Source organism: Rana temporaria, chromosome 6 (genome assembly GCF_905171775.1).
Source record: "Rana temporaria chromosome 6, aRanTem1.1, whole genome shotgun sequence".
Lineage (NCBI taxonomy): Eukaryota > Metazoa > Chordata > Amphibia > Anura > Ranidae > Rana > Rana temporaria.
This window is the reverse complement of record NC_053494.1, coordinates 178,514,261-178,802,618: the sequence shown is the minus strand read 5'-3', so window position 1 is coordinate 178,802,618 and position 288,358 is coordinate 178,514,261. Positions and strand designations below refer to the sequence as shown.

Below are 288,358 nucleotides of genomic sequence, written 5' to 3'. Positions count from 1 at the left end.
TATTTCTGTATTATTATCACTTTTGCACATTTTATATTGGGAGTGTGTCATTTTCTGCCCGCTCTAGATAGTTTATCAATTCATAGTTGCTCGCAAGATTTTTATTTGATCAAAACAAGGTACATGGGCTTCTTTATTGTGGTTTGAAAAAAAGCCATGAACAATGAGAAAATTACAGTTCAAAAATATGAAACCAAAGAAACGCCCATCATCTAAGAGTTTAAACATAATAAAACAAAAGCTGCGAAAAGGAAATCAGCTTGGCAAAACAGGTTTCTGAAGACAGTAAGACAAACGCCAAATACGTTTTGAACCATTGATAATAGTAAAAAAGACAGATTCTCTAACAAAAAATGACTGAGTAGGTCACTGGAGACGTAGAGAAAGTAAACTGATTGACTAGTGTCTTTAGTGCTACAAAAAAAAGGGAAATTGCTGGTGCTGATGTACAATCTAAGTATTTAACACAACACACCGTCCCTTAACCACTTCATCCTCGGACCATATTGCTGGTCAAAGACCAGGCCACTTTTTGCGATTCGGTACTGCGTCGCTTTAACTGACAATTGCGTGGTCTTGCGACGTGGCTCCCAAACAAAATTGGCGTATTTTTTCCCACAAATAGAGCTTTATTTTAGTGGTATTTGATCACCTCTGCGTTTTTTTAGTTTTTGCGCTATAAACAAAAAATAGAGAGACAATTTTGAAAAAAAATTAATATTTTTTATTTTTTGCTGTAATATCCCCCCCAAAAAAAGAATATATATATATATATATATATATATATATATATATATATATATATATATATATATATATATATATATATATTTCCTCAGTTTAGGCCGATACGTATTCTTCATATTTTTTGTTAAAAAAAAACATCGAAATAAGCATTTATTGATTGGTTTGCGCAAAAGTTATAGCGTTTACAAAATAGGGGATAGTTTTATGGCATTTATATTAATATATTTTTTTTACTAGTAATGGCGGCGATCAGCGATTTTTATCGGTACTGTGACCTTATGGCGGACACATTTTTGGGACCATTGGCATTTTTATAGCGATCAGTGCTATAAAAATGCATTGATTACTATAAAAATGCCACTGGCAGGGGTTAACACTAGGGGGCGAGGAAGGGGTTAATTATGTTCCCTGTGTGTGTTCTAACTGAAGGGGGAGGGTGGACTGACTAGGGGAAATGACTGATCGCTGTTCATACATTGTATGAACAGACGGTCAGGCATTTCTCCCCCTGACAGGACCTCTGTAACGAGCGATCGCGGGTGCCCAGCGGTGAAAAATTAGTACTCCCCAGCCGTAGGTTCCCCAGACAACAAACTTTGCACACTTGTAGAGGAAGAATGGGGCTACATGTGGGGTCCAGGGGACCTACGATCGGCCGTTACCGGGTCCCCAAATTTCGGGAGATCAGGCGAAAAAAGGTGACTCGAGTATAAGCCGAGGGGGGCATTTTCAGCACAAAAAAATGTGCTGAAAAACTCGGCTTATACTCGAGTATATATGGTAAATGTTTTTTTATTGGGATTTTATGTGATAGACCAACACAAAGTGGTACATACTTGTGAAGTGGAAGGAAAATGATAAATGGTTTTCAACATTTTTTACAAATAATTATCTGAAAAGTGTGGGGATGTCTCTACCAGCTTTGCACATCTAGAGAGTGACATGTTTGCCCATTCATCTTTGCAAAATATCTCAAGCTCTGTCAGATTGGATGGAGAGCGTTTGTGAACAGCAATTTTAAAGTGGCCCCAACGAATCCCAGAGCACTGCTCAGGACTAAGGATGAGCTTGGGCGTATTATTTGGATATACCGCCATATAACACGCACGGCCTTACCATTGCCATGAATGCAGCCTCACCACTGCAAACAATGCAGCCTTACATGTGCCATGAATGCAGCCTTACATGTGCCATGAATGCAGCCTTACATGTGCCATGAATGCAGCCTTACATGTGCCATGAATGCAGCCTTACATGTGCCATGAATGCAGCCTTACATGTGCCATGAATGCAGCCTTACATGTGCCATGAATGCAGCCTTGCCATTGCCATGAATGCAGCCTTACATATGCCATAAACGCAGCCTCACATGTGCTATAAACGCAGCCTCACATGTGCCTTACCATTGCCATCAGTGCAGCCTGATCGATGCCCATCTGCAGCCTCGGAGGGCAGAGGGAGGGGGGCGGGACGAGTGCCGACAGATTACAAACAGGAAAATCTCCTGTTTACTCTGTGGCCTCTTTAATACAAAGTCCAGCCTCTTATAATAGACAGAACAATCGTCCAATGGCATCCCAGGAGACGGGACTGTCAATACAGACGCTGCTGAGTAAACAGGAGATTTTCTTCATGTAATCTGACGGCGCTCGTCAGATTACATGATTATTATTAAATCAACGGGGGGGGGGGGCGCATTTGGCCCGCGGGCCAGACTTTTGACATGACTGATCTAAACCATTCCATTGTAGCTCTGGCTGTATGTTTATGGTCGTTGTCCTGCTGGAAGGTGAACCTCCGCCCCAGTCCCAAGTCTTTTGCAGACTAAAAAAATGTCTTCTAAGATTGCCCTGTATTTGGCTCCATCCATCTTCCCATCAACTCTGACCAGTTTCCCTGCTGAAGAAAAGCATCCCCACAACATACATTGTACATTGATGTCATGTGTTGGTCCTTTATTCCTTCTTTTTTTTTTCTGCATACATCATTGAGATTTATAGATAAAATCTCTTTTATGAAATGTATAAAATATGTGGATGTAACAATAGTAAATGTATTATAAACCTTGAATATTCTGACAGGAGCAGCTTGGCATAGAGAATCTCCGGTTTTTGGAAATGGAAGGTGAACGGGACAAGCTATTATCTGCCCTTTCCAGTAAAAATGAAGAAGTTCAGCATTTAAAAACCCTTTTGAAAGAAGCCAATGAGAGGCGAGAAAAGCAAGATTCTAAAAGCGTCCATGGACATGAAATGGAGGTAAGGAAGCACCTGTGAAGGTGCCAAATGAAACTCTTCAGTAACAGTATTCATTTAGAGAGGGTAATATTACAAAAATGTATCGTAATTCAATAACCAGAATTCAATACCTCACTTGTGCGGTTTGAACACCGTTTTCATATGCGGTCGCTACTCACATATGCGTTCGCTTCTGTGTGCGAGCTCATCGGGACGGGGCGCTTTAAAAAATACGTTTTTGTTTTCTTATTTATTTTAATTAATTTATTTTATAAATTTTTACACTGTTTTAAAAAATAAATAAAAAAATGCGTGGACTCCGCCTGCTCCCGCCAACTCAGCGGGAGATCAGTCCGTAGATCTCCGCTGAGCTGGCGGATGACAAGCTCCTGTCTGCTCACTGAGCAGGGAGGGGCTTGTGCAGCGCCGCTGATTCCTATGGAGCGATCTGATGAAAACGGACAGAATTTTTTTTATTAAAGGGCTCAGAGGGCCCCATGTGGCAACCCCCCTTTTTTTTATTTTATTTTTTATAAATGTTTATTTTTTTATTTTTGTTTATTTAGTTTTATTAAAAGGCCCAGAGTCCCGGATGGCAACCCCCCTTTTTTTTTAATGTATTTTTTATAAATGTTTTTATATGTTATTTTTATTAAAGGGCCCAGAGGTCCCTAGGGCCCCGGATGGCTACCCCCCTTTTTTTATAATTGATTTTATATATATATTTTTCTCTATTTCTTCTTTTTTTTTGTAAAGCCCCCCCCCCACTTCTCAATATGCGGCAGCCCCCGCTCCTCAATTTCAGGCAGCAGCCCCCCCCCCTGCTCCAGGAGGCCCATGCCTGAAGCTGTGTAAGGGGCCCCAAAATTCCTGATGGCGGCCCTGGATTGGTGTAATAAGTTCCAGGGGATGGGAGAGGCTCTGAAGTCCTTGAGACGAGCATTGGAGGAAGAGACAAGGGAGCTAGAGAGCAGAAGGTCATGGGAGGAGCAGAGAGGAGAAGGAACTTGATGGAGTCCGGACCTCAACTTTATAGAAACTTTTTGGGATGAATTAGAGCGGAGACTGTGATCCAGGCCTTCCTAACAATCACATTTTATATACTTGCAATGTTTAATTAAATCTGATCCCAGTATGATACTCCAGTTGTCTAGATACTCAAGGGTTTTAGATTTACGAAAAATCATACCATCCATCTGCATTTTTCAGTCTCCATTAGAGCGAATTCACACCATATGCAATAGGCTGCCTTGGGCAGGCTTACCTAATGCATAGACACAGCAATTTATCACGACTCACTACACCTCATCATAACACGCTGGAGTTCATAAAGATAAACAAAATTGTCATATTGAAAGATTTTAAATTAAGAAACGGTAAACAGCGTGTTGTATCATTACACTGCATTGGCACTGCTCCTATCACAACACAGTATAATACTGCCACTGGTGTGAACAGGCCCTCAATCAATTTGGTAAAGGTGGAAAAGGATGAACCCAGATGGGATGGAATGGGATGATCTGGATACAGGTGTGTGTGATATAATCAAATCGTTCTATACCGATCTCCTATTCATGATGCTATCATTTTTGAACACTACAGGTTCTCTTTATATAAGCTCACAGGCCTGTAAGTTACTGGCATTATTTTTTATTTTATTCTTTTGCATGCTTATCACATCCAGTAGGGTACTACCTCCCATTTTGCAATTTTTAAATGTGATCTGATTGTTTGAGACATCGGCTGCTCTAATAATCTTCAATAGAGGAGGTGAGAACCAATTCTAATCTTTCTCATTACAACCAGCCAGCCTCCAGCTATCCGTCTATCCAGTTAAAACCTCCATCATCCATTTGTGAACTATACATTGGTTGGCCACTAGGAGGCGGTATAACACTGCAATAGATTTTCTGGTGTTGCTTTGCATCGTCTATTTCCATCTCTTTGTTATTGTCAGATCATATCCATCCATTTATTCCTGTCTGACGGAGACTATACTTCATAATTATCAATGTTCTTAAACCAGCATATTCTATAGATGGTTTTCGGCACCTCCCGTCAATCTTGGATGAACCTGAAATAGACACACAAAACTGAATGAACTGAAATGCTTTGTTATTCCTGCTTGTTAAGGTGTACTTTTTGTTTTTATTTTTTTTCTGAGATGAGAAGTAAAAACTTGAATCCAGACCTTCCTGCTGCTTCTGCCTTCAGTGAAAATGAAAGGTAAAGTAAAACGAACGTTGTTGACTTTGATGGTTGTTCTTTCCAGACATGCAATGTAAATAGACACAGAAAGTGAGGGAAAGAGTTTAAAGCCCAATTCCTGGTTGGATTTAACAAAAAAAGTCATCTAGCCTTTGTTTAAAAAAACAAAACAAATGATGATAATAATCGCTCAGGCTGCCATACCTATTTAAAATCCAGAGCTGTCCTCAGAGTAACAACCCCCCCCCGCCCCCCCCACACACACACACACAAAATTTGCCTTAGTCTTCTGGATTGAATGACATCCAGCATCACCATCCTCAGCAGACTGAGGAATCTTCTGTGAACACAGAACATCATAGGACCCCTTTCACAACAGCGCCAGTGGCGGCTGGTGCTCCAAAAAATGATTTTCTTTGGGTGGGGGGAGCAAACAAACTGAACACAAAAACCATCAATTGCAGCCACTGTGCTCATCAATTGCAGCCACTGTGCTCATCAATTGCAGCCACTGTGCCCATCACTTGTAGCCACTGTGCCCATCAATTGCCACTACTGTAACCATCAATTGCTGCCAGTGTGCCACCTAAAAGCTAGGTTCATTTAGCGCTTGAGCATTATTTTGTTTTAGTGGCCAGAATAAATTATTTTGGTAATTTAAATGAATTATCGCCTAAGTGTTTGAAGCGCCGAAACGCATTACACGAGTTTGCAGTCGTCAAGCTTTCTTTCTGCCAAAACACTGCTGCTAGGAGGAAAGATGTCTAGGAGAGTTGGTGAAAAATCCAGTGCGCAATCGGTTTATGATATGCACTATATTACCAAAAGTATTGGGGCCCCTGCCTTTACACGCACGTGAACTTTAATGGCACCCCAGTCTTGGTCTGTAGGGTTCAATGTTTAGTTGGCCCACCCTTTGAACCTATAACGGCTTCAACTCTTCAACTCTTATCTGGTTGAGATAGAACACCTTTGGGATGAATTAGAGCGGAGCCAGGCCTTCTCTTCTAACATCAGTGCCTGCCCTCAAAAATGTGCTTCTGAAAGAATAGTCAAGCATTCCCATAGACCAGGGGTAGGCAACCTCGGCATTCCAGCTGTGATGAAACTACAAATCCCATCATGCCTCTGTCTCTAGGAGTCATGCCTGTGATTGTCAAGGTCTTGCAATGTCTCATGGGACTTGTAGTTTCACCACAGCTGAGGTTGCCTGCCATTCACATAGACACACTCCTAAACCTTGTGGACAGCCTTCCCAGAAGAGTTGAAGCTGTTATAGCTGCAAAGGGTGGGCCAACATAATATTGAACCCTGCGGACTAAGACTGGGATGCCATTAAAGTTCATGTGCGTGTAAAGGCAAACGTCCCAATACTTTTGACAATCTTATGTCCATCTCTCACAGGTTTTACTGCTTTTTATTTGTCCCGGTGACAATTATCACAGGGTAGAAGGTTTTTATCCTCACAGAAAAAAGGGGATATCTTCCATGTGAGCATTTTTTCCAGTGAAATCGAAGAAGGGTTTCCCCTCACTGTAGATATTTCTTCTAAATTCCCGTTGCATCTACTGGGAAGAAAATTAAGGCAAATCACGCCACTGGGTCACATATTAAAAAATAATAGTAATTTCCTATATCTCAAAGACTGCATTTGGCTTTTAGATGTACTTTTAACATTTAGCATTAGCTCAGAGTGCAATGGAATGACCAATAAATATAGTGGAATTTTCTGTAAAAAAATACTAGAAAATGATATCAAACATAGTTATCAAATACAAACTACAGGTGAAACTCGAAAAATTAGAATATTGTGCATGTGAACGTTCATTTATTTCACTGATGCAACTTAAAAGATGAAACTAATATATGAGAGAGACTCATTACATGCAAAGCAAGATAGTTCAAGCCGTGATTTGTCATAATTGTGATGATTGTGGCTTACAGCTCATGAAAACCCCAAATCCACAATCTCAGAAAATTAGAATATTACATGCAATCAATAAAACAAGGATTGTACGTAGAACAATATCGGATCTCTGAAAAGTATAAGCATGCATATGTACTCAGTACTTGGTTTGGGCCCCTTTTGCAGCAATTACTGCCTCAATGCGGCGTGGCATGGAAGCGATCAGCCTGTGGCACTGCTGAGGTGTTATGGAAGACCAGGATGCTTCAATAGCGGCCTTCAGCTCTTCTGCATTGTTCGGTTGCATATCTCTCATCTTTTTCTTGGCAATGCCCCATAGATTCTCTATGGGGTTTAGGTCAGGCGAGTTTGCTGGCCAATCAAGCACAGTAATCCCACGGTCATTGAACCAGGTTTTGGTGCTTTTGGCAGTGTGGGCAGGTGCCAAGCCCTGCTGGAAAATAAAGTCACCATCCCCATAGAGCTCATCTGCGGAAGGAAGCATGAAGTGCTCCAAAATCTCCTAGTAGACGGCTGCAATGACCCCAGACTTAATGAAGCACAGTAGACCAACACCAGCAGATGACACGGCTCCCCAAATCAACACAGACTGTGGAAACTTCACACTGGACTTCAAGCATCTTGCAGTGTGTGCCTCTCCATTCTTCCTCCATACTCCGGCTCCTTGGTTTCCAAATGAGATGCAAAATTTGCTCCTATCAGAAAAGAGGACTTTGGACCACTGAGCAACAGACCAGGTCTGTTTTTCTTTAGCCCAGGTAAGTCGCTTCTGATATTGTTCGTTGTACAGGAGTGGCTTGACAAGAGGAATATGACATTTAAAGCCCATGTCCAGGATCCATCTGTGTGGGGGCTCTTGATGCACTGACTCCAGCCTCAGTCCACTTCTTGTGAAAGTCCCCAACACTTTTGAATGACCTTTTCCTGACCATTTTCTCCAGGCTGCGGTCATCCCTGCCGCTTGTGCACCTTTTTCTACCACACTTTTCCCTTCCACATAACTTTCTATTAATGTGCTTTGATACAGCACTTTGGGAACATCCAACTTATTTTGCAATTACCTTTTGTGGCTTTCTCTCCTTATGGAGGGTGTCAATGATGGTTTTCTGCACAACTGTCAGGTCAGCAGTCTTTCCCATGATTGTGATTCCTACTGTACCAGACTGAGAGGAACCCTTTGCAGGTGTTATGGCTTGATTAGAGTGGGACACTTTGGGGCAGATCCACAAAGATCTGCCCCGGCGCAGCGTATCAGAGATACGCTACGCCGCTGTAACTTGTGTTCTGTTTGAATCCTTAAAGATTTTGAGCCGTAAGTTACGGCGGCGTAGTCTATCTCTGGCGGCGGAATTCAAATCGGCGATTAGGGGGTGTGTTTCATTTAAATGAAGCACGTCCCCGCGCCGAATGAACTGCGCATGCGCCGTCCCTAAATTTCCCGCCGTGCATTGCGCTAAATGACGTCGCTAGGACATCATTTTTTTTAACATAGACGTGAATTACGTCCATCCCGTTTCACGGACGACTTACGCCAAAAAAAAAATTCTAATTAAATGCGGGAACGACGGCTATACTTAACATGGCAAGTCTAACTATACGCCGCAAAACACCAGCTTTAACTATACGCTGGAAAAAGCCGACTAGAGACGACGTAAAAGAATGCGACGGCCGCGCGTACGTTCGTGGATCGTCGGAAATAGCTAATTTGCATACCCGATGCAGAAAACTACTCAAACTCCACCCAGCGGACACCGAAGTATTGCATCTAAGATCCGAAGGCGTACGCCTGTCGGATTTAACCCAGATGCCGTCGTATCTTGGTTTGAGGATTCAAACTAAAGATACGACGCGGGAAATTTAAAAGTACGCCGGCGTATCATCAGATACGCCGGCGTACTCTCTCTGTGGATCTGCCCCTTTGAGTCTAAAATATTGCACCTTTTCACAATATTCTAATTTTCTGAGATTGTGGATTTTGGGTTTTCATGAGCTGTAAGTCATAATCATCAAAATGATAACAAATCACGACTTGAACTATCTTGCTTTGCATGTAATGAGTCTCTCTCATATATTAGTTTCATCTTTTAAGTTGCATCAGTGAAATAAATGAACGTTTGCACGATATTCTAATTTTTGGAGTTTCACCTGTATAAAAGTTCACCATTTAGGTAGTATTTGTAACATTTACATTTGTAAAAAATACTTTGTGTTTATAGCTCAATTCGTATACTTAAACACCAATAAATATACATTTAAAACCAAAACAATTTGCTAATTAGCACAAATTTGCATCAGAAGTTACCACAGAGTCTGAAACAGAGGATTTACATTGCTCATCTTGCTGTCTTATATCCTGCATTGCTTCTGGGGTTTTCTTTTTTTTTTCATTTAGGTTTGGAGTGGGGAGCATTTACATCTTCTGAATATTTACACAGGGCAGTTTTAACAGCTGTTCTAAAATCTGTCAGTTTGCTTTAAATGATGATATGTTGCCTGTCATTCCAACTTCATATTATGTTTGCTGTAAGCCCCAAAACATCTTCAGATTTAAAGTGTCTCTGTACTATTCTTACTGTGTAAACAGGCATCCAAATGTGTTGCAAGCATGCAGTGGTACAGACTTATCCTTGGTTATATTTAGGATCGCCCCTTTGTGATCTAGGGAAAAATTGAACAGGGGTGATGCTGTGTGCTTAGTATGTGGGCAAGGTTCGATTTGTGTGGTTTAATTATAGTGCATGCATGCTCTAATTTTTTTATTTATATTCTTTTTTTAATTTATAACAGGTTAATAATGTGACAACAAAAAAAAACACGAACAAACCATAAAAATGTTTATATATGAATGGCAAAAAAATACAGATTAGCAAAAAGTAAAAAAAAGTGCAGTAGTACATAAGGGGGCAGATCCACAAAGAAAGTACGCCGGCGTATCTACTGATACGCCGGTGTACTTTTTAAATTTCCCGCGTCGTAACTTTGTTTTGAATCCTCGAAACAAGATACGACTGCATCTGGGTTAGATCCGACAGGCGTACGTCTTTGTACGCCTTCGGATCTTAGATGCAATTCTTCGGCGTCTGCTGGGTGGCGTTCCCGTCGTATTCCGCGTCGAGTATGCAAATTGGCTATTTCTGACAATCCACGAACGTACGAGCGGCCGTCGCATTCTTTTACGCCATTTCCATTCGGATTTTTTCGGCGTATAGTTAAAGCTGCTGTTTGGTGGCGTATGCAATGTTAAGTATGGCCGTCGTTCTCGCGTCGAATTTGAAAATATTTTATTTTGTTTGCGTAAGTCGTCCGTGAATGGGGCTGGACGTAATTTACGTCCACGTCAAAACAATGACGTCCTTGCGACGTTATTTAGCGCAATGCACGGCAGGAAATTTAGGGACGGCGCAGTTCGTTCGGCGCGGGGACGCGCTTCATTTAAATGAAACACGCCCCCTACTCGCCGATTTGAATTAGGCGCCGTTACGCCGCGAGAGATACACTACGCCGCCGTAACTTACGGCGCGAATTCTTTCTGGATTCAAATCTTTAAAAGGTAAGTTACAGCGGCGTAGCGTATCTCACATACGCTACGCCCATGCAATTGTACGAGGATCTGCCCCATAAAGTTTTACTAAACCCAGGATTCACTATATCTGGTCTCCCACAGTACACAGAACGTGCAAATGCAATTATTTTAGTAAATATAAACTGATAAATACCTTTTCTCATCAGCAGTATATAGCAGTCTTGTGACCTTTATCAGTGTCTGGCCAAGCACTGGTTAAAGCTTGTAGGGGGAGTTTTTGTTCTACTCTGACCGTCCTATGAGGCTGCAGGACCTCTGGCTCTCTGTCTGGACATTTCTGATTGGCCCTATACTGATCACATGCACCCTCCCAAGGAAAAAAATAACTCCCTAGCAATACACACAAAACTGAGCATGTACAGAGTGACTCCAAAGGCTCTGCCTTATCGGGAGATGGATTGGTGATGGTAAAAGAATGGGAGGATCAGAGAAGACAGAATCGCACAGCCTTTTTACACAATGCAGAGGATTGACCCCTTTGGAAGTTCTGCTTTAAGGGCTTGTTCCCCACTCCTCTTGAACAATTAAGTACCCGATCATGACAGGTACCCCTCTCCCACTCCGCTTAGGCGATCAAAGCAGATGTTCTTTTCCCTGCTACTGACTTTTATTTATTCCACAGGAGACTTCAACTCTGCTTTAAGACAGGCAAGTTATCGAAGGGTGAATAAAGGGGTTAAATATAATTATTTATTTTAACACTTGTAAGTTTTTGTGTAACAGGCATTATGGGTAGATCAAAGGGTAGGTATCTAATCTGCATACAAACCCTAAACATAAAATATAACAATATTTTTTTTTTCCTATGAGTAAAGACTACTGTCTGCAGACTTCATTCACACAAGAGCTGCTCTTGGTGTGGTTGAGGAGGGGTGGGATCTGGTTTACTCTGCAGAGTGTTCACACCAGACACACTATATAAAAACTACAAAATTAGAAGTTTTAAAAAAATAGACTGACCATTCATTTTTTTGAGAAGATACTGCTATACTTCACACTTGCAAAGAGTTACGCATTTAGGACAGAGTCCTTTTTTCTGGTAAATATTTTATCAAATGGGAAGATAACATTTTAGCCACCCACCATTGTTCTCTACTGTTGCTGCAGCATGCGCCAGAACTGTGGTTTAAAACACTCCGTCAACCTTTAGTAAGGCTCCCATGTAGTCCACCCTTTTGTGATCAGGATGTCGCAATACTAAAAAGTGCCGACCACCCTGTCCCATCAGGGAATTTGTGGCTCTCACATAACCATATGTACTATGGAAAAATGGCACCCAAGTGAAGAGCTGGTGGTACGGGACACGCTAAAGCCCTGTACACACAGTCGGTTTGTCTGATTAAATTGACCGTTTTCATCGGACAAACCGATCGTGTGTGGGCCCCATCGGTTTGTTTTCCATCGGCGAAAAAAAATAGAACATGTTTTAAAGTTTTCCTATGGATAAAAAACTGATAGAGTAAAACGATCGTCTGTGTGGAACTTCATCGGAAAAAAACATGCATGGTCAGAATCAAGTCGACGCATGCTCGGAAGCATTGAACTTCATTTTTCTCAGCACGTCGTAGTGTTTTAGGTCACCGCATTGGACACGGTCAGATTTTTGACTGATGGTGTGTATGCAAGACTGATGAAAGTCAGCTTCATTGGATATTAAACGAAAAAATCCATCTGATATCCGATCGTGTGTACAGGGCATAATCCTTCTTCTGTTTAAGGGAAGTAACTTAGTAAGTAACTGAGTCAGAGCTATGTATAGCTGACTGCAGTAAACCTTTCAGTTGGATAGAGAGAGCCTGAAAGCAAGCATCTTCTGCTGTTTCCCCTTTTTTAGAAAACCCAGCCCAACTAACAGACTTCTGAAAGTCTCAGATTAAGATCACACGCTCTTCCTCTCTCCTAGCATGGATGAAACTTTTTGGTTTAGTCAGTTACACAGAGGTTATCCTTATTAAAAAAAACACCACAACAACTTTTCAAACAGTAGAAATAAACTGTGTATTGTATGTATAACGGATATAAAAAAAAAAAATCTGGGTATAAACTTGTACATTTCAAAAAATGAAAGCCAACCTCTGGGAAAAAATAATAATCCTGCCCCCCCTCCCCACTACCACCTGCACCTATCTAATATGTCTTTAAAAAAAAAAAAGACCCCCCCCCCCCCCCCCTACATTTTAAATAAAAAGGAAGACTGAAAAGAGCTGTCAGTTTTTGTCAAATATTGATGTTTTTATTTAAAAAAAAAAGTTGTGATTAGCGAAGGATGAATAGTGTGGGAAAGGAAGGACTTTTTTTTTTAAAACCCAGGGATGAGTTTTAGAATACAATCGGCCAAAAACCATTCGACTTTCCCATTTAATTATCCACCATCCCGAGAATTCTGAATCATTAACATGCAGACTTTCTCCTTAGCAATCCCGTTCTTTGTTGATAAAACTGCACATGTTAACACACATCAGCGTTGGCTGTCCCTCCTTTCTTAGTATAGCTTATTTCCATATTCTATAATTAGCCTTCCTGGGTAATATGTGTTTGGCACTAACCAGCCACCAGTAACACTAATTAGCCCACAGTGTTCTTTCTTATGGCCGTTATTACTTAAAAAAAATGTTTCTTATTAGTTTTCATTACCATTCACTAGTATTAGTTAAGTGTAATTCTTTGCTTTTGTAAGCATTTATTAGCACGTTACTCTATTTTTCTAACAGTTCACAGCATATGCTGGTTGTATTTACAAGCATTTATTAGCAATCATGTCATCTGTAATTAGTACCCACTAACACAGGGCCTATCTTCCTATATTCATTGTTATTCACATGAAATCAATATCATTAGCACAATTTTTTACCATTTATAACATTAATATTAAGTATTTTTATCTGCTATTGCTCACTCTGCTTCCAATATTCGCTCATAATTATTAATCTACTCGCATCCCTGTACATTCTTATGCAGGTGTGTGTATATCGGTAATAAGCAATCTGTATTCCTACAGCTGTTGAGGAAGTATAATTTACAACATGAAGTGCCAGGCTCTGTTAATGAGAACCAGTATTGTAGAATCTGTGCATCTGTGTGAATTTGGACATCTTAGTAGAGGAAAGACTTTTCTTCCTTATGTCAAAGCTGGTTTCCCGATGGCTTGTGGAGGACAATATTTAAGAAGCATCAGAAGATAGCACAGATCCACACGAGGAATGAAGCAGGGAGCTTAATTTATCCTGGGTCTATAAGTGCAGACACGGAAGTGACTTGCTTCCCCAAAAAGTAGTTAATTAAAATTTATAATGGTTTTTAATCAATTATATATTTTGTGTGTGTGTGTATAATATTTAAAACGTGTGTGTATTTTGAACATTTAAACATAGCAAAGGATTCCCACAGCACCATGGGTTCTCTAAAGAGGCAGTACAGCAGATTTTACGTGCTTTGCAGCTCTCTTTGATTGAAACCCCAGACTAAGCCTTGGCATATAGGAGTAACTGCTAATTCCCTTTCACTTGTATCTTTAGAGCATGTACACACATTTTTATTTTGCTGTAGACAAATCTACAGGTGTAAAAACCAGCAGGGAGGCAGTAATTACATTTTTTTTTTAGAAAACCTTTTTTATTCAGTAAATTTTTGTATTGAAGGTTAAAGAGCAAATAAAGCAAAAGAAAATGCATAGAGTTTTGCAAAGTTTTGATTACATTTTGTTTGCTTGCGCAAGTAATAATTCACACATAGACTATGTTTAGCAAAACGGACAACACATTTTTTTGGGAAGATTAGAACATCCAGTATATAACACAGAAATATCAGTTGAATCCTTAGAAGTTCTGCATATTGTCCACAAATCAATATGAAACAAAAAGAGTAAACAGTCAGAAGAAGAGGCAGAGTGGTATTGGGCAGGAGAAGGGGAGGTAGAGTCAGCTGGGGGTGGCAACAATGCGCTCCGATCTGAGTACACAAAAGTGGTGGTTGCTTTAGATACAAAAGTCGGCAATGGAATTTTCATGGAAAGTAGTTGGTATTCCATGGTTCCCAGACTCGCAAAAACATAAACATACTGCCCTGAAGCCTAGCTGTCAACTTCTCATTAAGTCCAAAGAACCTCAGACACAGATGTGTTTTGAGAGCTAGGCATTCGCTATTTTTCGTTTCTTAGCTGTAAGGATGTGGGTCAAGAGAGTAAATTGGGATTGGGTTTCCGATTGAGAAGTGCTTCAAGAAGCTCATTGGCAATTCTCTGCAAAAAAGGGTATGTAACGTGCCATATACTTGTTGCCAGAGCCGCTGTACCACCAGGCAAGTCCACCACGTGTAAAAAAAAGAGCTGGCCTCTGAACAGCCACATAAGCAATGCAAAGATCCATTAGGGTTAATATGTGATAGTCTAGTAGGGACCAATGAAGCAGTACTTTTGTAGTTGGGTTCACCTGCAGTTGCATTATGAGTACGAATGCAAGATTTTTGTGGTAGCTTTGGTCCCAGGGCTTATGGTCAATAGACAACTGTAAACCTCATTCCCACTTACTGACATAGTTTACTTGTGTTTGTTTAGAGGTTAAAGGGGTTGTAAAGGTTTGTTTTTTATTTTCTAAATAGGTGACTTTAAGCTAGTGCATTGTTGGTTCACTTACCTTTTCCTTCAATTTCCTTTCTAAATATTTTTTTCTTTGTTTTCTTTGTCTGAATTTCTCAATTCCTGTTCCTTCTCAGTAAGCTGTTCTAAATGACTTTCCACTGCTCGGATGATGGTGGAAAGCTTACTGAGGAGAAACCGGAAGTGAGAAATTCAAACAAAGAAAAAAAAAACATTTAGAAGGGAAATCGAATGAAAAAGGTAAGTGAACCAACAATGCACTAGCTTAAAGGAACTAATTTAGAAAATAAAAGACAATCCTTTACAACCCCTTTAATGTGTCATAAAGTAGAGTGACTAGCCCCTCAGTGTGGGGGCTATTTTTACATTTAAATTCAAAAGCTGTGAGGGTTAGAAAATCTCCCTTAAGGCGCACGGTTGATGTGCACAACTCTGTTTAACCTGTAGATGGCAACATAGTTATGAAAAGAGCAAGCAATGTTTTTTTTGGAGGTCAGCAAAGGGTTTAAATCCTCTAAGGGGTCAATAAAGAGTGAAAAATGTTTGAAGACCCCAGGGGATTCAAAGGCAGGAAGGAGGGTTTTGTGAATAATAGACAATAGTGGCATTTGGGGGTAGAGCACCCTTCTTGAATACTTGACTGTCCCAGTGCTGTAATGAATGCTGTGTGATCGAGTTCAGAAGAGTTTTCCGGTCCCGAGGGTGGAGCCACAACAGGTTATGAATAGACAGGAGAGCGCAACCAGCAACTTCCTGCTGAACCCCAAACAGTGTTTAAGAGCTGGTATAATATTCAGTTTAGAAATTTGTGCAGCTTGGTAATATCTCAAGAAGTTTGAGATGCCCAGCCCCCTATTTGGTCTGGTTTGAAACATGTTTAGATGTTTACAGCCCCTCCACATGAAACGCATTACCTGACCTTGGATGGAGCTCATGCAACATTTAGAAATTTGTAATTGTAAGACCCTAAATTGCAACAATAAAAATTAAGTACCTACCTAATTTATTATACCTATATGCCCAAACCAGCACAGGTTGTGGATAGCCCAATTCTGCAGGTGAGATTTGGGTTTCCTGACTAATGGGAGGATACCTGGCTTCAAGAAGAGTAGAATAATTACTCATCAAATAAACGCCCAAAAACTGTAGTATGTGGTGTTCCCATTATTATTCACAGATTTGTTGAAGATTGTGGAGCTGAGGGGGGGCATATTTAGAGCATTTGATTTTGTGGAATTAACCTGCAAGCCAAACCGCATTAGCATCTTATGTAAATTGGGCTGGGAGATTAGGGTGTTGGCTATTGTCAGGGTGACATCATCCACAAAGTGGCTCAACTTGTAGTGGTGGGCAGCTATTGACAGACTGGATTATGTCTGGGGAGTCCCATATCAATTGGGCCAAAGGCTCAATATCCAGAGCAAACATGAGTAGAGATAGGGGGCAACCCTGGCTGGTTCCCTGCTTGATAGAGATATAAGGGGATTTAAAGCCTGCATACTTCACATATGCCATGGGGGAGTAAAAAGGTTCTAGATTAACAGGCAGATCTTGGGGAAACAGTCTCACTTCTATAATATGTAAAAAAGGCAAGGCCAGGACATAGTGTTGAAGGCCTTTTGTATATCAAGTGAAAAGAGCATAAGTGGTTTCTTCTCATAGAGACCTCAACCAGGAGAGCGTTTTATGTATATTGTCACTAACCTATCAAATGGCAATAAATGTGACTTAATCTTGGTGGATACGGCCTCCTTTGCCTTGGTTTATCCTGATGACCAGAATTTTGTAGTGGAGTTTAATATTGACACTTATTAGGGATATTAATCAGAAGTTATACCAATTGGTGTCATTGGAGTTGGGTTTAGGAATCATAGAGATGTTGGCTAGTAGGGATTTTGGTTGAAAAGAATGTTGGTCATGGAGATCGGTAAAAGCCTAGCGCAAATAAGGTGCTATATTATCTGTGGAGCATTTATGAGAGATTGAGAAGCCATCTGGTCCCAGTCTTTTGCGTGTTTTATTAGGCAACACAACCTCTTCATCTCAAATTGGAGAGTTTAGCACCTGGCGAAAGGCCACAGACATGCTGCTGTTGTAGAATAAGTGTTGGCGGAGCTATAGAGGTCAGTTGTCGGTAAAAAAAGGAACAATTTGGGGGGGCTGCTCATATGCATGTGCTTCCTAGTATGGTGGTGATGGAGCTTTTGGAACATCTCCACACTAGCTGGGAATCTGACTCATTGGCCTTGAGATAAAACGTACTTCATATGTCAAAATAGCTTTTTTTTGTCGGTCTACTAGAGCTTCTCTTCTGCTCTTGCAATGTACCCCACATAATGCAGTACACACAGTAGAGCTGCACAATTAATCGTTACAAAATCATGATCTCGATTCAACTCCCCTGATGATCTCCAATGCAGTTTGCCGATTCTTTCATACAAGTGGGGAGACTTTAATTGCTCACTCAGCTGTCATAGGAAAATATCCGGGCAGTCTGCCAAGTTTTTAAAATCATGAAACATTGTAACCGACTTCCTTCTTAGATTTTTTTTCTGATACTTGTTTCTTAAGTTTAGGTCAATATTTTTTTGCAAGAAAATTACTTGGAACCCCCAAACATTATATATATTTTAGCAGAGACCCTAGGGAATAAAATGGCAATTGCTTCAATATTTTATGTCGCACTGTATTTGCCCAGTGGTCTTTCAAATACATGTTTTTGTAAAAAATACATTTCAATGAAAAAAAAAACGAAACGGTAAAGTTGGCCACATTTTTTTTGTTTTAATGTGAAAGATGTTACGCCGCGAGAATTGCGAGAGAATCGTGATCTATCTTCTAAGCAAAAAAATCGTGATTCTCATTTTAGCCACAATCGTGCAGCTCTAACACACAGGTGTGGTAACGTAATGCTGTGTTAAAAATTAAGCAGCATGTCGCTGTTATGTGGCATTACTGCTTGTCAGCTGCCTCCAATAATTTTGATGGAAGTGCGACGTAACTTCCCTTAAGTATTTCCTGTACCCCAGAATGCACTGGGAAATGGAGAATTAGGACAGAGCAGCCCCAGCACATTTGGTAAAGTAACACAATTGGCTTCTGTGTGGCAAAAGCATCAGCCAGCAATACTGACGGTGCCAAGCAGAAGCAGAGGCATTGAGCATTATTGCCAGTGGCAAAGCTTTTTGTGTCCCCAAAATGTTGGTGCCAGCAAGAGTCGGTACCTTTGACTGACAGTCTTTCCATGATTCTTTTGTGCTGGACCAAGCCAAGTGTGAAAGATATCAAAAGTATATGAATCTGTCTTGCAAATAATTAACAAAAAGGCCTGCTATTGCACCACAGCCTAATCGCCCCTTAAAGCAGATAATTTCCTCTCCATCACTTCCCCTACTTCCCTCTGAAAATACAACATTTTCATGGGCATTTAAAACAAGCATTCTTGATGCTTTTTATATGCTTCAAAACCATGTCATAAGTGTTATAGCTATAACACTGAGAATTGCTTCATTCTTCATAATCACGCGTGAACAAGGCCTTAGAGAGCTGGGGGGTGGAGACTGTTCGGGGGGGGGGGGAGGGCGTCGGCACAACACTGGCCATTGAAGTACAAGAAGACTGTGCACCCAGCATAGCTAGAAAATTCACCATGCTGGGATGAATGTGCTACCAAATCTAGTGTGGTCAGTTTGAAGTAAGGAAGCTGGGGAACTGGCAGGATCACCAAGTATTTCACACAAAGGAAAACATTCAAAGATAACCAGATACTTTTTCATACATTTGTGGCTGCACTTTCTGCCTACATTTCTCTGTACCTAGTAAAAGATCTATAGTATGTATTTAAAAAATAATAATTGAAGATTGGTGGAAGAGAAGCCATCAAAGAAGGTTGTGAAAACGGATACATTGATTACTCTGTTCTGTTGGGGATATCTTCACTTCCTGTCTAGAAGACACAATAGTAAATAACTGTTAATATCTAAAATTTTAAGGGAAATTCCCTCTTTTGCAGTTGTCACCGGAACAGGTGTCCGGTTTGAATGATTTTCCTCTACCTCTGGTTCTGGTGAAAACTCTGAAAATCCATCATTTTTTGTTTAGATAACATTGGACACCAGGGCACCTAGAGAGAGTGAATCTCCCTACTGGTAACACAGGCCGCAATTCAATTCTGATATAAGATGTACGCTGAACACGCCTTCCTTCTTTCCTTCCTTCCTTTTTTTTTTTTTTTTTATAAATAAAATCAAGACAGAAATGGAAAAAGTGAAAAAATTACTCTAATTGTAACTGGGTGAACCAACTAAATGCTTTGGCAGGGTTGGGTGTATACTGTTTCGGTAAAAGATGCCCAGGGTTAATATGAAAACCTTCATATAGCTGATCATCAAAACTGCATGTAAATTTATTCTTTGCGAATGGGGCAAAATCATTTTTCTATGCGGTTCAAAAATGTGTGAATTGGGGAAAATACCACAATATGGCCACTAGATGGTGATATTATAGGAAAGTATGCTCATCGGCCCCATCTAGTGGTCATAATGTGGTATTATCCACATTCAAACGGCAGATAATAAAGCTTGAGAATATTTGATTTTGCACATTTCGAAAAAAGCTATGCAGATTTTATAAAAAAATTTATAAAAAAAAAAAAAAAAAAAAAAAAAAGCAGTTCTAGAAACAATAGGAGGTGAATTATATATATATATATATATATATATATATATATATATATATATATATATATATATATATATATATATATATATATAATTCACCTCCTATTGTTTCTAGAACTGCTTTTTTTTTTTTTTTTTTTTTTTAGAATCAAGATTTTATAACCAACTTTTTTTATATAGAATTATTTCAGTGACATACTCTCAGTATTTAAGATACAAGTGCTCATTGGTTGTGTTCTGCCTTTAAAAGACATTAGCATGCCCTAGATGTGTTTTATTTCCTTGTCTGCTAATGAATGTTTAAACCAAAATGTTTTACACACAGGCAAAGCTTCGTGCAGGTTTTCTCGGATCTAAAGGAACAATTTAGCCGGATTTCCAAGTTATCTAGAAGACAAAGCCACCTCCTAAAGTTAGAAATCGCATCTAGTAATGGTATGATGTTCTTTCGATTTCACATTGAATGAAATGGATGCTTCCATATCTCCTGATCTAACTGTAACTGCTTCATACCTATAAAAAGGGCTAGATTAAACACAGCAAGCATGGTTTTTACATGAATGTGAACCTGTGAGGGCAGGGATTCGGAACTTACCATAGCTGACTTCTATTGCTTTGCGGTTTTTTTTTTTTTTTTAGCGTTTGTTTTTTTTTGTTTTTTCAAACCTGCAAGGCAAAGTTATAATGTGCTAGTAATGCATCGCATACTCGCACATTATGTAATACTTACCTTAAAATGAAGCCCTCCAGCAGCGCACTTTTACTGCAGGGCTTCCATCTTCACCCAGTCTTAGTTCCGGGTTGGCAGGCTTTGGACCTTTGAGTCGACGAGCCGAGGTCTCTGCTGCGCATGCACACAGGAGCCACTGTTCATGGCACAGGGCTCTGTAGGAACAGCACGGTATGCCGTCCGTTCAAAGTGCATGCGCTGGTGATGTCACAAGTAAATATCTCCTACATGGTTCATGTTTTGGTTCATGTTTAGGAGATACTTACTTTACCTATAGGTAAAAAACGTGCATGGGAGTTTACTTTGCAGCAAAAGCAAGGAAGCATAAAAAAACATATTCATTTGCTTTACTAAACACAAATTCTGTGCTCGTAGAAAAAACAATTCAAAATGTACAAAGCATCATAAAATAGGCATACAATATACACATGCACAAACTATCTATACTTCTTAGCAAATTAGTATGTATAATGTATGCAAGAGGGATACACTATAAAAGCTAAGTTGGGTTGTAGATTTAGGGTCATTCCCAGGTAACTTTCCTATTTTTAAGTCTTTCTTTATGAGGGAGTCCTCACCCAGGATCTTCCAGGCTGCTTCTTGCTTATTGAAGTTTTGCAAAAGCTTCTCCCAGTTCCTTTGTGTCCTCAGCACATGGCTTGTTCAAGGCCTTTGTTCCCTCCCCCTACTTCCTGTAGCACACTTCTTGAACTTCTCGTTCTGGGCTCATGAACCAGTCCAGCAAGTTCATTAGCATATGAATAGGGGAAGCCTAGCTTCTAAAAGCAATACATAGTCTTAAAAATGTCATTCCATATTTATGCTATAAAAATCACTAAAGTAGCCATAGCAACACAATTTTAAAGATGCGTGGCATTGGCGAATAATTTTCAGCGCCAAAATTGCAGGACTGCTGGTTTTTTAAACAAACACTGGGTGGTTTTTGCACCAATCCCAAAGCAGGATGGCTTCTGATAAGAAAAAGGTAAGGATGGATTTGTAGATCATTGTGTTGGTGATTTAGGATTCAGGGATAAACTGAGTTTCAGAAAAACTGCTCAACATACAGTTAGAATATTGTATATGGGAATTGTATTCTGCCACATGATTTGTAATTCTGTCCTGAGATTCTGGTATCACTGCCAGACTGCACAACCAGGGTGACATGACTTATTTTCTGTGCTGCAATACCTTTTATTTTGGACCCAATAATTTCACCAGTGGGTTTCTGTGCTTCTATATGCAATGCAGACAGCTTTTGGCTGTACATAGTTTCTTGAAAACCTCACAGCACTTGATACTTGCCCCTGTACTCCTGTGACCCAGGGAAAATTCAGACCAAAGCAGGATAGAGATTTATACTGCTCAACGTTTAGTGGATAAGGCATGGCAGATATGCAATTTCAAGAAAGTTTAAATGTGCCATTTCCTTTCTTGTGTTTATAGAGGCTCCTGCATGTTCCTCTAAAAAATATACTCTGATTGACATTGTGTAACTGTATTTTCTTCAGTCTTTAACCACTTGCCTACTGTGCACATACACCCCCTTCCCGCCCAGACGAGACTTTAGCTTCCGGCACTGCGTCGCTTTAACGTTGTAGTTTTTCACGTCATAAAAAACGGTCGTATGTAGGCTTTAATGACGTGAAAAAAACGTGCATGCTCAGAAGCAAGTTATAAAACGGTAGCGCTCGTTCTGGTAAAACTAGCGTTCGTAATAGAGAGACTGAAAAGCACGAAGACTGAAAAGCCCGAATCGTCTCTCACTAAACTTTTAATAACACGAAATCGGCAAAAGCAGCCCAAAGGGTGGCGCAATGGAACTTCCCCTTTATAGTGCCGTCGTACGTGTTGTACATCACCGCGCTTTGCTAGAGCATTTTCTCTTGCGTTCATGGACGGACACAGCCTTAATTTTGACTTAGTGGGTATTAGCCTTCCTTTAGGAGTTGACTAGGCAGAAACTTATATAAAAGGTTAACTTATCATACACACCCTATAGCCCCGCCCAGGGGGCGGGCACTCTGGGTATAACCCCTCTCTCTGCATCTCGCAGATCAGTTTTTTTTCTGCTTAGTTTTTAGGAGAAGACATTGCTCCCTTCAGGCCCATAGCTTGAATGCTGTTAGTTCAAGATTCTGGATTTTTATTTTTTATTTTTTTCCTGTGATCTTCGATCAACTGCCGACTGGGCGACAGGCTGGATCCTAGATCCTTGTATTCTTCCCAGTTTCGGCCATCCAGCATGTGCCGACTGTAGCTGCGCGCTGGATCGTCCACGACATGCCCGTCGCTCTACGGGTGGACGGTGAGCTATGCACTCCAGGGCTTGCATAAAGACCGGTCTACAGGGCCGAGTCGCAGTAGCCTGGCCGACAGTCATCTCCGTTACCATGCGGAAGATGCACTGTCCAGGATGCTCCAGCATAAAAACACAGGAGAGTTGTCAGGACCATTAAGGTAAGTACTCACCGAGGCCGAGATGCTGAGGGCGGCTCACCTTTGCGACCCTGTGCAGACCGCTCCCTGGAGTTAGAACAGAGAAGGGACGGCACAAGGAGGCACCGGTGCCGGGAACTGGTAGGCAGACTTGGTGCAGCTGACGAAAACAGGGCAGGTGCAGAGGACTGGAGACAGTCGTTGATCAGGCAGGAACAGGCAGGTAAGTCCAGAAGGGACCAACAGGAAACAAGGCAAATCCGGGTCACCGGCCGTGGGTCAGGAGTTGGAGAGATCAGAGGAAGTCCGTGAGAGCAAGCCAAGGTCAAGGGGCAGGAGACAACAGCAAATCCGATAAGCAGGCAGGGGTCAAGTGTAGGAGACGGCAGAGAATAGTCAAGGTCCAATCCGGGTCAAACAGGTCAGGGTATTCAGGTTTCAAGGTTCTCTCACAGGGTAAAGCTGACAACGAACCAGCAATTAGCAAGGAGGAAGGGGGCTGGCTTAAATAGGTCGCTCAGGCCACTGATTGGTCCAAAGTAACATAGGTTCAGCACCAGGCTCCAACGGACAGCAAGCAAAGTAACACTTGAGCAGTGGCTCAGAGGCAAAGAGCTGGACTTGTAATGGATAGGTCCTAGGTTCAAATCCACCCAGAGCCAACTGGGGAATGTGACCGTAAAGGGCAGTGCCCTGACAGTGCCCCCCCCCCCCCTAGGGGCGGACTCCGGACGCCCAAACTGTCCACTAGTTCTGGATGCTCCTGATGGATCAAACGGGGAGCATGTAGATCTTTACTTTTTCTTTTTGGACTTTTTTGATCCTGAAGTTCTGGTAGGGGGCGCCCTCCTTGCTTGTAAGGCCTGTTCAAAAGTCGCCAGATCCTGTTTACAGACCATAGTACCATTTGAGGCATATGTACAGTCTGGAGGGAGAACTTCACTTGGGGGAATATGATCTGGAACTTCAACTGGGGACACAGGAACTGAAGACACAGGAACTGGAACTGGGAAACAGAAACTGGAAACATAAGAACTGGAACTGGGGACACTGGAACTGAAGACACTGGAACTGGGGACACTGGAACTGGGGACACTGGAACTGGGGACACTGGAACTGGGGACACTGGAACTGGGGACACTGGAACTGGGGACAGTGGAACTGGGGACACTGGAACTGCAGACACTGGAACTGCAGACACTGGAACTGCAGACACTGGAACTGCAGACACTGGAGCCGGAACTGGGGACACTGGAGAGGTAGGTACATATTCTGAGGCATAGAAAAAACTCCCAATAGTACCCAGCTGAAGAAGCTTTGGCCGAGGTGGGCGAGTTGGGCAGAGCGATATAAGGTGCCCGCTAGCACCACAATAAAAGCAAAGTCCATAGCCTCTCCTCCGCTCTCTTGCTACCTCAGATAGGCTGGACCGGATGGCCCCGATCTGCATGGGTTCTTCCTCCTCCAAGGTAGGCGTGTGTGCATCCACAGAAATGTCAAGACCTTGTGATGGGGAAACTTCCAGGCTGGGCACATACGGAGTCTCATAATTTGGCACACACTGGGCTGGCTGGAGGTCATAACCGTACTGGGGCTTCCTATCCTTGGGTACCCGTAGGCCCCGTGAACTAAGAGCAGACCTGGGAGTGCTGGTCCTCTTGGAAGCAGGGATATATGAGTCCAGAGCAGACATGAACGTCTCCCAGCTGTCCAAGACTGGACTTTTTTCCTGCAGCAGCAGGTGAGCCCACGATTTGACCTGCCCTGTTAGCAAGTTGACGGAGGCTCTAACCTTAATATAGTCCGTGGCATAGGTCCTAGGTTTAAGGGTAAACAATAGCTCACAGTCGGTTTTAAAGCACAAGAAGGATGCACGGCTACCATCAAATTTTTCTGGCATGACAACAAAAGGTTCATAACATGCTGGTTCCGGGGCTGGACGTGTTGTCCCTTTAAATTTTTGGACTTCTTGTTGTAGTTCCTGAATAGTATGGTTCAGGCTGGAGACTTGCAGAGCCAGGGAGGTGAGCATCTTGTACAAGTCTGCGGACTCCATATTATTAGTTAGTCCATTATGTAAGGGTTTACCTTCTTGCAATTTTTGAACGGCAACCGTCAAAACAGACACCTGTTGACACAGGTTTTCAAGGGGTGAGCATGCCCTGTCGGCCTCAGACATAATGGCTGGTTCGTACTGTCAGGACCATTAAGGTAAGTACTCACCGAGGCCGAGATGCTGAGGGCGGCTCACCTTTGCGACCCTGTGCAGACCGCTCCCTGGAGTTAGAACAGAGGAGGGACGGCACAAGGAGGCACCGGTGCCGGGAACTGGTAGGCAGACTTGGTGCAGCTGACGAAAACAGGGCAGGTGCAGAGGACTGGAGACAGTCGTTGATCAGGCAGGAACAGGCAAGTAAGTCCAGAAGGGACCAACAGGAAACAAGGCAAATCCGGGTCACCGGCCGTGGGTCAGGAGTTGGAGAGATCAGAGGAAGTCCGTGAGAGCAAGCCAAGGTCAAGGGGCAGGAGACAACAGCAAATCCGATAAGCAGGCAGGGGTCAAGTGTAGGAGACGGCAGAGAATAGTCAAGGTCCAATCCGGGTCAAACAGGTCAGGGTATTCAGGTTTCAAGGTTCTCTCACAGGGTAAAGCTGACAACGAACCAGCAATTAGCAAGGAGGAAGGGGCTGGCTTAAATAGGTCGCTCAGGCCACTGATTGGTCCAAAGTAACATAGGTTCAGCACCAGGCTCCAACGGACAGCAAGCAAAGTAACACTAGAGCAGTGGCTCAGAGGCAAAGAGCTGGACTTGTAATGGATAGGTCCTAGGTTCAAATCCACCCAGAGCCAACTGGGGAATGTGACCGTAAAGGGCAGTGCCCTGACAAGAGTAAGTACTACTACGAGCTTGGCGGCCATACTTCTGGGGTCTATATGCATTTTCTTGTAGCCGCCCAGCTCTGGAGGTGTTGCTCACACGGCGCCCAAGGGGGGGCTGTACAGCGTCTCCCGGCCGCTCAGTGGCCTGCGCGGTGCGCCCCAAGAAGGGCGCTTAGAACGGCTATGCTCCAGCAGCATTTCTTCATGAAACTGGGGCCTCTAGCGTCCCGCTCGGCGGCCATTTTTTTGTAGCCCATGCAAGTATTACAGCACTGGCGGCCATGCTTTTGGGGCCTCAGTATGCTTGACCTCTAACGCCTGATCGGCGGCCATCTTATAAATCAGCAGCCAAACAGACACACACTGCTGACTAGCAAAGCTGATAAGGATGGCAGCCTTGTAGATAACAGCCATTCAGCAGACTGACAGTTATATTCAGCGGACAAGAAGCAGCTCAGCTAGACAGCACTGCACTGCTGGTTCCAGGGTGGTGAGTCCTCTGGGGGGGTACCCCCTCATCTCTGCTACAGTTATGAGGGTGGGTTGTCCACCTTGCTTGGAATGCCTGTGTCAAGCGTGTGGGCAGCATGGCGTCAAAAACGGAAGTTTTTTTTCCCTGAAACACCTGAGCTGGCAATTGATGCCCCTGCACCCAATGTATCGGTGGACGATATGTCGGCAATCCTAGATGCCTTCATTGCCAAGATGGAATCCGCGCATGGAAGAACGGGGGCTAGAAAGCGCCCCCTCCCCCTGCCATCTTCTGGGGACAACTTGGATACGGAGCCAGGTCTAGCTACCACTCAGGACCCTAACTCTGAGGTATCTGACGGTGCAGACCTAGAGCGGCCAGACGGTGAGGATGACTCTGGACCCAGGTCAGCTCGTGTGAAGGCTCTGGTGAGTGACCTTATCACGCAGTGCGAAATACCCTAAAAATAGAGGGGTCTGTAGAAGCAACAGAAGCACCGGTCCCCTTTGGGTTCCGTAAAGGCTACCCGCACTGCTAAGGTGTTCCCTTGTGTGTCTTATTTAGACAAACTTTTATACAAGGAATGGGACAGACCACAAAAAAACTTTTTTGTACCTAAAAACCAAGCGCTACGTTACCCACTGGAGGAGAGTTTCTTAAAGAAATGGACCTCGTCCCCCATAGTGGACCCTCCTGTGTCCAGACTAAACAAGCTTACCACCCTTCCGGTGGAGGGGGCTCCTGCCTTCAAGGACCTGGCGGACAAGAAGGCAGAATCGATATCCCATAACCTATACACTGTAGTAGGTTCAGCGGTACGCCCAACCATAGTTGGGGCGCTGGTGTCCCAGACACTCACGGAGTGGGTAAAGTTACTGCTCAATGGGTTACAAACACATCACGCTTCCACCCACGAGGTAGCCCTAGCGGAAAAACTGGTACAGGGCCTAAAATTCATGTGTGAATCAGCCTTGGACACTATTCCTCTGCTGGACAGAGCCTCTGCTCAGGCTGTGTTGTTACGCCGTCTACTTTGGTTGAAGAATTGGTCGGCGGACCAAGCTTCCAAGAAGGCCCTAATGGACCTGCCCTTTAAAGGCGACAGACTCTTTGGAGCTTGCCTGGATGACATTATTAAGGATGCCACAGGAGGTAAGAGCACCTTGCTCCCTCAGACCTATAAGGGGAAGGAGCCACGTTGGTGACAGGGGCCCTTCTTTACCACACCTAAGCGTTTTTTTCGCCCGCCCATCGCTGCGGGAAGAAAACCACAGGCCAATAAAGAGCCTGCTCAGGGACAGAGACGTCCCTGGTTTCGCAAACCCAACAAACCCGTTACAAGAACGTCCGCATGAAGGTGCGCCCCCACCCATCCCTCGGGTGGGAGGACGTCTTCGCGAATTTGTGACCCGGTGGACAACTCGGGTCCCCGACCGGTGGGTTCGTGAGGTAGTCTCATCAGGGTACAAGATAGAGCTCCTCTCTTGCCCACCAAACAGATTTTTTCCCTCCAACCTCCAGCTACTACCGGCTCGTCGGACCTGCTGAAATGCGGGGTGCTTATCCCTGTCCTAGTACAGGATCGGTTTTAGGGGTTTTACTCCAATCTGTTCACTGTACCAAAGAAGGAGGGCGTTCTTCCTATCCTGGACCTCAGGGCCCTCAATTGCTTTGTGAAGGTACAAGGGTTCCGGATGGCATCAATCCGCTCTGTCGTTACTACCCTCCAGCCGGGGGACTTTCTGGCATCCTTGGACATCAGGGATGCCTATCTACATGTCCCCATATGCACAAAGCATCAAACTTCTGCGCTTTGCGGTCGGGGAAGACCACTATTAATTTGTGGTTCTCCCCTTTGGCCTGGCATCGGCACCAAGGGTGTTCACCAAGGTGATTGCCCCAATTCTCGCCCTACTAAGACAACGTGGCATCGCTGTAGTGGGCTACTTGGACGACCTGCTTCTGAGGGCCGCTTCAGCCTCAGAATTAGATGTGAGCGTGTCTAGAACATCACACCCTCAGACACTTGGGTGGCTACTGAACATTCAAAAGTCAGTAATGGTAACGACTCAATGCCTAGTATATCTGGGATTGATTCTAGACTCCTCAGAGGCAAAGGTTTGCTTTCCTGTGGAAAAGTTGCAGACCCTTTGTCACTCCGCTTTGCATGTGAGTCCTGGGCCTCATGGTGGCCTCCTTCGGGGTGGTACCATAGGCGCAATCTCACACGCGAGTGCTACAGAAGGAAAATTCTGTCCAGATGGGACAAGTGCCCATCATCCCTGGATTATCTGATCTGGGTGAGCCAGGTCTCCCTGGTGTGGTGGGTGACCTCACCGGCACTTCTGTCCGGGAAGTCGTTCCTTCCTTATCACTGGAAAGTCATCACGACGGACGCCAGCCTTACCGGTGGGGGAGTCTGGTGGGTTCAGTGGACCCAGGGTCGCTGGTCTCCAGATGATTCCCATTTGCCGAACATGGTCCTGGAACTTCGGGCGATCAGGCTGTGCCTCTCCACATGGTCTCAGAGGCTACGAGGGCATTCAGTCAGGATCCAGTCGGACAACGCCACGGCGGTGGCATATGTCAACCATCAAGGAGGAACAAGTAGCTCGGCTGCAGCGTCAGAAGTCGCTCATATCCTAAGGTGGGCAGAAAGGAGCATACCGGCACTGTCGGCCATATACATTCTGGCTGTAGAAAACTGGCAGGCGGACTACCTGTGTTGCCAGATGCTGGACCAAGGAGATTGATCTCTGCACCCGGGGGTGTTTCAGCTCCTTTGCCCAAGATGGGGCACGCCAGACGTAGATCTCCTGGCATCTCGACTCAATCGAAAGGTATTGAGGTTTGTGGCCAGGTCAGGAGACCCATGGCCGGACACGACAGATGCGTTAGTGGCGCCGTGGAGTCAGTACCGGCTAATCTATGCCTTCCCTCCTCTAAAGCAGAGTGGAGGCAGATGGGATTCCTATGATCCTAATTGCTCCGGATTGGCCTCGGTGTCCTTGGTACGCCGATCTAGTGCGGCTAGTAGCAGATGTCCCTTGGCGTCTACCACTGAGAGAGGACATGCTGTCACAAGGTCCCATACTGCATTCTGCTTTACAGTCGCTGGCTAACAGCATGGCTATTGAAAGCCAGGTACTAAGAGACCAGGACCTGTCGGCTTCTGTGATTCCTACCATAAGGAAGGCTAGGAAGTTATCCTCTAGGAGGATTTATTATCGCACTTGGAGAGCTTACTAAGCCCTTTGTGAGGAAATGAAGTGGAATCCACTTATTTGGTTAAGGGACAGATATCTGCCCTGGCTGTTTTTTCTTTCAGCAACCCCTGGCGACTCACTCTCTAGTGAGAACATTTCTACAGGGGGTTTGGCAGGTGGCCCCTTTGGTCCGTCCTCCACTAGCTCCATGGGGATTTGAATAGCAGACGCACCTTGACGTCTACCGCTACGAGAGGTCGCAAGGTCCCATAGGTCATCCTGCTTTACAGTCAATGGCTTAACGCCATGACCTCTAGGTGCCTCAGAACCACTGTTGAGAACATTAGAGAAGTTCCCTTGTTGACACTTCTCAGAAAGTGGTCCTTTTAGTGGCTGTAATGTCAGCTAAGACGGGTTCTGAGCTGGCAGCCTTGTCATGAAAGGCTCCCTATCTGATCGTCCACAAGGATAAGATGGTGCTGCGTTCGCAGCCTTAGATTCTTCCTAAGGTCATTTCGACTTTCCATCTCAAGGAAGACATTTCGGTGGCTGGTCCCAAGAAGGGCCCAGCGGTCTCATCCGCCACCATTTCGAGGTGGACCCGACAGATCCTGATCAGGCTTACGCCATAAAGGGTCGGGCGCCTCCCTATCACGATGCATTTGACCAGGGCAATGGTGCCTCTTGGGGTTTCTGACATCAGGTGTCTGTTTCCCAGCTGTGTAAGGCGGCGACCTGGTCGCCCTGTCACACTTTCACTAAACTTTACAAGTTGATGTGAGTGCATCTTCGGATGCTTCTTCGGCCGCAAAGTTTTGCAGGCGGCTGTTTAGAGTTACAACTCCTCAATTGAGGAGCTCTGTTTTGGGGTGAAGTTTCGTTTTTTTGCTGTTCCCACCCCTTATTTTGACACTGCTTTGGGACGTCCCACTAAGTCAAGATTAAGGCTGTGTCCGTCCATGAACAAAAGAAAAAATAGGATTTTATGCTCACTGTAAAATCTCTTTCTCTGAGTTCATGGACGGACACGGCACCCTCCCCTCCTTTTTATGTTTGTACTACTTTTTGATGAACTGATCTGCAAGATGCAGAGAGGGGTTATACCCAGAGGGCCTGCCCCCTGGGCGGGGCTATAGGGTGTGTATGATAAGTTAACCTTTTATGTAAGTTTCTGCCTAGTCAACTCCTAAAGGAAGGCTAATACCCACTAAGTCAAGATTAAGGCTGTGTCCGTCCATGAACTCAGAGAAAGAGATTTTACGGTGAGCATAAATTCCTATTTTTTTTTTTTCACAATCGTGTGTAGGCAAGGCAGGCTTGACAAGAATCGGGTTGAAAAAAACTTTGTTTTTATTCTAGCCCATTTAAAAATGGTCGTGTGTACGTGGCATTACATCTACTGAAAGTCTAGATTACTCTGAATGTATCTCAGAACAGTATAGCAATCTTCACAATCTACGAATTGCTGTATGTTTCCTCACTGCTTACATGGTTTATCAGATTTTATTATGTAGCAGTATAAGTCATCAGCTACAAAATACTGCAGTTGCTGACTTTTAAAATATGGACACTAACCTGTCCAGGGCACCCACAATGTCGGCACCCAAAGCCGATCTGTCCCTAGGTTCTCGGGTGCTGCCACCGCCATCTTCTGTAAGGGAATCAGGAAGTGAAGCCTGATTGCATTCATGAATAAAGTATCTATCAACTATCAAGTGCTGCTGATTGATGCAGAACGATCAACAATTTTCTGCCTTGGCTGATTTACTCAGTTTGATCGAATCCAAACTAAATCGATCAGAAGGGAACTATGCCTGTGTTTTTTTTTTTTATAAATCTCTTATGCCTGTTTAGTTGCTTGCAAATGTGAACTTTTTGGTTAAATCTCGCATTAATTGGATAATAAAACTAAAACACAAGCAGCCACCATTAGATGGTTGTCACTGGAACGGTATCCTAGTGAGAGATTTTTCACATTAAGTTTATAACTGTAACTCTCAGCAAATAGAGGAAGTAAATCTCCTCGTAGGGAGACAGCTACAGATACAGTGCTCATAAGTTTACATACCCTGGCAGAATTTATGATTTCTTGGCCATTTTTCAGAGAATATGAATGATAACACAAAAACATTTTTCACTCATGGTTGGTGTTTAACTGAAGCCATTTATTATAAATCAACTGTGTTTACTCTTTTTAAATCATAATGGCAACAGTAATTACCCAAATGACCCTGATCAAAAGTTTACATACCCTGGTGATTTTGACCTGATAACACAAGTTGACACAAAAGGGGTTTGAGTGGCTAAAGATAACCATCCTCACCTGTGATTTGTTTGCTTGTAATTAGTATGTGTGTGTGCATAAAAGGTCAATGAGTTTCTAGACTCCTGACAGAACCTTGCATCTTTCATCCAGTGCTGCACTGATGTTTCTGGATTCTGAGTCATGGAGAAAGCAAAAGAATTGTTAAAGGATCTGCGGGAAAAGGTAGTTGAACTGTTTTAAACAGGAAAGGGATATAAAAAGATATCCAAGGAATTGAGAATGCCAGTTAGCAGTGTTCAAACTCTAATCAAGTAGTGGAAAATGAAGGGTTCTGTTGAAACCAAACCACGGTCAAGTAGACCAATTAAAATTTCAGCCAGAATAATTGTTAAGGATGCAAAGAAAGACCCACAAATAACTTCAGGTGAAATGCAGGACTTTCTGAAAACGTGGTGTGGTTGTTTCAAGAAGCACAATAGGGAGGCACTTGAAGAAATATGGGCTGCATGGTCGAGTCGCCAGAAGAAAGCCACTACTATGCAAATTCCACAAAGTATCCCGCTTACAATACGCCAAACAGCACAGAGACAACCCTTAAACCTTCTGGCACAAAGTAATTTGGAGTGATGAGATCAAAATTTAGCTTTTTGGCCAAAACCATAAACACTACATTTGCAGAGGAGTCAAAAAGGCCTATGATGAAAGGTACACCATTCCTACTGTGAAACACGGAGGTGGATCGCTGATGTTTTGGGGATGTGTAAGCAACGAAGGCACAGGAAATGTGTTCAAAATTGATGGCAAGATGAATGCAGTATGTTATCAAAAAATACTGGAGGAACATTTGCATTTATCGGCCAGGAAGCTGTGCATTGGACGTATTTGGACATTCCAACATTACAATGATCCAAAACACAAGGCAAAGGGTATCTGTTATTGGCTACAGCAGAATAAAGTGAAGGTTCTGGAGTGGCCATCTCAGTCTCCTGACCTCAATACCATTGAGCCACTCTGGGGAGATCTCAAAAGACTTCAAGCTGTCATTGAAGGGGGCAATACACGATATTAAGAAATGGGGTATGTAAACTTTTGATCAGGGTCATTTGGGTAATTTCTGTTGCCATTATGATTTTTAAAAGAGGAAACACAGTTGATTGATAATAAATGGCTTCAGCCAAACACTAACCATGAGTGAAAGAAATGTTTTTGTGTTATTCATAGTCTCTGAAAAATTACCAAGAAATCAAATGCTGCCAGGGTATCTAACACAACTGTATATACATCTGTCAGGGATTTTAACCTTTTCCACTTTCCACGTCTAAAAAAAAATGTTGGTGTTTGAGCTTTAGTTCCTAAAGAGAGGCTCCAAAAATTGGAGTTCCGGCTTGCACCAGGGTTCCTCAAAGTTCGTTGTAGAAACCCAACTGTTTGACTCCCATGTTAAACGGTAATTTCTCCAGTAACTTTGGGGACACGGTACCGGCCGGCCGTAGGTCCCCTGGACCCGAAACTTGGCACACATGTATACACCCAACTGTTTAAAACTCTAACCCTTACCGTATATACCCGAGTATTAGCCAAGTTTTTCAGCACATTTTTTTGTGCTGAAAATGCCCCCCTCGGCTCATATTTGAGTCATCTTTTAGTGCCTGATCTCTCGGACTTTGGGCACACATATAGCCTGTGACGAGACCCTTTGCTCACCCGGTTCTGCTCTCCCGACACTCCTCTGCTACTAGTGAGTCAGCTTGCAGATTGCAACGTCTGATGGTCCAGTCATCCAAGGCTCCGGGATTCGAACTACAGCTATGTGCCGTTCAGACCCATTAAGAACAAACACCAGGCAGGCTGTATGTAAGTTCAAACAGGACTCTCTTTAATGGCCGCATTCTGCTGGCTATATACAGTTTACAAGCTTATCATCAATCAAAGAACAATGAAATCTCCACCCCCTTTTCACACACTGGGGCTTCCATACAGATTATAGGTAGACACTCTGGTGCCGACCCTGACAAGACACATTTCTTTAGATAATGACATTAGTGAAGTTAATTACTAATTGTAACAGAATACAGAATAACAACGAAGAAATCAGAATAATTAACCTGAGCCAATTATCTAATCATTTAGCCTGACGAGGTGAATAGGCGTCTCGTCTGCAATTCCCCACGATACAATACACATCTCTTAAGGTCTTCTTCACACACACAATAGATCAATTAACCTTTAGAATAGAGAGCTGGCTGGTGGTGGGACATTAGCATTTCAACAGTCTGTTATGCAGAGGAATGAGTCACTCTGGCCCACATGAAATCACCTGTAATATGTCCCATCTCATGTAATACATGAATTATGATTTATTAGCAACCCTCTCCTGTGTAACAGATGTCAAGTAGAAACACTTTAGCATCCCAAGGTCCATGACATAGCCCTACTCTTCCTCTACAAGTGTGCAAAGTTTGCTGTCTGGGGGACCTACGGCCAGGGAGCACCGATTTTTCAAAGCCAGGCACACCTTCTATATACATGTTAAACGTAAGTCTAGTCATGGGCACAGTAAGGCATAGGCACAGTGAGGTATGGACACTCCAGGCTTATCCTCGAGTTAATACATTTTCCCAGTTTTTTTGTGGTAAAATTGGGTGCCTCGGCTTATATTCAAGTCGGCTTATATATTTAAGTATATACGGTACATTTCAGAGACTATAACCACTTGCTAACTTTTAGTTTGAGAGTTAGAGCTGTTCATCTTGGATTTAAGAAAATGGAACTTATGCAGTAATATAAAATAATTTTATTCCATATTTTGCTTACATGCAGATCCCCAGCTACCATTTTCTATGCCTATCCAATGCACAGATGAAGACTGCCAGGAAGTCCAGATACCACAGAAGCCAATTATAGGAATGGGCCCATCACACTTTACACCCATCACACCACGAGGGTTGTCTTCAGATGAAGACCTGACCGTTTCTGTAGAGTCACTCTCAAACTTGAGTGTTAAGTTCCCACCAAGCACTGACAATTCAGAATTTTTACAGAGTTCTGTGGAAAAGCTGCAAGTTCTTCCTCTTGTACTGGAACAAAATACAAATTCTGGCAAAGCCCAGGTGGAAACGCCCCTCAAGCTTAGGAAGTTCAGCACAACAGTGAGCAGCCCACCATATTCACCTCGTTCACCGAGAACTGTGTGCCACATGGACAATGTCAAGGTTGATGAACTAGGACCTAACTACAAGGACACCTTTGCCGCGGGAGCTCACGATAGCAGTCTATTCCTTGCAGCCCACAGTCCATCTGGGAAATGTACGAATACCTTCCGTATGCCAGATATTGCAAATATGGATGAATCCATAGATGTCGCAGAGAGGAGAATCCGTGGACCTCAACAGGTAATCAGTCATTTGTAACCCAAGGTCAATGTATCCTGTTTTGGGTTAACACGTATGGTTTGGAGTAATTTTATTTTATCTATTGCTATTCATTTCAAAATCTTTGGTTTTCAAATAAGTGTCTCTTAGTGGGCACTTTGATTTCTTCACCAACCTTACTGGGTGGTACTGGGAGGTGGGTAATGGGTGGAACCAAGGAACAGTGCTCGGGGACGACTCGAAAAGGAACAGTTCCTGCACTTACTCTCTGAGAAAAAAAGCCCTGTATGTATTATATATACATACTGTATATACACACACACGCCCCATATAGTAAAAATTACACACCATCAGTCAGGGGTTGGTATCAAATACTTTTCTATTTTCAAGCAGCCTGTAAAAGAGGAGACTGCATACTTTAATCTCCTGGAAATATAGAGTCAAACCTTCATTTTCTTTAAGACTCCTTTAACACTGGGGTGGTTTTCAGGTGCTTTAGCGCTAGAAATAGCCTCTGCTAAGTGCCTGAAAACCGCTTCTCATTCATTCCAGTGTGCCTATTCACACTGGGGGGGGGGTTCGCTTGCGGGACGGGAAAAAAAGTCCTGCAAGCAGCTTCTTTGGGGTGGGTTGGGGGGGGGTTGTATACAGCGCTCAAGAAACGTCCCTGTCCATTGGAATGAATGTGCAGCGTTTTCAAAGCGCCTTAAAAGTGCTTTGAAGGCGCCGCAAAACGTGAGTTTTTAACCCCTTTGTTGGGGTTAACAGTGCCCCGATAGCGGCTGAAAAGCAAAGTTTAAACAGCGGTAAAGTGCTGCTTTTTTCTTTATTTATATATTTTTCCACAAAGATATTCAAAAATACAACTTTTCAGGTGCAATATCTTATTTAACAAATCTACGTAATTAACTCTTAAACATTTTTATTTTACCTTTACCTTAAGAGCCGGTTCACACAGGGGCGACCTGGGATCCGACTTGAAGTTGCCCCAAGTCGTCCCAAGTCTTGTGGTTGAGAAAATCGATGGAAGTGAATGGAGCCGTCTTAATACACACTACTGAAGTCGCTCCGACTTCAGAAAAGGTTCCTGTACTACTTCAATCCGACTTGTAGGCAACTTGTACCCATTGATTTGAATAGAAGTTGCCTCAGAAGTCTGATCGCTGTCTTAACTGAAGCAACAATACAGGAAGATAACATACATTTCTCAGGCAAAGAACTTCCTCCCCCTCCCTCCCACAGAGCTGATTGTTGTTTGATTGGACATTGGAAAGCCTCCTGTCCTGGAGGCGACTTGAAGTTGCCTTGTACTGTCCTGGAGGCAACTTGAAGTTGCCTGATGATTCATACTCAAGTCGTGTCCAAGTTGCCTCCCAAAGTCATGCTGGAAGTCGTGTTGCCCCAGTGTGAACCGGCTCTTATTGCGTTTTACCAAAACAAAACCAGATTCTCCTAACCCATATTGCTCCTTTATCACATTTAAGCTGTATCCTGTTTTGGACTATTCTTATCCTTGTCGCATTACTATCCTACAGCCCACCCTGGTTACCCCTATCCCCAAGATATAAAACAAAACCTGGCTATACCAGTTTAATCTTAGAACAGTAGAAAAATAGGAAAAGCAAGAGAGAAAAAAAAAAAATATATATATATATATATATATATATATATATATATATATATATATATATATATATATATATATATATATATATATATATATATATATAATAGTATTCATTTCCCCTACCCCCCTCGCTCCCTAAACGCAACAAAGGGAGCCCAGATCTGACGGTATTTGTCCTCCTGCTCCTTCATACTCATAGTGAGATTTTCCATTTGTTGGACTTCTGTTAATCTCGTCATCCACTGCGCTCTAGTTGGAGAAATATTGGATTTCCATAAAGCTGGAATGCATAATTTTGCTGTTGAAAGCAAATGTCTCAATAGTGAATCTTTGTACTTTTCTATCGAAATGGGGATATCCAGCAACAGAAAGGCCGCAGGATTATCTCCAAGGGACACATTTATTACTTCTTCCACTGTTTCTGAGACCATTTTCCAGAAATACTTTATTCCCGGGCAATCCCAGAAAATGTGTGTCATAGTACCAACAGTGCCTTGACCTCTCCAACAAAGATTGGACACCTGTGGGTATATCCAGTGTAATACTTCTGGAGTTCTATACCACCTACTCAATATCTTATAGCTACCTTCTTGATATCTGGTTGCTATTGATGCCTTATGGGTAAACCTGAATATCTTATTTTTTTGTACTTCGGAGAGAGTGATCCCCCAACTCCCTCTCCCATGCTTGTATAAAGCCCAAGTTCTGCAGAGCTTTCAATTCTGTCACCATGGTGTATAGCATTGATATTGCATGTCTCTCTGGCTCTCCCTTTAGACATAGCTCTTCAAATTTAACCACTTGCTTACTGGGCACATATACCCCCCTCCTGCCCAGGTGAAATTTCAGCTTTCGGCACTGCGTCGCTTTAACTAACAATTGCGCGGTTGTGCGACGTGGCTCCCAAACAAAATTGACGTCCTTTTTTCCCCCACAAGTAGAGCTTTCTTTTGGTGGGATTTGATCGCCTGTGCGGTTTTTATTTTTTGCGCTATAAACAAAAAAGTGCGACAATTTGGAAAAAAATACAATATTTTTTACTTCTTGCTATAATAAATATCCCAATTAAATAAAAAAAAAATCATTTTTTTCTCAGTTTAGGCCGATACGTATTCTTCTACATATTTTTGGTAAAAAAAAAAAAAAAATCGCAATAAGCGACTGGTTTGCGCAAAAGTTATAGCGCTTACAAAATAGGGGACAGAATTATTATTTATTTTTTTTACTATAAATGGCGGCGATCTGCAATTTTTATTGGGACTGCGACGTTATGGTGGACACATCGGACACATTTTTGGCGCCATTCACATTTATACTGCGATCAGTGCTATAAATATGCACTAATTACAGTATAAATGTGACTGGCATTGAAGGGGTGAGGAAGGGGTTAAATATGTTTCCTATAAAGTGTTCTAACTGTAGGTGGAAGGGGGGTGACTGGGGGGGTGACCGATCTGTGTCTCTATGTACAAGAGACACAGATCGGTCTCCTCTCCAGAGACAGCACCGCTGTCTCTGTGTGAGCCGGCAATGACAGATGATCTCATATGTTTACATATGAGATCATCTCTCATTGGCCGCACAGATCGCATCGCAAACGGCCACTCTGATTGGCCGTTCGCGGCGATCTGTAATTGGCTGTGTCCAAGGGACACGGCCAACACAGATTTTCCCCGCTGCGCGCGCGGGGACCGCCCAAAGGGGCGGACGTCAATTGACGTCCTGTTGGCTTTTGGGATCCACGCTGTAGCCGTCAATTGACGGCAGGCGGATCCCAAGTGGTTAAAGGGTATAGCAACTTCTCTCGTTTGCTTAGAGAGTGATCTAAGAAATGCCTTTAGCTGCCTTCTCCTAAATGGGTCCAGAATTTCACAAAACTCACGACCAATCTCCTCACCAGACATTACCTGATTGTCTACTGTAAAATGTATGGGTCTACTTTTACCCTGTTGTTTTAAATTACTAAAACTTCTGTCTTTTAAACCGGGTTAAAACATTGGGTTACGGGGCGTGGTCTAGCCGTGATCAGGAATGGCTGCTTAACTGGAAAGCTCCCGCTGCTGCAGGCTGCAATTCTCGGCTAACGGAATCGGTAAGGGGTCCCACCGACTGGAATACGACTAATCTGATACCCGTTGTCACGGTGATCATCCCCATACTGTTTTCCATTCTACCCGAAGAATTTTCACCAATTTACGATCTTTTGGAAATTCCTGTCAGATCTTATGATGGCCGAATTCCCGGGAGGCCAGTCAGATACATTGGCCACTTCTCAAGGGAACTTTGACACAAACCCCCTTACCGACAACCGGAATCCCCACCTCGCTACGGACGCTCGACAGAGCCCTAGCCTAAATGATCTACACTCCGTGGCAGCTGATATTAAAGAGACGCTATCAGCTGCCATTGCGGATCTGAAATTGGACATACGCGCAGTTTCAGCGCGCGTCAGTGATGTGGAAAAAACTACTGCGCAACAGACAGCAGCTCTGCGCCATATTAACCACAAAACCAACGTACACATTATGCTTCTGAGAGACTTATACCGCCAAACAGAAGACCTCGAGAACAGAAGCAGGAGACATAATTTGAGGGTACGGGGACTGCCCGAGTCGATTGATTTTGATCGACTCTCCCCCGCAATTTTAACAATTTTTAACGATTTGCTGGGTCGCCCACCCTTAACCAACATTAAAATGGAACGCCTGCACAGGGCCCTGCGACCCAAGGGCAGACCCTCTGATCCTCCTAGAGATGTCATATGCCATATAGATGACTTCTTACTGAAAGAGGATATCCTGAGGCAGGCAAGACTGCGCTCTTCTCTGAAATTTGAGGGCTCTACATTATCTATATTTCAAGATCTGTCGAAAATCACGCTCCAAAATAGACGTGATCTGAAACCTTTATTGGATGCACTGAGAAATAAAAGCATCATCTACAAATGGAAGTTTCCATTTGGCCTGCAAGCGACCAATCAGGGTCATACTGCCCTGCTGAGGGTACCCGAAGATCTACATGCCTTTTGCAAATCCATGAACATTCCATATATGGAACTACCAAATTGGTATGCAGACTTTCGTTTTAAAGACAACTCCAGAGACTGCAGGAAGGATGACACTGTCGCTATGGAAACGGCCCCTTACAGAGCCAGGAGACGACGATCCCAATCACCTAGTCACCTAGATTCTCCAGGCATTCCAGATCCTGATCTTCAATCAACAAACGTGCCACATTCCAGGAAACCCAGAAGGGATAAATGAGTGTATTCTGTTATTTACACTTTTTTCCAAAATTGTCTAAAACACATATATTTTATTGATGTTTATTGATGTTTATTGATGTTTCTTCTATCTTACTCCTGATATATATAACCCTTGTGGTTTGACCTGAAACTATTTGTTTTGGTGATTTCAAGACACATACGAAATTGCTACCCTTCATGCTGCAACTTTTGTGGCATTCAATGTATTTTTTTTTTTTCTTTTTCTTTGGATTTATTTATGAAGGGTGGAGACAATGTTTCTTTCTACTATTATCAACACTATCATTTAACTATGCATTGATACTACTGTTTTCAGGTCTACCCACACGGGCAAGGGATCTGCAATTGTCTCTTTCTTACATTTTGTTACTGCAGTTCTCTTCCTATGATAATATTACTGATGGTTGTGACCTGTACCTAAGACCCGGACAGCGCTCCTGACACACTGACATGCTGTCCGGATGCTGAGCAGTTTTACTACTTTCAATTGTTTATATCTTATATATTTGGAATGTTATCAGATTCCGGTCTCTCATTACCCTTTATAATGGGAATTCCGTTAGCCTCATCATTTCTACTATAGCATATTGCTTTCTATCTTTAATAGTCTGTAGGCGGCGGGCAACCAGTCGTTCCGATTTATTGTTCTCTGACTCGGTTCACTCCAACCCCCACGGAGTAGCTCTTGTTAGATCTCTTTATTTTTTCTAATAAGATACTACTTCACCTTGTACCGCATATTTTTCCCTGCGGGGAAATTTTACTCCTGTTAAATTTTATTTTTATTTTTGTGATAGTCACCGGTACTATCTGTTTTGAGTATTTAATACTCAACACCTAAACCTTCCCTTAAACCCCTTCACCCTCGTTTTTCCTATTTTCTCAACTTGAGGATCCCCTCCTACTTTTGACTAATATGACTACCCCCAATAATCCTACAACAGACCCTCAAAAGACAATCAAACTTTACTCTCTTAATGTAAAGGGCCTCAATATCCCAGAGAAACGGTCAAAGCTTTTACTATTGTTGAAGAAATCAAAAGCAGACATAATATTCCTACAGGAGACCCACTTTAAGTCCAACAATTGCCCAACCTTTACGGATAAGAGATTTCCTCTGATACTCCACACTACAAATCCGAACTCCAAATCGAAGGGAGTTTCAATACTAATTTCTAAGTATTGCCCCTTTCAAATTTTGGACACTGAAACTGATAATGAAGGCAGGTACCTGTTTGTTAAAGGGTCCTTGTATAATAAACCTGTGACTTTGGCCAACATATATGCCCCTAACAGGCTCCACGTTCAATTCTTTAAAGACACTATTGTAGTCCTTAAGTCATTCTCCGTCGGCTCATTGATACTCGGTGGAGACTTCAACATAGCCCTGAATCCCCTTCTAGACACCTCCACTGGCTCCTCTACAATATCATATAAAACACTGAGTAGTATTAAATCTTTGCTAAAAGACCTTTCCATTCACGACACCTGGCGAATACTAAATCCCTCTTCAAAAGACTTTACTTTTTACTCTCTCCCACATGACTCCTATTCTAGAATAGACTATTTTTTCGTGTCCCACCACGATCTAAACACTATTGAAAGCGCTACAGTAGAACCCATGCTCATATCGGACCACAACCCAATCACTCTGCATTTGACCTTCAAAAATAAACCAATCCTTCCTAGATATTGGAGACTAGATGATTCTCTCCTCACATATGCTGACAACATGCAAAAATTGGACGTTCAGATCTCCGAATTTTTCATACATAACAACACTGGCGATGTACATCCTATAAATGTTTGGCTCGCGCACAAGTGTGTCATTAGAGGCAGTTTGATCTCGCTCGGTGCGAGAAGGAAGAAACTACATCAGGCTCATATAAACGATTTAACTAATAAAATCAATAGCCTGGAACTTATACATAAACATTCTTTGGCACTACAAACGCTTGAGGAGCTTTCGAGACTCAGGCTAGAACTGTCTGAAGTCCTAGACAAAAGGGTCAAACGCAGTTTTGATATGTCTCGAAAAATTTTCTATGAGCATGGAAATAAGACGGGGAAATTACTAGCTAACACCTTGCACTCCAAATCTAAAAAATTTGAGAACATATTTGCCATTACTGACCCTAAAGGTAAAACATATTCCTCTTCTGAAGATATCGCTGACCAATTCCGAATCTTCTACTCCAAACTCTATAACTTGACTCCTGAATTTGGCCCTAAAAATACGCCTTCAAGAAAAGATCTAATTTCTGAGTTCTTGAAAAATTACTGCCCTAATACCTTATCCTCGGACACAGCGAAAAGTATAGATAAGCCTCTGGAAGCAGGTGAAGCTTTAACTGCACTCGGTCAATTAAAGACTGGAAAAAGTCCTGGCCCAGACGGTTTTTCGGTTAATTACTACAGATCTTTCAAAGATGTCTTGATCCCACAATTTCTTAACGCGTTTAATTCTAGCCCTTTCCCGTCCCCACTTCCTAATGATCTCTTAGAAGCCCACATTGTCATGATTCCTAAACCTAACAAGGATAAAACCCTTGTTTCCAATTACAGACCCATTTCCCTCTTAAATAACGACATCAAATTATATGCTAAAATCATAGCTAATCGCTTACTTCCCTTATTACCTCGAATAATATCCCTCGACCAAACGGGCTTTACGCCGGGAAGAGAGGCTAAGGACAACACCATAAAGGCTATACATGTTCAACACTGGCTCATCAAATCAAAAGCTCTGGGTTTTTTCTTATCCCTCGATGCGGAGAAGGCCTTCGACAGGATAGCCTGGGACTATATGTTAGATGCCCTTAAATCCCTGGGCATACAAGATCGAATGTTGGGATTCATTAACCTCTTATATTCATACCCTACGGCTAGAATCAAGGTTAATGGTGTCCTGTCGGAGGCCTTCTCCCTGTCGAATGGCACTCGTCAGGGTTGCCCTCTATCACCCATAATTTTTATACTTATCCTGGAGCCTTTCTTATGTAGACTACGAGAGAATGTGGATATTAGTGGAGTTAAGATTAATAACACAACTTATAAATTAGCGGCTTTCGCAGACGACATTCTACTATTTCTTACCAACCCAATAATTACAATTCCGAACCTACTTAAAGATTTCTCCATGTTTAGAACCATCTCAAATTTCAAAATAAACTTCTCCAAATCTAAGGCCTTGAATATTTCCCTTTCCACTGACACGGTAAACCAATGCAAACTTAATTTTCCATTTACCTGGGAGAATGAATCTATACCTTATTTGGGAATCCACTTACCGTCCAACATGGATAATCTGTACACTATCAACTTTGTTCCCCTGCTGAATACCATAAAAAAAGATTTGCTTGAATGGAACAAAGGCATTTTCTCGTGGTTTGGGAGGGCTAACGTCATAAAAATGTGTATCTTGCCCAAAGTCTTGTATCTCTTCCAGACCATTCCTATTACGATCCCTGCCACATTCTTCAAATCTCTAAAACGTGTCTGCTTGAAATTTATCTGGAATGATAGGCAACCCCGTATCAAATGGGACAAGCTTACTATCCCGAAATCTTTGGGTGGAATTGGTCTACCAGATTTTAAAAATTATTATTGGGCCTGTCATATGTCCAGAATTATTAATTGGCACCTACACAGTGGCTCCAAGGACTGGATCCAACTGGAGGAATCTTTAATCTCTCCACCAATCCCTCTGAAAAACCTTCCATGGATTGATCCTAGGAAGGTTCCACACCTTGCAAACACACATCCCATTACGGGAACTTCATTGAAAATTTTCAGATCTCTTTGTAAAAAATTAAAAATCTCTTCAATATATGGACCTATTACCCCAATATCCTTTAACCCTGAAATATCCCGGAAACACCATATCATTACCTCCCCCGACTTGGATTCAGACACGACTTGCAGGGCTGAAGCCTTCTTTGAAAAAGGGAATCTCATTTCTCTGGTTCATTTCTCCGCTAAATTCCCGAATCTTACTGTCTCTCCTCATAACTTTGATCTAATCACTCTTTTTTTGAAAAAATTTGGTTTCACTAACATTTGGCACAGGCCTAAGACAACCTTTGAATCCGTCTGCATAGGAAAGGCTCCCCAAGGCCATTTAATTTCCCTCATGTATTGTGTATTGAACTCAACATCAGACCCACAATCGGACAACACCAACAAGAAATGGGAAAGGGATCTACGTATAACAATCTCTAATGACCAGTGGACTTCGGTCTTCCATCGCCTACACAAGGGTTCACTAAACGTCCTGATACAGGAAAACAGTTACAAAATATACTCAAGGTGGTATAAAACCCCTTACATTATTAATAAATTTAGCCCAAACATCTCTCCCTTGTGCTGGCGATGCGGACTAGAGGCTGGCACTCTCCTCCATATATGGTGGGAATGTTCAGCTATCACGACTTTTTGGAAATCAGTCCATGATCTCATTGTGTCCATTACCACCTACACCCCGGACTTTACAGCTGGACAGTACCTATTACACCTCTCCTCTCTACCCAATTCAGTCTACAAGAAATCTATTATTGTGTTTCTTATCAACGCGGCTAAGCTGTGTATTCCGGTTAAATGGTCGCAAGCAACCCCTCCAAAAATTTCAGAGTGGATACGCAAAGTGGATCACATTGCATATATGGAGGAATTGATATCCCATTCTAGAGATTCTTCTAGGAATTTCCGAGATAAATGGGCATGCTGGCACCACTTTGCGGATTCTTCTGAATACCGTACTTTGTTGGAGTCCTGATGAGTCCCGGAATCTGATTAATCTCCTCTGTTGTTCCTATTTTCAATAACTTTGTCAATTTGAATCACACCGCTTATAATAGGATGGTTTCCTCAACCCTCCCTCTACCTTGCCTTCCCCTACCCCTTCCTTTCCCCCCTAAATACTCGAATTTTATCTTGAATGCTTTGTTGTGACTATGATGGATCACTAACTTTAAATATTGATCCTTGTTTTATGTTCTTGAATGTAATGTCACTTATTCGACTTATTGCATACATTGTAACAAGATCGCTTTGTATACTCTTACATGTTTTAAAAACCCAATAAACATATTTGAAAAAAAAAAAAAAACATTGGGTTACCCACAATTGGAGCCATCGGGCTCAGGAGGGTCGACATTTTAACTTTTTTAAATGTCTTTTTAACGGATTTAAATGTCGCACCCACCGTTGGATGTTTCTTCACTGCCTGCGGTATGGCCATGTTAGTTAGCCAGATTAACCCCTCCAAAGGTAACTCTGATATTGCTTGTTCCATGTGTACCCATGGTTTGTCTTTTTGAGATGTACATCAATCCAACACCCTTGTTAAATGTATTGTTTCATAGTAGCCCTCCGGGTCTGGGACTCCCACTCCTCTTTTTTTTCTTTTGGTAAATCCAAGATATCTCTACGTATTCTGGCAGATTTTCCCGCCCATATAAACTTCGCAAATCTTGCTCTCAGATCTCTCAAATATGCCAAGGGGATTTTAATAGGCAGAGTCTGCAATAAATGTAGCAATCTCGGCATTACATTCATTTTTATGATGTTAATTCTGCCAAACCATGTGAACACTTCCTTGTCCCACTTCTGTAGATCTAGTTTAATCTGTCGTGCCAAGGGGATAAAATTAAGTTCAAGTATTCTATTTAGTTTTCTTGGTATTTTTGTGCCCAGATATCCTATGTGGGAGTCTGTCCATCTGAACGCAAAAAAGGTAGATAACTGCTGTTGCAAAGCTGTGTTCATCTCCACACCCATTTCTTCTGATTTATTGTAATTCACTTTAAAGTTAGACAGTCTCCCATACTTGCCTTTCTTAGATAGTAATGGCGGGAGGGATAGTGCAGGGAGGGTTACAAAAAACATAAGGTCATCCACAAATGCAGCTAGTTTATGCTCCTCCTTTCTGTTTAACTTAATACCCTTAATATCTGGGTTAGCCCTTATAGTCCTTAAGAATGGTTCCAGTGTCAGGATAAAGATCATAGGTGATAATGGACATCCCTGTCGTATTCCATTACAGATAGAGAAGGGCTCTGATAATACCTTGTTTATCCTGACATGCTGCATTTTTTAACGTTGTTTTAAAAAATGTCGTTTTTCGGGATGTAAAAAATGATCGTGTGTAGGCTAAAACAACGTTTTAAACCCGAACATGCTCAGAAGGAAGTTATGAGACGGGAGCGCTCGTTCAGGTAAAACTACCGTTCATAATGGAGTAAGCACATTCATCACGCTGTAACAGACAGAAAAGCGCAAATCGTCTTTTACTAACACGGAATCAGCTAAAGCAGCCCAAAGGCGAATAGAACTTCCCCTTTAGAGTGCCGTTGTTTGTGTTGTACGTCACTGCGCTTTTTTCAACATTTGCCTGGGATTTAATTCTTCCCCAGTTCCATATACAACTTGCTGCGTTTTTCCGGTGTATTTAGGCCCCTCACATTATAAGATGTCAAAGTTATTTTAGTCATCCTGCCTCAAAAGTTACCCCTTCTTCAAGAAGAGAAAAAAAAAATTATTCTAAATATCAGAGGAGCCTATCCCCTACAACCTGCCTGTGTAAAAAAAAAAAAATTACGTCTATCCAACCATTTATACAGATCTACTCCAGAGCGAGAAGGGGGGGAGGAGTGGAGGGCGGCGTCTGTGACTGTAGTAGCGGTACAATGTTGGCAGTGGCTAGCGGCGCGTATGGTTATGCTAGCGGCGCTCCCTGAGTTGGCGGCGGCGACAGCTAGATCAGCGGCTAAATTAACAGCGTTCACTGTCGGAGCTGTCCGTTATCTCCGACGGGCTCCTGACGGGTGCATGTATTGCCGCTAAGCCCTCAGCTGGAGCCTGCTCACTCCATCGCGCTATGACCACTCCCCCCGAGAGACGGAAGTCCCAGAAGGCAACGGGGGGGACAGACAGGGCAGCGGTGGTAGCTGTGCCTCCTGAATTAGCAGCAGTGCTAGCAGCATCTAGCGGCGACTATGGCTGTATTAGCAGCACTCCCTGTGTTGACGGGGGCGGCGGCAGATGCTAGATTAGCAGCATTCACGGTGGGTAATTTTCAGGGGCTAACAGCTATTTCCGACAAGCTCCTGGCGGGTACATATGTTGCCGCTACACCCTCAGCTGGAGCCTGCTCACTCCATCACGCTATGGCCACTCCCCCCCAAGAAACGGAAGTCCAGTCCTCTTCCATATATTTGACAATGTTGTTGTATTTTGTGGTTTCCTGTCTCTTGAAATAAATAAGATTTGAAAAAAATCGTGCAAAACAACAAATGGTCCAAATAAAGTCCAGAATATACTGGACTGGACTATTTTTGTGATAATATTCTCACTCCAAATCCGTGCCACACATCGATATACAAGTGTGTAATTCAGAAGACTACCACCACCACCTCTGGATACAATGCCTGCTCACCTCAGCTATAGACCCCATGGGGTCAAATCACGCCTTGAATTTACAGATTTTGGATAATCCTCAATGGAAAAAACATCCATGTCCTGGATCCTCTATGTTTCTCTTTGTACACCCTGGGAACCGCTCATTTAGCATATCTTGTAAAATTGCTTTTGTAACATTAAAACCTTTGGGGAGCTTGCCCCCTCGCCGTGATTTCTGCACGAGCCACCGGAAGTGATGTCACCGGCTCCTCCCCTGACGCGTTGTGTCATTGGTCCCTTGACTTTCTCAAGGGAATATATTCTGGACTTTATTTGGACTATTTGTTTTTTTTTGCACAATTTGTTTGCAAAACTATGTTTATAATATTATGCATAGGAATTAGTCGTTTCTTTTTACGCACTAACATTTGTAGGTGGATTACATACTTGGTTCTTTTGGATATTTATTTATTTATGCATTATTAGTGTGAAATCACTGTTAAATAGTTGCAGCTGTTCCTCTTTTTTAGACACATATCACTTTACATAGCAGCGCTTGGGTAATTCCTTTCCTACCCGGAAGTGCCGGATCACAGCAGAGCCGTTCTCCGTACTCCTACATAAGGCGGTCGGCAAGCAGATAAATAGAGAGCAAACGGGTTTGCGGTACTAAGAATAGTACAAATTATTTGGATTTTTATGTGCAAATGTAAGATTTTTTTCTTCTTCTTTAATGCTTGCATTACAAAGGTAGCTAATGATAAGGGGCCAAGCAGATGAACCTCAGCTTCCAATCCAACAGCAGGTCCTAGCTACTATATATGGTGTGAGGTGTGAGCTCAGTGGGAAGGACTCTGAGATATGAGATATGCCCTTCATTCTCAAATGGATTATACTGAAAGCAGAACTCCAGGGAAAAGAGGATATCAGCTGTTGTCCTAGGTATATACATTATATCCTACCTTAGTCTTATAGCTGTCCACACCCCCTGTGTATACAGCTCGTTGCCCTCCCCTTCCTGAAATCATACTCGCCTATGTCATGGGTGACTATAGCAGGAAGTGGTTGCTGATGCTTTCCTTTTTTTTGTCATCGGCCTTTCTGTCGTCTGTGATTGGATGATGAACAAGCAGCAGTAGATTGATGAGATCAACTCAGGCTTTTTTTTTTCCTGCTGTAACACTATATATTCCAAACAAGCACTGTGCAATGCAGTATAATCCTGCCCCCCCCCCCCCCCTCTAGTCTGAGCGTTTTCTGTAGAATAACTTCAGTTTTACTGGTTTCCCCAGAATTCAAGAGGAAAAGAAACCAATCAGAGTGGCATGACAGTGATCACATGCAGGCTGGGGATTCATATACAAAGAAAATGAGGCCTTCAGCCTTTGGGTGGCCGTTTGCTTCTTTTTAATACTTTAATCAGTTTTTAATCGGTTTTATAGATGGGGGGGAACCTTTAAATTTAATAAACAACGCTCCAAGAAATAACTTCGCTTTAGAAGCCTTCCGATCACATCAGAACCCTTTAAATTTTACATTGGCAGTCCTCCGGAAAAAAAACGCTCCCCCACGTCCAGCGCTGGACTTTTCCTGACGTTTTCACGCCCAGAGTCGGTCTATGGGCGTAATGATGTCTGGAACAGTCCACTATACAAGACCTGTGGACTGGGCGACGGGCGAAGCCGAAGGGGACCCGTCTTGTGCTGGGCGGATCAGAGGATTAGGTGAGTATATTTTGGCTCTCCAAACCCCTAGACCAGGGGTCTCAAACTGGCGTTCCTCCAGCTGTTGCGAAACTACAAGTCCCATCATGCCTCTGTCAGCCTTGCAATGCCTCAAGGGACTTGCAGTTTCGCAACAGCTGAAGGACCGCCAGTATGAGACCCCTGCCCTAGGCCTAGACAAAAGCAAGCAGTTTACCCATGCTGTGTGGGCAGGGCTGGGACAAGGGGTAAGCAGAAGGAGCGGCTTCCCTGGGCACTGTGGTTTCATGTTGGGGGGGGGGGGGGGCACCGGGAGGGTGTTGGTGTTGGGAGGAAGGATTTGGGGGGGCAGCAGGGGGTAAGAATTGCCCTGGAGGGGAGATTTGGGTGTGTGTGCTAGGAGTGGTGATTCAGGGGGATTCTTGTTGGGAGGGGGGTGGGAGATGAAGATTTGGGCTAGAAGGGTCGATTTGGGGGACTTGTGCTAGAAGAGGAGAGGAGATATAATGTAGGGGAGGTTTGTGCTACTGGAGATGATTGGGGGGTGTTTGTATTAAAAGGGGGGGTATTTGTGCTAGGAGGGGGGTGGATTTGGTGCTGATGCATCTTGGGGGGGGGGGGCAGTTTGGCAAGTTTGCCCTGGGCTCTAGGTGACCTTGGCCCGGCACTGAGTGCGTACACTGCTCCACTGCATGGGAAAATGTAAAATTTGCCTGGAGTTCAGCTTTTAAATATAAAAATATTTAGGTAGGCAAATTTGTGAAAGCATTGTACAAACAGGTTAAAGGGGTGCTGATATGAAGACAGATTGACATACGAGTAAATTGCGAATTAACAGTATTAACTTTTAATTTTATTTTTAGCCTAAAGCCCTGCTTTATTTCCATGCCTGTTATATATTTTTTGTCCACTAGGTGTCAGGCTGCATTGTGTATTTTCTTTCCATACCAGAACACAAGAAACAGCTGGTATGTTGATTGCAAGTTGATAGAAAAGTAGGCAGCTAGAGAAAATAAAAATAAAAAATGCAAGTGAATTGGTGCTGAGCTGTCAAAAGGCAAAGGGCAGAAGGTTAGATAATTGGCTTTCTCACTAGGATAAAGTGGGGGAAGGAGCCTTGAGATGACTTTGCTTTGTGAGTTTAACAATCAATTTTTTTTAGTTCTACATTTTATTTTCTTGAACTCTGTTTTTTTGCGTAATGATATTTTCCACTTAAAAAAAAAAACACAGCACAGCATCAGTGTTATATATATTTTGATATAAAATGTTCTTTTTACAAATTAACCTTTTTTTTTTATTTTAATTTTATATGATTTTTTTAAGAGCACTTTAGTTGAGCCTTCTTTTTTTTTTTTTTTCATTTATGAAAAAATATATATTTTCAAGTACTTTTATAATGAATACTTTGTAGCTTTATACATGTTTATGTGGTTGCTGTGTTGTATTTGAATGATCTTGTTCATACTCTGCAGATTTGCATTGTGTTTAGTGACCTTTAGTTTCCTAAGACACTGCGGATCACAAATAGAACGTGATGTTTTCATTTTGTTATTCATCTCGGTGTTGCTGTTCTCATCCAGCCTATTTGTGGCCATTTTGTATCCAACAGCGGCTGCACGTAACGGTTGTGGCCTGGCTTTATGATGAGCCGAATATACCAGTGCAATGACTTAAGGACTTTTTGAGGCGCATTTGAAAGGGTTGACAACCCATTATAGCAGTTTGTCACCCCCATAACAGGGAGTGGCTGAGCAGGAGATTTCATGGCAGAATTACAAGGTATTCTAATAGAAATGTAGCTTCCAAAAGCTTAAAGGGGTTGTAAAGGTTCATGCTTTATCACCTTGAAGCGGGGGGTTCACCCAAAAAAATATTTTTAACATTACATTCAGGCGAGTTGTTAGAATCACAATCGGGTGGGTTTTTTTTAAAATCGTTGCCGTACATACCATTTTATAGATATATGTTCACCGCGGCTTCCGGGTATAATCTGCGAAACTGGGCGTTCCTAAATGATTGACATGCTTCCGACCGTCGCATACAGCGCGTCACGCGTTGCCGAAAGAAGCCGGACTGCGAGTCGGCTCTATAAGGCGCCTGCGCACCGACGTTCGGCTTCTTTTGGCAACTTGTGACGCGCTGTATGCGACGGTCGGAAGCATGTCAATCAATTAGGAACGCCCAGTCCTGCAGATTATACCCGGAAGCCGCACAGCCCCGCCCACACTCCCTTATCACTGGCTGTGATTGACGGCATCTGGAGCCAATGGCTCTCTCTGCTGTATCTGAGCCAATGAGGAGTGAGAGAGTCTTGGCTCTCGTGCACATCTATTAATAGAGATCGGGCTCGGGTATGTATTTAAGAGCGGAGGCTGCAGTACAGGGAAATAACCTTCTGCTTTTACAATTACTTTAACCACTTCCATACTGGGCATTTCCACCCCCTTCCTGCCCAGGCCAACTTTCAGCTTTCAGCGCTGTCACACTTTGAATGAGAATTGTGCGGTCGTGCGACGTTGTACCCAAATAAATTTTGATAATTTTTTTTCCCCCCACAAATAGAGCTTTCTTTTGGTGGTATTTAATCACCTCTGCGGTTTTTATTTTTTGCGCTATAAACAAAAAAAGAGCGACAATTTAAAAAAAACACCATAGTTATTACTTTTTGCTATAATAAATATCCCAATTTTTTTAAAAAAAAAGTATTTTTCCTCAGTTTAGGCCGATATGTATTCTGCTACATTATTTTTGGTTAAAAAAAATCACAATAAGCGTATATTGATTGGATTGCGCAAAAGTTATAGTGTCCTACAAAATAGGGGATAGAATTATGGCATTTTTTTTTTTTTTATTATTATTTTTTTTTTTTACTCGTAATGGTGGTGATCTGCGATTTTTGTCAGAACTGCGATATTGCGGCGGACAGATCGGACACTTTTAACACTATTTTGGGACCATTCACATTTATACAGCGAATAGTGCTATAAATATGCACTGATTACTGTAGAAATGTGACTGGCAGGAAAGAGGTTAACACTAGGGGCAAAAAGGGGGTTAAATGTGTTCCCTAGGGAGTTATTCTAACTGTGGGGGAGGAGACTGACTGGGGGAGGGACCGATCAGTGTTCCTATGTACAAGGCACACTCCGTCGGTCTCCTTCCTGACAGGATGTGGATCTCTGTGTTTAGACACAGAGATCATGTCCCTGCTCTGTGGCGAGCAGTCGCGGGTGCCCGGCGGACACTGCGGCCACCGGGCACGCGCTTCGGTTCCCCCGGTGATGCAGCGAGTGCGCGCACGCTCGCCACACTGGGAATCCCAGAATATGACAGCCGCCCGGAGGGATGAAAGGTTCCTGCGGCCAGTCATTTGACAATGAGCCGGGCAGGAAGTGGTTAATAGCTCATTTTGTTGAGCAGAGAGAGAAAACTGTTTTACTTACCTGATCCTCTGCTCCCCGGTACTCTGGCAATAGACTGTCCCTTGACATCCTCATGTCCAGTGCAGGGCTATAGACCCTTCTTTGGTCTTGATGATGTCAGGACCCTAGACCGCTGGAACTTTGAGGGAGAAGAAGCTGCAGGTAGAAGCAGGCAAGTATCATATATTTTTTTTTTTGGTTCAACTTTAATTTATTCAAATTTTACATCAAGAGTAACAAGTAAGTATTATTATTATTATTATTATTATTATTATTCCTACTGCAAAAGAAACATTTGTAGTTGGGCTTTAAACATGACTTTTGAAATTACATAATTTTTTCAAGATTGAAGTAGATGTCACTAAAAGATCATATAATCTTAAACATTAAATAATGGGACTTAAAAAATGTTATATATATATATATATATATATATATATATATATATATATATATATATATATATATATATATATATATATATTTTATTTTTTTTACATCTGCAGCTTCTGTTAAAATAATACCTGATGATCCCATTATGAAAGGCACTTCCTGTTAGAGTGGCAACGATCTGTCCCGATCTCCCAGCTGCTGCCACCCTTTCACACTGGCTTTAGATAGAGACTTCAAGTGTTTTTTTTTTTTAAAACTCAGGTCTCCTTCCAGAGAGAGCTGTGCTATGCTAAAAAAAAGTGGTGCGATTTTTTTCCTGTGTTTTTTTTACAGATCATGTGACTCAAAAACCACATAAAAAATGTAACATGGGTGCGTTATTGATGCGTTCTTGCCACATTTTCAATACATTTCAATGGGGAGAGGCCTTTTTGGTGCGTTTGTTTTTTTGTTTTGTTTTTTACTGACCAAAAATTCAGAAAGCCTGATTTTTAACACCACAACAGAAGCGCAGCGGACCAGTGTGAAGACATATAGAATTTAAAGGGATGCTATTTTGTTGAGCTAAAAGTGCCCATAATGGCCGACAATAAATTCATATTAATTTAAATTATAATACAAAAAAATATAATACAATTATATGAAAAAAAAGTGTGTGTGTGTGTGTGTATATATGTGTGTATATAATCTCTATCGCTATATCGTTTTTTTTATTATTATTTTTGGTTTCACCCAAGTGCATCCTCAATTTTCATTTTCAATGTTTCTGTATTTTTCTGCACCGCACATTACACCAGTGCTATTGTTGCATAGTTGGTAAGGTTGAATAAAGACACCAGTCCACCCTGTTCAACCTGTGGTGTGTGTGTGTGTGTGATGTTAATGAGGCTCATAGAAAACAATTATTTCTATGTGTTCTTTGCAATGACTGATGTTGATCAGGTGCAGAATAACACCAATCACGACACATAGTGTGAACGGTTCTTTCATTTTAGTCAACAGTACCAATCAACTCAGGAATTTTTGGGCTGATTGTGTAGCACTTCATCCTGATTTTTTTTATTTCAACTTTTGCCCTTTAAATCAGAGCCGTGTTCCTGAACTCTATATCGGCAGAGCAGCAGGCGTGATGGGAAAGGAACACTTTTTGGTGGAGACAGAAGGTCAGCTAAAACATAGAAGTTTGTTGACAACTGAAAACACAATTGGGAGCGACACACATTGTCGTCCTTCAGGCAAATAATTGAGGTCTATGGAATGTTTCGACACATAAGTCATCACATTCACGTACTGCCAAGTAATTCCCTTCTCCAATCTCAATATGCTTTAATCCTTCTGTACGAACATCCAATGCAGACGGCTCTACGCAACTTTCATCTACTCTGGAGGTTGACATACTTGCATGGACATCTCAAGTATGCTCTAGAGATCCCATATGGTCCATATGGCTGGCCCCTACTCATCGAAGAAGCGAGGGCTGTTACCAAACACAGTTGTTTATAGAAGTAGGCAGCAGCTTATGTGGTTGTAAGCGATTGCTGGAATAGATTGCAACTCTGGTGAGCTGTGATACTTAGTTTAGCGGTGGTGGAAATGATCATCAACTGTTACATGATTAAAGGTACCTTTTGGGAAAAAGCTTCTAATTACTTTTAATATTTACTTTTTTTTTATTTCATCTTAAACTTAAGTAGGTTTAAAGAACTGTCATCAAAGGGAGACTATCTGGTACACACAGGGGTGCCTCTACATACCTGCAAACAGCTTTCATTGTCGCCTGTATGCCCAAATGCCAGTCCATTCTGGAAGGGCAAATCTTTGATAATGACAGAGCCCTCAGCCTCCTACCTCCCACACAGTCCTATTGGCCAGTGAGGTAGCCAGTCATGGAGATTATCCATTGGGAAAGTGTGAAGAAGTGAAAGGATGGGTAAGCTAAATAATTACCTGGAAGTGTCGGAGCGTTGCCTGGACAGAACATTTCCAACAGTGCATGTATAGGGGGCAGTAATGGCCGAAGTTGGAACCCAAAACCACCAGGAGATTATTTATCGTTTTTTAAAGTGGGATTTTTTTTAACCACCTCCCGCCCGCCGTATAGGTAAATGACGGTGGCACAGCTGATCACATGTAAATAAGGAAATGTCAGTTATTGTCTTTCCTCGCCTCACACTGACAGTGTGGGAGAAGATGAGAACCAATCAGCGACCTTTCCTGACAGGGGAGATCTGTACAGATCATCAGGGTACTGGTCATCAATTCAGCCCCAACATTGCCCAGCAGTGTAAATGATTGTGAAAGCTCCTGCGCTGTGTAGGATAAGGGGAAAGGGAAGTGAGAGAAAAGAGGGGGAGGAGGAGGGAGGTGGGCTAAGGGATGAGTGCAATATGGTAAACACTGCAGCAAACAAATGGGGAGTCTGTCCTTTATAGACAAAAAGGTGTATGTAACAAGTGGTGATTGTCTGCGCTGTGGTATGGCTTGGCCGGATGAGTGAAATGAGGGAATGGTGAGTGAACGGGCTAATAGGGCCTGGGGAGTGACAGGTAATGCAGACACAAATTAACCTTAACGGTTTTAAATAGGTACAGTCCTAACTGGACTGTAAAATGGTACAGTGGAGTCTTGAAAAGAAAGGTGTATGTGAAAATCAAAGCAAAAACTTAAAACGTGAACATAAAGTCTTAGGTGAGTGCAAACCAAAAGAAAAGGACCGCAGTTCAACACTGGGACTGGTGCAGCAGTGAGGAAATGGTTAAAATGGAAAAGGTTCCAAATTCTACAAGGGGTATTCAGTCCAGACAAATCCAAACAAACGCATGCAGCCCACACCTTGGTGACTAGTGCAGCTTACCTTCCAGCTGACATAAAAGGGTCAAACACATAGGATCAAAACGTTACCAGTTTTCTATTGGGTGGATATCTTGCTGCCAGTTCTCAATAGTTGGTCACACATAAAGAAACAAGAATAATAAAAAAAGGTTGTAGCCTTGTCCTCCTAACACTCATAAGCTGTAGGGAAAGGGATGTGATTAGCAGGGTGGCAGATTAAGTGTCCACTTACACAGTGTGTAGGGAAAAAATGCACATCTCCACGAGTGCCGAACTCGTCTCCTACTACTTCTCACTGTCAACAACTTTTGGCTCTTTAGCTGGTATGAGGCCGTCCGCTCGTGTCAGGATGAAGAAGGCAGGGGACGGAGGGAGGAGAAAATGCACATAGCATAAAACTGTACAGCAATTTTAATAACTAAAAACCATAAATAAAACTCACATGGAGCAGTGAGGTGGCGGTCATGTATCCACGAGCACCGCGCTCGTCTGCCGTCCGTTCGGTGCTGCTCCCGGTTAATGCTCTGAGTCCCGACGCGTGTTCGTCACACCACGTGACTTCATCAGGGGATCCTGCTTTTGACACTATAGAGCACGGACAACTACTGGCTAGGCTAGCTGACGTAGCAGGAGTCGCTGAAGGTGTTTTACCCTGGTTCTCCTCCTTCTTGGAAAACCGATCACAAACAGTTAAACTGGGGTCTTTCACTTTTGAAAAACGTACGATATCATGCGGAGTCCCTCAGGGATCTCCCTTGTCGCCCGTATTGTTTAATATCTATCTTCGCTCTCTCTTTAAAATCATCAGTGACCAGAAGTTACTTTACCACTCCTATGCAGACGACACAACTGTATTTCCGCATCTGCAACAAAAAGGATCATTCTCTTGAACTAGAGAAATCCCTCTCTCTAATAGATAACTGTATGACATCCAGTTATCTTAAACTCAACGGTTCCAAAACAGAACTTCTCCTGTTTCACTCTAACCGAAAAAGTCACCCCGCGTCAACATGGATTCCCCCGCCCATTCTGGGCAAAGCCATCTCCCCTAGCACCAAAGTCAAAAGTCTCGGAGTCACCTTCGACACCTACATGATAATGGATGCACAAATAGGGTCAGTAGTCAGCGGATCCCACCATCTGCTGCGCCTACTACGCAGACTCACCCCCTTTATCCCGAAAGGACATTGCAGTCGTGGTGGGAACAATCATCAATTCCAGACTTGACTACGCAAATGCCCTCTATCTAGGACTCCCCAAATACCAAATCACTTGTCTACAAGTCATTCAAAATACGGCCGCTCGACTAGTGACTGGTAAAAAACCATGGGAATCGATCTCACCTTCACTGAGATCCCTTCATTGGTTGCCAGTAAAAGACAGAATCACTTTCAAGGCACTCTGCCTAATACATAAGTGTATTCAAGGCAGCGCCCCCCCAATATCTATGTGAAAAAATAAAAGCCCATAACCCCAATCGCATTCTGCGATCCACCAATCAAAACCTACTCCAGATACCCAAAGCCAGATACAAGTCCACAGGAGATCGAAGATTTGCAGTCCAGGGACCTCGGCTGTGGAATGCACTACCGACCACCATCCGACTGGAGTCGGACCCCTTGGCCTTCAGGCGAAAGATTAAGACCCATCTCTTCTGAGGTCAAGGGGTTCCTTACCCATGAAATGGATACAGCGCCCAGAGGCGATTCAGTTCGCATGTGTTGCGCTTTACAAGTTTCTCACTCACTCACTCAAAAAAAAAGTTAACCAATTACCGTAATTAAAATATCTCAAGTGCTTTTTTAACTTGATTTGTCAACTTAGACAAAGGATAAATCAATGGTAAATAATTTTGCTAAATTTTCCTTCTAAGGCTACTGATACTTAATCTTGTAATAACTAACTTAATTTTGTGATCTATTTGCCATTTAATTAATTAGCTGAAAATGTAACAATATAATAGAGATTAACTGTGTACAAATGAATAAAAAATGCTTAATTAAAGGACAACTTGTTCTTGGGTCATGTTTATCAGAGATCAACACTTGCTAAAGAAAAAGTAAATTGAATAAAATTTCACAGGGGAAAAAATAGAACATAAAAAAAAATCATAAAAAATGATGGGTCGTTCTATCATCTGGCTTCTTTCTAAAATATCCTTAATCTTGGTGTACACAACTGCAGTGACTTTGTATTGATCCATATATGTTATTTGTGTCTGAATTTTTAAACTATTTTAAAACTAGAGCATATCCTAAAGCTGAACTCTATTTGGATATAAAAAATACATTTATTCAGCTCTGTGTTTATTAATACATAATTAAATATATTAAATGCAAGCCGTGTAAGAACCTGAATTGGTATCGGCGTCTTGCAATCCACACTACAGCAGAACTACTTCAACCTATGCAGATATTCCTGGACTGTCTGATTTCGGATTGTCCAGAGTGCCGTTTGCCAGATATTTGCTATTGTCATGACCCCTCCACTTCCCTACCACCATCAGTAGACCTACACATGCACTATCATGTAGTAGTTAGATCTTTTGACCACCATCTTTTATATCAGGGTACCTTTTAGACCCAGTAAGGAGCATAACTTCATTTGGAATTTTAAGCTGCTAGAGGCGAAACATAACCACAAGCTAGTAGTCGATGTCAAAAGTTGTATGAAGCAGTCTTTATTTTATTGTAAAAGCAGATAACAATGCTATAGCAACACGTATAAAGTGAGCCTTGCAAAGCCATAAATAAATTAGTTTTTTTTCTTTTGTAGCCTGTTTGGAAGCCATCGTCACATCAAGATGAAGACCCATCCATAGCAGTTGGTGAGAAGTGGGATCGGGATAGTTCGGACGTATGCGAATTCTGCCAAGCTGTTTTCCCTCCATCTACAAGAGCTGAGGCTGAATTTCTTAGGCATCTAAATTCACACTTTAAAAATTTAATTTAAAGACACTTTCACTTTGTTGTCCAAAAATGTTTTATATTTAGTACAAATTCAGATTGGAAAAATTGTGTGTAAATGGAACGGAATATGAAAATTATATATATATATATATATATATATATATATATATATATATATATATATATATATATATATATATATATATATATTTCTGTTAAAATGTACATTTTCTAAATATTACCTTTTTTTTCTTTTTTTTTTTTTTCTTTTTTTTACCCTGCTTAATATGTTATATACTTTTTTATAATATTTTATTATTATTCATTTACATTGTCGGTTATAATACAGAAGCCAAAAACTGTATTTACATTATTGAATTGTCTAGTAATAATGACGTCTGTTATGAAGGTATAATGCTGTGTTCTTTTTCCTTTTTATTTTTTCACCTGTGGTATTCGGTTAATAGACTATACTGTATATGTGATAATTTATATTATTTTCCCTTAAGCAAAACCATGTTGTTCTCTGCAAATATAAAATGCCCTATTTATCAAAGAAAGAAAAAGTGGCAATCCCCCAAAGCAACAAGCTAACAGCATTCTTATTTTTTAGCACCATAACCTGCTTTATGGTCTGAGCCTAACTGCTTCTAGATATATTTCTTTATTATGGATATGTGGTAAGAAATGAATAAAATGTGTTAATTAGGCGCTGATGAAATGGGGGGGGGGGGGGGAAGAATACTGAAATGTGGCATTTAAGAACAGTTTATTTTTTGTTGGTGGGGAGGGGGGGGGGGCTGATAACACATTTAAAATATATTTAAATTCCATTGTATTATATTTCAGATTGTATAAACTGTATGTTTTACTTTTTTTTTTTTTTTTCTCTCTACAATACACCTCAAAAGTAAAAATATTTTATATTTATATTTCTGATAACTATTTTACAAAAAAATAAAGCATTAAAGGGGATTTTTGGCGCAAATATATACCGGTTATTCAGTGATTTCTTTATTCTTATGCAAAAGGGACATCTATTATAGCAAAGTCTTATGCCACGTACACACGATCGGAATTTAGAACTAGAACATGTTTTATTTTTTCCGATGGAAAAAAACGATAGGAAATTCCTATGTCTGTGTGCAACTCCGACGGAGAAAAAACCCACGCATGCTCAGAATCAAGTCGACGCATGCTCGGAAGCATTGAACTTAATTTTTCTCGGCTCGTCGTTGTGTTTTACGTCATCCCGTTGTGGACGGTCGAAATTTGGTCTGACAGTGTGTATGCAAGACAGCTTGAACGGAATTCCGACAAAAAATTCCATCGGATTTTAGGCCATCAGAAATTCCGATCGTGGGTACGGGGCATTATGTGTATTTTTTTCCTGTTTGATTTTTGCTATATTAATCTTGGTTATTATATTCCAGAATCACAGCGTAATAAGGGGGGTCATGAAATGTAATCTGCATCGGGTTACAATTTATATAGTAGATATCCAATGAATAAACTATTACAGATTAAGGGATTCACTTAATCTATAATTCATATCCTGAACCCGATAACTTCAAACATAAAGCAGGCCATACACGGTTGAATTTCGAACTAATTTTCTTTTAAAAATCAGAAAGTTGGTTTTTTTTGTGATCCGATGATGCCACCATTGATTTTTGAAATTCGGCCGACAAAATATTCATGTTGCCGGGAAAGTTTGTTTCTCTCCGGGAATATTCGTTTATCTCCGGGAATATTCTTTTCTCTCCGGGAATATTCTTTTCTTGCACATGCGCGTTTTTTTTTTCTATTACATTCCTTGCACGATTCTCCCATCATTGATCAGAAAATCGTTAGTTTTTCAAAAAATTTCCAACATGTCGGATTTCTCAAATTTGCTTGCCGCACGAAAATCGTCTGTTGCTGCAGCCCACTAACGGTGCGAAATACAAACGAAAATTCTTTCATACGATTTTCGAAAGAAAATTCTTTCGAAATTCGAACCGTGTATGGGCCGCCTTTAGTCGGTTTAAGGACAAGTGATCTCATGTTTATAGGTCAAAATAAATAAAAATAAAACAAATTATGAAATAACCCAATTTTGTTTTTATTTTATTTTTTTAATTACATAAACTTTGTTAAAAAAAATTGATAAAGACAAAATAGTGGCAGTATCCATTTTTGTCTATTTTGTAAAATGTGGTTATTGGAAAATCTTAGGCTGTCAGAAAACGCTTTTGAAGACTAGTAGAAAAGATGTGATTGAGATTAAACTGTAGCGATCCACCAGAGATTATCACAATCAAGATTCTAGTTAAAAAGCTGCTTTGCCGCTCGGTGGGCAAAGGCCGAAGCGCTTGGTCTGTTGTGGAGATCCCTATAGTAGCAGTTCCCCGGGGATGTTACACTTCTCCCTAACAACCCTGAGCAGCAAAGCAAGCCCACATTATTACTCAGAGAGCAGCAGCTTGTATATCTTCCTTATACCTAGAGACTTTGTTTATTGTGAGATATTCTAGTGAGAACTGTGATACTTCCCAGCGCACCTTTCACTGCCCCTGCTTAAAAGCAAACCTACTAATTATACCACATGTGTAACACGGAGCCCTCTACAATCACAATTAAACAAAACTGGTCTTGTTGCAGGAAATGCATATTCTTTGAATGCATTCGCAGTTATCAATTGTTCCAAGTTTACAAAACGGGTTTTCTGGATATTTTTGCTCCCTTGAGAATTTTTTTTTTTTTTTTTTTTAATTCCAACCAGATGTACAATAAAGTTTTTTGTTTTGCACTGTAGAAACTTTATTAATTTTGATCATTGTATTAGTTATTAGCCAGCAGCATGTAAATAAAAAAAGTGGGTATAAAGTATTCTATGGTCCTCAGACAGTATATACAAGTGCATCTAAAAAAAAAAATTGAATATAAAAAATTTAGATTATTTCAGTAATTCAATGCTTAAAATGAAACTCCTATATTGTATAGATCCATCACACATAGAATGAGATACCCCAAGAATTTTTTTTTTATATTATGGCTTACAGCTAGTGAAAACCCAATTTTTTTAATCTCAGAAAATTTGAATATTACATAAAACCAATAAAAAAAAGATTTTTAATACAGAAATGTTGGCTTACTGAAAAGTATGTAAAGTATAGTATGCACTCAATACTTGGTCGGGGCTCATTGTATATGAATTACTGCATCAATGTTGCGTGGCATGGAGGCAATCAGCCTGTGGTACTGCTGAGGTGTTCTGAAAGCCCAGGTTGCTTTGATATCGGCCTTCAGCTCATCTGCATTTTGGGTCTGGTGTCTCTCATCTTCCTTTTGACAATACTCCACAGATTCTCTATGGGGTTTAGGACAGGCAAGTTTGCTGGGCAATTAAACACAGTGATACCATGATTATTAAACCAGGTATTGGTACTTTTGGTCAGCAGAGGTAAGCATGACGTGTTCTAGAATTTCCTCGTAGATGGTTGCACTGACTTTGGACTTGATAAAACACAGTGGACCAACACCGGCAGATGACATGTCTCCCCAAATCATCACTGACTATGGAAACTTTACACGGGACCTCATAAAAACTTGGATTCTGTGTCTCTCCACTCTTCTTCCAGGCTCTGGGACCTTTATTTCCAAATAAAATGTAAAATGTACTTTCATCTGAAAAGAGAACTTGCTGAAAGTCAAGTCCTTTTTCTCAGCCCAGGTAAGGCGCTCCTGAAATTGTCTATGGTTCAGTAGTTGCTTTACACAAGGAATGCGACAGTTGTAGCCAATTTTCTGGATATGTCTGTGTGTGGTGGCTCTTGAAGCACTGACACCAGCCGTAGTCCACTCTTTGCTTCACAATCCTCTTAAGCCTGCGGTTATCCCTGTTGCTTGTGCACCTTTTTCTACCACACTTTCTCCATCCACTCAACTTTCCATTAATATGCTTGGATACAGCACTCTGCGAACAGCCAGCTTCTTTAGCAATGACCTTTTGTGACTTGCCCTCCTTGTGGAGGGTGTCATGACTGTCTTCTGTACAACTGTCAAATCGGTTGTCTTCCCCATGATATAACTTACTGAACCAGACCGATCACTTAGCCCCCATTCACACCTAGGCGTTTTGTCGCCTGTAGTGTGACGCCGCTGCCGCCAGAGGGATGAAAACACATTGCCCTCTATGGAGATGGTTCACATCTCCACGCCTGCCGCCTGAAAAAAGGTCCCGGACCTTTTTTTCAGGCAGCTTTCGGCGTTCGGGAACCATCTCCATAGAGGGGCACATCTAGGCGGACAATCGCGGCGTTTTGTCGCCACAAATCGCGGTACAAAACGCTGCTATTTCTTGCCGCAATTCGCGGGACAAAACGCCGCGATTTCGTCCGCCTAGATGTGAATGGAGCCTTAAGGCTCAGGAAACCTTTAACAGGTGTTTTGAGTTAATTAGCTGATTAGAGTGTTACATCATGAGTCTACAATATTGAACTTTTTCACAATATTCACATTTTGTGAGATATTGAATTTGGGGTTTTCACTATCTATAAGCCATAATCATCAAAATTAAAAAAGAAATGCTTGAAATATTTCACTCTGTGTGTATATAATATAGGCGTTTCTCTTTTTGAATTCAATTACTGAAATGATATTCAAATTTTTGCAGCAAATTTAAAGCCCAGTTGAACCTTCTTTTTTTATTACTGCAATGTAATAGTCAGGTTGTATACAAAGTTATAAATGTGCAGCTATTGTACTTTAACTCTTGTGGCAAGGGTTAAAATATCCTTTAGACCCCTTTCACACTGGGACGGGAAGCGGCATCGGCGGTAGAGCGCCGCTATTTCTAGTGGCGCTTTACCGTTGTTTTTGCAGAGGTATCCAGCTGCTATCGGGGCGCTTTTAACCCCTGCTAGCGGCTGAAAAAAGAGTTAAAACCGCACGCAAAGCGCCGCTGCTGCGACAGCCGGCGGTTCAGCCACACTGCCCATTCATTTCAATGGGCAGGAGCGGTGTACACACCGCTCCAAAGATGCTGCTTGCAGTCTTGCCAGCGCATCGTCTCAGTGTGAAAGCCCTCAGTGTGAATCACCCTTAAATGTTAAAATAAAAAACCCAGTGGTGATTAAATACCAACAAAAGAAAGCTCTATTTGTGTGAAGAAAATGATAAAAATGTCATATGGGTACAGGGTTGCATGACCACGCAATTGTCATTCAAAGTGTGATGGCGCTGAAAATTGGCCTGGTAAGCAAGTGGTTAAAAGAGCAAAAATATATAATGTATGTACACTGTACTTGGCTTTTTGGATGATGTGAGCACCATTTTGTGTAGGAGTTGCAGGCTGTGTGATGACACCACTCCGGGGGGCAGATCTATGTCAGTCTGGACTCCCTGGAAGCAGACTGAATGATGCTGGCCTTCATTTAACCTGCGACACTGGGGACAACTAGTGTCATAAAGGAATGGAAATTGGGACACACTGAAGGTGAGTATTGCAGCAAAGTCGTCATCTTCCTTTTTTTTTTTTTTGCTTTTTTTGTTTGGGCAGCTACTCATTTTTATTCTTAGCTGGAGTTGTGCATTAAATGAGCGATAAGCCATCCCAATAACTCTTCGTTTTGGCAAAATGTTTTGTTTCTAATGCTTTGCTGGAAATTCTAGTCAACAAACTGGTTGAAGGCTTGGGCCATTACTCACACTGGTGCGATGTGGGAACACTGCGAATACACTGCGGGTTCCCACATTGCACCCGATACGCACGACAGTTCATGCCATATGCGAACTGCTGGGGAGTGTCATTGTATGTTAACAACACCCCCATTTCAGCTCGCATATTGCACTGCGAACAGACAGTTCGGACATAAATCGGATAGCATATTTGTGAACATCCATGCGATCTGATTTTGGCCCGAACAGAAAAAGAGGTCCTGTGCGCGTTTGGCCCGAATCCGGTGCAATATCAGCCATACTATCTGTATAGCTGATATTACATCGCATGTAATGTGAACAGCAGTGCGCTGCAAATTACATGCAATGTCTGACGAGCGTGAATCCCAAACCCGTATTTTTGTAGCTTTTGATAGTGTGAAAGGCTAGAACCTTAAACTTTCAAAGCCGATGTCCCGTTTGGGTGATTTGTCTTCGCTTTCTGGGATAAGAATTATAAAAATAGTTAAGAAGAAATTACCCCAAGATGGCCAAAAATAATGTATTACATTTTTAGGGTAAGGGATGTTTAGAACCCAGGTTAGGTTGCCACCTGTATAGCTTTAATAGACCCAGACCTCTGTAAAAACATGAGAGTTCGTAAACTTTCCATGTTCTGCACAAAACTAAAGATAGAAAAAGGTTTGACTGGGCTTTTCCTGCAGGTTTTTCATTATGAAGCAGAAGGAGGTCAATACATTTCAACAGAACACTTTAATAAATGTTGGGTCAGTGTACCTGCTGTGAATTTGTTATGTAGACTTCCATCTCAGGCCTGGACTTGCAAACAACAACTCTGTATGGCTGGTGTATCCAAATGTCTTGTTCGTTTATTGTTAACCTCAGCAGAGCTCAAACGGTTTGCATTGAGGTTCCATAATGGTAATGAGATGGTAGTGGCCCCAGTCTATTAATAGTTTCTCCCCATCAGATTTGCCATGGCACGGGGAAGATTTACTGAAAACTGCAGAATTTAGTGCAGCTCTGCATATAAACCAATCAGCTTCCAGGTTTTATTGTGAAAGCTTAATTGAACAAGCTGAATTAAAAGCTGATTGGCTACCATGCACAGCTGCACCAGATTCTGAGTGCTCCAGTTTTAGTAAAGCTCCCCCAATGTGTTTACACACACAATCATGGTGGAGGGTATTTAAGGGCTGACTTTTCTCCCAATGTGGCCCTGCATCACTACTTAGTACTAGCAACATTAACTTTTTATTTATTTTTTATTTATTTATTTGCAAAAATTTTTATTGTAACTTTTATTTTAACCACTTGGGATCCGCCTGCCGTCAATTGACGGCTACAGCGCGGATCCCAAAAGCCAACAGGACGTTGGAAAATCTGTGTTGGCCATGTCCCATGGACACAGCCAATTACAGATCGCCGCGAACGGCCAATCAGAGTGGCCGTTTGCGATGCGATCTGTGCGGCCAATGAGAGATGATATCATATGTAAACATATGAGATCATCTGTCATTGCCGGCTCACACAGAGACAGCGGTGCTGTCTCTGGAGAGGAGACCGATCTGTGTCTCTTGTACATAGAGACACAGATCGGTTACCCCCCCCTCCACCTACAGTTAGAACACTTTATAGGAAACATATTTAACCCCTTCCTCACCCCCTAGTGTTAACCCCTTCAATGCCAGTCACATTTATACTGTAATTAGTGCATATTTATAGCACTGATCGCAGTATAAATGTGAATGGCGCCAAAAATGTGTCCGATGTGTCCACCATAACGTCGCAGTCCCAATAAAAATCGCAGATCGCCGCCATTTCTAGTAAAAAAAAAAAATAATAATAATAATTCTGTCCCCTATTTTGTAAGCGCTATAACTTTTGCGCAAACCAGTCGCTTATTGCGATTTTTTTTTTTTACCAAAAATATGTAGAAGAATACGTATCGGCCTAAACTGAGAAAAATTTATTTATTTTTTTTTTTTTTTTTTTAATTGGGATATTTATTATAGCAAGAAGTAAAAAATATTGTATTTTTTTCAAAATTGTCGCACTTTTTTGTTTATAGCGCAAAAAATAAAAACCGCACAGGCGATCAAATACCACCAAAAGAAAGCTCTACTTGTGGGGAAAAAAGGACGTCAATTTTGTTTGGGAGCCACGTCGCACGACCGCGCAATTGTTAGTTAAAGCGACGCAGTGCCGAAAGCTGAAATTTCACCTGGGCAGGAGGGGGGTATATGTGCCCAGTAAGCAAGTGGTTAATATCGTCTTTTTGTAAAAGGCAAAAAATACAAAAATGGTCTAAATCATGATATTTTTGTAATGTTCTCCTCTTAAACATTGCTACCACTGTAAGGATCTCACGGACTAGTAAGAGTCAATAAGACTGAATTACAATATTTCCAAAAAACAATAAAGGGTTACAGGGCTCTATGTACATGTTTTAGTCAATGATCTGAACTGAAAATTCTGAGTTGTGGATTTTATTCCTTTGTCATATAAAAAAATAATAATTTTATTTCTACAAACCCAGGTGACACTGCTTCTGTCTCCACTAATGATTGGGAACCAATCTGTGTGGTTTCCAATCACAGTATGACTGTGTCAGCTACAACACAGTGATCAGGTAAAATATAAGGCTTTGTTGAGAAATGAAAACATATATATTCAACAAATAGAGGCCACTACAGCCTGTAGATGTAATTGTCTAATAAAAGAAAGAAAGAAAAAAAAAACTTAAAATGTATACATTTTGGCTACTTTTATTCACTTTACTGTTCATTTAAATCATTCTAAAGGAAAGATTTTTATTTCTACATACCTGCTCTGTGCAATGGTTTTGCACAGAGCAAGCCCTGCCCTTTTTTTGTATAATCAGTATTTATTTTTAGATAACAAATGATCAGACAGACCCAACCGATTATAAGGCCATCGACCACGCAGGATCGTAAAGTGACTATTGTATAGTAATCACGTTGAGCAAAGACACACATAAAAAGAAACAGTACCAAAAAACAAATGAAGAAAAGGGATAACAAGAGCAATGTCAACAATAGCTCAGTCGCAAAAATTACAGCATTCCTGGGTATGGTGAAACACATGAGCCCAAATGGGGGGGGGTAAAAGTACAATGTTGAAAAGGTTATAGAGGTAAGTGGGGTGGGTATAAAAAGCGGATCGTCCAATCCAGGAGCAACCCCAGCCCCAAAAATAGGTCGGAGGTGGGCTACCCCCAAAAAAATGTGTAGGGGGTATGGTCCGCAACGGGGGTAGGGGGGGCCAACGGTCTCCATCTAGCCGCCCCTCACCCCTCCGCACACCAGGGTTACCAAAGCGCAGTGACATGTACCCGGACGGGACTACCAGCACACCCTGGAAATTTGGGGTCTGTCCCGTGGGTCCTAGTGCTATGTGGGTTAACAGCCCTCAACAGGCCGGCAGGAGTTTCTCAATTACCAACCATATATGAAAAAAAAAAGGGGGGGGGGAGACATTCAACTCATAGAGAAGACCGGGAAAGTAGGGAAGAAGGGAAAGTAGAGCGGGGGGGGAGAAAGATAGAGGGGAAAGGGGTACAAGCGCCAGGTTACCTGAAAATTGGGAAAGAGCACCGTCCAGGTCTGCACCGGGCAAGCCAAGACTTCAGCACCCGTATATAGAATCCAATCTCTACAGTCTACCAGCAGATTGTGTTGTCGCCCCCCAGGCTCCAGCCAACCTGAGAACCTTAAGTGTGGGATCCACGAGTTCTAGACTAGAGGGCACATGGGCAGGGTCTGAAACATATTCAGACCAGGGCGCCCAGATTTCGGTCCCCAGATTCCTTACAGGTCCACCCAGTCCTCGGCCTCCCAAACCATGCTCACTCCTTTGATCCACTCCTCCCGAGTGGGAATCCTGGATGTCTTGCAAAAAATTGGAATCAAGCGCCTTGCTACATTCAACAAATGGTGTAGCACGCTTTTTTTATATTGACTGAGCAGGATCGGGGGGACATGGAGGAGAAAGTGTTTTTCGGGGAGAAAGGGACTTCTATCTCCGTCACTATTTTTATTTGGTCCCATAAGACTTCCCAGAAGGGTCTGATCAGGGGACATTTCCACCAGATGTGATCTAACGTACCCCAGTGTCCCCTGCCCTTTTTGTGTTGGGTCCTCCGCCGGTGATCCTGGCCCCTCCCCCGTGCTGATTGCCCCCTAATAGCAAGCCTCTTACTAATTGGGCACTCGAGCTGTTGCTTTGTGTATCTATTGACACACACACAGAGCATGGCTCTGCCCAGCCCCTCACTCTCCTCATTGATTTACTGATAATGATTGACAGCAGCAAGCACCAATGGTTTGTGTGAACCAATGAGGAGGCAGAGACCCGGGTGAGCTCCTGCTCTCATGCACATTGCTTGATCAAGATGGGGCTCAGGATTGCATTAAGGTAAAAAAACCTGCAGCCTTTAGAACCTCTTTAAAAGAGAAGTATGTTTGTTTGTTTGTTTTTCCTGATTTATACTTACCTAGGTGGATGCAGCATCTGTCCCCCGGCGCCTCTGCACTGAGAACCAAGCGATCAAACCCCACTGATCGCTCGGTTCTGACAGCTCCCCGAGCATAGAGTTGCTAAATGTCAGTCAGCAGGTCTCTGCTCTGCCTCCTCTGCTTACTGGAGCGCTGAGCTATGGAGGGGCGGGGAGATGTCGGTCTCAGGCTCTCATCGGCTCGCTGAGAGGCTGGGCGGGGTGTCAGTCCAGGCACCTGGCGGATCCCAACTTCCATTGTTATGATGAAGCGGAGCCTGGACTGATATCAGTGACTTCAGCAGAAGCCCCTTCTCTGATGAAAATGGGTCACAGGAGTGCAAAACAACTTGCACGCCTGTGATCAATAGGAGAAGTCCAGCCAAACGACCTTTGGATGGACTTCTCCAGAGGAGCTCCAGTCGGGAAAGAAAAAAATAAAAGTCAACAGCTACAAATATTGTAGCTGCTGACTTTTAATGTAAGGTCACTTACCTGTCCATGAGATCCCTTCTGGGTGTAGCTCCGCTTTAAGTTAAAGAACTGCTAAACTTAAAATGGCAATGTTGCATGCAATGCCAAATTTGTAATAACTTTCACAACTATGTGCATAAAAGTTGTACCACCTGTACAGAAAGTGGTTAACTAACATTCTAGAAATGTTATTGTGTAGCTCACAGGCATGCGCACAGGGTGTGCCGGGTATGCCTAAGCACACCCCAATCACGTGCAGCACAGATTCCCCCTATTGTCCTGTCCGCTCCCCCATTTTCCCCACAGCACTGCCAGCTTTCCTCCTCTCCTCTCCCACTGGCTGCTGTGGGTACACACAGGGGTATGGTTTAGAGGATGGGCCATCTCCACGGTTTGGACTGTAGAGTCCACCCCATCACTTGTTAGTGCACATTGTATTGGCTTTTAGCCATTATACATATTTACTTCACCTTACTTTAGCGCTTATCATTTTTCATCTTTTACTTATCAGCGGTTTTGTGCACCTATAGATATAGCAGCTTTAGTACTAATATATATAATTTTGTATGTATTAATTTACACTGGGTTCACATTTTATTACTCGCAGTAGCGCAATAGATTTTCTACCTTGGTTTAGGGGATGGTTTGGGATGAGGGGGGAAAGGGGCTGGTAAATATCTAATTTACCATCCCCTTCTTATTCTAAATAAACACAGTGCGTGATCAGTAGCCTGTGTTTGAGCTTTGGGGTGCACCTCCTAATGCAATAGGCTGCACACACCTATGGTGTAGCTCATGCCTTATGTAAGTGACCATATTAAAAACAACAGCTTTGACCTTCATGGCCTATTCACACTGTTTTGATGCAGTATTTTTCTGCATGAAAATACAAGTCAAGTATAAATCCCATTCTTTCTTATGTAACTGGTTCACATCTATGCTCTGCGGTTTAGTGTGAAAGACAAAGGAAAACGCTATGAGCCCATTCACACCTATGCGTGTGCATTACCATACACGCCGCATGCATGGATGTAAATCCTGCCTTACTGGACAGAACATCGTTTGCATGCTGAGAAATATCACACGCACACCTTTCATTTTAGATAGATTTTAAATAATTTCTGTTTCTGATCATTTCCTGAATATGTATTTTCTTGTAGTTAATAAAAATGATGATGTAATACATGTTTGCGGTCTGCTTAATGATGGAAGTTTTGCATATAACTGAGGCCAGTAACATTCCTGCTGTACCCTCTTCCCTCCCGCTTTGCATCTTGAAAGTGGAATGCAGCATCTAAAATGCTGAAAGTGACAGCAATCCCACACCTTGAGCTGCTTATTATTTTGTCAGTGTCTAGTTGGAATGCCACGCACAGCCTGTGGCACCCCCATTCTCTCTCTGGAATCACAGACAGCTGCTTGTAGATAATTATACTGTCACTGCTTGTTATATTAGAGAGGAAAACAGCACTCTGACAGATTCCAAGACTCTCCATTTTGTCAGGGATTTTTAGGTTATTATTCATTAATTATTACTACTACTATATTGGGTACTTTAAGCATGTGATTCATATAATTTTATTTTTATATACGATTTTATATAGATATATCTATATATACAGTATCTCACAAAAGTGAGTACACCCCTCCTATTTTTGTAAATATTTTATTATATCTTTTCATGTCACAACACTGAAGAAATGACACTTTGCTACAATGTAACCTAGAGAGTGTACAGCTTGTATAACAGTGTAAATTTGCTGTCCCCTCAAAATAACTCAACACACAGCTATTAATGTCTAAACCGCTGGCAACAAAAGTGAGTGAAAAGTGAAAATGTCAAAATTGGCACCAGAGTGTCAATATTTTGTGAGGCCACCATTATTTCCAGCACTGCCTTAACCCTCTTGGGCATGGAGTTCACCAGAGCTTCACAGGTTGCCACTGGAGTCCTCTTCCACTCCTCCATGATGACATCACAGTGCAGGTGGATGTTAGAGACCTTGCGCTCCTCCACCTTCCATTTAAGTGAAAATTTCCAAATTGGTCCCAATTAGCCATTTCCCCCCCGGTGTCATGTGACTTGTTAGTGTTACAAGGTCTCAGGTGTGAATGGGGAGCAGGTGTGTTAAATTTGGTGTTATCGCTCTCACTGTCTCCTACTGGTCACTTGAAGTTCAACATGGCACCTCATTTCAAAGAATTCTCTGAGGATCTGAAAAAAAAGAATTGTTGCTCTACATAAAGATGGCCTAGGCTATTAGAAGATTGCAGAGACCCTGAAACTGAGCTGCAGAACAGTGGCCAAGTCCACGGTTTAACAGGACAGGTTCCACTCAGAACAGGCCTCGCCATGGTCGACCAAAGAAGTTGAGTGCACGTATCCAGAGGTTGTCTTTGGGAAATAGACGTATGAGGCCCCGTACACACGTCGGAGGAACTCGACGTGCCAAACACATCGAGTTCCTCGTTGAGTTCTGTGTTGAAGCCGCCGAGGATCTCGGCGAGCCAACTTTCCTCATTGAACAACGAGGAAATAGAGAACATGTTCTCTATTTGGCCCGACGAGTTCCTCGTCGGCTTCCTCGGTGAAAAATGTACACATGACCGAGTTTCTCGGCAGAATACAGCTCTGATCGAGTTTCTGGCTGAATTCTGCCGAGAAACTCGGTCGTGTGTACGGGGCCTGAGTGATGCCAGCATTCCTGCAGAAGTTGAAGGGGTGGGGGGGTCAGCCTATCAGTGCTCATACCATACGTCGCACACAGCATCAAATTGGTCTGCATGGCCAGTAAGTAGCCTCTTCTAAAGATGATGCACAAGAAAGCCTGCAAACAGTTTGCTGAAGACAAGCAGACTAAAGACATGGATTACTGGAACCATGTCCTGTGGTCTGATGAGACCAAGATAAACTTATTTGGTTCAGATGGTGTCAAGCGTGTGTGGCCGAAACCAGGTGAGGAGTACAAAGACAAGTGTGTCTTCCCTACAGTCAAGCATGCTGTTGGGAGAGTCATGGTCTGGGGCTGCATGAGTGCTACCGGCACTGGGATGCTACAGTTCATTGAGGGAACCATGAATGCCAACATGTACTGTGATATACTAAAGCAGAGCATGATCCCCTCTCTTCAGAGACTGGGCCGCAGGGCAGTATTCCAACATGATAACGACCCCAAACACACCTACAAGATGACCACTGCCTTGTTAAAGAAACTGAGGGTAAAGGTGATGGACTGGCCAAGCATGTCTCGAGACCTAAACCCTATTGAGCATCTGTGGGGCATCCTCAAAACGGAAGGTGGAGGAGTGCAAGGTCTCTAACATCCACCAGCTCTGGGATGTCGTCATGAAGGAGTGGAAGAGGACTCCAGTGGCAACATGTGAAGCTCTGGTGAACTCCCTAGCAAAGAAGGTTAAGGCAGTGCTGGAAAATAATGGTGACCACACAAAATATTGACACTTTGAGTCCAATTTGATTATTTTCACTTAGTGGTGTACTCCATTTTGTTGCCAGTGGTTTAGACATTAATGGCTGTGTGTTGAGTTATTTTGAGGGGGCAGCAAATTTACACTGTTATACAAGCTGTACACTCATTACTTTACATTGTAGCAAAGTGTCATTTCTTCAGTGTTGTCACAAAAGATAAAATATTTTCAAAAATGTGAGGGGGTGTACTCACTTTTGTGGGATACCGTATGTGTGTGTGTATATATATATATATATATATATATATATATATTGAACATTAAACTATAAGAGAAATCACAATCTAAGTGAAACAACATATTGTTCAAATTAAAGCGGAGGTTCACCCTAAAAACAATTTTCTAACATTACATTGTGCTCACTCTCGACATTGACAGTACGCTGATGTTTTTTTTTTTGCCGTACATACCGTTGTATCGCTATTTTCCCCGCCAGCTTCCGGGTAGTGGCTCCCTCGGGAGTGGGATTGACGTGATGATAAAAGCTTCCCCCCGGCACATAAGGCGCGTTACGAGTTGCCGAAAGAAGTCGAACGTCGGTGCGCAGGCGCCGTATAGCGTCGACTCGCAGTTCGGCTTCTTTCGGCAACTCGTGACGTGCCTTATGCGCCGAGGGAGCCACTACCCAGAAGCCAGCGGGGAAAATAGCGATACAACGGTATGTACGGCAAAAAAAAAAAAAAAAACATCAGCGTACTGTCAATGTCGAGAGTGAGCACAATGTAATGTTAGAAAATTGTTTTTAGGGTGAACCTCCGCTTTAAGATTTCCTTACAAAGAAATAAAGTACTTTTTACTTTGCTTTAAAGTCTAGAGTCTTTGGTGTTTTGGGTGGTCCTAAACTGATTTTTCATTCCCTCTTAAAACAGTTGGGCACTGAGACCTTAAGTGAATGCGATGGATGCCTGCATGTGTCAAAAATAGCAACACACAGGATTGTGGGTACTGTATGTTTCTCATCATCTGAAGGTGTTACCCGACTCCAAGACCACCAGACATCACAACAGCCAGGGTGAAGAACATTAAAAGAAGTATAGGGTATTAAAAAAAAAAAAAAAAAAAAAAACTATACTCACCAAGGTGTATGCAGCATCGAGCCAATGCTGCATCTGTCCCCCACCACCTCTGCACTGGGAACTGAGCTATCAAACACTACTGATGGCTCAGTTCTCCCCTCCGATGTGAGCAGAGAGTGTGACTGTCAGTCACGGCTCTTTGCTCTGCCCCCAGCGCTCACTGGGGTGCTGGGCTGAGGAGAGAGCTGCTGGTTCAGTCTCCCAGCGGCGCAGTGGATAGTAACATTGCCTTTGCCTTGTATTACTAAGGTTTCTAGATTATACTTTCTCTAGACTTTATGTGCATGGTGTTTGTCCTTTTTGTGGTTAAACAAGTTTCGTCCTAGTAATCAAGGATTAGCTGGTAATTTAAATCTGGATCCCCCACCCCCATTGCACCTTGAAAAAAAAAAAAGGACAATGTACATAACTTATTTTTAGCTGCCTTTGGACTAACCATATAGCAGGTCCTCTTTACCCTCTTTTTTTTCCAGCCTGGGGTAGGTGGATCCTAAATTGAGCATTGAGTAGCACAACTGAGCACCACTCTCTGCAGCATTCTCCCATGTATCTACGACAGGGTGTGGATGATGAAGACTTGAGACCCTGAGAATGATGCGCAGTATAAAGGATCAGTGAATGGGTGAGTCTATGGGATAAAATGCTGGTGACAGGGTGAGTGTGGGCCTTGGTCAAAGAGCTCTGGACTTGTGACAATGGCATAATTTTGAGGCCAATCTAAGATCTTTCAGAATTCATTAGCAGGTACATTTGACCTGCAATTAACTTCCATATGTTCTGCATTGGAGCTGCTTCAAGTGGGTTTGCATTCCTATTGGAATGCAAAACTAGGCTGACATGAGCATAAGCCCATTGGCACAGGTTCTATAGCAGCATGAGCTGCTTTTTTTTTTTTTCAAGACTCGTCTCTGTCTCTCATGGATATAGTGCACTATGGTCTGACTTTCCCTGATTTCATGGTTAAAGAGGTTGTAAAGGTTCATTTTTTTTTCAAACAAACGTGTCATACTTACCTCCACTGTGCAGTTCGTTTTGCACAGAGTGGTCCCAATCCTCCTGTTCAGGGGTCCCACGGCGGGTCTCTTGGCTCCTCCCCGCAATAGATTACCCCGTCTGGGAAGCTCTCTCTCGAGGGGGTTACCTTGCGGGCGTGCTCCTGTCTTATACACTCTGTGTCCATAGACACAGAGTGTATGTCTCGGTCCCGCCCCATGGCGGCCGCGTCATTGGATTTAATTGACAGCAGCGGGAGCCAATCTCTGCGCTGCTATCAATCTATCCAATCCACGCCGAGAAGCAGTGGAGAAGGGGATGCCAGGGATGAGCCGAGCAGGTGAACAGGCTCAGGTAAGTAAAACTGGGGGGGGGGGGGGGCTGGGGGCCCTTCATTGGCAGGTGTTTTTTCACCTTAATGCATAGGATACATTATGGTGAAAAAACACGAACCTATACAACTACTTTAAGGCCCTGACAGCTTTCATCTGCTTTTCACTGCCTATATTGGACAATGGACCGGCAGTTAGTAGGGCTTATCCCATTGGATAATAGAGCGACAGTTGGTAGGGCTTATCTCATTGGACAATGGACCGACAGTCCATTCACCTCAAAATTGAATGTTGAAAACAAACAAAATTGTGAAGTCGGTTTGAAGTAGAAAATCTACAAGTGTTTGGCCAGCTCAAGTCATAAGGCAGATGCGTAGTTGAGGATACAAAGCAGTTTGGGATTTCTGGCAGACAAGCATAGTCAGAAGGCATGAATAAAGTCAGTTGACAACTAGGAGATCAGACACCAGAGTAGCAGGAACAAGGGCAAGGGTAAAAGACGCAGGGCATCAGGCACAGCAGAAACGGGAACCAGGCATAGGACAAAGAATTAACACCAGGGCTCAGGGACATCAGGAACCTGATTTTGTTTAAGAATTCGGCAAATACTCTGTACTTATTTACTGTATACTATATGCCATTTATGTTAACTGCCCAAGCAGGTTTATAGTAATAGTTAAAACCACAAAATTGTGTGGGTGCTTGTCTACAGAACACTTGAGTCCAGAAGCTGTCAGCTTGAGCTCTCCCAATTAACAGGAGGTGTAAGCTTTGCTGATTGGAGAGCTCTATCTCTGACAGTGGCGTTGTTGGACCATTGCAGTAGTCTGTATTTTAATGTTGTAGGCATCATCATTGTGTGTACAATGAATTCTGATTTTACAACAGGTTATTATATAAGATAAATTGGTATACATCATTAAGGGCTCATTCAAATGTATGTTGCATGCATGTTTAGATGTGACACAACAAGTTGTGAATTGGCCCTAAAATATTTTTTGCAAATACTGTTGACGTGTGTAAAGGGATAGAGACTAATACGTTTTGGCACAAACCAAAGTTTATCAGATAGGAAAAATAGATGCAACCCACAAGCACAAAAAATAAAGGTTGAACGTGAGAAGACTAGTATAGAAGATGGGTGGAATAAGCAGATGAGCTGTTCTTGTTCACAGATATTTTATGTGATTATACTGTACATTCTATCAAATAACATCTGTTTTTTTTTCTACTAAAAGTTTACAACTCGTGGTTGGAGTTTTGTGCTTGTTCTAAGCAACATTTTTACAACTATAACTTTTTACAAAATGCTAGGACAATGCCACTGTTTGCTGCCATTGAGAAAGTATTTTCAAGAATGTGGGTGTATTTTTTCCAGTCTGCATCAATACCCATAGATAACAAGTTTTGTCTATGATAAGTTGCCTTGGACTCCTACAACCTGTGTAAGAGCACTTCACCTCCATATGCATGTACACAAGCACATATGAATACGTTTGTCATGAACCAGGCAGAGACAGAAAATGCAGTTAAAAACACACCTTTAATGTAACAGTAAAAATAATACAGATCAAGAATGTAGTCAAAAACAGAAGCCAGGGTTACAAAACGGGTAATCAGACGAGCCGGAATCAGGAAGCCAGGAGTTAGCATTGTCAGAGGCCAAAGAACAGGATCAAGAACCATAAGAAACATCAGCCAGGCAAAGTAATAATAGGAACACAGAAAAGACACGCTGGAGATGTTGACCAGGCGAAGGCACGGAGGGAATGAGCAAGGCAGTTCAAATAACAAAAAGGGGCTTGCTGTAGGCTGGACTAATGAGGCAGGTAATGGTAACATAGTGAGTCACTGTGGAAACAATGAGTGGCTGGTAATTAGCTGACAGTTGAGCAGCCTTGAGCAATGAGAAGAGAGCTGTTAGAAGCTCAGCCCTGACAGTACCCCCCCTCAATGACCCTTCTCCCTCGAAGGGGAACCAGGCTTAAGGGGAAAACGTCTATGGCACAGAGGAGAGCAGGAGCATGTATGTTCAAGGATGAGACCCAAGAGCATTCCTCTGGACTGTAACCCCTCCAGTGAACTAGTGTATGCGCACAAAAAACCTATGGGAGTCAATGATAGATTGTATCTCATACACCTCATGGTTGTCAATCTGAACCGAGCCCCATTGAACTGGGTGATATGCTGAGGAGAAGGAAAGCTGAATTCTCAACTGTGCACAAAAGGTTTACCAAAACCTGGACAAAAACCTGCTACCCCTGTCCGAGATGATAAACTAAGGTAGCCCATGTAACTGAAAGACCTCCCGAGTGAAAATGTATGCCAGTTTTTTTGACGTAGGCAACTTTAGCGGAAAACAATGGGACATTTTTGAAAAACTGGTCAACCACCATAAGAATAACTGTGTTGGGTAAATCCACAATAAAATCAATAAACAAGTGGGTCCAAGGCCTTCCTGGGCATGGGTTGTAGGAGGCCCACTGGAAGGTGTTGTGGTGTTTTATTCTGAGCACACACAGGAAAAGCAGCTACAAAGGCAGTTACATCAGCAGCGAGACTAGGCCACCAGAATTGTTGAGACAGAGACCATATTGTATCAGTTGATTCTTCCCTGGGTGCTCAGGTGCCTTAGGAGAATGGTAGGTCTGGAATAAAGCAGTGTGGAGATTCTCGGGGACAAAGCAGCAGTCATGAGGCTTTTCAAGAGGAGAATGGATCTGAGAGGCCACCCAAAGGTAAAGTGAGTCTAATGCAAATACTTTAGTGGCTAAAATGCAGTGCGAAGGTATCAGAGAAAAATGAACAGACCCAATCTTGGAAGAGTAGGAAAACTGCTGTGACAATGCATCAGCCCTTATATTCTTCATACCAGGTAAGAATGAGACTATGTAATTGAAGCTTCACAGAAAAAGGGCCCATCGTGCCCTTCTGGGAGATAAGCGTTTTGCCTCAGACAAAAATGTGAGATTCTTATGGTTAGTCAAAATGAGGACCGACACAGTAGTACCCTCTAGGTGATGCCTCCATTCTTTAAGAGCTAAAAGGATGGCTAACAATTCTCAATCCTCAATTTCATAATTGCATTCAGCAGGAGACAATTTCTTAGAAAAATAGCCACAGGGATGCATAGAGCTCTAAAAGGGAGTACGTTAAGATAGGAGGCCTTCTACTCCAGTCTCAGATACATCAACCTCAAGAATGAAGTGTAACGTAAGATCAGGATGTGCCAGCACAGGAGCTGTAGCAAAAGCGGCTTTGAGGGACTCAAAGGCTTTAATGAAATCCGGGGACCAATTCGGTGGGTTGCCCTCCTTCCTGGTCATATCAGTTGGGTTTGACCAGAGAAGAGAAATTACGAAAACATTTCCAATAATAATTGGCAAAGTAAAAATAAAATGGTAGAGGACGTAGACCTACAGGTCAAGGCCACTATAAGACTGCAGATAGTTTCTCTGGGCCCATCAAAAATCCGGCAGTAGAAATGTCATCATAATCCAAAAATGTAACCTGTTCATGATGGAACTCATACTTTTCCAACTTGCAATACAGGTTATTTTCTCTCAACCTCTGTTACACACAGGAGACATGGTGGTTCTCTAGGGATTTGGAAATATTTGAGAATATCATCAAGGTAAACCACCACACATTGCTGTAGCATATCTTGGAGGACATTGGTAATTAATTTCATTGAAAACTGCAGGAGCGTTGCAGAGACCACCACCTTGTGCATCTAGTCATGTAACAAGAATGCAGGTCCATGCAAATTGAGCATGCTAAAACATGTTACAGCATTACATCACTGTTAGGCTCTGTTTAGACATGAGGGCAGGGGGTGTTTAGACAGGTGGTTAAGGTGTGGTTTTATTGCCCTTGACTTCCCATCCGCATGCTAACACAGGCAGCAGCAATGTTAGTACACACTGCCGTGATCGTGGTGTAGGTGGTGTGTCTGTTATAGCAGTGGATGTCTGTACATCCCTATACTCATGTAAACATTGATGCAATGAAGCATTGAAGTATAGGGACAAACAGCCATTTGTTTCTTTGACAGACTGTGCACTCTGTAGTTCAGAAAGTCCTGGGCTACTGCAGCATTGTTTGACTATATACAGGCTCCCATAAATGCTTCCCATTGCCAATTTTTCAATGTACGCTATTTAGATATTTAATGTTTGACTTCTCATTTTGTTTCTTTTTTTTGGGTTGGGGGGTTCTCCTTTTTTCTTTTTGTTTCATTTCCTTTTTCTTTTCTTGTTATCTTTTGTATCATCATTTTATAGGGCATATACCAGCTTCTTCTCACCTGACACCTCACCTCACCTTTGATTGTCGGAATCTTTTTTCCCTGTGTGGCCATTTCGGTCCTCTAATTTTGGGAACAACCTACATGTAATGCACATTTTAATAGCAAGTAACCCATATCTATTCAGTGCATCCGGAAAGGATTTATAGTGCTTTACTTTTTCCACATTTTGTTATGTTACAGCCTTATTCCAAAAAGGATTCAATAAATTCATTATTTTCCTCAAAATTCTACAAACAATACCCCATAATGGCAATGGGGGTTATTTACTAAAGGAAAATCCACTTTGCACTACAAGTGCACTGCAAGTGCACTTGGAAGTGCAGTCGCTGTAGATCTAAGGGAGACATGCAAGGAAAATAAAAAACAGCATTTTAGCTTGTACATGATTGGATGATAAAATAAAGCAGAGCTTCCCCTCATTTCAGATCTTCCCCTCAGATTTACAGCGACTGCACTTCCAAGTGCACTTGCAGTGCAAAGTGGATTTGCCTTTAGTAAATGTGAAAGACATTTGTTTAAAATCTTTGCAAGTTTACTAAAAATGAAAAAAATCCCATGTAAATAACATATATTACAGCCTTTGCTCAATACTTTGTTGAAGCACCTTTGGCACCAATTACAGCCTCAAGTCTTTTTGAGTATGATTCTACAACCTTGGCAGTGGCGGAACTACCGCCATAGCGACCCACGCGGGCGCTATGGGGCCCGCAGCTGAGTGAGGATCAGGGGGGCCCGGTGAGGATAAGAGCAGGGTCAGAGCTAGGCATAGGCAAGTCAGGCGGCTACCTAGAGCGCCAGTATAGGGGGAGCGGCAAAATCCGGATCCCCAGCCACTCGCTGGGGTTCCGGATCATTAAAATACCTCCTGGACCTTCATTTTTAAAAATCATGCCTTATGGCACCAGCCGCCAGGCTAGGGGGGGTTGCGCCTGTGGAGACATCCCCCTCACTATCACTATGCTATTCCCAGCCTGCAGTGCCGCCCCTAGCAGCGACAATGAGATGAGGGGAGAGAGCCGGGACAGCAGCTGGCCGGAAGTGCTGGTGGTCGCACGGGTCGGTGGAAGTTGAAGCGGCCAGTGCAGGAGGTGAGATAGTGACTGAAGCCCTGCATGCAAGTCCGGGCTTGCCGCGATGACCGATCCCCCCCCCCTTCTCCTGGTCGCTCGAGTTGGGGATCTGTAGTGAGAAGAGGAGACAGACGGGCAGCAATGCCGCTGTGGCTCAGGTACATTAGTGGAAGCACAGGCAGGACGCTCAGTGCTGCAGCCTGCACCCACTCACAAGAAACTTAAAAAATGTACAGAGGGGAAACTGGTTTGTGTGTGTGTGGGGGGGGAGCAGATATATGTGTGTGGAGGGGGCAGATGTGTGTGGGGGGCAGAGTGGGAACTGGTGGGGGGGCAGAGATGTGCAGGGGGTACAGTGGGAACTGGCGTGTGGGGGGGGACAGATGTGTGTGTGTGGGGGGGGGGTACAGAATGGTAACTGGTGTGGGGGGGGCAGATGTGCAGGGGGTACAGAGTGGGAGCTGGTGTGGGGGGAGACAGGTGTGTGTGTGTGGGGGGGGAGACAGGTGTGTGGGGGGGTACAGAGTAGGGGGGAGACAGGTGTGTGTGTGGGGGGGGGGGTACAGAGTGGAAACTGGTGTGTGTGTGGGGGGGACAGATGTGTGTGTGGGGGGGTACAGAGTGGGAACTGGGGGGGGCAGAGTGGAAACTGGTGTGGGGGGCAGATGTGCAGGGGGGTACAGAGTGGGAACTGGTGTGGGGGGAGACAGATGTGTGGGGGAAACATATGTGCAGGGAGGTACAGAGTGGGAACTGGTGTGTATGTGGGGGGGCAGATGTGCAGGGGGGTACGGACGGGGAGCGAATGGCGTGCGCGCACGGGGGGGGGAGTCAAAATGAGGCTTCGCCTAGGGTGTCAAAAATCCTTGCAACAGCCCTGGATAAGAGCATCGCCGGCATGGTCTCCCAGCCAGGGGAAGAGAGAGGAGAGGAAGAGGCGAGCTGTCCGTATCAGCAGAGAGCGGAATTGCCCACTGTAATAGCTTTCATTAGAACTTCCAGTGTTCACGGGGCTCATGTCACATAGCTCCACCTCTTGGTCCGGCACCTTTGATCGACAGAACGCCGGTCCAGTGTCGGACATGTGACGTCATCAAAGGCGTTGGGCTAAGAGGTGGGACTATGTGACGATGACCCCCGGGAAGACGGGAAATTCAAATGAAAGTTATTACAGCGGGCAATCCCGCTCTCTGCTGATCCGGCCGGCTTGCCTCTTCCTCTGCACAGGTGAGGCTGTATTGGGCACAGGCAGGCCAGGCTGTATTGGGCACAGGCAATGCTGTATTGGGCACAGGTCACGCTGTATGGGGCACAGGCAGTTCAGACTGTATTGGGCACAGGCAGGCCAGGCTGTATTGGGCACAGGCAACGCTGTATTGGGCACAGGTCATGCCGCATTGGGCACAGGTCACGCTGTATGGGGCACAGGCAGGCCAGGCTGTATTGGGCACAGGCAGGCCAGGCTGTATGGGGCACAGGTCACCCTGTATAGGGCACAGGTCACGCTGTATGGGGCACAGGTCACCCTGTATAGGGCACAGGTCACGCTGTATGGGGCACAGATGACGCTGGGTAGGGAGACCGCCGTTCCAGGTGAGCACAGGCAGGTAATCAATGTCCACTCAGGAATCACACGGGTGCTGGCAATGCATAGAATTAAGCAGGTGGGAGAATGGATGGACAGCCGCACTCCAAAAAGTCTTGTTGAAAAAAGACGTGCTCTTTATTGTAAAAAGGAAAAAATGCACAGTACACAACAGCATACAGTGGGATAGACAGCTGACGCGTTTCGCATTAACAACTAATGCTTAGTCATAACACCAGCTATGACTAAGCATTAGTTGTTAATGCATTCTCCCACCTGCACAGATCACGCTGCATTGACACTAGGGCAGCTCTGGGGGGCCCCATACAACATTTTGCTATGGGGCCCTGTGATTTTTAGTTACGCCCCTGAACCTTGGCACACCTATTTTTGGGCATTTTTTCCCATTCTTTGCAGGACCATTCAAGCCCCATCAGGTTGGATGGGGAGCGTCAGTGCGCAGCCACTTTCAGATCTCTCCAGAGATGTTCAAGTCTGGGCTCCGGCTGGGCCACTCAAGGACATTTACAGAGTTGTCCCATAGCCTCTCCTTTGTTATCTTGGCTGTGTGCTTAGAGTCATTGTCCTGTTGGAAGAGGAACCTTTGCCCTAGTCTGTGTTTCAGAAGGCTCTGGAGCAGGTTTTCATCAAGGATGTCTCTGTACATTGCTGCATTCATCTTTCCCCTCCATTCTGACTATTCTCCCAATTCCTGCTGCTGAAAAACATCCCCACAGCATGATGCTGCCATCGAAATGCTTCACAGTGCCTAAATACACAAACATGGTAATAGGATATGAAAAAACATTTTACAATTATATGTATATAACAACACCAGGCACTCTGCCAAAAAGTTTTTTTGAGTAAAGAGTAAGGAGTCACAGTATTGCAATCCATCTGGGAAAAAAAACGAATTTGTGATGGTCTGACCCTAGATCTTACAAGGGGCCAGGATGGATGGTCACAAGGAGGTCGGGCGGACCGATGCCCCCCCAGTACGAACTTTTATAAAAATTCACAAATCTTTTTTTCGGCTACAAAACAGTCCCATGGGAGATGCACTTTTGTTGTGTTCTTTACAAAGCGAAGCTTCACCACATTCACTAAGCTCTAGTGAAAATGAGTGCAACCGCACTTGCAAAGTTCACAGTCTATTTGCCTTTAATAAATCCACCCCTTAGTCTCTGAATATTCCACCTGTGTCCCCTAATGAACTCCAGGGAAAGGATTTATGGTAAGTCAAAAATCCTGTCATGTACGGTATACAAAGTGTGAATTATGTTTTTTAATGTAAGTGGGGACTCAATTCCTGACATTTATTTGAACGACAACACCAAAACAGTAAGGCAAAATTCATTATGAGCCAACTACAGAATCTGCTACTGCAAGCTGCAGTATATGTACTAACATCTACTGTAAATGCCTTGGCAGAGTAGGACAGAAAAGCGCTTCTGTAAAGCTAGATCTTATTAGCCTGTACACTAAGGGCCCAAAAAAACTTGCTGTTGAGGGGGACTGAGCTATAAAAACATGCAGTTGAGCTCCACTGCTGCCAAACATGACCCATTTAGGCAAGTGAAACATTCCTTACAGCCATATTAATTGCAATGCACGTGGGTGTGGTGTGATGGTACTGCATTTATGAGGTTAAAACAGGCCATGAGAAAACTTCATATCGCCGCCTCAACCCCTTTCAAACACCTCTGAAAAGTGATGGGAACATGGATTGATTTTCAAAGGTGCGGCAGTATAGCCGCATATCTAAACTTGGCCGAAGTCCCTTTTACACAAGTACCTCCATTCTATCTTAGGGATTCATAAACATATCCTCTGCTGTGTTGGATCAGAATCAGGGCTCAAGTCCTGCGGGAACGCGTGGGAACGGAGTCCCTGCAGTTTTTTCACAGCAGGAACGCAGTTCCCTTTGCAGGACTAGAGCTGCCGAGCCGCCCGAGCCAATCCTTCACTAAGCGGCGATGCCCAGCTCGAGTCACTGTCAGGGGCAAGCGAACCTTAGTAATCCTTTATGTTACTGGCCGCTTCCTGTATATGGATTCATCGGGTAGTGTGCGGTTATTCCGTCACTTCCTCGATGCCGCAATGTCTCCTGGGAGCTTTTGTCATTGTTCCCAGGAGACATTGTGGAGGTCTGCCGCAAGTTATCGTGGGATTTAGAAAGAATTTGCTTAAAGGAAGTGACGGAATACCCGCACACTCCCAGATGAATCCATATACAGGAAGCGGCCAGTAACATAAAGGATTACTAAGGTACAGTGAATCGAAAAAAAAAAAAAACATGCGGTTTAGTAATTAGGCATATCATTTTTTTTTTTTTGGTGGGGGAGTGGATCTTGGGTGGGAGTTCCCACACTTTTTTCCCCAGGACTTGACCCATGATCAGAATAATATGTGACATCTGTGTTCGTTCCAATTCTGTATTGTTTTTTAATTCACCTTGTGATGGAGGAAAGGTATAAGACCCGTCACTCAAGTAATCCCTATGGGTGGGCAGATGTAAAAAGATCTGGATGCAAACTCATTGCAGTTGCTCCGATGAACCTGAATAGACTGGGATGTAAACAGATGCACATTGGCTTACACACAGCCGCCTATAGATATACATTGCAGTCCTTATTTGATCCATGTCATCATGGGGTTGATTTACTAAAACCTGGAGAGTGCAAAATCTGTTGCAGCTGTGCATGGTAACCAATCAGCTAAACCTTCAGGCTCGGTTCACATGTGAGCCACATGCGGCTCACAGCAGGGATCTGGTGAGTGCTGGTTTACATTTGAATTCGGACCTGAAATTTACAAAAAGACGCTCAGCGTTTTTGTGCAAAAGGCACCGGACCCGCTGCGGAGATATGTCTCCATAGAGAGTCGGTCAAAATCTCCTGCTATTGTGAATTGGATGCGGGCACTTGGAAAATGGGATACCCCTGCAACATCACTGGATCTAGATGGACCTCAGGTAAGTATTAGGAGGGTTAAAGGGGGCTGCTGCACACAGAAGGCTTTTTATCTTAATGCATAGAATGTATTAAGATAAAAAAATACTTCTGCCTTTACTAGGGTGATCAGACATCTCCAGTTTCAGGGGACAGTCCCCTGATTGAGGACACTGTCCCCGGACCAAGTCTGTCCCTGGTTTTGCCCCCCAGATTGGATTTAATAGGGGGCAGGGGCAATTTCAAAGACAATCGGTGCAGAATTAAAAAAAAAAAAAAATAGAATTACACACCCCCGCTCCTCCGTGCCTACTAGCACAGGGGGTGTATTTTTCCCATTATCTGTGCCCCTTTCTGATGATCATGTGCTGGTCGGAGCGGAGGGAATATTTCTTCAGTTTCGGGTGCATGCCCATTTAGCTTCGCTCGCATGTTCTCCTGCCTTGGCTCAAATCATGACCAGCCACCTGCCTATCTCCTTGCCTTCCCTGGCGGAGTGATCTTCCTCCGCTCCCCATCCAGTAGTAGCCGGGGCCCGAAGAGTAAGACTTGAGAGGCTGTGAGGCGGGCGGCGACGGGCAGAGAGTCGCTGATTGTTGCCATTACTGGTAAAGAAAAAATATGTCCCCGGATTTCATTTTAAAAATCTGGTCACCTTAGCCTTTACAACCACTTTACAGCTGATTGGTTTCTATGCAGAGCTGCACCAGATTTTGCATTCTTTACTTTTAGTAAATTAACCCCAATGGTTCAAAAATGGACAGACAGAACACCCATGTGATCGGGGCCTATATCAACTCCTTTTTTACAACACTCAAATCAAACTTGAACTCTTGTCTTGATGTATTTCATTTAGGTTACATCTTTTCTTTGTACCAACATACGACAACTCTATCGACAAAAGCTTTTCCCCGGCAAGATGTTCATCTGTGAACTTGAACTGGGAGGTTAAGTATTCCTGTATTCTCCGCTCTAGTTAACGAGTATATAGCAAAGCCATAGGTGCCATTCCCTGAAAACAAAGACGGTGAACATAAGGCGGGATGGAGCGATACATAATGTAAGTTTTATAAGTGGCTCTAAGAAATAATGGATCATTTCCATATTGAAATAGATTTACCGCCTGGAAAGAAAAGATAAAAAATGACTTATAGGAAACAAAATAGGAACAGGGTTGAGAAGAAAAAAAAAAAAACCAGAGAGAAACAGGGAAAGAAAGGGAAAAGCAGCAGGCTGATTATGAGGTGTCAAAACTGCCAGGAGCAAGGAGGTGATAGCAATCAGGGGTGAGAAGAGTTCGGCATCCGTACGGGGCAGCTAATTATCCGTCTCATTTGAGGAGCAGCGTCTGAGGCGCAGCGTCCTCTGGCTGAGCTGTGACAGATTGGAGCAGTGAGAAGGAGGTACACACCGTGCACTGAGCTGCATGCTAATCAGAGCGTCCGCTGCCCAACTCACCCAGCCACCAATGTAGCCAGGTGCCTGGGAGCAGCCCAAGAGCTCAGCCGCTGCTTCTGTCTGTGCCACTGATGCTGTATCATCTCTCATCGCTAGAGATTGTAAGCTCTCAAGGACACTCTTCTGCTGGTCATACTTATTTATTACAGGTATTTATATAGCACTGACAATGTGCATTCACATCTATCCCTGCTCTCAAGAAGTGGACAATCCAAGGTCCCTACCGCATATTCATACATACATACTCGGACTAATTTAGACAGGAGCCAATTAACTTGCCAGCATGTGTCTGCAATGTGGGAGGAAACCACAGAACCCGAAGAAAACCCACAAAAGCACAGGGGGAACATGCAAACTTCATGCAGGTAGTATCGTAGTTAGGACTCAAAACGATGACCCTAGTGCTGCAAGGCAGAAGTGCTAACCGCTATGCTGTGTTGCAAACCTCTGGCTACTTTAACCATCTTCTGAATGGATCAAGGCAACCTACCTCACAGGTTCTAAAAACACCATTAAATGAGAACTTAAAGTGGAGGTCCAGCGGAATGTTTTTTTATTAAAAGCCAGCAGCTACAAATACTGCAGCTGCTGACTTTTAATAATTGAACACTTGTCCAGCACAATCACTCGTCTCTCTGCTGCCCCCACCGCCATCCTCGGTGAGGGAATCACGAAGCAAAGTATTGCGGCTTCACTGCCCGGTTCCCTACTGCGCATGCGCGAGTGGCGCAGCGATTTCCCAGTGGTCCCTGCTGTCTCCTGGCACCAGTGTGTTTCCCAGAAGGCAACAGGAGGGGGGGAGTGGAGTGACTCCCACGGGACTCCCCCCCCCGGAAGTGGGTGCAAATACCTGTATTATACAGGTATTTGCACCCCCCCTGAAAGGTGCCAAATGTGACACCGGAGGGTGGGAGGGTTCCGAAAAGCTGAAGTTCCATTTTTAGGTGGAACTCCGCTTTAACTGTATCTGAGCATCACAAACTGAAAATGCTACTCAATACATGTTTAAAGGGGTTGTATAAGTTCATTTAAAAAATAAAAATAAAATAACAAACAAAATGTCATACTTACCTCCACTGTGCAGTTTTGTTTTGCACAGAGTGGCCCCGATTCTGCTGTTCAGGGGTCCCGCGGCAGCTCTGGCGGCTCCTCCCCGCAATAGCTAACTCCTTCGAGGAAGCTCTCTCCCGATGGGGTTACCTTGTGGACGCACTCGCTGTCATACACTCTGCATCCATAGACACAGAGTGTATGACCCGGTCCCGCCCCCACATCATTGGATTTGATTGACAGCAGCTGGAGCCAATGGCTGCACTGCTATCAATCTATCCAATCAACGCCGAGACTCTGTGGAGAAGAGGACGCTGTGGACACGCAGAGCAGGTGAACGGGCTCAGGTAAGTAAAACGGGGGGGCTGGGGGGCCCGTGACAACCAGGTGTTTTTCACCTTAATGCATAGGATGCATTAAAGTGAAAAAACATGACCCTTTACAATCCCTTTAAGATTCAAAGCAAATTCACCCATCCATCCATGTTTCTATGCTCTATTTTGTTGAGAAGTCACAAAACAGCCTCCTACCCCTCTTTGAATAAGGGCAGATGAATCATGTAGCATTTGTTTCCTGGCATCCATCTGCCCTAGGGTTGCCACTTTTTCTTCAAGCCAAACCCAAACAAATCTGATTGTAACAGACCTGGGACACCTTTGGGCACTCCTAAGAGAATGGTAATATGGTGCACATAGTGCCCCCTCACCTTCCTGTCAAGCCCTGCTCCGAGTCACATTCCTGTCTGAAAATTGTTTCTGGGTTTCAGGTGGACTGAAACCCAGACACATGATTCAAAACCAGTACTTAATCCTGGACCTGGGAGAATCCCAGATATGTGGCAACCCTAATCTGCCCATAGCTCAGGTATGCAGGCAGGAGACTGCACTTAGCTGAGAAAGTCCCTTCTCACTTCCCCAAGATGAACAAAAAAAATGCCCATGAAGACTTCATTTAGGTATTGCCCTCATTCCCAAGCTGAGCCTGTTCTATCAGTCTGATAGTGTGTGTTGTAGTTAAATGGTGCACTAAAACAGATTTCATATAGCTGCCAGAGTTTCAAAATGTTTCACCTTATAGGTACTAAAGCCAGAAACGTGGCTTAAAATTTGAAATGGCCAGCAAGCAGGGCTCAAGTCCTGCAGGAACGCGAGGGAACGGAGTTCCTGCACTTTTTTCACAGCAGGAACTCAGTTCCCTTTGCAGGACTAGAGCAACCGAGCCGCCCAAGCCAATCCTTCACTAAGCGGCGATGCCCAGCTCGAGTCACTGTCAGGGGCAGGCGAACCTTAGTAATCCTTTATGTTACTGGCCGCTTCCTGTATACCAGGGATATGCAATTAGCGGACCTCCAGCTGTTGCAGAACTACAATTCCCATGAGGCATAGCAAGACTCTGACAGCCACAAGCATGAACCCAGAGGCAGAGGCATGATGGGACTTGTAGTTTTGCAACAGCTGGAGGTCCGCTAATTGCTTATCCCTGCTGTATACGGATTCATCAGGTAGTGTGCGGGTATTCCGTCACTTCCTCGATGCCGCAATGTCTCCTGGGAGCTTTTGTCATTGTTCCCAGGAGACATTGCAGAGGTCTGCCGCGAGTTATCGCGGGATTTAGAAAGAACTTGCGGTTTAGTAATTATGCATATGAGTATAATTTTTTTTTTGGTGGGGGAGTGGATCTTGGGTGGGAGTTCCCACACTTTTTTCCCAAGGACTTGACCCCTGCCAGCAAGTATTACTTATGGACAACTGAAAAATCAGTTCTGACTCTTTTTAGCCTGTTAAAGCGGAACTAAACTGTATCTGAGTACCACAAACTGAAAACACTATTTCATTCATTTTTAATAATAATGGCTAACTCACCCATCTATTGTTTTATTTTGTTAAGAATGCACTTTGAGCTACCCCCCCCCCCCATTTATTTTCAAGCTGCGTCCATCTTGAGTAAGGGCAGATGATTCATTTAGCATTTACTTCCTGGAATCTCTTTATCCTTAACTCAGGTATGTAGGCAGGAGGGTGCACTTAGCTGAGAAATCCCCTGCTCCTTCAAATGAAAGAAAGAAATGTCCATGATGACTCCTGGGATGTATGACACTAATTTGGACTAGGCCAGAAAGCAACTGAAGAAATAAAAAAAAAAGTTTAAAATAAGTATATACTGTATATACCTTCCTATCTATTTACTAATGCTAGCAGCATAAGGATTACAATTAGCTAATGTTGATTGTAGTTAAATTTTTGCTTTGAACAATCAAAGCTGGTAAAGAGGAACTTCACCCCATGTTCCTAAAATTAGGGTTGTCCAGATACCGATACTAGTATCGGTATCGGGACCGATACCGAGTATTTGCGGGAGTACTCGTACTCGCGCAAATGCTCCCGATACCTAAATAGAATACTTTTTTTGTATTTATCAACATGTTCTATGAAAATTCTTTGAGTTTTTTACTACTGCGTGACAAGCAAATAAAACATTTTTATTCATTTTTACTCATTTTTATTCTTTTATAATGTCTTGAGTTAGAGTTCTTCATAATTCTAAAGAAAATATCCTTAGTCTGTATTGTGGTTTGGAAACTGTCACATGACATTTAAAAAAAGTATCGGTATTCGGTATCGGCGACTACATGAAAAAAAGTATCGGTACTTGTACTCGGTCCTAAAAAAGTGGTATCGGGACAACCCTACCTAAAATCATAGCTCCCAACTGTCCCTGATTTCGAGGGACTGTCCCTGATTTGGAGCAATGTCCATCTGTCCCTCTTTCCTCCTCATCTGTCCCTCATTTTGGTCTGATCTATATAGTTGTATATAAAATGCACTTTTTATCTTTCAAAAAGTGTTTCACAGTGCTAAACCTTTCATCCAATTTCTAAATTGCTGCATTTGTCAATTTTAAAAGCCAATATAAAAGGAATAGTAGTGGTAAATAAAAAGCCCTTTTGGATTTAATTAACCTTTTTTGGTTAATTCTCCTTTGGTAGGGGGTGTGGCAGGGGGAGTGTCCTATGCCTACATACATTTACTAGTGGGTGTTTGGGCTACTTTTGAGGTTTTAATTAGGGTTGTCCCGATACCACTTTTTTAGGACCGAGTACAAGTACCGATACTTTTTTTCATGTAGTCGCCGATACCGAATACCGATACTTTTTTTAAATGTCATGTGACAGTTTCCAAACCACAATACAGACTAAGGATATTTTCTTTAGAATTATGAAGAACTCTAACTCAAGACATTATAAAAGAATAAAAATGAGTAAAAATGAATAAAAATGTTTTATTTGCTTGTCACGCAGTAGTAAAAAACTCAAAGAATTTTCATAGAACATGTTGATAAATACAAAAAAAGTATTCTATTTAGGTATCGGGAGCATTTGCGCGAGTACGAGTACTCCCGCAAATACTCGGTATCGGTCCCGATACCGATACTAGTATCGGTATCTGGACAACCCTAGTTTTAATCCTTTCCTTTACTTTCTACCCTTGTTTTTTTGTGAGTCCTTCTAGGTCCGGTGACAATACACAGCATGAGATGATAAAGACCTCATTAGGTCAAAACATCAACATTCTTCTTCCAGATTTAGTCATCATTGGTCACCATCAAGGTCCAGCCTTTCCTAGCAGAAGCTTTGAATCCTCCTTTAGATGGGCTAGATTCCCCAGATGAGGACTCGCTATGTGGCTGGACTTTGTAGGGTGAGGTGTGGGGCCCTCCGTGGCTGTTGTTGTGCTCCGTGGTCTTGTCCCTCTGGTCATTGTGCTCGGGCACTGCTGCAATTGAGTCATTGTGTTGTAGGAAAGGAAAGGGTTAAACACACCCACTCAGACATTCTACACAAGGGCTGGCTACAAGGTGGGGGCAGTGATACATCTGTAGTGTTGACCTGCACAGACAGCCAACCTGCACAGGTGATAGTAGGATCACACAGGCAGCACACAAGGGCGTTAATGTAGAGTCTATACCTGTGATGCTTGCACACAACATTTAGGGAAACTGCTGCAAGCTGCCCACAGAGAAATCCCAATATCAACAGTACTGACCACTGATTGAATTTCTCTACTGTAATGACGCCACCGCCACCCACAGTAAGCATGTGTTGAGTCCCTGGACAGGAGTAACCCAGGGAAGCCAGGTGGGAAGAGAGAGCGGCGGCTTGGAATGCAAATGCACTCCAGCCGCCATAGACTGGAAGATACTAGAGCCAGGGAAGAAAAACAGACAAACACACAAAACTGCTGCAATGGGATATGTAATATAAAAGTAGACCTCGCTGCACACTGCATCCCCCAAGACCATGCTGGGATACAGAAGACGCTGCTGCAAAGGCCCAGGGCACTGATTGCCTCCCGCTAATAGCTGGAATGTTTGGTCGCTTTGCCTGCCAATGGCCAGGCTTAAGCTTCTCCACCCCGCTAATAGCTGGAGATTGCTGGAGACTCCACATGGCACCGCATCCATCGCCCTTCTACACCCCGCTAATAGCTGGGGACTGCTGGAGACTCCACGTCTTCCATGGCACAGCTTGCCGAACAACCAAGCCTTGATCGTGGACACCTTATCCAAGGTAAGACTTCAACCATTCTGGTCCTTAGGAGGAGGACAAAAGAGAAACGTGGCCTCTGGCTCAGAGCAAAGATTTATGGGAGTGGGGTCCTAAAGGGGAGGAGTGGAGGCGGGGTTAACTCATACATATGCTACCATGGAGTCTGTCAGGAAACCTAATTTTTATTGGCAGCTTAATGGACCTGAATTTCAAAAAATCACTTGCACCTTTTTTGGTGGGTTAGGCATCCTAGAGGTATCTTCAGCGGATAGTGAGCCGATATACACTCAGATGCAGAGTGCTGGAGCAACTGGTGGATGGTGCCAAAGCAATTATGTTGCCCGCAAACCTTAAAGGAGTATTATAGTCACATTCATTACACAAAGTATTACTAAAGAGCAATAATCACTAACTCAAAGTGTTGTAATAATATTTTTTCATATAAGTATTTTTTATTACTTTGAAAATGTGTACAGTACATATCCTCAGTCCGTCCCTGTAGCTATTTTGTTTAGTACTGTATTTCAGGCCCTTCATAACAACCAGGACAGAGGGGGTAATGCAGTTGCTAACTACATAAGTGAAAGAGCACATCCCCGGGCACCCAGGAGCTGTACATGTCATAAGGAGATAGCTGGCTTGTGGCTACTGGATGATGTTGATTTTAACTATAAAGTCTGCCCACCACTTGCTTGATTGCAATCAAACTGACCTGCTCCTGGACCAGTAATCAAACATCTGACTAGCACAACACAGCTAAATTCTGCACCATCCAGTGATCAGCGGGAGGGATATGCTCATCTCAAGGGTTGCTTGGGATGTGTTCTATCACTTGGGCCCATCCCTTGTCATTCTTAAGACCTCTTGCACAGTGAGCATTTAGCCCCGGTGCATGAGGCTCTGGTGTTTAGGTGAGGGTGGAAGGTATCCAGCCCCACTGCCGGCTGCCTGTCAAACCCTATGTGAGACTGACAGGTACTGCAGCTGGACAGTGCACTGAGCAGGCATAAAAGAAATGAATGCAGATGGGGATTTATGGAACAATTCTAAGGTATTAATGGGGACTAAATGTACACATAATTTTAAAGAAACAGGATGAAACAAATGATAACTTAAACTTGAAGCATACAGTATATGTCTTTTCGTGTTTTTTTTTACGCTTTAATCTTGTGTACTAGGAACTCTTTTTACTGGCATTCGTTCAGTAAACGTCAGTAAAGGTAGCTCTTATTGCAGAAGATTAAAATGCGCTGCAACACATGTCCATTGGCAAGGTGTGTTGGAGTGTCACTAACATGCATTCTTACATGTTGCGGTAAAGCATGCATTACCGCATTGCAAGAGTGTAAATCCAGCCTTGAAGCTGCCAACACCTACATAGTGCAAATGAATCATAAAACATCTTGACACACTTTGCTACTATAACTTTACCACAATAGACATATGAGTAATAAGCTGAACCAATATTGTGTGAATAACATTTTTATTCTTGCAATATTTTTAATCTTGTTTTTTTTTCTGTTGTTGTTTTTGTATTTCCTTCCGATCATTTATCCTGCATGAAACAGCTCCTGCACTTTGCCTTGTGCAGGAGTTCCCTATAATAAAGACCAGTCTCCTGGTGTCTCCTCTCCTTGTGCAGGGTGATGGTTCTTGAATCTATCCCCTCTATTACTTTCTGCAGGCAAACAGCACTAGGTTAACCTGCTGGATCGCTCCCATGCCTGTACTCTCGGAACAGGCTATGTACAGCGGTGATGATTGTGAGTATTACACAATCAAGTGATGTATTACTCAGCTTCAGCCTGAACATAGATTTTCCAGCTCTGGGACAATAATCTAAGCACCAGTAGACAGACTGGTTATCACTGGGGCAGGTTAACTAACCCTTTACACACAAATGGTAGCTACCAAGTGTTTAAATGGAAAGACGCACTGTTCACAGCATCTGCTGTTGCAATTCTGACCTTTAAAATAAATGTCTGTATCACTTTCCATGCCCAGACAGGAATATAACAGAGTTTACAATACAGTATTTACAATACAGTAGCTGCTTCAAAGAGGCAAAAGGTCTTACATTTCTACTTAGCACTTTCAACGTTTCAGCTTATGGATTTTTAAACATTGTTTAAATAAAAAAATAAAAAAAGTTGCAACAAAATATTTACTGAAATTAGTTTACAATGCAGATATAAGCACAGTAAAATAACCAAGATTAATTAATGGTTTCATGCAGAGTCCAATCTGATATATGAATGCATCACTGACCCTTTTAATATGACTCCTAGTAATTGTGTTGATTTTAATGTGAAACAAGACCCCCAAGCTGCAATGCATCCATTTTTTATGGCCTTTAAGGAGGTGTCACATAACAAAATTCCCTCAATCAAGGGGTTCCAAGAGTTGGCTATTGGGGTATTGTATTATGCTAAACAGACACACCTTCTTAAAGTCAACATCTTACAATCTAACAACCAACATGTTATTTAACAGAAGCAAAATATGGATTGTTAGAGAACAAATATGAGAAGATGTTATGCATATTTTGCTTAGGAGATCAAATGTGTTTTATTAGCCATCAAGACATTAAATATAGGCATATTTTTTGTCTAACTGCATTTCCATAGGACTTATGGAATATGAGCCAGATTTGAGAGCTTGATATGTATAAAAATGTATTTAGGGCACACAAAGTACTTGTATATTTGTGTGGCTATTAAGTGTAGCACCTACTTGTGTGCCGTGTAGTGAGGTAAATGTATGCTGACTCATAGTATCTTATGTGAGTCAGGTAATTTGCTGTGGGTTCAGTTTAAGGCCAGGCTGAAAGGTTCTGCAGACCAGTCCTCTATCACCTCTCCCTGGTTCTGGAGGTCCATGGAACCTTGAAGCTAGTGGATGGAGGTGGGTGGAGGTTTTGACAAATCCACAAGCAGGAGGCCTAGTAGGGTGGCAAGACTGGCCCATAAATATTGAAGAGACTGGCCAGTTGATGTTGTTATCATGGTGGAAGATGGAGCGCTGAGCCTGTGTTGTAAGGGCCTGAGAGGGGACACTGGGGCTGGGGCTGCCTCAAGGAAAGACCTGGACAAAATATTGAGAGAGACTTCTTGGAAAAATCTTGATATTTTATCATTTTTAAAGTGCTCAGTAACCCAGCACCAAAATTGAGTTTGATACAGCAGTCCAAATGTAAAAGAGTCAGGTACATGTGCAAGTTTTCTGAGCTCTCTTCCTGCCCCAATCAAGACAATGAGGGGTTTGGTCACACGTTGCACATGAAGCTGGAGAGTGCTGAGGAGGCTGTCAGAGGTCCTTGACACTAGCCCCCTAGTCTGGGAGTGGTGGGGGGGGGGTGACCTCAGGCCTGGGGCTCAGTTGCAGGAGGGATTCTCTCACAACACACATAGGAGTCCTGTCCAGTGGCATGGGAGAAGGTGTGAGGACAGCAGGAGCCAGCAAGCAAGTCTGGGAGATCTCCATGGAGAAGACAGCCAGGTGGCTGGTGGGTGGGACAGTCAGTGAAGACTGAGAGGCAGCCTGAGAGGACTAAGAAGTGGCAGTCTGGGATGGTTGTAGAGTTGGTCTAGGAGGACTATTGAAGATTAGCCGAGAGGGCTAGTGAAAAGGGGCAACTGCAGCCAGGTGGGCTGGCAGTGCCTGAACAGTTGATGTCGGGATCAGTAGCCACAGAAAGATAGCTGGACACTGGGACTTTTCTACACACCAAAGGTGCCCGCGGTCCCCTCTGCCAGCTTCTACTGGATCTGGCTGAGAGCCTTATCAGATCCCACCTAAATAGTGTTCCAGCTAAGCCTGAGTGTTTCTGCAAGCAAGTGATGTGCTGGAGGAAGAGAAGTGTATACAGAGAGTGCACATAGTTGGATATCCCTGAAAAGACATTTGTTTCAGTCAAGTGGGCATCCCATAATTTCCATATTCCCTATCCAAGTTTTATCTACACAATAAAAAAACAAAAAAAACAATGCTGCATTGACTGGTTCCTGACTCAGCCTGTGGAAAATTATGTGTGCCTGACTGTGGAGGGGGGCATCTATTCACCAGTGGCTCCTATAGGGGCAGCGCTACACCAAGAGGGTCACCTCCACACAGAGACAAAGTGCAAAACAAGGCATGGTAAGTAAGTATTCGAAAAAAAGATCAGCTGCAGGAACCCATGGGCAATAATGACAAGTAGTCCTTGCCTGTCTTTTTGGGACACATCTTCCACAGCTGAAGTCCTCTTTAAAGTCATTATAAGTGCTCTTTTTTTAAAATAACAAACAAGTGTATATTTACCTGCTCTGTGCAGTGGAATTGCAGAGTGGCCCCGAACCTCCTCTTCTCAGGCCCCCAGCCGGTGCTCTTGGCTCCTTTCTACACAGAGTGCCACCATAGAAAGACACTTTCTATAGGGGCATTCCTGCAGGCTCGCTCCTATTAACACAGACAGAGTGAACTGGCCTCGCCCCCCTGCTCCCTCGGCTTTGATTGACTGCAGCAGGAGCCATTGGCCTTAGAAAAGCCTAAGAAACCAGAAAGCAGGGGGAAAGATGAGCCGAAGAAAGACACCATGCGGGATCAAATGAGGGCTCGGGTAAGTAAAAATGTGTGCGTTTGGGCTGAGGGGGACACAGAGGCCTAAACATTTTTTTTACATTAATACATGGAATGCATTAAGGTAGAAAATGTTTAGGCTTACTAACCACTTTAAGGATAGGCCTAGTGCCAATATGGTATGAACTAGTTTAAAAAAAAAAAGTGAAAAAGTTGAGCCCTGTGATGAAATGGGAGTTTCCTCGACTCCATTGTATGTCATATGCACTGTACTCATTATATAGTAGACTTTTACAGATACAAAATTCAAACATTGCACTTGCATCGCCAAGAAAGGGATAAAAGTTATAATTGGTTGTATTTAGCATTTTCAAGAACGCCGCGTTGCTAAAAATTATTCATTTTTTTCTTTTTCCTGTAGACCGGAGGTCTTCTTTAATTTTCATCTTTCTCCAGAGAAAAAGAACAAAACAATTCTATGCGCTAAGAAAACTCTAATACTTTTGGTAATTAAAACCGTAGGTGTGATTTTCAGACAGCCCTTGCAAGCTCTGTTATGTGAATGAACACGATGAAGGAGAATCATGCAAGGAATTTGATGTCTAAAGTGCCCTATTGTAATAAGCCATCTGTTATAATTACAGCCTGTCAAAGCACATAATGATAATCAGGGAAAATATCCCCATTGTATCATGGATCACACAATAAATGTATCATATGGACAAGCCTAAAGGATTACTGAGTATGTGGGTGTGCCAACTGCATTTTATAACAATTTGAATAATACCAGTAAGGTGCCGGGCTGGAGCGCAGCATTTGTTTACAGCGCATAATGAACAAATCACAATACATACTTTTATAATATTAATAGGGGAGTAAGGGGCTCTCATTTGCAACCTAATAGGAGAGAGATTGCTGAGATATTAGTGGTTGGAAGAGTAACGCTTTCCATAGACATAAGACAGCTGTCGGCCATTAAAGTAAATGTAAACCTTAATCTGTTAGTTAAAATAATGAGCACTGTATATCATAAACAATTACCATGTTCTTATTTTCAGAAAATACAATTTTTTATTTTAAGGGCCCTTTAACATCTTTGTGTTGGGATAATGCATGTGTTACAGGTACATGTGATGCTGCTTTGTGTTGCAATGCCATTTGAATGGCACCCTAAAACACCTGCATTGCAATGCGCCACAACGCCCAGCAATGCACATTAGTGCATTGTAATGCATTGTGTTATAAAATGCACGTTATATTGTGCTATTACTCACTGCAAAAAAGAAAGTGGGTAATTAAAGCGGAGTTCCGGACACAATTTCACTTTTTAAATATAAATACCCCTGTAATACACAAGCTTAATGTATTCTAGTAAAGTTAGTCTGTAAACTAAGGTCCGTTTTGTTAGGTTGTTACAGCATTTAGACACTTTATAAAATAGAAATTGACTGGGGCCATCTTAAGTGTGGGCATCATGAAGCCAGACTGTATGACTTCCTGGATTTCAGCATTGCAGATCTCGCACATGCTCAGTGCTGCAGAAGCAGTGTCAGATCAGGTTTCAGCATCTGTGCTGTCCAAGTCACATGATTCTTTGAGACTGGGGAGTGCACAGACTCCTGGAAAGTTACACACACTACATTCCCAGAAGTCTGTGCGGTGTAGGTTAGGAAGCATTAAGCACCTAGGTGCAGGAAGTGGGAAGATTAACTATTCTGCCTAGCAACAACACTTTGAAGGCATCTAAAAAAAAATAAAAATAAATTCGTAAAGGACTAATGACATTTTTTTTAAAACTACTGATGTAATGTTATATTTATGGGTGGAACTCCACTTTAATCTGCATCCCAGTGCTGCTGATCCCCTCTTTCAACCACTTCCTACTGGCCTACTGTTGGTGACAACAGTAGACCATGCCTACGCAATCTATGTGGCATGGCTGCTTGTAGCCTTTACCAGGGATGCATATAATAGAGTGACAATGCAGGAACACAATTTGGAGACAGGTGTGTTACCCTGCAACAGGAAGTGGTTGAACAAGGAACCTTCATGGCACGATCATCAGACATTAACATGTTAGGCCCCGTACACACGACCGGATCTATCCGCTGGGATTGATCCGCGGATCATTTCCAGCAGATAGATCCGGTCGTGTGTACGTCCGAGCGGACATTTCCCAGCGTATAAAAATCCAGCCGACGGATTCCCAGCGGATAAAAATTTCTTAGCATGCTAAGAAATCTATGCGCTGGAATCCAGTCCGCCGGACTTATCCGGTCGTCTGTACAGACTCACCGGATAAGTCCGTCCGATCCCATCCCTCGCATGCGTCGGATTGATTCGACGCATGTGTGTAAGTATTTACCTTCCAGGGTCGCTGACGCCGCCGCGTCATCGGCGCGGCCACGTCACCGCGGATGTATTCCGCGGGGATTTTGATCTGATGGTGTGTACAGCCATCAGATCAAAATCCGCCAGAGGATTTATCCGCTGGAAACGGTCCGTCGGACCGTTTCCAGCGGATATCCTCTCGTCTGTACGAGGCCTTAAGCTTTGTGTTAGATTTTACTTTGCATTAAACTTTTCATATGATAAATATGTGGGCTGATATTTTGAACCTTATTCTGGCCTGTCTGTTATACTGATCCTCTAGTTTCAATGCTTTCTGAGTCACTGGCCTGGAATAGCCAGAAATCTTCATGATTTTGGTGTGTAATTAAAGCGGACCTTCACTCAACAGTGAAAGTACCACTCATCCTCCTTCCCACTAAACAACACATTTAATATTTTTTTTCTGTATTGGAAGAAGCAGGTAGTTTTTTGACAGGAAACCACTTTCTCATTTCTCACCTGCAGTATGAAGTCACTTGTCCCACCCCTTTCCTAGCCACAGTCTCCTGGGACATGGCGCATACCCCAGGAGGCTGCTGGACCAGTCTCATTCACTTGCTCCCAAATCCAAGATGGTGGACACAGTGGTGAAAAGAATTGGCTGCAGTATCCCAGCACTGAACTCTATAGACTAATAAGCACCTGAATTTTAAAAGTCGGCAGCTACAGTATTTGAAAACAAGGGTGAAGTTCCTTTATAACTCAAAGTATTGAAACCAGAGGATCAGTACAACAGACTACTAGGATTTTCAGAATGTGAGGAGCATTCGGAGATTTGGTGCAAGCCTTCATGTTTCCGCTACAATACGCTAATGCCGCGTACACCCGATCGGAACTTCCGACAACAAATGTTTGATGTGAGCTTTTGGTCTGATAGTCCGACCGTGTGTAGGCTCCATCAGACATTTGCTGTCGGAATTTCCGACAACAAATGTTTGAGACCTGGTTTTCAATTTTTCCGATGAAAAAAGTGCTTGTCGGAAATTCCGATCGTCTGTATGCAATTCCGACGCACAAAAATCCTACGCATGCTCGGAATCATTGAACTTAATTTTTCTTGGCTCGTTGTAGTGTTGTACGTCACCGCGTTCTTGACGTTCGTAATTCAGACAACATTTATGTGACCGTGTGTATGCAACACAAGTTTGAGCCAACATCTCATCGGAAAAAAAAAACAACGGTTTTGTTGTCGGAAATTTCGATTGTGTGTACGGCGCATTAGAGTGGGTTGGTGCTTGGTGTAAAGACCTGTCTCCCCTACTTGCTTCCCATACCTCCCAACAACTGGTCACTCATTGTCTAGCTGACTCCATTAGCAAGATTCAGCTGCACTGGGTTGTTTCTCTTCCCAGCCATGCAAAGTCAGTATGTAATCCAACTTTCCAACAAACACATAAAAAAAGAGTATATGTTAAAAATGGATACGTTACAATTTAAAAAATAACAAAGTCAGGTTATGAAAGTCAGGTATAATGACTGGGATCTAGAATGACATTGAAGACTGGCACATTTAATTTTCCTCCTCGCGCCTTAAGTTTCTAGGATTGCTATGGTAACGTAGTAAGAAAACAGCCTGAAGGTACAGAGGGCCAGAGTAGGCCTTAAAGTCATTTTCATTGAAAAGAGTTAAGCTTAATGTAACAAATCTAGTAAATGTTTGTTCATGTTTTAAAAGCTTTGGGGTAGATTCACAGAGAAGATACGACGGCGTATCTCCAGATACGCCGTCGTATCTCTGAGTGTGCGGGGTCGTATCTATGCGCCTGATTCATAGAATCAGTTACGCATAGATTTCCCTAAGATCCGACCGGCGTAAGTGTCTTACACCGTCGTATCTTAGGCTGCATATTTACGCTGGCCGCTAGGTGGCGCTTCCGTATATTTACGCTAGGAATATGCAAATGAGCTAGATACGCCGATTCAGAAACGTACGTCTGGCCGGCGAATTTTTTTCCGTTGTTTACGTTAGACTTTTTTCGGCGTATAGTTACCCCTGCTATATGAGGCGTATACTATGTTAAGTATGGCCGTCGTTCCCGCGTCGAGTTTTGAAAATTTTACGTCGTTTGGGAATAGGGCTGGACGTAATTTACGCTCACGTCGAAAGCAATGACGATTTGCGGCGGAATTTTCGAGCATGCGCACTGGGATTTTTTCACGAACGGCGCATGCGCCGTTCCTAAAAAACGTCAAATACGCGGGGACACAGTTAATATACATAAAACACGCCCACATCATCCACATTTGAATTAGGCGGGCTTACGCCGACACAGATACGTTATGCCGCGGTAACTAAGGGCGCAAGTTGTTTCTGAATACAGAACTTGCACCCAAAATTACGGCGGCGTAACGTATCTGAGATACGTTACACCGGGCGGATAGATACACCATTGTATCTGAATCCAGCCCCTTGTTTCTATGTATAGTTTGTAATGATGTAAGTACAAGAAGTAGCAGAGATGTTAGTTCAGGCTGAACTTTAATCGGCTAATAATGTAGTGACACCAATAGTGCTGTGTCTGGTTGGTGGTGACAGTGGAATGAACAATGACCCCCTTTTTGGTGTCTGAGGGATGAGAAGTGCCCCGCTCATTGATGGAAGTCAGACGAAGAATGCTCCACCCTGTTAGTGTTCGAAGGATGATCGATTCCCGACTTTTTGGTGTTAGTGCATGAGAAGTAGCCCCCTTGTTGGTGTTAGTGGGATTAACAGTGTACTTTCGGGAATTTCAGAAGGATGAAGTGTGCCCCCTTATTGGTGGCAGTGGGAGAAAGAGCACCTCCTCATTAGTGGAAGTGGGATGAAGAATGTCCTTTTGATGTTTTCTTTTTAAATAAAGAGTGCCCTCCTTGTTGGGAGCAGTGGCATACACTACCATAGAGGTGCAGAAGGCTCTGACAAGTTTAACCCGTCTTAATCTTCCTAGAATTTGGAGTTATTTTTGTCTAGTTCCCCCATTGCAGAGATTTTCCCTCATATCTTGTTCTGAAAGAAAGTGTAGCCTTCTTTTGGGGGAGTTATGAGAAATGGCCCTCCCCAAACCTGTAGTCAAATAAGAAAATCAGTACCTTCACTTAGTGGAAGAGTGGGTTTGATATTAAAGTTGGTAGTGCCTTAACCCAGGGCAGGGTCTCTGTGAACAGAGGGGATTCCTTTCCTGGGAAATTAATCAGTAATTTAAATAAAGTAATTGGACACAGAAGAACTACTGCAACCAGCATTTAAAATTAACCATAAGTAAATAGATGCACACCAGTATAGAAATAATACAAGCTTTATATAAGAAAAGATTAAAGTGATTGTAAAGGCAGAAAGTTTCTTTATCTTAATGCATTATATGCATTAAAGAGGTTGTAAAGGTTAATTTTTTATTTTCTAAATAGTTTCCTTTAAGCTAGTGCATTGTTGGTTCACTTACCTTTTCCTTCAATTTCTCTTCTCAATGGTTTTTTTTCTTTGTTTTCTTTGTCTGAATTTCTCACTTCCTGTTCCTCCTCAGTAAGGTGTTCAATAAGCTGTTCTAAATAACTTTCCACCGCTCGGATGATGGTGGAAAGCTTACTGAGGAGAAACAGGAAGTGAGAAATTCAAACAAAGAAAAAAAACATTTAGATGGCTTTCTTTTTAAGGGAAAGTTGTCTGAAGCCTCGTACATACGAATACTGCCAGGAGAGCTTTTGGCCGGGAATCCCGGCCGTTTGTATTCTCCCTAGCAGTTTTTCCGACAGGAAAACTTCCCGGGAAAAATAGAGAACCTGCTCTCTATTTTCCCGTCGGGATTCCCGGCAGAGTGTTTCCTGCTGTGAAAACCGGTCGTCTGTATGCTTACCTCCAGGGCAGAAAAACCGTGCATGCTCCATAACACTTCGATGCATGTGTGGTAGCATACCACGTTAGTGTGGGGTGTAGCAAGATGGCGGTGACGTAATCGAATGTGACGAGACACCGGCTCGTCGTAGTCGATGACGTCACCGCGTTCTTGCCATTCAAAAGAATGGCGGGTTTTTGTGTGGCCGTGTGTATACACGGCTTTTCAAGTCAAGCCTGCCAGGAATCCTGTCGGGAAAACCAACTATTTTTTTTTTCCGACTGGGTTCCCGGCCGTGTGTACAGGGCTTCAGTTCTATCATCTTGCCTTCTCTATATGTTCCAGCTGCTGTAAGAATACATCTGAAAATAGAAGTACATCATTGTTGACTTTCTATTGTAATAACGTGTTCCATTGAGGAAAACATGCTCAAGGAGTAGCTAGAAATGGAAGAAATAATGGTGGTTTGAATATAGGTTGCATGTCATCCATGTTACTAGGGAAACGTGATTTAGGTATGAGTTCATTTGAGGTTTCTTCAGAGGTGGTTCCATTGACACTTGTAGCGGGGTCATCCTGTCAGAGCCTCACGACAGGTTGTCTCCACTGGACTTACATTCACATTTGTAAATATGTTAGACATTGTTGTGAAAGTTATGCATTGTGGGACTACAAGTAGCAGGAGATATTGACTCCATTGATTCTTAGGAGAAACAGACTACACTTCTCACAATGCCCTGTGTTATTGGAACATGTGACAACTCTGCTCAGCCAGTCAGAACGGACGTGGGAAGTTATTTAAGGAAAGGGAGGGGCCGATCTCCTCCTCTTGGTCTCTGCCACTTCTCCTGGGCAGAGCTGCTGACAGCACAGTTGTGCTGCTAGGCCAGAAGCATGGGCCTAAATTCACTGAGAGACCAGCCATTCGGAAGGAAGCAAGACTCCAGCATCCAGCCTGTGTTCCCAGAGATCGGAGAGGCAAGCCAGCTGACATCTGAAATAGTGGAGAACCCTCATCCAGGATCTTTGTGCTGTGGAGCAGTGATTTATCAACACACCTTCTGAGAAGAACTCAGGCGGATCGGCCTGTCCAGTAAGAGAGCACATGCTCAGCTTCTTGCTCTCTGTTTACTACAAACACCTAGTGCCATCTCACAGGCCAGAGACATGTGCTCGGCCTCTAGCCGTAACTTAGAGGCCTAGTTAACTGTTTCGGTGTTTACAGAAGTGACTGACGCTGATGAGCAGTCAGTTCACCAACGTTTGCTGTTCCCAGACATTTCGTTGCATAGTCTCCTTCATGGTTACCTGTGGATTACAATTTTAACGTGCACCGCCCGGCCGCAACATGAATATTGACTAATCATTGCCCGCTAGGGGCGCTCGCGAGCATAGGCTGACTGTTAGCTTAGACGAATGGTACCATTCTTAGGTTCAGAGTACCTTATTAATTCACATTGATTGTTGATTCTCGCAAGGGCATTACTTGCCAGTTGTGTTTATGTCTCAAATCTACATCTGTTCTTCCTTAAGTTTCTATACAGTAAACTTACCCCTTTATATTTGAATATATTCATTGTGTGGAGTGTATTTTCTTGTCTGGAGGGACCGTCCATAACAACAGGTAATTCCTTGTTATATTATCACTGCATATTGTATGCCTGCTATTGTGACCCCAGTCCAGCAGGGGTCACAATATCCCACTACCAGACTTCCGATTTGTCAAGGGAGGGTTCGAGCTAGTTAAACAGGGGTGAGCTGAGCCAAAAGAGAGTAGATCCCAAATCAACCAGCGGCTCCTTCAGGGGTAGCGCTACACACTTAATGCCTTTCAGTAAGAATACCATTTCTCAGTCTACTTCCATACAGACTGCTGCAATATAGCAGATGGGGGCATAGCATAATCTATGACTTCTAGGTAAAACATATTAAAATATAGTAATAAATATTACATTGATGTTGTTCTGCATCATTTCAGGAAACTCTACTTTGTGAACACAAGTTCTTAAGACACCAATAAATTAGGGTTGATATACTAAAGGAGTACATTTTCACTTAGCTCAATTAAACTGTATTCACTTTTGTCCCAATAAAAAAAAAAATCCTATATATTAAAACCCAACTTCAGGTGAAGAAGCCCCACTCTTCTGGCGTATGTAACCCAAACCTCCACCCAGCTCCCCTCATTCCCATTATACACATCTTTTTTCCTGGTGTCTTCTGGCCGATCACATGACATCCCAGGATCTTCTTTTTCCCCCTTTGGTGGCTGAGGGCAGCCGGCTACACTGAAGAAGCAGTGAGTATGCAGGGGACAGCACCAGGGAGAAGGTGTGTATTGCAATTTAAACTATTTTCTTTTTCTTTTAATATCTTTTATTCTGCTTTATAATTTGTTGACCATGGAAATTTCTATTTTGTATGGATTAGGGATTTACAGTGGTTACTATGACTGTTTTTGGGTGGGGAGGTGGGGTTAACACACTTATCCTAAAAATAAAATCTAGTTTGATTGAACATTAATGCTAGTGTCTTATTCCAACACTTTTTTATTGAGTAAAGGTGACCTGAAGTTTGAATGAACAAGCAATGCTCCTTATTTCAAGAATAATTTATTAGGTTATTTCTAAACTCCTAGGGGGCAGTGATGAGACTGTCCAGTCCTTCCGACTACCTCCCAAGTACACAAATCAATCAGAATTTGTTTTGCACTGATTTGACTTTGGCAGAGTGAATTTGGATTGGGTGCTGTGGGTTAGTGCACATACATACAGTAGCAGCACTCTTTATTAAGTAATGTTATATTTGTAAAGTTCAGTGTCTGTACCAAATAGAATGTATCTTGTACTGGAATGACCTCAGCAAGCTGAATCTGACTAGCTGCCATTGTGTATAGAGCACTTTGCTGCTTCTACTTTTTATTAAATAATAAAGTTGTATCTCAATCAGAGGGTTCTCTTGACACCAACCTATTTAAAAAACATAAAAGAAAAAAATGTAAGTTACCATTGCTGACCATTCCTTCCAACCTTTAGTACTTTCTGATTTGATTTGCAAAGACCATGTAGCAATTAAAGTCAAAACCTCAGATCTGCATAGCTGTATCAGATAAACAATTTATATGCTGAAGCCACTGGATCAGAATGATAGCCAGAATATAATTTTCAGGAGAAAATTCCATCAATTATAGCCTTTACCATTGCATAGGTTTTCTTTATAGCAGAATTGTGGCCAGATTAGGGACATTCAAAAATGTATATATTCTTAACAATCAGTAAAATAAGCTTTAAATCCTCACTGGCCTCTGTAGCTATAGGTACTGTGAAACAATCCATTTTTTGGTAATAGAGACATTTATATTTCCCCTATTCCCGTGCCCTGCTCTGTAATTAAAATAAAGTGATATTAAAGGCTAATTTATATATATTTTTTAATAAAATAAAAATATGTTATATTTACCTACTCTGTCCCTTACCCAAAAGTCACTCCTGTTACACCTCCTTTCCTGGAAGTCCTCTGTCAGTGCTGTCCACTTCCCGCAGTTGAGGGTGCTCCTTCAGCAAGCGTAGTGCTAAGGTGGCACCCTAGTGGCCACACTCCCGAGCCGGGCTGTGTGAATCCATAGACACACACAGCACCGGTACGCCATGCCCCCACTCGCTCCTTACGGAGAGAGAGAGAGAAGCTGTGCTGCAGCTTAGGATCGGTGAGAGGAGTCAAGTAAGTGTTTAGGGATGAGGAAGTGGAGAACAGTTAGAGGGACATTTTTACCTTAATGCAGGAAATGCATAAGGTAGAAAAAAATTATTTTAGACCCACTTTAACCACTTCAATACCGGGCACTTTCACCCCATTCCTGCCCAGGCCAATTTTCAGCTTTCAGTGCTGTCACACTTTAAAGGACAATTTCGTAGTCATACAATGCTGTATAAATGAATTTTTTTACCATTTCTTTTAGACAGAAGGAGATTTCTTTTGATGGTATTTAATCACCACTGAGTTTTTTTTTTTCTGCTAAACTAATGATAAAAGATCGAAAATTTGGAGAAAAATAATGTTTTCTTTAGTTTCTGTCAAAATTTAGTAAATAATATTTTTTCTCCTTCGTAATGAGGCTGCACTGACAGGCACTGATAGGCTACACTTATATGCAGCACTGATGGGCACTGATAGCTGGCACTGATTGGCACTGATAAGGAGGCAATAATATGCAGCACTGATTGGCACTGATATGCAACACTGATGGGAATTGATGAGCAGCCATCGTGGGCATTGATTGGCACCACGGGTGGCCACTGATTGGCATCACTGGTGGGCACAGGTGGGCATCACTGGTGGACACAGGTGGGCATCACTGGTGGGCACAGGTAGGCATCACTGTGGGGCACTGGCAGACATCAGTAATGGAGCTGCACTGATAATCAATGCACTGATTATCAGTGCAGATCTCCCCTGTGAGAAGAGCCGTTATATCGGCTTTCCTCTACTCACACCCTGGCAACGCGAGTAGAGGAATGCTGATAATGGCACTTCATATTTACACTGTGATCAGCTGTATTTGGAAACAGCTTTCATGTGGTAACGAGCTTACGTCATAGGCTCTTTACCATAATCGGAGATGCAGTGTGCCCGGGCGACACACCGCACCATCAATCACCCGCTGCACGCTCCTGAGGACACGCACAGCAGCTTGTTCTGGAGGACGTCATATGACGTCCAGTCAGAACATTGGAACCCCAGCCTGGCCATCATTTTGCTATAGGCCGGGTGGGAAGATGTTAAAGAAGACTGTCAGGCTACTAAGTCTCTGATGGGAGGAGGGAATAAACTGTCACTGAAAATAAAAGTAAAAGTGTTTTTGCTGTAAATTTTGAGGATGAATTACTCTGCAATATTTACAGCTACAGGGGTAAGTGAGGGTTTGTCCTAAAGCTCATGTTGCTTCTTAAATCTTTTACAAATAATTATTTGAAAGCCAGTTCTACTTTAAGAGCAATGCATAGATACTTAGCCTTATCAGCATGCCATCATCATAGCAGTAGTGGCAGGTACAGACACATCAATGATCCTAAAGCTGGGCAAGCACAGACACATTATCCTGGGGGTCTGGTTTAGGCAAACCACAAATCTGCAAATGAACAGCCTTTCCAGCTTCAAAAACTTATAGTGAGAGGTCCATACACCTCGACCATTAGAAACTAGAGATATGTATTTATTTTGTGACTCCTCACTCATCAGTTCATTCTATATTTTCCTGCTGCTGCAGAATGGCAGTTGGTACAGGGGGTTATACATTGATAACTGAAGACGTGTAGTGTTACTGCAGAAGTTCATTTCATTCTGTGAAACGCATCTAAAAGCTGCAATATGAAGCCAGTGTGCCTTTCTCTTTCTTCCCTATTTAAATATTGTTTGTGACAAAATAAATTGCGTCTCGGTGACTCGGATTCCGGGCTCTTGCAGAGATCTTTCAATCTATTTCACATTATCACACATTATTACTTTGCGCCTATTGCCTTTACATTTTTGCTCACTATGAGATTGCCATGGTTTTCCTTGAATGTGATTTGCCTTTGTTGCTGCTGGAATTAACTCAACCCTTCATCCCTTTCCCTATCATTCCATCTTCATTTTTTTTTTTTTAATCCTCTCACTCCTTGAATAGCTCAGGTGCTAACAAGTGTGAGCAAGTGTACAGAGGCATGTGGTCAGAAGTAATTGTAACTGTCACAAATGAGAGACATTATATGGGACAGTATTATGCAGCTGACATATTGTATTGCTGCTTGGCATTTCTCCCCATAGAGGAAAAAGTCCAACCAACTCGTGAACAGTCTTGTGACAGATGGGCATAAGTTTAGGTAGCCAAGAGAACGTGTATGCGTTACTGTGGTAGCTGGGGGGCTGAATTCACAGCTTGCTTCATCAGAATGGCTGCCTGTCCTGACAGTATACATGTTTATAATTAAGGAGATGTGCCATCTTAAAAACCTCCATAATAAACATTGCCTGGTAACTGGAGATTGAATTTCCTTTTTTAAAGCATGTATGGTGTTTTGTATATTTTCTTTCTGCATTTACCTTATTTAATACAAAATAAAGAATTAAAACACAATATAATTCTAGTTTAGTAAATATGTAAAATATGATATAAATATGTAACATCTACAATTTTCAGCCAGCAGATGGAGCTCTACACTCATTTTCTCATGTTTTGGATAATCTTAAAGCAGAACTAAACTCTCTCAAACAAGAATAACTAATTTAAAAGTATAACTAAAGGCAAAGGGGCAGATCCACGTAGCGCGGCGCATTCCTCCGTCCGTTTTGTATCCTGAAAGAATTTCCGCCGTAAGGGCGCGTAAGGGCGTGCAATTCAAATGGATTTAATGGGGGCGTGTTTTATGTAAATACGTCTTGAACCAACGTAAATGATGTTTTTTTTCAACTGCGCATGCGCCATTCGTGGGGGTATCCCAGTGCGCATGCTCGAAATTAAACCGGAACAAGCCAATGCTTACGACGGTGAAGCCCTATTCGCTAACGACTTACGCAAACAACGTAACATTTTCAAAATTCGACGCGGGAACGATGGCCATACTTAACATAGGATACGCCTCATATAGCAGGGGTAACTATACGCCGAAAAAAGCCTTACGGAAACGACATAAAAAAATGCGCCGGCCGGACGTACGTTCGTGGATCGCCGTATCTAGCTAATTTGCATACTAGACGCGGAATTCGACGGAAACGCCACCTAGCGGCCAGCGTAAATATGCACCTACGATCCGACGGCGTACTAAGACGTACGCCTGTCAGATCAAGCCCAGATTCATTTGTATCTTGTTTTGTGGATACAAAACACAGATACGACGGGGCATTTTAAAAATTACGCGGCGTATCCATAGATACACCGGCATAATTCGTTTGTGGATCTGGCCCAACATTTTTTTTTTCAGTTTTGGATAGAGTGGATTAGGATTGGAACGCTTTTCAGTTTTTATTGCTGCCCGTGCCGCCATTAAAAGGGTTGTAAAGGTTCAGGGTTTTTCAGGGTTTTTCTTTAAACAAACATGTCCTACTTACCACCGCTGTGCAGTTGATTTTGCACAGAGTGGCCCCGATCCTCCTCTTCTGGGGGCCGCATGGGGGGCCCCTGCACTTTCCCCAAAGCAGCTGGTCCTTGAGCCCATGCTGCCCCAAAATTGGGGGCCCCATGGTGGCACTGAGAGTGATAATGCAAAGGGGAGACAGTCTACCTCCTACCTACTTGATGTCTGTTTATCTGCACTGTCATCATTGTAGGGGCCCCAGAGCATTTCTTTGCCCAGGGGCCCATGATGCTATTAAGACGGCCCTGCTAATAGGGTGCTTTTTCGGTGAGGGATAGTTGTGCTAGCAGGGAACATTTGGGAAGAGAGAGGATTTGAGCTTAGAGAGAGGATGGGGGGGGGGGTGGGTTACAGCAGGGAGAAATTTGTACTTGGAGGAGGGGGAATTTTTGTTTGGCAAGGCTTGCAAAGGGAATTTATACTTAGGGCTAAGCGTGTTAAATTTTTATTTTATTTTTTTTGGGGGGGGGGGGTTTGCTAAAGCATGATGCTCAAACATCTTGGGGGGAGCGGCACAGTTTGGCGTCTTCGCCCTGGGCGCTAGATGACATTGTCCCTGCACTGGCAGGCGAGGCATCCCAATACTTTTGGCAATATAGTGTGTGTGTGTGTGTGTGTGTGTGTGTATCTATATATATATATATATATATATATATATATATATCTCAATGTGAGATTTCATTTTTCCAATGAACAACCACAGCACAGCAATGAGCATGTTCAGTTCTGCCCTAGAAACCTACCTTTGCTTTACAGTGTTCGCGGGAGAGAAATTGGCCTTGATACACTGCAAACAACTTGCCTATCTTGCTATCTACTCTTGTTAAAAAAAATCATCCACAGCCATTAATATCTGTGTCAGGCTAGGAGTATCAGTCATGTAGAGTTTTTAGTAGTGTCATATTTCGGGGGATAAGAGTAATGAATTTGATCTTCCAGTCTGTTGCCTTTGATGTAATGTGCAGTTTATTTATTTTCAACATTTTTACATTTTAGATGAATCAATTGTTATCGTGAAAATAGAGTTCAACTGGAGATGTGATCTTTGCCTTGAGTACCGTGCTAGAAATGCTTAATTTCATGCATTGAAGACATTCTGTGATGTTATTCTTATATTTTGGATACTTAAAGCCAAAGTCCAGGCATGGTTTTAATGAAGAGGTGTTAGATGTTATGCTGACCTATTTAACCCGTGTCTGCTGCTGTCCATTCAAAAAACTATTCAAATGATGGCCCACAGTAGCCTGTCAATCAAGCTCTGGTTAGCTGCAGCTGAACAAAAAGCCATTGTTACACCCCATTTGTACGTCTATGTTGTAGTGTTGCCATGTCATAGGTGACTTTTTTACGGCAAATTACGAAGTAATGTGAAGAGGAGGAGAGTCACACCCAGTAAATACCCTCATGGTTGATTAAGAGCATACGTTTTGACAATACCACGCAATCTCAAGCCCTGGCCTCACCATGTTGTACACCCTTATCAGCATCCTTCCTATTTACGGGTCTGTATGAACTGAATTTTGTTTGCATCAGAAGGGTTTTGCACTCTCATGCAAGGTCAACTGCAGGTTGAATGCACCTCTCTTCGAACTTTGAATGATCTCCAGAACATCTCAAGTCAATGGTAACAACATAAGCCCAAAGCCTAAAGCCTGGTACACACCACAGTTATTTTTGTGCAAACTGACAGCTCCAGTTGGGAGCCGCTGTACTAACCCTGCAAGGTTAGTCCAGCTTCTCCCTCACTGAGATGTTGTGTTCTGATAAGGGGGACGCCTCCCCCCACCAGAACACTCGGATCAGCGCTCTCTGCCATTGACTGAGAACACTGATCAGGAGTCGATTGGCTGCTGTTTTCCAGCATGCACGTCCGACAGAAGCTGGCCGAAGAGTTCTGTCGGACAGACCGGCATACACATGGGCAGAATGGTGGCCGTATGTACCTGGCTTAAGGCTTCATGTACACTTCAACTTCTAAACTTAAGTTTAGAAGCTTTTGCTAAAGCTCCTATACTCAACTCCATAAAGGCCTTTGTGTCAATATACACATAGGCTTTTACCAGAGTTTAGGAGCTGCTGTTGTCAGGGCCGCAAAATGCAGTAAAGTCACAGTAAAATCCTGAAGCGCTTTTGCAGCGTTTTGAATTTTGCTGCAGCCGGCGGTCAAAGTAGGCGTACATGAAGCCTAAGAAACCTTCTCATGTTAACAAAGGTAGTACAGGAGGGAACACTTATATTACCAAATGACCAGTTAAATTGCCCAAAGCCCTATGGTTTAGTAAAGAAATAGGCAAAGTATATTTACCAAGAAAAAAATCTTCTCCAGCTACTAAGGTTTTTTTCTGTGTACACTGCTAAGCACATGTGTAGTGTAGAGTCCTGACTCATTCCCAACAACTTTAAGATGCCAAGCATGGAGCTACAATATACACCTGTGCTATGCTATGCTTATATGCTCCAGAAACAGAGTGGCTGAGGAGGGGTGACACAGGACCCATAAAAAGTGTTGGCAAACTCTGCCCTCCAGCTGTTTTGAAACTACAAGTCCCATGAGACATTGCAAGACCCTGACAATCACAGGCATGACTCCTAGAGGCAGAGGCATGATGGGATTTGCAGTTTCACCACAGCTGGATGGCCGTGATTGCCCACCCCTGAGCTAGAGCCTGGACCTGGTATGACCTGGGTGTCAAAATCAGGGCTGGTGCAAGGATTTTTGACACCCTAAGTGAAACCTCATTTTGCTGCTGTCTAGTTTGCCTAGTAGTAGCGCCGGCCCAGGTCATAATAAGCAAGCATGAACAGCATATTTTATATCACATTATAGCATGAGCCCACCTTCACTCAGCAGATTTTGGTTCTGAATTCATTTTCGTATGCCTGTTGTTTATAAATTTGTAGTGATATTAATATATATAAATGAGTAAACCCCTTTACAGAAAAAATATTTATAATTAATGTAGCACTACCCCCGAAGGAGCTGCTGGTTTAGATTTGGGCCTGCCGTTACCTTACTGTTCCATATGCTCGTTTCATGGGTTCTCCTTGAAGAGTTGTCCACAAAAATGTCTGTACCAAGTCTCTTTCAAGGTTTTTATTGAACAAAGTTCTCCAACAGAGTGGTAGAGGGATGGAGAGACTCAGGTACCTTTGCTTTGCGGATCACGGGTACAACTTAGATCCAGAGGATTAATTCAGTTCCACACTGGATTTTAGCAACCACCAGATGGGCCTACTCTCACTGACCTAGCAGCTGGTGCAAAGCTCGTCAAAGTCTCTGCCACAGACTTGATAAGTGTTGTCAGGCCGTCCCACAATCTTCTGCCACAAGATCATGTAACGACTCGCATAATTTGTATAGTTCCAATAAAGTACACAACTCACGGTGCCAAGAATGTTTCAGCCAGGCCGGCAGCACAGTGAGGTAAATTTGCCAGGATACGTCCTTCAAATGAATCCCACTGGTTCAGTTTCCTCCCGTAGGTAAGATAGTGAAGGATCATACTGGATTAGTAGGCCCCCGGATCTCCTGGGCCTACTCTCAGTTGTGAGGCCTTGGACCAGCCGGCCCCGAGGCTACGAAACAGCTTACACATCCCTGAGGCCAGGAGGGCCATCAGGTCAGGATCGGAAGACCCCGCCCCAGAATGCACAGCGGGTTGACCACGCCCCCTGAGCTGCTTCTGGGAAAGAGATACACAATGCATCCAGCCTGCTGTCTTTCCAACTATGACCTGTGGTAACAGCGACACCCACCGTCAAGGGGAAACTTGTGCAACCCTGCTGAACTGAAACAGAACCAACAATTTAGCATAATCCTTCTGAGCTAAACTACAGCTCAGACAACTAAAATTTAACACATAGCCCCTACTCAATGGGAGCATGGCGCTACATTAATGTTTAATGTTTTGTATATATTTGATGTTCAGATTGAAACATTACATTAAAAAAATATAAATACTATGCTTTAAAAACAGGCAAATTATTATTATTATTAATATTATTATTATTATTGTTTATTTATTTTGCTTATTTAACAGAATATATATTTTCACGCCAAATACATTATTTCAGCTGGGATAATGTGATTCACACAAATACATTAAATGCAGCAAAAAGCAAGCAGACTTTTACAACAACTATCCATTCATCAAACTCTTTTGTAGGTAAGAGTAGGGATGAGCTTCTTGTTCGAGTCGAACTCATGTTCAACTCGAACATCGTATATTCGATCGTTCATCGAAATACAAACAAAACGGGTCGTTCGCGCCAAATTCGAGTTACGTTTCACAGACCATAATTCACTGCGGCATCGCTGGCTGATGATTGGCCAAGCATGCACTATGACCCGCATGCTTGGCCAATCACAGCTTGCAAAAAACGGAGAGCCATAATTGGCCAAAGCCAGGGTGGCTTTGGCCAATAATGGCTCAGGGGGTTTAGTACACGCCCGACACCATAAAAGGCCGCCTGCAGGTTGGCCTTGTGTAGTGTGTTGCGGTGGTTATAAGAGAGGAGAGAGAGAGTGTAATTTTTTGCAGGTAGATAGAGCAGGCAGGCTAGTCAGTTAATGTTACAGTGTGTAGAGGATATATATACACACCAGGTGTTGTACATATATTTATACACTATATAGTTTAGCTAGATCAGTTCTTCCTAATTTACTGGCAGGCAGGTGATTGTGCTAGGTGCAGTATACTTACGTGGTTTATTGCCTGTGTCCTCTGTAGTTTGCACCTAAAGCTACTTGGTGTGTACTGGCCGTGTGCTCTGTAGTTTGCACCTAAAGCTACATGGTGTGTACTGGCCGTGTGCTCTGTAGTTTGCACCTAAAGCTACTTGGTGTGTACTGGCCGTGTGCTCTGTAGTTTGCACCTAAAGATTCAGGAGCAATGATTTTAATGATGCTTAAATAAAAAAAAAAAAAAATGAAAAATTCCTTTAATTATTGTACCTGCTGGGTGTCTATAGTATGCCTGTGAAAACGTCTTTGAGAACCCGGGTCTTGTCCGGGGGAACATGTATCAATGGAAAAAAAGTTGTAAAAACTGTCGTTTTCAGGAGTCCTGAAAAAACGACCGTTTTAAAGCTTTTTTTCCATTGATACATGTTCCCTGGGGCAAGACCCGGGTTCTCAAAGACGTTTTACAACAATAACTTGCATATTAGGCTTTAAAATGAGCACTTTTGAATTTGAACGTTCAAAGTCCCATAGATGTCAATGGGGTTCTAAATGTTTGCGCGAACGTTCGGTCCGTTCGAAGGTTCTGGTGTGAACCGAACGGGGGGGGGGGGGTGTTCGGCTCATCCCTAGGTAAGAGGCACCCTGTGCTCACACATAATGTATCTCTTGCTCATAAACTATCTTTGGCATTGCAGGACGGCCAATGATTTTCCAAAGATGTCATGACAATTGTTTCAAACGCCAAACAGAACTGTGGCATTTACCAAACTTTAGAAACATAATAAAAAATATTTTTTAATTCATTCTTTAGTATGTCAAATATGAAATATTGCATATACAGTAAATGTTTCATATTTGCCATTTTCAGGCAGATGGTGGTAAGCAATAAGTGTTTTTTACATTTATGCTACTTTATTATACTACTATTCTGTGAATAAATTCCCACCTGCCGTTCATCTCTAGAGCACAGCTCCTTTACTGGCTTTAGCTCATAACGCCCCATATAGTCTCTCACCTAGAAAGCCAAGCATAGACTGCAAACAAATAGTAATGTCATCACTCTGTAGGTAATGTTACGTGCAAAATAAGGACTATACATGTAATTCAGCAATGATAGAAAACATCAGCTTACAAATTTGTAAATATTTTTTAAAGGCCAGTTTTGTTTCCCTAACCAGTTGAAGACCAGGCATTTCCTGCCACCTTTTACGTACATGTGAAAATCTGTATTTATTTTTTTTGCTAGAAAAATAGTTAGAACCCCAAACATTATGGCCCAGATTCACAAAGGGCTTACGACGGCGCAACGCCATGTACGCCGTCGTAAGTCCTGATCTGGGCCGTCGTATCTATGCGACTGATTCTTAGAATCAGTTACGCATAGATATCCATTAGATCCGACAGGCGTAAGGCTCTAGGTGTCGCCGCTAGGTGTCGCCTCCGTCGTTTTCCCCATCGAGTATGCAAATTAGCTAGATACGCAAATTCACGAACGTACGCGCGGTCGACGCAGTGAAGTTACGACGTTTATGTAAGGTTTGCGCGGCGTAAGGTTGCCCCTGCTATATGAGGGGCAACCAATGTTAAGTATGGCCGTCGTTCCCACGTCGAAATTTAAACATTTACGTTGTTTGCGTAAGTCGTCCGTGAATGGAGCTGGACGCCATTTACGTTCACGCCGAAACCAATGACGTCCTTGCGACGTCATTTAGCGCAATGCACCCTGGGATATTCTTTGGACGGCGCATACGCATTAGGTTCGGCGCAGGAACGCGCCTAATTTAAATGCTATACGCCCCCTACCCGCCTACTTTGAATTAGGCGGGCTTGCGCCGGGGGATTTACGCTACGCCGCCGCAACTTTTCAGGTAAGTTCTTTGTGAATCAAGCACTTGCCTGTAAAACTTGCGGCGGTGTAACGTAAATGACATATGTTACGACGCCGCAGAGATGCGCCGATCTCTGTGAATCTGCCCCTATATGTTTTTTTAAAGCCGAGGCATAAGAGAATAAATTGGTGGGTTTTGCAATTTTTTATTCCACACTGTATTTGCGTAACGTTTTTCAAACGCAGTTTTTTGGGAAAAGTGTAAAAAAAAAATACAAGCAGTGCCCATCAGTACTGCTAATCAGTGCCCACCAGTGCCACCTAGCAATGCCCATCAGGGCTGCCAATCAGTGCCCATCAGTGCTTCATCATCAGTGCTGCCTATCAGTGTCACCTACCAGTGCCTATCAGTGCCCACCAGTGCCACCTATCAGTGCCGCTTATCAGTGCCACCTCTCAGTGCTGTCTATCAGTACCTTTTAGAGCTGCCTATCAGTGCCCATCAATGCCACCTATTAGTGCAGCCTCATCAGTGCCCACCAGTGCCGCCTTATTAGTGCCACCTATCATTGCCTATCAGTGCCACCTATCAGTGCCCATTAGTGCTGCCTTATCAGTGGCCATCAGTGCAGCCTATCAGTGCCCATCAGTGCAGCCTCATCAGCACACATCAATGAAGGAGAAAAATTACCCGTTTGCTAAATTTTATAACAAAGTATGAATACTGTTTTTTCTAAAATGTTGTTTAGCAAAAAACAGGGGGGTGGATTCAAGAAGCAATTGCGCCTGTGTAACCATAGGTTACACAGCGCAATTGCTTACTTTCCCCGGCGTAACGAGTGCTCCTGATTCAGGAACCTCGTTACGCCGACTGCAGCCTAAGATCTGCGCGGCATAAGGCTCTTATGCCCGCAGATCTTAGGCTGCATTCTTGCGATGGCCGCTAGGTGGTGTTCCCGTTGTGCTCAGCGTATAGTATGCAAATTGCATACTAACACCGATTCACAACGTTGCGCGAACCCTGCGGACGCAATTTACGTTGTTTCCGTACGGCGGTTTTTGCGTAAGGCTGCCCCTGCTATTAGCAGGGGCAGCCAATGTTATGTATACCCGTCGTTCCCGCGTCGCAAAATTAGAATTTTACGTAGTTTGCGTAAGTGATTCGTGAATGGCGCTGGACACCATTCACGTTCACTTTGAAGCAAATGACGTCCTTGCAACGTCATTTGCCGCAATGCGACGTCATTTGCCGCAATGCACGTCGGGAACGCGCCTAATTTAAATGATTCCCGCCCCCTACGGGATCATTTAAATTGCGCCCGCTTGCGCCGGGCATTTTGCCGGCGCGCCAGCGCAATTTACGGAGCTTCTGCTCCGTGAATCAAGGGCAGCGGAGCAAATTTGCGGGGGCGCAGGGCAAAATCGTTGCCCTGCGCCTCCGTAAATAATGCGCAATTCTACCTGAATCCGGGCCAGGGGGTATATGTGCCCAATAAGCAAGTGGTAAAACACACTGCAGTTACAACCTGCAGCGGGTGTCATTGTTAACTTAACAACACCCTAAATGCAGGTTGCAAATGCAGTGTGCTTGCCTGCACTGCACCCTATGGTACAGAAGTACCAGGCCATCTGGTTGCAGTAATTTTCCAAAAATACTTTTGGTGCTGTGCTGTGTGATTTGAGGCCATTTAAAATGAATAGGCTCAAATCGCACCACACTGAACCTCATGTGAATAGAACAGGAACACACCGCGTGTTCCTTGTGCAATTTCTAGTGTGAAACGGCCCCAAAGCTGAGCTACCACCACCACTAGTCCAACAGCATTCAGTACAGTAGTATGCATCGCAGGGAGCTTGGGCCAGAAATAATCCATTGTTATCTTTCTAAAGGATTTTCCATAGAAATACCTAGAGAACTTATTTAGCCTAGGGAGAAAGTCCCTTGCCCAAAAAGGAAAGCTCAGCCTATCACAACTAATGCGAAGGGCTGGTGATCTCCTTGTTGGTGTCCTAGACAGAAGATTTCCTTGATCTCTCTCCCCTATTGTGGGTTGCATCGTCTTCTTGGATGTCTTCCCATTGTTTAAAATGTAATATGATGAAATTTGTTGTGATTTTACACCAGCTAACTCCACTAAAAATTTACTAAACTATCTGACTTATTAAATTCTCTTGCTAATGCTGTGATAGTCTGATTTCTCAAGTTCGCTGAGAATCTGTAACTTGCAGTATTGCTATTGTTACAGTTATTGTAACATTGTTACACTGTCCAGTATTTACTGTTTTTTGCACGGCAACATGCAAAATCAAACTAATATTGTAATAGTATTTAAAGTAGAACTAAACTCTCTCGATCATCATTATTTTTATTTTTTTTATCCTTATGCTGCTAGCTTTAATAAATAGTTAGGAAGGTATGTTATATATACTTGTTTTAAACTTTTTTACATTTCTTCAGGCCAAAATGATGTCATACATCCCAGGATCGTTTATGGACGTGTATTTCTTTCATCTGGAGAAGGGGAGAAGGGTATTTCTTAGCTAAGCACACCCTCCTGTCTGCATACCTGAGCTAAGGGTAGATGGATTCCAGTAAGTAAATGCTACATGAACCATCTGTCCCTATTCAAGATGGCTGCTGCAACAAATGCTAGTTGGGCTGTTTTTCAAAAACAGATTTTTCAACAAGTTGAGTTTGCTTTCAGTTTGTGGTGCTCAGCTACAGTTTAGTTCTGCTTTAAAAGGCTAAGAAGAGTCAGAACTGATATTTCAGATCACAATAATTAATGCTTGCTGGCCATTTGATAAAATTGTAAGCCTAGCTTCTGGCTTTAGTAGCTAAGAAATTAAAAATATGCAAGCTCTGGAAACTATGGGGAAGATTTACTAAAACTAGAGAGTGCAAAATCTGGTGTAGCTGTGCATGATAGCCAATCCACTTCTAACTTCTCTAACTTCAGTTTGTTTAATTAAAGGTGTTGTAAAGGTTCGTGTTTTTTCACCTTAATGCATCCGATGCATTAAGGTGAAAAAACACCTGGCAATCACCGCCCCCTCGAGCCCCCGTTTTACTAACCTGATCCCGTTCATCTGCTCGGCGCATCCCCGGTGTCCTCCTCTCCACAGAGTCCCGGCTTTGATTGGATAGATTGACAGCAGCACAGCCATTGGCTCCTGCTTCTGTCAATCAAATCCAATGATGCAAGCACCGGGGGGGCGGGGCCGAGTCATACACTCGGTGTCTATGGACGCCGAGTGTATGACTCAGGATCGTGCCCGCAAGATAACCCCCTCGAGAGAGCTCTTCACGACTGGAGTGGAGTGGAGTGGAGGTAAGTATGATATTTTTGTTAATAAAAAAAAAAATTATGCTCTAGTGTCACGTTAAGCTTTCACAAAAAACCCTGGAAGCTGATTGGTTTCTATGCCGAGCTGGACCAAGTTTTGCACCACCCAGTTTTAGTAAATAACCCCCTATATGACATCTGTTTTAGTGCACCATTTAACTACAATGCACACCATTGGACTGATAATATGTGTAGAAATAATACAGCAGTCTCAGCCTGGAAATTAAGGTAATCGTGGATTCTTTGTTTTTGGCAGCAGTACTATTAGTATAGGATATATCATTTTTTTCTTAATTTTTTTTTTTAGTGGTTGCAGAATAAAATATACTGGTGTTTCTTCATTTAAAGTAGAGAAAAGAAGAAAAGCACCAAAGACATTGGCCATGAAATTATTGTTTCATAAAATGAAAAGTGAAAATGTATTGGTTGCTTGCGGCAAAACTTCAAATTGTTTTCACTTCTTTAAAATAATTACTCAACCATTGCATGTAATTAACTATATTAATTTTTTTTTTTTATGTATGTATTAGGTGAGAAAATAACTATATTTGTAAATAAAATGTAAAAAAATCAATTGTTTATTACTGTAAATTTAGAACATCAGGCAGATTAAACAGCTATCTCACCTTTAAAATGATAATAATGAAGAAAATTCTAATCAATTCTAATACCAGATGTTTTGGTCTTCTTTTGTTAACACCTTTGGAGCACCAATTTGAGACGCATTTGGACATCTTGAGTGAACAATGTGGAAAAATGAGACAATGGCTTAAAATGTTATAGTTATTTTTAAAGGAGGTGTCCTCAAAGTCTTTTTTTATATACAACTATTTTTTTTCAATTTTTATTATTATTATTAAAGTATAAGGCATTGGTTTATTTTCCAATAATTGATGAAAGGAGATGCTGGGATAATTTACAACACATCACTAAGCCTTGAAGTCTTAACCTTCCATCATTACCTTGTTAAAGCATGATTATTTTTCTCAATATCTTGTTCTGTTCCTCAGATCCCCTGGGATCCAATAAAGCAGTGAGGATTTTCTTCTACCAAATGCAGCACTGCAGGGGGTCATTCACTGGCTAGTCCATGCTTATCATGTAGGAGGTAGCACATCTAATAAACAAGGCAACTGCAGTGAAAGTGGGAAAAAGGAAATCTATTCCCCATACCTTAATTTAGGTCAGTGTTAGATATTAAATGTATGTTGTTTAAAGAATAGAAGCAATTATTTTATCCTCTTAAACAGCACACTGCTTTTGTTCTATTTTTTTTTCTTATTTTTAATATGTTTCAATCAATAAATAGCTTATCAGAGCACAGCAACATTAGAAATGTCCACAAAATAAAATTAAACATATTTATCCATAATTATTGCATTTGCTGGTGTTGAATAAGATGTGTGCAATTATAATAACAATAGAGATAATAGTTGACATACAAGCACTTATGTTAATGCATTAATTAGTTTTGGGATGAGATTAATTAGAACTATATAAACCCTAATGTTACAGAATAATGTAATTTAAAATGAACTGTAACAACAACAAGAAATAGCAGTAATAAAAATATATAACATAATTTCACACATTTCGTCTTTGAAGATGATCACATTGCCTCCAAAAGTCACAATGTACATATGAGAGCATATGACAGTATATAAAAAAATAAAAAATAAAAAATAATAAAAGACTACAAGCTCTATTGTTTAGGGCAACTTGTCTTCTGGTCCTGTTGGACCTTTAATATACACTGCAGAGAAAGAAAAAAATCTATAGAAATATAGACTGTAATATTTATAAATAGAATAAATACATAAAGGAAAATAAACAATAGGGTAATATAACCCAAAAGATAGGCCACTTCTCCCATTAACTATCCTCAGAAACAATAGAAGGAATACATAAAAACTAGAGGCATATTTTGATTAATTAATTTGCTTCTAATATATTAATTTTTAAAGAATGATTTTTATTTTTTATATATAAATTGAAATTAGTATAACTGGAAAAGTAAGCACAAAAAAATATTGTTTCCATTTATACAATGTGACTATGAAAGTTGTCAGAGCTGTTTGTGGATCAGTGTGTGTGTGTCAAGGTGTGAAATCTTATCAACATTTTGTCTATTTATACATTTTTCTAATTTTTCATATGTGGATAATGCATAAAAAGATTTAGAGTTTACAGTGTCTTAAATTTATTTAACTAATACCTATAAAATACCAAATTGTTTAAAATATTTGATTAATGTATTGTATTTTTTTGATATAGGATATATCTATATAGGATATATAGGATATATATATAAGGATAATAAATAATTTTTAGATAAATAAAAAACTCAGTTACATATGTATTTATTTGTATGTATATGCTTTCATGTGTGTACACAAAGACACCGCATACATACAAATAAAACAATGATGCTTATGGCTTGTGGTACAAGTATTACCCATTTTTGTGCCTGTCAGTCTGAGTATGCTTTGATAACGATGTCATTCTCCATCCTATTTGTATTATTTGGCTAATGAGTGTTTGTACAGCAGGCAGTTCCAGCCTTCCTCGGAACCAATATGTTTGAATTTTATTATTGTAAACACGAATACAGAACATAACTTAATGCCAGTCATAAGAATTTTCCTTTTTTTTTTTTTGCTGTCTCATGCACAGAATATAGGTTGCATTTACAATTTTTGATTACTAATTAAAAAAGGAAACCCTGTGACTCTTTTTATGAAAACTGAAAATACTCACAAATTATTTAATAAGTGAGGTGTCTGACAACTTTAACACTTCCATCTCTTCTTGTTATTAAATTTAATTTGAGGTAGATTTAAAAAGAATTTTTTTTTAGAAAAAAAAATCAAACCAGAGATTTTCATTACGCAGAATTCTGATCTCTAGATGCCTATGGACATTATAGAATTAGGTGTTAAATAGACAAAAGTGAATCAACCTGCCTTTAAAAGCACAGCATGACCATGTAATTCTTTTTCCAGTTTGTGGTAAGAGATGATGAAACTTCTTTCCAAGTAGCTATCACCCAGATTTAGTGTGAAAAGTAGTGTAATTGTAATTCACGCCATCAGGGTTTATCAGCTGTTCTGTAGTTAGGGAAGGCTTGCTTTTCAAATAGGAAAGCTGCCAAGTGCTCTGTTATACCTCCAGCGAGCTTATCGGATTCAGATAGGAGCCAAAACAGCAGCTGCACACATATGCAAATTGGCAATTAATAGTATAACATTCTGCAAAAAAAATAAAAAATCCAAACTGAAAAATTTATTGTAACTACCTGAGCTCTACCCTAAGTTTTGAATGGGTTGCTTTGCTTTTGTCCACTGTCCAGAGATTAATTACACTCTGGGGGAATTTGCTGTGTCTAACCCTTCAACATTAAAAATAACTTACTACTATGTGGCTTTGTTCCCAGTTTTCGATATGTATATGTTGCTAAATATATGAGCTATACGGGTGCATTCATGACAGTGACGAGACAGAAATATGGCAATGCTGATGTGTTGTGATGCCTAAATTTGCCAATACAAAATGGCAACATTTTGCAGGAGGGCAAGATACACAAATTACCAAAAGGGGGAGAAGTTAAGAGGAGACCCTTTGATGCTTATGCTGTTCTAAGCTTGGCAATGTGAATTAAAAAAGGCAATTATTGCATAGATTTCAAATAGAATTTCAGCCTAAAACGAACTAATTTTAAAAATGAGCCCTCCCCCTCCTGCTACTTATGGTTTCTAACTTGTGTAAAATATATATTTAAAAAAAAAATCCATTGAGCATACACCAAGGTATCGTTGTCCCCGATTAAGTGTTATTGACAAATCAACATAATCAAGACATTTTCCAAAGGTATCAATCCAATTAGTTAAAGGAGAAGTACAGCCAAAGCGTACAGATCATTCTGTGACCCACCTGTGACCACAGAGCCGGTCCAGGCTCATGAAAGATCGTGGCCATATAGTCGGGAACCACCCACATGCCTGGACTAGAACCTGGTTTAGCCTCCCAGCGGGCTGCTTCTGCCCTCTCCACAGCCCAACACTCCAGTGAGCGCTGGCGGCCAGACCTGAGAGCCGCTGACTGACAGTCATGGCTCTCTGCTCAGGGAGCACTGAGAACCGAACGATCAGTGGTGTTTGATTGCTCGGTTCTCAGCTTTAGAGCCGGCAGGGGGACAGATGCAGCATCAGACGGATGATGCATCCACCTAGGAGGGTATGATTAAAAAAAAAATCCCATACTTCTCTTTTCAAATCCATACAGTTTTATTAGATACATATAGCCGGATTCAGAAAGACTTACGCCGACATATCTACAGATACGCCGTGTAAGTGTAAATATGCGCCGTCGTATCTATGCACCGTACCCACAGTACTAGATACGCCTGAAAATAGGCTTCTTCCGACCAACGTAACTTTCCTACGCCGGCGTATCGTGGGCGCATATTTACGCTGGACGCATCTGGCGCTCCCATTGTTTTGCTATTCAAATATGCAAATGAGAGAGATACGGCGATTCACGAATGTACGTGTGCCCGACGCAGGCTACGCACGGTGCGCATAAGTTGTACGTCCGACCTAAAGTTAGTCCATCACAAAGCAGGTTTATCTCAGCAAAAGACGTGCACACGTCAGCTGAAGAGCAGCTGCAGCAGCACCGTTACGGACGAGCTGAGCAACCCCACTTGCAGGACAACACATCTGTATGCCAACATGCCAGGGGCAGCCATGGTCTTTGCACTACTACTGTGTCCACAGGCACGTAGGAGGGCACGGGAGAGGATATACCGAACGCCCATGAACGTCTTTGGCATGGGTGATTCGGAGGTGTATCGCATCTTCAGATTCAGCCCTGCTGCCATCCTGGAATTAGCCACAGCCCTGCATGATGACATCACCAGCAAGACACAACGCTCACATGCAGTGCAGCCGCTGGTCAAGGTACTGGCAACACTGCATTTCCTTGCAAATGGATCTTTTCAGCGTACAAGTGGAGTCGTGGCTGGAATGTCACAATCCACCATGAGCAGATGCGTGCACCAGGTTATCCCCGCAATCCTCACACTCATGTCCCACCACATCATCAAACCCACCCATGAGCATCTGCCGCAGAAGGTAATGCAGGATTTCTACAGGATTGCTGGATTCCCACGCACAGTGGGGGCCATTGATTGCACACATGTGGCACTACGGCCCCCCCGTGCCACAGAGCACATATACCGCAATCGTAAGCAGTGGCATTCCATCAACGTACAGGTGATAGCCGATGCCCAATGCCTCATATGGCACGTCTGTGCCAAGCCCCCCCGGGCCAGCCACGACAGCTACATATACCGTCAAAGCAACATCCCAACAGAATTCGAACAGAACGTGTACAGGGACAGCTGGCTGGTTGGTGAGTGACATGGGTGTCAGGCATGACTGTCCGACCCCATGATGCAGACATCACGAGGGGCACATGCACGACTAACATCCTCCTGTCTTTTCCCTTCCAGGTGACTCTGCATATGCACTTGGGCCCAATCTCATGACTCCATTCCGGAATCCCCAAACCAGAGGAGAGAGAAAATACAATGCTGCACACATACAGTGAGGAAAATAAGTATTTGAACACCCTGCTATTTTGCAAGTTCTCCCACTTGGAAATCATGGAGGGGTCTGAAATTGTTATCGTAGGTGCATGTCCACTGTGAGAGACATAATCAAAAAAAAAAATCCAGAAATCACAATGTATGATTTTTTTAACTATTTATTTGTATGATACAGCTGCAAATAAGTATTTGAACACCTGAGAAAATCAATGTTAATATTTGGTACAGTAGCCTTTGTTTGCAATTACAGAGGTCAAACGTTTCTTGTAGTTTTTCACCAGGTTTGCACACACTGGAGGAGGGATTTTGGCCCACTCCTCCACACAGATCTTCTCTAGATCAGTCAAGTTTCTGGGCTGTCGCTGAGAAACACGGAGTTTGAGCTCCCTCCAAAGATTCTCTATTGGGTTTAGGTCTGGAGACTGGCTAGGCCACGCCAGAACCTTGATATGCTTCTTACAGAGCCACTCCTTGGTTATCCTGGCTGTGTGCTTCGGGTCATTGTCATGTTGGAAGACCCAGCCTCGACCCATCTTCAAAGCTCTAACTGAGGGAAGGAGGTTGTTGCCCAAAATCTTGCAATACATGGCCCCGGTCATCCTCTCCTTAATACAGTGCAGTCTCCCTGTCCCATGTGCAGAAAAACACCCCCAAAGCATGATGCTACCACCCCCATGCTTCACAGTAGGGATGGTGTTCTTGGGATGGTACTCATCATTCTTCTTCCTCCAAACACGGTTAGTGGAATTATGACCAAAAAGTTCTATTTTGGTCTCATCTGACCACATGACTTTCTCCCATGACTCCTCTGGATCATCCAAATGGTCATTGGCAAACTTAAGACGGGCCTTGACATGTGCTGGTTTAAGCAGGGGAACCTTCCGTGCCATGCATGATTTCAAACCATGACGTCTAATGCCGCGTACACACCATCGTTTTCTGCGATGGAAAAAAACGTCATTTTCAAAAACGTCAATTTAATTGACCGTGTGTGGGCAAAAACGTCGTTTTATGTCTTCTAAAAAACGACAGAAAAAAATTGAAGCATGCTTCAATTTTATGTGTCGTTTTTGGCCGACGTCGTTTTCTGTGTTCTAAACATTGACCGTGTGTACGTAAAAACGTCGATTTAAGCCCGCGCATGCTCAGAAGCAAGTTAGGAGACGGCAGCGCTCATTCATGTAAAACGACTGTTCAGAATGGAATCAGCACATTCGTTAAGGTGTTTTTCAGCTTATAGACAAGAAAACGAAATTTAAAGCACAGTCACTGAAAATCACGAATCGTATCTCACCAAACTTTTACTAACACGCAGCAACACGATATCAGCAAAAGAGGCCGTCTTATGCATGGAAACGACCCTTTATAGTGACGTCGTGCGTGATTGACGGAACTGCGCTGTGCTAGAGCGTTGTGAAAAAGCGATGGTGTGTATGCTACGTCGTTGTTCAAATTGAAGTTTGAAAAATGACGTTTTTTTAAAGCACATAAAGCGTCGCATTTTTCCATCGCAGAAAACGATGGTGTGTACGCGGCATTAGTGTATTACCAACAGTAACCTTGGAAACGGTGGTCCCAGCTCTTTTCAGGTCATTGACCAGCTCCTCCCGTGTAGTCCTGGGCTGATTTCTCACCTTTCTTAGGATCATTGAGACCCCACGAGGTGAGATTTTGCATGGAGCCCCAGTCCGAGGGAGATTGACAGTCATGTTTAGCTTCTTCCATTTTCTAATTGTCATGAATATGCATCAAGTCTGTCCGCTTACCTGATCTCCATGTGTTGTTTAGAGGCAGATCCTGTTCTGGTTTCCCTTTTTATCACTTCCTCTTCCTGTATGGCTCCACCCTAGTCCATCCCAGGAAGCCTATATTAACCTTTGCTCTACAGGTCTGCAGTGCTGTTCAACAGTGTTCCTATGCTTAGTTCCTGTCTGCAGTGTAATCGCTAGTTCCTGTTTGCAGAGTGCTACGATCATCTTCCGTGTACCGTTTTGGCTTGTCCCCGACTTCCTTGTCTGCCTGTGCCCCTGACTATTTGCATGTTCCACGGTTATCCTTGTCTGCCTGTTGCCCTGACCTCGGCCTGTCCATCACCACTGTTTGTCCTGCTGACTGCTTCCCCCTTCTCCCTGCGGAGTGTGACTTGAGGAATCTCGGGGATGCGACCTGGACCCAGTTGCGGCCAAGACCATCCCTACCATCAAGGGCCCTGGTGAATACAAAACTGGGTCTTAGACTCCGCGCCCTGGGTGATCTTAGGTTCACGCTTCGTCTCTGCTAGCAGCAGTCGGCCATAGGATTCACCACCCTGTGGTGCATCCCTGACCCCTACGGGGTGCACTTGTCACCTGGCCACAGGTGACCTGACACTAATGATTGCTCCAACAGTGGACCTTTTTTCACCAAACTGCTTGGCAATTTCCCCGTAGCCCTTTCCAGCCTTGTGGAGGTGTACAATTTTGTCTCTAGTGTCTTTGGACAGCTCTTTGGTCTTGGCCATGTTAGTAGTTGGATTCTTACTGATTGTATGGGGTGGACAGGTGTCTTTTTGCAGCTAATGACCTCAAACAGGTGCATCTAATTTAGGATAATAAATGGAGTGGAGGTGGACATTTTAAAGGCAGACTAACAGGTCTTTGAGGGTCAGAATTCTAGCTGATAGACAGGTGTTCAAATACCTATTTGCAGCTGTATCATACAAATAAATAGTTAAAAAATCATAAATTGTGATTTCTGGATTTTTTTTTTTGATTATGTCTCTCACAGTGGACATGCACCTACGATGACAATTTCAGACCCCTCCATGATTTCCAAGTGGGAGAACTTGCAAAATAGCAGGGTGTTCAAATACTTATTTTCCTCACTGTACGTACCCGTGCAGTGGTGGAACGCACATTTGGCCTCCTGAAGTCCCGTTTCCGATGCCTGGATAAGTCCGGGGAGACACTGTTGTATTCCCCAAACTTTGTGTGCCAGATCATCGGTGCATGTTGCATGCTGCACAACTACACCATGAGAAAGGGCCTGGAGATTGACATATGTGATGACCTCCTGACCCCCGAACCAGACAGTCCCCCCCTAACCGAGGCTTCCCGGTCTGCTGAGAGAAGAGCAGTCAGGAGATGCCTCGTGGTAGGCATCTTTGCACGTTAAACACACACATTCATCATGGCACACGGACAATGCACGCATGCACACCACTGTGGTCCCTAGCTCACACACACCACATCCACCTCACATTGGATTAGCCCAAGTTCACCATGCAGGACTTGGGAGCAGCAACGCCGCGCCAAGGCCCCAATGGTGTCACTGTCTATTCATACCACATTCACACGGTCGTGGGGATAACTTCTCCCCGACGACCCAGGGTGACACACCTTGCTGGCAGGTACTGTATGTCACCCCCACATTCACACACCAGTCACACTGTAGCCTGCACTACTGACCGTGTGCATACACTACAAAATAAATAAGCTCACGACCTAAGCACATAAAGAAAAACAAAAAACTCATGACCTGAGCACATAAAAAAAACTCATGACCTGAGCACATAAAAACATAAAGAAGCTCATACTGCGCCTCGTGCCACGGCTCTGGCTCCTCAGCTGTCTGGGGGGAGCCTCGGGTGGGGGGGTGGGGCATCTGGAGGTGGATCATCCCCAGGTCTGCCACTCCTGGCAGGTGAAGGCTGCCTGCCCTCCAATGCCACGGCAATGCGGCTGAGGAACAGATTGGTCTGTGCCTGCATTCTCAGCTGGCGGGTGATGTTGTGCCGCTGGTTGCGCTGCCTCTGCCTCCCCTCCGCCTCGATGGCAGCTGTGTTGGCCTGTACCACCACAGTCAGGGTCTTAACCTCTGCCACAAGGTTTGCTGTGGTGGCCTGCAGCTCCCCAAGGCAGGTGACCACTGCAGCGCAATTGCCACTGACATCCTGCAGGCCATCTGAAATCTGTGCCAAGGAGGCCAGGCTGTCTGCCACCCGGTGCAGGTCCCCGGCTATTTCCCCCATATGGCGGGTCTGGTGGGCCTGGTCCCTAGCAAGATGTTCCTGCAGGAATTCAAGAACACCCCTGGTCTTCCGCGTCGCCTTCCTGGGGGCAGAAGAGGCTTGGGACCGTGTGTATGGGGAGGCCCTTGAGGGGCTTCCCCTGCTGGGGGCTGACCCTGAGGGGCTTCCTCTGATGGGGGGAGGTCTGAGAGGGCCCGGCCAAAGCAGAAGAGTCCTCAAAATACAGGCAAACCTGTTCAAGGTTGACCGTCGACTCCTCAACCACCTCGAGAGGAGAGGTGTGGGCACTCCCCTCCACCGCTGGATCTTGGCTTCCCAGGGGGTCAGGCTGAGCCAGATGTTCCGGGGATGATGGCGTGGGATGGCCACCGGCAGCAGATGGCCCCGCTCCCTCCAGCACATCTGTGGATGACACAAAGCATTCACATGTTGGTGGACCCACACACTTGTCACATGTTCCCTTCCACCCCCTCACATGCTCCACACCAGATTGGGGATAAAAAACACTTACATGTCCTCAAGGCCTGATCAAGGGAGTCAAAGCCCTCCAGGCCCTCTAACTACTCCCTCTCCAGACACCTGGCGATCACCTTCTCCTCTGGGGTCAACTGCACATCAGGTGGTGGTCCACCCCCCGTGCCCCTCTGGTGCTTCCTGATGGCGGCCACTTTATCCCGAACTTGGCGCCTTAAATCATTTATTTTTTTATTAATGTCCTTGTAGGTCCGGGACTCATTGCCAAGGGCATTAACATCACTGGCGATCGTCTCCAGGATGACTTGTTTCCTGGCCCGGCTGGTATGGCGACTCTGGGCACCATGGAGGAAGACGTCATACCTCTCTATGGCAGAGATGAGGACAGCCTTCTCCTCTGGAGAGAAATTCTTCTTGCTCCTGTCCTTCTCTGAATCCACAGCAGCCATCGCACAGCAAATGTACCTTGCTTTAGGGAGGGAAAAAGCAGGATGTACTTTTGCGCCGGACGGGCACATGTCTGGGCGTATTTATGCGCTCGGCGTAAGCCGGTGGCCCGGCGTATCCCAGGAAGTTGCGCCGGCATTGTTGTGAGCATGCGCACAGGGGAGCGATCATACGTCCACGTCACTGCGCATGCTCCGTTGATGATACGCCGGGCGTAAGCCACTGCTCCACGCTCAGACCATCATTAGCATAAGGTCACACCCACTTACACTTACGCCGGCTTACGCCTTCAAATTTGCATTACGCCAGCGCAATGTTGGGAGCAAGTGCTTTGTGAATACTTTGCTTGCCTCTCTGTTTTACGTCGGCGTAGCGCATTTGAGCTGCGCTACGCCGGCATAAATATGCGCCGTGAATCTGGGCCTTAATATCTAATTATAGTGCTAAAAGTAAAGTAGACAATACAGGTACTCCTATTTTATCATAATTAGCGCTGAAAAGCATCTCCGACATGTTTCAGCTATCGTGACTTTTTCAGGGAGGACAGTTGATTACCAGGAGCATACACACATATTTAGCCAGATTCAGGTAGATAGGCGCATCTTTGTGCCGGCGTAGCACAGCTCATATGTGCTACGCCGACGTAACATAGAGAGGCAAGTACAGTATTCACAAAGCCCTTGCTTCCAACGTTGCGCCAACGTAACGACGTAACGTAAATTTGAAGGCGTAAGCGTAAGTGGGTGTGACCTTATGCTAATGATGGCCTGAGTGTGGAGCAGTGGCTTACGCCCGGTGTATCATCAACGGAGTATGCGCAGTGACGTGGACGTATGATCGCTCCCCTGTGCGTATGCTCACAACTACGCCGGCGCAACTTCCTGGGATACGCCGGCCCACCGGCTTACACCGATTAATGACCTGAGGTGCCATGTTCGGGAGAAGGTGGCCGCCATCAGGAAGCACCAGAGGGGCATGGGGGGTGGACCACCATGTGATGTGAGCTTGACCCCAGAGGAGGAGGTGATTGCCTGGTGTCTGGAGAGGGAGCAGCTGGAGGTCCTGGAGGGCTTTGATTCCCTTGATCAGGCCTCGAGGACAGGTAAGTGCTTTTTATCCCCCATTCGGTGTGTAGCATGTGAGGGGTGTGGAAGGGAATATGTGACAAGTGTGTGGGTCCACCAACATGTGAATGCTTTGTGTCATCCACAGATGTGCTGGAGGGAGCGGGGCCATCTGCTGCCGGTGGCCATCCCACGCCATCATCCCCGGAACATCCTCAGCCTGACCCCCTGGGAAGTCAAGATCCAGCGGTGGAGGGGAGTGGCCACACCTCTCCTCTCGAGGTGGTTGAGGAGGAGACGGTGAACCTTGCTCAGGTTTGTCTCTATTTAGAGGAGTCCGCTGTTTTGCCTGGGCCCTCTCAGACCCCCCCCCCCATCAGGGCAAGCCCCTCAAGCCCAGCCCCCAGCAGGCTCAGCCCCTCAAGGGCCTCCCCATACTCACGGTCTCAAGCATCTTCTGCCCCCAGGAAGGCGACGTGGAAGACCAGGGGTGTTCCGGATTCCCTGCAGGACCAAATTGCAAGGGACCAGGCCCGGCAGACCCGCCATATGGGGGAAATAGCCGGGAACCTGCACCGGGTGGCAGACAGCCTGGCCTCCTCGGCACAGATTACAGATGGGCTGCAGGATGTCAGTGGCAATTGCGCTGCAGTGGTCACCTGCAGTGCTGTTCAGACAGGAGTGGTAGCATTGTGCTGTGTTTAAAAATTGAGCAGCATATCACTTTCATGAGGCATCGACCGTTCCAGCCGCCTCTATTAATTTCAAAGGTAAGGCACCATATCTGCACCTACAGCATTTATGGCTTATTAGTGAAGTATTTATAAAGTGTTAGCTGGGTGTTAAGGGGCAGGTAGGGGAGGTTCCTTTATCCCAAAATGCACTGGGAAATAATAGAGAACTAGGATACAGCCACTTCCTGTTTGTACAGAGCAGCAGTGTGGTAACACCATTTGTTTCTGTGTGCGGGCAATAGCATCAAGCAAGCCAGCAATTCTGATAGGCCAGGAAGGAGCAGAGGCATTGAGCATTATTGGCAATGGCAAAGATTTTGTTTCAACAAAGTTGAGCTGGATCAAGCCAAGTATCAAAGAGTATATGTCATGGTCTTACCTCTCTCCTGTCTCCTTCGTTTGACATGTGCTGGCGGCCATCTTGGTTTCTAGGTCTCTTGTAGCCTCCCACCCTGCGGCTCCTCCTTCCCCCTGGGAGGAGCTGGATACCTGGCTCACATATATAGGAGGTCTGTGACTTCAGTTCCTTGCTTGGTCCTCCTGTGTGCGCATGCTTCTAAGACTGCTGCTGCTTCTGATCCTGGCTTCGTCTGACTTCTCTGCTGGTTCCTGATCCTGGCCTCGTCTGACTTCCCTGTTGGTTCCTGATCCTGGCTTTGTCTGACTTCCCTGCTGGTTCCTGATCCTGGCTTCGTCTGACTACCCTTCTGGTTCCTGACCTCTGGTTTCACCATCCGTTGGACTTTTGCTTTACAGCTTGATTTTCAATAAAGCCTTCTTATTTTCACTTATCTCTTGTTGTACGTCTGGTTCATGGTTCCGTAACATTAGGACCAAGCCATGAATTTTGACGGTACAGAGCCATCCTCGCTACCCACGCTGGTTGCCAGACTTGTTCAGCTGGAGTCCCTGATGAGTCAGTTCGCCGTGGCGTTGCAGACCCTGCTTGAACGCACGGCTCATTTCGCTCCCGTTGCCGATGGGTCGGTCGTCGCTCCTGGGCCCGCTCCTACGGCCGATCCGACTGTTGCGCCAGAGTCTACCTCGACACCTGTTGTTGCGCCTGCGGTGTTTCGGGGTATGTCCGGTTCTGCCCCCCTTCCACAGCGATTTGGGGGAGAGCCAACTCAGTGCCGAGGTTTCCTTAACCAAGTGGGCATTTATTTCGAGTTGCTGCCACATGCCTTTCCCACTGAGAGATCAAAGGTGGGGTTCTTGATCTCGCTGCTCTCGGACAAGGCCTTGGCCTGGGCCAGTCCTTTATGGGAGAACAACAATCCGGTGGTTGCCGAGTTTTCCGGTTTTGTTGCTTCTCTTCGGAAGGTATTCGATGTGCCGGCTCGCGCCGCCTCTGCTGCGAAGCTCCTTATGTCCGTCAGACAGGGTTCACGATCCGTAGCCGAATACGCCATTGAGTTTCGTACCCTGGCAGCAGAGGTAGGTTGGAATAATGAGGCCCTGGTCGCTGCTTTCTCTCATGGTCTCTCGGATGCCTTGAAGGATGAGGTTGCAGCTAAGGATCTACCAGTGGAGCTCGAGGCTCTTATTTCTTTCCTGATTTTGATTGACACCAGACTCAGGGAGAGACCTTCCTTTAAGGTGAGCCTGCGGAGGCCTCCTAACAGTTTGGCGCCTACGTTTGCTGTCCCACCCGTGCCTCCCTCTCCTCCCACGCCTCCTGGTGTTGACTTGTCTGGGGGTGAACCCTCGCAGCTGGGGTTTGCTCGCTTGTCCGAGGGGGAGAGGGTACTCCGGAGACGCGAGGGCCGATGCATGTACTGTGGTCTCGATGGGCATTTTCGGTTGGCATGTCCGAACCGTCCGGGAAACGCTCGCACCTGAGATCCTGTCGGGGGCAGATCTTGGGTGGAGTCTCCTCGTCCCCGGTTTCCCGTGTTGATAAACCACTGATCACTGTTGTCCTCTCCTGGGTCGGGGGCTCGGTGACGACCCAGGCGTTGGTGGACTCTGGTGCTGGTGGTTTTTTCATTGATAGTGAGTTCGCTGCCGCCAATTCCATTCCTCTACAGGCTCGAGGTTCCCCGCTGGCTCTAGAGGCGATAGACGGCAGACCCCTCCAACCGTCACACGTGACTCATGAAACCCTTCCAGTGGGGGTAGCCATTGGTGCCGCTCACAGAGAGTCGGTCTGCTTCCAAGTTATTTCGTCTCCACACTACTCGGTGGTCTTGGGGTACCCCTGGCTCCAGAAGCATAATCCGACTTTTGACTGGAGATCGGCCGAGATCCTCTCATGGTCACCACAGTGTGGGGCTAAGTGCATTCATGGGTCTGTCAAGTTGCTGTGTACTTCCTCGGACTCTCTGTTGCCTCCTGAATACGAGGAGTACCGGGATGTATTCGATAAGGTACGCGCAGTTGCCCTACCTCCGCACCGCCCATATGATTGTGCCATTGAGTTACAACCTGGTGCCGTTCCTCCTCGCGGCAAGGTCTATCCACTGTCGGTTGCGGAGAATGAGGCCATGGAGGAGTACGTGATGGAGGCGCTGTCCCGTGGTCACATTCGCAAATCCTCGTCCCCGGCAGGGGCTGGATTTTTCTTTGTGAAAAAGAAGGGCGGTGAGTTGAGGCCTTGTATCGATTACAGGGGTCTCAATCGCATCACGATCAAGAACGCTTACCCGATACCCTTGATTTCCGAGCTGTTCGATCGCCTTAAAGGGGCCACGGTCTTTACCAAACTCGACCTGAGGGCGGCATATAACCTGGTAAGGATCAAGGCGGGCGATGAGTGGAAGACCGCCTTTAACACCAGGACCGGTCATTATGAATCCTTGGTTATGCCCTTTGGGTTGTGCAATGCGCCCGCAGTCTTTCAGGAATTCATCAACGATGTTTTCCGTGACCTGTTGCAGCAGTGTGTGGTGGTCTATTTGGATGACATCTTGGTATATTCTGAATCCAGGGAGGCCCACATTCTGGATGTCAAACGAGTGTTGCAACGGTTACGAGAGAACAAGCTGTTCGGTAAGCTTGAGAAATGCGAATTTCACCGATCCCAGGTAACCTTCCTAGGTTACATCATTTCCGCTGAGGGGTTCTCCATGGATCCTGAGAAGGTTTCGGCTGTCTTACAGTGGCCTCAGCCCAGTGGTCTTCGTTCCTTGCAGCGTTTTTTGGGCTTCGCCAATTATTATCGGAAGTTCATCAGGGACTTCTCCATGCTGGCCAAGCCTCTCACGGATCTGACCAGGAAGGGCAGTAATTCCCAGGTCTGGCCGCTCGAGGCCATCCGGGCTTTTGAGGCCCTAAAATCCGCCTTTGTGTCGGCTCCGATTCTGTCTCATCCCAACCCTGGGTTGCCCTTTGTCCTCGAGGTGGACGCGTCCGAGACGGGAGTAGGCGCCCTTCTGTCTCAGCGTAGGACACCAGAGGGTCCGCTGCTTCCTTGTGGGTTTTACTCCCGGAAACTGTCACCCGCGGAGTGCAACTATCAGATTGGTGACAGGGAGTTATTGGCCATAGTGCAGGCTCTCAAAGAGTGGAGGCACTTGCTCGAGGGCTCGGTGGTTCCGGTTCTCATCCTGACGGACCACAAGAATCTGACCTACCTTTCTGAGGCCAAGAGATTGACACCACGTCAGGCCAGATGGGCTCTGTTCTTGTCACGTTTTAATTACGTGGTCTCCTACCTACCTGGTTCCAAGAACATCAGGGCGGATGCCTTATCACGGCAGTACTCCGAGCTGTCCAGGGAGGAATCTATACCGACTTCGGTCATACCTCCGAATCAGATCCTGGCCGCCATTCGCACCAGCCTGACCTCTCCCCTTGGTGTGCAGATTTTGGCGGCTCAGTCTGGTGCTCCCTCTGGGACACCCAACGGCAGATGTTTTGTGCCTGAGGAGTTGCGCACTCGGTTGTTGCGAACCTACCATAACTCCAAGACCGCGGGGCATCCTGGTAAGAATCAGCTGTCCTGGGCTGTTTCACGTCTGTTCTGGTGGCCTTCCCTACGTTCCGACATCGCCGCATATGTAGCGGCATGCTCCGTTTGTGCCCAAAGTAAGTCCCCTCGGCACCTTCCGTTGGGTCTGCTGCAACCCATAGCCACCGGGGAGCGCCCATGGTCACACCTGGGGATGGATTTCATTGTGGACCTCCCTGCATCCCGAGGCCATACGGTCATTCTCATGATTGTGGATCGGTTTTCCAAAATGTGCCACTGTGTTCCTCTCAAGAAGTTACCCTCTGCACAGGAGTTGGCCACGATTTTTGCCCGGGAGGTCTTCCGGTTGCACGGTTTGCCCAAGGAGATAGTGTCGGATCGGGGGAGTCAGTTTGTGTCCAGGTTCTGGCGCGCCTTTTGCTCCCAGTTGGGGATTCATCTCTCCTTCTCCTCGGCCTACCACCCTCAGTCCAATGGGGCCGCAGAACGATCCAATCAGGCCTTGGAGCAATTCCTTCGTTGCTATGTCTCCGATCACCAGGACAATTGGGTTGACCTCCTGCCTTGGGCTGAGTTTGCCAGGAACACGGCTGTGAACTCTTCCTCTGGGACGTCTCCCTTCATGGCCAATTATGGGTTCCAACCTGCCGTGTTACCGGAGGCATTCTCTCCCCAGGATATTCCGGCTGTGGAGGATCACCTTTCTGCTCTACGTGCTTCTTGGGTACAGATCCAGAGGTCCCTTGAGGTCTCTGCGCAGCGCCAGAAACTCCAGGCTGATCGCAGACGAGCGCCAGCTCCTTCCTACCAGGTCGGAGACCGTGTATGGTTGTCCACCCGCAACCTCAACCTTCGAGTGCCCACTCCCAAGCTGGCTCCTCGCTTTGTTGGTCCCTTCCGAGTGCTTCGCAGGGTAAACCCGGTAGCCTATGCCCTTGCGCTTCCACCTGGCATGCGGATCTCCAACGTGTTTCATGTCTCCCTGTTGAAGCCACTGGTGTGCAATCGCTTCACTTCCTCGGTTCCTCGGCCTCGTCCGGTCCAAGTGGGCAATCACGAGGAGTATGAGGTGAGCAATATCCTGGACTCACGCTTGGTCCGCGGTCGGGTGCAGTTTTTGGTCCACTGGCGTGGTTATGGTCCTGAGGAGCGTTCCTGGGTTCCCTCCGCAGATGTCCATGCTCCTGCCTTGCTCCGAGCCTTCCACGCACGCTTCCCTCAGAAACCGTTTTTTGCACCGCGGAGGAGGGGCCCTTGAGGGGGAGGTACTGTCATGGTCTTACCTCTCTCCTGTCTCCTTCGTTTGACATGTGCTGGCGGCCATCTTGGTTTCTAGGTCTCTTGTAGCCTCCCACCCTGCGGCTCCTCCTTCCCCCTGGGAGGAGCTGGATACCTGGCTCACATATATAGGAGGTCTGTGACTTCAGTTCCTTGCTTGGTCCTCCTGTGTGCACATGCTTCTAAGACTGCTGCTGCTTCTGATCCTGGCTTCGTCTGACTTCTCTGCTGGTTCCTGATCCTGGCCTCGTCTGACTTCCCTGTTGGTTCCTGATCCTGGCTTCGTCTGACTTCCCTGCTGGTTCCTGATCCTGGCTTCGTCTGACTACCCTTCTGGTTCCTGACCTCTGGTTTCACCATCCGTTGGACTTTTGCTTTACAGCTTGATTTTCAATAAAGCCTTCTTATTTTCACTTATCTCTTGTTGTACGTCTGGTTCATGGTTCCGTAACAGTATACAAATGCATCTTGGAGAGAATTCCCAAAAATGTCTGCTATCGTACCACAACCTAACCACCACTCAAAGAAGATTATTTCCTCTACATCACTTCCCTTTTAGGCACTTCTCCCTACAAAAATAACCCTTTCATGGGCATCTTACGACCATTCTTGATGCTTTTTCAATGCTTCAAACACACAACAAAAACATATCAAAAACACGTCATAAATGCTACAGTAGGCGCGATTTTGAGCATTGCTTTGTTCTTCATAATCAACACATGTGTGAAAGAGCCATCAGGGGCCCCATCCACACAGGTCCTACTCATTTGTACATGCAACACTCCCAAGCTGGCCAAGCATGTGACAACTTTCAGCAATTTCAACCACTTTCAATCGACAGCGAATCAAGCTTCAGATTTGAAAATGGCGCCTAAAACCAGGAGGAGGAGGAGATTGAAAAAAAAAAGAAAAGCCCAGTATAATATTGTTTGATCAAGACAATTTTGATCCCATCTCTATGTGGCTGATCAAAACCACTATTACTATTAATTTCTACAGATAAAGGGTATCACTTGAACTCCAACTTTTCTGCACAAATCAAGTTTTGGGCAGACTCTTTGTCAAGCTGATGTGTAATAATTATTAGTCAGCATGATCAAAGTATATTGCTCAGTCCTTAAGTTATCAGAAGAAGCGCTAAATAATGTATAGGCTGGGTAGTTGAAAAGGCTGCACACCAATTTATCTTTGCACCTATGAGGTGTTGATACTTTTCTTCTGTTCTAGCTGTGGGAATGCTCTCTTGTGCAAACACTCCAAGCCAGCCTGCTAGAATATCTGATCTGAGTGATATTTTGCAAATTTCAAGCAGGACAGATAACAAATCAGTTATGTATTCACTAAAAAACATTTTTTTTTTTATTTACAATTATGCAAGCATACAAATGGTATGTATGGTAACTCAAAAAGGTAGTGATGCATTTATAACAAAATCCAATCAAAAGAATACCAATAATCGCATGTCCGGCAGCATTAGCAAAGTAACTAAAAATGATTTAACATGTATATATAGTATATGTTTCATATTAAATTCTGTATATTCATTTAAATATTACTGGCGATGAGCCGAACTTACAGGTTCTGTTTAGGGTACGTTCGGCAAACATTACTAAAGTTCTGGTGCTGGATCTAAACCCCATTGAAGTCAATTGTAGCTGAATGTTTAAAAAAAAATGCAATGGCCTTTTTCTGAGCTAAATGCTTGTCAAAAAAATCATGGGGGGCCGGGTTCTGCCCTCGGAAACATGTACTAAGGTCAAAAATATTTTTTTTAGAAATCTCTTTGGGAGCAGCAATTTTATTCGTTTTTAGTGAAACATTATAAATGCTAAATTCTTTAATTAACATGCCCGGGAGATACCCTGGCCCTACCTGTGAAGTGGTGCAGTATATTAGCCAGATTCAGAGAGAGTTAGGCCGGTGTAACTCTGAATCTGCACCGTTGCAAATTTAAGCGTATTCTGGAAACCAGATACGCTTAAATTAGGCTAAGATACGAGCGGCGTAAGGGCCCTTTCACACACACGGACAAACGGTCCGTTTATTACAAGTCCGTTTACGGACTTGTAATGTATCCCTATGGGATTGCAGACGTTAGCGGATGATGCATCCGCTAACGTCCGCAACCATCCGCGCCCGCAAAGATCCGCTTTTGCGGATGGAAGAAAACCCTATTTTTCTTCCGTCCGGCGTAACGGATCGGATGAATACGGACACACGGTCCGTATTCATCCGATCCCCCATAGGGGAGAGCTGAGGAGAGACAGGGCGGTCTCTGCACTGTGTGCGGGGACCGCCCTGTCCACCGACAGCTCAGCGGGGATTAACGGAGGAATTCCCGCTGAGCCAAACGGGCTAACGGAGCGGATCAATACGGATCCGCTCCGTGTGAAATAGCCCTAAGTCTCCTACGCCGTCGTATCTAAGGGTGCAATTTTCCCGCTGGCCGCTAGGTGGCGCTTCCGTTGAGTTTGGCGTAGAATATGTAAATAACTAGCTACGCGGATTCACGAACGTACATGCGCCCGGCGCATTTTTTTACGTCGTTTACGTATGGCTTTTTCCGGCGTAAAGTTATTCCAACAAATAGCTGGCCTAGCCAATGTTAAGTATGACCGTCGTTCCCGCGTGGAAATTTAAAAATTTTACATCGTTTGCGTAAGTCGTCCGTGAATGGGGCTGGACGTAATTTACGTTCACGTCGAAACCAATACGTCCTTGCGGCGTACTTTGGAGCAATGCACACTGGGATATGTACACCGACGGCGCATGCGTCGTTCGTAAAAAACGTCAATCACGTCGGGTCACCAAACATTAACATAAAACACGCCCCCCATCCTCATTTGAATTAGGCGCGCTTACGCCGGCCCCATTTACGCTACGCCGCCGTAAGTTAGGAGGCAAGTGCTTTGTGAATACAGTACTTGCCTCTCTGACTTAAGGCGGCGTAGCGTAAATACGATACGCTACGCCGCCTTAAAGATGCGCGCCCCTACTTGAATCTGGCTATATGTATACAACCTACTGCACCAAAATGTGTTTAAAGTAGTAAAATGATAGCTGAATTCACTGAGGTTTCCCATCATCTATACCAGACCATTAGCTGAGGGGCTTGTATGAATTTAAAGGGCATCCCTTCAAAAACAAAAAACACCAAACCTTTATCCAAGCATGCAGTCTGCCCAGCCAATAAAGAGGGGGTCATGAGCCTGTGCTCCCCCTCCTGAAGCATACCAGGCGACATGCCCTCAACATGGGGGGCACTTTGTCTGGCCTGGTCATTGTTGAGGTCTGCAAGCAGAGGGGCTGCATGACCGGTTAAGGCTTTTTGCTTTTTGCATGCTGTTCCCCCTGTAATGCCATACCAGACTCAAAGGGCCTGGTATAGAATTTGGGAGGGACTAAACAATTTTTTGGGGGGTTGGCTCGCCCTTAAAATTCATACCAGAAGGGCCTAGAATAAATTATGCGAGAATCCCCAAGCTGTTTTTTTTTTTAAAGAGATGTATGGGATTTTTTTTCAGAATCATTCTTACCTAGGTGGATGCAGCATCAGTCCGATGCTGCATCTGTCCCCCGCCAGCTCTAACGCTGAGAACTGAGCGATCAAACACCGCCGATCACTTGGTTTTTAGGGCTCCGTGAGAACGGCTCTCAACAGCTCGGTGAGAGGCTGAGTTGGGTTCAGGCATGTGGGTGAATCCTGACTCCATTGTTGTGATCTGTGGATTGACCTTCTCTGTGACATTGGCAGACAGCGGACTTCAGCTTTATCATCCTAGAACAGGAGGTATGGCAAGATCACCAGGTGAAAGTAAAGGAAAAACAAACTAACAAAATGCAGTAATCACCTCAAATGACTGATAAGCTGCAATATATTTAATACTTGTTCTTGGATTTAGATAACCTCCAAAAAAATGATGCGTTAATCACTTGGCAGTAAAGTAAATGAATATCAAATGAAGCCTGCTGGTTTTTCAGCTTTAGTTTTAATATTTTAGATATAGACTTCCCTAAACATCATAGTAAGTTCTTCCCTCTTATTTTTAATGTGTTTTAAGTGGTTCTAAAGGCAGAAGATTTTTGTATCTTAATGCATTCTATGCATTAAGATAAAAAACCTTCTGTGAGCACCAGACTCCCTTATATTTACCTGACCCATCTCGATCCAGCGATGTTGCATGAGAGACTCGACTGTCCAGGCCTCTCCCACCTGATTGGCTGAGACACAGCAATGGCACCATTGGCTCCCGCTGCTGTCAATCAAAATCCGTGAGCCAATCAACAGAGAGAGGGGGTGGGTCTGAGCCGTAATTCCATGTCTGAATGGACACACAGAAAATGGCGGCTCATCTTGGGTGCCCCATAGCAAGGGAGGAGCCAGGAGCACCGCCAAGGGACCCGAGAAGAGGAGGATCAAGGCTGTTCTGTGCAAAACCAACTGCACAGAGGAGGTAAGTATAAAATTTTTGTTATTTTTATACAAAAAAAAACCAATAAGACTTTAGTATCACTTTAAGGCCCCGTACACACGACCGAACATGTCTGCTGAAACTGGTCCGCAGACCAGTTTCAGCGGACATGTTCGGTCGTCTGTACGTCCGACCGGACTATTTTCCGGCGGATCGGACAGGTTTCCAGCGGACAAATGTTTCTTAGCATGCTAAGAAACATGTCCGGTGGAAGCCTGTCCGTCGGACATGTTCGGTCGTCTGTACAGACTCACCGGACATGTCCGCTCGGCCGAAAGCCCTCGCATGCGTCAAAGTGATTTGACGCATGCGTGGAAGCATTGATCTTCGAGGGACACGCACGTCGCCTCGTCATCGTCGCGGCGATGGCGCGGCCACGTCACCGCGTATCGTGTCCGCGCGGATTTCTGTTTGATGGTGTGTACAACCATCAGACAGAAATCTCCGAGCGGACATGTCCGATGAAAATGGTCCGGCGGACCGTTTTCATCGGACAGTCCGTCCGTGTGTACTAGGCCTAAGAGAGTGGTCTAGAATACTTCAAATATTATATTCAGGGCAGAGGCCTATTGGTGCGATAAAAACTGACCAAACAGCTGCTAACATTAAACATTTATTCAGCATCATAGGTCAACAAACAAACAAACAATCATTTGTTAAACCAAGATTTGCATTCAGGACAATTATAGACTTCTAAAATGACATTGCAGTGACCTTGGGTTCTCCATAGGAGCTAATACAAACTAATACAATTTCCCCTATGAGCTCCTAACATCCATTTAATTACTTCAATAAACAACATAGAAAAACAAAATAGAGAGCAATATCACCCCACTAACCAACCTAAAGAAATTAATTGAACGACTGGAATATTATAACCAAACACCTGAGTCGCATGCCTACTGCCATAGAAACAAAAGGGTTTATTTCGAAGCACATCATCTCATATTGTTAGCAATCCAGCGGCTAGCTTTTACAAAGTTAATGGATAATGATACTTAGAACATTTAACTTTTCTGCACAGGTATTTGTCTGATGGCATATGTCTAATTAAAATCAACATTTCTTACAATTAAGCATAAACAGTCAAGAGCATCTGTATTTTGAAGAGAACATGTGACTGCAGAAGAAGATGTAATTAACTGGATAAAACCGCCTACATAATCATGAAGAAGAAGAAGAAAAAAAAGGCAATGCAAAAACATAATTTTTTCATTAATATAATATTTTTTAATAAAATGTATAGTGAACTGGTGTTGCTCTATTTGAAAAAAAAAACCCACTGGGGAAACATTTGAAAGAATACGCAGGGAAAAAATACCCTCATATGTCACACTGTGTTATTTTTGTAAAGCTGTGTAAAGGCATGTTGTATCTGCAGAAAAACCATCTGTATGCTTAGCTATATAAAGGTCTCTGCAAAAGAATATTCTTGCCTATTTCTAACAAGGATAAAACCTGGCAGTAAAGCTTTCACGTTAAGTGCAGGTTTGTTCAGTCTAACCTCTAAGCATTGGAAACAGGGCTGCTGTTAGAAATCACGGGGGCCCCATACAGCCTAAATGGCAGGGCCCCCCCAATATATCAAGACCATATTTTCAAAAAAAAAATACACTAAAATCATTATTGGTAGACACAAACGTAACAGAGAACCTGTGTGAATTAGCCCTTTTTTATTTGTTTTTACATTAAAAAAAATCACAGTGACAAGGGGGCACATGGTGGGGTATCAGAAGCAGGCAGAACAGGGAGGAGAATCAGTGTCGGGGGAGCAATTACAGGAATGATGCCCTGTGTCAGTGTCTCTCCCTGCAGCAGCAGCTGAAAGCCAGCAGGAGGGGGAGAAATTGGCTTTCAGCTGCTGCAGAGAGCTGCACAGGGCATACTATTGCCCCTCCACCAAACCACATTAATTCCTCCCGCTGTTTGGGCCCCCCTGTGTGCACGGCCTCCTACAGGAGGACTGGTGGTCCCCCCTATCAGCGGCCCTGATTGGAAAGTACATAAAAGATTTTTTGGGGTTGAAAACAGATAAGCATTTTATTTTTTTATCTAGAGCTACCTTTTGTCACCCAAGCGTGGGGAAGATCAACTGACCCCAGAAACTGATGCATGTAGGATTTTCTTAAAGATTCTCTAAAGCCACGGCTCAGTGTATTTATAAAATAGAAAAAGGATTTACAGCTGTTATGCTCAACCAGTCTCTGACATTGTCTCCTGCAGATTCTCAAAAAAGCTGTAAGCTGTACATATGTGGTGGTCAACGTTCTGGATATGGGTGGCCTCAAGTGCTGCACATAAAATTCAGTGAATATTCAGTGTCAGAGACATCAGACACGCAATATACAATTTGTTACAAAAAGTCTACACACCTTTGTTAAAATGTCAGGTTTCTGTGATGTACAAATATGAGACAAAGATAAATCATTTCAGAAAATTTTCTACCTTAATGTGACCTATAAATTGTACAACTCGATTTAAAAACAAACTAAAATCTTTTAGAGGTGGGAAGTAAAAATAAAAAAATAAAATAATGTGGTTGCATAATGCCGCGTACACACGGTCGTTTTTTGGCATGAAAAAAAACGACGTTTTTCAGCATGTCCAAAAAACAATGTTTTTCCAACTTCATCATTAAAAACGATGTTTCCCACACACCATCGTTTTTGAAAAATTATGAACAAAGCGCGGTGACGTACAACACATACGACAGCACTCTGAAGTGGACGTTCTATTCGCCTTTGGGCTGTTTTTAGCTGATTCCTTGTTAGTAAAAGACGATTCACGCTTTTTTGTGCTTACTGCATTATGAATGGTAGTTTTACCAGAACGAGCGCTCCCATCTCAAAACTCGCTTCTGGGCATGCGCAGGTTTAAAACGTCGTTTTAGCCCACACACGATCACACACGATCATTTTTTACAACCCGAAAAATGATTTACAAGCCGAAAAATTATGTGAAGCCCACACACGATGTTTTTAAATGACGTTTTTAAAAACGTTGTTTTTTTTCAATGCCAAAAAACGACCGTGTGTACGTGGCATGAGTGTGTACGTATCCTCTTATAACTGGGGATGTAGTTGTGTTGGGAATTAAGCAATCACATTCAAACTCATGTTAAATAGTAGTCAGTACACAACTGTCATCATTTAAAGTGCCTCTGGATAACCCCAAATAAAGTTCAGCTGTTAGAATAGGTCTTTCCTGACATTTTCTTAGTCGCATCCTAAAGCAAAAGCCATGGTCCGCAGAAAGCTTCCAAAGCTTTTAAGGGATCTCATTGTTAAAAGGTATCAGTCAGTAGAAGGGTACAAAAGAATTTCCAAGGTATTAGATATACCATGGAACACAGGGAAGACAGTCATCATCAAGTGGAGAAAATATGGCATGACAGTGACACTACCAAGAACTGGACGTCCCTCCAAAATTTATAAAAAGACACAAAGAAAACTGGTCAGGGATGCTGCCAAGAGGCCTACAGCTACATTAAAGGAGCTGCAGGAATATCTGGCAAGTACTGGCTGTGTGGTACATGTGACAACAATCTCCCGTATTCTTCATATGTCTAGGCTATGGGGTAGAGTGGCAAGACAGAAGCATTTTCTTATGAAGAAAAACATCCAAGCTCAGCTAAATTAAAAAAAAAACATCTGAAGTCTTGCCAAAAGCATGTGGGAAAATGTGTTATGGTCTGATGAAACCAAGGTTGAACTTTTTGCCCATAATTCCAAAAGATATGTTTGGTGCAAAAACAACACTGCACATCATGAATAGGGTTGTCCCGATACCGATACTGGTATCGGTATCGGTACCGATACCAAGCATTTCCCCGAGTACTTGTCATCTGGGAAATGCTCTGATGCTTCACCCGATACCTGGGCAGTCAGGGGTGATCGGTGCGGCGGGGGGAGTTACAAGCACTGATCTGCCCCTTTTTCAGCTGCTTTAGTGAAAGTCATACAGAGGTGATCGGTGCTTGTAACTCCCTCCAAAGCCACACCGATCACCACTGACTGTCCTTGTATCCTCCTCTGTGCTGCTTTCCCCCTCCGGGTTCGTGTCCCCCTCCGTGCTGCTCTCCCCCTCCGGGTCCTAGTCCTCCTCCATGCTGCTGTCCATGCTCCATATCCCCCTCCATGCTCTGTGTTCCCCTCCATGCTGCTGTCCGTGCTCAGTGTCCTTGTCCCCCTCCGTGCTGCTGTCTGTGCTCCATGCTTCGTGTCCCCCTCCTGATGAAGTATCAGTATCGGGACAACCCTAATCATGACAGTTCCAAATACCAGCCTAATATTGGCACAAACCTTCAGGCTTCTGCTAGAAAGCTGAACATGAAGAGGAACTTCATCTTTCATCATGATAACGACCCAAAACTTACATCCAAATCAGCAAAGGAATGACTTCACCAGAAGAAGATTAAAGTTTTGGAATGGCTCGGCCAGAGCCCAGACCTGAATCTGATTGAAAATCTGTGGGGTGATCCTAAAGAGGGCTGTGCACAGGAGATGCCCTTGCAATCTGACAGATTTTTAGTGTTTTTTCAAAGAAGAGTGGGCAAAGAGTGGGCAATTATTGCCAAGTCCAGATGTGCCATGCTGATAGACTCATACCCAAAAAGACTGAGTGCTATAATAAAATCAAAAGGTGTGCACACTTTTGCAACCATATTATTTAATTTTTTTATTTTTAACCTAAAATATTTCAATTTGTTGTTCAACTGAGTTAGTTGTACAGGTTATAGGTCACATTAAAGGTGGAAAAGGTTCTGAAATGATTTATCTTTGTCAAATGTTTTTACATCACAGAAACCTAACATTGTAGACTTTTTATATCCACTGTGCATACACAGTCAAAGACTAAAGTCATAATACAAGAGATTTTTAGGGACTGTTGACATAATACAGGAGATAGTCAGAAACTGTGGACATAATACAAGGCATGGTCAGATACTGTGGATGTAATACAGTAGATAGTCAGAGACTGTGGATATAATACACCGCTAGCTATGACCCCAATTATCTATTTGGCTGTTTAACCCCAGCAAAAGAAAGGCTTCAAACAAAGACAAAGATAACTGACCTCAGATGAGCTGAAGGATCTAACCCTGTATTTATTCCTGCTGGTAAATCCCCTTGCAAGGTATGCAGGGTTGGCAAATATACTGTAAATGTAAAGCTAAGCAAAGTGAACATATGCAATCATTCAAAAAAGAATGAAATATAAGGATGTGAGCTCCATACTCCTCGACTTTAAGTTACCGATAGAAATTCAATTAAGTGTAAGAAAGAAAAGGGGGGAGAAGTGAAATGGGGATAAAATAAGTCCAAGGATTGGAAGAGGTGGAAGGGATATAGGAGAAGAAAGGGACAAAGAAGAAAAAAATTGCTGTTCACAGACGTTCTCCATCCAATCTGACAGAGCTTGAGATATTTTGCAAAGAAGAATGGACATAAATTTCACTCTCTAGATTTTCAAAGCTGGTAGAGACATCCCAAAAAAGGCTTGCAGTTGTAATTGCAGATAAAGGTGGTTCTACAAAGTATTGGCTCTGGGGGGCTGAATACAAATGTACGTCACACTGTAACAGCACTGGCGAACGGGAGTGAACCACAACTGCGGCAAGCAAGGATTTCACGCAGGTCTGTATGTGAGATTTCAGTATTGGACCCCAGGCGTCACTCCAATCAAAACACAGGAGTTTGGGGGTTCTCTACATCATCTCTCTCTCACATAAAGGAATGCATTGAGCTTCTAGGGGTGGACGTATTACAACATGCGACCAACCCCTAGCGTTTTAAAGGTATACAATACATGTGAAGATTCTAATGCACTTCTGAATGCAAGTGATTATCAGTACGGGACCCCATGCGTCACTCCAATCAGGAAACAGGAGTTTGGGGGTTTTCTACATCATATCACTTCAACATAAAGAAATACATTAGGCCACTAAGGGAATAGGTATGAAATACCTTCAACCCTTAGCATGGAAAAGTTAGGCGAACATGTTCAGTAACTTAGGGCATGGGCCCATAAACAAGTAAGAACTTATGTCAAGCACGTAGCATATGAAATTACTGTATGAAATAGCAAATTACTTAAGAGAGACAACTTTAGCTAGTTAAGGGTGTATGTCCCTTTAAGATATTGCACAGCGGTCACCTAAAGACACACCAATATAATCCCAGGCAGCAGGATAGCATTAAATAAGCTAATTTTAAATACAGTACTAGTAAAGGCTATATGTGAAGCGGGTAATTCTAGAGCAGAAATAGTACGTATCCAGTTTGCAGGGATGAGTGTTTTCCAAAGTACTGCAGCAGCAATGGGATTCTTCTATGAAGGGTCTCCTTGGGATGTCTGCAGTAACTCTAGCAAGGTTAGCAGCGCAGCTCCAGGAGTGGGATGATCTCCAGCTCAGGGATGGATGGTAGCTGTAGTTCTTTGGTAGCCAAGCCGGCTACGGCCGACAATAATAGAACAACGTGCAATAAAGTGGAGTTCCACCCATAAATATAACATTACATCAGTAGTTTAAAAAAAATGTCATTAGTCCTTTAAGAAAATTTTTTTTTTTTTTAGATGCCTTCAAAGTGTTGTTGCTAGGCAGAATAGTTAATCTTCCCTCTTCCTGCACCTAGGTGATTAAGCTTCCTAACCTACACCGCACAGACTCCTGGGAATGTAGTGGGTGTAACTTTCCAGGAGTCTGTGCACTCCCCAGTCTCGAAGAATCATGTGACTTGGACAGTATAGGTGCTGAAATCTGATCTGAAACCTATTACACTGCTTGTGCAGCACTGAGCATGTGCGAGATCTGCAAGGCTGAAATCCAGGAAGTCATACAGTCTAATTGTTTAAAATTAAGAGGGAGAGTGAGGCAGGAGAGGGAACCTTGCTAAAATGGGTCCACTCTAAACCCTCACCTTGTAAAGGAAACCATTCAGTTTACAATAGACATGAAAGGCAAACCATGTGTGTATACGTAAAAAAAAAAAAAACATTATAGATACCTTTCTTTTTCCCTCTTTTTTTTTATAAGTGATCACATGCCCTCTTTTCTCAGCTACATAATGAGCTCTGAGAGCTAGGGGAGGAGAAACAACAGTGCACTGGTCTTGTGCAGGGGGGCAGTGTCAGGACAAGTCTGATCATTGGAGGAGAGCAGGCTGAGATCCCAGCACAACTAGAAAATTGACCAGTCTGTGCTCTCATGCCTAGTTTGTTTAATTTTTAATAGGAAAGCAGAGGGACACCAGGGTTTTCACACAAACTTTAGCAATACAAAGAGAACAGGATACTTTTTCATACAAGTACATGGTACAGCAGACATATATCAGGAATATTAAATGTTAGATTTACATATTCTTTATGTCCTACTAATTGAAGATTAGGTGCGGAATTAAAGTCTCTATCTTGACTCTCTTTTAATTCAAGAAAACATTTTGGTTGCTCTAGACACTTATGCCCCATACACACGATCAGAATTTCCAATGGAAAAAGTCAGATGGACTTTTTTTCATCGGATTTTCCGATCGTGTGTAGCCCCATCAGAGTTTTTTCATCGGAAATTCCGATGAATTCCATCGGAGTTTAGATATCTTAGAAAATGTCCTATTTTTTTCCGATGGAATTCCGATGTGATTTGGCCGGACAAAAGCCTGATTGTGTGTACGCGGCATTACTTCATGGTAAACCTACATTGAAAAGACAAAGTCCAATTACAATTTTATTATACCTTTTAAATAAGGAAAAAAAACAAGATGTACCATAATACTGACCTTACTATGTGTACTGCAACCCCCAAACTTACCTGCATCATACTTTGACTATTATTACTGCTGATCATTTGCGCTAAAGAAAATAAATGGCAAAGAGACAGACAGACAGCTGTAAAACTGGAAAAGAAATGGACACATAGCATGAGGAATAGTCATCCTAACATAAGCAAACATAAACAGATGGGAGCAGAAACATAGCAGTGAGAGGGAACTGAATTACACGCTCACAAATACCAGTGAAAAAAAAAATCAACAGATTTTTCCTTAATAGCCTACAATTTTTTTTTTTGTGTGGCTGTACCAGTACATCAAAAACATCAACAGTTTGTTAGGATATGTCTCCCAGCTCTGGCCTGGCATACAGTCGTTTTCTACTGGGAAATTAAAGAATAACTAAAGGCAAAACTTTTTGTTTTAGTTTTGAATGGAGTGGCGAAGGACTAGAATATCTGTCAGATTTTTATTGTTGTCTGTGTTCCCATTAGGGAGATTCACCCTCTCTATTTGTCCCATTTACTGATATCATTGTGGCTTTTTTTTCTCAGAGAATTGGTGCAGAAATTACTCCCTTCTGAGTCATCCTTCGTCTCGGCTCCCTACCCACCTCTGAAAACCATCCCTTGGTTCCGCCCCCTACCCACCTCTGAGCACCATCCCTTGGTTTCACCCCCTACCCACCTCCCTGTACTGCCCTTTTAGAGAATACAGCACCAAGTATTATTTTATGCTACTAAGTAATTTGTATGGCATTTAATAGACCCCACCACAGCAACAATAGACCCCCTCTCCAGCAGCAATAGACTCCTTAGCAACAATAGATCCCCCAGCAACAATAGACCCCCACTCCAGCCAGGGGCAGATCCAGGGGGGACAACGAGGCAATTGCCACCCCTGAGAAAAAAATGTACGGGCCGCGCGGGCGAGAGAGCGGGCAGCTCTGCGGGCAGATGAGAGATCAGGCGGCTCCTCGGTTTGTGGGCAGGCAGGCGGGGGAGAGAGCGGATTGGCCGGGCTGCCGGGTGGCTCAGTGTGTAGGCGGGTGAGAGAGCAGGCTAGGTGTGAGTGGGCGGCTGGCCAATCAGCGAGTCGATGGGCAGGGGAGCAGAGAGATGACATCATCTCTCACAGCCACGCATCACTGCAGTAACTGCCACCCTCACTGTGCATGCAGCGTGGGCAGCAGAGAGAGAATCTCAGGGATAATGAAGCAAGAGACCAGCAAAACACCACCTTAGCAGGCATGTGACAATTCGCAAGGTGTGGCAGGTGACGTGGCAAGTGACAATCCGCAACGTGTGGCAGGTGACGTGGCAAGTGACAATCTGCAACGTGTGGCAGGTGACGTGGCAAGTGACAATCCGCATCTTATAAAAAAATGTGATGGTGCTCTCGCGCCTACCAAAAACAACTTTGAGATGAAAGAAATGATATAATGTGAAATGTAATAATGCTGCTAAGTCTAATAGTGTATAAAAGTGATAAATACAATAAAGTAGTGAAAGATGAAGTGACTAGCGCAATATTAAATGGCTATGTAGCAAAAAGTGTTTGTCAGTGAATCAAACTGATCATAAATAAAACATATAAACACAGTGCCAAAATATAAATATACAAAATAATGGTGATTATTCCAATCAACATGTAGCAAGTGAAAAAATCATGCACAAAACAACTGTGATGCTGTGGTGAGTCAGCAAACAAATGAATTCTCAATAGTTCTGAGATGATAAAAGAGCTTTGAATAGCTAGTGCATAAATGGGATAAAGCAATACATGCAATCAAAAGTTCCATCAAACAGCAATTCTCCAAAAGAAAATGGTGTGATAATCTTAGGAATCCTCCAATGTGGATCTTCAAAAAAATGTGCTCACAAAGCGCTTACCTTCCCCAAGAAGTAATCAAGCCTTGATTATATGAGTGCTGCTGGATCTGTGTCTGGATATGGATGTCCAGGGCGTCCTGTGCAGTCCTAGGTAATCAGCTCCAGGCTTCTATTGGGTGACGGTGGTGCTCAGCATGGAGGAATAAAAAAGATTGCTTCCCATAGTGTAGTAAAACGGAGGCTGGTTTATTGTAAAAACGCTACATTACATAGTAAAACAAAGTGAAAACGAAAGGAAAACACAGCTGATCATAGCTTCCTTGTGTGTTCCTGTAATAAGCCCGTCCCTTACATGTTACGCCACGTCACGTGGCTTCATCAGAGGTGACACCTGCTTTGAAAACAAAAACTCCACACCACCTTCATCTGTAAGGAATCTGTAGTTTTTTCTACAGGATGATATTTGCTGTACCAGTGCCAATTTAATCTTGGACATGAATTTGGCCTTCCCACCATGTCTCCTATACCTCACTCTTTGTCCAGTACTATAATGGGCAACCTCATTTAAGCACAGCCAGTGGGTGGGGGGTGGACCAAACTGCAAATAACCTAAATGAATTTGATTTGTGCATATAGGGCACTCTAGATTTCCTGGATGACCTGGAGATACCTGAATGAAACTGGAAAATGATTAGCATCAAGTTTACTACACGTTTCCTCAATCATTCCTTCTGATATATGGCTAGACTAGCCTATTTAAAACAGGGTGCCGTTTGGGTTCTTTAGGGGTACTGTGGCAAAATGTCTAAAATTGTCCTAAATTCCAGGAATGTAACTGTTTTTTGAAAGTGTAAAATCGAAGGGTTTAGTTCCGCTTTATGATTTACTGCTGCTCGGGCTCTGGGCTTCAGCAAAATGTCAGCCTCCAGCAAGAAGAAACAGGAGTAAGGATGAGCTCCAGCGTGTGCGCACAAGCCATGTGCAGAGCCCGCCAGGAAGTTAGCACTACGCTGCGCTGATCACAAGCAGGGAGACATTTCCCGATCTCTGCAGCCGAGCATCAGGACAATGTTTCACTGCCTGTGATTAGCGCAGCGCGGTGCCGACTTCCTGGCGGGCTCTGCACGTGGACTGTGCGAACACACCAGAGCTCATCCTTAAACAGGAGCAATGCTGGAGGCAATTTACAGCACACACTAATTTTGGTAGCATAAATATTAATGTGGAATGTATGAACTTTGCTGAAGAACATTATTTTTTTATCAAGTTCTTATGGGTAAAGTTCTGCTTTAACTACAGTCAAAGGGGTAGATTCACAGACAAGATACGACGGCGTATCTCCAGATACGCCGTCGTATCTCTGAATCTGGCCGGTTGTATCTATGCGCCTGATTCATAGAATCAGTTGCACATAGATTTCTATTAGATCCGACCGGCGTAAGTCTCTTACGCCGTCGGATCCTAACTGCATTTTTCCGCTGACCGCTAGGGGCATGTATGCTGATTTACGCCTAGAAATATGTAAATCAGCTAGATACGCAAATTCACGAACGTACGCCCGGCCGACGCAGTACATTTACGCCGTTTACGTTAGGCTTTTCCCGGCGTATAGTTGCAACTGCTATATGGTGGCGTAAGTGCGGCGTACCAATGTTAAGTATGGCCGTCGTTCCCGCGTCGAAATTTGAATTTTTTACGTCGTTTGCGTAATTCGTTCGTGAATGGGGCTGTACGTCTTTTACGTTCACGTCGAAACCAATGACGTCCTTGCGGCGTACTTTGGAGCAATGCACCGTTCGGGAAAAAACGTCAATCACGTCGGGTCAAGCCTAATTTACATAACACACGCCCACCTCTTCACTATTTGAATTAGGTGGGCTTACGCCGGCCTATTTACGCTACGCCGCCGCAACTTTCTTTTAAGAATACGGCACTTGCCTGTAAAAGTTGCAGAGGCGCGACGTAAATAGGATACGTTACGCCCGCACAAAGAAACGCCGAACTACGTGAATCTACCCCAAAATGTTTTATTGGCTCCAGACAGAGAGAGAAGGATAAAAGCTCTGACTTCCATGTAAAACTATATGAATAGATTCCAGGTGCAGTAAACTGTCCAGAACAGCTAAGAGAAGCAACAATTTACAATAAGCTTCTCCATAGAAAAACTGAATTGTCGATTTGGATTCTCCATAACGATGCCTAACAAAGGCCTATTCAACACCTCGGCATTTTGGCACAATCATCGTGATGCAGACACCAAAACAACTCCTCCAACATGGCTCCTGTACTGGGGACAGTGACTGACCATTTGTGTTTCACTCTAGTGCCCAGAGAAGGCACGTTTCACCTCACGTACGATGCTACGTAGAACACTCGCTTCTCCATGCTTTTTCCTATTGGTCGCCAGAAGCGAAGTTGTGGTCACGTCACGCTGCACCCGGAAGTAGTTTCTGCACATTGCTTTGAATGAAATCCGGCTGATTCACTGCGGCAGCCGGTAGGAGAAGTTTGTTTCGGTCGGAAAGATTTTGCTCAGCGTTGTATTGTAAGGTGAGTCCAGAGCGGCAGGCAGCGCTTCATACAGGAGTCCGCCTGGCTGCAGAGTGTGCAAGGGGGGGAAGGAGAAGCCGAGGAGGGACTAGGCCGCTGGTGAAGCCTGGGACTCGAGTAGGTGTATGGAGGCATGGCAACGCTGCTGTGTTGTGTTGGTGAAGTGCATGTGAGGACAAGGCTAGATCTCTATAATGGTGACAGGCCGGACTGCGGCCTTCTTATCTTGTAGGAATGCAGACTCATCCTTCCAAGAGAACCTGTCATCTCTACAGAGCACTTCTCCTGAGACAAAGAGGGGGAGGGGGGCTACCAAGACTGGAGCAGCTCTGCATGCCAACCAATCAGATTCTCGTTTTCCCTTTCAAAGCTTTAAAATAGTAATAACCCAAAAGCAAACATTGTATTATCTTGCTGCTTACTAATTCATAGACGTAATGGAGCCATTTGTTTCTTTTTTAACCTCTTGGCACTGAGCGCACACAAATACGCAATCTCTCGCGCGGCTGCTAATTTGCGTGTAAGAGCAAGCGCCCCTGGAACAGTGACCGGCTGCTCGCGGAAAGTTCCTGATTGCCGTTTGCGATCGGGACATTTTTTCGATCATGTGACTGCCAATCACAGCAGTCAGTGGCCATCAGCCCTGCCTCCTGGCATAGCAAACCCCCTTAAAGGGGTTGTAAAGCTTCGCATTTTTTCACCTTATGCATTAAGGTGAAAAAACTTCCGATGCTTACAGGCCCCCCCAGCCCCTCCGTTTACTTACCTCAGCACTCGAAAGTCCCATGTCGTGAAAGCGCTGTCTTCTCGGCTCTTCATTGGATGATTGATAGCAGCGCAGCCATTGGCTCCCGCTGCTGTCAATCCAATCAATGAAGTGGCGTGCTGGGGGGCGGGGCAGAGACTGTTTCCGCTGACTATCACGGGAGCGTGCCCGTAAGCTAACCCCCTTGGGAGAGAGCTTCCCAGAGGGGGGGTTAGCTCTTGTGGGGAGGAGCCGAGGTACCCCCAGAAGACCAGGAACAGGGCCACATGTTTGTTATTTAAAATAAATAAAAGTAAACCTTTACAAACCTCTTTAAGGCCCCGTTCACACTATTGTGAATTGGATGAGGGTTTCACCGCATCCAATTTGCAATAGCAGGAGATTATGACGGGTTCTCTATGGAGCCGGTACACATGTCTCCGCTGCAGCTCCGGTGTGATTTTCACAGGCGCCCTGTGCGTCTTTTGGTCCGTTTTTACGTCCAAATTCAGCCCAAAATTTGGGCTAAAATTGGACCTGATATGGTGAACCAGGCCGCACCGGACCCCTGCTGTGAACCCAGCCTAAAGGGCCAGCGGGTGCCGGTGCCAGGGTGTTTAAATTTCGTCTAATTTTGACCGATGATCCAGCCAGTAAGTCTGTTTTTCAAAAGGAAATAACAATACTGGGATGAGACAAGAACAATGTACAGGCAGGGGTGCTAACTATGATCAGCTTTTTATTATGTAAAACCTTTATCCCTAAAGGAGGAAAAAAAACAGTTTGCTGTTATTGAATATAAAGTGTGAGCTGTAGTTTGGCTTCAATTCATTAGTGTATTTAAAACGGCAAGTGCAAATAACCCTCCACCCCCCCCAGACTGACAATGTTGCTGTGAAAAGGTACCCTCTATGCTCCTTCATCCCGAGAGAAGGGGCACTCTAATACTGGCCAGATCACCAGGTGAAAAAAGCTCAAATAAAACAAATGCAGCCACCATGATTGGTAAGCTGTAATATATTTATCTGTTTTTTTTAGGTAAGGAAAGTTTTACAGATTTACATCTTGGGTCCAGCTTGGGTCAAAGTACCTACACTATGGGGTTTATTTAGTAAAGGCAAATCCTCTGTGCACTACAAGTGCATTTATAAGTGGAGTTGCTGTAGATCTGAGGGGAAGCTCTGCTGATTTTATCATCCAATCACCTACAAGCAAAAATGCTGTTTTTTATTTTCTTTGCATGTCCCCCTCATATCTACAGCAACTTCACTTCCAAGTGTACTTGTAGTGCACAGTGGATTTGCCTTCAGTAAATAAATACACTAAATTACCAAAAGTATTGGGACACCTGCCTTTACACGCACATGAAGTTTAATGACAATCCAGTCTTAGTCCGTAGGGTTCAATATCGAGTTGGCCCACCCTCTGCAGCTATAACAGCTTCAACTCTTCTGGGAAAGCTTAGGAGTGTGTCTATGGGAATGTTCGACCATTATTCCAGAAGGGCATTTGCAAGGTTGGGCACTGATGTGGCCGAGAAGGCCTGGCTCGCAGTCTCTGCTCTAATTTATCTATCGGGTTGAGGCCAGGACTCTGTGAAGGGCAGTGAAGTTCCTCCACCCCAAACTCGCTCATCCATGTCTTTATGGACCTTGCTTTGTGCACTGGTCATGTTGGAACAGGAAAGGGCCATCCCCAAACTGTTCTCTCAAAGGTGAGAGCATGAAATTGTCCAAAATGTCTTGGTATGCTGACACCTTTAGAGTTCCCTTCACTGGAACTAAGGGGCCAAGCTCCACAACTGAAAAATAACCCCACAGCATAATCCTCCACCAAATGATTTGGACCAGTACACAAAGGTTCCTGCGCTACTTTGGTGCGTTTTTAACACGACTTGCATTGACTTTTGTTAAAGAAGTTGCATGCAAGCCACGATGAATTCTCGCAGGGATGTCGACTTCAAAGTCTCATCAGTGTAAACCTAGTTGTAGGCCTTTTCCCCTCTGTTTTCACCTGGATACCTGGTCAGTAACACACCTCCTGTATAAGAGTGCCCCCACTCTGGATGAAGGAGCATTGGGTCAGCTTTGCAAAGCACCGTTGTCAGTCTGGGGGGGAAGGGAGTGTTAGATGTACTAGCAGATTTAGATATACCAACAAATTGAAGCCAAACTCTAGCTCACAATAGTTACAGTATTTATTTTATTTTTTTGGCATAAAGGGTTTACATAAATAAATGCTGACCACTGTGGGCACTCCTTCAGTGGTAAACAGTTTGTCTCAACACTATCTGCAGGTAAAAATAAAGAAATCCTAAAAATGAAAACAAATGCAGCCATCACATGCATCTAAGAGTTAGTACGCTGCAGTATGATAAATGTTTGCTTTTGGGTTTAATTCTGCTTTAAAGTGGAACTAAAGGGAGCAACCTCTGCTTTAATCTTCTGATAATCCATGCCGCCTTCTTCTCACCGGCTGTTTCTGGGTGTCAATCTGCGAGTGCTTTCATTGGCTGGCACAGGGTGACCTCACTCCGTCATCTTGACACACAGCCACTGTGCCAGAATGTACACTAAGCTGCACATGTTTAGGTCGGTGTATATTCCAGAGCAGGCAGGTTTATTTTATTACTGAAGAGACTATTCCTCTGATGTCAGACACCTCTGTTCCTCTCTGATGTTGGTTCCTCTGTCCTATGTGAGCTTTCCTGTTCTCTTTCATTCATTGGGGCCGGTGGCTTTGTCTCCTTCCCTCAGATGATGGGTGAGCTCATGTTACTGCCGTATGTATTGCAGAGTGCATTTTGTTGTAAATTAAACCTAAAAAGTGCAACCTTTAGACCAGGGGGCAGCCGATAATCACTTTTTTTTTATTTTATTTTTTTGAAGAATCGGTATTGGCCACAAACTTGCTGATATTGCTTTAATGGGCTGTACCAGCAGCTGCAGGCATCACCCCGGTACTGTTCTTTAGAGCGGATGGTCCGCTTTCTTGTAATAACTGATGCGGAAACTGAGCCGCTCGGCTGTTCTTACAAGCATGTGCCCCCCTTTTTGCCATTCAGCCTGCGTCTTGCAGGCCACCGGGAGGCCCAAGCGACCAGCCGGCGTGACCACTGGCTGACCAGAGACCCGAACAAAGCCAGAATCTGCTCTGTTTGGTCTCGATTGAGTAACCCAGTGGAAAGAAAGAATAGTGCCGCATCATTTGTCTTTAGTGGCAGTAGTTATGGCACCCCATTTTTGTATCAGTTGCAGTAGGAATAGTGCCCATCATTGGTGTCAGTGGCAAGAGGAATAGTGCACTATTGTTGGTGTCAGTGAAACTAAGAATTGAGCCCATCGGTGTTGACAGTGGGAGGAGGGATAGTGGACCATCGTTGTCAGTAGAAGAAATAGTTGGCCTCAATTGAAGGAATAGTGGTACACCATTGACTTCAGTGGGAGGAGTAGTGGCTCACCAATGGGAGCTTTAGCTTTGTATGCTTGCCTTTGTCAGTGGTGGTGGGAATAGTGGTGGTTATTATTATTATTATTATTATTATTATTATTACATGTACTTGTTTAGCGCTATCACTTTACGCATCGCTTTACATATATAGGGAGAGCATGCAAACTCCAGGCAGGTAGTGCCATTGTGGGGGTTTCAAACTAATGACCCTAGTGCTGCCAGGCTGAAGTGCTAACCACTTAGCCACTGTGCTGCCCTATCAATGTTTATATAAAGGTGTCGGGTTTTCTTGATAGTCCATTTTCCTTCCCACTGATATTTTACCTTTCCTCTGCTCCCCAGTCATCCTGTTTGCCTACCAGACCCCAGAGTGAAAATACCTGTGTGAGCTGATTCAGGGGAACAGCAAAGTCAAGTATCATTTGGAATGAGAAGGTAGCTATTAAGAGAACCGGTTCTGTTGTGCCGTGTGGGCAAAATGATAGGTGAACTTTAACAAGTATTTTATAGAAACTATTTAAATTTTGATACCGCAGGAGGATCAGTTACACTAAGCACAATTTCTGTTTGAATGGCAGCATAGTGTAAAAAAATACAATTTTATATATTTCTGTATAAAGAAATCTGCTATCACTATGCCTCTGAGAAACATATCGGCATATTTCAATTGTTTGGTTCTGATTTTATTGATAAAACAGATCTAGGCCTACCGTATTTGCCGGCGTATAAGACAACCTTTTACAGTTAAAAATATGGCTCAAAAATCGGGGGTCATCTTATACGCCAGATGAAGACTGTGGGCGTCCATTTTTTAAAAGCTGCGCCTCCTCCTTGTCCTGTTCCGTGATAGGCGGAACACTCGGTTTCCCAGAAGAGCCTGTGTTTAGTGTTCCGCCTATCACGGACATCGTCTCGTCCTCGGACGAGAGGACGTCCGTGACAGGTGGAACACTGAACAGAGGCTCTTCTGGGAAACTGAATGTTCCGCCTATCACGGAACACCACGAGGAGGAGGCGCGGCTTTTAAAAAAAATGGACGCCCGCAGTCTGACTTACTTCTTGCAGGCGTAAAGGAATCAAAATCGGCACAGTGAGTTGAGGAAGGGGGTCATCTTATACGGTGAGTATATCCCAAAACCAACATTTTAGCTAGAAAATTAGGGGGTCGTCTTATACGCCCAGTCACCTTATACGCCGGCAAATACGGTACATACAAAATATATATGTGAAATGCTTGTGTCACACCTCTGATATTAGCAAGTGTGGTTTATGTAACAGAAGTTTGGGCTACAAAGCAGCACTTATGTTGCTGCCTAGTTCCCGTAATCCTCTTCCAGAGATGGCCCCACCCACCTACCGGATACACAAGTCTGAAAGAGGTCCCAGGAGGCCATGCTAGTGTAACAGAGTATAGAGCAAATATTCAATTCAGTAGGGCTGCTCTACTGAGAAAAATGTGCAGAATAAGTCTGCAAAATTGTACCACATGGAACCAAACCCAGAATGGAAGAATTAATGGCACTGAGGTGTGTCTTCTAAAGGGCAGCAGATTTATGTGCATGTCGGGGAAAGTGTGCAATTTTGTGCCCATTCCCCCAACATGCAGAAAGTGTGAACATTGCCTCAGTTCTCCTGTTTCCTGCCTCCTGCAAATTACACCATCACCTCTGTTATCTTCATTTGTGCCCTCCACCTCACCAAAATTACCAAAAACAGTTGTAGGTATAGACAGGGCCGTCTTTACCGCAGGGCAAATGGGGCAGGTGCCCTGGGCCCTGTCACTGTTGGGGGCCCAAAGCAACCCCCTTTAAAAAAAAAAAAAAAAAAATTTTTTTTTTTTTTTTAGGGGTCCGGAGGCCCCCAGGGGCCCGGAGGGCCCCAGATGGCAACCCCCCTTTTTTATTTATTTTTAAATAAAAAAAACATTTTTTTTATATATTTTTATTTTTTATTAAAGGGACAATTTTTTTTAGGGGTCCTCAGGGGCCCGGAGGCCAATTAAAGGGCCAATTTTTTTTTTAGAGGTCTGGGGGTCCCCAGGGGCCTGTAGTTCCCCAGGGCCCCGGATGACAACCCCCCTTTTTTTTATAAAAAAAATATTTTTTTATATATTTCTTTATTTATTATATTATTATTTATTATATTATAATATTAATTATTATTTATTATATTATATTATATTTATTATTATATAATATAAATGTTATTATTATTATTATTATTATTATTAAAGGACCCAGAGGTCCCCAGGGCCCCGGATGGCAACCCCCCTTTTTTTTTTATAAAAAACGTTTTTTTTATACATTATTTTATATATATATATATATATATATATATATATATATATATATATATATATATTTTATTATTAAAGGGCTCAGAGGTCCCCAGGGCCCCATGTGGCAAACACCCTTTATTTTTTTTTATAAATGTTTATTTTTTTATTTTTGTTTATATATATATATATATATATATATATATATATATATATATATATATATATATATATATATATATATATATATATATATTTTTTTTTATTAAAGGGCCCAGAGGTCCCCAGGGCCCTGGATGGCAACCCCCCCTTTTTTTTTTATAAATGTTTCTTTTTTATATATATTTTTTTTATTTTTTATTAAAGGGCCCAGAGGTCCCGGATGGCAACCCCCTTTTTTTGTAATTAATTTTTATTAAAAAAAATAATATTAAAGGGCCCAGAGGTCCCCAGGGCCCCAGATGGCAACCCCCTTTTTAAAATATATTTTTTATATATATTTTTTCTTTTTTTCTTATTATTAAAGGGCCCAGAGGTCCCCAGGGCCCCAGATGGCAACCCCCTTTTTAAAATATATTTTTTATATATATTTTTTCTTTTTTTCTTTTTATTAAAGGGCCCAGAGGTCCCCAGGGCCCCAGATGGCAACCCCCTTTTTAAAATATATTTTTTATATATATTTTTTATTTCTTTTTTCCTTTTTATTAAAGGGCCCAGAGGTCCCCAGGGCCCCGGATGGCTACACCCCTTTTTTTATATATTTTTTATTTCTTTTCTTTTTTTATTTCTTTTTTTGTAAAGGGCCCCCCGCTTCTAAATTTGCGGCAGCCCCCCCCTGCTTCTCAATTTCAGGCGGCAGCACCCCCCCATCTCGGTTCTCTGCTCCAGGGGGCCCATGCCTGAAGCTGTGTAAGTGGCTCCATAATTCCTGATGGCGGCCCTGCCTCCCGTTAAGCCCCTGTGCTGCCCACAAATCAGGCTGAAAATCATCAGCGGCACGCAGCCAGTGACAGTACTGCTTCCCTTCCCAGTGTTTTAAAATGTACAGCACCCCTGGCTTCCCTTTAGACGTGCACTTCTCCCTTCCTGCCACTGGGTGCTGCTTGTATATAAAAGTGAATTAGAATGTGATTTTATAACATCCCCAGTTTGCTTTTCCCGAGGCTGACTTCTTCATGTTCTGCTCCTCAAAGGAAAGTCACTATTTGCTAATCTATATTGTAAATAGAAGTTTTCTGTAGAGTGTGCCCAAAGTCTTTATAATATTTGATGATTCACTGCAGGTCTGGTCAGTGTTTTAAAAAGTTCCTCTATTTTACACATGGCATGGGGTCACAGCACCGTCTCTCCATTCTGCTTTAGCACCATGGGACCCCATGCCATGCCATGTGTAAAATAGAGGAACTCTTTAAATCACAGACCAGACCTGCAGTCCAGGCTGAGTAAAGCCTCAGAGCACATGGCATTACTGTCTGTATTTAACTGCTTGATGGGCTTATTTTGGGCCTGGCTGGTTCACATGTATGTGTTTTGGCGGCCCACATTTGCGCAGGCACAGCAGCCCATTCATTTGAATGGGCCGCCATGCCTGCGTTTCCTGCAAAGAAAAGCGCATGCCTCATGTAATAGGCTGCGCACACGGCACACCTATGCCCATCAAGCACTGAAATACAGCACTGTCTGTCCATTCTGCTGTCTGCTGTGACTTATCTGCAGTTCCCGCACTGTCAAACTTGCTGCATTTTTTGACGTTTAGGTCACGCTTTTAAAAACACAGTGCGTTTGTGTGTGCAAGAACTGCAGGTAAGTAGCATGGTGCAAAAGCAGAATGGATTTCAAGGCATCCAAGTAACAGATGGAGCGATCAAAGGAACCATAGGCAGGAAACAAAGGCATGGCAGCCCATTCAAATCAATGGGCTGCTGTGCCTGCACAAATGAGGACCGCCCAAAACATACATGTGAACCAGCCAGGCCCAAAATAAGCTGGAGGGGGGCCCAAAAAAAATGTTTGCCCAGGGCCCAAACCATATTAAAGACGGCCCTGGGTATAGATCTGAGAAACTTTGCTGATATTGATATGTAAGGATTTACATTTGAGTGTCAGAAATACAGACGATACTTCATAATTTGTTGTGGACCTGGTCAAATAGTGAATTCCAATGCTTTGAAATATGTGATCATCAGTTTGCCGAAACAGAATTGTAATAAGTGCCAACGGGACGTTTGATGTGACAACTGCACATTTCTGAGAATCCCACAGAAATGATCTTGGCTACAACTAAGGCTATTGCCGAAATGCGTCAGCATCATTGTTTTATTGTCACTCTGATTGTCGCTCTTCTTACTACTATAGAAATGATCTTATCTGCAAACTGTTTAAAGGAAACCTGTACTAAGAAGTAAGAAAACTGTCACTGCAGATCCCACCTTCCAGAAATGCTAGTTGCCTGGCTGAGATTTAGTATATTCGGTCATTTGACACATTGACCCCACTTAAATCCTCCTTTAATATGTGGTTACAGATGTGTCAAAAATAAACATTTTGCTGTGTTTTTTTTTTTTTACCCTCATGCTACTTTCCGACACGCTAGATAATTAAAGGAACACTAAAGGCAATATATATTTTTTTTTTAAAAATAACAAACCTGTTATACTTGCCTCCACTGTTCAGCTAGTTTTGCACAGAGTGGCCCCGAACCTAGTCTTCTGGGGTCCCTCGGCGGCTGTCTCGGCTCCTCCCCACAAGAACTATCCACCTTCATGCAAGCTCTCTTGCATGGTGGTTATTTCTTGCGGGCGCGCTCCTGTGATACACTGAGCGGCTATAGCTGCCAGCTGTATCACTCGGCCCCGCTCCTGGCGCGCTGCATCATTGGATGTGATTGACAGCAGCACGAGCCAATGGCTGAGCTGCTTTCAATCAACCAATGAATGAGCTTAGAAGCCTGCACGTTAATGGCACAGGACTTTCGAGGGGGCAGGTAAGTAAATGGGGGCTGGGGGGCGCGCTAATCCTCAGATGTTTTTTCACCTTAATTTATAGACTGCATTGAGGTAAAAAAATGTTTACCTTTACAACCCCTTTAAATCAATGGCAGGCATATTAGAGTTGCTTCGTGCCACGTCAAAGAATTGTAAGACCTGTTTCTCTATGCTTTGCCACAACCTGACGCCTCAATTAAATTCATTTGCAATGCTGCGCTGACCATGTCAAAAGCGCAATACCGGTAGGTGGCTGCATTTTTTTTTTTTATGCGTTAACAGCGTTTACTTACCCCTTGTGAAGAAACTTGAAAACCAGTGGTAGCTTTTCAGGCTCATTTTTTAAAAAAAAAAAAACTTGAGATTTTTTTTTTTTTGGAAAATAAAATAAACAACCCTAAAAAAAAAAAAAAAAAACATTCTGTTATCCTTTTGAGGACAGCCTCTTGGAAAAATGGGCTTCTCCTCTGGTGGTTGACCCCCCTGGTCGCTCAGTTGAATAAGGTAACCACTCTTTCTGTGGAAGGGACCCCTGCTTTCAAGGACCATACTGATAGGAGGTCCAATGGTGCATACCACGTGTGAAATGCATCCTGATTGTAGATTATTATCTCTATAGTTGAGTTTACCCACCCTTGTCATTTGCCTCATCTCATAGCCCATGTAAAGAAGCCTAAGCATAGTTAGAAATCAGAACTTGGAAACCATTTAAGCCATTGAGTCAGCAGGATTATTGGGTATCCAGGATTTTCAGGAGAGGAGAACCTACAGATTGTTTGTTGGTGCCCTTTTTAACTTTATTCCTAAATGAATTGTAGAAAGTTGTTCTCTGCCCATAGACAATCATCTCTCTATATTCAGTAGGGCCGAAACAACTAATCGATTATGAAATTAATCGATTACAATTTTCATAATCAATTAATCGGCCAGTAACATAATGGGGTTAAAAAAAAACTAAAATTAGCCTTTTATAGTACAAAAAAGCAAATGGCTACTGTAAATATTACTTTCCCTGTCCCACAGTAAAAAAATGAACCCCTTACAGTAGCGATTATTTGCTCTTTTTGTACTTATTTTTGTTTTTTTTAACCCCCATTATGTTACTAAACATCTCAGGCCTGGGTCACACCTCTGTGTTTTTTGGTGCTTTTTGCAGAAACACGCTACAGTTCATTTACATGTTTTCCTATGGGACACGTTCACATCCAGGATTTTTTTTTTCAGCTGCTGCGTATTTGGAAAGGGCAAGGACTTTTTAACGCAAAACGGTGCTATTTTGTTTATTTTGGTTCAATATACTTCAATGGAGAAGCTGCAGAAAAGCATGTAATGTGTTTTTGTGGCAATTTGTGTTTTGTAATCTGCCCAACAACAAATTGGCCCAATTTTTTTTTTTAAATGCAGATTTTTTTTTTTTTAAGGCTATTATCCGATTGCCATTTGCACATTTTTTGCTATGCTTTGCACAATTGTTTTTCTTTGCACTTTATATTGTCAATTTGCACAGTTGCTATTGTACATAATTATCAGTATTTGCATAGTTATTATTTATTGAATATTTTGTACTGTGATTGCAGTCACCCTTTTGCATAAGTTCACATTTGGATTCATACTATGAATTTACTTAGGTTTTAGTTTCATCATATATGAGGATTAGTAAGCGCCACATTCCCTATATATACCATTTATGTTCGGTGTGAGAACACCTTTATGTTGGCAGCTACTTTTTTTTTTTTCCCCCAGTTTCAAAATCGCTATGTAGCTCAGTATCTAGGCCAGCGCCGCCAGCCACGGTGTCTCTGATTGCTAGACATGCCAGTGTCACCAGATCAGTGTAACCAGGTAGAGTGCCCTTGATGGCCACACGTGTCTAGCAACAGTGTTCCTGATCCAATGTGTCACCAGACCGGAGAAGACAGCCACAATCGCTAACCAACATACCGATGCCAGTGTCGCTAGACCAGTGCATCCAGTAACGGTATTCCTGATCGCTAGCCAGAAAGATTACAGTTTAATCAGACTATTGCAGCCACATGGTCCCTGATTGCTGCCACCCCAGTGTCTCCAGACCCCAGTGTAAGCCGACATCAGAGCTGTAGATTCTATACATTTTGCACAGTATAAATAATATACACTTATTTATTTTTCAACCAAAGAAGGGTAGCAGAATAAATTTGTCCTAAGTTTTAGGTAACATTATTTACGCTAGGTTTACACTACTGCCATATTAATTTGATCCGATTTTCAGTGCGATTATGTAGTGCAACTTTTGATGAGGTTTGTATATTCTGCAGGGCCAAATTTGCACTGGAATCGCAAGTAGTACAGGAACCTTTTCCCAACATCGCTCGTGCAACTCAAGTCTCATCTGAAATTGCACTAGTGTGAACCAAGCCTTATTTTACATTTTCAGTCTTTTTATTTTATTTTATTTATTTTTTTGATAGAGTGGTGATTAAAAGTGTAGAAATCTAAAAAAAAAAAACTTGTATAGTCTCCTGGGTGCCTGCAGCTGTCCCCCACCGCCTCTGCACTAAGAACTGAGTGATCAAAAACAGCTGATTGTTCAGCTCTTGGTCTTCAGTGAGCAGGGAGCTTAAAAAAAAAAAAAGTATACTCGCCTAGGTGGATACAGCATCTGTCCCCCGCCACTTCTTTATTCCCATTACTTTGGTTATGTTGAGATTATAAGTCTACAGAAGGAATATAAGATTGTATTAGGTTTTCATATCGACTCGCATGAATTAAGAAGGATGCTGCATTTTTGGCAAAATCAACATTTTTTTTTTCTGTACTTGCTGAAAATGTTTTAGATCTGAAAAACGTGAACTAACACAGCTAGCATATTTAAAGACTGGCGAGCTGCACTGTATTACATTTTATGTTCTTTGGTTTACCTGTCCTTTTAAACCATAGACCTGCATGGTAAGGATTTCCCTTGCTTGGAGTGCTATTGTGACACATCCTTGAAAAGACTTGCTGATAAGATATTGAGTGTAATGTGTTGTCATTCTTCTATTTAATGTCAGACTACACTACATTCTTCCAGTGGAGTGGTAGACATAGATGTTGGATGCCTTCCATGCAAATAGAAGGCATTTTTATTCAGGAGCATATGTGTTCTTCAAAAATAAGAATCACAAAATGCATGTTCTCCTTCTAGCCTTATCGTAAAGCTTTCTGCTCCCCTCTTTTGTTAAATGCAACTTGTTCTGATTAGATTTAAATGAAAAAGTTACACTTTTTTTTTTTTTTAAATGACAAATCGGCTATCAAGAGAAAATGTATTCTGCAGTCAAAAGGGTAAATTAGGCTATTTCTACAGGGACGCATTTCAACCCAGAGATTTTGTTGATTATTCTCATAAGGTTAAAACCTGTCACTAAAACCACATCATAAAAAACAATCACTAATTGGTGTATTACATGCTGTTCATGCTCACTATGAGATTCATTTTCTGTATTCTGCAAAAATCTGGTTGATCCCACTGCTCTCCATTTGCCCCCCTCTGTCCATGTCCCCAATTCAGCTAGGGATTTTGCAGCTGTGGTGGCAACTCTGCACATACTCCATTTCCTATAAGTTTCTATGCTGAGCATTTTCTCTCTATCACCTCTGAGTAGCCCATGTGACTATAGTCTACACAGTGTTAAATGACAGCTAGCTCCCTCCTCCATGCCCACTAACCAGCTAAACACAATGGGGGGGGGATATTGCATGTAGATTAATGTAGGCTTCATCTCCCTCTTATTCTGAGAAACAGACTGCATGGGAGTGACATAGCCTGTGACTGGCAGAGATCTGCCCACACGTTATTGTTAATAAATAATGATTTCAAATATACAGTATATTTGTATGATGATTTAAAACAGTTTATTGATGTATATTTTTACTCTGTATCCCAAAGGCTGTTTTTTTTTTTTTTGGAACATGTGACCAGCAGCAGAGGACTAGAAGCTCCTCCTGTATATGTTTCCATACAGACATGCTGGGAAATATCTGTGTCATGTGACCGCTGTATATCGGCTAGGAAAAAGGTGCTTGGATATTTTTTTAATTAAAATTATTGCAGCGCCATCTTCCATATGCAGAAATAGAAGGGACAATGTAAATTAAACCGTGTCTGTTCAGTATCACTTTACAAATGCAGTCATTTGAAAAAGTTGATGCTCTGCACTTATTTATTTAAAATAACTACTTGCCGACCAGCCGCCGCAGTTATACGGCGGCAGGTCGGCTCTGCTGCGCGAGATCACTTAGCTATACGTCATCTCGCTATGCAGCCAATAGCGGCACGTGCACGGCTGTTGTGATCACCGCCGGGCACCCGCGATCGCTCTGTGACCCGGTCCTGTCGGGGGAGAAAAGAAATGAAATGAAAAATGTGTCAAAAGTGTCCGCCATAAGGTCGCAGTACCGATAAAAATCGCTGATCGCCGCCATTACTAGTAAAAAAAAAAATATTAATAAAAATACCATAAAACTATTCCCTATTTTGTAGACGCTATAACTTTTGCGCAAGCCAATCAATAAACACTTATTCCGATTTTTTTTTTTTTACCGAAAAATATGTAGAAGAATGCGTATCGGCCTAAACTGAGGAAATTTTTTTTTTTATATATATTTTTGGGATATTTTATTATAGCAAAAAGTAAAAAATATTAATTTTCTTTTTTCAAAATTGTCGCTCTATTTTTGTTTATAGCGCAAAAAACAAAAACGGCAGAGTTGATCAAATACCACCAAAAAGCTTGATTTGTGGGGGAAAAAAGGACACCAATTTTGTTTGGGAGCCACGTCGCACGTCCGCGCAATTGTCAGTTAAAGCGACGCAGTGCCGAATCGCAATAAGTTGCCCGGTCATTGACCAGCGATATGGTCCAGGGCTGAAGTGGTTAAAAAGACAAATAAATGGAGATCAATTTGCTGCACTCTCTGAAATCCTGAATAAGTGCATTTAGGCTGCTTCTTCTATTACAGATATAAAATACATTTACCATGATACAGATGTTTTTTTCCATGTTGGGTTTGAGTTATGGCTGTTGTCAAGAGACGAAGGGTGTTTTAGTTCCATCAGCCCAGCATTTCTAGTAATGTGTTTTTTTTGTTTATGATAAAAAAAACTTGTGTGTAGCAGCCTCCCCAGCACCCCCTAATTACTTACCTGAGCCCCATCTCTCTCCAGCGTTGTTTATGAATGTCTAAGCCATCCGAGACACTCCTAATTGGCTGAGACACAGCAGCCAAACTATTGGTCAATCAGGGGAGAGTGGGGGCGGGGCCCGGGTTTGGACTCTGTGTTTGAATGGACACACAGAGCTGCGACTTGGCTCCAGTGCCCCCATAGTAAGCTTCTGACTGTGGGGGCACTCAATAGGAGGGAGGGGCCAGGAGCAGCAAAGAGGAGGATCCAGGCTGCTCTGTAGGAAAACCAACTGCATAAAGCAGGCAAGTATAAAATGTTTGTTATTTTAAAAAAAAGCAAGACTTTAGTATCACTTTAACCACTTAATTTTGCCATATGACGGCCCTTTAAGTGGGCTTTAATACCCGGGGTGTGGAGCAGAGCCTGTATTTTGACTGCTGTGATTGGCACTCATGATTGGGAGCCTGTTCCGCTGGCTCCTGATCAGAGGCCTTGCCCCTGTAAGGTGAAGAACACTAACTTTTTTTTCTTATACTGAAATATCAGTGGCACCCTGAAATGTAGAGGTAAGTGAGGCTGCGGTGTCCTGGACAGAAAGATGCTGCAATTTTGCAGATTACTGCCCTGCGCCGCTGCTCACCCGAAAGCTGCATTCACGTGTGAGCAGTGCTCATGGAAACAATTTGTTTTCTATGTGCCCTTGCAGAATTCTGTGTTTTTTTTTATATAAAAATAATAGTATTGCATAGCTGGTGTATGTATGAATTGAGCCGTTCGTGTTCGGACTGTAAAATTGTTTTACCACTTCCTTCTTTTTAAAACTTTTAATCAACCAAAACAAAGAAAATGTCTAAACTTAAGACCTTATCAATTTGCATTTATTTACTGGATGTTGTTCAGTCACCGTTTTTGATAGAAACTGACAAGCCGTATGTTAATTAGCGGAGGGTGTACTAATGAGGATGTTAATTTTTAAATAATATGGAAAAAGAACGAGTTACTGTATTGTAATCAGAAATCATATGCATTTACTAACCTATTTAGGCACCTATACCTGCTGTACCTCCAATTTCACAATAGGATTTTTATATTGAAATCCACTTCTTGATGACTTATAGTAAGTAAACCTAAAGAAGTGAATACTGTCTGTTAATTAGTGCAAAAGACAGCTTCTTGCATTAATATGTGGCGTTAATTAACAGGAAGACTGATGTTGTGTTGTAATTACCACCAATATTTTTGGCCTACTGAGTGATTGAAGGTGAGTAGATGAGAATTGACTAATCGGTTTAACGTTATCGCTTCTCTTCTTGCAGGAATATGGATCGACTGCTGAGGCTTGGGGGTGGTATGCCTGGACTTGGTCAGGTCAGTTTGATATTTTATTTTTTATCTATTTTTTTATTTTGTATTGATAAACTTTGTTTAAAGATGCTACATTTATTTAAAGTCCATCTTTCCATCTATTAAATTCTCTGCTCTTGTTTTAACTTTGGATAGTAAAACATTTTTTTTCTTTCTGCTAATAAATACCTTATACAGGTATTTGCAATGAGAATTTCCCCCAACGCCATTTTGAAGGAGGCGGAGCGTCCATCATTCATTTATCATCCAATCATGTGCAAGTGAAAAGGCTTTTTTTAATTGTCCTTGCACATGATTGTGTAAGCTCTGGTTCATATTTCCTAAGTGAACAGTAAGTTAGTCTTTAGTAATTCAACCCCCAAAGTGTTTGTGTCTCTCCAGCCAAAAATTGACAAACTATCTTTAGCAAGGTTTCTACAGCATGTGCTGAAATCTTCTAGTTTGACATCCTTATATTACATATTGGTTTTGTGTGTGGATCCTGCTGTTGTCTTGCAAATCCACTTATTTCCTGTTCTAGTCAAACAACTGGAATCGGTCGCTATTTAAATGGCTGATCTCCCTGGCCTTGTCTAAACCTGGAAGCAACATGCTGTCATTATGCATTTAAAACCCTCAGGCATGCCCAATTCTCCTTCCATTGTCCATGACTCTGCTCTGACACCGCTTAAGCTGCCCATACATTAGTCCTTTTTTTTTTTTTTTTTTTTTTCAATTAGTAGGCTGAATGGAAAAAAAAACTGACCCGATTCCCTCATCCATGTATTTGACAGGGGGTGAGGGAATCCTCCCTGCTGTGTCTTTGTATCCTGATAGTGGGGAGACTTCCCTGCCATCAAAATACACTGATCAATGCTGCAGGCTAAAGCCTGTAGCACTGATCGTTCAGCTAAAATGCATCCAACAGGGTGGTTGAACAGAAGTCAATATATCGATCGACTTCTGTTCCACCACAGTAACTATTCGTGGATCAAAACTCAGCCGGTTCTTACTAAACCAGACAAATTTTGATCCATTTATGGCCGACTTTAGTCTGTCAGTCGGATACAGCTCCTCCCCTGCTGATTCCTTAATTGGCTTAGAAGATGGGACAGAATCCGGGGGGAAGTAGACAAGGTCTCGGTGCCACTTCTGGTCCCGATTTCAGTGCTTGTGGGGGGGGGGGGGGGGGTAAAGGCAGGCAGTTTATCAGTGTTTACTGTAATCATTGAAGGAACACAGGCTGAGGATTAGCGGTCATGTGACCGCAAACCAAAGCTGCAATAAATTGTACTTTTTTCGGTGCTTTTTATTAAAACCACTTCTGAAGGTGTCTTTGTGGTTCTCTGAATTTTCATGTACTTTAATTCTGTATTTTGTGCATTTACACCTAAGTTGTAGCTCCTCCTTTCCCCAACCTCCCCTGATAGTCTTATACTCCTCACCTGTCTCTGATCCAGCAAGAAATAGCTGATGAGGTTGCACAGCCGTTTCTTAAAATATTCTGAGCCAGGCCTGCCCAAGTGATGTGCACTCTCTATTTAGTCTTCTATAGAGTCCATGCAGTATATCCTACAATCCCTTCATAGGATTAATTGAAATATGAACAGCTGTTTGGTGCAAAAACGGGACTCTTGTAGTCCTGTAGAAAGTCTAAAGCCCCGTACACATGGGCCGAATGCCAGGCGTCATTGGCCGGATCAAAAAAGCAGCGGCGGATATTCGGCCTGTGTATGTGCCAGCTGGCTCGTCAGAAGCTGGCCATTTGGCTAGCTTCTGTTGGACAAGCATGCTGGAAAACCAGCAGCCAACCGGCTCCTGATCAGTGCTCGGCCAGTGGGCAGGACACAACAGCCCAGCGGGGGAGATCGGATTGGAGCTGACAAAACGCTAGTGTGTGCCAGGCTGTAGGCTGGCCATACATTTTATACAATTTTCTTGTACAGGTTTCCTTTAGATTTACCAAAACCATATAATATGAGGTCAAACTTAAACACTTTCTAATTGTATGCAATCAGACAGGCCCTTGCACAACATAGTTGAAGGTAAATCTGAAGGAAATTGAGCTAGTATTATAACACCAGCACAATATTGACAACAAGCTCAAGGCAGCTGCACTCTCTCAATGCAGGCATTGTAAGAGGCAAATGGTATAAAGTGCTGACGTCAAAAGAACTGCTCGCCCCTACGCGTGCATACAGGTTTCGTCTTTAAATTGGACATCATCAGGACGAGGCGAGCGGTTCTCTTGGCTCTCTGGGTCCATACATGGATAGCATCGACTTTTGCCTTCTGAGTGGCGACCAGCTGCAGTTATAATTTACAGGCAGATGATTTTTTTGTGTTGATGTGCTTTTAATGCTTTATACACATGTTGAGCTCCAACTGGTCTTGTGTAAAAAGAAACAGCATTAAGGACACCTAGCCACACACAGCGGAGCTGTGGAAAGTTTTCTTTTGATCTATTTTGTCATAGGTCATAAGAGGTCATCTACATGTGGACCCATTGGGGTTGGGGCACAGCGCACATGGAGTAAATTAAAGTGGAAAAACACTACGCTTTTATTTAGGTGCACTGGCATCAATCATTAGAGGATGTGATCTATACACCAATCAATTTTTTTTTCATTGAAAACTTTGCATTACTTATCACATAGCCCCCCCCCCCCCTGCTGAGTGCCCCCAGAGCAAGCAGCTTGTTATATGGAGGCACTCAAGTAGGCTCTCTCTCGAGGTGCTGCTCTGCATGTCCATTCACACACACACAAACAACCATGGCTTGGCCCCTCCTCATTGGCTCACTGCCTATCTCAGGCAATGAGAAGGGAGATTTCCCGTAGAGCCGGGGGTCTTGGTCACATCGCGATGGTGCTCAGCTAAGTGGGTGGGCTGCAAGGTTTTTTCCTTCATGAATTAAATGCATGATGGTAAAAAAAAAAACACTTTATATGCACTTTAACATTAAGTAAAGCTGTGGAAGTTAACATGTAACAAAAGAGACAGAAAAAACACCCAAATCAGCCTTTCCCAACAGGGGTACCTTGGCAAAATGCTTAAAAACTGCCCAAAAATTGTATAGAAGCCATTGTGTGCATGAAACCTGCCTTTTAGTTACACAAAGCCACATGTTTTCATTGTATACATTACAATCTTCTAGCTGCCAACCTTTTAACATGTCCTACATATATTGATGTTCCTGCATTATGTAAAGCTATCGGAATAATTTTACATTTTAGAATGGGGCGCCTCAAGACTATCTTTTTTTCCCAAAACATCGAACTTTTAACATTTAAACCCGGTTCTTACTAGGAGCGAATTATATTGATTAAAATAATAGATGTTTTAAAAATTAGTACTTTTTTTTTTATTTATTTTTTGCTGCATTTTTTGTTTAATACATGAACTTTGGCCCTCAAACCTAAAATCTCTGAGAAAAACAGCGACTGTGAAGAATGAAATGTGTAAGCTGTTTGCACCAACTGGCACAAAATAGGATTGTGTTGGCTCACATCTGCTTGCCTAACTCAAAACGTTTGCTGGGCAGATGATGTATGAAATGACCAGCTGATGTGTGTACCTCTGATCTTTGTCTATTTCCTCGACCTTTGTGCTGGGACGTCTCCAGACAAGTTTTTTTAAATTTTTTCTCACCTTGCACACACACAATCTGACTACCGTTACAAGTTCTCAATGCGCATTTTAATGATGTCATAATTAACTTCCTTAATTCCAGCTTCTGTCATCTGTCTTTCTTGAAATGTGAGAAAATGTGTCTGAAAGGTCGCCATATGGGCTTTATACAATTGATTAGGCTGAAAAATTAGCAAAATGGTAATTTTTTTTTGCTCCTGTAGCGCAAATCATATGCGTGACGTATACAGTGCAACAAATAACACTTTCCTGCCCTGTTTATAGTTAATGATTCTAACTAAAATGGTAATGGCAAATGGTGACATGTCCGGGGCATCTATTATATTTTGACATTGAATTGAATTCACGATGTTGCTCAGCAGTGGGTTTGGTGCCAGTCCTTGTGACAAAGTTCTTGAGTACACAGCTAGTTCATAAGTCTGATGTGTACTCTTGTAAACAGAACCTGTTGCACAATACCCATGAATCTGGAAATGTAATCCTATTTCGAATACAGTGACTTCTTTATATATATATATATATATATATATATATATATATACACTTATTAGGTACAAAATAATGGCACAAAACGTGATATCGTATATCAAGACAAATACAGTACAGTAAAACCTTCTTTTGAGAGCGTTTTGCTACATTTTATGACCATTTATTCATAGGTCTTTCAGTTTATAGTCCATATAAAAAGATTACAGCAATGTGATAGGTTGTGTAACCACAAAGTGTCCATCCACAATTGGAAACCTCCACAAGGGGATTAGAAGCAAAATCCAGCAGGAGCTACAGAGTATAAAAGAAAGTAGAGAGGCACCTTTAAGTGTAGCAATATGGTTACTTTTAATGAAGATACAACATTTAGCAACTCACATGGTTGATGGTTAAGAGGCACATCTAAGTATGCAGGCATCCGGGGTAACGCTGTCCACTTAGACCAGGGATCTCCAAACCTTTCAAACCAAGGGCCAGTTTATTATTTGTCGGCCTTTAGGAGGGCCGGATTGTTGCCAGCGAGGGGCAGAAAATATCCCGAGCCCAGCACCAATAAGAATATGGCCTCAAGATTGGTGGCCAGTAGGAGGAATGGTAGTGCCCCTATTAGTAAGAGGAATAGTATCCCATAATTGCTAAGGTATCAGTGGAAACAATGATGGCTCCTTGTTGGTGTCAGTGGAAGGAATAATGCCCCAAGGGCCAGATAAAGGCTAGCACATCTGGCCCTCGGGCCGCAGTTTGGAGACCCCTGACTTAGAACATCCTCAGCACCGCCGGCTTTTTCCGCTGTCCGTCTGCAATCATGACCGGGAAGATTACCCTGAAAGCGAGGTTTGAAGCGCTCGTGGAGTGCAGCGTGGAAGGGATGACATCGAAGGCGGTGCGGAGGATGGTCTATGTGGACAGCCTGTTTTAATCAGTTGCTAAATGTTGGACCTTCATTAAATGTAACCATATTGCTACACTTAGGCTGGCCATACATGGTCGAATTGTTCTGACCTGACACTACTTGTATATCAAGACATCACTTGTGTCAAGTCAAATTTTATTTAAAAATTTAGCTTGTCTTGCAAAACGCTCTTAAATCAAGGTTTTACTGTGTATGTAAAACTTATGTAGGGAGATTGGTTTCATCTCCTGTGTATAATCTGAGGCTGTTCCCCCTCACTGGGCATATGTGAGGGTTTACATCCACTTTACATGAATTCTGAACGATCCAAGAAGCATCTCCAACTGATGTCATCAAAGTAGGCCCTCGCTGTGCTACAGACAACAGTCACTTGCACTTTCCTTTTGAGGTGTGTAATCTATTACAGAATAGGCACCTATACACCTAAAATACATGATCGGCAAGAGGGCAATAGGAACGTACTTCCACAAACATGTGCTATGTACCTCTCACTCCCCTTCTTGGGTCACAAATCGCATTCAGACATCCAAGGTATATTTGATTCTAGTTAACGGCCGTGTAAAATGTTTATACTTTAGACTTTGTGTTTTGAGAGGCAGCAAGAAAGGGCATTCCAGGATCCTGAGATAAGACAATAGGGGGGGGGGGGGGGAGTGAAAAAGGCAACCAAACGGGTAGGTTGTGCTTCCTATATGCCTTTCAGAGTTTCATTGGCAATTTTTGAACGGAGTGTAGGTTTAGCCTTGTAAATTAAGTAATGTCACTTTAAGTTGAATTTGTGTTAGCAGTGTCATGCTCTTTGATTCAGAGTCATAGTAAACTTGCATGGCAATAGCCAGTAGATTTCCTCAGCCTAGTTGCCAATTATCTATCATGTTCTCCCATCTGTGAGTATGTTTTATCAGATGGGATAGTTGGGATACTTCCAGGATAGGGCATCATGGATGGCACTCGAACCCTTATCACTTGGAAAGTGAATTCCCGAGCCTGGGCCCTGTCATTAATCATAAAAATTAATAAATAAATCAAACGTGTTTTCTACAGTTTGTTAGAGCACAGTCATAATATATATGCAGACCTGTAAGACCTGTCAGTTGCACAAGACCATTTTCTCATCTGCTTTTGACTGGGGAAAAAAATATTCCTTGTCATGCTTGTTAAGCAAGTGATTTGATTATTAAAGAGAGCAAATTGTTCTGCGAACAGCTCTGTTCACAAAGAGTTTTCCAAAGCTGTCATTATATTAGTAAAAGTAAAAACACCATTCAAACATGGCTAAATTTAGACTTTATCACAAGCAATGCTCAGTGAATCATAAATACAGTTTGAAATGACATATACTGTATCTGGCTTTTTGGGGCTGATGTAATTTCTTTTTAAAGTATTACTCAACCCACAACAGTAAAATCAGTGTGTATATGCAGTAAAGCATGCTTGTTATGCTAAATGTGGAACCTAAGGGGTTAATCCTCTGCATTGTGTAAAAAGGCTGTTTGATCCTGTATGCACAGATTTTCCTCCTCTTCCACGGACTCCAAAACATGTCCAGATAAGACTGAGTTCCCAAAGTCAGGTTGCACATGCTCAGTTTGTGTTTTGCTAGAGCATTTTTGTTTACTTGGGAGAGTACATGTAATCGGCACTGTCCAGACAAGAGGGTCAGGGGTCCTGCATCCTGATAGGACAGCCAGTGCGGTAATAAAACTCCTCCTACAAGCTTTAACCAGGTACTGATATAAGTCACAAGACTGCTATATACTGCTGATGAGAAAAGGTATTTAGCAGTTTATATTTGCTAAAATAATTGCATTTCCATGTTCTGTGTACTGTGGGAGACCAGATATAATGGATGCCGGGTCCTGGGTTTGGTAACACTTTAAGCTGAACTACAGGGAAACTGGTAATACATAGCCAAGATACATATAAGGAAGCGGTTTGTAACTGCCATATGATTTGTATTTTTTTTATTATTCAGTTCTTACACGGCCCAGTCTGACACAGCAGAAGGTTCAGGTCTCTTCCTCACCCCCCAGCTTGTGGTTGGAAAGAAGCAGCAGACTGATGAGCTCATCTTTGTCACTCTGCTCACTTTTCCCATCGGTATGTCCACAGTTATCCCAAGGGCACTGCAGCACATAATACCGCTCTGTGTGCTGCTTTTCCCTCTCCCAGTTTGAGCTCTGCTGTATAGTGGAATGAAAAATGATGATGCCAAGTTAAATTCAGGAACTTAATCTGTGTGTTTATAAAAGAAAATACTATATTGAGGTATTAATGATATTGATCTCCTCCATTAGTTTGTATCTTGCATATCTTTTATGAAGGGTAGTAGAGCAGTGTTGTACTTTGTCTAATTTGGAAAGTGACTTTGTTGTGTACTACAGCCGACCCAAGAGATAAAAGTAGGCATAGCTTCTCTATCTAAATGCACTAGGAACCTCCATACTTTAAAATGTCCACTTTTAACAAGCCTTCAATAAAGTGCCTTCCCTCCGGCCTTTTTGTTTCTCAAACGAGGGTACAACACATCTCTCTCTCTCAGCAACTTTACAGATGTCGGTTACACTTTTTTTCGTCATGAAATATCTTTACTAACATGCAGCTGCTATAGCTAGTCATAAAGCAGTGATCACTAAATGGCGGACTGCGGTCCGAAATCAGACCGAATGACAGTCCTGTCTGGACTGTGGCCGTGCCGACTAGCAGTTGTGTGTCTATTCCCAGATCTTCCGCCTGGCTGGCGCTATCCTCCTCCCAGCTGACTGGGGCGGAAAATCCTGCAGATATGCACAGTGTTGGAGTCTTCAAGTTAACAAGCGCTTGTTAACATAAGTTTGGCAGCCCCCACCCTCCGTCAAGATCTGCAGGACCTTTCACCCCTGCCCCCACCTGCTGTAAGTATGGTGCCAGGCGGGAGACCTGGATGGGACAGCCAGGCTGATACCTCTGCCCTGATGTGCAGGGGAGACTGGAAATGAAATGGGCACTGTGATAAGGTACACTATGACGTGAATGGGACTGCAGTGTAATGGAACGTTATGATGTGTAAAGGGACACTATGACGTGAATGGTACTGCAGTGTAATAGAGCGTTATGATGTGTAAGGGGACACTATGACGTGAAGAGGGTTGCAATATAATAAGGTGCCATGACGTGAAAGGGAATTAGACCATTTGAGACTGCTGTGAAGCGGGTCTGTGATGTAAAGGGGAAGCTTAATGCGTTCTAGTGCAAATATGAGATTTTGAACCTGCTGCAGGAAAAGTTTCACTAGTTTTCTTTGCTGAAGTTGAGAAAGTTCCCACTGGGGACACAGAAAGCAAAGTGACAGTAATCACCATAATAGGAGAGGGGGAATTCTTCCCAACAGTAAAAACCAACACTTCGCTACTCGACTCAAAGCTAAAAAAATTATTGGGTTGAGTTGCACTTCATTTATTGCCAAGTATGGATTTGGAGCACAAAATTGGTGTTTCATTTTGGCCCACCCCCTCCCGCATGTTGCTATTGGCCTATTTGTAATGAGTAGCCTTACTGACCAATAGGAATTTAAAGGATGGGGTGAGGCAGCCTTCAACCTATTAAGGAAGTGCTGAAATAGGCATCTCACAGTGCTTGTGGGTTCGGGACACTACCAGCATCAGATATGTAAAGGTATGGATGGGTGGGGTCTCCTTTGTACCAATGCTGTTTTTAATTTTGTTTTTATTAAATCTCGCCAAGTCATGTCAAATGGCTAGTATTTTGTAGCAGCTAAAAATGGTTTCCATTATAAAAAGACTAAAAATGAAAACCTTTTGGGCTAAAAAAATTGACACTGGTCTGTTCAGCTCTGAGGATCTCTACGTACTAGTAATTTGTTTTTGTTTTTTGTGTTCCATTATGTTGATAAACAACATAGTACAGAGATCATTCGTCAGATATGGTTACATATAGCAAAAGTAACAAGGTATTATGAATGTGAGATTCAGCATGTGTTCTCAACCAGATAGTACATGGTGTCAAATAGCATTAAGGCCTGGTTCACACTGGTACAACATGGGATCTGACCTGTGAGAGCACAAGTAGCATGACCTGTCAATTCCAATGTTTTTCCTACGAGAGCTGTCTTAAAGCAGAGTTCCGGCCACAATTTCACTTTTTAAATATAAATACCCCCTGTAATACACAAGCTTAATGTATTCCAGTAAAGTTAGTCTGTAAACTAAGGTCCGTTTTTGTTAGGTTGTTACAGCATTTAGACACTTTATAAAATAGAAATTGACTGGGGCCATCTTAAGTGCGGGCATCATGAAGCCAGACTGTATGACTTCCTGGATTTCAGCCTTGCAAATCTCGCACATGCTCAGTGCTGCACAAGCAGTGTCAGATCAGGTTTCAGCACCTGTGCTGTCCAAGTCACATGATTTTTTGAGACTGGGGAGTGCACAGACTCCTGGAAAGTTACACCCACTACATTCCCAGGAGTCTGTGCGGTGTAGGTTAGGAAGCATTAAGCACCTAGGTGCAGGAAGTGGGAAGATTAACTATTCTGCCTAGCAACAACACTTTGTAGGCATCTAAAAAAAAAAAAAAAAAAAAAATTCGTAAAGGACTAATGACATTTTTTTAAAACTACTGATGTAATGTTATATTTATGGGTGGAACTCCACTTTAACTGATCCAACATAAGTTGCTCCGATTTTAGAAAAGGTTCCTGCACTACTTTGGTCTGACTTTAAAAAGACTTTATTGTCATAAAGTGTAAAAAGTCGCATTAGGTCGGATTAAATCACTGCAGTTGCAGGGCAAAGTCGGATCGGAAGTCGCACAACTTTTGTGTTGGAGCAGTGTCAACCTGGGCTTAGAGGGACATGTGCCCAAATATATACAACCATAACATAGTAAAGAGAATCCAATAAGTGTTGTGTTAGTAGGTTGCGCCACCGCAATGGAGTAAGCAGGGGTCAGGGGGAAATTGTCTGGTGGAGGTCCACTGGAGAGTAGAAAGGGAAGAGGGGACAAAAGAGATGAGGGCCAAGGGTAGGGGTGATGAGTATGGTAGGGTGGTGTGATGAGGGGGGTTTCCCGAGAGGTACAAGCCAACCTACCACTCAGCTGTTTGGAAAAAGGTGCAAATCTTGGAGGTGGAACTTATGGTTTAGGCCTGAGGTATATAATTCAGGAATCATTGGCTAGGAATTGACAATGTGGAGACCCATGTTTTTATACAGTATGTATATTTGGCCCATGTTTGGTCACTGACATTCTCATTCATATGCCACAGTGTAACTTTTCATGGGTTTGGAACTTGCTAACATTACCTGAAACATGAAAAAGGTTACTAATATTTGTCTTTTGATTGACGTGCTTGTCCATGGTTTCATCACCCTTTCCCTCTGTTCCCTTTAGGGCTCTTTCACACGGAGCGGATCCGTATTGATCAGCTCCGTTAGCCCGTTTGGCTCAGCGGGGATTCCTCCGTTAATCCCTGCTGAGCTGTCGGCTGACAGGGCAGTCCCCGCACACAGTGCAGAGACCGCCCTGTCTCTCCTCCGCTCTCCCCTATGGGGGATCGGATGAATACGGACCGTCTGTCCGTATTCATCTGATCCGATCCGTCAGACGGAAGAAAAATAGGGTTTTCTTCCGTCTGAAAAACCGGATCCTGACGGAGGCGGGTGATTATGGACGTTAGCGGATACTCTAACGGCCGTGATCCCATAGGGAACCATTGTAAGTCCGTAAACGGACTTATGAAAAGCGGACCGTTCGTCCGCTGGTGTGAAAGGGCCCTTAGACTGGTTGCTACCGTCCTGGGTCTTGTAGCCACTTCTCTGGGTATATTTGCCATGCTGGCATTAGTAGGTTTTACTACCCTGTAGCTATCTCAATAGGGATCAGCCATGGACATCCCTTGATTATGGGCAGTAAAAATAGATGCAGGCATTTATTTATAACTGTTTTTTTTTTTTTTAACAAGCTATTTTATTGCTTAACATGGCCATCTAATGGAGTCTTAAATCATTATATATAACTCTATCTTCTGCCCCTTGTTAGTAAGTAATAATGTCTTTGGATGCATTTTTAGAACTAGGGCTGACCTTCAGCTAGCATTTCCAAGTCTCATTGCTAAGATGGCCAGTAAAACAATTATGGGCAAGCATTGCCTTTAAGATGAAAATATACTTCTGAGGTAAGCTGAATGTAATTCCCCCCCCCCCCCCCCCCCCCCAAGACTGCCAGTTTCATATTCTAGTTTTGTTACAAGAACTAGTAATTGGTGTTAGAGGCTTTCTGACTGGAAGATGATGGGATACGTTTGTCCTCGTTATCCCATGACCACAGGACATCCACTCACAAGAGAGCCACTTATGACATCATTAAAGTCATTAAATATTTATTTTTTCTAATGTCGCACCTTTTTTCTCCCTTGTGTAATGTGCCCATTGTTTGTGACTGCAAAAACACACGCTCCAGATTAAGTCATTAAGTGCATGTTAACAACATATAGACTTGAATGCATATTGCGGTGTAAATGTACAGGTGACAATTCTTGTAAATTGTAGGGGTGAGAGGGTTAAATGTGAGTTCCTTGGTCAGTTTGCAAACAAGGTGCTTTTGTACGGAGTCTGGTAACGAATTGTCATGCACAGTGTTTTGTCCAATAACAGCTTGCCTCATTTGCTGAGCATATTACACTAAGGGCTTGTTTACACTTGCTTCAAAACATGGCTTTGGATACGCTTTGTTAAAGCTTTCTGAACACCAGTAAAAGCCCCTGTTACCAAATAAAATGGTTAGCTTACAGTCCTGTTTACACCTTGCTTTTGCTTGGTGCTTCGGTTGGGCTTCAGTCAAGCTTTGCCATAGACTTCTATGGAGGCTTTGAAGCACCACTAAAGCTACATGGGGCATCATTTTTGAAGCGAAGCTGCAGCAAAGCAAAAACAAGGACTGTAAGCTAACCATTTTATTTAGTGACAGAAGCTTTGACTGGCGTTTAGAGAGCTTTAACAAAGCCTGTCCAAAGCCTTGTTTTTGAAGCAAGTCCAAACTAGCCATTAATGTTTGTTGAAACCAAAGCAAGTGTAAATGAGCCCTAAAGCCCCTTTCACACATGCGGATCCCAGCAGAGGATTTTGGACATCTGCTTGCTAAGTGGGGATTGTATCATGTGTTTTTTTATAATATAAATCACATACTATTTTACAGTCCGCTGCCGCTCCGCATATTTATTCAAAAAAGATAGTTTATAAAGCTATGTCCACACCGTTGTCATTTTGCTTGTGGGCATTGTGAAGCCCACAAGCACTAACCTGGAAGTCTTGGATGGGGAGTGATAATTGGGTAGCGCACGGCATCCTGGGAAATTATGACACACATTTCCCAGGAGCATTAGAGGGAGATGTCAGAATCCTAGGTGATTCCAAAGGCAGATTTTGTGGGACCGCATAGCAACAGGCATTTCCAGACTAGTAAAAAAAAAAGTTTTTTCTTTTTTAGGTCTAATGAGCACAATAATGAAGAGAAAAATTTGGGATGGAAACTCCACTTTAAGCTTTTTAACACTTTTTTTTTTTTTTAACATTAAAGTCAATGAGGGCATGCTTCAAATCTTTAAAACATTCTTCAGCTCCCAAAAGTTTCAGCTCCTTCATACTTTTACCTACAGACACCAAACAAACTTTAAAATGTTCACAAAATCTTCAGCTATCTGGCTATATCTTTTCAGTTTGATATCTTTTTTTTACCGTTTTTGTGAAAAAGCTGTTTAAGTTTAGTGATCATTTCAGGAAATTTTAGTGATTAAACAGTGTCTATGGGCCTGGTTAGAGTGGATGATGTCATCGCTACAGCACAGAGCTTTAAAAAAATGATCTTCATTCCTTCTCTATAAATTGCTCTAGCGCCCACAAGATCTACTTGTCATACACAATTTATACATCAAAACATAGGTATTTTTGTCTTGTTTCAGGCAATGGGCTGGTTGAGCTTCCAAATGACAAGAGTTCTACACTTTCTTCCATTGACTGTCCTGTATAAAATTCTTCAGATTTAGACATTAATGGCTTTGTGTTGTTGTTTTGAGGGTTCAGCAAATTTACACTGTTATACAAACTGTACACTCACTACTTTACTCTGTAGCAAAGTGTAATTTGTCACATGAAAAGATTTACACAAATGCGAGGGTTGTACTTACTTTTGTGACATACTGTATGTGATCTCCCGCACACCGAGGGGTATACTTACTTTTGTGAGATGCTGTGTGTGTATATATATATATATTGTTGTCTATAAGTGGTTACATCGCAGCAATGAAGGATTTTTGTATTTGAAACTTTAATGTAAATCTAGGCAGTTGAGGGGGTGTAATATTCCCGCTGGGTGGAATATGTGATCCCCTTGCTTTCAATATCGCCCCAATCGAGGCGTGATTTTGCCACGATTGTCGCCTGACAAATCGCAGGACTACTTTTGGGAAACGGGCGTCCTGTCATTTTTGTTTGTGCGATTTGTCAGGTGACCATATTGTCCCATGATTGGGGCATCATTGAAAGTAACGGGATCCCAATCGTGTCGCACGTTTTGCGGAAATTCTGGAAATTGCAGTAATTCCGCCCGCGATCCTTAACGCCTAGGTGTGATCGCAGCCAAAGCTAAGCGTCTATCAGTTTCTGGGTTCACCTTCTATAGATTCTGGGGGAACATTTTCTTCCTCAAACATTCCACACATTCTCTTTATTCTTCCACCGCTAATATATACTCGGCATTGATTGTATAGCGCTTTTCTGTCTGAGGACTCCAAGTATTGGAGATGGCGTTGGCCGGGAATCGAACCCGGGTCATCTGCTTAGAAAGCAGCTATGCTCACCACTGCACCACCAACGCAAAGGTGGCATGTCTTTGTAGTGTGGGAGGAGTACCCGGAAGAAACCCACGCAAGCACAGGGAGAACATGCAAACTCCATGCAGATAGTGTCCTGATCAGAATCTGAAACGGACCCCAGTGCTGCAAGGCTAACCCCTAAGCCTCTGTGCTGCCCATTTATGGCCTCTGTTCTCTAAGGCCCGCCCCCGTTTAGTGGGGTAAATCGCTTATCATATGACGTCCACTCTGAGGGAGGGTTCCTGCCGATGTCATTTTACAATGACTCTGTAGGGAAAGTGTTAAACATACAACATAATCTATTTTTGACGATTTTAAAATCCATATAAATTACAGGTAAAACAGGGGAATTGCATTCCGGGAAAATAAGGATATGTATGCATACATAAAAAAAACACATGAAAAACGCATAGTACACCAGACATAAAGGAAGTTAAAAACAGGGGAATCTTTATCAGGGGGGAATAAGAATATGCATACACGTATGTATGCATACATAAACGCATTAAAAAATGCATAGTACACCAAACATAGAGGACGACGAACATTATAGAGGATTGCTTTATACAATGGCACTAATTTCAAAATCTACATGCCTGAGATAGCAAAAAATTTAGGGATAGAATACCCTGGTGGTAAGGGTTTTTCTTTTAACTTACTTGGTGCCACTTTACCTTTTATGTTAGGGGCCTTTCTATAGGCAAATTTGGGCTTTTTTTGGTAAATCGGAGACATGGTGTTTAACCTGCAACAATAAGGGCCAATGTTGCCGCACGATGCCCTCCATCTGTCTGTGGCGGGAGTGAAATTGAGGAATAAACCGTATATAATTTTTAGGCTTCATTTCCATGGACATTTTTACAGCCACTTTTTTTTTGCCTTTTTTACAGCTTAAAAACGCCTGTCCATGGTTTTTTTATTTTTTATTTTTTTTGAGCTGGAGCTCAAAAACGCTGCGGTAACGTTTTTGCGCGTTTTTTAATGTATGGCGTTTTTACAGCTCTAAGGCTGGAGCTTCAGAACGCACTGGTCCTGTTTTTTTTTTTGCAGCTTAAAAACAGCTCAGCCATCTACAGATCAAAAACGTCATGGTGGGCATGAGGCCATAGACTAACATGGAGAGCCGTTTTTAAGCTGCAAAAAAAGCTCAGAAAAGTGGCTGTAAAAACGTCCATGGAAATGAAGCCTTATTGTTAATGTCGGCTTGGATCTTAGGACGTGATGGAATAGACGTATCTTTATAAAAGGAATAGGCTGTTTTTACAATATCGGCTGGGAATTCTTGATCAAGGAATTTTTTCTTCCAAGATCTTACTTTGAATCTCATAATCGGTATCCCTAGTGCAGTTCTTTTTCAATCTACAATACTGGCTTTTAGGTATATTGTTAAGCCACTGAGGATGATGGCAACTTTTATAATTGAGAAATGAATTACTCGCCGTAGGCTTAGTAAAATTCTTGGCATGTATGTCCTTCCCAATAAAGAAAAGCTCCAGATCAAGAAAGGCCAACTGGTGTTCGTCTATGACTGAGGTGAAATTAAGACCCATATTATTATTGTTACAGTGAGCAAAAAAAAAAACAGAGACTGAGGTTACACTGCCATCCCAGATAATGATTACATTGGAGGATGGCAGTGTATCCTCAGTCTCTGATTTTGTTGCTCACTGTAACAATAATAATATCCAGCACTATTGTGTCTCCTGAACACTCACAGCACAAGTTGGCTGTTATCTAGTGGACTTCCCTGGAAGCTTTACCATCAGACTGGGACTGCCCTGTCACTGGAACATCTTCTGCCACATGCCTGTTTCATCCACCATCTTGTAAGTGTTTTTAACCCCTTTAGAGGATATTAAGGCCCCTTTCACACTGGGCGTTATTCGAGCAAAGCCTCATCTGCAATCCCAATATGCTGGTAAAGCACCGCTAAGACCCTAACATTTTAGGGCGTTTTGCAGTGCCTCAGTGTGAAAGGGTAAGGCGTTTTTTACAGCGCTTTCAATTAATTTCAATGGAGAGGGGTGTTTTTGGAGCGTTTTTTTCTGCGCCCAAAAGCTGCTCCAAAGATGCTGCTTGCAGGACTCGGTGTGAAAGGGTCCATTGAGATGCATGGAGAGCGTTTTATGAGCGTTTTAATAGCGCTATTTTTAACGCTAAAACACTGTAAAAACGCTTCAGTGTGAAAGGGGTCTAAAAGTTTTATACGTCTGCACTTATAGGCGCTTTGTTTGTTTTTCTGTTTCCATTAGAGATTGCTTGTCTCCCTGAGTGCTGACTAAAGTGTGTGAAGATTTGCTACCCTCTCCAACACAGACTTTGGCTCCATTCACATTGTAACGCTGCGTACGCGGCGTATTTTGCCGCGATTAGTTTTACTTTTTTTTTTTTTTTAACAAAGAATTTACATTGATGTCTATGGCCTAACGCCAATGCCGCCTGAAAAAAAGGGTCCGGGACTTGTTTTCAGGCAGCAGGCGTACGGCGTTTATGAGATGTGAACCATCTCATAGACCTCAATGGAAATTCTCCCCTCCAGCGGCACGAGCGTCGCGCTTCAGGCGTTTTGTCGCCTAGGTGTGAATGCAGCCTTTATCTGTCAGGATTCAAATGCTTGGAGCGCCCTGGATATACACATTTTTCTAGATCTACTGTACATGGGCATACTTTTCAGTAAGCCAACATTTCTGTTTTACTTTTTTTTTTTTTGTGGCCTTGTGTAATATTCAAATACTGAACTGATATATAATATAAAAATTTAACTTTTTGATGATCAAACTTTTTTTTTATATTCACCTGTATGTTCTGTAGAGACTTAGGGGCCGAAAGGATGAGCCACAGATCAGATGGGTACCAAAAATTAGACCCTTCCGGAAATGGTGGATTCTGTACATTTTTCAGTTGACCATTTATTAGATCACAGCAGAGATTGATGGCAGGGGGACCAGGAAAGGTCACCGTTAGATTATTTTGTTGCAGGGGGCTCTCTTGTTCCAAATGGATTTTTAGCAACTGTCACTTTAAGGTTTTCATTTGTGGACCATTAAAATGCTGAGGAAAGTTCCATGGCGTGCCACACATATAAAGACATTTTAAGAACCTTGCAATTTAAAATGAAAACAATAAAATATTTGTACCTTTTTTGTGCTTGAATTGTCTTTATACCACCCTTATTACTTGTAATTACTGTTATGACTTTCTAGTTAATTTTCTGTCTTTGGCAGTTGAGCCTCAAACGGGTTAAATCAGCAGGAACAAATTCATTTCCACTTTAATGACCTAGCCTTGCTGGGCTTGGACAATGGGGAACACGCTTCTGACTTGTACTCCTATTGCCAATTAACACCTCCTAGAACAGGTTGCCGCGGCTCGGCACTGAAGCAGACGCTATAGCTGTAGTTTACATGCAGCTTGTTTTTCACACTAGTTGTTTAATGCTCTCAAAATTAAAGTATTAAAAGGTTGCTTCTCAAGTATGGAATAAACAGTCTTTAACAACTATATGTCTACGATTTCCATCTATTTTATTTACATCTCCTAGCAATATCTGTTATGTTGTGACGGCAATATAAAAATTAGAATCCTATGAACATTATATAGGAAATGCAGCAGGTGCGGGTAGCCTACAGCCAGCTAGTTGTTGTTGAGCAACTGTCAAGTCCTAGCAAAATGGCAACTTTTGGTTCCTGTGCAGCTGGAGTAGTGTGGATTGCTCAGCACAAAAATTTGGTATACCATAGTTTAAATTGTATATTTAAAAATATATAGGAACACAGCAATGCAAAGTTATGGAGTGTTAGCAGGAAATGTTTTGTTCCATGTCCTGCTGTCTTTTATTCTTTGCGCTTAGAGATTAAAACAGAACAATGCTTGGAGGGAGTAAAATGTTGAACGGAAGTAGATGTAGGTCATGAAAAAATGGGGTTGCCCAACAGTCATTTATTTTTGGGGTGAACAATTAAATGCAGAATTCAGGAGCCAGCCTGTGTTTTAGGGGGATCATGCTCTTCTGTTGACAGAAGTGATGTATCAGAGTTTGGCATGAGATGTAATTTATTAGTCACACAGGCTTACTAGTTTCTATGGTTTGTCAATACACGCACTGGCTATACACCAGTATTATTCTCTGCTATGTAGCGTGTTTCATTGTTTTTAATAAAATATATTGCACCCCTTCAATTTCCCAATCTTCTTCAAGCTCTTCTAAAAGCAACAAAACCATAGTGGATTGACTGACAATGCCCATTAGATCTTCGTAGATGCTAGAAGGCAATACAATGTGCAAACAAGATCTGACCATCCTTGGGTGCCCTGATCCACCAAACCAGTGGCTTGTGTGCAGCAGCCCCCCTCGGTACCCCTAATACTTACCTGAGGTCCCTCTCTGTCCAGAAATGTCCACAAGTGTCTCAGCTGTCCGAGATTCTCCCTCCTGAGTGGCTGAGACACAGCAGCGGCGCCATTGGCGGCTGCTGCTCTCAAGCAAAGTCGACTAGCCAATCAGAGGGGATAGGGCCGGGTCGGGGCTCCGTGTCTGAATGGACACACAGAGCTGTAACTCGGCTAGGGTGCCCCAATAGCAAGCTGCTTACCATGGGGGCACTGAACAGAAGGGATGGGCAAGGATCATAGAGGGACCCGAGAAGGAGACTAACTGGGCTGCTCTGTGCAAATCCACTGTAACATAGCAGGTAGGTATAACAAGTTTGTTTATTTTATAGGTTAAACGACTTTACAATCACTTTTAAGTCAGAAGGTTAAAGCAGTAGTAAATCGCTGTTTTTTTTTTTTTTTAATACCTGCAAAGCAATGCCATAATATGCTAGTATGCATGGCATACTAGCACATTATGTGAAACTTACCCTAAAGCCCCCCAGCAACGTGCTGTCACCACTGAAGGCGCTTCCATCTCCACCCAGTCTTCCTTCTGGGTTCACGGACTCCGGCTGAGTGGCTGGAGGAGCGATAAAGTTACTCCCGCGCATTCACGTGGGAGTCGCCGTTCAAAGCGCAGGACTCTGAAGGGAACAGCGCACCAGTGATAGCGCCATCTGCATCCAAAGTAAATATCTCCCAAACGGTACACGTTTAGGAGATATTTACTGTACCTATAGGTAAACCTTAATATAGGATTACCTATATGTTAAAGTCATGCATGGGAGTTAACTCCCACTTTAGTCCTCCAGGCTGGTCTCTGTTGCAGGTATACCTATGTAAAACATTAAAAATAAGTGGCATTGCTGTTTCAAATCCAGAAACGCACTCTCTCGCCCCGCTCTGCACGTGCTCAGTTGCTTTCCATTTTTCAGGACTGTGCCGACAATGTAGAGGCCATTCTGTCAACAGTCTAAATATTTACTGCTGCTCATAGACTCTGGGTTTCAGCAAAATGGCATCCTTCGACAAGAAACGTGAACAATGCTGAGCACACTAAAAAATGTGCTGAAAAACTCGGATTATACTCGAGTATATACGGTATGCTGTACATCTGTGAAATGCACATTTCCTCCATGTTTCATCCCTTTAAAGACTCTGCAAGTACTAGGTCCGTGTGAGTACTATAGCTGTGGTGCAGGCGTCATTTGATTTATGTTCAAGTTCTTAAAAATACATTTTGATCTGCCAAAAAATGAGTTCCATGCCTTGCAGGATGAGAACGCAGTGACTTTTCTGTATTTAAATTGCAAAAAAAATGTGTCGCTTCTACCCAGTAGTCTGTTTCTAAACTACTGAATCCCATCCCCTCCTCCTCTCATCTTTACAACATAGGGAGGGAATTGTTTTTTGTAGTCCAGGATAAGAACTGGGAGGGCTGATTAGATTCCTTTTTGTTGTTGGGGGTTAAATGCACTTTAAGCTCTACTGCAGTTTGCCTCATTGTATAAGCCAATTAATGTTCATCGACACCTAAGCAAACGTGAACAGGCGCTATAAAAAGAAAAAAAAAAAATGTTCTCTTTAAACCCACTGTGAATAAAAACAGGAAAATGTCTATTATTTTAGCCCTTGTTAATATGTAATACTTTCTAGGCGTATTTACTGCAAACAGTTCAGCCTCTCATTACAGTTTTCTTATCAGTCGTTTTGACTCTCGTTTAATCAGCAGGTATTTAATAAACCTGGCTAAGTAAGTGATAGAACTTCACACTGACAGGAAGGTGAAGTAAACCGGCTAATAGTGTTAATAAATTTGCTAAAAGGCCTGAGCAGATAACACATTAGGTTTGTGCTGTTACCATCTCAAATGCCTTTTGTAGCACTTTGTCAACAAGTACTGTCCATGTGAAAAAACAGCCAGCACAAGGTTTCCAGCGTAGCGTTACCAGAACCCGGCTTCCTAATGACATCCTCTCAAGAAATGAGCTTACCTTTTTCACTGTGTTATGTTTTAGGCTTGACACATGCTTTTCTCACCTGCTTGTTGTTTGTCATCAAAAGTCTATAGTAGTCATCTGGGTTGAGCTTGAGCAAATATATTAAGAAATTATGTTTTATCTTTCTGTATACTGCATAACTGTGTGTATGTATATAATTATCTCACAAAAGTCAGTACACCCCTCACATTTTTGTAAATATTTTATTATATCTTTTCATGTGACAACACTGAAGAAATGACACTTTGCTACAATGTAAAGTAGTGAGTGTACAGCTTGTATAACAGTGTAAATTTGCTGTCCCCTCAAAATAACTCAACACACAGCCATTGGTGTCTAAACCACTGGCAACAAAAGTGAGTACACCCCTAAGTGAAAGTGTCCAAATTGGGCCCAAAGTGTCAATATTTTGTGTGGCCACGATTATTTTCCAGCACTGCCTTAAAGCGGAGGTTCACCCTAAAAAACAACCATGTACCATCCCATCCAGCATACTAGCGTCAGCTACAGTATGCCTTTTTTTTTGCGCTGTACTTACCGTTTAATCCTTCAGTTTAGTTTCAGACTCCTGCGGGGGGTATAGGCGTTCATATGAAGAGGGGAACATGATTGACGTCTGGCTATGGCGCGTCACGCGTTCCGAAAATAGCCGGAGTAGGACTTCACGGTGCTATACGGCGCCTGCGCACAGACTAGGAACTGACTGCGCAGGTGCTGTATATATCCAAGTCCTATTTCGGCTATTTTCGGAACGCGTGATGCGCCATTGCCGGACGTCAATCATGTTCCCCTCTTCATAGGAACGCCTATTTCCCCGCCGGAGTCGGGTTCTAGTTCACACCATGCTGTCAGTTTCCGGTGCAGAAACTGACCGCATGGTGTGAACTAGAGTCAACAATAGCCATTGGTATGCATGGAAAACACTGTGCATGCATTTTGTGCAGAAAAAAAGCACACTGAACTGCTTCTGGTGTGAACTGCCCCTTGGGCTCCATGCACACTGGGCTTAAAAAAAAAAGGTCTGTTCTCTCTGAGTAAAAAAAAACACTCATATAGAGCATTTTTCGTACAAATTACAATTGAGTACCTTCTAAAGGCAGAACACAAAACTCCTGTAGAAGCAGTGTTCTTTTTAAGCCAGTCTGTATGGAGCCTAAAAGTATATTTATGATCACAGCATGCACTTTCATTGTAGAACATCAGCATTGTAATAAAATACAAACGTTATTTTTGACAATCTATCATTCAAAAATCTAATTTATGTTGTGGGTTCTGCCTGTCTGATGGACATCTTTCCACAGCATCCTGGACTCTCTGCATGCTCTACAGCTTTTCCTCTGCTGCAGGTGGCTGAACCCATGTAAATGCCGCCATTTCTACACTGCCCAGGTGCAGAGTACGGCCTCCCATAGACACAAATTGCTATGTGCTTCTGTACTATGGCTTGAGCGGGTGTTATCATAAACATGAGTATAGCATACGGGAGTGTGGAAACAAAATATAGTGAGTTTACTAATTATTTTTTTCCGCATACGACTAACTATACACGAATGTGATGGCACTGGCGTATTCCTTAAGCCTCATACACACGATCGGCCTTCCATCGGACAAATCTGGTTTTGTCCGAAGGGCGTTGGCTGTGAACTTGTTCTGCATACAGAAGGCAGAACTTTTTCAGCCAACATACACAAAACTACATGTTTTTTTCTGCTCTTTTGTTACACCCTTTGGGCAACTTCTGCTAATGTCTGATGGTTCAGAGCATGCGTGTTTATACTTTGGATTTTTGTCCGGATTTGTGTACACACGGTCGGATAATCTGATGGAATACATTAGTTGTCGGACAATTTGTGAGCATGGCTATCCAACATTTGTTGTCGGAAATTCCGACAACAATTGTCCAATGGAGCATACAGACGGTTGGACTATCCGTCAAAACACGTGCATCAGACAATTGTCGGAATATCCGCACCTGAGCTTCCTGGGCAGGGAAAAAAAGCCTTGATCAGGCTCAGCTGCCCACATGCAGGAGGCCTTTAGGCAATTTGTGCATTCACTCCATATCATCTACAACCCCCTTATCTTATCCTAATAACGACTTATTTGTCTAATATTCTAGTGCAACAATTTTTTTCTTTAGTTGCATTTACACACACACACACACACACACACACTTTTTCCCCCACCCACAATAAGAGAGCCCCAAACTTCTGGTCTATTTTCCATCGCAGTCCTGGGGTACTGAATTGGGGCCTGGCACAGCAGAGCTTGAAATGACTTTCCCTAGCAATTACATTATCATGATATCATCATTATCCTGGGCTGTGAGTTAGTGGAAGCCCGGGCTAAGACGCTCCAGGCTTCAGATTGTTTCTACCTCCTGAGTGAAGGCTGTGATTATTGCCCTGCAGGCAGGTCACTTCACTGGCTAACACTTTTAGACAGTTAAAGGCAGATTGTAGCGGCTATACTTTTTTTGAGTTAAATCAGTCAGGCTGATTTTCAAGTGTCTGGGAACTGACCTTTTTCCAGAAAGGTGGAAGAATTTACTTTTGTTCTCATTTTATTAGCTTTATATATTTTTATGCTACTCCGTTTTGGCTAAAAAATAAAATATGTATTTTTTTTTTTTCTGGCCCCCAACAGTTTTGTGTACCTGAATTGGGAACTGATTAATTTTTGGAGGGAATAAATATACATGTATGGAAACATTTACAAGGATGATTGATAGAGAACTTAGAATCCAGTTGGTTCTTTCTAGGAGCAATTTGTACAGGAGTATGTGAATCTATAGGTAGAAAGAAATGGGTGGAAGGAGTATTGGGAACATATAGCTATGCGATTTGCATGATGGGCACCCAGGCATTGGTTTCAAGCAAAAGCACTGTGAGGTGAAGAAACATTCCACCTGCTTTCTCCATGGTTCATTTTGGGCTGTAATTGTATACACTGAATCATAACATGTAAAAATGTAATGTAATGTAATGTAAAGTGTAATGTAAAATGTAAAAATGTTCCACTCTGTGCCTCCTGAAATTGCCAGGGTTGGCAGAGAAAACGGCTAAAGCTAAACCCCAAAAAGATGTAAGGCACAATCTATCGCTGCTATACATTTAATAATAATTCCTTGGTAAAATAACACTTATGTACAGAAGCCCCCCTTAATACATACCTGAGCCCCATCTCGATCCAGCACCGTGGTGCTACAGCAGTGGCTCTCCTTACTGGCTAAGGGCCCTTTCACACGGGGCGGATCAGTAATGATCCGCCTGCGTGTGTCTGTATAGCTCAGCGGGGATCCTCCGTGAAATCGCCGCTGAGCTGGCAGCTGACAGGGCGGTCCCCGCACACTGTGCAGGGACCGCCCTGTCTTTTCTCCGCTCTCCCCTATGGGGAATCAGATGAACACGGACCGTATGTCCGTGTTCATCCGATCCGGCAGACGGAAGAAAAATAGGGTTTTCTTCCGTCCGAAAATGCGGATCTTTGCGGAGGCGGACAAATTATGGGTGTCAGCGGATGGTCATCCGCTGACACCCGTAATCACATAGGCACCCATGTATGTCCCGTTTTTCATCCGCAACGGACGGATGAAAATGCGGACATACGGTCCGTACGTGAGAAAGGGCCCTTAGACAGCAGTGGAAGTCATTCACTCCTGCTACTGTCAATCACAGCCAGTGTGCCAATGAGAAGAGAGCGGGGGTGGGACAAGCCATGCTTTGGGTGTGTGTAAATTGACACCTAGGGCAGCGACTTGAGATCGAGTCTGCTTGGGTGCCCCCATAGCAAGCTGCTTGCTTTTGAGGGCACTCAGCTGGAGGGAAGGGCCTGGAGTGCTATTGGGGGACCCGAGAAGAGGAGGATCAGGGCTGCTGTGTGCAAAGCCATTGCACGAAGCAGGCAAGTATGACATGTTTGTTGTTTATTTTTAAAAAGTGCCTTTTTAGTATCACTTTTAAGATATTTATACATTTTTTTTATATTTAGGTGGACCTGATTGGACAATCCCAATGTGTCAGTTTACACCCACCAACCTCCAATCCTATCCACTAAAAACAGATGGATGGGAAATCCGTTCCCCATCTGTCTGACGGATCAGATTGGATGACAGTTGAATGGAAATCGACACGTAGTCTGTAGTTTGTTTCCATCCGACTGCCTTTTGCACTTTGCAGGCGCTATAACGCTAAAAATAACGCCTGCAAAGCGCCCTGAGAGAGCGTCTCCTTTCACTCCAATGTAAAAAAGCCCGAGGGTAAAGCGCCGCTAAACATACCGCCGCTGCCCCCACCACCCCAGTGTGAAAGGGGCCTTAGAGGAAAGCAAGCTGTGTCCGATCTGCATCAGCGGAGTGGACATGGGCCTGCCATCGTCCTACTCAGCGGGGACAGTTTCCTGCTGAGTAGGCATCTGCACTTCTGAAAGGGGCATTGGCATCTCTTCTCCAGGGAGAATACGTTTAATGCTTGTGAATGTTAATCACAATGAAGATTCTCCAGCCCTCTTATTAGTTTTCTTGCTCTTTTCTGGGCTCTCTCCAGTTCCAGCATATCCCTTCTGAGGACTTAATGCATATTTAATGCGCGCTGTATAGCATTATTGCAATAAAAAGGTGTATATGGACATTAAAGGTACCCAACAAACCATTTTTTGCCAGATTAGACTTACGAATTACGATGACTTTGGGTCTCTTCTCAGATAAACAGAAGTGCTGCTCCCCTCTTTACAGAGGCGTTTTGCAAAGTTGGCCATAGATTGATTGTTTTGCTAATCAAAATAAAAATAAAAAATTCAAAGTGGATAAAGCAATCCTTCCTCCTGCTCTATTGTATTTGTACAGAATATGCTGGCAGAAGACACTGATTTGCGCTGAAGCTCTGATCGAAGCAAAACTTTCCAATATTCCCATTTGAGAGAAGCCGGTCGCTAGAAATTTGTCCAGTCCCTGCTGAACTGGCTGAGTTTCGGTCCACCTATGGCAAGCTTTAAGCAGAAGGTTTTTGTTTGTAGACCCACCCCCCCTGGCTGACCCTGTTGATCTTGACAATGATTTGCAAAAGATTCTGCAAAGAAACAAAATTGTAAAATAATTTGAATATGTATTTCAGATTTTTGGCTTCATCTTTGCTTTTGGGAACATATCCTGTTACTACTTATTTGAAATGCATCTTTTATTAGAAAATATCTACAGATTTAATTGGGCCCCTTGTATGAGGAAGGCCGTCTGCTGGAAATAGCTCATACCACAGGACTCCGTTCACACAAGCATAAATTATTGTAGATGTTGGATTCCCATTAACATGTCTGCATTTGTTTTGTTTTACTTTGCATTAAATTGCGTTGATGGGTTGGAATGTAATTGAGCTAATTCTAAGGCTTGTTTTTTGTATGGAATCTTTTGACTATATTTTATTAAACGGGTGCAATGCACATAGGCCCCAATTGATCTTCACGGGGCGCCCTGCTACAGATCTCTGCTCATTAGCTCTTAGAAAAGCACTGCTAATGCCGCGTACACACGATTGGAAATTCCGACAAGAAAAACGTGAATTTTTTCCCGACTGAATGTTGGCTCAAACTTGCGTTGCATACACACGGTAGCACAAAATTCCGATCGTCAAGAACGTGGTGACGTACAACAAGCCGAAAAATGAAGCTCGATGATTCAGAGCATGCGTCAAATTGATTCAGAGCATGCCTGGTTTTTGGTGCGTCGGAATTGCATACATATGATCAGAACTTTTCTTGTTGGAAAAATTGAGAACCAGCTCTCAAATTTTTGAGATGGAGCCTTTGGAGCCTACACACTGTCGGAATTTCCGACCAAAAGCTCACATCAAACTTTTCTTGTCAGAATTTCCAATCGTGTGTATTAGGCTACCTATTTGTCGTTCATCACTCCTGGATCCGCCCACCCAAAACCATTTAATTTTTAGTTCAGGTTTTATGACACAAGTGGAACCTGGACTTAAAGATTTATTAAATGGCACTGAGTGAGGACTGGCCATATTGCATTGAACAAAATCAAACCATTCGGAATTCTGGAAATATTTGAGTTGCATGGTAGCAGACTACTAGCAGTAATCAAACAGCTGGTTAGTGGAGATGCTGAGCTGAGACCCCCCGGCTATGTGTAGAAGTTTCCACTAGACGGCAATCGTAAAGGCAGCAAGGTGCTCCTCCAGATAAGGTGGGCATACACTATAAAGAAATTGGGCGGTCCGATTTTCTTCGATATTTCGCAGGAAGTTGGAACTGAGGGACATAATGTACGAAAATTCTCATATCAGAATTGCTGATCATGAGCAGTCTTTTGCATCTGATTTTTTTTTCTTGGATGAAAACCATACACATTAAACAAGTCATTCGTTGTGTTCAAGCACGAGAAACATTTTAAAGTCTGTCCCTTCGTAAATTCTTGTTTAAAAAGTCTGAATTGGATGTCAAAAGTCGTGTCCACACTTTAAGAAAATCGAACGATCGTGCCTTGTACATAATTTTTCTCGTGTAGGTGCGTACCCAGCTTTAAAGTAGGTTAACCCACTCAATCATTATTATAAGCTTAGTGTGCAAGAATGCTTTTGATAGAAATGCTGAAGCTTGCGTCTAATATTTGACTGACGGGTAGTATGGCACTCGAAAAAGGTTTTTCTTTATATTATTGTACGCGTTACACTTACAATAAACCGCTGTGTGTGTTATCTCATTGACGGGTTGGTGGTGTGAACACAATGATTGAGCACCCTTTTTTCAGGTTTTTTGGTTAAGATTTTTACTCCACGATGTGTAAAAGCTTTTCACACTTTATCTGAATGTGTAAAATATTTTTGATATTTTATTTAAGTTAAAGCTGGTCTCCAGGGGAAAAAACAATCTGGGGCCATTTGCTGTGCACAAATAAATGACCTCTATTGATACTGGCCAGATTTCGATAAGCCCCCCCCCCCCCCGCCCACAGATACCCTGGCTGGTGGTTGTGACCCTTATCCCTCAACATGGGGATTAGGCGCTTTGGGGGGGGGGGGGTACCCCCCCACTTCCTCTTCCTGACCTGATGGGCTGCATGCTCGGCTAAGGGTCTGGAATGTATTTTTTGCGGGGGGGGGGGACCCACGCCAGTGTTTTTTTGGGGTTTTGCATGGTATGCATTGTAGGGCGGAACCCCACACTATTTTTTTTTTTCCATTGCCAGCATTTATTTTTATTTATTTTTTACATTCAGCTGTCGGTGAGGAAACCCGCTGACAGCTGATGAGTCATCAGTTGTCAAGGACGTGGTGGCCATGTTCCCGGCCCGCTCCTTTACAACTTGCACAGAATTAGAATTGGTCAATCAATTTTCGACCTATTCAAACTCGAATCGTTCTGAAGATTTGGAATTCATTTGAAAATAAAGAAACCAAATTAAACATTTTTCCGTTCTGCACGTCTAATGCCTTTGTGGAGCACAAACAAAACGAATACATTGGTCAAAGCCAAAGTCTTCACAATGTCAGACTAGAGTTGCAATGGAAATCTCCTGATTTTTAAGCCGCACATGTGTGAATTGAACCTTATGGTGGATGTATACAGCCAGCTTTGTGGATCTCTTGGGATAAAGATGTACTATATTTCCCTTTTTACTTTTTCATTACTTGAGCCCCGTTCACACCTGAGCAGATCAATTTTTCAGGTGTTTTTATTTGAGAGTTTTGCAAGCATATTGGAAGCATTTATCTTGTGCAGTCAAGCCTCAGGTGTTTTTATTTTAGCCAGTAAGCACTAGAGCAGGGGTGTCGAACTCTATTTCATTGTGTGCCGCATCAGCATTATGATTTCCCTCAAAAGGGCCGGTTGTATCTGTAAGATTACATGTCCAGCGCATCCCCTACCCTTTACATTAGATGCCAAGAGCCTCCCCCACTCTCCCTTATATCACAGTGCACCCCCCTTACCTTATACTGCTGCTGGGAAGAAGCTGGATGCATTGCTTGAAAGCACAAAGTAAGGGGTCTGGAGTAGGACCAGAGGAGGGCTGGAGCTCTCCTGCAGCTGCAGAAAAGGTGCAAGGGCCACATGAAATGGACTAGAGGGCCGGATTCGGCCCATGGGCCTTGTGTTTGACACCTGTGCTCTAGAGGGAGGAGATGAGGCACGGAGAGCTGCTGTTTTGCTAGAAAACATGCAACAAAACGATTGTAAAATGCCCATGTTGAGCATTCTGAGAATGTTAGGCATTCTCATTGAAGTCTATGGCACAGTCTGCCCCCAATCTGCTTAAAGGAAATGTACTTTTTAGAGCGACAGGCGTTTTGCTATATGCAGCAAAACTGATGTAAACATGCACACTTGAAATGAATAGGATTTAGCATTTTTGAGCGTATTAGAGCTACAAGCTTCAAACAGAAAGCTTTGGTGTATAGTAGAGAAAAGAAATGGGCAAAAAGGGGAAAAGGTCTTGTATTCTCTTCACTGATTCCAAGGCTTTCTGTGATTGGAGGTGATGGAATTTGTGGTAAAGCACAATCCATGTGCACAACTTCTCCGCAGGAAGAAATGGGATATATGGCTCCCTCCACTGTTTTATATAATTAATGAACTATTTTTGGAAGCAATGTTTTTAAAACACGAACACACACTGATAAAATGAGCTGATCACCTTTTTTATATACCTAGCTAAGAAAAGAGAAATGTAATAGAGTCTAAGATCCCCTGTAAGTTTAAACATATGCTGTGTAGTTATATATAGCTCCATGACTAGCAGCTTCTTCTATGTTTTTCTGTTCTTGCAGCATGCTGCAAAGCTGTCCTCTGAAAAAATATCTTTGGTAGAAAGAAATTGTTTCTTCATGTAAATATCTGAAATTTCCTTCCAGTTCCTTATACTGGATTCAGACCCATGTTTCAGCTGATAAATTGATGAAAGTATTTGTTTAACCACTTCCATACCGGGCACGTAAACACCTTCCCGCCCAGACCAATTTTTAGCTTTCAGTGCTGTTGCATTTTGAATGACAATTGCGCGGTCATGCTACACTGTACCCAAACTAAATTTCTATCATTTTGTACCCACAAATAGAGCTTTGTTTTGGTGGTATTTGATCACCTCTGGGATATTTATTTTCTGCATTTTTTTTTTAAAAATGACCGAAAATTTTGAAAAATAAAGTATTTTTTTGTTTCCGTTATAAAACATTGTAAATAAGTACGTTTTCTCCTTCACTGGGCACTGATGGTACTGCACTGATAAGGCAGCACTGATGGGCACCAATGAGGTGGCACTGATGTGGTGGCATTGATGGGCACGGATAGGCGGCACGGACGGGCACTGATAGACGGCATTGATGGGCACTGTTAGGTGGCACGGATGGGCATAGATGGGCACTATTGTATGTGTTGTACTAATGGATGCCAATCAGTGCCAAACAATGCCTGCCAATCAGTGATGCCCATTGTGGGCACTGATTGGCATCCATTGCGGCACTGATTGGCATCCATTTTGTGTGTCCTCCTCATCCCTGGTGGTCTAGGGTGGCATCCTTTTTTTTTTTTCCACTGGTGGTCTATATGCCCATCCCTGGTGGTCCAGTGGGCATCCTCGGGGGGGGGGGGGGGGCTGTGCTGATGATCGATCATCACAAAACCCCCCTGTCACAGCAGCCGCCGATCGGCTCTCCTCTACTCGCGTCTGACAGACGCGAGTGAGGAAAAGCCGATTACCGGCTTTTCCTATTTACATCGTGATCAGCCGTGATTGGACACGGCTGATCACGTGGTAAAGAGTCTCCGTGAGAGAGTCTCCTTGATCGGGGTTGCGGGGTGTCAGACTGACACCCTGCAACAACGATCGCCGCGATGCGCGCCCCCCGGCTCAGAATCCTGAGGACGTCATATGACGTCCAGTCAGGATTCTACGACCACTTTGCCGACGTCAATATGTCATTGGCGGCCGGCAAGTGGTTAAAGCCCAAGTTTAGTGCCGGCTTTCCTAGTGGAAATCTGAAGTTCTCTGTCCCACATTCCATACACCGCAGTCGTCATCTTCTGGTGCTGCAGGGGTTAATACCAGCACTAGACCTCTGACTATTGCCTGTCCTTTCTGCCACCCCCCCTCCATTCATAGAAAGTGTATTATATATAACTTCTTTATTTGAAAATCGCTCTATGAATGGTGGACAGATGGGAGAATGAAAGTCCAACCTTCTCCATTCGTACAGCTTCTATGAATGGAGGACGTGACTCAGGAGTGAGTGTTCAGGAAAAGATCCCGATGATTTCTTCATCTTGCACCTTTTAAAAACAGGTTAGCGGTGATATATCTCCCAAATATTTACCCTGACATGCTCCCTGCATCTATAATTTGGATGTATTGCTTTGCTGCAGATTTGCAAGTGTAAAAATTCTGACCATTTATGTATTATCCAAGACTGAAAGTTCTATTTCATGTGTAATAAAGTAATATATAAATGTTTCAAGAAGTATAGCCACAGCTATTTTGGCTGTATTTCTGGGGATCACATGAGTGCAATTTCGTTCTGCACTCCCGTGCCTTTTTTAGCCGTCAACGGGGTAAAGTTCACTGCCGCCTGACAGTCACCGCTTTCTAATCAGTGAAGACTGAGAATTGAGTGATCAGTGGTCTTTGATCACTCAGTTCTAGAAGTGGCAGGGGACGGGTGCAGTATTGGATCTATTCTGCATCCACCTAGGTGAGTATAAATGTTTATTTATTTTTTAAGAACCCATACTTCTCCTTTTTAAGAGAATTTTTAATTCTGAACTGCTGTACACAATCATTCAGCATCTATCTTTCATTTTCAAAGCTGCAGATAGAAGGTGATTGGTTGCCATGTACAGCTGCTCTGCATTCTGTCTGCTCCAGTTTTGATAAATTCCCGCGCTTACATATACACAATTTATCAAAACTGGAGCAGACCGAATCAAAAGCAGATGTGCATGGCAACCAATCGGCTTTGAAAATGAAAGATAGAAGCTGATTGGTAAATTGGTTATGTACATCTGCTCTGGATTCTTTCTGCTTCAGTTTTTGAAGAAGGGCGTTATCTCAGCCCAAATGTTTTGCTCTCAAACCTATGACCGACGTGCACCTCGCCCATAGAACTTTGTATGTGGATGGATGAATAGATGGATGGGGATATATAATATATTCACTATCTCCTAGTATGTACACACACCCCTTTAGAATATTTAAAAAGTATGGGGTTTAAAAAATAAAATGTAATTAAAAAAAACTTTCTCCGGAACCGTGCCTTCAGACATTGAAGGGAGATTTTCAGATGGCTGTCAGTGTAGTAGGGGGAATACAAAGAGAGCACAAGTAGATCCTTACTTAATTTAGAATAGTAGTGTTGCTCACCAAAGGTTAAAGGATTTATAAATAATAGTGTGTGAAAACTAAATTTGGATAAAAACAATAAACTGGCTGGAGAAATGCATATCTCTGACAGAAACCTCCTAAAATGAACACATTTATATATTGCTGCTTTCTAGTCCTTAGGTGTGTGTGTGTGTGTGTGTGTGTGTGTGTGTGTGTGTGTGTGTGTGTGTTTTCTTCCCCCTCAGGCTTTTTTCACTTTGTGATCCTGCCAGTAACTCACTTCTGGTTCTATAGTGACGATTGCTCACTGTACAGTATGTCTGGATATGCAGCATTGTCATCCTAGGCTGCAACTAACCTTTTCCTCACCTCCTTTATATTTTATGGGAAATGTTCTTTAGCTCATAGAAGATGGCTGATGATCTTGTTAGAAATATAAAGATTTATAAGAATATATATATTTTTTTATCGGTACACAAATTGATGAAAAATTGTTGCTTATGTTTTTCAGGGCCCTCCTACCGATGCTCCTGCAGTAGACACTGCTGAACAGGTGTATATTTCCTCTCTGGCTTTGCTTAAGGTAAGGAGTTTGCTGTGGAAATCACTGATTTTTCTATTGTAATAACTGAGAAACAAGGTTACTCTTCAACAGTACTTGGAATGTGTCTGATACGGTTTTGATTTTAAAGCATAAGTTCACCTTTCTGAACATGTTGCACCCATATTTGGGGTGTAGCATGTTAAGCATCTGCCCCCCCCCCCCCCCATGTGACATACAGTCAGGGACCTTCTTCCCACACCCGCTGTCATATCGCCTACGAGGGCACGCCATTCTTTCACAGATCCCTCCTGAATCAATGAACTACAAGTACGGTCAGCTTTTGCAGCTGATAGCTTGTAGTTCGCAGTGAACTACCAGGGCACCGATGAACGCTCTAGTTGGTTCATTGAGCTTCAGTAATTGCCTGCCTTTATCAGAGGTACAGGCAGACAGCAACACAGTCTGCTGGAGCCTGAGATTGCACCTGTGATCTGCTCATCTCAGGTGCAATGCTTTGCAGGCTCCTAAAAAATAAAAATAATTTTTTTTTTACTTTTAAAGGCTTAGTCCACATTTTGAAAAAACGCAGCAACATCAATTGATCTGATTGATGTGCGTTTACAATTTTTTCCCAACAAAGCCTCCAGAACATCGCATTGTGATCGGTGCATTGCATGTGCTATGTACAGAACTTTTTAAAAGTTTTTTTTCCCCAGTCCATACAGAGAATGCTCATATGAGGCTGGAACAAGTGCAACTGGACTACAGAGCTGTGAATTGCTAAATAGTGAGGATGGGTTACTGTGGGGGGTTGAGGGGACATGTATGAATTCACTGCGAGTGATTCCAGACCTGGATGACATGGTCATGTGGGTGAGGCCGCACACAGTCGTGCTGAATTCAAATGCACCCTGTGATTAAGGAAAGAAGGATGGCAGTTTGGGTTTAATGATGCCACCATTCTTCATGTTATACCATTGGACAGGCCACTACATTTGAATCGCGCAGGATTGTGCTGCCTTTTCTTGGTGCAGTTCACATGTAGTTCTGTGCCGTGCAATTTCAGCCTATTCATTTCACCAGAAGTAGTACAACTGGATCGCATTGTACATTTGTGCCAAGTGAACCGCTGCGGGCTTTTTTGTGGCCTGCATTTGGAGTGTTAACTTTGCACTGAAAACCCGCTGCAGATTAAAAAGGACAGTGCGATTTGAATGCAGTGTTTTGCTAACCGGCACGGAATGCGGGTTTCCAAAATTGCACTCTAGTATGAACATGCCCTTTAAAGTAAGCCCTTCATGAGATATGAAAAGGGTCTCCCTTAGCTACACATCTGAACGATCCATCTGATCAGTGAGTTGGTGGCAACCTGAGTAACCGAGCTTGGTTATAGGGATATCTACCTTCATGAGAAAAACATGTTGGTGTTGCCCTGCCCTGAAGATGCAAGTTTGCCTGCCGAATATTACAGCTGGTAGATCAAACCACCTCCTATTAGGATGAAGCTTTGGGCTACATATTAAATCCCACTGTGTTATTTTAAGGCACTCGCCTGTCTTGTTTAATGCTATGTGCCCAGTGTATCTGTTTAATATAAAAAAATGATGTACTATACTGCATTTCCTAGTGGCGCTCTCGCGAGCATCCGCTGCTCCCTCTCCTGATCTGACAGCTACAGCGGGAGGGGCCAAGAATCCCCCGCTGACGTCAGTCAGGAGGAGGAGGAGAGAGGCAGCCGGTCACATGAGCGCAAAGCGCCAGATACACTGGGCACATGGCATTAAGGAAGTGCCTGAAAATAAGTTATTTCTGCAGGAGGGGCGGGCACTGACTCAATTGTCAGGCAGGAATGAGGGGGAGAGAGGACGGAGGGATGACGGAGGCACGTAAACTAACCAGTGTCAGGGCTCAGTAGCCATGATAAACATGGTCAGTTTACAGAGGGGAGGGCAGAACTAGGCGGGATCAGACAGGTATATTCAGATTATACAAAGGGCCAAATGACACAGCACAAGCACTGTGCTGTTATTCATACTTGAAGGGAACAGGATCAATCTTTAAAAAAAAAAAAAAAAAAAAGGGTAACAAGCGCTTTAAATAATGCCAATATTTATAAATGCTGCATGTGGAGCATAAAGCTGTATGTTTTTGTCTTTGTTTTTTCAGTTTTTGTTTGTAGTGTGTGGTGGTTTTTTTTTTTTTTTGCTTTGCTAATCAAGTCTAGGAATTATTTAAATATATTTTGGTTTAATTTTTATCTTGGGTTATAGATTGGCTATATAGTATACTGATAGAATTACATTTTTGTCTTGTACGTCAATATAAAGATTCTCAAACAATAGGTTACAGAAAGAAGAACTTGCCTTGAGAAAAAAAATGAATTTGACATGGCTATATAGTTGTGGATTCTATGATTAGTGGTGAAATTCCATTGACCTCACATTTTCCCTAGAGTAGGCAAGTCCTTTTGTATTAATGGGTTTCCTCTTCTTTTTTCTCTCTCTAGATGTTAAAGCATGGACGGGCTGGTGTCCCCATGGAAGTGATGGGACTGATGCTAGGGGAGTTTGTGGATGATTACACAGTCAGAGTTATTGATGTGTTTGCCATGCCTCAGTCTGGAACCGTAAGTCTTTTACATTCACTGCATTTTTTTTTTAATATGAGCTAAATATTGTCATTACCCTTTTTGCAGAGAAATAGAACATCTGCATTTTTTTTCCTGTGTGTGTCCCATTGGGGAGACTTTCCTTGGGGCCTCTTGCACATTGAGTGTTTGCTCAGCTCTTCTGAATGCCTTTTTCTCCTAAAAGGAGAGAAGCTTCTTTAAAAATAAAAAATAAATGCACGTGTGTTTATGTGCATTTGCGCACTGTTCTATTCAATTGGCCATAATAAGGTATTCTGGCAATTAAAATGCAATAACACATGAATATTCCTGAACGTGTCTAGCGTTTTTGTGCTTTCTGCATCAATTTTTGCCCAGAAGCTCCTTTCCTGAAAGCACAAATATTGATTTATTTTTATTTTATTCTGCTAGTAAACGCTCCTCTTCCAATACAGCTGTAAATGCCTAGGTGTGCATAGACATATAAGCTAACATAGAGGGGCGTTTACGAGCAGAATTTTTTTTGTAAAAAAAAACGCCTGTAAAAGCAGCATTTTTAAAATCATTACGGTATGTTTTTTGTTTTATACTTGCCTAGGTGGATGCAGCATTGCACCAATACTGCGTCCGTCCCCCAACGCCTCTACACTGAGAACCGAGCCATCGAACATCAGCGAAGGCTCAGTTCTCACAGTTCTACTCCCCTGTACACTGGAGCGCTGAGGAGTGGCCGTCTCGGTCTCTCAGTGGCTCGCTGCGAGACTGCAACAGTCATCAGTCCAGGCACCTGGCTGATCCATACTTTATTGTCGTGATGACACGGTGCCTGGACTGATTCCAGTGACGTCAGCAGAGAGCGGACTTCAGACCACTCCCTGCTGAAAACAGCTCACAGTAGTGCAAAATGAATTGCACTCCTGTGACCCATAGGAGAAGCCCAGCCAAACAAGGTCAGCCTGGACTTCTTATTTAACCACTTACCCCCCGGACCATATTGCTGCCCAAAGACCAGAGTACTTTTTGCGATTCGGGACTGCGTCGCTTTAACAGACAATTGCGCGGTCGTGCGACGTGGCTCCCAAACAAAATTGGCGTCCTTTTTTTCCCACAAATAGAGCTTTCTTTTGGTGGTATTTGATCACCTCTGCGGTTTTTATTTTTTGCGCTATAAACAAAAATAGAACGACAATTTTGAAAAAAATGAATATTTTTTACTTTTTGCTGTAATAAATATCCCCCAAAAATATATAAAAAAACATTTTTTTTCCTCAGTTTAGGCCGATACGTATTCTTCTACATATTTTTCGTAAAAAAAAATCGCAATAAGCGTTTATTGATTGGTTTGCGCAAAAGTTATAGCGTTTACAAAATAGGGGGTATTTTTATGGCATTTTTATTAATATTTTTTTTACTAGTAATGGCGGCGATCAGCGATTTTTTTTTTGGTATTGCGACATTATGGCGGACACTTCGGACATTTTTGACACATTTTTGGGACCATTGGCATTTTTATAGCGATCAGTGCTATAAAAATGCATTAGATTACTATAAAAATGCCACTGGCAGTGAAGGGGTTAACACTAGGGGGCGGGGAAGGGGTTAAGTATGCCTGGGTGTGTTCTTACTGTGGGGGGGGGGGTGGCCTCACTAGGGGAAACACTGATCCTCGGTTCATACAGTGTATGAACCGAAGAAAAGCATTTCCCCTGCTGACAGGAACGAGAGCTGTGTGTTTACACACACAGCTCCCGTTCCCCGCTCTGTACCGAGCGATCGCGTGTGCCCGGCGGCGATCGCGCCCGCCGGGCACACGCACGGGAGTCGGGGGCGAGCGGGGGGCGCGTGCGCGCGCCTCCGGCGGCGCGCGTGCGCCCCTAGTGGCGGCTAAAGGGTAGGACGTCATAATACGTGATCTCGCCTAGGAGAGCCACCTTGTGGACGTATTATGACGGTGCGGCGACGGCAAGTAGTTAAACTCGTTGGGCTGTACTTCTCCAGTGAATCACAGGAGTGCAGTTTGTTTTTCACTCCTATGACACGTTTTCAGCAGACAGTGTGCTGATGTCAAAGCCGGTCCAGGCTGGGGAAAGATTGCAGCCATATGGTTGGGATCCTCCCACATGCCTGGACCGGCACCCAGCTGAGCCGCTGAGAGCCTGAGCTAGCCACCTCCTCCACAACCCATTGCTACAGTGAGTGAGCGGGGTGGTGGGGAGCAGAGCAGACAGCGGTGACTGACAGTTACCAGCTTTCTGCTCACGGAGCACTGAAACTGATAGACCGATCAGCAATGATTGATCGCTAGGTTCTCGGCCTTGGAGCCAATGGAGGACAGATGCAGCATCCACCTAGATAAGTATGAAAAATAAAACTTTCCCATAATTTTTTTTAAGCCCAGTGTGCATAAAGCCATAAGTAAATAATAAAGGGATTTTTTTTTTTTTATAATTTAATAAACGTGTCATACTTGCCTGCTCTGTGCATTGAGCAGCTGCAATGCTCTTCTCGGGTCCCCTGCTGGCACTCTCCCTGCTTCTACCCCCTGCTGAGTGCCCCCATATCCAGCTGCTTGCTGTGGGGGGCACTCGTGTAGGCTCGATCCTGTCAATGGACAAACGGAGCAAGGCTCGGCCCTGCCTCCCCGATCCCTCCTTAATGGCTGTGATTGACAGCAGTAGGAGCCAATAGCTCCTGTCGATTGAAAAAGGCGGGGTGTGCCCTGCCAAAATGTTGCTTGATTAACCTATGTTGGAAAATTCCTCCTGCTATAAGTCCTGTTGAGTGCACTTGCTATCTGTGTGTATGATTAATAAAAAATATATATATATATATATATATATATATATATATATATATATATATATATATATATATATATATATATATATATATAATTTATTTTCCAAACACTCAATGAATTTGGGCAGGCTTAACCACTTCCAAAATATTATAGATCTAGATTTTCAGTATTTATAATAGACCTAAATTTACATTTAGAATTTTTAAAAACGAACACGTTTAATCACAATAAAAAAAAGTATATCAATGAATACCCTTACATCAATTGGCACTTAACAGTACCAGAAATATTGTTGCAGGTTTTTTTTTTGGGGGGGGGGTGTTTGTTCTTGGGCATGGCTCCGAGTTTAGCTGCTTTTCGGGAATTTTCATGAAATATATTTTGTGCGGCTTAAACTGCCTTTTCCATAATGCCATCGCTAATGTTTGGATTGGCCTTACTCATAACTGTGTAGGCTTTCTACAAAACTGTCATGTTTGTCACAAATTGCTCCATTTGCTAATTAACTTGATTTTAGAAGATGAATCCTGCTTCCTTTAACAGTTTTGTGTCTTGTTTTGTAACAGCAATAACCCTTACCATTCACTATCTGAACAGCTTGGTTTGCAACTATCATCCCCTGCTGCAAATATTGAGATATATTGGGCATATTTTCATTATATGAATGTTGATTTTATTTCTAAAAATTGTAAAATCATGTTTTGTGTAGTTCCTTCTCACCCCCAAATCAAAATTGAGGGATAATTGGTGGAGTTTGTGTTTTATAGGGTGTTAGTGTGGAGGCAGTGGATCCCGTGTTTCAAGCAAAAATGTTGGACATGTTGAAACAGACTGGAAGGTAAGACATTGCTTTTGAACCATGGATGGGAATCCTTCTGCTGCCAGAGCCACTTTCATGTATTTTTTTTTTTTTTTTTTGCACACATTTAAAATCATATTTTAGGTATGACCATTCGTTGGCACCCCCAAACATTTATATACCCTACATACATTATAGACCTTGGGGAATAAAATGGAATGGAAGTAGTTCCGATTTATGTGTCACGATTTATCACATGCAGAATAAAAAAAATATATATATATATAGTTAAAAAATAAGTTCACCTTTTCCAAAACAAATGCACTTCTTTTTGCAGTGCAATAAATGTGCATTTTCTTTATTGGGGGGCCTGTAAAGCATGTAGGCCTGGTACCTCATACAGACAGGCAGTTACACACTGACAGGTAGTATCAAGGAACTACATGGAGTGCTCAACAGCACCGTGGTAGTTCATTGAAAACAACAGTAGTTGTAGTTTCCTAGTCACAATACTCTGTGAATGAAAGATGCGTCTGGGTGGGCAGAGCCCTGCATGGCTACGTCTTTTTTAAATTGTGACATGGGGATAATATCCCTGGCCTGCTGTCACAGCAGGGTGTTGTGAGGGCGTGGGGTAGCTGCAGCAGTTACACCCTAAAAATGGGTGTAACACGTTATCACAATGGCTCTGTGGGAGAGATTCCCCATCAACACAATCACTGACTGTTGATGGGGCAATTGAGAAATTTTCTTTCCTGATTTTACTTCTTTTTTTGCTTACCCGCCTCTCGTGCTGCAGTATTCCCTCTGCTAAAGCCTAAAGTTACTTGCGCCAAAAACTTTTGCTTCTTTGGGAAAAGTAGGGGTGTTAATGCTACCTTCAGCCTGTGTGGAGCAAGGAGGGAAGGACATTTTCTTCAGCTTCTTATAATTGTGTGTTTTTTTTTTTTTTAAGAGTATTGAATAAAGCACCCTTTTTGCAAGCAACACATTTTTCGGACCTTCTATATGAATCTAACCTAAATGGTGGTGCAGTTTAAATAATAGACACACTTTAGAAGTCCTTCTAAAAAAAAATGTTTTTAAAAAGTCTGAAGGCCAGATTCTCGTACATCCGCGTATCTTTGCGCGGGCGTAACGTATCCGATTTACGTTACGCCTCCGCAACTTAGACGGGCAAGTGCTGTATTCTCAAAGCACTTGCTCCATAAGTTGCGGCGCCTAATTCAAATGTGGGACAGGGGGGTGTGTTTTATGTTAATGTTATGTGACCCGACGTGGACATATCCCAGTGTGCATTGCTCCAAATACGCCGCAAGGACGTATTGGTTTTGACGTGAACGTAAATTACGTCCAGCCCCATTCACGGACGACTTACGCAAACAACGTAAAATTTTCAAATTTTGTCGCGGGAACGACGGCCATACTTAAAGCGGATGTGCCATGGGAAAATAATATTAAAAGCCAGCAGCTACAAATACTGCAGCTGCTGACTTTTAATATTAGGATCGCTCGTCTCTCTGCTGCTCCCCCCGCCATCCACGCTGAGGGAACCAGGAAGTGAAGCGCTGCGGCTTCACTGCCCGGTTCCCTACGGCGCATGCGCGAGTCGCGCCGCGCCCGCCGATTGGCTCCCGCTGTGTGCTGGGAGCCGAGTGTTCCCAGCACACAACGGGGGGGCGACGGGATGTGACGGAATGCCCGTCTTTTGCCCGTGAATGCCGGGCCGGAAGTGGGTGCAAATACCTGTCTTTAGACAGGTATCTGCACCCCCCTCCCCCCTGAAAGGTGTCAAATGTGACACCGGAGGGGGGGAGGGTATCGATCAGCGGGACTCCACTTTAGGGTGGAGAACCGCTTTAACATTGGTACGCCGCATATACGTCTCATATAGCAGGGGTAACTTTACGCCGGGAAAAGCCTAACGTAAACGGCATATCTGTACTGCGTCGGCCGGGTGTACGTTCGTGATTTTGCGTATCTAGCTGATTTACATATTTCAAAGCGTAAATCTGCGTACACGCCCCTAGCGGCCAGCGTAAATATGCAGTTACGATCCAAAAGCGTAAAGAGAATTACGCCTGTCAGATCTAATAGAAATCTATGCGTAACTGATTCTAAGAATCAGGCGCATAGATACGACGGCACAACTCAGAGATACGACGGTGTATCTGGAGATACGCCGTCGTATCTCCTTTGTGAATCCGGGCCTGAAAATGTAAATCGATTGTTAAAGTGTTCCACCCTGAAAAAAAAAATTTCGCCCAAAATCGTAAATAAAATTTAAAAAATAAAATAAAAAATACATTTTTTTTTTTATACTTGCCAGAAATAGCGGTTGCTATGCAGAAGTCCGTAATCTGCCTCTTCATCGTCCGCGGTAGGTCTTCTTCCTCCATCCTAGTCGCGGTGTCTTCTGGTGAATGGGGAGCGCTGCCTTCTGGGAACTGTGTGTATCCCAGAGAGCAGAACGATGTGGATTGTCCCCTTTTTTTTATTTATTTTAATTTAAATGTATTCATTAATGTTTTGGGGGGAATGAGTAATAAGGTTCTAATGTACCCCAAACTCATTTTCCATGGTGGGTGGGATGTTAGTATGATGTGCTCTGCAAGGGGTGGAAATCTTTACCATGCCCCACTGCTCCACACTTGCATGGTGCCCTCTTTTCTGACCAACCAGACTGTTTGCAATTTTTTCCCATTTAAAAATTAAAGTGACAACAATAAACTTGTATTACAAAAACAAAGGGTCTTAAAATTACACATCATGGTTTACTTTAAAAACCTGTGATTCGCATAAGAAAATTTTGGATATTTTAGCTTGTCGCTGTCTACAGGCATGCACAGTTTTGAGGCTTGACATGCTTTGTATCTACTGTACTTGTTGCAACCTCATCTTTTGAATGTTACTAAAAAATTTGGTAATATATTGTGTTTTTGTGCACTAAAATTATCGTCCGTGTACTTTTTTTTTTTTTTTATATATATTTTTTATGGAAAATATAGGTTTTATAAACGGTTGTACAAATATTGAGATAAAAATTGCAGCTGCCTCCATTTTATCCTTCAGAATCTGGAAAACTTTTTTATTAATCTTCAGGCCTAATATGTGCATTTTTAACATATAGGAAAAAAAATAAAGATAAATTCTGCGCTGGAGAATGTCAAAATAAAGCTGTCGACACTCAATTTAGTAAATTGTAAATTTTGTAAATCTACTAGTGTAACACTTAGGGTTGCACCAATACTAGTGTCGGTACTGAGCATTTGCACCTTGCCTACAGAACTACAGAAAAATTCGTAAACATACACTTTTTTTTTTACACTTTTGGTTTGTGAATTATAGCTTTTCTTTTCCTTCTAAAAAGCTCTTTACGGGTTGAATGACCCTCAGGAATTATCAACGGTTTTTGAGCCTAACTTTCTGTAAAATAAATTCTTCCATAGTCCGTTTATTTAACAGGTATAGGAAACCTGTGATTCTCCAAAGCTTAGCAAGTTATGCTGGGTATTGTAGTGTCATTACTGAGGTCATCTGCTTCTTGCATATCTACAGTGCCTTGAAAAAGTATTCATAACCCTTGAAATTTTCCATATTTTGTCATGTTGCAACCAAAACCGTAAACGTATTGGGTTTTTATGTGATGGACCAACACAAAGTGGCACATAATTGTGTGAAGTGGAAGGAAAATGATAAATGGTTTTCAAAATGTTTTACAAATATCTGAAAAGTGACGTGTAATTGTATTGAGCCCCCTTTACTCTGATACCCCCAACGAAAATCTAGTATAACCTATTGCCTCCAGAAGTCACCTAATTAGTAAATAGAGTCCACATGTGTGTAATTTAATCTCTGTATAAATACAACTGTTCTGTGAAGTTATCAGAGGTTTGTTAGAGAACCTTGGTGAACAAACCGCATTGTGAAGGCCAAGAAAAGCACCAGACAGATCGGGGATAAAGTTGTGGAGAAGTTTAAAGCAGGGTTATAAATATCCCAAGCTTTGAACATCTTTTAGAACACTGTTCAATCCATCATCCTAAAATGGAAAGCGTATGGCACAACTGCAAACCTACCAAAGCATGGCCGTCCACCTAAACTGACAGGCCGGGCAAGGAGAACATTAATCGGAGAAGCAGCCAAGTGGCCCATGGTAACTCTGGAGGAGCTGCAGAGATTCACAGCTCAGGAGGGAGAATCTGTCCACTATTAGTTGTGCGCTCCACAAATCTGGCCTTTATGGAAGAGTGGCAAGAAGAAATCCGTAAGAAGTCCCATTTGTAGTTTGCGAGAAGCCATGTGGGGTACACAGCAAACATGTTGCAGGTGCTTTGGTCAGATGAGACCAAAATTGAACTTTTGGCCTAAAATCAAAACGCTATGTGTGGCAGAATACAAACACTGCACATCACCCTGAACACACCACCCCCATCACACCACCCCCATCGTGAAACATGGTGGTGGTGGCATAATGTTGTGGGGATGCTTTTCTTTAGCAGGGAAGATGAATGGAGCCAAATACAGGGCAATCTTAGAAGAAAACCTGTTTGGAGTCTGCAAAAGACTTGAGACTGGGGTGGAGGTTCATCTTCCAGGAGGACAACAACCCTAAACATACAAACAGAGCTACAATGGAATGGGTTATATCAAAGCATATTCATTGGTTGGCATGGCCCAGTCAAATTTCAGACCTGAATCAAATTGAGAATCTGTGGCAAGATTTAAAAAAAAAAAAGACGCTCTCCATCCAATGTGACAGAAATTGAGCTATTTTGCAAAGAAGAATGGACAACAATTTCACTCTCTAGATGACTCTGGGGGGCTGAATACATGCCACACTTTTCACATATTTATTTGTAAAAAAAAAAATGTAAAGCCATTTATCATTCCCCTTCTACTTCACAAGTATGTGCCACGTTGTGTTGATCTATCACACAAAATCCCAATAAAAAACATTTACGCTTTTGGTTGTAACATGACAAAAATGTGTAAAATTTCAAGGGATATGAATACTTTTTCAAAGCACTGTATGTTACCACATAGTCATTTGTTTTATACAGAACTGGAGGAAAATTACCCATAGTGACCCATATGTTTTAGCTTAAAAAAAAAAAAAAAAAAAATGTAGTTGGTCAAATAATGAATGGTTTGAAGATAAATTTACTTTTTTTTTTTCTCCACTCCGCTGCATTATCACCCCTCTCAACTAATGTCCCACAGTCACTACATTGCATTTCCCAGCCAATTCTCATTAAGTTTAATAAACCCTCATTGCCTTTTTTTTGCATATAATTTTTTGAGAAGGGATGTCATCAGGACTAGTCTTAATTGCTTTATTAGTAAACAATTCTGTCTACAGAAATATGCTCATGCTAATTCCATGTATCATTTTTTTATTCAGTTTTATTCTTTTACCTCTCAACAGTTGTCATGTGCATGTTCAAAATTCTTTTACTGCGAAGAAGGAAAAAAAAAAACTTCAAAATTAATGTTAGCAAAAGGCTCAGCAGCTGAGCGGAACAGTGCAAATTGCTTTTTGACTGGGTTCCTAGTTGTACTGCTGGTTTAATTGATATTTAAAGAGAAGATATTTACTCAAGTGCTGAAAGGGTAAAAACTGGCTCAGGGAAGGTGTGGTAACAGGGTGAAATCCTGAAAGCACGATCTACCATCGCTAATGTGTATCCCTTAATGATAGCACTCCTTTGTCACACGTATTCATGTTCATGCTTTCACAATGATACTATGGTGAATGTTCCTAATGGTGCCTGATTCACACCAATGAGTTTCCTGCTCCTTGTCCTAATTTATACCCTGTTAGATTAATGCCTCTTTTCATAGCTGGCTTATGTTTGGGGAGTATGAACGGTCTTTTTTCGTTTCAGGCCCGAGATGGTGGTGGGTTGGTACCACAGTCACCCCGGCTTCGGTTGCTGGCTTTCCGGTGTCGATATCAACACCCAACAGAGCTTTGAAGCCTTATCGGAAAGAGCTGTAGCAGTGGTGGTGGATCCTATTCAGAGTGTAAAGGGAAAGGTACGGTACAAGCTGTTTTGTTGGCTAGCACTGTCTAATGTGTACTGCTCAGCCCCGAGCGAGCGTTTTACTCTCTTGCAAATCATTGCACGCTTCACTGTACTTAACCACTCGCCGTTGCAAAGTTCTTTCTTTTCAGTGTCTGAGCTGAAGTGTTCAATTAATACAATACTTTCCTCCCAAGGGGCTCGTTTGCCTCCACGATTATGTCAGCTTCTGCGACTCAGCTTAAACACGCCGGCTCCTCAAACTCATTGTTGCTTAATCGGTTGGATGCATGTTTTTTTAAAGTGGGCTACTCGTATCATTGGAGCCTCATAGGATTACAGGGTTCTTATCCAATCATATCTGCCGAACCCCTAAATCACATGCTCCGAATAGCTTTTTCCCCTCTGTTCTGAATTCTCTATACATTGGTCTACATTTTCTACAAGTTTCCCTAAAGACAGCCATCCCAACAAGCACCTTTTTTTTTTTTTTTTTTTTTTTTGTCCCAAAGAAGCAGATGAATGACTTAAGTATGCCTAATGCATTTGAAAAGAAATTAACTTGGAGAGCATATTGGGTTGTAGTTTTCCTTTGTTGAATTGTCTTTTGTTCTTGTTTGGTTCTTTTTTTTTTTTTTTTTTTTTTTTATTTCGCTTCAGCCCCCATATGCCATTTTCCTATTTCCTGCCTCGTGACAGCAGGGTGCAGGTCTATTATCACCTTCACAGAGCTGTCTGCAAATGTGAGAGGCAATTCGATTTTGCTCAGCCACAGGGAGAGTGGATTAGAAAAACTCACAATCTCCCGAAATTGTCTTGAATGCTTTACTGCTTTAAAATACTGCTGAGGTGTCTTGTTGGAACATGTCACTTCCATTGTAATGTAAAATAATAGATATGATAAAAATGATCGCAATGCATTATTACAGAAGTTTTCTCTTCCCTCTTAAAATAACATGTCATTATGTATCTCGCTAAACATTGTATGCCGCAGCCCGATCGCGAACGCTTTCTGTTTTTGCAGAAGCGCAATGATGGCAAGCTGACTTTTTTTTATATATATCTCTGTGTTTGCGACAGTTTGTAGGAAGGGGGGGGGGGGGAAATTGGACGTTTTTGTAGATGCCGAGGCGTCTCTTATTTGTTGTGATTATTATATTAGCAAACTAATTATTACTTTCTGAAAGGCTGGGAGGTATTAGATGATCGCCAATTAATGAATGAGATAATTGGATCAGCAAGGTGTCATTTGTACAGTAATAAAGTGAAGACATTCGGGGTAAATTGAGATTACTATCATGCTATGAGATTTTAGACATGTTAGTTCTTGCACGGATTTAATATAGTGACTCTAACTGTCACCATAAATCATACATGGTTCGGCAAGGTCGTAGGTTACCATGCGGTAGCTTGAACAGCAACGATTCTTGTGAGAAGACTAGTATTAAAGTAGATCTGCTAGGAGGCGTTGGGTCGTAGTTTTCTATGGCTGCTTAAAGCTTGTCCATAAGTGGCTTTTATATTTAAAAATTGTGCAGTGAAAAATCTGCAGTTTTGACCCAATTAAAGCTGGTCATAGACTGTCGAATCTTGGCCAGATTGGCAGAGAGTCAAACCATGTATGGGTATCATTTATTGTACTCAAGTCAATCCATCGATCAACTTGTTCGTACAAGCAGCATGTCGGTTTTTTAGATTATTAATTATTGCCCGGGGAGAACACAATAGATCAGTGGAAGGGAGTCACCCATTAACACTGACTGTGTTGATGGGGGAATCTAGTGATTTTTCTTTCCTGCAACCCATGATTGCAGAAAAGAATATCGTGTCATCCATGGCCTGCTTTAGCTAAATCCCTGAATGTAATAGTTATTATTATACAGGATTTATATAGCGCCAACAGTTTGCGCAGCGCTTTGTAATAGTGAGTTGCAGTTAGGAGCTCTTTATGCTGCAATATACCTGAACACTGTACATATTTTTTTTTTCTATCCTTGTAGCAATCTGAACATTAAAAGACAAAGTGCAAACATAGAAATATCTTTAATTAGTGAGTTACTGTCCAAATGTTTTTTTCAATTTTTTTATTTTTTATTTTCGCACTGTTGAAGGAATGAGCGAATGTTTAAACTAGGCACCCAGGTGAAAAATGGACAACCAGATTGTAAGAGGTCAGGATTTATTCCCAAAGCACTCCGCTTAGCTAGAGTACTAATTGGGGTTGGGCATCTCACCGGGTTCACATGTCTGTAGACAACAGTATTATAGCTTTATTTTGTAGTTTGCGACAGATCATAAATGTACAGATTCATGTATTTTTGTAGATGCATTTTTCTTTTTCTGTCCTGGGAATGATGTAATGATCCTTCATTAGTTTTAGTGCAACGTTTTTTTAAGTGCTGTCTTTTGTGTAAATAAAGAGGTTGACAATAGCAGCTAATGGATTTAGTGGAGCTTTTATTAAGATGCATTGAAAGTTCCTTCGGTGTATACAGCCACTTAGAATGAATGAAAATCATTGAGCCGATCACACTTGCCTTTAAAGCATGCAGAAAACGGACGCTATGCATGTAATATGAATATACAATGTATAGATTTTGGGGAACATTCAGGAAATGTTTGCTATCTGTATATTTTTATAATTAGGTTTTATATAGCGCCAACAGTTTATGCAGCGCTTTACAACACAGACAATTCAATTTAATACAGTGGGTATCGGAGGGCCCTGCTCATTAGAGCTTACAATCTAAGAGTATATTTGCAGATTTAGGCCTTTTGCACACCGCTGTCTAAAAATTTAAAGTTTTTAGAAATGCATGCGTGTTTTTTTTTTTTTGTTTTTTTTCCCAACTGATCTAAATGCAGCCCATTGTTTTTTCAATGGACATGTCAGTAAGAAAAAATGACAGAAGTCTGAATTGCCAGTTAGTATTTTACATGCACAAAAGGTTCATTTTATGAGGTTAAAATTGTACTCAGAGTTAGAATTTATTTTGCTCATGTTTGTACGTACACGCAAAAACACAAATTTGTGCAAAATAAACGCAAGAATGTTTGGCCAAGGTTCAAACCTCAATACTGTGTGCAAGTACCCTTGTATGCTTGGAGGATTACTGTTCGCTTCATGATTTGTGTACAGTAAACTACTCTACACTGTATTTTGACGGAGTGTTAAGTTTAAAGTAGGTATTTTTTTTTTTTTTTTCTTAAATGGCTTTAGGCCCCTTTCACGTGCCCAGCTTTGCTCAGCGAACTACCCTAGCTCAGCGGGAGATCAATCCGTTGACCCCCCACTGAGCAGGCGGCTGACAGGTCCGTCTCTGCTCACTGTGCAGGGACGGACCTGTCCGAGCCCCGCTGATCTTCATGGGAAGATGGGATGACAGCATGGGCCATATTCTGGTAGAAAGTAGGTGGGCGGCGCGTAAGCCATTTACACTCCGCCGCCCCAACCTACAGGAGCAAGTGCTGTATTCCAAGTGCAAGTGCTGTATTCCCCAAACACTTGCTCCGTAGTTTGGGGCGGCGTAGTGTAATTGGCCCGGCGTATCCCTGCGTATATCCAAGGGGGCGGCTTGTATTTAAATTAAGCGCGCCCCCGATTCGAACGAACTGCGCATGCGCCGGGCTTAAAATAGCCCAGTGCGCGTGCTCCAGTTCTCGGTGTAAAACGTCAATGACGTTGACGCGTCATTGACGTAAAGTCGTATTCGCGGACGACTTAGTAAAACGACGTACCCGACGGGAAAACACGATGCGGACCCGACGCCATACTTAACATGGCCTACGTGGGACTGGCGTAAGGTTACCCCTCATATGGCAGGGGTAACCTTACGCAAACGACGTTCGCGACGGTGACGCGATTTCGTTCGTGAATCGGCGTATCAGGCTAATTTGCATAAACAAATGAGACCTGAATGTAAACGCCACCTAGTGGCCGGCGGAGTAATTACATTTAAGATCCGACAGTGTAAGTGACTTACACATGTCGGATCTTAAGCGTATCTATGCGAAAATGATTCTAAGAATCACTCGCATAGATACGCGGCCCAAAAAAGAGAGATACGATGGAGTATCCTGAGATACTCCATCGTAACTATACTCAGAATATGGCCCCATGTCAGTTTTTCATCTGATCTGCTGAATGGATGGCGGACATATCACCACCTGTCTGTTTTGAGCGGATCTCGTATCATCGGATTGGATGGCAGGTGAGTGTCAGCGGACACATCTCCTCTGATATCCGCCTGTCCATACAAGTCAATGGGCGGGTTTATAATGCAGCAGATGTAACAGCGTACCTATCGTACACAATTGTGTTGAATTATTAATAATCTCCTTTTTTGGTTATTTCAAGTATGTAATATGTCATGGATATTGAGGAGCTCCAGTCTCCCCCCATACAATTTCAAAGTCCGCAGCTACGAATACTGTAGCTGCTGACTTTTCATATAAGGACACACTTGCCTGTCCAGGGATCTAATGCTGTCCTCACACTAGCCGATTCTTCAGTCAGTTTTAGGTCCAGTCGCTGGCATCTTAACCAGGGAAAACTGGCAGTAAAGCCTTGTGGCTTCACAGACGGCTTCCCACTGCGCATGCTCAAGCCAGACTGTGCTTTGTGAATGGTCACCATGGTTATCCAACTGGGACCGAGTACCTGTCAAAACCAGGTGCCCACTCCCCCCAAACAAGCGGGACTTCCCCTTTTCCCCTAATCCAATTGTCTTCCCTGCACAGATTCAAACAGGAAAGCCTTACTTTGAGTCCACTCAAGGTTCTCATTTATAACTGACGTCCTGATGAAAGGGGAAGCTTCTTTCACCCCACGAAACATGCTGGCTGTCTTGACACAATCACAGTAAATTTATTTGGACTCTTCTCTTTTGGTCTGGTGCTACTTCCATAAAGTGAAACTTCACCCGAAAGTCATTCATTTTAGTTTATCACACATCTTGGTTACATTTTATAAACAAAGTCCCTGCTTGCAGCTTCTTTGGTACAGTTTCCATCAAAATAATTTCCCATATCTATGAATGCTATTGCATGAAAATGTGAATCTGTGACTAGACCCTAGAGTACATGGCACAATTCATTTGGGTCTGTCATTGTTGAAACCATCAGAGCTTGCAGTCTAATGTCCTTGTCACGTTTTTAAGCTGTATTAAACCCAAAACCAAAAACCAATTATTAGCTGGTGGCTGGTGACTGCTTTAGATTTCTACTTTAGGCTTTTTCCCCTTTTTCGTCTGGGGATCTGGCCAGTAATGCACCTCTGGTTTTAGAGTGCCCCCACTCTAGATTAAGGAGCACAGGGGGCACCTTTTTGGACATCGGCATTGTCAGTCTGGGGAGTTTTGTATTATTTACTAACGGATTTAACCACTTTAAACCCGCACGCCGTCAAATGACGTCCAAAAAGGAGATCTGTTATCCCGGGTGGACGTCATATGAAGTCCTGTACTTTGTGCGGGAATATCTGAATGATGCCTGCACCTAGAGGCATCATTCAGATATCATTTTCTTCCGGCGGCGATCCTGCGCACAGTGAGAACCATCATAGCGGCGGTTCCGACGCTTGATTGTTCTTACAGGCGGTGGGAGGGGACATCCCCCCCCCCCCCCCCTGCCGCCACCATCCGGTGCTTCTCCGGGCTCTCCCGTCCCATCGGGGGCCCAGGGAGATGATCGCCATCTGCCGGATGTGCAGCATAGAGATGACTAGTGACCAGATGGTCACCATTCATCTCTATGACCGTCAGAGGCCCGGGCGCGATGTGATGACGTCGCACCCGGGTACCCATAAGTAAACAAACCGCAATTGCGGCTGGTAAGAATGAGATCTGTGAATTTTTTTTTTTTCACAATCTTTCTTTCCAGCCTGGAGGAGAGATGTGGGGTCTTATTGACCCCGCATCTTTCCTTTAAAGAGGACCTGTCGCACACTATTCCTATTACAAGGGATGTAGACCCTGACTTCTCTGATCCTCCCCTTTTTCCACCGTCCACAATCCATCTTCTGATAACGGAGCCTCTGCACATTCAAAGTTTGGGGTATATTGCTAGAGGTTTATTTTTACTTGGGAGGGTGCATCTGAGCAGCACAGGGCCAATCGGCACTGTCCTGACAATGGGTCAGGGGTCCTGCAGCCACATAGGACAGTCAGAGTAGAATGAAAATGCCTCCTAAAAGCTTTAACCAGTGCTCGGCCGGACACTGATAGAAGGCACAAGACTGCTATATATTGCTAGTAATGAAAAGATATTTAGCAGTTTATATTTACTAAAATAATTGCATTTCCATGTTCTGTGTACTGTGGGAGACGGATATAGTGAATGCAGGGTCCTGGGTTTAGGGCCCTTTCACACTTGTACAACTTCAAAGTTGTGCGACTTTGCGGCCGCGATTTTGGATCAATACAACTTCAACTTTGGCATTAACCAATGAAAACATACATGGTGTGAGGCAATTCCTTCTCCTGCCACCGCAGTTGTCATTGCTTCTGCAGCAGTAGCAGTGCATGAGGAGGAGGAGAAGACGTCGATATTGGGTACATCATTGCCAATCATGAATATAGGGGTCAATTTTGGGTCCTCTATAATGAAGAATGAGAAGAATGCTCCTTACATTGGTGGTCAGTGGGAAGAATGCTCCTTACATTGGTGTCGGTGGGAAGGATCTCCCTTACATTGGTGGTCAGTTGGAAGGATGTCCCTTACATTGGTGGTCAGTGAGAAGAATGCTTCTTACATTGGTTGGTCAGTGGGAAGAATATCGTGTAGTATAGTTTTCAGTAGTATCATTGGTGATCAGTGGGAAGAATGTCCCTTACATTGGTCATCAGTGAGAAGAATGCTCCTTACATTAGTGGTCAGTGGGAAGGATGTCCCTTACATTGGTGATCAGTGGGAAGGATGTCCCTTACATTGGTGATCAGTGGGAAGGATGTCCCTTACATTGGTGGTCAGTGGGAAGAATGCTCCTTACATTGGTGGTCAGTGGAAAGAATGTCCCTTACATTGGTGGTCAGTGGGAAGAATGTCCCCTTCATTGGTGGTCAGTGGGATCTTGTCTTTGTAGTTTGGGTCACACAAATCATAAATAGCTTGGCACTCACGGATAAATCAAATGATTTGCTCATTATCGAGGACGTCCTTTTTTTTTTTTTTTTTTTTTTAACCTGTTTGGAGCACATTGTTCCTGAGGGAATAACCAGGAAGTGATTGTGTGGTGGAAAAATGTGCTCGAGAGGGGCTACTATGCTGAAAGGATTGGGTGGGACAAGGGTTAAAAAGCTGCTTGTGCTTACAAAGTTGTACTGAAATCGTGTCTATATTCAGGTACAATTTGCATGCTACTTGAGGGTTTAACATTGAGGACTATGGACATAAACTTGCATGGAAGTTGGACCAAAGTAGTGCAGGGACTACTTTGAAGTCGGCACTACTTAAAGTCGTTCCAATATGAATGGAGTTCATTGAAAATCATGGAGAATGACTTGTCATACGATTTTGCAGTACAAAATCGTGAGACAAGTCGTATAAGTGTGAAAGGGCCCCAAGCCCCCTTTCACACTTGTACGACTTCAAAGTCGCACGATTTTACCGCGATTTCGTGGCCACGATTTTACCACGGATCGCGGCCACGATTTCAATAAATGCCTGTGTAAGTGGCATCAAAATCGGACCAAAGTAGTGCAAGGACTACTTTGAAGTAGGCACCACTTAAAGTCGTGCCAGTATGAATGGTAGTCATTGAAAATAATGGAGAATGACTTGTCATACGATTTTGCAGTCCAAAATCGTGAGACAAGTCGTATAAGTGTGAAAGGGGACTAAGTAACACTTTAAAGTCTCCTTGTTTTTTGTTTTTATTAAAAATAACAAACATGTTATACTTGCCTGCTCTGTGCAGTGGGTTTGCACAGAGCAGCCCTGATCCTTCTCTTCTCGGGTCCCTCTTGGGTGATCCTGGCCCCTTCCTCTTGTTGAGTGCCCCCACAGCAAGCAACTTGCCATGGGGGCACCTGAGCCAAGCCACAGCTCCCTGTGTCCATTCAGACATGGAGTTGGGGCCCCGGCCCCACCCCCTCTCTCTCCTCATTAGCTCACTGGCTTTAACAGCAGCGGTAGCCAATGGCGCTTCACCGCTGTCTCAGCCAATGAGAAGGGAGCCGAGTCTCTTGTGCAACATGGCTGGATTGAGATGGGGCCTGGGTAAGTAATTAGGGGGCCTGGGGGAGCTACTGCACACAAAAGGCGTTTATCTTAATGCAAAAGGTGCATTTTTAAGGGGTTGTAAAGTCGGAAGGTTTTTTATCTTGATGCTTTCTATGCATTAAGATAAAAAGCCTTCGGTGTACTGCAGCTGCCCCAGCACCCCTTATTACTTACCTGAGCCCCCTCTCTGTCCAGCGATGCCCAGGAGTATCTTGGCCGCCCGAAACTCTCCCTCCTGATTGGCTGAAACACAGCAGCGGTGCCAGTGGCTTCCGCTGCTTTCAATCAAAATCAGTTAGCCTTTTTTTTTTTTTCAATCAAGTTTAAGTTTATTTTAAATATGTAAACAGTACAATAGAGTTCATACATCAAGGATATCAACACAATACAGTACAGGAAGATACATTTCGATATCACAAATTCCTAACCATACTTTGGTCTAAGTCGAAGAATCATTCTTTATTCAAAAATAAATAGATTTGGGAGAAATAAAAAGAGCTTGTGTCCACAAACTGTTATAACGGAAATATAGTATTAACTCGTAAGTATCCTTATATAATGTTCCCCTGAGTGATATTCAAATGCAACGTTAAAGTCAATTCTTGTCGTACCATAACAACCTATGTTTTATCAGTCGATATAATAAATTTCATTCTTAAATGACCATCTAACAACCTCCTTAACTTAGTAAGAATCTAATCATTTCACTAAGAGCATAACCCCACCTCCTACCTAATTCTCCCACTGTCTTCACTCTTTTCCTCCCTACTTACTCAATATAGAGTAAAGTCATTCAGTGAATAAGAAGTAGATCAATGAAAAAGTTAAAAGTGAGAAGATCAATATCATGTCTGACTACCCCATATTTCCGGATCATCGTAATAACCTTACAAGACCTTAAAGCATCACGAAATACCTAGAGTAACAAAGTGTTTGAGTAATTGACACCAATTGCAATATTAAGTCTATGAATCCCGATAACTTCAAAAAATAAAAATGGTAAGTCCGGAAATTCCAAAGTATTAATGGTGATAAAAGGTTCTAACAGAATGTACTAAGTAAAATTATATAGGAATATATAGGATTAAATCCTCAAATAAAACAATCATGTATTTAATGTACCTTACGATAGCTAATAAAATAAAAATAGAGTAAAGAACCCCAATCAAAAGAAAAAGATATAAGAAATCAAAAAGGAAAAGTAGAATGGAAATTTAAAAAAGAGAAAGATAAGAGTAGGTAGCCCACCTGCCAATTCCACTTCACAATATGTAGTGAATCGTTTAATTAAACTATAAGTCGTGTACGATACCTAGATATTTTAACCATGGTCCCCAAATTTCAATGAACTGATCTTCAGAATCTAACATCAAGCCTATCCTCTTCTCTTGCTCCATTATCCAAGTCACCTTCCTTTTCATGTATAATATCGAAACAGACGTCTTTTTCCACGCAGCAGCTATAGAAATTCTAGCTCCTACAAGGATAAACATTATCAGCTTCCTGGTAGACTTGTGAGCGTGAGGTATGAGTCCATTCAATAGAGCAATCGATGAAGATTGGTGAATATTACAACCTGTTACCCGTCTAATAATATGGAAGACCATATTCCAGAATTTACGTATTTTCGGGCACTCCCACCATATATGAATCATAGAACCAACCCCACAACAACCTCTAAAACATAGAGGAGATTGAGAAGGATAAATATTTGCTAATCTCAAGGGCACTAAGTACCATCTAGTGAAGATCTTTAAATTTGCTTCTATAAGTGACACATTAGTAATCCCCTTTATAGATCTTTCAAAATTAGAATACCAATCCTTTAAATCCCATTCAATCTGAAGATCCTTTTCCCAAGCTATCATATGTGGTAATTTTTGATTATTATCAGCAAGTGATCTATAAATAATAGAAATCCCCCCTCTCCTTCCTATGGTTTGGTCACATCTAGTTTCATAAGCTGTCATAGAGCCCGAAACGGTTCCATCCAACCAAAGCTTTGTAGCATATTTATAAATTTGAGAAAATCCAGTTTTTTCAGAGGGAGGAAGATCTAGGTTTTCTACAAAATATTGTTCGGTACGTGGACCCGAATGAGAGAAGAAACGTCCAATGCGGTACACCCCCTTGTCAAACCACCATTTGAAGGATTCCCCATCTACTTTAGAGGTGAAGTCAAGCTCCCTGAATAGATTGGCTAAAGGATGACCCTTGGATCAGTTAGCCTTTTAATGAGAGGGGGGCGGGAGCTGTGTCTGACTGTACACAGGGAACTGTGACTCCTCTCCGGTGCCCCCATACAAAGCTGCTTGCTGTGGGGGCACTCAACAGGAGGGAGGGGCCAGGAGTACCGAAGAGGCAGCCGAGAAGAGGAGGTTTAGGGCTGCTCTGTGCAAATCCGCTGCACAGAGCGGGTAAGTATAACGTGTTTTGTTATTTTTATAGGAAAAAAAAAGACTTTACAATCTAAGACTTAAAAAAGACGACTAATGCAGCCACCACATGTAAGAATTGGTAAGCTGCAGTTTAATAAATGTTTGCTTCCGGGTTTAATACTGCTTTAATGTCCCACACATTTTCTCACTAAGGCCTAACATTGTCACAAACCAAATAGCCACTGTTCTACCTAAAACCTTTTTATAGGTTAAACATGATAAAGTTGCTAAGGCTTTTCCTTTTCAGTGAAATATTGAAACACTTTGGCGAGCCAAGCCAGGAGGGGGTTAAAGCCGATCTGCCACTTACAGGTATTTCCGAGTTGTTTAGTAAATAGAATTGGAGTGATGAAATCTCAAAGGAAAATGGGAAGAAAATGCACATACTCTGAGGAATCCCTTTCTATGGCTGAAATTGACATTGTATAAATAATTTCAATGTGTCTTAACTCTGAGCACACAATCACAGCAGTTCAGTGATATTCATTTGGCATGAGTCGGTTTCATTTCTTTGTGCTTTCCAGTGAAAATGGCATAAAAAGTCTGATTTGCCTGAATTTTTTATGTCGAGGGGCTTACAGAGGAAGAGGAATGATGTTTTTCAATCGCGGCTGCCTGACAGTGCAAGGCAGCAGAACTAACACACACAGGGTGCTCTCACAGGGTCACATGTTCACTTAAATTTTTAAATATCCAGCAAGCTTTGCAAGAAGTTGATAGCCGATCTGTTGCAGGTGATAAAAGATGTTTAGATGGGATATTAGAGTTTCCCCTCCTTATTCCACACCTGGCACATCAACAATGCTTGTGTGATCACAGAATACATTACAATGGCATGGTTGACTTCAAATCAGAACTGTGCATTCAGGTTACTTTGCGTGGTAAATGAAATGTAACATGTAAAATCAACTGTCAGCCGTTTTCCGTCTGTTATGTAACCAGAGGGCATAAGAAACAGGCTTTAAAGGGAAAGAATAACTGTTTTGGATCATTTTTTATTTAAATACAGTTTTAAAAAAAAAAATTATTTTTTTTTGTTTTATTTTTCTTTTATTATATATAGTTCTGTAAATATTTTATACATGATAAAGGACTCCTAGAGTTGCAAGGATTAACTACAGAGACAGCATTGCAAATACAGCTCCTATTCTGACACGTCTGTCTCTTGCTGATTTTTTACTGAACCCTTTTGATATGGAATATCAATACTCTGATGCATCTAGTTTTTTTAATGAGAGGGAGATCTGCCTGCCTAACCACTTCCCATCCCGCCCATTGTCCTATGATGTACGCAGATGGCATCTCCCATCCTAGGCAGGTGTCGTATGATGGCCTCGCCTTCCAGGCAGTCACCGAGGGGCTGGTACGTGTGCACCGTGGCCGCGATGGCCACCAGGCACCAGCAATAACTCATGACAGAGCAGGAACGTGTAAACACACAGATCCAAGTCCTGGCGGGGGAGAGGCGACAGATTGTATGTTCCGAGTATATAAGAACACCGATCTGTCTCCTCACCTAGTCAGCCTCCCCCACAGTTAGAATCACTCCCTAGGTAACACATTTAAAAGAAGTATGGGCCCCCCTTATTCATACTTACCTCAGTGGACGGAGCATCAGACTGATGCTGCATCTGTCCCCTGGCGTCTCTGTACTGAGAACCGAGCCACTGAACATCGCCGATGGCTCGGTTCTCACTTCTGCTCTATTCTCAGCACTCATTGGAGCGCTGAGCCATGGAGGGGCAGGGTTAGGCCGCCTCGGCGTCTCAGCAGCTTGCCGAGACGGCCATCAATCAAGGCAGCTGGCGGATCCAGACTAGGAAGTTGGGATGACGCGCTGCCCCGACTGATGGCAGTGACGTCAGAGGACTTCAGACCGCTCTCTGCTGAAAACGGGTCACCCATAGGAGAAGCCCAGCCTAAAAAGCTCAGGTTGGACTTCTCCTTTTTAACCCCTTGATCACCCCCTAGTGTTAAGAGTTGAAGTGGCAAAAAAAAAAAAAGACATGCTTGTAATTCTGCTTGTGAGTTTTTTTCTGTATAACACAATCATGGCTTGAGAGAATTTTATATTCTTCAAACAGGATTTGTGTACTCATTTTAAACACATTTTTATGACAATGCAGCTAGTACAGATTGTATTCAAATACACATACCAATTTAATAGAATAGGCCTTAGGGCATGTACATATTGGCTTACATTCATTTCCTCCTGTTTTTAGATAATGCTGGCAAACTAAGCTTGCAAAATAGTTTAATTTTTATAACGAAGGTATATAGTAATATTTGTTAATGTCTGTATACTTCCCCATATATTGATACAACAGATGATGATTAGCATATTTATGTTTGTTGTAAGGAAAGCATAATTCTCAGCAAGGATTTGGCATAGCAAGTGGTTCTGGTGCATGCAGTTTCCAGCATTACTGTAGGAGGTTAGATCTGCCTTTAAAACCCACCTACCTTTTAAATACCATCTTCAAATAAGTGAAATCAGTCACCAGACTGCTAATATTGCTCATAAAACACTGTTACTGTACTAACAAGTCAGTAAGTCTGCTCTGTTAACTTTAATCTGATTTTTATGTAATCTGCTTGAATGCATATTCTTTCAGCTCTTACAAGTGCTTTGCAATAGCTGATTACATGATTCTTTGCTGCATAACTTCTCTAACTCTGTCTGTGTGACCTAAGGGGTGCTGCATTGGGCAAAGATGAGCTCTGCTAAACCTACTGCATAGCCGTAAACTGTGGTCCGCTAAAGTGGTAAGCCCAGTCATTAAATTGCAGAAAATCTCTTTGTGGTTTTCCCATTTGATGGGCTGGAGCTAGATCACCACCATAGTGGAGTTTTATGAACAGAGAGCAGTAATCTGTAGAAACCAGCTTTCAGTGGTATTAACTGGTCGTATAAGGAAGGGTCTGACTGTTGGCAATGGATTAACCCAGGGGTGTCCAACCTTTTGACCTTCCTGGGCCACATTGGAAGAAGAGGAATTGGCCACACATAAAATACAATAAAGCCTAGTAATAACGGGCTGAATGTTGAGTGTCATCAGCAGGTTTAATAAAAACCGGGTGACATTCGGCCCGTGTGTATGGCAAGCATGCTGGAAAACCAGCAAACGACTCTTGATCAGGTTGGGGGGGCAGCAGGGCAGATTGCTGCACTAACATTGGATTGCTAGTAAAGCGGCTCTGAGCGGAGCCGTCAGTGTTTTTTTTTTTTTTTTAATCTAGTGGGGTGTGGGAGACGTAAAGTGGACTTCCACCCAAAAATTGAACTTGAACTTTAAGTGCAGGTAACCCCCTGACATGTTGGGGGGTGGGATCCAGCTCCCACTTCCTCCTGAGTCACCAGAAGGAAGTTCACCTCTCCCTCCTCCCTCTCGGCATTCATCTGGTACACGTCACAGATCTAGTTCGCTTTGATTTACTTCTGTTCAGGGGCTCTGGGCTTCAGCAAAATGGCAGCCTCCAGCAAGAACACACAGGAGCAATGCTGGAGGCAATTTACAGCATACGCTAATTTTGGTAGCATATTTATTAATGTAGAATGTTTGTGCCTTGCTAAAGAACATTATTTTTTATCAAGTTGTTATCGGTAAAGTTCTGCTTTAATGTACAGTTCGCCAATGGACCTATGGCTGCTTCCATATTGATAGATTCCCTGTAGTCTGTAGTCTTCTACGAGCCTGACTGTAGGTTGCGTTAAGAAAATGCAGCAATATACAGATCCTCAAGATCAACCCCAGCAATACTTTAATGCAGAGTTTGACAAACCCTGGGTGCCAGGTCGCAATTGTGACTAGAATTAGCGACCTGGCGCAGCACAGCTAGGGTATCCTGTGTCTCTGTGCGATTGCGTCGGGCCATGCCGGCCGGTAATTTGTGGCCTTCTGCAGGCCTATGCTTCCTTCTGTGATCTGGCGCCATATTGTGTTGGCCGTTGGTATGACAAGACAACCAGCAATGCTAATGGCGTTTCCCCTGTCTGTTTTCACTACCATCTCCTTCCCTCTAATTAGAACCCCCCCAAACATTCTATATATTTTTTATTCTAACACCCTAGAGAATAAAATAGCGGTCGTTGCAATACTTTCTGTCACACCGTATTTGCGCAGTGGTCTTACAAGCGCACTTTTTTGGGTGGAAAAAATAAATTTTTTTAATTCAAAAATAAAACACCAGTAAAGTTGGCCCAATTATTTTTTTTTTTTTCATAATGTGAAAGATAATGTTACGCCGAGTAAATTGATACCCAACATGTCACACTTCAAAATTGCGTCCGCTCGTGGAATGGCGACAAACTTTTACCCTTTAAAATCTCCATAGGCGACATTTAACAAATTCTACAGGTTGCATGTTTTTAGTTAGAGGAGGTCTAAGGCTAGAATTCTTGCTCTTGCTCTACCAGTCGCGGCAATAACTCACATGTGTGGTTTGAACACCGCTTTCGTATGCGGGCGCTACTCACGTATGCGTTCGCTTCTCCTCGCGAGCTCGGCGGGATGGGGCGCATTCCTGGCTCCTAACTTGTTTAGCTGGCTCTTAGATTCCAAGCAAATTTGTCAAGCCCTGCTTTAATGGATGAATTCAAGCGTACAAATGCAGGTGTGACTTGCACTATTTACAGCCCCGCTGTAGCGACTTTTTACTGACGAGATTAATGTGCATTAGCCAAGTATGCAAAAAGAAGAAACGTATATGGACAGCCGCACTCCAATAAGTCTAAAAAAGACGTGCCCTTTATTGGGTAAAAAGAAATGCACTACAAAAAAAACAGCATACAGTGGGAAATAAACGGCTGATGCGTTTCGCATGGAACCTCAATGCATTAGCCAAGTAACTTAACGGCAATAGCCCTGCATTATTCAACTACAACAAAGAGCTTATTCAAGTGACCGTTTGTTAAAAATTTGAATATAAAGCAGTACTGCAATATGAAGATAGGAAAAAAAATAAAAAGATTTCAGGTGGGCTTTAAACACTGCATTACGGAGGGGGCTTGTGATGTCCATTGGCTCCTATGGAGTTGTTTATCTGCCCCCAAACCAGTTTGTATAAAGATATCCTTTTATAAAGTTTCCAGATTATATCTCTCTCCAATATTTTGTCCTGCTTATTTGTGTTATACTTTTATCACACTCCAGTAGATTGTACTCATTGTTGTAACGTCTGTGTCACATTCTTTTAATGCTGTGAGAAGCGATAAATTACTTGCCATTATTTTCTGCTGGAATTCCTCTGTAGCCTTGTGACTTGTCTCGATTGCTACTAAGCTGGTGTTATGTCTCTGGGTGCCAGCAAAACACAAGGTTTGTACATGGCGGTCTAGGATTGCTAACATTGCTAGCAGGCAGTTATTTTTATTTTATTTTTTCTTCTTCCCCATACCATAAAAATGTCAAGCAACGTCTGACAAAAGTGTAAATGGTACCATTTAAGATGTACAACAGTTGTATCATAGAGCTCATAAAAAGAGTGGGAGAAAGGAAATAATGCTTCTGAGCCATAGTGAATTCATCGCTGTCTATCCATTAAGATAGCCAGCTATAGTATGCAATCGTAATGTTTATGAGCACATGACATTTCAGACACTGTAGCAACATTAGAATTAAATTTTAGTTATCAGGGACCCTCACCACTTCGCCCCCCAAAAATTTGGCTGCAGAATGACCAGGCCATTTTTTGCTATTTGGCACTGCGTCGCTTTAACTGACAATTGCGGGGTTGTGCGACACTGCACCCAAACAAAATTGACGTGCTTTTTTGTTCCAGAAAATAGAGCTTTCTTTTGGTGGTATTTGATCATTGCGTTTTTTTTTTTTTTGCTATGTTTAGGCCGATATGTATTCTTCTACATATTTTTGGTAAAAAAAAGATCGCAATAAGCATATATTGATTGGTTTGCGCAAAAGTTATAGCATCTACAAAATAGGGGATAGTTTTATGGTGTGTTTTTTTTTTTTTTTTTTTACTAGTAATGGTAGGGATTTGCGATTTTTATTGGGATTGCGACGTCATGGCGGACAGATCGGACACTTTTGGCACCATTGACAATTTTACAGCGATCAGTGCTTTTAAAAATGCACTGATTTACTGTAAAGATTTCACTGGCAGGGAAGAGTTTTAACACCAGGGGGCGATCAAGGGGTTAACTGTGTTCCCTCTCTGTGTTCTAACTGAAGGGGGGGTGGGACTGACTAGGGGAAATGACGGAGCTTTGTTCCCCTGAGAGATTTATTATAGTCGGGGGAGAGCGGGGGGCCTAGTGGCCTACACGAGAGCCGACGTATAGCTACGTGCTCTCGCGCAGGGGAGCCGACTTGCCGCCGTAAAACGACGACGGATGGTCGGCATGTTGTTAAATGCAGCAGAGAAAAATCAGATCTTCAGGGATTTACGCATCATGGCAGACTGGCCTACCAAAGCACCCCACTCCAGCATTGCAATAGCTGCAAAGTCCTTCCTTGCTGCCATTGACACCTTTGCCTTGTCTTTTTCCGGCTTCAGTGTCTTCAGTCATCTTGACTGGGCAGCCCTTGGTGATGCAACTCCCACAAATGGGGGGAGATGCCGGTATTGTACACAAAACTGCATGTGTGCAGCACAGTGTTCATTCACCAAATCCAAAAAATGTCACGTTTCTGTGATGTAAAAAAATTTGACAAAGATAAATCGGTTCAGAACTCTTTTCCACCTATAAAAAACTATAAAAAGGATTCAAATTATTATTATTTATTATTATTATACAGGATTTATATAGCACCAACAGTTTGCGCATCGCTTTACATCAGGGGAGACAGTACAGTCACAATACAAATCAATACAGGAGGGATCAGAGGGCCCTGCTCGTTAGAGCTTACAGGTAACCTGCAGGTGCACTGCTCTGCACCTGCCGATCAGTTTGAAAGCAACCCAGTAATCGCTGCAGAACAGATATGCCCATATATACACTGTGATTTTAGTAATAAGCTTACCTTTTAATAAGTCTTCCATTCAAGTATCACCGGATGTTGCTGTCCTAGGCAGAGTGCATTTGTTATCACTCCACCTATGACGGGAGCCAGTTCTCCGACTTAGGAAGCATCGTCTTATGCAGCTCTGCAGCCTCTTGCTTCCTCTACCTTCCTCTACCACTGGCTTCATTCACAAAACTGATGCTCTGGGCTGGGATCCGCCATCCCAGAGCAGGAGGCAGCGGCCCACTGGTTGGGCACCCCTGTGTTAAAGTGTTACTAAACCCACAAGGTTAAAATCTGTATATGCAGTAAAGCATGCTTGTTATATACACTGTGGAGCCTAAGGGGTTATTACTTAAAGCTACTTGATCCTGTATGCACAGATCCTCCCTTCACTGCACTATCCCCATGGGAAAGTCTGGATAAGACGGAGCCTTTGGCATCAAGCTGCTTGGGAGAGTGCATGGGATCAGCACAGGGCCAATCGGCACTATCCAGACAGAGGGTCAGGGGGTCTTGCCGCTTCTTAGGACAGCCAGTGCAGTATGAAAACTCCTCCTACAGGCTTCACCAGGAACTGATAGAAGTCTCAAGACTGCTATATACCTCTGATGAGAAAAGGTATTTAGCCATTTATATCTACTAAAATAATTGTATTTCTGTGAGGAAACCAGATATAATAAATGCACTGGGTTTAGTAACACTTTAAACTAAACTAAAAAGGAAAAACTCTCATAGTTTAATACTACTTTCAAATATTAAAGGTTCCTTTAAAATAAAAAATATATATATATATATATATATAATCTCCACTTGACCACCGCCCCATGTCAAAAAGACGTCCTCTTTTTAAAGTTGAATATCTCGGTAACGGCAGCAGCTGCTGCCACAACCGAGATATTCATCTTTTCAGGGGGCGGTGGTGTACACGATAACGGCGGTCTCCGCGGCGGATTCGCCGCGAGATCGCCATTATCGGTGGCGGGAGAGGGCTCTCCCGCGCCCTCCGCCGCTTACCGGAGCCCGTCGGTAGCGGCGGAGGGGATCGGATGTGTCCGGCAGCTGAGCGGGGACGGGACTGAAGGAGAAATCTCCTTCACCCGTCCTCATAGCTCTGCTGGGCGGAAGTGACGTCAAAACGTCAGTCCCGCCCAGCCTCTTAAAGAAACATATTTTTTTTTTTTGTCATTTGAAAAAATGACATTTTTATTTTATTTTTATTTTTTTTGCATTTAAGTCTAAATATGAGATCTGAGGTCTTTTTGACCCCAGATCTCATATTTAAGAGGACCTGTCATGCTTTTTTTCTATTACAAGGGATGTTTACATTCCTTGTAATAGGAATAAAAGTGATCAATTTTTTTTATTTTTTTTATTTCAGTGTAAAAAATTATAAAAATAAATAGGAAAACCAAAAAAATTTTTTTTAAAGCGCCCCGTCCCGACGAGCTCGCGCACATAAGCGAACGCATACGCGAGTAGCGCCCGCATATGAAAACGGTGTTCAAACAACACAAGTGAGGTATCGCCGCGATCGTTAGAGCGAGAGCAATAATTCTAGCCCTAGAGCTACTCTGTAGCTCAAAAAATGCAACCTGTAGAATTTTTTAAACGTCGCCTATCGAGATTTTTAAGGGTAAAAGTTTGACGCCATGCCACGAGCGGGCGCAATTTTTAAGCGTGACATGTTGGGTATCATTTTACTCGGCGTAACATTATCTTTCACAATATATAAAAAAATTGGGCAAAATGTATTGTCTTATTTTCGAATTCAAAAAAGTGATTTTTTTCCAAAAAAAGTGCGCTTGTAAGAGCGCTGCGCAAATACGGTGTGACAAAAAGTATTGCAATGACTACCATTTTATTCTCTAGGGTGTTAGAAAAAAAAATATATAATGTTTGGGGGTTTTAAGTAATTTTCTAGCAAAAAAAAATGTTTTAGTCTCGTAAACACCGAATCTGAAAAATTAGCCCGGTGGTAAAGAGGATATATATATAGCCTCAATCCTCTTATTCTCCGGTCCAGATGCTCTTGGCCCCTCCCCCTTGACCCCAATAGCAAGCTGCTTGCTACGGGGGCATTGGTGCATGCTTGCTCCCAAGCCCCGCTCTATGCATTCATAAGACACCTAAAACTGCAGCCCGTGTGCTGCTCCTTCTCTCACCTCATTGGTTCACTGGCTGTGATTGACAGCAGTAGGAGTCGATGGCTTCTAGTACTGTGTCTCCGCCAATGAGAAGAGACAGACCTGGGACAGCCAAGTCTCCTGTGCACATTGCTGGATGGGGGGGGGGGGGGGCTCAGGTGCTTATTGGGGGGGCTATGTGGGGAGGAGCCCCAAGATTTTTTACATTCATGCATAGAATGCATGAAGGTAAGAAACCTTCAGCTTTTACAACCAATTTAACTCAAGGGGGAGGAGTATGGTCACTTTCACAATCTTTCTGATAAATTGAAAACCTATTTACAATAACATATTATTATTATTTTTTTTTTTAATTTCTATAGAAGAAAATAGAAGGAACACAATTATTAATATAAAATGAAGGTGTTTGTGCTTTGGTAATTACTGAGCTTGTATTCAAAGGTGGAAACATAATTTAAATATTATGATTACATTCTTTCAGGAAAGCCAACAAATAAAGGAAGTAGATGATAAAAAAAATATCTGAACAAAACCCTTTGTTTGAAAATATCCAAGCATCTATTTATGTTTTCCCCCAAAAATATTTATTTTGAACATTCCATAGGTCTGTCACCTGCCATGTTTTATGGTGAAATGAATAAGAAATTCTGTCCAGTTTTTCCCCCCCCCTTTTCATTTTTTCCAAGCCATAATGATTTCACAAACGAACACAGATGTACAAAAAAGATGCAGCTTCTATTTTCTATTGACAGCTTCCAAATATTTAGTATTTAATTCCAAGAGTTGCAATTAGTAAAGCAGCCATGCTACTGAAACCACACATCCCACAAGCTAATTATGTTTGCAAGGTCAGAAAAAATACATATTTCCAGGAAAAAAAGGGCTGTATTAATGTGTATCTTTTACTTGGCTGTTAGATCACAGTTTGTTGATCTGGAGTATAATGTGTACAAATCACAAATTTGTCTGATAACAGAAAATTGGTGAATGTGCGAGTGTGATTGTTTATTTGACTAACCAGTATATTCACAGCAATTGCTTCCAAATATCTCTGCAGTAAAGATGTGTTAATTACAAAACAGACAAGGTCTTCTATTATATTAAATCTTCTAACAAGAAGACAGCGGGAATCACACATTTAAATAGCATCATCAACCCTTCTTTTAGTGTGGTGTTTTGATCCACGAGTTACATGTAGACCAAAGGTGCTATTAAAGACCGAGCATATAAAATAAGCAGCGTTACACCCACAAAACGCATTCAACAAGCAAACAGACCTTTAACATAATTTTAACAAGACTACAAAATTATAAACTCTCATATTCTGCCGATTCGTGAGGCGTTAACAGGAGGGTTTTCCAAAGCTAGCCCGATTTTGTTAATGGCTTTATTATAATTTCTCTCCTACAACCGTGACCTCATAAGTCTGGAGGCACATGGTGAACTAAAAAAAATTGGACGACTTTTTTTCTTTTCTTCTTTTTTTTTTTTTTTTCTTTCTAATTATTATAATATCGTGATCGCAATCAGTGGAAGCTGAAAGTTTCCCACTGATGGTGAATATTATTCTTACAAGGGTGTTAGGTTGTCAATGTTAAAGAGGAGCAGCTGTAAATTTCAGTGAATGAGCGTTTTGAGCTTCTATTGTATATTTAGCATTTTTTTTTTCTTTTGCATTCCATATTTGAATTTTATATGAACTTGTAAATGCTCCCTCTCATTTGTCTACTTATCGTTTGTCTACTTATAGGGCATTATGACTAGCATACTAGTTTAATGAGGCTGGATTTAAACCACTTGCCTTTAGTTTAGCATGCGTTGATGCACATTAAATGCACTTTAGTTGACTTGCACTGATCTAGAATTATTAATGCGTTACATTTATTGGGTTTACCTTAATTCATGCTGTAGTGTGCAGTGACCAGTGGTTGCACTGCATTTATATGCAGCATGTTCTGATTTTACCCAATGCACATCAAAGCAGCACATTTGTATTAAAAGCTGCGTTCACTTTTCCTGATAAAAATAATAATTGCACATCTTTTTGCAGAATAAAAAAAGATGTGTGCATTTTTAATTTTTTTCGTCCGGAGCCTGCAGAGCATTGTGCCTGCAATTGGTGGACCGAGGGTGCAGCATCAGGCTCCTGCACACACTGCCCTGCACCTCTGTACGGATAGCCAGTTCATGAGCTGTAGGTAGTATAATTAAACTAAGAGTGTGCCGAACAGTGCCCCCTGCAGTTCATTAATACAAGTCAACCTGATGCTGTGGAAGATGGGACTTGTAGTTTATTCATTCACAGATTACTATGAATCAATAACGCGGCTGTGTGGATGGAGCCCCTTTACAGCCTTGCTGATTATAAAATGTGACGGCAGCTGCTGGGAGAATAACCCCTGGCCGCTGTCAGTGGGACAAGGGGGAGCATGCTGCATAATAACATGTTGCATCCCAAATATTGGTGAAACATGTAACTAAAGGTGGGTCTATTAAAAACAATGGATTATTGGCATAGCATTGCTGTAAATCGGGGGTCTCCAAACTTTTCAAACAAAGGGCCAGTTTATTGTCCTTGAGACATTAGGAGGGCCAGCAGGGACAGAAAATGTCTCGTTCCCCACACCAGTGAGAAAAAAATGTAGCCTCAAGGCTAGTGGTCAGTAAAAGGAATAGTGCCCCTATTGGGAGGAATTGTATCCCATCATTGGTATCAATGGAAGAAATATTACCCCCTTGTTGGTGTCAGTGGGAGGAATAGTGTCCCTCTGGCCCTCGGGCCGCAGTTTGGAGACCCCTGCTGTAAATGGACCCTGACTGTGGATGTAACTAAATTAGGCTTAATAATCCATTTAATAAAAAATAAATAAAGTTTAAATATATAATTTGTATTACAAATAACTATTTAAATTGAATGAAAAACAATAACTATGCAGCCGCACTGATTTATGTTATGGGCGGAGGCTGTTTTTCTTTTCCTTCATTTTTCTGCATCTTGTGCAGCAGTGTCTATGCTTCAGCCCCTGTCCCTGCTCTGTCTAGGCTCAGACCACAGCGCTATAGTGATGACCTCATCTAGCCATGTGGCGCATTCCCCTAGTGACTGTACACCTCAGACATCTTTTCACCAGCCTGCCAACTTGGCACTGTGCACCAACAGCGCTGCAAAGGCCTTTCCTTTAAATAGGCCCCACCCACTGAAGGGAGACAGCAGTGAGTTCTAAAAACTGCAGTTTTGTAACTCGCTCTTGGCACTTCCATATAGCAAGCGGACGGGATGAATAACCCTGCCCCTCACACCCTTTGGTCAGGCAGTACTGATGGAGAGTGTAGGCATAATAAATTGAAAAAACAATTGTAATAATCAAAATGTACCTGTTAATTCTACTACAGTATGCTGTACTGATGCATATATAAAATGACCTGTAGACATGGTTGTAAAGGTAAAAAAATGTTTTCCCTAAATAGCTTTCTTTACCTTGGTGTGCAGTCCTCCATCTTTCCATTTTGCTTTTAAATGTCCTTATTTCTTCTGAGAAATCCTCACTTCCTGTTCTTCTGTCTGTAACTTCACACAGTAATGCAAGGCTTTCTCCCTGGTGTGGAGAAAGCCTCTTGAGGGGGCGAGCAGGCAAGTCGGGACACTCTCAAAAAGAGAATACCTCCAAAAATTTGGATTTTATGGGCAATGAATAAATTCCAAAATATATCTAACAAATCGAAATTTAATATAGAAAAATTACACAACAAAAGAATAAGGTAAAGGAAGCTATTTATTGGGAAAAATTACCTTTACAACCCCTTTAATAGTAATGCAATACATGAGTGATTGCCAGAGTACTCTGTTAAGGTGCCACTTCTGTGTGTAAATTTCAGGTTAAGTTATTCAGAACTTTACGCAGGCTTTTTCCTTTACAGAAGCACCAAAGTTATTAGGAAGTGGACTTGATTATCTTTTGTTCAGAACTGCGCCTTCTGGCCTTGTCTGCCATCCACTTCCCAGGCATGAAATGTTGGCCAGTGGACATGATCAGACTTCAGCATCTTGTTCAGAGGGAATGGGTTGTCTCTCTGAAGGTCTTCAAAGATCTTTGCCACGGGTGGGGCCCTTCTGGATCGAACAAACCTTCTGTCCCAAAGACTTGGCCCTACACGCGCAGAGAGAGATGCTTACTGTTGCGTATTGGTGGGCAAAACGCTGCCAAGGAGGATGGTAGTTGTGTAGCTCGCAAATATTTCTGTCACAGTATAGTTTATCATCGTTTTTTTTTTTTTTACTACCTTATTAACCCTTTTTATTAATTTTTATACCTTTAAAAAAAAAAAAAAAAAGAACATAAACGACATCCTTGAACATGTCGTCTGTTAAGCACCCGCTGAGGTGTGTTTTTTTTTTGCATCTTGCTGTGGTGTAATTAACACCTATTTTGTCCACAAAATGTTAAAGCGCTAGATATCGGTAAATCTATTTATTTATTTTGGCATATAATACTCTAGGAAAACGTATACATCTCACCACCCACAATCAACAAAATAAAACCACCGTATGATTCAAAGATTGCAATACAAATGTAGATTTGGATGCACATAATTTTATTTATATATATATATATATATATATATATATATATATATATATATATATATATATATATATATATATATATATATATATATATATATATATATAAATGTATTTACACACACTGACACTTTGTTTTGTTGTAGCTTCTAATTTTATATCCCAGGTTTAGTATACTGGCTTCGTTAAGGCTGTTGCTATAGTAATGCCAGCCGATTCTCTTGTTTTATGCTTACTTAAAGGATGGCCATATTTACTTGAACTACTAAAAAAAAAATGCTGTTTATGAAAACAATCTGCTTGCAGAAATGTAAATTCATGCACATTTTACATATGGAAAATATTGCAGATATAGTTGAATAAACCATCTAGGCCTGAGTATATGTAGCTTTCAAATTTCCATTGTCATAACTGTTCTGTTAAATTCTATATTTTTAATTTTTCTTTTCACGAAAGAGAAAATCTACCAAGGTCCGAGTTTTCAATGCCGTGCTTATAAAGTGTGTGTGTGTGTGTGTGTGTGTGTGTGTGTGTGTGTGTGTGTGTGTGTGTGTGTGTGACACACATGTATGCACACAAGTACACCCCCCCACACTTTTGTGAATATTTTATTATCTCTCTAATGGCACTTTGCTACAATGTAAAGTAATGACTATACAGCTTGTATAACAGTGTACATTTGCAGTCCCCTCAAAATAACTCAACACACAACCATTGATGTTTTAACTGCTGGCAAAGTGAGTACACCGCTAAGTGAAAATGTCCAAATTGGACCCATTAGCCATTTTTTCCTCCCCAGGGTTAAATTTAGTGTTATCGCTCTCACTCTTTCATACTGGTCACTGGAAGTTCAAAATGGCACCTCATGACTAAGAACTCTCTGAGGATCTGAAAAAAACTATTGTTGCTCTACATAAAGATGGCCCTAGGCTATTAGAAGATTGCATAGACCCTGAAACTGAGCTGCAGCATGTTGACCAAGACCCATGCAGTGGTTTAACAGGACAAATTTACTCAACAGGCCTCGCCATGTTCGACCAAAGAAGTAGAGTGCACATGCTCAGTGTCATCTTCAGAGGTTGTCTTTGGGAAATAGATGTATGAGTGCTGCCAGCATTGCTGCAGAGGTTGAAGGGGTGGCGTGTCAGCCTGTCAGTGCTCAGACCATACGCCGCATACTACTATACAGTTACCCCACCTTTATACCAGTCTGATTCCCATAACCATATAGCCAACTTTTTCCCCATGTAACATCCAACCACCAACTCTCCAGACCATTTCCTCAGCACCACCACAACCTCTGCGCCCCAGATGAAAGCCCCCATCTACCGCAACTCGCCAGCTACCCCCTCAAAACCAAGATTCAAAATCCAACCTCCAAATAGTAGGCCAAACACCAAAGTTGTTCCATGCAACACAGGAAACCACAATATACCCACCTCTCTTCTAGAGGTATCTCACAACATGTGGCACCATCCACAACCCCATACCAATTGCAAGACAGTATCCAGCTGTAAAATTTAGATGTATTCCTTATACACTGCAGCTGGTTCTATTTGAAGTCCCAACCAGGCGCCAATGCCAGCACTTACACCGGCATGCAATGTCATCCTGGTCTTGACCCTAGTAGCCTCGCACACACTGTTGTGGGGATGAAGTCTGGAGAGGTCCAGGCAGAAGCATGTCCCACCCACCCAGTCCTCAATCCCCCAAACAGGAGCAATCGGAACGAGGGAAGGCGCAACCCACGTTGGGATCAATGCCCACCCCTCCATGCGAAATGCGAAAGTCTATACGCTCATCCAAACACACATCTAAGAATGTGTATAAACCAAGGGAACCTAGCAACAGGAAGGCACCCCCTTTGAGAAATAGGCAAAAGAAGAGCCCAGCAAGTTTACAATAATATTAGAACAAAGCAAAAAAAAGGGAAAAGAATACATACAAAATATAAAAATAGTTCTACAGTACAAATGTGGGTCCATTTATGATGGCAATATTGGGTGCTGCTAAGCAGAAAGATGTTAATGTGTCAAGTTTAAATCTATAGTATGATGTGAATAATATACCATAGGTGTTATGTATTTCTTAAAGGATAAGTTCACCTTGCAGGTAAAAAAAAAAGTGCGTTTTACTTTTTTAAACTGCTGCCTGTAAAGCGTTGCACCTGCAATCATCAGATTGTGGGTGCAATACCAGGATACTGCAGACTTATACCTGTCTGTCCATTCCTTCCATACAGGCAGACAGTTGCCAAACTGCCGGAAGAATCCATAAACTATGAGAGCACCCTCACAGTTCATTGGCTAACACTACATGTAGTTAATTCACAGGAAACTGTGAATAAATGACGTGGCTGTATAGGGGTCTGCTGTTTTTAAAAAGTCTCTCCTCTCGCTCTTTTCTCTCCGCTCTTTTCTCTCTTTTCTCTTTTTCTCTTTTCTCTTTTCTCTCATCTCTTTTCTCTCATCTCTTTTCTCTCATCTTTCTCTCTCATCTCTCTCTTTCTCTCTCATCTCTCTCTTTCTCTCTCATCTCTCTCTTTCTCTCTCATCTCTCTCTTTCTCTCTCATCTCTCTCTTTCTCTCTCATCTCTCTCATCTTTCTCTCTCATCTCTCTCATCTTTCTCTCTCATCTCTCTCATCTTTCTCTCTCATCTCTCTCATCTTTCTCTCTCATCTCTCTCATCTTTCTCTCTCATCTTTCTCTCTCATCTTTCTCTCTCATCTTTCTCTCTCATCTTTCTCTCTCATCTTTCTCTCTCATCTTTCTCTCTCATCTTTCTCTCTCATCTTTCTCTCTCATCTTTCTCTCTCATCTTTCTCTCTCTTTCTCTCTCTTTCTCTCTCTTTCTCTCTCTCTCATCTTTCTCTCTCTTTCTCTCTCTCTCATCTCTCTCTCTCTCTCATCTTTCTCTCTTTCTCTCTCTCTCATCTCTCTCTCTCTCTCTCTCTCTCTCTCTCATCTCTATCTGTCTCTGTCTCTCTAGCTCTCTCTAGCTCTCTCTAGCTCTCTCTAGCTCTCTCTCTCTCTATCTCTCTCTAGCTCTCTCTAGCTCTCTCTCTCCTCTCGCTCGCTTTTCTCTCCTCTCGCTCGCTTTTCTCTCCTCTCGCTCGCTTTTCTCTCCTCTCGCTCGCTTTTCTCTCCTCTCGCTCTCTTTTCTCTCCGCTCTTTGCTCTTGCTCTCTCGCGCTCTCTTTTCGCGCTCTCTTTTCGCGCTCTCTTTTCGCGCTCTCTTCTCTCCTCGCGCTCTCTCTTCTCTCCTCGCGCTCTCTCTTCTCTCCTCGCGCTCTCTCTTCTCTCCTCGCGCTCTCTCTCCTCGCGCTCTCTCTCTCCTCTCCTCTCCTCTCTCTCTCTCCTCTCTTCTCTCGCTCTCTCTTCTCTCGCTCTCTCTTCTCTCGCTCTCTCTTCTCTCGCTCTCTCTTCTCTCCTCTTGCTCTCTCCCCCCCTCTCCATGCTTCTTAGCACATGAACTGATTGGCTGCTTGTGCTACTTCTCAGGTCGAGTGCAGGTACTTAAACTGCATTTAAAAAATACAAGTAATGATTACAGAGCTGCATTAATTTGCGTCTTTTAGAATCTGCTTGGAGTTCAGCTTTATGTGCATCCAGTTGCTCTTTTACCATGTTGGTATATCACTCAAAGAAGTGAAGTCTTTAATTGGTACTCGTTGAATCGTCATTCCTCCCTATATGAATATCGTTAGAATACAAGGTCACTGAGCTAAAACACAAATCTCTTCAGCTCGCAGTGACATTATAATAGGAGAGAGTTGGCATCACTTGAACATTCATTGTGCTGTTCATTGCATTGTTTGGCTTTTCCTGAGCCTTTTCAGGCTGAAGTGAGGCCAACTTGTGTACAGGGCTGTAGGAAGACACATGTACCCCCAAAGCTATATTTCAACCATCAGATTTCACCTAAATCTGAATGAGCAGCAACAATGAAGGTCCCTCAAACAGAAAAAATGTTTTTTTGGGCCCAAGTGGCCCCTGATACCTTGGACGGACAAGTATATTGAGCAGAACTATTCAGTGCTTTCCAGCGTTTTCAATCGTCCCCAACTCTGCATCTTTTAGGAAAATATGGGTCGTCTTCCATGTTCTTGTACTTCCTGTTACGGGATGACTGTTCTGTTTGTTTCTTCCAGTTACTCTCCTGCACCTTTTCACATGTGTTTCCAGCAGAGACTTTAAGTGACAGTACCTTTTTGCTCCTTGCACAAGAATGCTCCACTGTTGTCCCCATTGAGAAGCCTGCCATGAGCAATGATGTGCATCAATTACTAAAGTGTGGAAGTGGCTGCAAAGAGGAAACTGGAAACCATTCGCACTGATATGCCTAAACGGCTAAAGCAATATTTTATAGGTGAAACAAACATTGCAGTTTGACACTGTGCTTCAGAAAGTCTTGTTTGGAGTTTCACATAAAGTAACCGGTATGTACTCTTGCAGTGCTGTTCTCCCCATAGAAATTATAGTTATTAACCACTCAAGCCAAAGACCAGGACATTTTTTGCAATTCGGCACTGCGTCGCTTTAACTGACAATTGCGCGGTCATGCAATGTAGCTCCCAAACAAAATTGACGTCCTTTTTTCCCTACAAATAGAGATTTCTTTTGGTGGTATTTGATCACCTCTGCATTTTTTTTTTTTTGCGTTGTAAACAAAAATATTTTTTGCTATAATATCCCCAAGAAAATCTATATTAAAAAAATACATTTTCCTCAGTTTAGGCCAATATGTATTCTTCTACATATATTTTTGGTAAAAAGTTAACGCAACAAGCGTCTATTAATAGGTTTGCGCAAACGTTATAGCGTCTACAAAACGGAATCGTTTTATGGCATTATTTTTTTTTTTTTTTTTTTACTAGTAATTGCGGCGATCAGCGATTTCTTATTGTGTCCGCCATAAAGTCGCAGTCACATCAGACACTTTTGACACATTTTTGGGACCATTGTAATTTTTACAGTGATCAGTGCTATAAATATACACTGATTACTGTGGAAAAATTACACTGGCAGTGAAGGGTCTGGTCCTGAAGGGGAACTAGGTGGCGCTGAATGGGTTAAGTGTGTCCTAGGGAGTGATTCTAACTGTTAGGAGGCGTGGCTACGAGTGACATGTCACTGATCTCTGTTTCCGATGAGAGGGAACAGACGATCAGTGACAGTGTCACTAAGCAGAATGGGGAGATGCCTTGTTTACATTTGCTTCTCCCCGTTTTGCAGCTCTGTGACCCGATCGCTGGACACCAGCGGACATCGAGAGAGAGACCTTATTGATGATTGAGCGATGTGTTAGCAATCATGTATTGATGTACCGGTACTATTATGAGGCATGGCATTTAAAGTGACACAGCTTTTGTTTTTGTTTCTCAGCAAAAAAGCAGATTTTGAATGTATATTATAGTAGAAATAAACGTGCTGTACTTATTCTGCCTCAATAATCAAAATGTCCAGATGTTTACATGAAGCGAGAATTGTTTGTTTCTTCCCCAGTACTATTTCTGAACAGAAGTAAAGCACTGTGTCAGAGATTGTGACATATGGGACTAATATCATGAGCACTGTCTAAATTTAAATTGTGCACCCGAGCACTGATGTTGTGCAGTCTGTTAAGTTTCTCCATGTTTTTGTAGTTTGATCTTAAAGCTTAGTGAACGCAGTACCACGCACTGTAGAAAAAAAAGGTTAAAGAAAGTACAAGTAAAAAAAGTATACATTTTAAAGTTAAATTATGGAAAAAGTTTAAGGCTGTGATCCTTAAAGGGGGGGTTGTAAAGGTAAAAAATGTTTTCCCTAAATAGCTTCCTTTACCCTAGTGCAGTCCTCCTTCACTTACCTCATCCTTCCATTTTGCATTTAAATGTCCTTATTTCTTCTGAGAAATCCTCACTTCCTGTTCTTCTGTCTGTAACTCGCCACCGTAATGCAAGGCTTTCTCCCTGGTGTGGAGAAAGCCTCTTGAGGGGGCGAGCAGGCAAGTCAAAACACTCTCTACTTTGCAGATAGAGGAAGGAGATGTGTGTTAGTGGGTGCCCTGACACTCCTGCTCGCCCCCTCCCCCCTCAAGAGGCTTTCTCCACACCAGGGAGAAAGCCTCGCCTTACTGTGTGTAGTTAGACAGAAGAACAGGAAGTGAGGATTTCTCAGAAGAAATAAGGACATTTAAAAGCAAAATCGAAGGATGAGGTAAGTGAAGGAGGACTTCACTAAGGTAAAGGAAGCTATTTAGGGAAAAAAATTTCTTTACCTTTACAACCCCTTTAAGGCTCCATGCACACTGGAATAAAAAAACGTTGCTTCTACAGGAGTTTTGTGTTCTGCCTGTAGAAGAAACTCAATGTTATCCTTTGTGTCCATACACATTAGGACGTTTACAGGCATATTTTTGAGAACAACGTTTAGAGGCAGGAAAAAAAACCTTCTCATTCGCGTTTCTGATTGAAGCTCACTGGCAGAAAAAATGTAAAACTCTCCTAAACTCATCTAAACTTTGTACAAAAAATGCTCTATATGGAAGTTTTTTTTAAGCCCAGTGTGCATGGAGCCTTAAGGGGTTGACCTGATAATTTGTGAAAAGAATTTAAACAAAAGCAATATTTTTATTGGCAAAATTAATATTTTTAGGTGATGAGAGCATCCTGTTGCATGTATTCTCAAGGAAAGGTGGACACACACACACACACACACACACACACACACACACACACACACACACACACACACACACACACACACACACACACACACACACACACACACACACACACACACACACACACACACACACACACACACACACACACATATATATATATATATATATATATATATATAAATTTTACTGTAATCAAACTGGACCATTAATTGTGATTTTCCACTTATGGGGCACACCTAATAATGTGTAAACATTATCTGTCATTTAGGTATGGGAGGGTCTTGCCCACTTAGAACTGGCATATTCTGCAATTGCGCGTGGGATCTTTGTATCTGGGTGAGATCTTGGAGTGAGGTTCTCTGTCTGCAATTGGGTAACCCGGTTGGCCTGTTTACTTCTAGCTATTACAATGGCCTCATCTATTTTATTCTATGTAAAATGCTGCAGAACATAAAACCCCACAATAGAGAGGTGAGTGGCATGGCAACACAGTATTTCACAAAAGTGAATACACCCCTCACATTTTTGTAAATATTTTATTGCATCTTTTCATGTGGCAACACTGAAGAAAGGACACTTTGCTACAATGTAAAGTAGTTAGTGTACAGCTTGTATAACAGTGTAAATTTGCTGTCCTCTCAAAATAACACAACACACAGCCATTAATGTCTAAACCGCTGCCAACAAAAGGGAGTACACCCCTAAATGAAAATGTTCAAATTGGGCCCAATTAGCCATTTTCCCTCCCCGGTGACATGTGATTCATTAGTGCAGGGCTCGACAAAATCCGGGCGCCAGGTCGCAATTGCGACAAATTGTGACCTGGCGCCCGGGCCCGCCGGTAATTGAGGCCGCGGCTTTGCGGCCTACAAGGTGAGGAGTACAAAGACAAGTGTGTCTTGCCTACAGTCATGCATGGTGGTAGGAGGCTACATGAGTGCTGCTTGTACTGGGGAGCTACAGTTCATTGAGGGGACCATGCATGCCAACATGTACTGTGACATACTGAAGCAAAGCATGATCCCCCTCCCTTCAGAGACTGGGCCTCACGGCAATATTCCAACATAACATCCCCAAACACACATACAAGATGACCACTGCTTTGCTAAAGAAGCTGACGGTAAAGGTGATGGACTGGCCAAGCATGTCTCCAGATCAAAACCCTATTGAGTATCTGTGTGGCATCCTCAAACGGAAGGTGGCGAAGCGCAAGGTCTCTAACATCCACCAGCTCCATGATGTCATCATGGTGAAGTGGAAGAGGACTCCAGTGGCAACCTGTGAAGCTCTGGTGAACTCCATGCCCAAGAGGGTTAAGGCAGTGCTGGAAAATAATGGTGGCCAAACAAAATATTGACACTTTGGGCCCAATTTGGACACTTTTTTAAGAAGTCTGTGCTGTGTTGAACCTGCCATCTTACCGGTTATTATGTAGTGTTGCATGAGAATTGGGGTGCACTTTAAGGCCTTGGAGTTTGGAGCATGCACTGAAATGTGGACAGAACTTACTGTATACTTAATGACCCAAAGATATTCACCATCCTAAATGTGCACCTAGCTTCTGGATCCAATTGTAGCTCTAACAGAGGGCAAGCTACAGTAGTGTTGTGCAGGTCATACTGTTGGGCCACTTGCTTATGATGATTAGAAGCACAAATTATTCCGATCTGAGAAATGTATTATTTGAGGACAGAAGAGTTGGAGGGCATCACTACCAGAGATAACCTCTGCATGGAGATTATTTTTTCTTCTTTTATTACTGCAACTTTGAGATGGCTCAGGTAATATTTATTTTTATTTTTTCTCTATAATTTTATAATTGGGGATTGTGACAATTTTTTGTACAGGCTCCCCCACCCAATACTCTGCAAAAGATTGTGGCAAGCAAATATCAAAACCTTCAGACCAGTGTTCATGTATCACTCCACACATTTTCAGAATCCTGTGTTAGTCATTTGTGATTGTCTTTATACTTCACATGCAATACGGTTCTTTTCTTCCATGTTATTTTCAGAAAGCTTCAATGCGTTCATTATCCATGTTGCATTCCATATCTGATATTTACTTCAGAGTCATTAATTTAACATGAACTGTTACCCTGCTGTAGTGGTGTTCTTCCAAGCAAATAAAAACAGGAACTAATCCAAAAGTTGTACATAAGGTTTTCAAATCTGTGGGAGACCAATCAAGCATACAAAGATGACAAGATATTGGAATCCAAAAGCCAAAGAAGCACAGAATGCCTTGGCAAGAGCCAGCCTGGTTCTCTGCCTTTATTCACGATTTCAGAGTGATAATATTCAGATACGTGCCACCATTCTATGTAGCTAAATAAGGCCATTTTCCCCTTCTCTCTCAAGCTGAACTCCCGGAAGGTCTCTTAATGATGTTCAATGCATACAGTATATGTGAACCAAAGAAAATTAATAAGCTACTTGTGCTGACTAGACTCCAACTATAATTTCAAGATGGAAACACATAAGAAGACCAGGGGAGTGGAAGGGAACACCAGATGAAGTGTATGTGGCACTTCTCAAATTGGGTCTTGAGATCCTAATGCATGTATATAAAACAAACCTAAGAGGTCACCTCCATGTAGGTGTAGCAATTGATTAAAAAGAATAAAAGATAATAAAGATATGCTCACTAGTTAAAAGTGGAGCAAGGCTTGTCCTAAACCCATATAGACTTTCATAGAAGCACCGCGAGGCTGCAGAGCTTGCCAGGTAAACGGCTACCTGAAGCAGAGTTCTTGGTGGCAGTATATTTGTCAGGCTTGAAACATAGGCAGCAACGGCTTCCTGGTGTAGCATAGTTCCTTTTGATAAAGGGGCAGTCCCGTTGCCCTAAAACATGTAGCAATACCCCCTCCTCTGCCTGTCACCATCACCCAGCTGAGAGAGGTGCTGATTTGGAGCCACAGCCATCTTGCTACACCCGAAAGCCGCTGCTGCATATGTTCCAGACTGAAGCCTGACAGCTGTACTTCCACTAAGAACTCGGCTTCAGATGGCGCTTGTCTGCCGAGCTCTTCAGCCTCACTGTGCTTTTATACAGTATATGTGAACTGCTTTGTCTGACAAAAGTTTACGTTCTTCCAGTTTTTGGGTTGAGGCATCTCTTGGCAAAGAGCACAGCCAGGTACCCGAGCCTACTGCAGTTATTGAGTATACTTCAATCCATGACATATCCTCGTACTTAGATCTGTTGATTGGACAATAATGGAGCATCCGTAATGCATTTTTACTCCTTGCACAAAATAGCTTTGTGTACTGCATTGTAGTCTAATTGCCTCTAGTGCTGGCTTTTTGTTCTTTTAGTCTTTGCATGGAAGCTGATCTAAGGGCAAACTCACACTAATTATAGTTTTAAAATGCGTGTGCATTTTTTTAAAATGAATTCATGATCACAATTTTTTTAATCTATTCTTGGAGTTCAAAAATGCATGTTGTCCAAAAAATCATAAAAGGCTTAATTTTTTTTTTTTTTTTTTAATGTACCAAGTATTCCTAGTGGCTGATAAGACTGAACTAGTATGTCCTTTTAACCAAGTTCTCACTGCCATCTCCTACTTTTGATGAATTATGTTAAAAAAAATAAAATAAAATGGGGTCTATGATGCAATTAGTGAGGCTGATTCACTAAATAGTCTAAACTGTGGGGGTTCCTATGGTGAGTTATGATTGGATAGTGGGCCTGCAATGTGTGCATGAACGTTTGCTCATATATGCATCTTGGGAAACCTGCACACTTATTTTTAGTGTGTATGGCACAGTCCTATTTTGCCATGCGTGTTGCTTACAGAGTTGCCAACTTTCAGTAAATTTACAAACAGTTTGTAAAATCTGTAATTTTTGCATCTGTCCATAAATGTCCATTAAGGACGTGTAGTCTGTACTGGACATTTATGGACGGATGCAAAAATTACGGATTTTACAAACTGTTTGTAAATTTACTGATGGTTGACAACCCCGGTTGCATAACCAAATAATGTTGCTTTTATGCCCTCATTTCTATAAGGTGCCCAACAGAATGTGTGCATGCCAAATTTAATAATAAAGAAAAAAATGCAACCAGCTTGCAAACCTATGAAATGTGCTTGTGCCTTGCATAAAGGCATATAAGACATACTATATGCTTTCATATGAAAGTAGTCAGCATATGTATGAGTATTTATTATGGGACTCTGTCCTTTCAGTATATGTATGGAAGCTTGGATCCTGGCTAGTGCTTGAACTTGTAACCATAATCTTAAAGTATGTATATGCTCAGTGATAGCCCACACATGGTGTAGGTTTGTTACTATATACTGCAAACTGCAGATAAATTCAAAAGCAATGGAGAAAATACAATTTTTTTCTTTTTAGGCACACTACTGCGTAGCATCCTTAACAATAAATTCTATGTATATTAGGAGTAAATAAGGCATTTTTTGAGCATAGGATTTGCTCATTGTCGTGGCATTGATGTGCAATCATGCGTGCATCACAGTTAGTAAATCATGATTGACTGGGTGGAGTTGGGAACATGGGAAATATCTTCAGAGGGATAAAAATCCAAAGGTTTTTGTTTTTTCCCCTTTGTATCTATACAGGACCAGCATATTTTTTTACAGTTTTAAACTTTTTTTTTTTTTTTTTTTTTTTTTACAGAATATATACTTGTAGGTTCCTTTTGCTTCATTGAGGGAGAGTTTATAAAACAGATTGTCAGCAGGTAGATCTTGCTGGCCATAACGTATAAAAGCCATCTGATTTGTTCGTTCCTAGCTGGCTATAATTTCCTTGTCATTCTGCTTATCTTTCTAGAGTAATTGAAGTGACAGGCCTGGGCCTTAAATGTGGTCCCTTAGCTTGTGCTCACTTTCATGTTTAGCCTCTTTATGAAATTGAAGAAGATAAGCTGGGTACATAGGTGTCGGTTCTATGGAAAGCATTAATGTTAATACATAAATTGGTTTAAAAATATCTGTCCAGAAATATTTTTCTCTTTTAAGAACAGAAAAAAAACAATAATTGGTGTTACTTTTGCTTCCAGAGAGACATAAATGTCCTGATGGCTCTATCGGCAGGAGGTCCTATTTATTAATATTATAATTAAATGAGTGTTGGGCATGACGCCAACATAGATATGAGCAAATCTTGCATGTCCACTGTTGTTAAGCTCCTATGTCCAATAAGGAATTTAATTTTTTTTTTTTTTTTTTTTTAAGGTTGTTATAGATGCCTTCCGATTAATCAATGCCAACATGATGGTTCTGGGACATGAACCAAGGCAAACCACTTCAAATCTTGGCCACTTAAACAAACCATCTATACAGGTAAGAGTTTTATTTTTATTCTGTGAAGCTAAGTTTATAGCCATTTCTGCCATATTGATTTTATTTTACAAGAAACCAAGTTTTTCCTCATTCATACAACTTTAGGTCAATCAGTCTTGTAAAAAAAATTATCAAAGAATAATAAAAAGGTATGATAAATAAAAAAGCTGCAGGAAGTAGTAACTTGCCTCTATATAGTAGTCTGGTGTTCTGTCAAATACTCCAACCCGTCAAACTCCAACCACATCACTTCCGGTTTCTTTCAAATATCAGTAATTGGATATTTTTACAAATTTCTGTTTGACACCACAGCGGCTAACAAAGACAGTTATCGCCGCCATGGAGGCCGCCATTTTGTTGGCTAGTAAAATATTATGTGACAGGGGGGACTTGCCCCTAACACCCCCTCAAGAATATACTGATCAGCCGTTGGCTGCAAGCGCTGATCGAATGCTGGTTTTCAATCATGTTCATTCTACAGAAGCTAGTCGCTCAAGAACGATCATTCAACAGATCATTTGATGTGCCCATCTTGAGCCTGGTACACACAATGAAATTATCGGACGAATGATCGCACCCCCCCCCCTTTTTTTTTTTTTTTTTTGTACGCTAGTCTCGTATTGAAAATTAAGGGGTTACTAAAGTTACGAAAAATCTCAAACGACAGAATAAATGTGACGTTAAGCGATGTAATGAATTGCACTGTCGGACAAACTGTTCTGATAAAATAAAAAATCGTACAAGAAAAGTTTTCGTATTTGTCCCTTCAGATAATTGTCATGATCGGCTCTCGAAAGCGTTTTCTCTTTCATTCATGGATGGACACAGCCTTAATCGTGACATATTGGGAATAGCCTATCTATCTTTAGGAGTGACTAGGCAGAAGTGTTAACTTCAAAGCAGAACCGCCCCGCCCAGGGTGCAGTCCCACTGACTATATCCCCTTAGCCTGCACCAAGCAAATCAGTTTTTCTGCCTAGTCTAAGGAGAAGACACAGCTCTCATCAGGCCCATGGCTTGGAGGCTTTTAGTCTTTGGATTCATTTTTTTGATTTTTGATTTTTTTTTTTAGTTTTTCCTGCGATCTTCAATCCACTGCCGACTGGGTGACGGGCTGGATCCCAGATACTTGTATTTTTCCCAGTTTCGGCCATCAAGCATGTGCCGCCCATAGCTTCACGCTGGGTCATCCACGACATGCCCGTCGCTCTACGGGTGGCCGATGAGCTATACGCTCCAGGGCTTGCATCGGACCGGTCTACAGGGCCGAGTCGCAGTAGCCTGGCTGACAGCCACCTCCATTACCATGCGGTAGATGTGCTTCGATCAACTGCCGACTGGGCGACAGGCTGGATCCCAGATCCTTGTATTCTTCCCAGTTTCGGCCATCGAGCGTGTGCCGACCATAGCTGCGCGCTGGGTCGTCCACGACATGCCCGTTGCTCTACGGGTGGCCAGTGAGCTATACGCTCCAGGGTTTGCATAGAGACCAATCTACAGGGCCAAGTTGCAGTAGCCTGGTCGACAGTCCTCTCCGTTACCATGCGGAAGATGCACTGTCCAGGATGCTTCCAGCATAAACACACAGGAAGGGTAAGTAGCTACTACCTTGCTTTAGCAAGAAGACAGAGCTGGGCATCCTTGGAGAGGTGAGTAAAGGGCCTTATCCCCCTTCTCTCCCCCCCTCCTCCTCCTCCTAGTTTCTCTGAGCTAGCTGCTGGGCAGGGGTTCCTCTGGGGAGCTTCACTTGGGGAACCATAAGTCACTAAATCAGTGTATAAGCTGCATTTCCTGCTCCATGCTGTCGGCGGCCATGTTTTTTTTTTCATGCTTTATTTCTTTACTTGCACGATGTATAAAGCCGCATAAGAGCTTCTGTTTTTCTGTGTGTCTTGCTCCACGCTGTCGGCGGCCATGTTTGGTGTTTCCATGCTGTATTTCTTTACTTGCACAACGTTTAAAGCCGCATAAGAGATTCTGCTTTCCTGTGTGTCTTGCGCCATGCTGTGGACGCCCAGGTTGGTGTGCATGCTGTATTCTCACTGGCGGCCATCTTCTTGTAAGACGCTTTTTTGGCGATTTCTGCTGAGGTGTACTGACTGCTGCATTACTCTGCTGCACCTTGGTTTTCTGCCCTGTTGGCCTCTAGTGTCAGATCAGCGGCCATTGTACCATGGATCAGACCATTTTAAAAATGGCAGATGAACAGATACATGCTGCGACTGAGCAGTCTGAAAGACTGACAAAAATTATAGCCCCACAAACAGCCTTCGATCCCAGCTTTGGAGAGCACAGATCAACAAGACACACTCTGCAGGCAGCAGCTCTGCTAGCTAAACCATCTGTTACAGTTCCTGGGTGGTGAGTCCTCTGGGGGGGGGAGCCCCTCATCTCTGCTGCAGCCAGGAGTGGTGGGTTACTTGTTTGGGGGTCCCTGTGTCAGGTGTGTGGACAGCATGGTGTCAGAAGCAGACGCTTTTTCCACTGAGACAACTGAGCTGGCAATTGATGCCCCTACACCCGATTTATCGGTGGACGCTAGGCGGCAATCCTAGATGCCTTCGTAGCCAAGGTGGGAGCAGCGCGTGGGAGAATAGGGGCTAGAAAGCGCCTCCGCCATCTGCTGGGGACAACTCGGATGCTTTGCCGGGTCCAACTAGCACTCATGACCCTGGCCCTGAGGTATCTGAAGATGTGGACCAAGAACCCTCTTGAAGAGAGTTTCTTGAAAAGATGGACCTCACCCCCGATAGTGGACCCTCCTGTGTCGAGATTAAACAAGCTCCACCATACCAGTGGAGGGGGCTCCCACCTTCAAAGCCTCTGCGGACGAGAAGGCTGAGGCGATCACCCGCAACCTGTACATGGTAGTGTGTTGACGGTATGCCCAACCATAATTGGGGCCCTGGTGTCTCAGACACGCACGGAAGGGGCAAAGATGCTGCTCTATGGGTTACAAGCATCAGGCTTCCTCGAACGAGGTAGCCCTAGCTGACCTACTAGTACAAGGCCTAAAATTCATTTATGAATCGGCCTTGGTCACTATTCCTCTGCTGGCCAGAGCTTCAGATTAGGCGTTACGCCGTCTACTTTTAGTTAAGATTTGGTCCGCCAACCAATCTTACAAGAAAGCCCTGATTTACTTGCCCTTTAAGGGCGACAGGAGGTAGAGTACACTGCTCCCACAGTCCAAAAAGGGGGAAGGAGCCTCGCCATAGGCAAGGGCCCTTTACCGCACACAAGCGTTTTTTTTCGTTCGCCCAGTATGGCGGGTAACAGACCACAGGCCGATAAAGCGCCTGCTCAGGGACTGAGACGTCCCTGGTTTCGCAAACTTAACAAACCTGCAGACAAAGCTACGTCCGCATGAAGGTTTGCCCCCACCCATCTCTAAGTTGGGGGACGTCTTCGCGAATTTGCGACCCGGTGAACATCTCAGGTCCCCGACCGGTGGGTTTGCAAAGTAGTGTCTTCAAGGTACAAGATAGAACTTCTATCTTGCCCACCAAACAGATTTTTTTTCCCTCCAGCTGCCAGCTACAACCGACTCGTCAGGAAGCCCTTTTGGGGCAGTTCAAGACCTGCTGAAACGCTGGGTGGTTATTCCTGTCCCAGTACAGGATCGGTTTTTAGGGATTTTACTCCAATCTGTTCATAGTACCATAGAAAGAGGGCGTTTGCCCAATTCTGGACCTCGGGGCCTTCAATTGCTTCATGAAGGTACATGATTCTGGATGGAATCGATTCGCTCTGTCGTCACTGTCCTCCAGCTGGGGGACTTTCTGGCATCTTTGGACATCAGGGATGCCTATTTACATGTCCCCATATGCACAAAGCATCAGACTTCTGCGCTTTGCGGTCGGGGGAAGACCACTATTAATTATGTCTCTCCCCTTTGACCTGGCATCGGCACCAAGGGTGTTCACCAAGGTGCTTGCCCCAATTCTCGCCCTACTAAGACAACGTGGCATCACTGTCGTGGGCTACTTGGACGACCTGCTTCTGAGGGCCGCTTCAGCCTCAGGATTAGAGGCGAGTGTGTCTATAACATCAGATCCTCAAAAACTTGGGTGGCTACTGAACATTCAGAAGTCAGTAATGGTAACGACTCAACGCCTAGTATATCTGGGATTGATTCTGGACTCCTCAGAGGGGCAAAGGTTTGCTTCCCTGTGGAAAAGTTGCAGACCCTTCAGGCTGCGGTGTGGTGGTTGACATACCAGAAGGGTCGTCGCTCCGCTTTTGCATGCGAGTCCTGGGCCTCATGGTGGCCTCTTGCACGAGTGCTACAGAAGGAAATTCTGTCCAGATGGGACAAGCGCCCATCGTCCCTGGATTATCTAATCAGGGTGAGCCACTTGGTCAGAGCCTCCCTTGTTGGTGGCTGACCTCACCAGCACTTCTGTCCGGAAAGTCGTTCCTTCCTTTCACTGGATAGTCATCACGTCACGACGGACGCCAGCCTTACCGGTGGGGGAGTCTGGGGGGTTCAGTCGACCCAGGGTCGCTGGTCTCCAGAGGATTCTCATTTGCTGATCAAGGTCCCGGAGCTTCGGGCGATCAGACTGTGCCTCTCCACATGGTTTCAGATGCTACGAGGGTGTCTAGTCAGGATCCAGTCAGTCAATGCCACAGCGGGGGCATATGTCAACCATCAAGGAGGAACAACTAGCTCGGTTGCAGCGTCAGAAGTCACTCACATCCTTAGGTGGGCAGAAAGGAGCATACCGGCACTGTCGGCCATTATACATTCCAGGTTTGGAAGACTGGCAGGCAGACTACCTGTGTCGCTAGATGCTGGACCAAGGAGAATGGTCTCTGCACCCGGAGGTGTTTCTGCTCCTTTGCCCAAGATGGGGCACGCCAGACGTAGATCTCCTGGCGTCTCGACTCAATCGCAAGGTATTGAGGTTTGTGGCCAGGTCAAGTGACCCATGGGCGGACGCGACAAATGCGTTAGTGGTGCGGTGGAGTCAGTACCGGCTAATCTATGCTTTCCCTCCTCTAAAGCTCCTGCCTCTTCTGCTGCGCAGAGTGGAGGCAGAAAGGATTCCTATGATCCTAATTGCTCCGGATTGGCCTCGGCGTCATTGGTACGCTGATCTAGTGCGGCTAGTAGCAGACGTCCCTTGGCGTCTACTGCTGAGAGGACCTGCTGTCACAAGGTCCCATACTGCATCCTGCTTTACAGTCGCTGGCTTAAAGGCATGGCTATTGAAAGCCAGGTACTAAGAGACCGGGACCTGTTGGATTCTGTGATTCCTACCATGAGGAAGGCTAGGAAGTTATCCTCTAGGAGGATTTATTATCGCACTTGGAGAGCTTACTTAGCCCTTTGCAAGGAAATTAAGTGGAATCCTCGGGCTCATATAGTGTCCAGAGTCCTGCTGTTCTTACAGCGCGGGGTGGACCAAAAAGCTTGCTTAAGCATGATTAAGGGGCAGATATCTGCCCTGGCTGTTTTCTTTCAGCTACCCCTGGCGACTCTCTCTAGTAAGAACATTTGTACAGGGGGTTCGGCATGTGGCCCCTCCGGTTCATCCTCCACTACCTCCGTGGGGATTTGAAAAGCAGACACACCTTGGCGTCTACCGATACGAGAGGACCTGCTGTCGCAAGATCCCATAGGTCATCCTGCCTTACAGTCAATGATAAGGTGGTGCTGCATCCGCAGCCTTTTTTCTTCCTAAGGTCATTTCGACCTTCCATCTCAAGGAAGACATTGTACTGCCATACTTGTGTCCTCAGCCGTCGAATTCTAAGGAGACGACGTGGCATTCCTCGGATGCTGTCTGAGCTCCAAGAAGATACTTGTTTGTTACGGCTCCGTTCTGGAGTTCAGACTCACTGTTTGTTTCGGTTGCTGGTCCCAAGAAGGGCTCAGTGGTCTCATCGGCCACTATTTCGAGGTGGACCCGACAGATCCTGATGAGGCTTACGCCATAAAGGGTCGGGCGCCTCCCTATCACGATGCATTCGACTAGGGCAATGGTGCCTCTTGGGGGTTTCTGACATCTAGTGTCTGTTTCCCAGGTGTGTAAGGCGGCGACCTGGTCGCCCGGTCACACTTTCACTAAACTTTACAAGTTGATGTGAGTGCATCTTCGGCCGCAGAAGTTTTGCAGGTGGCTGTTTAGAGTTACAACTCAGTTGAGGAGCTCTGTTTTGTTTGGGGTGAAGTTTAATTTTATGCTTCCCACCCCTCATTTTGACACTGCTTTGGGATGTCCCACTATGTCAAGATTAAGGCCATGAACGAAAGCAAAAATAGGATTTTATGCTCACCATAAAATCTTTCTCCGAGTTCATGGATGGACACAGCACCCACCCCTCTTTGTCTGTACTGCTTGCTACGAACTGATTTGCTTGGTGCAGGCTAAGGGGATATAGTCAGTGGGACCGCACCCTGGGCGGGGTGGTTCTGCTTTGAAGTTAACACTTCTGCCTAGTCACTCCTAAAGATGGGCTATTCCCACTATGTCAAGATTAAGGCTGTGTCCATCCATGAACTCAGAGAAAGATTTTACGGTGAGCATAAAATCCTATTTCTGATCTGTGTGTATTGGGCTTTAGACTCATAAGAATTTTCATTTGAAAGTAAGGCATTTTCATTTGTTTGCCATCTGTATACAATTCAAATGTTTGTGTTGCGTAATCCCTTTCAGTAGTATACAAATAAAATACAAACGATTTTTCCCTACTGAGAATAACATTTAGCCCTGGTTCACACTGGGTACGATTTGGAACGATTTGAGATGCGATTTGACATGTCAAATCGCATCTCAAATCGCATCTCAAAACGGCGGCAATTGTCGGCAATGGCACTGTCCTAATCAGTGCGACGCCGCATCTGCGATTTCAAAAAGTAGTTCCTGTACTACTTTTTGCGATTTCGGGACGATTTACATTAAATTGCGGCTGAAATCGCGGTAAAATCACGCATTTTACCGCGATTTTGAATTCGCAGCAGTGTGAACCTAGGCTATATCACATTTTATTTGCTCGTATAAGAAACAGCACTTTTTCTTCCTCCATCTTCAAATTTTCTTGTGTATATAGTCAAAAACGATTGCCAATTTGTCCCCTTTAACCATTAGAAAATCTGAAAACATTTAAAAAATGTTTGTAGTGTATGGGCTGCTGAAAAAGGGATTTCCCTCACTTTGTAGGGACTTTTTCTCACTTTTTGTTTCTGCAGGAATGGAAATCTCCCCAGTGGCACACAGGTGTTTGTTTTTTCCCAATCTGACACGGGTTTTAAGTATTCCCTACTCTATGCAAAATTTTAAATTAATAAAAAAGGTCAACGCCTTTCCAAGCCTTGGACCAAAATACCGATCAATGTACATATTTTCAAAATGCTAATTATTTGAATATTGTGCTGCCTTTGTTTCATTTATTTTCTATGAAAAATATTACCAACCTAAACGTTGAATATCGCAGCAAACCTTTGCTTTTACTCACTTGATTAGTAATGTAAGCAGTTGCTGTTGGATTATCTTTAAAACCTGATCTCTGAGGCGGAGGTGTAGCTTCCTCTGTGAAGCTGAAATTCTAGACCTGCTTTGTTGTAGTTGGACACACTGTCTTGGGACTTGTGGCTTAATCAGTCTTGTTTGTGGTTTGTTCTTACAGATATTATCGCCAACACCAGTTGTGCCCCTTTGATTTTCTTTTTTTTTTTTTCTTTTTTTTTTTTTTAACAGTCTTTTTAATCACTTTTTTTCCCCCTCTTCAAACCACAAATAAAACAGACATAGGCTGAAAGTCAAGCTGTGCTTTCTATAAAAAGTCAATAATACCTAGTAAGAAATCAACACTGGTCCTAATGAGCATAAAAATCTCTTGTGCTTTTTTTTATTTTTGTTGTTTGTGACTGGGCTTGGACAAGTCCATACATGCAAGTTCCCAGAGAATTGAGCACTCTGGACCCTTTAGCCAACATTTGATGACCTTCAGCATAAACATCTCCTTCCTTCATTATTTATTTAAATGGGTTAAGGACCTTTGCGCTTCAGCCCGAGGGCCAACGTGTCCAACTCTGCCTAAGGTTTTTACTAATTGAACATAACAATCTGCCTCTGCCACATTCAAATAATTAGCTTCATTTCTTAGTTGTGCTAATTGTTGTTTCTCAGAGATGCCTATAGTTCTTTTATAGAACTGATATGAAGTCATTCGATCCATGTTTTCTCTCTTCTCTCCTTCTTTCTTTTTTTTATTTTTTATTCCAGCGATTTCTTTTTGAACAAAAAGAAGGCGTGTTTGCTACTTTGTGATGTCTGTGTGTGCAATTAATTGGGATTTGTTTTGTAGTAGATGTATGCAATTAATTAGGAATTGTTTTGGAGGATAGGTTAAAGTGCCACTCCACTCTGGAGTATAGCTTAGGTGTGAAATGCAGTGGAAATACTACACTGTTTTCATCAACCTAATTTCATCTGTTTGGTTCCCCCATCGTTGGCTCACCTTGTGGAAAATTTAATTTATGATATAAATGAGTCCGTAAAACGAATGTCAAATCAAAAGGATGACCACAAGACAGTTCCTATTTGTATAGCAATTTCAAAGTCTGTCTTATTTTTTTTTATTTTTTTTTATTGTTATGGCTTAGTGAAAGACTTCCCTTTTCTTCACAGAAATTCAGTTCAGTCAAGTTTAAAAAAAAAAAATTTTGAGGAAAAAACTGATCGTTTTTTATCCGTTCTTTACATCCGCCAACTAGAGTCCCTAACCACTTGAGTACCGGAGGATTTTTTTTACTTTGTTTTTGCATTTAAAAAAAAAGACTATTGGTCTTTTTTTTTTTTTTTTATACACATCAGTTTTTCATCCCTTCCATTTTTTGAAAAGGAGCAAAAAAATAGGGCTTTGATCCGTTTTAAAGAACAGATGTTGGATGTAAACCGATGATCAACCGTTTACATCCTCCTTTTTTTTTTTTTTTTATAGATTCTTTGTCTGCTTTTCATCCATTAAGAGATGGATGAAAAACAAATGGTTTGCACCTGTGGAAGGAGCCTAAGGCACACGGTCGGACAAAACCGATGAGAATGAACCGAAGTTCAGTTTCATCGGACCAAACCGACCGTGTGTATAGCCCATCGGTTTGTTTTCCTTCGGTCCAAAATTTTAAAACATGCTTCAAAACCGAACCGATGGACCGCTGCCCGATCGGACCAAACCGGTGGTTAGTACAGAAAAGCATCGGTTCAAAACCCGCGCATGCTCAGAATCAAGTCGACTCATGCTTGGAAGCATTGAACTTAGTTTTTTTTTCAGCACGTCGTGTGTTTTACGTCACCGCGTTCTGACCCGATCGGATTTTGAACTGATGGTGTGTACACACATCAGGCCACTTCAGCGGTGAACATTCTCATCGGTTTTGTCCGACCGTGTGTACGTGGCCTTAAGGTTTGCAGTACCTATAAGATGGTCCATTTGGTCTCATGGCTTGCTGTTAGTGCAAGTGTATTGTAGTGTTAGACAATGTAAAGGTCATAAGTTGCATTGCAAGATATATTGTATAGTATAACATTCAAAGACCTACATTTACTTGTAATTCTTTTGTTTTAATTAATGTTTTTTTCTTTTTCCAGGCATTAATTCATGGTCTGAACAGACATTACTACTCTATAACAATCAACTACAGAAAGAATGAACTGGAACAGAAAGTAAGCTTTCTCTTCTAGATGTCACCTTTATGTGTTCACTGTTTGTCTTCCTCGTGTCCTGAAACTCTTCAAATTTCTGATGTTATTTTAATACTAGAAGCTTTTTTTTTTTTTTTTTTAAGGAGTCGTCGCTGTACTATTTATTAATATTTTATTATTTCAGGTGCTTGTATGGCCCAATCAATTTACGCAGTGCTTTACATATACATTGTTCATTCACATCAGTCCCTACCCTCAAGGAGCTTACAACCTAAGGTCCCTAACAAGCATTCATACATATACTAGGGCCAATTTAGACAGGATCCGATTAACCTACCAGCATGTATTTAGAGTGTGGGAGAAAACGGGAGTACCTGGAGGAAACCCACGCAGGCACAGGGAGAACATGCAAACTCCAGGCAGATGGTGTTATGGTCAGGATTTGAGCCAATGACCCCTTTAGGTGAAAGTGCTAACCACTACACCACTGTGCTGTTCCAATAGTACTAACTAGCTGATGTCAGTACAGTGATCTCTCCTGCTGTGTTATTGTGTTCTGACAGGCCTGCCAGAACACTCCGGTAAGCGCTCTCATCCATTGACATCGGGAGCTGATCGGCAGTCCTTTTCCGGTCAAGACTCTTTGATGGAAGCCAGTCGTCGGCCCAACTGCCATACACGAGGGCCGAATGTTGGCCAGTTTCTATTGAATCGACCGATGCTGCCAAGACATTCGGCCTGTGTGTACAAGGCTTTAGAAAAAAGCAGACCGCGTGTTGTGCCTCCTATTGGGCAGGGATTTTACTTTTGAAGTGTAAAAACCACTGACCGCTTCGCTTTAAAGCCCATCTCCAGGAGGTTCTAAATTTAATGCATTTTTAATTTCCCCCAACCCCTGTTAAAGAAACCAAACTTTTATTGCAATATTTGCCTTCCCCTGGTGGTGTTGTCCCCCCCCCCCCCCCCCCCCATAGATTCTAATAGCTGCTGCATTACCTTCTGATTGAATGACATGCTGCCTAACTCAATCTGGAAGTCGGCACAGAGGCTGTCGTGGTTCAACTCCTTATATTCCTGTGGACCACAGATGGTGTAGCCATTAGCCTGTCTGTCATCGAGTTTTTACTCAGCACCTGAAAACAAAATTCAGCCTTGCAGGAGAAGTTCCTCCTCTTCTGTATGCTGGTAGGTAAGAAGGCAGAGATGGGCTTACTGTTGGAACCAGATTAACGTGGGCAATTTACTTTTTTTCCAAAAAGCAGAACAGTGGAGTCTTCTTTTTATAGTTCTCTTCATGCCCTCGGGCATATCACAGCAGAGTTGGGTACATCAGAAGAGAATGAGCAGCTCACTTAGTAGATGGCATTTTCTGCTATTTGACTGGAGTCGCCCTGTAAGAAATAAAAGCATGTTATCTTTAGTGTGCTGGAAGTCCTGGCTGTCAGGGTAGATGGCCGTGCCATCCGTTATTTCCTGTTTCCTCAACACTTCAGTAATCTACCTCACTTCTGCAGTATGTCATCTTCTGATGATATTTTTTTGCCCTCTTCTAAATAAGTTAATCAATATGACATACCTGGGACTTTATTAAGCTAACTTATGTCTGTTTTCTAGAAAATTAGTATTTCATTTGTGTGGATGGATGATGCATCATTTTTATATTGCAGATGCTGTTGAATTTACACAAGAAGAGTTGGATGGAGGGTCTGACACTTCAGAATTACAGTGAGCATTGTAAACTCAATGAGACCGTGGTAAAAGAAATGTTGGAGCTGGCAAAGAACTACAACAAGGTGACTAAAGCGCAATATACAATGCTACTTTTTTTGAGTTATTTGATGATTTTTTTTTTATTCCATTACATTTCATCTAGATAAGTGGTTGAGTGATGATCTAAATTTTCACAGATTGCAGTATTCTTGGCCTTTAGAACTATTTAGCTATAGAGAGTTGGGTTATTAAAGAAACTCAGTTTCTACCTTAAAAAAAGAAAAATAAGAATCTGCAGCCCGTAAGGGATGACTAACCTGTGATTACAAACGTATTTTCTTTTGTGATGATTTGCAGCTGCTGCTACTATCCAGCTCGTACAAGTGTGACAGATGCAGTGTATTCTCTTGTGCACTTTAGTTCCACACATCGGTCACTACATCACTACAGGACACAGTAGCTGATGGAACTATCATAGTTAGTTTCCATCATAGTCAGGGTGAAAAAAGACACAAGTCCATCTAGTTCAACCATACAATCCGATATACCCAATTCTATCCCCACCCTTGATCCAGAGGAAGGCAAAAAACGACATCACGCAGTGGGCAATGTGGCACACCTGGAAGTGTTGGATACCATAATATTCATCATTCATTAGTAGTTGTCTGTTCTTTTCATAGAACAATGATCTGATTACTGTATATCCTATTCCATTAGCCAGGAGAGCTGATATGTATCACACAGCCAACACATTTTACTCTCAGATCCGTTAAGGAGGAAACTTGCACCAACAGAGATGGAGCAGGAAAGCATTGTGTTGTACATAAGGACCATAATTATTTTAAACCCAGTATCTATGCATATTGTGAGAAGTTGAGAAAAAAGTAATAAGACAAACCCAACTGCTGACAATACAATATAACACACTTTCTGTACACCACCGTGTATAGAAAAGCCCAGCGCTCCAAATGTTTAGTGAAGAAAGATCCAGAATACTTGGTTGAAGGGGTTAATCCAACAGAGACCCTCAGCTCCCATCAAGGATCCAGGACATATCACTTCATGGACACTGCGCTGCATGAACAGAGAGAAGCGAAAGAAAGAAAACCAAGTGCGCAGGATCAGAGTGTGTAAAATAGCAAAGAAAATGGCACCCTTGCATTAGGGAAAGCTGATGTGCAGCTTAAGGACAGGAGGGGAGATGCTGTCTCGTAGATGGAAACATTGAATCCCTGTGTAATGCACAGAAGAAATCAAGCCCATCAGATGGATGGAAGCCAAGTGGCATCCCAGCCGCCACTCATGCACCTTGCTTCAGACCCATTAACATGTAATGGAAAGGGGAGGACTGCTACGCATTTCTGAGTCTGTCCGCTTTGGCAGGTGCCTATGGGGTTGTGGTTCCCTAAAGTTAATTTCATGAGTCAGATGGAAGAACTTGCGCCCTCTTTATCCTAAAGCGAAAACAATGTTTAGAGACAGTTTGTGCCCCTGGTTCACTTACTGTACAAAATACCAGAATATGTTGGCACCCTTGCAGGGCCCGGTGCAGGGATTTTTGTCTACTCGGGCGAAGGTGCATTTTGGTGCCCCCCATCCCCAACCATCCTCCTGTCATCCCCTCCACAGTGCAACACCCACCCCCATGTGGCATACACTTTATTTGCATTCATTTTTAGAGTACCCCTTTTACATCAGATGACCCCATCAGGGTGCCTCCATAGATCAGGTGTCCCCATCACAGTTCCTCTTACATCAGGTGTCCCTATTAGCATGCCACCATAGATCAGGTGTCCCCATTAGAGTACCCCTTACATCAGGTGTCCCTATTGGAGTGTCCTCAGGGAGCAGGTGTCCCCATCAGTGTCCTCAGGGAGCAGGTGTCCTCAGGGAGCAGGTGTTCCCATCAGTGTCCCCATGGAGCATATTGGGGTTTAGGGGTTAGGGTTTCCCATTGAAGAATATGGCTAGGACTCAGGAATTGGAACAGGGACCTCCCCCAAAGGTCAGAAGGCGGGTTCCCAAAGGTCACAGGGCGTGGCTGACCCACCCCCACCAAAGTGTACCGCCTACCCCAACTAAGTCGGGGAATGAACAAGTCTGGGAAAGCGTCTGTGCCTCCAGTACACATTCCAGTGTTGCCTTGACCATCTTCAGTTGAGACCTCTCCACATGGTGATAGTCTAATGCATGGCAAAGGGGCTGAAAAGGATGGATGAGCTTTCTCTGCCTCTCAATCTGAGTTATGTGCTGATGGTGATTCAAAGGATGAAGATCCCGCCAGAGGATCCAGATACTAATTCCCCCTGGAGGATGTGGATGATTTGTTGAATGCCATATATAAATATGACACTTTGGAAATCGAAGAGGTAAAAGTGCAGCTCTCAAAACATGACATCATGCATCAGGGTCTCCATAAGAAATGTTGGAGTGGGAGGACTCTGAGCAGAAACAACTTTTCTCTTATCGTCCATGGACGGACACAGCTCCTTAAGTCTTGACAAGTGGGTTATGTTCCCTGTTTACAGGAGAGGACTAGGCAGAAACATGTTAAATGGTTAAATACATGTTAAATTAACAGAGTTGAACAGCCCCGCCCAGGGGGCGGTCCCTCCAGACATAACCCTCCTCACTGCAGCATGCAGCCTCAGTTTCGTTCTGCCTAGCAAAGGAGAAGGACGTATGGCTCCCTTTGGGCCCAGCGCCCTGAGGAGAAATTTTATTTTATTCTATCTTATTTTATTTTATTTTCACTTTTTCTTGAAGAATCTTCTTTCAACTGTCGGCTGAGTGACAGGCTGGATATTATAGATCCTTGTAGTCTACTCAGTCCGACCAGCAAGCGTGGACACACCTATGCAAAGAGGCTTGGTCTGCCACGCCGTACCTCATGACTCCTGAGGTGGCCGTGAGCTTTGCTCCGAGGTCCACATATGACTGGGCTGTGGTGTTGCCTCACTCACAGTGGACCGGGCCGACAGCTACCTCCATTGCGGTTGTATGTCTGTCAGGAATGCGTCAGCGAGTCCTCGCTCGGACGTGTAAGTACAGTCCCTCCTACTTCGGTGGGTTGGTACGGCTGGGCATTCCTGGGGTTCGGAGGTGCTCTGACAGTGGAGGAGCACTCCTCCCTTCCCTGCTCCGTTCCCTTGCTGCATTGCTAAGGCACGCTGTCCGGGGGGGGGGGGGGCTTTCCTGAGAGGGCTGTGTTATCTGGCACCTTTTACTGTCTGATACTGGGTTTTTCCTGTGGGGGTTTTCACTGTAAAGGCTCTAGGAGGCTTTCCCTGTTTAAAATGTGGCGTTTGGCCGACGCTGGCGCCATTTCTTTGGGAGGTTTTCAATTACATTGAAAACTCCCATTGGCGGCCATTTCGTCGTAGCCGCGCCATGTGCAGCGGGCGGCCATCTTTGTGCAGTCCTGACCTCTAGTGCTGTATCTACGGCGCACACAGGTCCCTGCAGACGCCGCAGTTCCTTCATGGTTTCTTTCCTCTCCACACGCTGTGTGATGAGAGCGGTAGGCAGCGCTGGGCAGTCTCCTCCTGAGGTGAGTCCCCTGGCTATGCTAACAGACTTATATTGGGATAATTTGTTAACTCCCCGGGTCAGCGCAGCGAGTGGGTAAGATGCCCTGTATAGGGCCCTGGGAGCGTCAGTTTTTATGTTAAGACAGGTATTACATACACATGTAAATGTCTTTTATATTTGGAGTCAGTATCTGGTCCTTCCCCCAACATGCTCAGCGGCAGGTGTTAGCACCTGGGATCTCCACAGAGACTTCTTTGTTAGCCCTGGACACTTTTGGGCCAGGCTGGGGGCGGAATGCGGATGGGCGGGGGTTAAAAGAGTGCCCCCTCCCTCTGTTATCCCCTGGGGAATGCTCCATATTATTGAATTTGTGACCATATGTGTTTTTTATCTTTTTTTCTATGGTCTATATGACACTTTTTTTTTTTTTTTTTTTGTGTGTCACCTTTTAAAGTCCCACCCTCAGGGGGTGGGTACTTTTGTTTTTCTGCTATGAAGCCATGGACCAGGTACCTGGGTAGTAAAAAAAAAAAGAGCAGGATAAGGCATTTATGGGTGCGCTTCTCACTGCTGTAAGGGACTCTCTTAAGCTGTATAGTGCAGCTGTGTTTCCGCCGAGGGCTCGGTCTTTTTTTGGATCTCACAAATCAGACCGCTCTGTGTAGGTTCTCTCCTTCTTGCCCTTCTTTGATAATTTCTAAGATGCGGAATGAGAAAAGCCGCTGAGGTAGTCCCTCACCGCCTGGCGGTTCAGTGCCCTTTTGAGGAGAGCCCTTTCAGGGGATCCTCTGGGTGTCATGTATAGCTGACCACTCTCCCTATTACGGGAGTCCCCGCTTGTATGGATCTGGCTGTTAGAAGATCCGAGGTACTGGCCCTTGTCATGTTTACCATGCTGGGGTCCGTCTTGCGGCCTATTGTGGCTACTACTCTGGAGTCTCAGTCGATTTCTGAGTGAGCATTTTGCACCAGACAGTGGAAGAGCACCGTCTCTGTACCAAGGATATTAGGCTAGCGGACCCGTTGGTCCAGGGCCTCATATAGGTCTGTGATGCTTCTTTGAATGCTGCGCCCTTGTTATCCAGGGCTTCTGTTTCAGAGATGGTACGCGGTGGTGTAGTGGTTAATTTCATTACTTGTCAGCAAGAGTCATCGGTCCGAATTCCGGACACTGACACCAATCTAGCTGGAGCTTACTTTGTCGCTCTCTGTGTCTGCGTGGGTTTCCTCCGGGTACTCCGGTTTCCTCCCACCCTCCAAAGACATGTGTGCATACACTTCCATAATATACATACAAACTTTGTGTATGTATTATTACGGGGCCGACAAGGGCTCAGCTGGGGGACTAAATTGTCCCTGGGTGCGTAAACGCCCTATGCAGTCGTCTTCCCTCCCTGCTCTAGGTGGGGGGGACGGCTTACAGGTTCACAATTCAGTGAATCTCCCTGCTCTCTGACTGATGGGTCTGCGAGGTGGTCTCTTCAGAGTCCTAGATAGGGTTTACGCCTATCCATAGAACAAGATGTGAGGGCAGTTTGGAATATCTGTGCATTGTTGATCGCTTGTGACTCGTCCGGCCGGTCTAAGGCAGGTGTCCCATAGGCTCAAACACATCCAAGTTGTGTCACCATAGAAGCTGCGTCTGTTGCAGCCAGTGCTTCCCAGTCAATGGGATTGCCATTGGGATGCTCAGAATACCGCTTCTCGGCCTTGGAGTTCTTTTCTTGTTTATTCCTCGCCCGGCTTGTTGGTCTGCCTGAGAACAGTGTGGGACTTGTCCCGTTTTGCATATGTCACAGAATTTTCTGTGCTCCATGATGGGGAGGGCTTCTGTCAGTCTGTGGCCCTCCCTCTTGATCTGGCGTTGGCACTGAGGGTTTTCACCTAGGAGCTCGCAATTATCCTAACTTTGTTGGGACAGTGAGGTTTTGCCTAGTGGGCTTCTTGAACGACCTTCTTCTGAGGGCAGCTTCTGTCTCAGACCTAATGGAGCTGTTTATAGCCATTCAGACCCCCCGAAGTCTCGGGTGGGTGCTAAACATTTGGAGCCGGTCCTGAGTCCGACTCAAAGGGAGCGAAGGTCCTTCTTCCCCTGCAGTGAGGGTATTGGCATCACGCTATCGGTCTTCTCTCCGGGTGCATGCTGGTCCGGGACCTGTGGGTAGCCTTCTTCGAGGCGGTACTGTATGCCCAGTTCCACACTTGGGCTTTCCAGGAAATACTGTCCAGGTGGTAAGAAATTTCTTGTCTCTGTAATCGGCAGATTCAGGTGCGCCACTTAGTCGGAGTCTGATGAGTTGGGACGGAGATCCCTGGATCTTCGGCCCGGGAAGTTGTTCCTTCCTTCCAGTGGTCGTTGTTTACGACGGATGCAGGCCTCACGGATTGTGGGGACCCCTGGGGGGGGTCCAGTCGGCCCAGAGTCGCTGGATTTGCATGGACCTACGGGCCACAACATCCTGAATGTGCCTGCTCTCTTCTGATCTTGGTGGCTACCCAGGGTCGGGCCTGGTTAGTACCTAGGGGGGAGGCCGCCTGGGTGCTGTGGACCCTGTCTACCGTTCTTTGTCCCATGATCAGGCTTTGATTCTCCTCGTGTTCGAGGCGGTTGCAAGGTACTAGACAACAACGCCATGACCGTGGCTTCGGTCTACCATGGGTATGCCAGCAGGCGGACTACTGGAGTCACCTGATGCTGGACCAGGGTGACTGGTTTTCTGTGCCCGGGGGTGTTTCGGCTCCCTTCGCAGGAAGTGAGTCTGACAGGGCAGGCGATATTATGCCTCAGCGGTAGACTGCCTGCCCTGCAGGCAGTTGCCTCTGGGTTCAAGCCCAGGAAGATCTGTGTCGTTACACGGCTCGGGCTCGCCTTGGTTTTTTTTTTTTTTTTTTCACTTGTGGATCTCCTGGCCGCTCGTCTCCACCACAAGGGTGTCGAAGTAGTGACCAGGTCTAGTGCTCTGGTACTGACGCGTAAGTTGCGCTGGTGGCCCTGTGGGGGTCTGTTTCAGCGGCCTTATACCGTTCCTCCATTTGTGTTGCTTCCTCAGGTGCTCCATAGAGTGGAGGCTGAGGGGATCCCGATGTTCCTAATCACTCCAGATTGACATTGGCGTCCTTGGTACGCCGTTTTCAGGCGCTTCATAACGGAGGTACCCTGGCCGTCGCCAGGGCGAGAGGTCCTTCTGTCTCGAGGTTCCATACTTCCTTCTGTTGTATAGTCACTAACTTACTCAATATGGCTATTGGTAGCCAGACTTTAAGAGACCGGGGTCTGTCTGACTCGGTCATCTCAACCATGTTGAGGGCATGGTAGTCTTCTTCCAGGAGAATCTACAGTCACACCTGGCAGACCTACATCTCTTGGTGCGAAGAGATGAAGTGACGTCCACGGACGTATTCGATGGCCAGGGTCCTGCTGTTTTTTTTACAGCTTGGTGTGGATCTCAAATTACTTTTAAGCACCGTTTGGGAGCAGAGTTCAGCCTTGGCTGTGTTCTTTCAGTGGCCCTTTGGGGCCCGTTCCCTGGTGGGTACCTCTTTGTGCTCCCCTCTTCCCCAATGAGTTTTGACTCTGGTGCTCCTGGTTCCTCAGGAGCTTTCCCTTTGGAAACTTCAGAGAGATTTTCTCTTAACACTATCTCGAAAGGTGGCCCTTTTCTTCCCTTCCCTTAGAGGGGTCTCTGAGCTGGCGGGCTTGTCTTGCAAGCCGCCATGCTTGATCCTCCATAAGGATTAGGTGGTGGTGCGCCCGCGACCTTCCCTTCTTCCGAAGGTGGTCTCGGACTTTCGCCTGAATAGGGGCATTGTTCCGTCCGTCCTTTTTGTCCTCGGCCGGCGCATCCTGCGGAGGTTGCTTTTCATACTTCAGGCGTGGTACGCGCTTTGCGGGTGTATCTACCTGCTACGGCTCCGTTTTGGAGATCTGACCCTCTTTTGTGTCAGTGTCTGGCCCACAAAGGGCCTGGCGGTCTCGTCGACCACCCTGTCTCGGTGGATCTGACAGACCGTCATACAGGCCTATGCTCTTAGGGGGCAGGCCCCCCTTTTTTCGGTCGCAGCACTTTCGACCAGGGCACCTGGTGCTTCCGGGGTTTTTTCCGACTTCATACGTCGGTGTCACAGGTGTGCAGGGCGGCGACTTGGTCGTCCGTTCACGTTTTTGTTTTTCAAAATGTCCTGGTTGCTGTGAGTGCATCTTATGATGCTTTCACCCGCTAGCGTTTGCAGGCGGCCCGTTTGAAGTTGCATCTCCTCCGTTTGAGGAGCTCTGCTTGTTTTGGGGTGAAGTTAAAATTGGTTTTACTGATGTATTTCCCACCCCTCGTTTTGACACTGCTTGGGGACGTCCCACTTGTCAAGACTTAAGGAGCTGTGTCCGTCCATGGACGATAAGAGAAAATAGGATTTTTTGTACTCACCGTAAAATCCTTTTCTCTGACGTCCATGGACGGACACAGCTCCCACCCCTCCTTTTTAGGTTTGTACTGCTTGTTACGAACTGAGGCTGCATGCTGCAGTGAGGAGGGTTATGTCTGGAGGGACCGCCCCCTGGGGGGGGCTGTTCAACTCTGTTAATTTAACATGTATTTAACCATTTAACATGTTTCTGCCTAGTCCTCTCCTGTAAACAGGGAACATAACCCACTTGTCAAGACTTAAGGAGCTGTGTCCGTCCATGGACGTCAGAGAAAAGGATTTTACGGTGAGTACAAAAAATCCTATTTTTTTTTCCAAGAGACTTTTTTCCTCTTGATGAGGATTTCACACATCTGAGGAATAATTGCCCCAATTTAGATGAGGCCTGTCATGGTCAAAGTGGTTGTAAACCGCTGAAGAATTAAAAAAATAAACACCTGCAAGAAAACTGCATAATGTGCTAGTATGCACTACATACTAGCACATTATGAAATGTTTACAGTAGAATGAAGTCCTTCCAGCAGCGCCCGTTCACTCCAATGCATGTGCACAGGAACCGCCATTTCCGGCACAGGCTCTAAAGGTCTGGCACTGTAAGTCAGACCATCAGACGCAAGTTTAGGAGATATTCACAGTGCCTACGGGTAAACTTTATTGTAGGCTTACCTGTAGGTACGAGTAGTATAACAGAGTTTACTGTTTCCTGTGTTTGTTATTGCACATTCAGCAAGGATTTTGTCTACATCCTGGGCAGAGAGCGCTGGTGCCACTGCAGAGCAGATTTGTAAAATGGTTATGTGGACCAAATTCTCCACTTTCATAAGAGCCGGTTCACACAGGGGTGACTTGGGATCCGACTTGAAGATGCCCCAAGTCGCAATGTTGAGAAAATCAATGCAAGTGAATGGAGTCGTCTTAATGTACACTACTGAAGTCGCTCCGACTTCTGAAAAGGTTCCTGTACTACTTCAATCCGACTTCTAGGCGACTTGTACCCATTCATTTCAGTCTCCTCCAAAGTCGGATCACTGTCTTAACTGCAACAATACAGGAAAATTTGTTTTCTCAGGCAAACCCCTCCCTCCCACAGAGCTGATTGTTTGATTGGCCACTGGAAAGTTGTCTGTCCTGGAGACGACTTGAAGTCGCCCCAAGTCGCGCTGTGGTGCAAGCTCAGGTTTTGTCCAGGTCGCCTTGCAAAGTCGCGGCCAGAGTCGTGTTGCCCCTGTGTGAACCGGCTCTAAAGCAAGCTTTTGGTAGAAAAGTCCTTCAGGCGGTACTACCCTCCCCTCTAGACTGGTAAATTCTTTCTCTTCATCCTGGGGCTGTCCTGCAAGATGTCTTAGAAAAACCGGTCTTATCGATTTGCTCTTTTTCCAGTAGTCTTCCAGGACAGCTGGATTCCCACCCTATCTGTATATGCATCTTTTCTGTGTTCTCTCATGGTTCCGTCCTTCGGTTCTCAGGTATACGGAGTTGGAGGACCGCCTCTTAACTCTCTTTGAGGGTAATGTGTTTCTTGTTCCATTGGGAAGCTCTCCAAGGCTGAACTTGGACTACTGGAAAAAGTTACCAAAACATACAAGTTTAACTCTGTTTTTTATTAATTTGTTTGCTTTTATTATGATCACTTCGGATTGTCTTTATTAGCATTTTTTAGTACAGTCTTTCTCAACTCCAGTCCTCAAGGCGCCGCAACAGGTCATGTTTTCAGGCTTTCCTTTATTTTGCACAAGTGATTTGATCCGTTTCACTACCTTATTAATGACCACAGCTGTTTCATCTGAGGGGAAATCCTGAAAACAAGACCTGTTGGGGCACTTTGAGGACTGAAGTTGAGAAACGCTGCTTTAGTATTCCATTGGTTAAAAATGCAAAGATATTTTTCTAGTTGGCTCATTACAAAATCCCATTTACATATATCAGAGTGAAATTGGTGTCGCAATACAGTGGGAACTGATTAGTAACGGAGCCTCTAGCATGTGTTGTCATAAAAAATAAAAAAGATATATACAGTATATATTTCTGCTGCCAGTGAGGGAATGTGGGTGTCAGGCATTACATTGCCAATATGTTTGGTTTAAATAACTTTTGAGGTTGGAGTATATTCATTAACAATTTGTTGGCATCTTGCTTTTGATGTCATGTTAGAGTGATCATTAATAATGGTTTCCCCCCCCCCCCCCCAACACAACACACAACTCTAAATATATAGAGGTTCACATTACAAGAAGAGCTTGCCAGCTTTACCACCTTTTAAGGAGAAAATACCTCTTGACTGATTTAATTATAAATTGAGAATTTTCAATGCAAATGGTTTTTATTAAGTGACCATTTGCACATTGAATGTTGATAGGAGTGTGCCATGAATGTTTTGTACATAAGTTTAATGTGTTCTATTGACACTTTGTTGGTATTAATCTTTCTTAGACTTTACAGCGGGTAACTAGTGTTTTCTTATACATTGCAATACATTAGTACTGCAATGACAAGTAGCTACTAGCTTTCATGCATGACAAGTAATGAGTAAAATGTTGGATAGTGGTGCTGATGCTACAGACTATAAATAGACCAAACGGACCAGTGCTGGCAGCACTATGTGGTCTCTGCAGCACATCCAATTAGCATATGATTATGGCTAACTGACAAAGCCAGACTTTCCAATCTGTGATCATGTACCTGAGATTCAGATTTCTGACTGTCTTGTCTACTTATCAGTAGGCTGCAAGAAGAATGCGCAAAATGCATAAGCCATGGCAACCAGTTCGAATTTATGTTCTCCTATTCTAACTTAATGCGGTTGTAATTTTATTTTTTCTTCTAAAATCGTAAAACGATTATCCTTGCCATTGCATAGCAGTCCCCATGATGTCCGTCTCAGCTTTTCCTCTTCTGTATATGCCAACATAGCAAGCTGCTATTTTGCGACCATTGTCATTTATACAGCGATCAGTGCTATAAAAATTCACGGATTACTGTGTGACACTGGCAGGGTAGGGGTGAACCAGTAGGGGGCGATTAAGGAGTTAAGTGTGTCCTAGGGAGTGATTCTGACTGTGTGGGGGCTGGGCTACCTGTGACACGACATTGATCACTGCTCCCGATGACAGGGAGCAGTGGATCAGTGTCCTGTTTACACAGGCATCTCCCTGTTCTGCAGCTCAGTGACAAAATTGCAGGACACCGGCGGACATCGGGCAAGGTCACGGAGCTCGTGGCAGGGGAGTGCCCACACAGTGTGAAATTCCAAGCACCGTGTATATATACGTTGCTTTGCGCAGCCGTGTCATTCTGCCGATGTATAAGTGCGTGAGCTGGTCGGCAAGCGGTTAATAGCCATTCCAACCTCCTTTGTGTCAACTTGTGTGCATGTCATCGGGCCAAAATCACCAGGATATGTAAACTTTTGATCAGGGTGATTTGGGTAGTTTCTGTTGTGATTATTATTTAAAAAGCTTAAACACAGTTGATTGATAATAAATGGCTTCAGCTAAACGCTAACCATGAGTGAAACATGTTTGTTATCATTCATATTCTCTGACTAATGGCCAAGAAATTATAAATTCTTCCAGGGTTTGTAAACTTTATGAGCACAACTGTATGTGCTCACTACGTGGAGCAGTGACATCGGGGGAAATGTGATTTTGGCAAACTTGTAATAAACATTTCACACTGGAACACACTTTACAACACTACATGGCATTACTGACCATAGTTATACATGGTAGGCTTGGACTGCTGTATGAAAGTGACCTTTGTCCTGAATTTCTGCCCAGTAGTTTTCTGTCTGGAGCAGCTTATATTTATATGTATCCACAGGAGCTCTGTTTGAATTCTTATCTTACTTACTGCTTACTTTATTTAATATAACATTTCTAATGATTTATTTTTTCTTCTGCACACAGGCTGTAGAGGAAGAGGACAAGATGACCCCCGAGCAGCTTGCTATAAAGAATGTTGGGAAACAGGTAATGTGTCCAAGATGGTTGACCCTGAACTTTCTCTCTTGTTTGTCATTGCTGTTGCCCAACTATTATAAAACAGCTTGAAAATTATTTATACAGTGCAAGGTGTTTTTTTGATTCCCCAGCTATAAAATCAGATTTATTTTCTAGCTGTCATGCCTGATCCAAAGGTTTTAGTATTTTCGCTGACATGGAGCAAGTATACAAATAAGGGGCCAGATCCACAAAAGGGATACGCCGACGTATCTACTCATACGCCGTCGTATCCATGTTTCTATCTATGCGACTGATTCACAGAATCAGTTACGCATAGATGTTCCTAAGATCCGGCAGGTGTAATAGTTTTACACTGTCGGATCTTAGGATGCAGTACCTCGGCCGCCGCTGGGGGCATTTCTCGTTGAAATTCTGCGTCGGGTATGCAAATTAGCACTTACGGAGATCCACAAAGCGGTTTCCCTTTGTGAAGTCTCCGTAAGCTGTTAGTTTGCAAACGCAAAATTAGGGCTACTTTTACAAAGTGTAAAGTTAATACACCATGTAAAAGTAGACCCTTCTTTCCCGCGACGCTGTCAATTTTTTTTTTTTTTTTCGCCGCATCTTTTTTTTCCCGGCGCAACTTTTTTTACCCGGCGCGATTCACAAAACTCGGCGTAACGTAATTTCGCACAAAGCACGTCGGGAAAATCGTGTCGGGAGCATGCGCAGTACATCCGGCGTGGGAGCGCACCTCATTTAAATGGGACTCGCCCCATTAGATTTAAGTTACACCGCTGCAAATTTCCAGGTAAGTGCTTTGTGGATCGGGCACTACATTGGGAAATTTGCGGCGGTGTAACTTAAATGGGAAAAGTTAAGTTGCGCCGCCTGGCTGTGGATCTAGCCCAAGGAGTTCTGGGTGCCTGCTTGTTGCAGGTCAGTTTGACCCGGAAAATGTTAAGGCTAAAGATGGCCAGATGACTATCCTTTTTGGGTTGGAGGCTCCGTATTTCTCTGTATTCTTTAAAAAAAAAAAAATATTAAATATGCTTTTGGGATATTACCTAGTTGGCCAGTTTTAAAAAGAGTTGTACCAAGTTTTATTTGTAAAATGGCCGCACATCCCATAATAGGGTAGCTATTGGAATTTTCTTTTTGGCATGTAACCACCAGTCCTTAACATGACAGGTCAATCCCCGGACAAGAAAAGCTCTGTTCTGTCAATTCCGTAGGAGATTCCTCTAGTGTGGAATTCATATTCAGTGTCCTGTCACAAGGAATAAACATGTTAATGGATTATACTGTGGATAACCTGTACAACAGATTCCTGCTGCGATGACATATACCCACTAGTTATTTACAGTAGAGTTTATTGGATACTGGTGATGGCACTTCTTGGTATTAGACCACAGGGCCCACTGCTAGCACCACATATAAGTACTAACCAGCTGAGGCTATTTGATGCCCAACTCCAGGCATAGCTTTTTTTCTTTTCAGTAATCTTTAACTTTCACTTTAATACAGTTTGTTTATTACAATAGGACCTCTCTAAACTCTGCAAAGAGCTCCTGATATGTAGAGCAGGGAGCCACAGGAGTGAATAGCACAGCAGAGTTAGGGAGGTTTAGACACAACACCGTAACTGGTGTCATTCATAGACATGGTAGTGTGGCTCCCTACATCCTATATCAGGTGCTCTTGGCTTAGAGAGTTACTAAAGTAGTAAATAAAAAGATGCATTCATATGAAAATTAAAAGTTTTAAAAAGTGTTCAGATTGGTGATTTGGTACCAGGTACTTGCGTTGTATTAGTAGTACAAAAAGTGTCCTAATCCTCTCTCCTTAAAGCATAGCTCCGCTGTCTGCAGTTCTTGGATGTTGTTATGTACAATGCAGGACCAGCAGTCCTGCATTGAAGGTGAGGATGCTGAGGACCAGTCCACATCCTGGTAGCATTAAAAAGTAGGGATGACCACTGACTGCAGGGGGAATGAGAAGTAAGTTATTTGTGCTTTTTCATATTCCCCAGTCCAGTGATTGTCAACATATGACGTATAGGTATCCATTCGAATGTGACTCCCGATGTCTCCAATGAGTCTGTCATAGGCTGAAAAGTTACTAAAAAACATTGGCAGAAAAGATGTTACAGGAGTAATTGGAGATGAAAGTCCTATTACGGGAGACAGAGACAGGCTGTATGTTACATGACAAAAACAGAATGGCACGCGAAAGGGTACCGAAACACACTCAAGAGTCTATAAAGTTCAAAAAGTATACATATGCAGCATTTAGTGGCAGCTCCCTTGAGAGCGAAGCAGTCTCTGGAAGAACAATGGGAGAAAAACAAGGTATGCCAAAAACTAAGTGCAGCAGAAGATGCAATGAATGGTATATTTAATTAAAATCAGCCAAATGGCTACTCACACTAATATGAAGTTTAATGGGCATATAACAGTATAATACAGTGGTCGCTCAGCGGGTCCTTTGTAAATGGTGGTGTGTAGATGTTAAGACGAGAGGAGAGAACAACCGGCCAGACATCCGTCTTGACACCAGCATGGAACACACTCGTTGTTGCATCGGAAGTGACGGGAGACATTTCAAAGCATTTTCTTCATCAGATCTAAATGGCTATTTATCGCAGAGATCATTCATGATTCATGGCTTACCAAGTTAGTCTGTATGCGAAAAAACACTTAAAGTAGAAGGCAGGTTGTTATCACAGAAGACATTCAATACACCTATCTGCCTGCCCTGTCTTCTGCGGCATGTAAACTGAGCTGCATGTACGTTCCCTGTGTGTGCAGGGTGGCTGAAACATGCAAGGGAGTTATCCCGTGCCAGCCAATGGAAAGGACCTAAGACTGGCACCCAGGTAGAAGTTGCTGGCCTCAGCGAAGTATACGGTTCACACTCCAAAGTGAATGCTGTCTTGGCTTAGTAAATACTGCAAAGCTATGTTCATTTTAATCGCATTCAAGCACATTTTTTTATTTACTTTTTCCTTGCATGTGATTGGGTATTTAAAGTGAACAGCTTTACAGTTTTTACAATGTTAACAGTCTCCACCCCTTTAGTAAATCAACCCCAGTGTCTTGGCGCAGGCATTCAGCTGGTGAAGACTGAAAATAATTAATTTTAATCTTGAATGCTTGTTCTCTGTCAGTGAGTAGTGGAGAAGGCAGAATTGGGATAGGAATCCCTGTCCTTGTAATTTTTTTAAAACAAGTCAGCAGTGGCAGTTCCTGGTACAAGTACTGTAGCTATCAAAGTTGCAAAAAATCCCTCTGTACTCTTTGCTGCTATTAATGTTTTCATATATAATTTCATGTCTTGTCTCCCTCTCCATAGGATCCCAAGCGTCACTTGGAAGAACACGTGGATGTTTTGATGACCTCTAATATTGTCCAGTGTTTAGCAGCCATGTTGGACACAGTTGTATTTAAATAGCGGGTGATTTCCGGATGTGTGTGTCCGTTGGTCTGTGACCAGAATATGTATGGAAGCAGCAGACACTATTATGGACTGTTTTTTTTATTTTTCACAATACTCTGTATAAATCGCAACAAGCGCAATTCATACGTTTCCTTTTCTTTTCTTTTTGTTCTCTTCTGTTTTTAAACATTGAAATACTGAAAATATATGTATTTTGGGGAAATGCTGTTCATGAGATAAAAAAAAAATGTTGCTGTAATAAATATTACTGCTGTCATTGGAGACTGTGTATCAGCTATACAAGAAAAAGGCGGCGGCACACCTTGCCTCTAGTGCATTATCATAAAACTCTTTTATTGAATGAAACCGAAATCCATTGTACTCACAAAGGTGCATGATAGAGTGCATATAACATAATTCAGTCCCAACACTGAAAACGTGTCCATCCACCGGAGCATAGCTTGCGCGTTTCAAGGGCTATGCCCTCTTCAGAGCTGACCAGAACCCCATTGATACAAACTATAGTTATAACTATTGTCCAAAGTACAAGAGCCCACCACTAAGGGCACTTCATAAACATCAACCCCTGCAGGGCAGCAGTCAGACTCAAATTCCCCTAAATAAATCATATAGCAGTATAACAAGGCAGTGAGCACAAACCATCCAGCACATAAAGTGAAAAATTAAACAATGCCACAGGACGTAGCATAAAAACTCTTGAACTATAACAATAGTATGTGTGTATCTGCAGTCCCGTGACAACCTGTTGGGTCCATTCATTGTCTGATCTTGCATTGAAAAATGATAGCCTGGAGCTGGTTGCCATGGAAAACACGCTTTAGAATCAGTTACTTTCCTACACAAAGCCCACTGGGGTTTTGTAGATCAGCCCAGTTGTGGAAATCTCATTGGTTCTGTTTTATTTATCTATCTAAGGGAAGGACTGTCTGATACTCAGATTCATATGTCACAATGGCCCCTTTAGATTGAAATCTCAACTCCATCTTATGATGCACGTTACATAGTTTAGGCCCAAATGACCTGTGTCCCTCACTAAGAAGTATGGCCGCTGGATGTGCTGTATAAACGGTATGTGGCTGAGGCTAAAGCTAGCATATCGCACCGTGTTCCGGATTCCAGACGAGATTTCCGGTCTCATACCCGGAACACATTGGAGTCCATCTGATTGGCGCTGAGCCATTCCGAGAGAGGAATGTATTCTAGCAATGAATACAAAGATTCCTCTGGCTGAGACAGAGGTTTTGACACCAGCCTGCCTCTGACTCAGCCAATCAGAGAAAGCTTCGTATTCACTGCTATAGAATACATTGCTTTCTCGGAATTGCTCGACGTCAATCAGATAGACTAAGGTGTTCTGGTTATGAGATAGGAAGTCTCGGATGGAGCCCGGAACATATGCTGTATTTAGCCTCCTCTACGTACAGTTTATGCAGCACATCCAGTGGCCTCACATGTTGGTGAGGGACATCGTTTGTTTGGGCAAGCTGGCTTGAACAAACTTTGTAAAGTGTATGAAAAGCTGGAGTTCAACTTTAAACCTGAGAGAGAAGCTGGTTTATGTAATAGAGCTGTAATAAAATGTACCTTGTTCAGGAGGTCATCACAAAGGCAGAATCTAGCGATCAAAAGGCTTTTAGTGGTGAGCAAGATTTTCAGACATGTAGCTGATTTCCTCTCTAAAAATCCTACTGAAGAAAACTACAAACTGCCTTTATGTTGCTCACTGTTGGTACCCTAAGGGAGGTCATACACTACCCAGTGACCATAATATTGCAACTTTTAATGACTGGACATTACTGACGGTTTACAGAAAGGCAATATAGAGGATCAGAAGTTCCTGAAATTTCCAGTAAAGATTGCTAATCTGCATAAAACCAATCATTGACCATTCCTTTTTCTATGGAGAGAAAGGCGCAAGCCATGTAAAGCACACATTGCAGTTTTTTATCAAATGGGTCACGCTGAAAGATTACACGGATTCCCTTAACACATGCTAACCTTCGAGGCCCATCATTCTTTGCAAAAGATATTCTCATGCATGGTGATCTGTAGCTTTAATAAAAAAAAAAGCAAAACAACTCTGAGATGCCCCAAATGAGACCCTACATTCAGAGTCGCATTTTAGTTCTGGGACAGAGGAAATTAACCTTTCCAGCTTCACTCCACTTTGTGGCTGGTGCAGAATTCGCTTTTATTCTCGGAGTTGGAGAATTGCAGCTTCAGGTGAAACTTCTCAAACAGATGTATTTCTCTTTGACAGATTCCCTTTCAAAGAGCATATTGCATATCCTGTGGCAGTGACGGAGTTAATGTATTCTTCAAAACACACTAACTGCAGTTTTGAACTGGACTACAGGTGATTCAAAGACATCCAATAACACGAGCTGCTGCTTTAAAGGGGGGACATCTGGCACTGTGCGACTTGGGAGCAGCACACTAACACCTTTCAGTCTCTGTTGTCCAATTACTTCTGTCCCTATATATCATAGACTACAGACAGCAAAGTAGTTTGAGCGTATATTATGTCCATTTGATGCTTAAAAGGCAGAATCATATTGCAGGTTTTTGTGTTGCATTATAATAAAATACATTTACACTTTTCTTGCATTTGCCTTTTATTCTGGGTTTGTGTATGAGAAGGAATGCCAGTTTACAAAGAGTCAAAGTAAAATGCCACCACAGAGCAACAGAATCTTGACTACCTCCCACATTCCTACGTATTGAGTTTAGATATATTCATTGTTCATGTTTTAGACGTTCTTTCCTTTTTCCTCCTGCTTTTATTTTCATGGAGCTTAACGTGTATGTAAAGCCAAAGTTTTTTATTTTTTTTCTCTCAATACCAGTTATGTATATTTTATTCATACAGTTAAACCTTGGTTTTTGAGCATAATTCGTTCCAGAAACATGCTTGTAATCCAAAGCACTTGTATATCAAAGCATTTTTTTTACAGGGTATAAAAGAGGAGAGGCACCTCTTACGTTGCTAAATGTTGTACCTTCATTAAATGTAACCATATTGCTACACTTAGAGGCCAATCTGAGAATGCTTTGTATTAATTAAGAAAATGTAAAGCATTCCAAGAATGGCACCTTGGCCAAGCGTGGCAGACATGCTCGGGATTTAGGAAGCGGAGGGAGAGCGAGTATCAGGGAATAAGAGATTTATTCTACAAACTTTGCTAAAAAAAATTTAAGGGTGCATCTCCTGCTCCAAGTCCTCAAATGGTTAAAGTGTATGATAAACCTAATGGTGAACTTCTCTATATTTTGGTCTGGTAAATATGTAATTGAAAAAACTTTTTTTTAGTTACTTGACACCATCGTTAGGTAATTTTATATCCGCATAACTACACCTCCCTTTTCAAAAAAATTACACCTGGCTTGGCTAGATGGTCTATAAAGCCCCCTCATGGTTTGGTAAGTTGCATACTGTCAAAATAAATTTCTTTCCCCCGGATACTGTATTATTGCCAAACTCTTTTGATAGCTGTAAATAACTTGGATCTCATTTTGTTTCAGTGGAAACTGCTTGTTAATTTCGCAGAACAAGAGACCCAGGGTCCATAGACACTCTTCATTCCTAAAACGAGAGGCGACCTGGGGTTTGCGATCTCTGGAAATATTTTTAAGCTGCACAATTGGCCCTATTGGCTTGCTTTCACATTCACAAATCATTAATGCCCTGGATGTCCATAGAGAACTTGGCCACTCCCCACAGGCCTCCTAGCCATCTGATCTAGTTAGTCAAAAGCAAGACCGCCTATTCTCTGTCCCACCCTTTCCTTTTCCTTAAAGTGGTTATGAAGGCAGAATTTTTTTTTATGTTAATGAATTTCTATGCTATGAGATTAAAAAAACCTGTGTACAGCAGCCCCCCTAATACTTACCTAAGTCGATCTCAATCCAGGGATGTTGCATGAGAGACTCGGCTGTACAAGACTCTCCCTCCTGATTGGCTGAGACAGCAGTGGGGTGCCATTTGCGTCTGCTGCTGTCAATCAAACTCTGAGCCAATGAGGAGAGAGGGGCAGGGCTTTGGCTCGGGTGTTCCCATAGCACGCTGGTTGTTGTTGGGGCACTCAACAGGAGAAAGGGGCCAGGAGCACTGGAGAGGGACCTGAGAGGAGGTGGCTATGGGCTGCTCTGTGCAAAACCACTGCACAGAGCCGGTTGGTATAACATGTTTGTTATTTTTAGGAAATAAAAAAACAAGACTTTAATATAATTTTAGGCTTGTGGGACAGACTTAATAAATCCCATCATCTTCAATCAATCCCGTGCCCCTGTATTATCGAATCTGTTGTTCCTCCCGGGTCCTCACCCCTGCATCCTTCAAATGGTGGATGAGTAAAGGATTTCAGTACATCATAGACTTCTGTGTGGGGGAGGTCCTTTTGCTCCAATTATTGCAGGAGAGACACCAACTCCCCGACACGAATGTCTGCCATTATACTCAACTTCTTAATTTCTTAACAGGTGATACAATGATTAGGGGATATTGCTAACAAGATTGCCTTTTAAAATGTTCGCAGAGCATGCAACAAACAATATGGTTTGATATCCACAATTTACTCTATGCTAATGTCAATAAATGCAAAAAGTCACCTGCTGATCCAGCCAATAAGATATGTGCTCTCTGCAGTGTTGTCTCTCTACAGTATTATCAGCTCTGCCCAGTCCATCATATGACAACTACATAACACCTCCCCCATCTTATATAAAGGAGGAGAGGAAAGGTGTTTTTTTTTTTTTTGTCTAAATACACATCCCTATTGAGGTGATGATGGGGAAATTGCATATTTTATTTCCTTATTTAAGGTTGTCTCAATATCTAAGAAAACAAGCCTCCAAAGTATAGTTACCTCAAATGACTTCATGCTATAGGAATGCTATAAGGACAAGCCAGCAAACTAATTTCCTTTTCCGGAATGTGCTGTCCCTTAGAAGGTAATGTTGTTCATGACTGGTTAAATACTACCAACTCATCATGTATATACTACAGTTAGAACTTGCAAAAACTGTCTTGCCTCAGAGCTGCCATTAGGCACGTGTCTGATCTGGTCATCAGCCAAGCCATCATGAAGGGACCCATGGCGGAAATAGCATCTTTCGTTTAAATATTCTGGTTATATTTTTGCATCTCTCATGCACATATCAAATACAATCCCAAAAAAGTAAGCTATCCCGAATCTGTGATGAAACCAGTGACAGTGCTGGTCCTTTATGAATACAGAACAGTGAGTAATAATTGTTTCACCCTGTAAACTAAATATGTTGCTGGCAAGTTGACTAGGTGAAAAAGAGAGAAAACAAAGTAGTAGCAAAATGTAATGGATCACATTTTTGTGCTTTGGGTTGAGATGCTTCATTTTTTTAAAGTACATATTTCTGCATCAAGCAGTCTTATGGCTGGTCATGTGATGTCCTGGGGTCCTTAGCCTCCTTTCTCTGTAATAGCACTAGGCTGTCTTTATTATCCCAAAGAGTGGCACTGAAGTTCTAACAACGTACAGTGGGCAATAGAAAACACACAGCACCAATTTCTGTGTTTTATAAATGAAAAAAAAAGTAGTATGATTGATGTGACGGAACTTCCCACACTCCGCTTGAGTGCTTCCATCAGTATGTCACTTCCTAAGCTCTGGAACACGAGACCAATGGTTCTGGCTATAGTAACCCAAAGAACCAGGCAACACCAGTTTTAGAGGACACTAGAATTTGAACTGTTTATTAGAACAATAATACAGGCTTGTGTACACTTGAGGAGGAGGTTCCCACCTCCTGATTATATTACCCTAACAATAAAAACTGTAACCAGAAACATAAATTAACATGAGTTAATTAACTAATCACTTAACCAGCCTAGGTGACTCAGAGGTTTGACCTTTCAGGTCAGCCTTGGTGTCTTCTAGCTCAGAAGACACAATCCATATTATCATAAGTATAAACACAGGACACCTTCTCACAATAGCAGGAGCACTCCAGTAGCAGACTATCAGTCTCCTACATTCTACAGAGGCCAATGTGATCAGCTCTTTCAATTAACATGTATAGTTTTAGAATCAAATAAACCAGGAATAGTCTGTATATTTCCTGGGAGATATTGTGGATAATTATTACTATTCCATTTGCTTGGTCCCCCTGTGCCCCTAATAGACACAGAGTAACTTAAACATAAGAGAGCATGGAGAGCTGAAACAAAGGTTAACAAACCAGGGCCCATAGTCAGTTAGTCCCATACCTCCACCTGCTCTGGACATGTGTTAGCTGGGCAGAGTGAACTCGCATAGTCAATCTGCACAATCTTCATTCTTGGCTGTGAGGAATAGTTGTCATCAGTAGGTGTGGGGCAGAGGTCATTGATGGCCAGCGCGTCAGCTTGGTAGTTTTTAACATTCTAGGGCTCAGTATGCTGCTAGGCAGAGGGGCCGATTGCCCCAGCTTCCTGAACCAGCGGAGACACTGGTGCTGAACGGAGGTCAGCAGCCCTCTGCCATGTTGCCAGCAATTTAGCTGGGAGAAGAAGCTTCACTAAATCAGCTTGTCACTGGGGAGGGAGGCGGACTGCCCCGGCTCGCAGTTGTTGCCGGTGCTCGGCATAGGTTGGTAGAACTCTGCCCTGTTGCCAGCACTTCTGCTGGGATGCTATTGATTGAGACCACAGGCCCATCCACAGACACCAGTTCAAGCTGCAGTTGTGAGATGCCAATTGCATTCTCTCCCTGGAGCTCCTGCGGAGTGTATTGTTGTGTGCAGAGGTCAGTAGTGCTCTGCCCTGTTAGTGCTTCAGCGCTCACATCATCCATTCTAGCTAACTGTTGAGAAGGGAAGAACGTTTCCTCCACTGATTGTTGGGGAAGGAAGATGACAACCTCTTCTCCCTTCTCCCCCTGGATCCTGACCTGCTGTTTGGGAGTGAATGCCACCTCCTCACCCTGGGCCTCCCGAACTGCCGCAGTTGTGGGGTCTTGGACCCTCTGGCCGGTTGCCAGCACTTCAGCAGAGTTTGTGTCATCATTCTGGGGCACCGTCTCTTGCTGGGATGCTCTTTCTCTGGCACTGTCTCCCAGGTGCACAAATCTTTGTTGGGGAGGGGAAATGGCTGTTTCCCCTCCCTGCATCTCTGAAATCAACTGGGGAAGAACAACCACCACCTTCTCACCTCGGGCCTCCAAAACTGCTATGGGCGTGGAGCAGGGGTCTGAAGTACTCTGTCCTGCTGCCTGCACTTCTGCTGGGGGTTCACTAGGTGGTCCCTCCTCTACAGGAAAGTCTAATCCCCAGTCTCTGGAATTGCTAACAGTCCAGGGCATGGGCTGGTGGCCCTGGGGCCCAGTGCCAACACTTGGGCAGGTGACTCATTCATAACATCCTCTAGTGAAAAGTCAAGTAAATGCATTCATTCTGTGATCTGTGGCTGGAGAGATGAGCTGACTGCTCTATCTCCCGTACCCACATCCAGCTGCTGAACAGACGCATTCCTCTATCCAAGATCATCCCATGCATAAACAGAATGATTAAGGTCAGTCAGCACTTGCTGCATCCACTATAATACCTCTGCATCCATAGCTGCGGGCGGAGATGTATAAAGCACACTGTTTGCCACATTGCAGACTTGTCTGCCGGGATTTTAGAGTTGTCAGTTAGTATTTCCTGATAGTCCCAGGCAAAGGAAGCCCAGACCTGGCGCTGAGCTGAGTCTAGGAGCCGTCTGTAGGTGATCTCCAGCTCCCATTCCTACACGGCCAGAAACTATATCTTCCAGTGCACTTCTGAGACATTCAGTATCTCTTCTCTGAAATCCATGATTTTGTCTAACCGCCACTCCAAATCACTCCCAACGTTGTGGACCCTTGCCAGCTGCATGTACAACAGTCCCAGGCCGATATAGCCAAAGCCTTCCGTTGGGCTGCCATCCGCTATCCAAAGACATGCTTGGGATACATGCCACTGGAGGGCTCTGTAGCTCTCGTCCAGCCACATCTCTGCCCAGACCAGCCTGCTTATCTCCAAAAAACCACCCGCAATCCATACTGCGACCAGTACCTTTCCTGGATGGAGGGGAGAATTTTACCCTGGTGGCGCTGCTCACAGGCTAGTGTTTCCTTCCAGAGTTCCCAGCAGGTAGAATCATACCATCCAAACAGGACCTGCGCTGATACTGGTCCCCTGTGCTGTATCTGCATCTCTCGCAACCTCCTTCCGAATTCCTCTTCCATGGCGGCTGGTACCTGTATCTCGCCTCTTCTGCTATCCGGATCCCATTGGAGGTTTGGATGTCCCAGACTGCAGGAAACATCCCACTGCTTGCCATCAATGTGATGGAATGTCCACACTCCGCTTGAGTGCTTCTGTCAGTATATCGCTTCCTAACCTCTGGAACACAAGACCAATGGATCTGGCTATAGTAACCCCAAGAACACCAGTTTTAGAGTACACCAGAAAGAGAAGTGTTTATTATAACAAGAATACAGGCTTTTGTACACTTGAGGAGGAGGTTCCCCCCTCCTGATCATATTACCCTAACAATACAAACTGTAACCAGAAACATAAATTGACATGAGCTAATTAACTAATCATTTAACCAGCCTAGGTGATTTAGAGGTTTGACCTTTCTGGGTCAGCCTTGCCGTCTTCTAGCTCAGAAGACCCAATCCACATTATCATAAGTATAAGCACAGGACACCTTCTCACTGTAGCAGGAGCCCACCAGTAGCAGACTATCTGTCTCCTACATTGTACAGATGCCAATGTGATCAGCTCTTTTAATTAACAAGTATCAGAATCAAATAAACCAGGAATAGTCTTTCTATCTTTCCTGGGAGATATTGTGGATAAATATTACTATTCCATTTACTTGGTCACCTTGTGCCCCTAATAGACACAGGGTAATGTAGACATAAGAGGGCATGGAGTGCTGAAACAAAGGTTAAAAAAACAGGGCCCATAGTCAGTTGGCAAGAGGCTAGCATTCAGTCCCCTCCAAAAGCCTCTGTCCCGGGTGAGTCTATCACAAGTGATACAATTGATACATGGTCGCTATCCTCCTTCTGGTCACCATGCATTAGTTGCCACCGCAAGTTATATACATAACCAAGTACAAATGACCCTAAATAGCCTTTGCACCTCAGTGTCATGTCATTGTTGTCATCGTAAATGATTGTCATTAGTTAGTCAATAGAAATCTGGAAACTTTGGAGTGTGGGAGTATTTGCATTAGTGTATATATTTAATAGGAAAATATACATTTTTGAACAAAGAAAAATGGTTGTAATGGTATTTTCAACTTCACTTAATTACCTGTCAAGCAAATATGACATTGATGTGTTGCAATAATTTCATAATTATGCTATGATGTTTTCCCAGATGATAAAATTACCCATATTATTTTAGGACCTTAGGTTAGCACCAAATCCAATATCCTCTTAAACAGAAGGCACTTCTCTAACAGGCAAGAACGAGTAGAAAATCATAATTATATATACAGTATGTCATTTATAAGAAAAATGTATGAAATTGAACATGTTGTGTGACCTGTGCAGAAATTGTTCAGAACTATTGCAGTGTATCGTTGAATGATTAGATAGTGGGCACTACAATTAGAACTCAACAGGCAGATATAAAGAATATAATTGAGGCAATTAAGTATTAATTTAAATTAAAAAAAAATCTTTATTTTAAAGGCAGAAATTGTATACATTTGTCTTGATATATCTGGTCTTGATGTCTCCTTGTTATCTCCTGCACAGCAGCTTTCAGACCGGGTAAAATAAATGCAACACTAAAAACATGTGATCTTCCCACTGTCCTATTGCTGCTTCACTATCATGCGCAAACCAGCGAAAGTCTAGGAGCTGGCTGTGCTGTCTGGCAGGGGTGTCTAGAAATCTGGACTAGTTGTAGAACATTTAAAAAATACAGTAATTTGGCAAAAAAATGCATATTTTATCTATGTATTCAGCTGCTTGCCTGTTGGTTCACTTTAAAATGTAAATGCATTACAGACCTGTACAATAAACAGATGAGAATTTACTAAAGGAATCAAGACTTTTCACTGAAACTTTTAGTAGTTTTAGATAGAGTGGAGATGGATTAGAACACGTATTAGGTTTTCATTGCTGGCTGTGCCCCCATTAGAGAGATTGACCCTCTCTATTTGTCATTTAAAGTGAAAGTAAAAGAAAATCCAAGATTCTGGGTTGTCCCCAGAATAGTAATAGAGGGGAGATCTTCCAATGGGGACACTAGTTCTGGTTACCTGGGGGTCCCCAAGGAATTCCCTTAATTTGCAGGGATTTTTCTGTCTGACTATGGGACAGGAATCTAAAATGGGTTATAACCCTCCTTGCTCTATCCAAAATAAAAATAAAAGGTTTTGCCTATAGTTCTACTTTATACTCTGCCATATATATATATATATATATATATATATATATATATATATATATATTGATTGATTTTTTAGCTTAATTAGGCACCAAATGCCCACTGTATATATATATATATATATATATATATATATATATATATATATATATATATATATATATATATATATATATGAAAAAAAAATACACAATATCTCACAAAAGTGAGTACACCCCTCACATTTTTGTAAACATTTTTATTATATCTTTTATCTTTTCATGTGACAACACTGAAGAAATGACACTTTGCTACAATGTAAAGCTG

At 43.0% G+C, this 288,358-nt stretch overlaps 2 protein-coding genes and 1 non-coding gene across 5 annotated transcripts in view; 2 read left to right on the top strand and 1 right to left on the bottom strand.

The window, feature by feature from the left end:
- Positions 1 to 59,034, top strand: part of TANK (TRAF family member associated NFKB activator) — a 123,833-nt gene extending 64,799 nt beyond the window's left edge. For both annotated transcript variants that reach the window (XM_040357874.1, XM_040357875.1), the window contains exons 6-10: positions 2,829 to 3,005; positions 5,149 to 5,210; positions 20,301 to 20,410; positions 34,790 to 35,361; positions 58,759 to 59,034. In XM_040357874.1, the coding sequence (XP_040213808.1) occupies positions 2,829 to 3,005; positions 5,149 to 5,210; positions 20,301 to 20,410; positions 34,790 to 35,361; positions 58,759 to 58,935 (1,098 nt within the window). In that variant the 3' untranslated portion in view covers positions 58,936 to 59,034. The remainder of the gene's footprint in view (positions 1 to 2,828; positions 3,006 to 5,148; positions 5,211 to 20,300; positions 20,411 to 34,789; positions 35,362 to 58,758) is intronic.
- Positions 59,035 to 154,148: 95,114 nt separating this feature from the next.
- PSMD14 (proteasome 26S subunit, non-ATPase 14) lies at positions 154,149 to 280,264 on the top strand. Of its 2 annotated transcripts, XM_040357872.1 has the most exons (12): positions 154,149 to 154,274; positions 158,812 to 158,904; positions 170,191 to 170,242; positions 202,346 to 202,417; positions 204,885 to 205,004; positions 208,554 to 208,624; positions 214,474 to 214,624; positions 250,843 to 250,950; positions 260,550 to 260,624; positions 262,271 to 262,396; positions 274,169 to 274,231; positions 277,559 to 280,264. In XM_040357872.1, exons 2-12 carry the CDS (start codon positions 158,897 to 158,899, stop codon positions 277,655 to 277,657), a joined length of 945 nt encoding a protein of 314 aa, XP_040213806.1. In that variant the 5' UTR covers positions 154,149 to 154,274; positions 158,812 to 158,896; the 3' UTR covers positions 277,658 to 280,264. The 2 variants fall into 2 exon arrangements, with proteins under 2 accessions (XP_040213806.1, XP_040213807.1); XM_040357873.1 differs by lacking the exon at positions 158,812 to 158,904.
- TRNAR-UCU lies at positions 184,071 to 184,142 on the bottom strand. Its single transcript has one exon. It is a non-coding gene; the product is annotated as a tRNA-Arg (tRNA).
- Positions 280,265 to 288,358: the final 8,094 nt, after the last annotated feature.

Bases quoted from the DNA above. Each gene is read 5' to 3' on its own strand.
- PSMD14 (XM_040357872.1), top strand. The intron at 214,625-250,842 runs GTACGGTACAAG...TTTTTTTTTAAG, and splicing joins TTCAGAGTGTAAAGGGAAAG to GTTGTTATAGATGCCTTCCG. The intron at 260,625-262,270 runs GTAAGCTTTCTC...TTTATATTGCAG, and splicing joins AGAATGAACTGGAACAGAAA to ATGCTGTTGAATTTACACAA.